We start from the raw sequence: 255626 nt of genomic DNA on the forward strand, positions 1-255626 counted from the left end.
CAACCAAATACGAATTATACGGCAAAATATTATTTATATTGTTATTGGCTCGCAGTAAACTGTTTTTTTTATTTATTATGTATTTTTATTTTTAACCGGATTGTTTTATTCTAATATTTTAAATATACATCATTAACTGTTGAAAACGTGCTTTCATACATCAAGCGCTATTTTAAATTGTGAAAAATAAAGATTTCCATATGAATAAGATAATCCATTAAAATGACAAGTACATTTGATTGGAAAAGCAAGGTCTTGGCAAAAAATAAAAAGTCACTATTTAAAAAGTGGTTAATAATTTATGTTGATTTCGTTAAGATCGTTTTTAACATTAAAAACTGGCTTTATAGGGCTACCGAGAGGAAATCATCCGAAAAAAAAAATTATTCTGACCTATTGTTGATTATAATTTTGATGTCTGGATGACCGAAATTCGTTAGGAATTTTTACTAACAGTTCTAACGATACTGTTCCAGATGATTGCATTGAAAAACATTGATAATCGAAAAACGGTGAAATGAAATAAGAATTTGAATTTGAAAGAATTATAATAATTTGAAAAATTCCTTGCTTTTCCGATTTCCAACTCCTGTAACTTTTTTCTTTCGATAACGACTGCCATAAATTTAAAAAAACCTACTTTTCGAGAAATCAGATCACGCAGTATAAATATATTTTTTTGCTTTTTATTTTCACTTCAGCCATATTTTTAATGATTTTTAGAAATTTTCTCTTTATTAACATTTAAATAAACTTATCATTTTACTAAAGAAATTATATAATACTATTTAAATTTTGAAACTAAATATTTTTGTCATTTACAGATGTTTAGGTCTATTCTATAAAAATTGTAAATTATAATTAGGTTTATAACGGAAAACAGTAAAAAACAAAACCCCGTTATGGTATCATAAAACCTTCAAGTTACTCATTTTTAGCATAGGTGTCACGTGTATTTGTTGAGTGAAACAATAATTTTTATCTAGTATTGGTTAGAAATCACATAATGTTAAATAAGTATCAAAGTCCAACCAACGATTCTCAAATGACCCAAAACACGGAAAAAGCGCAAGGAAAATGAAGTTATTCTAAATTTCTACTTATTGTCAATTGTCATTGACTTTAACGAAATTGGCCTGGGCTAAAATTTGAGTTATGGGATGGAAATTTATAAGATAAAAGATAGTTCATTAAATGAGAGTAGGATGCAGGGGGGAAGGGGTCCGTTTAAAAAAAAAATAAAGACTTCACTTTACAATATTAACGGGATTTCAGAATATGGTTAGCTCAGTAGTTATTTGTGCAAATGTTCAGAATACAAAACATTGATTTTTTGACAGAAATCAAAAATTATCATCCTTTGAAAATATTTATACGTTGGTCCGGAAAAGTACTGTTTTTGTTTCTAGATTTGTCATTTAAGATTTACAAACGAACAAAGAAGAAATACAAATCACTGTTTATTCCAACGAAATAGTTTTTCATTTCGACAATTAAAGTATTTTTTTCAAATGATTTATGACGAGTTTCTTTGAATGTATTTCTGATGTGATGTCTTCGTCTTAGATTACAGGATAGCCCCTTGAATAAATAAATTAATCAAGATGCTTTATTCTAGGGTTCACGGAAATTACTCTTCAATAATAAGGACTATGCTTTTCAACTGAAGAATATTAGGTATTTACCTTTAGCAAGTAAATATTATACATGGCAAGAATGCAAGATTGTTTTCTCGTGTATTCAAACGTTTTTTTTCTATGTATTTGCGGTTTGCCACTTGTTCTTTACGTCAAAATTAGTTTGTTTTGTGTCTTATTCAGGGGGGGTCGACTCGTAAACGTCAGATTGTTCAAAAAACGACCAGAAAATGACGAGACACACTAATACACTAACAAAAACACCAAAACGGGAACGAAAAATACGAGATACCAACAAGTTGTTCAAATATTTCAAATAAATATGGACAGACTATGGTTATAGACAATTATCGATAGAAAAATAGAAATCCGTCTATGAAGAACTTCATAATATTGAGTATTATGCCAAAGTTAAAGTTAAATTTTGCGTATGAAAGTGTAGTTTTTTTTACTTAACACAACGCTCCCTTGAACTTTTGCAGCACCCCCCAAATGCAAAAAATTTAAAAACGCCTAGCCAGACTTCCAAAACGCCCACAAAGGCGCGCTGGCACCCCCGTTAAGAAACATAACTTCAGAAAGTGGTGGGCACTCCTTCCGCCCTTTTAAAATATTGTATTTTCTAGAATTTTAAATATAATATAGTAATTTGAAAATTCTATCGTTTTTGTTTTTGTTGAAAAGCCTTATATTTATACATAGTTTGAGATAATAATTTCAAAACCACCATTACCATTACCATTTACCATTGTAAGGCTGAGTTGAGTAACCATTTTTAATCGCCTGAACTCTTTTTATAAATGTCGCGTTTTAGCCGTGACCTTTCTATTTTTGTTTACACTGAAATAAATAAATTTAGATAGTGAAATATCTTCTTTGTAATATTAATACTATAATTTTGAAAATATGTTTTACAACAAATTTCAATATAAATACCATTTAACCTGAAAAATGAATGATAAATATTTCGGCGGGTGGATTTGACATTCAGCCGCGGCGAAGTCACGCCCAGCCGGGAGCTTAGTACTTCTAGCCGTTTACGTCACTTCCGGCCGCTGGCGAATATCACTTCCAGCCATAAAAAATCGAGGCAGTTGGCGGTCTTTATATAAATTAGTTAGTCTGTGGTCTTATTGACATTTTTATTCATGTGCAATCGCATTTTACGTGTTTTTTCGCATCGGAATAAAAGTAAATAAACTTTTATGATAAACTTGAGTCTATCAACGTCTTGTTTATCAGACAAATCTTATAATTGCACCGAACTGTCATCACAAACCTTGGAATTTCTTCAGGTGGTTTCCGTCATAATGATTCACCATTCGTTGGTACTTTTTCTCCAATTAAGGTTATGCATTTTAAATTCCAGCTACATTCTTTGTTAAGTTCCCTAAGTTAGGAAAATATAGTGTCAATTTATAGTTATAGAAGCTTTGATTTAGTGGAAGTTCACTGGCTAAACTGTTTTATTTTTACTAGTATTTTGTTAGTTGTACGTTTCTTATTGGCTCTTTTACTAAATTTTCAGTTTAATCGGTGTGAAGTTTTATCAAAACTTCAAATATTATCCATATGTCCACAGTAAAATGATAATGATGAGTATCTAATAGTATTGACATAAATTGAGCAACTGTATAAATGTGAATGTTCCAGATTTGTGTAAGCCGAGAGGGATATTCTGCAGCTTTCTAGAAGCGAACAGAGTGGAGTCCGCAAAATGCCTACCCAACTAGTAAACCAAGACAATAACACCGATGACATAAAAGTGAAGACTGCCTACAATGGAGAGATCATGATAACCTACATTAAGCAGAACATATCTCTCCAAAACTTGTGCCAAGAAATGATAGCCATTTGCCGTTTTACGCCTGATCAGGTATGTACCAAAGCCTTAAAATATCTGTTTAGTAAAATTTGGCTTTATCTGTGTTCTGTAAATAAACAGGTTTAATAATTCTCACAAAATATTTAATAATTGCTATGACATGTAGGACAGCATACCCGTACTCATACAAGCTTGAGTAGGTTGTACACTTGAGAGTGTTCATTTATCAATCCGAGTATAAAAACATTGAAACGATATTAACACATTGTTTGCAGGAAACGCTTAAATGCTTCTTTTACATACTGTTGGCAAAGAGCGAGCGACGCTTATAAGCATTCCATTCGCTTACTTTTGGTAAAGCGTGAGAGACACCAAAAAATATTGTACAGATAGAAATTGGGTTTGTGGTTACTTGTGATTAGTATACTGAGGCTCGGGCGGCAGACTGCCTTAAGTATAATTAGGGTCAGGGTTGACGAAAAAACCGCCCGACAACAATGTATTAAAATCTGAATTCCGTTGGCTTTTGATTACCACTGATCTTGGATCCAGATTTGAATGCCATCCACACATAATAGTTTCCATTAATTGTGCCTGAACATAGTACAGTTGGTTTGATCGGCTACAACTACTGCTATGGGCAAAGTGATCTTACCAGGTCGCAACCAGCGTACTAAATTTGGCAAACGTATCCTTGCTGTTGCGGGACCGATGGCGTGAAACGCTCTTCCACCGTAGTTAGAAATGGTGAAAGTGAGATGATCTTTAGAAATAAATGAAAAACTCATTTGTTTGCTGAATCATTTCCACTACCTTCTTTTCTCCAATTCATTCACAGCGAAGCGCAGTTGAGGTAATATTTTACGAAAATGGCGCTTTATAAATTATCAATTTTTTTATTATTATTCTTACTATTTAATCAGTCATCGGTCTGTCGGGCAGTTGTTGAAGTAGTCTTTGTTGTGTCAGGTGTTCACTATGAAATGGGTGGACGAGGAAGGGGATCCGTGCACCATCTCCACCCAGCTGGAGTTGGATGAAGCGTTGCGGCTCTACGAACTCAATCGGGACACGGAACTCACTATCCACGGTAAGTTCCATTCCTTGACTAGCCCGTGTATTGTACACCAGTTCTCTTACGATCCGATTGATTGTAAGTGTTATTAAAACATATTACAAGATATGCAGTTGGTTTAACTCGTTATATTTCCTTGCCTTACAAATGTTCATTACTCCGGTGACTCTTCATAATTATTGTTCTGGTTTAAACATGTACATTAAATACATCAACAGTTCTAATCAGGGCTTTTTTAAAACAAAAAAGGTCCCAGAACTCACTTCATGTCAAGCTTTTTACTTAAAAAAATAATATTAAAATATCATTTAAATATTCATTATAATGCCATATTATATCATTTCGACAAATTACATAAATAAAGATTGTAATTAAGTAAGCGCAAACATTGTTTCACCTAATTGATTTTGGTAATTAAAAAAAATATATATCCGTGAAAAAAGGTGCCGGAATTCCGTTCGATCGTGTTATATGAAAAAAAAACGGTTCTAATCATGAAATAGCAGTGAAATAATAATTGTAATTTTTTTGCTGTTTATTTGATTAAGGATAATATTAAGTAATTTTAATATGATATTAATTTATTACAGTACTTTTAAACCAACATTATTGTACAAATTTAATAAGACCGTCAACAAAAAAATACTCAAAATTATAAATATTTCAATGTGCTAAATAAATATGATATTTAATTTACTAGCTTAATTCCGGTGAAATGGTAGAAAATTTAAGAATTTAGAACAAATCTTGCCAAATAAATATCTTTAACATTCAGACATAAAACGGCATATTTTTCACATCAAATTTTAAAGACAAAAAATTTATTGAAAACAAAAATATTTCCTTTCTCCAGTTTTGGGTTAATGATATTTTGCAAAGAATAGGAATCTATGGGAAATATTAGATTAATCAATTGATTTTGTTGTTTTTAGCCTACATGTAGCCTACAGTGAATTTTTTTATTACTCTTATCTTGTTAGTTACATGAAAAAATAAACTAACCTTTTTTATCTAATCAGTTAACTGATGAAAAAAAAAACTTTTATTTTGTATTGTGTGGCAAACATTTAATGTTGCAAACTTACTTCCATTATATTTACATATGCTTTAAATTTTTAAAATTACATATACAATGATTTCATTCTACATAAACATTTATGTTTTAATCCTGACAGTGTGTACGTTACATTACCTTCAAATTATTAATGATCAAATTAGCATCGCATCAATTTGATGCCCTATGCACCATTGGATGCGGTTAAGGGTCATTTGACGAAAACGGCGCTAAATAAATTATCCGATTGATAATAATAATAATGCCGGTCTTATGCAGTGCCCAATGCACAATCGATTGCGTAAATGGATTGAAAAAAAGTACCATGTATAAAGATTTCGGTTGGAATGTATAATATGTATTAAATGAAAATTAATTACATTCTAATAAATAATATCTCCTTTCACAAATTGAACTTTTTCCTTTTTAAAAAAAAAAAATTATAGCAAACTATATTTTATGTAATTCTGTCTCTTAGATGAAAAAGGAATCGACGTCCGACATAATATAAAAATGTCTTACGCTGTATTACAAATTACTCGCTGATTTATTTTTAAAAATAAGTACAAAAAAAGCTGAATGAATTCGTACGCGCCATTTAATTCGACGCTTAAAATAATTATACACGACGCATCTGACGACGATGATGACCGATGTGGGTGACGCGATGACGTCCGCACGTGTCCGCGTGGGCGCTGCGCTCGCCCTCCCTGGGAAGTGCCGCGCGATCAAATATATAGTCAACTCCGTGTTGACATTGTCGTGCTCGCGTGCCGAGTTCTTAAATTCGGGACGATTTCAAACGATGACTTTCCGTTTCGAAATTTGAAATTTCGAACATGATTCGAATTGCGTTGAAAAGTGATCAAAATTGATTATTACCGATGTTTCGAACGGTATTATTGTGTCAATTAACGTTGAAGTTTCTCGCAAAATTTTAATTTATTATTACCAAAATTTCGAATGTTATTATTGTGTCAATTAACGTTCAGGTGTCTAGCAAAATTTGAATGGATTACATATGATCAAAATTAACGTTCAAATGTCTAGCTATATTTTAATTGATTGTTACCAATGTTTCGAACAATTTTATTGTATTAATTAACGTTCAAGTGTCTAACAAAATTTGAATTGATTATGACCTCTAAGTTCACCAAAATTTTAATGGATTATTATTTTCATGGATTTTTATGGATTATTGCGTTTGAAAGTTTTTAAAAAGTGATTAAATTGATTATTACCGAAGTTTCGAACGATATTATTGTGTCAATTAACGTTCAAGTGTCCAGCAAATTGTTTGTCGTGTTGTATGTCACAAATGCTCGGTGAAATTGTGAATTATGCACGAATTGCAAACATTTATTGCGGGCATGCGCTTATACGTCAACTTATTGAATTAAAAGAACTCATTCCGTTATTAAGTCGGTCAAATGTGAAGTGTAAATAAATAAACGCGAGTGTACATCGCGGTGCACGGAAGAAAGTATGCTGCAATTGATCCAATAAATACCTATTATTATGGCGTTATTAGAAAATTATACCGCTTATGGTATTTAGCAAATTTGGAGAAAAATTATTCACAACATTTTGAGTGTGTCCAAATACTTGTTCGCAAAATCTGGATTATCTCCAATTACAGGAGTTATTTTCATATAATTTTTTGACATCTCATCAAAGATGAAAAAGAATATGGAAGTTAATGGAAGGAATTAAATGCCCAGACTTCCATATTCTTTTTCATCTTTGATGAGATGTCAAAAAATTATATGAAAATAACTCCTGTAATTGGAGATAATCCAGATTTTGTGAACAAGTATTTGGACACACTCAAAATGTTGTAAATAAATTGTCTGGTAAAATTATAAGCTTAATAATAAAAATGAAAATGGTATTTTCTGGCGTTTCTCATGTGTGTGATTATAATCCAGGATTCGGATTCACATACTAATATAAGAGTTTCTGCTTAATAAAAAGCTTCTTTACATCTCACCAATAGATGTCTCTAGTGAAGTTCTAGTGATTCAAGAACAAGGTTTCTAAATTGGTTCATGTATAGAACTTCCAAGAATTTGAGTAGTGTGGTTGTCAATAATGGGTAGAATTGGTGAATGTTACACGTGTGTAAAGTGATCACTTAAACCAGCCTATGACGGTCGTCAGCCCCGTAAATGCCCAGACTTCCATATTCTTTTTCATCTTTGATGAGATGTCAAAAAAATTATTCAATTACATTTTAAGTGTGTCCAAATACTTATTCACAAATCTGGGTTTTCTCCACCTAGGAGTTATTTTTCAATTTTTTTTTTTGACATTTCAACTTTAATGAAGAAGAATTTAGATGTTTGGGTATTTACAGGGCTTATGACTTGTCATACCTGGTTAAATGATCACTTGACACACGTGCAACATTCCATTGACAACCATACTACTTAAACTCCTACAAACATCAAGTATATTCACAATACAATAATATATTTTTTTAAATATATATCTTTAAACGGTGTATTAATTTTAAATAAGGTATCATAAAATAATTTCATAAAAATTATTATATTTTTTATTCAGTTTCACAAAACTTTCGCCTAAAAAGAAATTACGTAGATACTCACCCCATGTATCCGACCCTCGTCTGTTTAAATAATAATATTCTCTAGTAAATAATCGTTCCTACGGACCCATGTACCTAAAATTTCGACCGAACGTATTTTATTATAGAATTTATTACAGTACTTACCTATCGAAGATTATTGTTTATTGTGATCATGTTTTAAGCGTTGAAAAAATAGCTTGATCGGAATGTAGAACAAAACATTATTATTCAAATTGCCATTGTTCACATTTTGTATGGAAGGATGTTAGCAAAACTCTTCATAGGTACTTATATTTATTTATTGCCTGGTAAACGTCTCCCCAACTACCCATTAAAATTGTTCAAAACATGGCAATTTTATCGTATAATTCGATGAAAGTATACCATTTCGTGCTAGGTCAAACACATAATAATAATAAACATCCTTATAAACGTATTATTTTATCAACAGCATTTTGAGTGTGTCCAAATACTTGTTTTCAAATCTGGACTATCTCTAATTACAGGAGTTATTTTTTATATTATTTTTTAAAAATAATAAGAAACTAAAAATACCTCGTATAATTGGAGAAATCCAGATTTCAAGATTCAAGTATTTGGGTAAACTCAAAATGTTAATAAAAAACTGGTCAAATTATAAGCTAAAATAATAAAATGAAAAGGATATTTCCTAGCGTTTCTCATGTATGTGATTATAATCCAGGATTCGGACCTCACATACAAATGAAAGAGTTTCTGCTCAATAAAAAGCTTCTTGTTTCTCATCAATTGATGTCTAGTGAAATTTTAATGATTCAAGCACATGTTTTATAATTGAATCATATATATAGAACTTCCAAGAATTCGAGTAGTGTGGTTGTCAATCATGGGTAGAATTGGTGAATGTCAAGGTGGGGACTGACCGGAGCATTTCGTCGTAACGTAACGTCGTAGCATCGCTCGCGGCGAGCATCAGCGATCATCTATAGAAACTATAATGGAGCGCTCGGCTCGCTGTACTGACTATACGAATGCTCGTATCGTAACGTGTTACGTTACGACTAAATGGCTCGGGTCAGTCCCCACCATTACACGTGTGTAAAGTGATCACTTAAACCAGCCTATGACGGTCGTAAGCCCCGTAAATGCCCAGACATCCATATTCTTCCTCATCTTTGTTGAGATGTCATTTTTTTATTATTTTTTATTATTATTATTAGCAAACATGTTATTGAATTATATTTGTAGTTGTGAATCAACCTTTACATTCTTACGTTGTTCGACATTGGTTACGTAGCTTGTTCAAGTTTACAAGTCAAGGGTTAAATTAAACGTAAGCTTCTGTGTGACCGCCGTACTAATCCGTAGTTTTAGGAATTGATAGAATAGGATTGAATTAAGGAAGTGACACTGTGTTCAGCGTTTATCGTCAATTGCGATAGTGAATAATTAACCTCACTTAAAATAGGTCTCCATCGTGTAACTCTACGTATGTACGGTATCAAGATTTTCTAATCGTAAAAATCTATTGGGATGACTGCGTTTAGACGTCATGAATGTGATCTAGTTTTTTAACCTCCTTTTGTATTCAAGTGTAATTCAACGACACTTTGTGTATAATACACACACATTCTGTCATCCATAATTAACAATCTATCAAATTACAACTAATTTACGAAAGGAATCCAATAACATGGCATATAATAACGTGTTTTAAAAATTAATGCAACTTAGATTAAAAAGTATAAGTAAACGCCACACAAGTCAAAAAATTTCAGGTCTCAAGTCCCGGGAAATTCATTTTCTTTAAACACATGTAACATTTGATGTAATTGTTTTTTCTTTTCTTAAAACACCGTTTTTGAATTGAAAAAATAAGTTTATCTTCGAAATACATTAATTATTTTTTTTAAATATAACAGTGTATTTTTTTCATTAAATACGAGTAGAAGTAAATTTAAAGTTATCAACTCTACGCAATTAAAAATTAACTTCCACATCTATTCAATGCCTTGGGGTTCCTTTATAGAAGAAAATTAAAATACTATCATTTTCCCGTCAAACGGTATTTGTCGATTGCAATACAACACTTTGTTGTGTTTCATATGTATGTATTGTAGAATTAAGCCGCTATGGCGGAGTTATACTCTGAAGTTTACACATTTTTCTGCTTTTACATACTGAATGTCTGTATGGAGTAAAAGTAATGAACTGTCGTTAATATCGTTTAAAAAAATCGTGACGCTTTATTCCACTAACCTATATGTCATTAAATATTTTCTCCAACTCGGAGAGATGTGAGAGATGAAAGGATTAAGGATTTCGCTTATTATCGGTCCTTTGAAAGGATCCTGCAATCAGCATTAGTCACCTCTACTGATTATAACTTAACCGGGAACGTCAACCTTGCTCGCACATTGCACAGCACGGCCGCAAATATGGTATGTTAAAAAATCGGGGACAGTAAAAGCGTAAGTACTTGCACGAAGAAAAATTATGTTTCGATTTATAATTTTCTATTTCTAAAATGAGAACATATGAAATGGCTCCCCATAAATCATGACGGGTCAATTGTCGATAATGTCCGTCGATATATTTCATTCATGTTTCCTATGCCAGTCCAATAAATACATCAACTGCAGATTTCATATGTAATAGATTTTTCGCAACCCAATTTACTTTGTGAAATTCCAAAATATATTATTATTATTAATATGAATTAAAATACGATTTACAATTAAACTCAATTTTTTTTCTTTAATAGCTATTTAGCCCTGCGAGTGAATAATTAAACTGTCGAAATAAAAACAGAAATTTGTATTCATTTGTTAAAAGCAGTCAAAAGCGTAGGATTCTTCTTTTGATGAGTAAGTACATTTTTTAAAGAAAATTCATTCACTACATAAATGAAGATCCAAGTTTATTGACTGATTTAAAAAATCGTGCTTTAATTCGTGTTTGTATTTTTATTAATATTATTGTTTTTATGTTTTTTTGCACAGATAATACCAATACCTTCGTAAGCTAAAACGTTTCACAAAATTGAATAAGTTCAGTAGAAACATAAATGTCGTGTTTTAATTTAATAGCGATATCCAGCATAACAGTAATTAATAAATACCCTTTAAAATACTGGGCACTGTGCCAGCTCGCTAATCCGAACGCTCCGTAATCCGAAAGCTTTCAACCATTAATTAACTGGGCTGAAGAAGTCGTCCAGAACATTGAGAAATAGATGGTTTTGAGACGAACGCATGATTTAGCCCTTGAACACCAGTTATTGGTTCTTTGGTTCAAAAGACAATATGTGAATTTTTCAAGCTAAAATAAAAATATTTGATTATTCATTCCATAGGTACCCAAAAAAACATATAAAATAAAGAGCATTTTTATACACCGAAATTCCCCTTCGTTCTCTCGTATTTTTTAAAACACTCAGTAGGTAGTCCGAATGATTCCATAACCCGAACTACCCACTGCACGATTTGCGTTCGGATTAGCGAGCTGGCACTGTACTCTTTTCATATAAAAAAATCAGTGTAATATTTTCCGTTACTTGCCGTTTATAGTTATAATAAACTTATATCGATTTTATTCAATCCAATAATCTTAACGGTGAGTCGATAGTTGATTGAAATTGAAGCGACTTACATAGTGAGGGCTCTAGGAAAATTCTTTGTATAAAATGAGAATATATGAAGATTAGGAATGATGAGAAGGGTTCGGACGGATCATCCTAAATTCGGAAGTAATGCGAGTATATTACGGAGAATAATAAATTCCACATTCGCAAGACAAATTATTGTTATTTCCTTTATCGGAGGGCAGAGAGATCGACATATTCCCGGGCATCGAAGAATCGAAGCCGGTTTCCAGTATTTTGGTGCGGAAAAAACGAAGATGAAACGCCCTTCGCGCAGATTACCTTTATTCTTAGGAAAAGCTTCTCCAAGATACAAGATTGCGAGGGTACTTGAGGTTGCTTGGGGGTGGAATCGGCGTTCGGGCCGAACATCACAAATCACTCGGAATCAAACTGTCTTTCGAATTCTCCGAGGATAATTTGGGAGCGGTCGGCTTATGGGGAACATTACCGTGACATATTTAAAAAAAATATGTTTTTTTTTTACATTTATAAACACCTTTTATAGAACCTTTGAGGGCGGGTCGAAAAGGGAATATTTTTGACCTTTTGCATCCACAAAAATACTAGTTTTCCATAAAGTTTTATTGACTCCCAGGGAGGTGGGGGGGGGGGGTGGTTAAAATAAATATTATGATTTTACACTCTTAATATTTAATTAATATTACCCCGGACTGGTCCCTGAAGCGCAGGACCGATTGCCTTCATGTATGTAACGATCGAGATAACACTGCGTCAATACGATGCAGTGCCCTACGCACAGTTGGGTGTGGATAAAGATTAGAAGAAAAAGTTATTTTAATATTTTGACAGAGATTTACGATACATATTGGAGTTCTAAAAATATGAGAAGTGTGCTTGTCAATCATGGGTAGAATGGCGAATGTTGCACGTGTGTTAAGTAATCACTTATCTTGCCTATGACAGGTAGTAGAAAGCCCTGTAAATGCCCAAACATCCATATTCTTCACTATTATAAATCCTTCATAAATAAAAATGTATATCCTAGCTTATATTTCCAGCATTTTTGCGCTTTATCAATCGGTGCCGACAAATCTACTATACATATTTTCTTGTGTAAGGACTGACGATGTTTTTATAATCCTGTTATCCGTAATCGCATCACGAAGCCTCGTGTTAGGTAATGGAATTACTTTTCCGGAATTATTTTTCTTCTGATCCAAAGCCTACAACTAAAGTTATTTTTATTATATAATATTGATTTTCTTTATTCAAATGATGTTGCGCTTACCAAGACTTTTTACCATATTAAGTGGATTGTTCTTTTTTGCAATATTCATTTTTTCTTATATAGATATGTATATATATATATATATATATATATATATATATATATATATATATATATATATATATATATATATATATATATATATATATATATATATATATATATATATATATATATATATATATATATATATATATATATATACATATACACATATCTATATCGTCTTACTTCGGATACACTGGCGAAGGCTGTATTGATCTATGATCAGGGTTGAGAAAGAGTTCACACGTCTAGCTGTAAACATTTCTGAATCACAGCAGTATCGAGGCAGACGGAGTAATGATGGTACACAAAAACCGTAGAAATAACGATTAATGTTATTTTATTCATAAACAGTTATTTGCACACTTGACATTGGTAATACATTTTTGTCTTGAAAATACATTTTTATATTCGGATCTCGCAAAAGCCAAATTGCCCATTGTGGCAGATTCGGAATGCATGGAAAGTTAACCAGCCGCAAAGAAGTCGCGGTGTGCAGTCGGTAAAATTGACTGGAAGTATATATTGCCAATAGACCGGAATATAAAGGAGGAGAGACTCGAACGTCTTCCATTATCGTTGTTCCTTTATGCTCCTAGAATCTCAAAAATAGTCCCAGACCGGGACGCAATTGTAAAAGGGGATGTTAGGATTAAAGAAATGTTGTTTTATTATGTTGGACTTCGGAATGTCAAAATATGCACTGTATATTTCCGGCCATAAATCTTATCCAAACTATCAAAATAAATTATGTGAAATATTCACTATTTTGTGAAATATACTAAGTTTGTATAATTTTAGCGTAATTTTCGTGAAATACTACCTCAAGGGCGCTTATCTAAATTACCTACATAATTTTTATTATATAAAAGTAATCAAATGGCATATTTTCGGCCATGGGCGTCAAACTCATTAACGTCTGATATTATTATCAATATAAATCAAAACACGATTTATGATTTTACTAAATTTATTTACTTTTGTGACAGCTGTTTCGCCTTGCTTGGGTGTTGCTAAACTGTCGATAAGACCAGGTACACGTATTTAAGTACGTATTTTGTATTTAATTTCATATTTGAATTTAGTTCGTTGTCACAGTTTGAATCGGCGTTAATTTTTTCTCGAATTACGTTCGCCGTAAAGTACGAAGTGATCAATAAATCAAATCGTTATGACGTGAATTTAGTTATGTTATTGAGCAACGGTTGTATGGAAACGGGGTCTAACAAGTATGTTTTCTTTCCGAAGTGACTGAGCTTAAAAGCTAAGTGCAGACATGAAAGTATTGCGTCTGGGACTTCGAGTATAGTCAGGAATAGTGTCGGTGTGGCAAGGGGATGAGGGTGGTGGTGAGGGGTGAAGGCGACCCTCGCGATATCGACACCCGTCGGGGTGTGGAGCCATCCCACCAGACATGATGAATTGCCCCCGCACGACACGGTTTGTGTTTTTCTCCTGTTCGGGTGAGATTTTTCAATCTTAAAAAAACACAAATAAAATTTAACGTTTTCGAAAGATTTATCTAGGATTAAATATGGCGACGGCCTTTTCTTATGATTTATTCTGCCTCGTAAAAAAATAAGCTTCAACAACACGGGCTGAGAAAAAACAAAGGTGAACGGTAAAATCTTGATCTCTTAAGAGTTTTTGCTTAGTTAGTCTTATATTTTAAGGGCTTTGAAGATTAGTGTCTTCATTTATTTTTTCCATTTAATTATCCACACTTAATTGTACATAAGAAACAAGACATGACAGGACACAGGGTTGGTTGAATGCAACGTTGTATTGAACCCAAATTACTTTTCCGGTAAAAAATGAACCCAGCTAGCTTTATTCGATATCTAAACCTATAAATTTTTAACAATTAGTGTGTGGTGAGTTTTGACAAAAAATCACTATAATATTTATAGTTGGAAGAAATAAATCGGGAAGAAATTGTTGTTTATTAGGTATATACGCTTTTCAAAACTGACAATTTTTTTGACCAACTAAATTTATGTTAGAGTTTAAACTTATATTTTTCAATAATTACAAATTTGATTATTTCGTTTTACACAGCTTGAAATTAGGATTTTGTTGTGTTTTTACATGTTTTAATACCGTATATTTAAGCTACTCTGGACTGTTTCGGACTGCATTGTAGTGTCCATTTTATGGTCTCGTGTGACTGACATCGAACATATGAACAGTTGTTTAAAGGTTAATGTTTTAGAAAAAAATATCATTATCAATATTCTTTTAAACTTTTAGTGCATACGCTTAAGGAATATATATTTTCAAACAATATACACAATATACAGTGTTTAAAAATGATGCGGAATACGTCAAAACACGTGTCACAATAGATTTAAAGAAATAGTGGTAATAACCAAGTAACATATATTTTCGCTGTTATGTGCGTACGTAATATGTTTAAAAAAGCGGATGCAACCATAAAAAATGCGTTTTTTTGCCGTCCAAAAAAGAGTTGAATAATATTTTGGACGCAAACATTTTAATTCTCTTTGCAGTGACAAACAAGGCATCCTCCACTTTTCGAAAAGCCAGTGCCTGCGGTTGATGTTCATCCATTTCGCCAATTCTCATTTCGTCGCTTAGTGAGTAATGAGTTATTTCCCGAGTGCGTAGAAAAAGTCCCGCAGCCAAAAGAGGAATTTTCCAGAAATAACATCCATCATCGCGAGATGGTTGGAGATAATTTTTGAATCCATATCGTTCGGTTGCATTTTCATTTCTTCTCCCTCATTAGGCGATGAAATTCCTATCTCACTTTTAAACAGCGGGTGATTTATGTTTGTAAAAGAAAAATCTTTCGGAATTCATTATAAATTAATCTTCCACCTATGTGATATTTACTTCGTTGAATTACAAAATAATTGGTTAGACCAAATACTGAAAACAGAAAACAAAGGCTCGTTTTAAGCTTTAAAAATACACTTATATTAATAAAATAACCTTGCAGGTCAAAGCAGTTGTTACTGCAGTCAAAATAAATAAATATCATAAAGTTATTTTGATTTTCATAATAATACTATTCAGATTGTGTATGTAAGTAGGTACTGAAATTGGTTTGAGTTCAAAGCTCGTAATTTTAAAATATGAATAAACTCGATTGACATCTCAACATAGATGAAGAACAAGATGGAAGTCTAAGCATTTACAGGGCTGACGATCTGGTTAGGTTGGTTTAAGTGTTTACTTTATACATGTGTAACATTCACCATTTATGATTAACAATCACAAATTCAAATTTCGGAATGTTTTACACATATCGCTGATCAAATACCAAAGGACCCATGATTCTAGCGTTAGAAATGTACATTTCTAGGTTTTAGATTATATACTTTGTACCGTATTTCTATTTATATTACAGTCTCTATGAACGTTTTTTTTACTATTTTGTAAAACAAGTAAGATTTAGTAGCACTGATAAAATGAGCTGATAATATGATCTAAGTTCAAACGTTATCTGCTGGTAATATCGTGCAAAATTTAGTGTTTACATGGTATTATTATATTTGCCATACTAGGCTTTGATAAACGAGGTTTGTTTGATAATTCCTGGCTAAGAAACGTGTTATAAACTCATTTCGTTCGGCCTTTTACCGCGTGGAAACGAATTGAGTTATAAAATACAAGTTAACTACAAAAATATTTAAACCAAAAGTTGAAATAGGTTAATTAACAGCTACCTAAACTTCCACGTAACTTTCCTTGGCTTATTTTAAACAAATTTGCGATATGAATACAGTATTAATAAATTTTCGCAAAAGTTTGCGCCCGAGTTTTATTTTCTGAATATCTATATATTAATATGGTATATAAATCACATATCACGTTGTTAAACATTAGTTTTGTTTTATTCCCTCGTGTAGTCTCCCGACAATTTTGTTCAGATCCCTTAATATATCCCTTAAAATGAAATTTATTTAGATTCTGTCATGCACTAAGGTGGCCAGTAATAACCTACCTTACTAAGTAGTACCATCTTACCCACCGACTCTCGGAGTACGCCACTGTTCACAAGTAAGTATAGACTGTAAAACTTATAAAGATGAAGCCTAAACGATAAGCGGTGTTGCATAAACTGTGGCTGAATTTTAACAATTACTTTTTTTTAAACCTCTGTTTGGACGTTAGGTAATTCAAAAATAAAGCGAATCCAGCATTTCTTAACAAAAATTTGGACACACTCAAAATATTGTAAACATTTTTAATGTCTCATTAATTGATTCGGCAGTTACTTTGTGGTAACAACAACACATTCGGAAGTGCCTCGGATATGCCCAACAGCAGAAGGAAGTTGTGCGCCTACTTGGGAGCCATATTCAGATTCAGCTGCAGAAATGTGGACAGCGCGGACGACAGCGAGGGCGTCAGAATCGTGCGCTGCGAGAGGCTGAGTCCCGAGGAGGTCGAGTTCGGGAGTGGCCACACTACCACTGGACAATCTGGACGTGGTCGTGTGGCGAGATATGGCTCCGGAGAGGCTATCCTCAAATCAAGCCATGGTAAGTGTAGTCGTATTCCCCGAAACACGGTTGTTCTATGCGCTCAGCACTCGCCATCTTCGAAAAATGGCAATTTTTGTAAAATTTAAAGTAATCGATTAATGTGTTTTGACATCTCAACATAGATGAACAAGAATATGTAAGTCTGGATATTTACAGGGCTCATGACTTATCATATGCTGGTTAAGTGTGATCACTTTACACACGTGTAACATTCACAATTCTGTGTAAAACAATCCGGTTAAAATCTAGCATACATATAAAAAATAAAAGGGTCTCTAGATGTAAATAGATGGCTGCCGTGAACTAAAACATGAAGCGTCGTGAGATTTATGATTAGCCCTGTATATTATTAATTATCAATACCCCGACTTCCATATTCTTCTTCATCTTTGTGGAGATGTCAAAATGTAAAAATAACTCCTGAGTTGAGAGACGCAGATTTGTGAACAATGATTTGGACGCACCCAAAATGTCGTGGTCGATGAATGGACCGCTAGATCTTGTTGTTTTAATAGTGTTTGTGACCTGAGATAAAAGTGATTTGATTTCAATCTTGAAAAAAGTGAAAAAACACGAAAATGTTGAACAATATCGAAATTCTACGAGAATCCGAGTAGGTACGAAAGCTACTAATATTGGACTGTTTTTGAAATAATTTATTCAATTTATGATATATTTGGACCTTTTTTATTTGAATTAACAAATAAGGATGTTCTAGCTAACCCTCTTCTATCTTCGACTTTTGTGTATCGATGTATCTGATAAAAGTTTAAGCTGTATTTTGCTGGATCTATAGTAAAATGATGTGTGTTGAAATTTCACATTAATACTTTGAATTCTTGAACGTATCCCGAAATGTTTTTTTCTCGTGATATCACCTTTTGCCGGAATAGTAATGATTTCAGCCAACATGAATAAACGGAAATAGGTGAGAAGATTTAATATCCGGTTTCAAACGAACATCAAAGATTTTCTGTTCTGACAGGCTTCCCTTCGCTTGATACTTTAGTCTGATCATAATTTGTATTTATTTTTTCTCGCCGTTAGTGTACTTTTTTGTGAATCACCTTTACATTTTCTTCAATTAAAATAATCATTTGGTTTACAATCTATGTGATTGAATCTATTCGTGGATTACTTATCTTCTTTCATGGTTAGACTCCTTTCCTCTCTACTCTATTCTCCGCTCGTCTCTTCAACTCGGCGTACCCGCCACAACGCATGTTGGAGATAATCTGGTCCATGTACATAGGTTAAGCGGATCATCCTCTATATTTTGTACTTTCGCACATGCCTTCTGCTATCATAAGATGCAGGCCTAGGTGTCTTGTATTATGGCCTATCCATTCGGCTCGCTCTTGTGTTAATTTATTTAATAAGTATCTAGACTCCCCAGCCCTGCTTAAAACCTCATTCTCTACATGTTCCGACCAATGAATTCCCAACATGCGCCTGTAGCACCACATCTCAAACGCCTCCAGCCGCCCCCGTTCTGCCTGCCCGATAGTCCACGTTTTGCTTTCATATAACAGTATGCTCTAGAGTAGAGATTTAATTAAATTTAAGACATTTCCTTACAGTAAGATAAATCCTATTTTAGGATACTTAATAGAGTAAAATTTATAGAAAGGTCTGAAACTCTTCAATTTCGCAAACTAAAATGTTTCAGTATATTTGAAATACGGTTTGAATAACTTTTGCTATTTTAGTTGCGCCAATATTAGAATTTCTCTTTCCAATATTATTGGTTATATGATTAATCATAACCCCGAGTCCCGAGTCCCGTGTCCCGTGTCCCGCGTCCCGCGTCCCGCGTCCCGCGTCCCATAGAGCGCGGCGCATTGATCATCCGAGCCGGTATAATTGGCTCGTGTCATATACCAGTAGGTACTCATACAGCCAGTATGCGAACATAATAATACCGTACACCACAGGGTCGCAGAGAAACTATGCCAATATTTGTACTGCTTTAATAAAATAAAACATATTTATTAATTAATTCGGGTGTCACTTTGTGATAATATCTATTCATTTTTTATTGAAGTTTTACTTGGTAAATACGGCTATTTCTTAAAATCTATTATAACATTTTTAAACACCGTAGTTTGAAAACGATGCGGACTGCATCAAATCACGTGTCACATTAATATGAATAAATATTGATATTTAGCAAGTAAAACTTGTGTTTAAAAATATCTTTCTCAAAAAATAAAATGTTAGCATCATTATGTATGTTAGATGTACGAATAGTAATGAAAATAGCTTATATACTGAGTCATAGCTGAAAACAATCTATAGTTTACTCAATTTTCTTTGTGCAATTCAATGATGCTAACAACAGTATAATATTTATTACCATAACCTTATTTTTTATTTAAGTTTTTCTTGGTGAATACTATTTCTAATGTGTATTTACAATGGTTTCTATTGTGTATTTATAAATAGTGGTATTGACCAAGTAAAACTTTAAAAACTGGATAGATATTACCACAAAGTGGCTGCCATATCAATTAATAAGAGCATTTCCTATTTAAGGGTTACGGTTTTTATAAAATATTTGATTAGTTGACTAATTTTGGACTGGTTTTTCTACGAGAGATCTACGTTTTTCCTGAAATCTGTGTATTTTTTTGTTCATTTTCTCACTAGATTATGTAAATTCTTAAAATTTAAGATTATTTTAGATTCGCGTGATACTTTTTTCATCCTCGTTTTTGAAATAAATGTCTTAATTGGCAACTAAAAAACATTCCGTTAGAATTCCGATTTTTCAAAGGGCTCTTTGCCTTTTTTCAATTCTGTCCTGTTGAAAAAGACCAGTAGAAGGAAATGCAAGCGCGCTGTGTACTCCATACCGTGGATCGGATCGTGTTCCCGTAAATACCACTCTCTGCTCCCTGTATATTTACTAAGGTTGGTGTAAGCTCTGGGCTAAAAGCGCGATGCATATACCATAAAGTGCCGTGTGTAGGGTGTAGGGTGTAGGGTTTAGTGTAGGGTGTAGGGGAACACAGACACGGTCAGTGGACAGATAACAGATTGGTCGCTGTATATTCGGATAGGCGAATCTTGTTTTATGTAATGGGATTATGCCAAACATTGTAAAACACGTCATATCCAAAGATTTATGTATCAAACACACCAAATTTTTGGTTGTTACAATTTGGGCTTGAAAAGTAGTTTTTTTATTTATCCATGAACATGTTTCTTTGTTGGATTTGTAATCTTTAAAAAAATATTTTCGCCATATTCAAATGATTTTTTTGGAGCTAGCGCTACTTGTAGACGTTTTGGATCACATTGCGGCCCTTATAATGGAGGCTGCAACTCAATCTGAGATGTTGGCGATAGTTATCGACATGCAGCATACTTAAATTTTCATCGAACCGATGCAGTTTTAACTTGTGGTGACTATATCGCATTTGGTGACTATATCGAATTTGGTGACCATTAGTATTCGATTGCATGTCATAATCAATTTTCTTTAATATAATTTTATAAATAAACATTGCAAAATGAGCCCTCGGCACGGGAAAAGTCAGTGAGGGCAGGTTATTGTAATTTTTAATTTGGCTTTGATAAATTAAAAATAAACTCGCAGGTATTGTGGAATATGATTGATGGGATGTAAACGGCGTAAGTGTAATAAAATGAGGGACATTACTGCTTTTGGGAAAGGAAATGGACGAGGAATAGTAATTACTATAGAAAAGAAAAAGAAGAATGGTGGCATCGGCTAGGGCAGTGTTCCGAAAACTTTTTCTATTCAAGGTACACCTACCAAATTCAGAAATTTCAGAGGTGCATATTTACCATATTATGGTAACATATTTAACATATCGCTCACTCCTTTCAAGAACGTCATAAATAAAAAATCGACAATTTTCACTTGTGCATGTTTTCGGAATGCCCAGAAAATGTACTATATCCCAGCAAAAGAGGCATATTTTTAACTTAATATTTACCCGCTTCAGGGCAGAAAGTGTTATTTTTGCATTTTGAAGAAAAGGTATTTTTTTATTTTTTTTTTAAATATACCAAATATTTTTCAAATGGAGAAAAAACTTTCAGATTTTACCTAAAAAAAATTGTTGCACAGTAAAAAGTTCAACAAGTGGCTTGATATTATTTATTTTTAATACATTGTATTTTTAAACTTTAAAAACGTTCTCCTGAAAAATCTTTTTTTATTTATTTATGACGTTCTTGAAAGGAGTGAGCTATATGTTTAATGCGAAATGTGAGTCTACTTAACTAAGCACAGGCAATCAAAATTTTGGAGCGATTGTGTTATTTTTACAAAACCAGACTTTTTTCCGCGGCACACCAACTAATCACCACGGTACACCAGTGTTTTTAGTTCCTTAAAATTGTGGTGAGGAAAAATCACGATCAGTTACTGGCAATGGTTAATTACTGCACATTTTACCCTATCATATATCACAAGTACCTAATATAATCGACATGTTTTTTTTGTATCTCTCGCGTTATTGGAAACGTCTTACCGTTCGACGAGGAGAAACTTCGTAGGGTATTATCATAATGTGTCCTCGTGACAGTAATAAGACGTTCCCGGGCATGATGGATGGCGGGCCGTGGGAGGGCCTGCGGAGGACGTCTCGCGCCGGCCCTGCCTAGCCCTAGTCCCTCTGGACCCGCACAGGTTTTTGCACATCATTTTCTAGGGTCAGGATTAATTTCGTTTTTCCTTAGTAGATATTCTTTTTGAAAAATTCATTTTAATTTTTATTTCACCGTACACATAATTACAAATTACAACAACCCTCACAGTGTTTTCCCGTGCCGAGGGCACATTTTACAATACAAAGTGAAATGTATTTGACGTAATACAGATGACGTCAATGAATGAGTTTAGGGTGAATGATGTACATTTTTGACATCTCAACCTAAATGAAGAAGAATATGGAAGTCCGGGGTATTTACAGGGCTTATGACCTGTCACAGGGTGGTTAAGCGATCACTTTACACACGTGCAACATTCACCATGATTGATAACCGCTCTACTAAAATTTTTGGAACTCCTACATACATATATCATTAATCTCGTGTCACTTTACAGACTGACTATAGTAGAGTCATCTGTGGTTAAATTGAGATATCTTTTATTTAGCAGAGACAATTTATTTTACACATTATCTATGCATGTAAGATCCTGACGGGGTTATTTTACATAACCTAACCGGATTATTTAACATTTGAAAATCATAACTTACTGTATATTGGAAAGAAAACGGAGGAAAAGAAGAATAGCAACAACAACTAGGGCACTCGTGGTTGCATACCTGTACTCGTGTATGCTTGTATTAGTTGATTATAAAAGCTACTGGGAAATTCATTATTTGTGAGGATTGATACCCACAAGTAATAATTTTAAAAAATAATAAAAAAACAATATGTACGCTTAAAATATCCATTTCTAGGTGCGATATATCTTAATAAAATTTAGCGTCATCTTGAAATAATCCGTGCCAACGTTTAAATAACCCTTTACGAAGTTCATCCCTTCGTTTCAAGTTTCGTGTTTTTGTCCATCTCTCATCCTCGGCCACCCTCGAGGTGCGGGGTGGGGGGTGGGGGTGGGGGGAGCGTAGCGCAGGTGGACTCGTGTAACACGTGGCGTTAGACATCTTTATCTGTTCCATTGAATCCACATTTTACAATGGACGGAACGGGGAATCGGAAGCGCCGAGTCACTTTATTTCCCCACATTACTTTTCATATTTCCCCATTCAGTAAAGGAATATTGTATCCCTCGGTGATTCCGGTGCCGCATTAAGGCGCTATTGCTGATTCGACTCGATATAGATCAAACGGCTCGCTGGTGTGATTGTACCGTCGCGTCGTGTAATATTATTTCAACTATTCGTTATCACAATAGACTTTCGATTTGCCGTGAAAAATAACGGTTAAACGATTTTCTCGAATAATAATAAATCCGAAAGAAAAAATAGACTGATTGCAGTCGAAATGCGATCCCTTAAAAGAATGTGCGGCAAAACGATGTGATAGATGTTCGAATGTTGAAATAAGGAATGAATTCAAGGCTGAGATAAGTATTATCGATCAAATTAATAAAGGTGTGTTGAGATGGTTTGGACATGTAGAACAAACGAGTGAAATAAAAACAGTAAAACAAATTTATGAGGCGAATGTTGTTGGAAATAGGAACAGAAGAAGAAGAATAAGACCGAAAAATACTTGTTGTGATCAAGTATGTCAAATACTTGAAAGTGGTCAGGTCAGGAGTCGGGACAATCGGCTGGTATGTATGAAGATATACATGAATGTGGAAGTGGCGAAGATTGCAAAGACAGAGTAGTGTGGCGTTCTATTCTCTCTGCGGGAAAGCGACGTGATAATTAGTTAGTTTAAAAAAAAACATTACAAAAAATGTAAAAATGTATCAAATGACTAAACACAATTTAAATATTTATATATGAACAATAAATTCAATATATTTTAAGCAATAACTTTTCTGTCATATTAAGCGACACTATTTCTTTTTAAATGTGAGATTCTCAATATCCTGCCACAGCCGCCTCCTTCCCCCACGCCCACCACCATCACCTTCTCCCATCTCTCCACATGTCCTACATGCCTCGGATGACACCATAGTACGCGCATAGTCAGACCGACACGCCTAACGAATAATGTCGTCTCTGTAAAAAACGCAGAAGTGACTCATTGGATATATGTACATTAGTGATGAGTACTATAAACTATTCGTAAATGATGTGTTATAATGATTTGATAAATCTCGTTTGATTTGTCTTTTTCTTGACATTTTCACCGAGTAAAAAATGTTGAAAAATACCTGGTAAATACAATTATTTCTTAAAAACTTTGTGACATGTGTTTCGATGCATTCCGCATCATTTTCTAACACCGTTACGGTGTTTGAATATGTAGTATTTACCAAGTAAAACTTAAATTAAAAAATGGTAGATATTACTACGAAGTGACTGTCGATTCAATTAATGTAACAAGGATAAAAGATACTTTAAAAAAAAAATAGAAATCGTGAGATACTATTTTGGTAGGTAGACATTTCTCATTGAAATATTTCAATTTACTGACGAAATTATCCGCAATCACTGATGAATATAGCACTGCATCTGAAGTGTTATCTTGATCGTAAATCACGTGAATGTAATGCGATGAGTCCTGCGCTTTAGGTACGCGTCAGGGTGATGTTACTTTTTGGAGTGTATCACTCGGTATGAACAATAGAATATTTTGGCTCTCCTGGAAATCGAAACGCCCTTACCACTACATTACGGAGGTGGACTTATCAGAGCAGAAAGGGCCAAAACAAATTTATAAACCGGGAAAAACTAGATTACGAAATATTGGTCACCGTGCAAAAATTTTAAGTTTTATATATTTCTGCATGTAACTCATTATTGTAATCTATAAAAGATATCTTGATCTTGATTCTTGATCTCCAAAACGGTCTTCTGTAGTTCACCCCTTTGTACATAGGACTTTATTCGCGGAGCGTGTCGAGATATCTGATAGTTCGGTTAGATGGCACGCGTGATGCCTCTCCAGGGTGATGGATTAAGGCAAAATGCCAATACTCACGAGATAACACTCTTCTTCTTCTTCTGTGCGTGTCATGTTAGACCCTCCTGACGTCGACTATCACTTGAGGGTAATTGTCCTTGTCTTGGGCAGCTCTAAACCCTGCCTCGGTGGTTCTGATCCCCGTCCAATCTCGCATATTCCGGAGCCAGGAGATCTGTCTTCTGCCCAAACCTCGTAGATCTTCTATTTTGCCTTTTACAAAATTACTATTCGTTAATAGAATACCCACTGCTAATCGGCATTTCTTCTACGTAAAGTAACTTTGCTCTATTTGTACCCAAATAATAACAGAACTTACTTAGAGTGAGGTATTGATTTCCTTACTTTAAAACATAAATTAGGTGTGAGTACTTATCTTTCCATTATATATCATATTTTGAGTTGGTAAATACTACCTCTTTACCTTCTGATAATTAATGAAGGGTGATTCAGTTGGTTGGGCCAGCGGTCGGCAAGCTTATTAGCCAAAGAGCCAACTATTCACGTTCCAACGATTATAATATTTTATTTACGCTATTTTCTTTTCCCTCTCCTATAGTGCCTACTATTCCTTCTTCATTTCACTTCCTATATTCTAGTAATATCCTTCGTCCTGCCCTTATTCATTTGCGTCATATGTGTCCCATCAAACATATTCCACTTCTATATCTGGAGAGCATGGATGATCACCCAGTCTTGATATAATCACGTTCGAGTTAAGACAGCGTCGAGTTCAATAATTTATGGATAGATTCATCCAAATTTAAAAAAAAAACTGAAAATTATTTCTCTTTGTTTGGACATTCTCAAACTAATAACATTAGTTTGAGAATGCCCTAACAAGGCGAAACAATCGTCACAGATTTTTTTTAATGATTTAAATTTTTTTAGTATCAGCGTTTGATTTTAATATTAAAAGTATAAATATGGAGTTCTACAAAATAAACGCCAAGTCATAAAATACATATTTTATAGTTTCAGGACCCTATGTATTTATATATTTTTTGATTAATTTTATTCTCTTACCAACTTGTTCCAAAAACAACTACGTACAGTAAGTATATGTTCAGTGTGTGCCTACGAGTGTGTGTGTAGTTTCCACATCACCGTCCAGCCGAAGTTATGGGATCCCGGTATTGTTGAGCACCTCCGCGGGAATAATGATCCATTGTTCTTCCAGACATTTCTACTAAAGCTGGAATTATTTTCACAATGCTCCCGGTAAATTCAGATAGAAAGCCCCCTCGACGATCCGACGACACGTTGTCACGGATCAGATGGAAAGAAACAACATTTTTGTACCGTATGTCGGGGCGCAGTTTGCTATAGTTGGTAAGCGCCCCCTTCGCGGCTCGAGGCACTCTCCTCTAATGGCGGCCGCTCCGGCACTCCTGGTTGCCCCCTCGCGGTGGAGTGGGCTCCTCACCTCCGAGCAGACATAAGCCCCCATCCTCGAGTCCGCTTCCATACGCCAGTTTACGGCAAATGAGTAAAACGGCACGCGACACGCTCGAACGTGAATCGCGGGGATTAGATAATTTAATTTTCTTTTCATAACTTTTCCGTCATAAATATTTGATTCGGTTACGGTGCGGAGGAATATCAAGTTACCAGTAGTAAAACACACTTCGGGTACGTTTCCTTTATACTTTATGACTTTTCGCGCTGTATATTTCTGTACACGTGTCTAGTTAGTAGCGATATAACCCGGCGCTAGTGGAACTCGAGTAAGATATTCGCCGGCAAAAGTTTCGCTTCTTCGTAAATAGAGGTGGGCAATTCCGGTCAATCGAAAGATCGGCATCAGTGGATCTGTAGGACTCAAATGATTCGTTCATTAAGACCGGATCAATTAAACATGGACGTCTCGTCGTACGCATCGGAAAAAACATAGATTATTATCCGATTCACTGATAAATTGTGAGGCAAAGGTACAAAAAGTCGGGTTAAAATTTCGCTATCTTGAAGCCTTATTTTTCCCAATTTCTTTGTGCGATTCATTTTTAGCTCATAGATCCGTCATTTATCTATAAATCAGTGAACAGATCAGCGTGAGTTAATGAGATTGACTCAAAATTTAGATCCTGTCACTCGAGTCGCTCGAAACAGAACGGTGTATTGAGATCCGGTCGTCCACGAATCATTCTCGTCTTTAACATTTCTCGCCATAATCGTTACTGCTGCGAAGTTGCCGGAGCTCCAGTCGTTACAATGTTTCGGAGCCCGAAATTGAAATTCTAATAGCCGTAATTTTTCGTCTCCCGTTAATATTTCAAACGCATTTACGTCCAGCAGGCATTGTTTGCAGACGTACAAATATACTTTTAGGAGCGGAATGTTTTCCTCCTACCCCAACAGCGATATTTCAGCGCTCTCTCGTCGTGCATACTGCGGTCGCTTGCTATTAGAAATCGTTTTAAATATTTGTTCTATTTTCCGTCATGAACTATGGTATGGCGTGATCGGAGAACTCTATTTACTGCTCAAGTGGGATTTCCAAACAAAGTTTATTCGTCTTATAAAATGCCTGTGTAAATTTCATGAATTGATTCAGCAGTTTGTGGTAATATTTATCCATTTTTAATTTCAATTTTACTCGATAAGTACCACTATTTTTCAAAATCTATTGTGACACGTGTTTCAATGCATTATGCGTCATTTCCCGATGCGTTCCGCATCTTATACGGTGTTCGAAAATGATGCGGAATGCATAGAAACACGTGTCGTAATAAATTTTAAGAAACAGTGGTGCTAAACATTTAAAACTTAAATGAAAAATACATGTGTAAAGTTTACTTTTAATAAATTCCAAATCTTTATATATACGCCTACGTGGAATTTATCAAATCACCTAGTCAAATCTACTTATTTTTTTATACGTCGGAAAATTCGTGCCCACTTTTCACATACGAGACACATTTAAGAAATACTCGTACAAGTTACACACAAAATGTAAATTTTATAGACAAAATTATACGTGAATTAAGAAATTTTACTGCTTTGTCCATACTCAATCAGACTTGGCGATTGTATTAACACATATTGTGGTTTCATTAGAAAAATGCATCGTGACATTTGATGTGGCATAAACTAATAACGCAGAACGGGTGCAATGAGTTAAGACATTCGTGCCCAGTTCAAGGCGTGGTAGTATTTATTGCATTATTATTATGCACTATATTAAACGGTCGTATAAAGTTACTGACCGTACTTGTAAATACTAGGTAGTCGGTAGCGTGTCCCGGTCGCAGTTCCTGTCGCGGCGGCTGATGAATGGACCCCCTGGGACCACACTAGACTACACTACACTACACTATGTATTGTTCTTTACTCATCGAAACTCCCCTGTGATGAATTTGTTATTATTCAATTTAAATTGATACTATGTTATAACTAACCACGGAATGTCGAGTGATTCGTTCGGCTGTTACTGCTAACTTTGTAACTGCAGTCCAGCGAGGTTTTAAGGGGAAGGATTTTTCTACATATTTCATCGATATTTTTTATTTGTTATTTTTTAAGGAATTACTCGCAAAGACTCTATTTTAGAGGCTCGTATGCAAGTAGGATTGTAAGGTTGTCGATTTTTTACTAATTAATTTTACAGGTTTCATCGCTTTCGTGACATCATCAGACTAGTAAGTGAAAATAATAATTTATCTTTAAGAATTCAGTACTTACCTTAGTCTCAGTTAATGACTGACGTCGTGCGACCCCATATAAAGTCACGGGTTAGATTTTAAATTAGGTTGCCATTTAAAATAAGTTTTTTTCTTGAAATACCTATTTGGTTACTCTGACCTACTTTTACTTATATTGTCTCACTGTCCCGAAATATTACAATCGATAATTGCTAATGTGTCTAGACATACTGCACAAACTACTATTAAACGTTCTCGACCGGTTGGCTGCAGTTCACTTCCCAATTAGCATGGTCATAAATTTTTTAGAAGTATTAATGAAACAGTTATTTCGATTTATGTACTTAATTTTATCGCTAATTATAAGAAGGCATGGTGTTCCTTGCGCTCCAGGTACTTGTATATGGAAATGAAATATATATTTTTTTAAATGTGTTTCAACTTGAAATGAAACACGTATCGTTCTTCCCTTTTTCAATAAAAGAATAATAAAGTCCGAGATCTCGGGGCTTACGACCTGGCGTTTGGCTGGCTTAAACGATCACTTCATACCCTTGTGCAACGTTCACAATTCTGCCCATTATTGGACATCCATATTGCATTAATTATTGAAACCTTTTTTAATTATTGTACAAGTATATGCAATGGTTTTAGGTCCTTCCACATACCGGCAAGGTTTTCGATACATTTGTAAAGTAATTTTTGCGAAAACAGTTGAGGAATCGATGATGTATTTATTTAGGTTATTCCGTTTGAATATAAGTGAGATTCATTCTGAATTATTTCGCATATATTTTTTAGGAGATCCTGAAATAACATTTTCTTCAAACTTTATTTAAACAAATTCTTTATTTCACCTTTAAATTGACATCTCAACCATAGCATGATCAATCCAGGGTCTGATATAATGAATAATATTGATATTGAAATATATTTAATGGGACCTGGGAACGAAAGATATTTAATGGGAAATACTTGAAGAAATAAATAATTGTGATCGTGACTGTTTTAGTCGCCATTTAATTAACTTTAATATTATTTGGGCGATTTCCAAAATATACACTTGATAATTGCCTCCAGAATGATAATTGTATGCAGAAAATGGGCGCACTGCATGTGATGCGACGGACTTGTCATTGCGCGAAATAAACTAATAAAGGATATCGTTACTCACTCCCTCTATTATTAAAATTACTAAGCAAACGGGAAGCGGGACTTAACCGGGGATAGCGCTTTTCCCGGTCGTGTCATAATTTGTGTACAGCGGTACATGCGTCATAAAGCGCCTGCCCAACCTTTAATTCAACATCCGCAGTGCACTAATTGTGGGACAGACGCCCTGTATGCAGCATCAGAGGTGGGTGAAAGCCGTTCATTTACAAGATCCGCATCTGCAGATCTGTATAACTTATTCATGGATCTTCTTCAAACCATCATCCACACCCGATGATGCATAGGGCACTGCATCATACAAACGTATTGTTATCTTGATCATTAACACACGAAGGAAAGATGATCAGTCCTCCGCTTCAGGTGCCAGTCCAGGGTAATATTGAATACATATTAGAGAGAGAAAAAATCACTCATATTTATTTGACCCCTCCCTGGGAATCGAACCCGGGATCTCAAGTACGGTAGCCAAGCTGACATTATACTACGGAGGCAGACAACAAGGATACATTGATAAATTGTGGAGGCAGAATCAATAATAGTATTCGGATTTTTTTTGTTTTTTTCTTTATTTTATGAGACGAATGAATTTGAAAATAGGAGTAGAGAAAGACCGAGGAAAACTAAATATGATCAAATGTTTCAAATGCGTAAATGTGGTCAGGTCAGGAGTCGTAATAATCGGCGAGTATGTATAAGGAGATGCATGAATATAGAAGAAGCGAAGATCGTTGGCAAGACAGATTGGTGTGGCGTTGTATTCTCTCTGCCTACCCCTGAGGTGAAGCAGCGTGATGAATAGTTAGGTAGTTAGATATTTTGTTTATTCATAGCGGCATTTTTCCCCGGCCCACAATCAGTGAATTCCGGAACCTGTGATTCGTCAAGCCAGTGAACGGGTCAGCGCTAGTGAACCAGACTCACTCAAAATTGGGATCTGTTCACTCGATCGGGTGGATCTGAAACCCTTTGTTGACAACTTCTTGTACCGCACATTTGTATGGAGAATGCCTGTATTCTCTGAAATTTCCGGCAGTAATTTCTTATCGACATAAAAAAAATATAATCGCTAGTTTCTTATGACTTTGAATCTTAAAAAATAACCGATCTGCAAGAACGTAAAAAAATCTGTAAAGGTATTTTTTAATATAGCAAAAATAATGGAACATGTTTTTTCAATTCATTAAGTTGTAATGTACCCTGCCTATAAGCCTAACGGATATGGTAAGAAAACGTGATACTCTACTTAAAAACATTTGTTTATGCACATGGCCTTGCTTTTTAACATAAAGTCCGCATATTTGCGTCTTTGAGGGATTATTTTTTTAATTTGAACTGGGGAAAATAGAAAATAAACAAAGAAATAAAAAAGTTACGCTATTGTAAGTTTGTTCGCCTCAGCAAAAAGGGGTTAGACCTCGGAAAGTTGGTGCGCCCTCAGCATTATTCCAAGTTGTGTTTATCTGCCGTATAAAGTGGTTGGTTCAGATAAAATGCCCGATGTCGTACAATGTCGCCATCTCGGCTAGAACGCTGGCCAAATGCCAAATTCGAGGTCCTTTTTGCCAATTTTCGCTACCAAAGTACGCGCGCAAACGTTTGCACATTTGCTGATAGGTCCATACCTATGTGTCATGTTAATATGAATTTATACGCGGTGACTGATTTGAAATTTATTAAAAAGGTCAATTTGAATATAACGTTTTCTTGGTTCAAAAAATTTATCTCGGTAGCTAGTAATAACTTTCACAACATTTTGAGTATGTCTTAATGCTTGTTCACAAATCTGCGTTTCTTCACTTACTATTTATTTGTAAATGTTACACGTGTGCAAAAGTGATCACTTAACCAACCTTTGACGGGTCATAAGCCCTGTAAATACCCAGACTTCCATATTCTTCTTCATCTTCGTTGGGATGTCAAAAAATGGAAATGAACAGTGATTGATTTTCCGACTAATTTTTTAAAATTATTTATGAGTTTTAGTTTATTTTTCACGTTGTATATTTGTATTTCAAAACGTAATTTTCTTCCACTTTTTTCAGAATTTTAATATTGTGATTGCGAATCGCATTCAGTTAGCAGTGTGCCGTATTTATAAATAGTATATAAGAAGAGTACCGTAAAGTGGGTATACTTTGCACCATGGGTGATACTTTGCACCACCTTCTGTAAAGAAATTGTAGAGCTGGTCATCTCTGATACATGTCATTTTTCATTCTACTTTCTATTGTTTCTGATAGATGGCACTTCAATCTACTTTTTAGTTTACAGAAGTAACAGTCGGTCGCTATTGCTTCAATGCGTTTTTCCTGTCCGAACGTAAAGAAAGTTTTCTGTCTGAAAATTGTGTCCGAAAAAATCCAGTGGAATCAGTATACTGAAACTAGTTACAACAAGCGAGTGGTCTCTAAATCGTAGGTAGATAGGCCCTGCTTTTCTCAAATGCTGTATTTTTTAGTTACATTGTCAAGTTTTTGTAAAAATAATATTTTTTTAAGAACTGACTTGTATTGACCACATTTGGGGTAACATTGCACCAAGTGCAAAGTATCCACAAAAGGCCATAGTTAATTAATTTGATGAAAAGTCTTAAAACGGCTAATACCACTTGACATGTTTGCTAAATATCTATAGGTTTTGTGTACTTACTTAATTCCTGATGGTATATTTTTTTCAAAAATTTCAAGAACATACAAACAGCGGCCTTATGCCAGACGATACTGCGATTTTACACCGAAGAGAGTGGAGCAGTGTTTGGAGGCCATTCGAAATGGTGCAATTAGTCAAAGAAAGGCTGAAGAAAATCCCCAGAAGGACGATTAACTATAAGCTCAAAGGTCAGCACACAAAACCTGTGGGAAAACCTCCGATATGTGACAAGGGCGAAGAGCAATCCTTCGTAAACTGCATAGTAGACATGAGTGAGTACGGTTTCCCAGTGAGTGTTTTTAACATTCGCAACATTCTAATAGCCTATTTGGATAGATTTGGCAGAAGAGTACGAATATTAAAGAACAACGTACCAGGCTCTGAATGGATAAGATCATTTTTGCAAAGACATAAAACCTTGACTGTTGCTAAAACTAGTCAGTTGCTTAATCGGTTGCCATTAAAAGCGTATGACGATGACGTGCGCCAGAGTTTTCAACAGTTTTTGGAAGAAAACAGATTCAACCCAAAGAATTCAGTCTTAAAACGCAGGAAAACGATACCGATAGAACCAGGTAAGAGCATTGCTCACGATCCAAATGTCGAAATGAACGTTGACGAGACACAAATGCTACCTGAACCAACTACATCAATGATCCCACCTTCCGCATCGAAACTTCCAGCATATCTAGCATTAACTGATTATAGTTACCACGGAAGCTTTGAGGAAGAGGGAGAAGAACAAAAACGATGACTGAAATCAGTTATCGTATTTGTTCTTCCGTTTCATTAGGACCAGTAAAAAAGAAGGTGAAAAAAGGAAGAAGAAAAGAAGGAGAAAAATTTCCGGGACAGATTTTGGAAATAAAGAAAGACAGAGCTGTTAAATCCATGCAGGAGAGTCTCAAATCGTGGAAGTGGCCGATGAAGGATGACTTTCTTCAATATTCTTGAAAGGATGTAGCGGGTTCCATAAAAGAACCGAAAATGCAATCCAAAAGAGGTTTCTTTACCGTCCCGGAACTTGACCATATTTAGACCTAATTTAATTTTAATTCCTATTACCTATGTAGTACGATATGTTTTAATATCCACCTTTTATTTTATATAATTTTAAACCTTCAGTTTTGAAAAAAAAAACATTTTTGTTAGATTTTTCAATATTTAAAAAAAAAAAATCTATCAAGTGTCTTATTTTTCCATAATTATACAATATTATAATCTGCATTTAGTGAACTGTGAGCCAAAACCCTTCATAAGGTGCAACAAAACTTGTAGGATAGCCTTTACTTTGCATCAATTTGGATTCTAGTACGAAAAGTGTAGAGAAAATATCATGGTGCAAAGTTGTACTTTACCCCGGGATACTTTGCACCAAAATATAAATATATAAAAAAAATATAGGCAAAATAGATAAAAATTTAAAAACATATCAGACATGTTACAGGTATATGTGTTATTACATTGCAATAGTTGAAACCTCAGAAAAAGTAAAAAACCTGATCTGAATAGACAATTTTTTGAAAAAATGCAATATTTTGGTGCAATGTATACCCACTTTACGGTATTTTGAATTCTTTCATCCGTCTGTTTTTTTTCTTTCTAAATCCTGGATTACCGGAAGTTTTCCGATAGGTTCCGGGGAGCGCTGAATATTTATGAAGGGCTGAAGATGACAAAAGTTTTTTTGTCGGAGTTTTGAATTTTTAATATAAACCTGTCCCCCCCCCCCTATATCAACCCCCAAACCATCTTCGTGGATCTGTTTAATCCCCGAGGACTTAGAGGACTGTAAATATAATTAATTTAACTTTAAGGTCAAAGGTAAAGTGTATCAAATTTTAATTTCTCATTATTTTTTTAAGTGGTATATTTTTAATTAGTTTGTGAGATGATCTACAATTCGATACGCCTAACGAATAACGTCGTATTTGTGAAATTAGTACTTTACAGTAGAGTGAAATTAAAAATAGTTCAGTTTTTAAGTTGTATTACACAAAGTGAATTATGAATAATAAGTACAGTGTTTTATTACCATACCACAAAGTTTATTTATTAAAAAAAAAGAGAAATATTTGTTTTTATTTTTATTATTTACACAAATATTTCAATTTCATACTATTTCTGTGTGCCTAAGCGGATCATTATTAGAAATAGGTATTAAATTGAGGTAGAGGGGGTTCGAACCGAGAAGCTCTGACTCAAGAGTCCGCGACACTAACCACGGGACCACAACCCGACACGTTAATAGTGCTTTTAAGATATGTATAACAAAAAAATGACATATCGAACAATACTTACCCACAAACCTTTGCTGTACTGAAAACTTTTTATTATTCAGAATTAAAAGGCATATTAACCTATAATAAAATAACAACTATGTAGTTATATAAAATGCAGTTCCACCAAGAAATGTCAGTACAAAACTTAAAGCATATTAACCTATTAAATTAAATAAAGACATGACCTAAATCGCATTTCAAAGAAAATTGATAGTTGAAATTTAATCAATTAGTGTGCCAATTTCCTTACGTTTTTTCCTACAAAGAATCCTTTATTCGACGATGACGGAAAGAAGAAACAGCAAAAGTTGTTGTATCATTAAGTACTAAGTATTAATTGAATTGCTTTTTCTGTTGTTACAGGTAAGTTTTCCGGTATTACATTACATGGCGACCATAAATACTAGACTTATTTGCTATAGAAGGTAAGTAATATGAATATGTATTTATCGATATTATTTGTTATGTCGGACACTGGATTATTCACCCTATGTCTCTGTGGACTCTGATGAGATGTCAAGTGCATAAAGTGATTACTTTATAAACATATGTATAAAGTGATCGCTTAAGCCAGACAAATGCCAGGCCGTGAGCCCTAAATGCTCAGACTTACATCTTTTTTCACAAAAAGGGAAGAATGATACATACATCAAATCAAGTTGAGACAACTTTAATATAACACTCTCCTTATTATTCATCGTTTACATTGTGTAATACCACTTAAACTATAAAGTAGTATTACACTAAGTGAATGATGAATGATAAAGAGAGTATTATATTACCATACCACAAGTTAACAATGCTTTTAATATACAAAATACACCTTAAGTAATAATTTATGTACATACTTACATACTCACAAGTGATTCACGTTCTATATTAAAACTCTTAACAATTTTCTCGCGTTAACACTTTTCTGCAGTATCCTTCGACTCTTCCCCGCCCACACCTCTAAGTTCTCCCAAAACTTGTACAATCTTTGTCGGGAACAGATTCCCCCAGGAACCATTTACCGATCTCAAACTCTGCGAGGTTTCCCCCAGCGGGTGTTTTGCCGTAAATATTTGTTTGTTTTTGCGACTTTTAAAATTTACCGTACCGTCTAGTGTTAAAATAATATTTTTACGAATTCCGGCGAATTCGGTTGGAAATATAATAAAAGCGAAGGGAGATCGAGGAAAACATTGCACGATCAAGTATTCCAAATGCTGGATAGTTGACACGCCAGGAGTCGGAATCATCAGGAGGTATTAATGAGGACATGCATGGATGTCCTCGTTAATACCCGACTCACTAACTGACCATCACGCCGCTTCACCGCAGGGAACATAGAACGCCACACCAATCTGTCTTTGCAAACAATCTTCGTCTCTTCCACATTCATATATCTCCTCATTATTCCGACTCCCTATCTGACCAGTTTCAAGTATTTGAAATACTCGATCTTGCCAAGTTTTCCTCGGCCTATTTTCTTCCAATCCTTGTCCGCACCCAACGGTGCAAAGGGCACTGCATCGTATCGACGCAGTGTTATCTTGATCATTAGTTTTATAGAGGCAAGTTGTTCAGTCCTACGCTTCTTTTTACCAGTTCAGAATGATGTTAAATAAACATGTTGATAAATGTAAACATATGTTTATAATTATTATTTTTTGTATTGAAAATTTTATCCACTTAATTCCGTTCATGCTACAGCAACAACATTTTCGTATTGTGTTTATCAATCCATATCATCCATATGATGCTGTGATTCATAAGCTGGTCGATCTCAGTACATATACTCAGTGAACAATAAGGCAGTGTTAATAATTAGTTGAAGACACTCACCCGGACACTAAAATACCAGATACCCGTCTTATGCTCGGAATTTGAGGCATAAAGAACTTTGCCCACTCATCTTTTAGGTCGTCCAATGCCAAGTTTTCTTTGAAGCGCTATTATACAATGTATTCTTCCCTATAATAGCGTCTCGTCCGTGTATCTTAGATTTTTCGCTATTGCGTTGAAAAGTTTGCGTTCGCGTCTTTATGATTTCGATCTCCTTACGCACGCACGATCCGCCATCCGCCATCCGCCACAATAGCGCCCCGATGGAGGATATTCCATGCACAATGGCGGGCGTGTTAGCCTCCCGGGGTGTTTGTAATCGGACAGTAACGAGATTGCCCCCAGACAACGGCTCCCAGATTTTCATTATGCGTGTGTGCCTAGAGAAAAGATTTATGAATCGTTAATGGCTCGATACACAATGTATGCGTGGTGTGCCTAGAGAAAAGATTTATGAATCGTTAATGGCTCGATACACGATCTTATACAAAAAAAAATCAGGTAATTTGAACTATATTTTATTAAAATCCGATCTATTAACAACCCTAGTCAAAATTGTATTCTATAACATTTTTGGGTATGTCCAAATCCTCTGTCAATCTTTAAGTCCTATTTTCAGGTGTTTCCCAGTATGTAAAGTAATCCGGTTAAAATTTTGAATACATTTAAATAAAAGCTTTCTCGAACCGACCATAGATGGTTCCAGTGAACTCACACATGAAGCGTCATAAAATTAATGATAAATGTAGTAGTTCTAAAAATTTGAGTAGTGTGGTTGTCAATCATGGGTAGAATGGAGAATGGTGAATGTTGCACTTAACCAGCCCATGACAGGTCGCAAGCCCTGGAAATACCCAAACTTCCATATTCTTCTTTATCTATGTCGAGATGTCAAAATATAATAATAAAATGCAAAACCTCGGCAATGATTTCGCGGACCATATCGATATCTGGAATATGTCACTTCCTAACAGAAAGCAATAATGATTTTAGTATTTCAGGCTAATGCATAATTCCTTGTTTTATATGTTCATACTTGTTTAGATGAGTACTTTTCGAACCAATGATATATTTTAAGAAAAGAAAACATTATTTTATCCTAAAGTACACAAGTTTATGACATGCAATTAAATACGACATGGCCGAATGATGCGATCTATTTCAAATTATCAACGTACCAACTAATCTAGTCATTTCGTTTAAATGATTAGAAAATGACCATTTTCGGTCACTCCGATCACTGAAAACGTTGATAAAACAATGCAACAATCAGAGGTGCTTTTATTTATTAACAATTGTGTGTCCGTTTACTATGGTGTCGAGAAACCAAAACCATTTTATCCATCAGATGAAATGTCTCGTTAGTGCTGACAAGATAATGCTGAAGGAATCAAAATAAAGCCCTCGTGAATGTGTCATAACGAAAGCAATACAGAAAAGCCGCATGTTTTTCCCGTAGTCTACTTGTCCGAGAAAATTAGTCGAGGGATTCTCCTCATCTCGACTCAGTGAGGGGATGGCTAGCTTGAAAATACCCATTTAAAATGTGTTTTATTTTAAAAGATACTTTAATATGACAAATGTTTTATTATCATTTACGCATTCAGCATATAACATGCACAATCAAATAAAAAAGAGAATCAAACCAGCTTTATTACTATTTCTTAAAATAGTTAAAAATGGATAGATTTTACCACAAAGTGACTGCCGAATCAATTAATGAAATCAGTTTTGAATCATTAAATGATTTGGCAGTACTCTGTGATATCCATTTTTGATCAAAGTTTTACTTGGTTCATACCACTATTTAAAATCACTATATTCCATTTGCATACCTACCACTATAAATAGTGGTATATAGCAAGTAAAACATTAATTTAAAAATGATATTTTATGTAATAGTTATGGTCAGAAGTAATAATACTGTTGTCTTTACTTATTGAATATTTTATCATTTTAAGTATTTCAAAAATATAAAAGACATCCGAAATAATAATATTGAATTGGTGCATTTTTTTAAAAGTTTTTTTTACTTTGTTATAAATAAACATACATTTCTTTGATATGAAGACATTTTAGATAGGTTAAATGTCGATGGAAGTAAGTAAAATTTAGCTAAAAGTAAGGCATAAGTTAGATCTGTTCACTCGTGTCGTTCCAGCCCGTGTCCGACATCAAACATGATTAGCAAGAATGGCTCCTTAACATGATTAGTGATTAACAATTACACGAACAGTACGCCAAATGTGATTGTTCGTGCCGCGCGCACGTGGCAGCGCGCACGCGCCCCTTGCCCGGAGCCGCGGGCACCGCGAGCGCCGCCAGCCCCGCCGAGCTCCGCCGACTGCAGCCGAGCGGAGCCGAGCTCAGCCGAGGGGAGCCGAGCTCTGTTGATAGGGTTGTGTAATGATTTCCCACCGGAAAACTCCCAGTGAATAGCAATTTCATCCAAACGATTTGGGTAAGACAACACGCTGAACGGTGAACACGTCAAAGACGTTTCATCTCCAATTTATAGAATCAACATCAATTTATAGTCTCCTTTTAACTCAACTCTCATTTCACGACACGGTCTTACGCATGCATGAAATTAAATATTACTCTTTTACATGAAATATTAAGTTTTAACGATACAGACATAAGATATCAAAAATCTCATTTTATTTTAACTTAATTTTATTTGTAGTTTGTTGATAGTTTAATAAAATAGTTACAGCAAGTTACACACATATACATATAACAAGAACTTGTACTGTTCCTTTTAAAATATTTCACATTTGTAAAAATACCAGAAGAAAAGGGTAAAAAATCGAAGCATATTCACCGTTAACCAATTTTGATGAACGATAAATATAGGAATTTTGTTTAGAGTTCGACCAACTCTTGGGAAGCGCTAAGGTGTGAGTTATCCTAGTGATTCGAATGGGAACACAACTACAATTTACCAATCTAATAATCAATTGTAGTTTTTTTGTACATTTATCTTTCTTTATCTAATTTTAATTGGTTTTTTATTTATTTATTTAATCTTCATGTACAGAAAATAAATAAGTACATTGGCAGGCTTATTGCTAAAAAGCGAAATTTCCAACCAACCAAAAAAAGACTAGTGATATTATCAAAAAGTTTGATACCATATATATAGCTGTTTGCAATCAGAAGGTAGATAGTACTTCAACATTTAAAGAAACGTAAATTACCAATTGGTGGTAATAAAGATTTTACTACTGCTTTAGAAAATATAAACATAATTTTAATCCACTGGTTCCCAACTAGTAACTAGTAATCTCGTGCCCCCTTGCCCAAATTTCTTGTCGCCTGTTGGGAAGGAAATTGGCAGAATGTCCCCTCATAGAGAGAATGGAGGAATAAAAATATATGACCCACTTCCCAGCTCCTTCCTTCCGTTTCCTAAGGCCTCTCTTACTCCCTAGAAGATCTCTCCAACGCCTACGCGTTAAAACATTTTTTTCTTAACTTTCTTCGATTTTTAATATAGTACGAAAGTAAGAAATAATACCTACTAATGACAACCCTATGCAGTATCACTATCCTTCTCTCGTGTGTCTCCCCTTCCCCCTCCCCTCGCCCCTTGCTCCCCACACATCTCCTACCTCTACTAACCTTACTGACACACATACTCCGCTACACTCTGTGCCAGAACTCATTTTCTGTTGTTTCTCCCATGACATGATTCGAATATTTCCGAAAAAAACTTAATTATTTTAAATGACTTAAATTACCTGACGAATCATTAAATTTATACTTATTTTGTTGTGTGTTATACTATGAAAATTTAAAGTTCATTATTTAAGATACCTATGTTCATATCGATAATTGAAGGTGCTGTAATGTACACGATAATTTAAAATTGATATCGGTAGTACTTTTACTTTCTCAATATGCGTGTTGTCACGCACGTTTTTTTATGCATATAATAGTAAGTTACTTTATATTCAAGGTTTGTACCCTAATGAAGGATAATCTGTCTTAAGGTGTATTCTTTTTCTTGCACCAAATAATTTTATTATATTATACCGCTCATTTGTCGCAACAATGACGTAATTACGCTTTTTTAAAAACAAGTTTAATATGTCAAAATGTGCGAAAAGACTATTTACACCGGGAGAAACATCGACTGAATTGATTTTGTGGTGAAATGCTGCGAGATGGCGCGAGTGTCATTGTAGAATTTAGTAAAATGGCGCCATTTCTGTTGCTACAACGTCTGAATGCCATTGCATCTCCTGTAATATTTCCAAAAGTGGATTACACCATTGTTGCTCCAAATGACCGGTATTATAAAATGCAGAAACAATGCTGCGGACGAATCGCCCTCGATCTACTAGATAATGTAGTTAAAGTTTTCCTGTCAACCCTATACCCGCAATAAGGGCGCACTCGCGATACAGTGTTGGAAAACTTGATTTTCCCCCAATTCATTCTTACAGCGCTATATCTGCGCTTCGTTGAAAGGGTTTCGTTAATCGTTCGATTTACAATGGCCGCGGGGGTAGACGGTCGCGCATTTCGGCACTTAGCGTCACTTTCGCTCCGGCGCCTGAGCGGGGCGAGGACCGGCGCCGCGCCGGCGGAGCCGAGCGGCCGGCCCGCGCGCCGCGGCGGCCCGCGCGTCGCGGCGCCCTTTCTGCGCGCGGCCGGCGCCGGCGCCGCCGCGCCCTCCGCGCGCAGTGCTCCGCCGCCTGCAGCCCGGGTAGGCCGCGCGAGAGCCGGTAGTTTTCCGCTAGAGGCCCAGGCGGAACGTCCCCGAGCGGAGAGCGCTCAGCCCACTTCCCGACCTCGAGCCGAGGCCCGTACTCGCGCGGCGCCCTGCACCGATACCGCCCGCTCCCGTGCTCCCGTGCTCTCCCGCTCTCCCGCTCTCGTGCTCTCGTGTTGATATGACATATTGCCGCGCCGATCGAATCGCGCGAACGCGACATTCGAAGCTCAGTACGACGACTCGTTTGTAAACAAATTTGTACGTTACACGATTCCCTTCACGAGTGAGAGGCGATCGCAGGTACGGTACAGTATACGCGTCCACCGTCCGTAGTGCCGAGGCACACCTCTTTCCTCGGAGTGTCATGTCATTTGAAGGACGCCTCGGCAGGACGGTGGGTGTGCCTGACAGGACACGTGCGGACCCGCCACCCTGCAGCCCGCAGCCCGCAGCCCGCAGCCTTATCGCGGCTATCACTACGCGTATTATGCTCCTCGCATGACAGCTTACCGTTCGTTTTCATTAGGGTTTGGCTCCTGCAGCGTGTGACTCGACATTTAAATACAATAAATGTACTGCTATATTGTGATAACTTCTACATTTTCTACCTACTGTAATTTCCATCAACTAGTACGTTTCACTACTGTGTAATTAATTTTGTGTTATTTATCACAGAATTGGAACAGCGCGATCCCACGTCGAGATAATTCATTTCGCTATTTTTTAACCACATGTATGAAGAGCGTATTTTGTAATTGTAATTCGTAGCTATCGTCTGTTCTCTCTATTCCCATATCCATGTAACAACCCCTCTATGACATATGACGAGGTAACTGACTTTGTATATCAACTCGCTTCGGGAGAATTAAAGAGAATAAACTGTGCTTCATTTATTAAGTTATGATTTTAAGAATATACCAATCTTCCACATTAATGTTATCTGACCCTTATCCGCTCCCAATAGTGCATACGGCACTGCATCTCATTGTTGGAGTGTTATCTATATCGTTAATCACGCGAAGGCAAGGTGATCGGTGATGCACTTCTGGTACCAGAACAGGGTGATAATTGAGGGTAAATAATATAATGATAAATCACCCATATTTTTTCTGACTCTCCTGGGAATCGAACCTGGACCTGTAGCCAAACCTAAAACCACAAAACTATGATGGCGGACTAAATGTACAGTTATTATATTTATTATAAATCGCATTGAGATTAAAAGCGTCGTTAGACAATTTTTAAACGATTATTCTTTAAGAAACATTATAAATGATTCTTATATTATAAAATCATTAACATTTTATTAATTCAAGTGTATAGTATTGAACATTTATCAGTTTAATACTGCAGGAAAATTATTAACGAAGTTAGAAGAATTTGATTTTTCATGACCAAAATATTAACACAGTATTTTTTTATTATCATTTAATTTTACTTGTGGTGTTGGCCTTTTATTCTTTATTCTTTATCAATTCCTTTTTTTTTGCAGAGTTAGTCAAATCATAAGTATTGTTTTTTTTAGAAATTTCCTCAAAACGCGAAAGATCTGTCACTTTTATTGCGTAAATCCTATCTTTGTTGAAATTTCTTATCGAGTTCGTTATATATTAATCTGATATTGTTTGTTTATAGTAAATTGATCGGAAAATAAATCATTTTAATTTTACAATTAAATATATATTTTTACATTTGTACATTAAATAAACATACTAAATACACTTCCATCTTGTTATTTCGACCAAATTACTAAGCGATTTCATCTCATAGTAATTTGCTCAAAACTACGGGAATCTCCAGAAACGATGTCTCACAATTTTTTTTCTTTGACAAATTTGAAGCAGGCGATCAATGCATAGCGTTAAAGGGGTCTATAACTTTTATTAAAACATGATTAATTATTGTACTTTTTATCTCTTAATTTTTAAACCGTGTTTCTTTGCTGAAAGAAAAATATATCTTTAATGTGAACTGCAAAAACGCTTACATATATTATTTATTCAAACCCTAAAACCTTTCAAAGTTACGTACATATTATATGGTGAACCTTTGTCTAACTTACCACTTCGTTTCCGACCAAATTTTAAGGATTCAATCTGATTTATTCAAAATCACTCGCAAGCGGGTGAAGCATTACAAACAACTCTATATTATTCGAGACATATATTTAGATACAATATAATAAATATTTAGAAAACTACTATACTGTATTTTAATTTGATATATTGTATCTCAATATGTTATATGACAATAAAGTTTCATAAAATAAACATATTTAAAAAAACAAGAAAAACATTTTTTCATCTACAAAAAAATACGTTATTTATATAATTTTCATTTGTTCATATCCAGTTTCAAATATACTTTTCTAACAAATCTACGGTTTTACCGCTGCGGATTATTTAATCTAACCTAACTCTAACCCTTATCCACACCTAATGGTGCATAGGGCACTTCATCGTACTGACGCAGCGTTATCTTGATCGTTACTTACGTGAAGTCAAAGTGATCAATCCTGCGCCTCAGGGAATAGGTAATATTAAATAAATATTAGAGTATAAAATCACTTTATACTCTTATATATTTATTTTCACCCCCCCCCCTGGGAATCGAACCCGGGACCTCCAGCACGGTAGCTAAACACGCTAACCATTACACTACGGAGACGGACATCGGTCGGTTTTAATCATCAGCTGAATGTATTTCTAGCCTTTGATTAAAATAAATTTATATATATATATTTTTGGAAAACAATTTCTTCTATATGTTTTATTATACATATGTTATTGCATGGAATATTTTATTTTACATGTAATTATATGAATAATGACAAAGGGAGTATATTTATAAACTTTCACCATAGACTCTATAGAGTATTGTATAGAGAGATAATACTTGAGTGTTATTTGTAGCAGTTGTCATACTTGAGGTGTATTATCAGATGGTTCCTTATTTGGTTTGTTTCAATATTCTCCTCGTTCAACTTTAGGATATTGTATCGATAACATTCGTATCTCGGTACGGTGGGTAGAGGATCTAGTATCCGCATCCCGCAGCTTCCTGCCTCCCTGGTAGCTCGCGGCGCCTGCTGGAGTACTCCTCGCCGCCGCTGGCACATTCAGCTGATGGCTATCTCGGGTACACTTACTTCTGGTACATTACCTTTTCCGGATGCCACAATACACCGTACATCCACGGTATGGATTATATTATAATACGACATCGATTATAATACGACGACAAACTACCATAATAATACTCCCCAGAAATGTGTATCTTCATGCTAAGTTGTAACTTTTATGGTTTTTTTGTTTGATTACCGTCGCGGCATAAAAATACGTTTTCATTTGATAAAATCACGAAATATGTTTTTCAAAAAAATAAACAATTTAACTATAATTTTTTCCAGCACTTATTGTTAACATAATATTGTTAAAACGTCAACTTATTCAGATTCTGAACAAAACGATGCAGTACATATTTTCTTCTCTTTGATTTTTTTTGTCAAGCTTAGAAAACCTTACTTTTTTAGAAAAGGATACCGTCATGTCCTTCAACTAGAGCTCCTTCACTTGCGTCATCCATATCTTTTTTAATGTGTTCTTCATCTTGTCCAATCAACAGTCCGAATCGCTAGAGTCATCATCTGGCCTACATATAAAAAACAATCGAGATGACACACCGCCTTGATGTGAAGCGGTGCCCTATGCACTATTTGAGTAAGAATAGAGCTCCAAACAATGTGTCAGGCATATCTAATTATGAAAATTTTGAATGTATTACTATAGGAAGGTATTACTATAAATTTTGAATGTAATAAGGAAGGTATTATTAATATTTTACTCCAATTTTGCTACAAATTTTTCAAATTCTTCAAATGAATTTCATCAATTGATGCGGCAGTCACTTTAGTGTAATATATATCCATGTTTCATTTTAGTTTTATTTGGCAAATACCATTATTTCCTAAATGAAGTTGAAGTCTTTTAAATCCATAATTAAAGTCTAATTATGTAAAGATGATTAAAAATCAGGAGAGACTGCGGAATAGAACGGACAGTAAGTTATTTTACTGCGGCTTAATTGGTACTCTTTAAAATGAATTAGATTTTTCTTGAACAACAACGAGTCGCTTTCGGAAAACTTACATACGTATGTTCGTGTTACAACGAGTTTAATTTCAATGCTGTGTATTAAAACGGAAAACTAATTTTAGTATTTGAATTATTCCGCGTTTACATATGTGTGAGCATTTAGTATACCAGACCAACGGTTTACTCATTTTATAAAAATAAGCTACCATAAACTAACAATAAGTCCATGTTATATCTTCATTTTATCTCCAGTTAAGACTAGAAGTACACAGTTTTTGTTTATCGTGTTATTCCTCCAAATATGCAATATAATCTCATAAAGATACCAAGAGAACTACCCGGAGCTTTGTTAAAAACCTCCCCCACCCCTAGAATGTTTCTAAAGTCAAGAGTTCCAAAGTACAGAGAAGCGAGTATTGTTCAGAAATAAAGTACACAATTTGTTTCCTGTTTTTGTGAATACGCGAATGAAACCCCAATAAGATTTATGTATAGTATCCACCGTAAAGAATTCGGAAAGAGGAAGGCATTAGACACAAGTTTTGTACGCAGTTTATAGAACAACCACTGTTTAATTATACCTTAAATTTATGGCTTTTCACTTTTTTTCGGCGACCGATGTCTCTAGGCACAAACGCGCTTTTTAGATTAAATTAATTTCTGCTATTTTTTTGACATGATAGAATTAGTTTGGTTAGATTATTTAGGCGTTATCGGAAACCGATCTGGGCCCAATTCACTAAAGCAGTTGATAAATGGAAGCCAACATTTAAGAGCTTATTGTTACAAATTTAAACCGGAATTATTTGCAAGCATGCCATTAAGATCTGAGATTATGTTAATATTGAATTTGATAAATGGTTTGTTCATCAAAATGCTTCCCTAAGTACTCGATTCCGTGTTTGCCTTTAACTTTTATTTTTATTTTAATACGCAATTTCGGAGGCTTTTGTCTTTTAAAAACATTTTCTTAGCTTAAGAAATATAACGAGCATTTTTCATCCGCGGTAATTTTCTATCTCCCGAGTTTATTTGAATACCTCCGCCATTCTGGTAATGTAAAGACATGGCGAGAAAATTAATATTTTTAATAATATCTCTGGTAAACAAAATTCAAAAGTATCTTTACTTTATTCTTTCCATAAAAATTGGAATAGTGTAAATCATGGGTCGGCAACCTGCGGCCCGCGGGCCGCATGCGGCCCGCGAGACATCTTGGTGCGGCCCGCGAGATTCTCGCCGCAACGCACATGACGGACGATATTATACACAATCGAGTGAAAGGAAGTGAGAAAGGGAGCGAAGGGAATCTCATTGATTTTATTAAATACAATAACTGTCGTTAAAATATAAACTTAGCGTTTTATTTTTAAAACTAAAATATTTGTACATAAATATTGTATGTATACCTACTGCAAGTGCGGCCCGCACTGATCCCCATGAAAAATATTTGGCCCTTTTACAACAAAAGGTTGCCAACCCATGGTGTAAATGAACACCGCCCCTTGATCGCCTAGTACAGAGGCTCCCAAACTTTTTGGGCCCGTTGCTTTTCTCGATTTTTTTACTCAATTATTTTTTTCTAATTCGTTTTACATTTTTCTTAAAGCTCGGAATGTATGAAATCGTTTTCCCCCTCCCCAAACGATTGTTGAGTCTTGATCGCCCTCCAAGAGTCTTCAATTACCCATAGGTACCATTTGATCACGGAATATTTCGGACTTAATGGCGAACGAGTTGTACGATGTTCCACTCTTTTGGATGGAATAGCGCATATGCATATATTTTTACGTACACTTTAAATAATTCTTATTACCTACCTCTCACTCGCTTTCTTTTGTTTTTAAGTTGAACCTACTACTAAGGTCTCCGGAACGATAAAACAAGAATTGCAAAGTTTTGTGACGAATCAAAATTGACTTTATATAACAAATTCAAAGTGATAGTGCGAATTCTAAATAAACTTAATAATATCGGTTAAAAATAATATATACCTCCAAATGTACAGTTAGTCGTATAAAAAGAAAAGTGTAAATATATCGTAAAGCTAAGATGGCGGCGCAGCGGTGTTGAACAGCGCCGCGGTCAGATAGAGGGATCCTTCAGAGTGCAGTAGTAGTGTAGTGGGTAGGGGTCGGCGTGCAGTTAGTATCTCCTGGACTCCTGTCCAGCATGGCTTGGGGGTACTGGAGCGCGTCGTCCGTGCTGCCGGACCGGGGCCGCAGCCCGAGGCGCGCCGCCGCGCCCGCGCCGCCGCCGCCGCCCAGCCCGCCGGCGCAGGAGCTGCCCGAGTGCTCGCTGAGCGGGTCGCTGGAGCGCTCGCCGCCGCCCTCGCTGGCGCAGGCCATGTTCCCCGAGGCGCCCGGCCGGCCCGACTCGCCCGACGACTTCCCGCCGCCCATGCTGGTGTACCAGGGCTGCCCGCACCACGCGCGCTACCTGCCGCCGCGCTCGCACACCCCGCCCGAGGACGACATGGAGCCCACGTACGCCACAGGTAAAGCGTCGCACAGGGAAACCCCACCCCACCTTCCCTTCTTGTAGGTGCCATTTCCCTCGGGAAGAATATCGGATTCAACACATATAATTTTTACATATAATTTTTCTTAAAATTCTCCATGTATTTTTAAGTAGCAATGCCGTTAAAACTAGTATGAAAAGGGTTCCTACGGGTGTTTACGGCCACAGTAAGTACAATACCTGTTGAAAAATACATTTCGATTAGTATTTTAGTATGTTGGTTACTTATTCCATATTTTCGCATATACAGTGTCAGCCTGCTAATCCGAACGTAAATCAATTAGCGTATCGTTCAAGATTACTGATTGTTTTGAGAAAAAAGGAAATTTAAGTTTATGAAAATTCTCTTGCCAACGGTTGTTCAAGGACTAAATCATGCTTTCGTCTCAAAACCATCAATTCCTCAGTGTCCTGAGCGATATCTTCAGCTCAGTTAGTGGCTATATCGAAAGCTTTTACGGCTTCAGAAGGTGGATTTTTTTGAAACTGGTATCAGTTGTTCAACTCATCAGAGCCGCGAAATCGTTCGGATTACAGAGCATTCGGATTAACGAGCAGGCATTGTATGTGGTTTTCTAAAGTGATAATGCCGTTAAAACTAGTAGGCATTACAATACGTATAAAAATACATTTAGATTGTGTTTTATGGGTACATAAATACGTATTTAAGAAATTGCTGTATTTATAATACCTATGTAATGATAGATGTCAGCATTGGAAGATCGTGTATAGAAAATCGATGGCCTCTTAAGGCCATCGATTAGATAAAAATGTAATTTCTTTACACGTAAATTATCGGAAAGGATTTTGCGGTCGAGATTTCCTTTCTGTTGTTAATGGATCGGTTTCTCCCTCCACCACCTTCTTTATACCTTCACCAATCTCCCTTGATTCCATTACATTCATTTTATTTCCTTGGAAATTTGGCCGTACGAGTTAGGTGCAGGAATTCAAATATGACTCACGTTTACGTAAATATTTATCACATATAATACTATATATAATATATCGACAGTATATCGACATAGTGGTAAAAACACAAGTGTTTTATTTGTAATTTGATAAAATCTTTGTCTGAAATTCTTTATGAAGTAAATCTGTAAAATAATCAAATGAGTTTTCCAAGGCAAAATGACGAACACGAATGTTAAAATAAATAATATGCTAAATCAATTAGTACACGGCGCTCTCTGCTTCACAGATTTTCACTGCACCATCGCTCTTGCCAATGCCATAAGTTCTCTAAGTTCCACTAGTTCTACTAGTCCGTGTACTCCCAGCGGTTCTACAATTCCACACAAGCCCAAAGGAGCCGGAACTTTTCACATTAAGCGCTGGGACCTACTGGTCCTCAAGTCCTGAGTTACATATTTGCACTGATAATATACTGCATCCTAGTTTAGGTGAAATTCATTTCAGTCTGAAATCAGAAGCAGTTTATAATTTTCCTATAAAGATGTAAGATTTTTCATTGTCATTTGGAGACTATTTTTTACTTAATTACTGTCTAAGAGATCGCATTTCGACTGCATTCATTCGTTACATATATTCATGTATAAATCACATTTGCCTCGTGATTAATTTTTGTTAATAATTTGAAATATAATTTTATTAAATATTTTCAATGCTACTTATTTTAATGTCCTTTGACCATATTATGTTATCTATTATACTATCTCTGGTATGAACAATTCTTCATATGTTGTAAATCTAGTATCAGGTTTGTGTAGCAATCGATGTTCACACGTAGTGTTTCAGTGATACCTCGTTATGAATTGATACAATAATATTATAGCATTAAAAGACACAGCTCTTTGCTTTTCAAAAAGTTCGATTAACTGTTAAAAAGACGATCATTCTTATTTGATACAAAATATTTATCGAAAAAACAACTATGATTATATCCACTTTTTTCGTTTTATCTTGTTACTCTTCGAAAAAATATGATGATTTTATTGTCTCCCATTTTTTAAATTATTTATTTACGTAATAGCAACGTAATCCTCCAAAAACTGCTTTGATTGCATTCCAGGGGGTTGTATGTAATACTAATCTATGGTATTTTCCCATTGTCAAACTCCGATCTTAACGGATATCGTTTCTACCACTAATGGTGAGCGAGATCCGGTCATTCGGAGGATCCGCATCACTTGATCTATATCACTTGTGACCCATTAAACGTTTCAATTGTTTTTTTTTTCAAATATTTACTAACATAAATAACATAGTATACATTTATTAAAAGAACAATTTTAAACATATTAAAAATATTTTTTTTGCGGAGACCCACCAAGCCACCTTGTGTGTCTTGTCGGTGGAGTTCTTTTTATATAATTTTTATTGTTTTTATCCATTTTAACCTAATATACACACAAAAAAGAGAGAAAATTAAGAATGTAAACTATTTTACAATTTGTATATAATTAACTCTTGATCATTTACCCATTCCTTTTTTATGCCTTTGTTCCATATTTTATTTTGACCTCTAACCTTCGTCGGCAGCAAATAAAAAATGTATGATACAATGATTATTCGCCAGACGAGCAGGAAGTTAAAAAGTCGCTTTTTACTCGTTATTTTTTTTTTACTTATCTCCTTGGTCCACAACTTACCAGTGATTCGATAAATACGTGATTTAGTAAACCAGTGAAGAATGGGTCTACTTTAGTGAACGAGATCCACTAAAAATTAGGATCCTGACACTCAATCAAAATAAATTAAGGGGTCATTAACATCCGTTCTTTCACGAACGGCCTACGTCTGTCGACCACATGTGATTCCCATTTTATTAATACGCTATTAAAAGAAATATGCATTGACGAATATTTTGTAAAGCCTTATATTTTTTGTAATAATTAGTTTGTGACGAATCTTTATTACACAATCATATACAACCTGGGCTATATTTACATTGTTTGATGTGTGAATTGATCACTTTTTCCAAGTAACTTTTATTTTTCGCTCCGCTTAATAAAGCCATTTAAAATAATAAATATTTTGGCCCGAAATTAATACATAAACCGTTATATCAGTAGATCAGCAGAAATATCGCATAGCCGCTAGCCGGGGTAATAATTGCAAGTTCCCGGTATTAGAATACGAGTTGTGAATAGGTGGCGAGTGCCTTTAGCCCGCCCGGGGCCGCGGCCGGTTGAAAATCGTGCCAAAACTTTTCCTTTATTGCACTACACCGACTTGTGTAATAATAGGTGTACCTGTATAATGTGCCAGAAAACTAACAAATGCGATTAACGTAGCTTTATAATACTTTTCGTGTGGAAATTATACGGCAAACTTTTACACGTTAACCCTTGTTTTTTTTTGGTTTTTAATTTTTATAAATCGATAAAATCCTGTTTGATCTTAACTAAGATATTTCGTTTGGGCCAATTTCTATTTCAGTAACATTTGTTTGCCACTGAATTTCAATATTAAATCAATTTAAATTTTAAGCTACTGTGTTCCTGGAGGAAGAAATAATACACGAGTTAATAAAAAATATGTATTTAATAAAACCCAACTCTATTCTACCAGTAAAACAAAAAGTAGGGTGATTGTTGCTTTCTTTTGCTATCGAAAAAATGCCGAATAAAAATGTTTATGTTAGAAGATTATTTTCTTAAATTTAAGACCACACTCGATTTGACGGCCAGTGGTGCTTGTATTCTGTATGAGTTTAATGGAGAGCGATCCTCGATTGAACCCATTTAAATTTAATGTTTTTTGTTTGATTTGTTTCTAGGGTTCATTTTTAATGAAAATTCGTTAATCTATTTTAGATCTTTTGGTTGTTTTGTTTTTTCAGTTTTCTTACAAAAATCAGTTTATCATCCATTTTGTATTAAAAAAAATATAAAGCGTTTATAAGCTCGGATGGGTTTATTAACATTTTGTAATCGCTCATATTAGTTCCCTTTTCTGGTGTTCCTCGCGGGGAATAAAAATATAATTATGGTGGTAAGGTAAGGTAAGTGTTGGGTGCGACCACTAACCTGAAGCTGGATTAAGTAAACAAAGGCGAATTTCTGAAAAAGGACAATAGGAAGTCTTCATGAAGAGATGTGATGGTTTTAATACATTAATTACTCCCCCGCTTGTCCCCGTTCCTTTGTTTCTAGACCTATTGATATTACCATTACGTTTCTATCATAATTATAAACCTTTTGTAGGTTTGTTATTGTGGTCCTTTCATTTTCCGAACGAAGCCCAAATTCTATTCTCATTTGCCATTTCCCGAGAAGACGGCTTCTTTGTGTTCGGAAAATATTGCGAGGGAACGAATATTCGCTCGAATTCATTTCGAAAATGAACGCTTTCGGTTGTGACGATTCGTTTTCGAAAACTGGGGATGGCGTAAAAAGTAAAGGCCATCCCCACTTTGCGATATTGACAATTCGAGAGGATCTCAGCGCCATACGATATGTTCGGCAAAGACGCTATAAATAGCCTTCAAATTGAAAATCTCGCGCAGAAACCTTTAACGGGGATTTATTACACCTTTCTATACGCCTCTAGCCGAAATTTTCTCCTTTTTCAATATCATTATTTTTGTAATCGGAGATCCTTTATCCACCGAAGCCGAAGAGAAGGTTTTCGGGTCCATGAGGGCCGCATAATTGTGGAAATTTCCAATCCCTTCAGAGCTCGCAGGACAATACGATCTCCCCTCGGGAATGTGCTGACCTTAAGCCTTCCTTCTATTATAATTAGAAAAGCTTATTTACAAACTTTACCAAAGGAAGCCCTTTCACCGTTTGTTCCCGAACTCAAATAGCTTTGGTTTCTAATGATTGCTCAGTATAGATTTCTATTAAAGTACATGATTATATTTTTACATTGATTTGTTTTTTTGATCCGAATTTCATTTTCTTAACTTTTATTGCGGATAGAAGTAGCAGTGCAAATTGTGAAAAAATTGTAAAAGTAAAAAAGGAGTAACTCTTTGCGATTCTTTCCTTTCTCTTTGGCACACATAGTCGTATTTTTTTAAAAACTAATACTTTATTTTCGTGTAATTGTAAAATGTATTTGATCATTCTTATTTTACAATGCAAACCTTATTTTCGTCAATATGAATGTTGATATTATGTTGTGTATCCAGAATAATTTGAAGTATGCATGATTGTGTGTGTACTCGCTGTAAACAGCCATACTTATGTTTATATTAATTTGCCAACGCGGGAACATCGGAATCTGGGATTAAATTATGTACAAACTAGGCTTCTCTTAGATCTCCAACATATTATTATATGTCTTATCACATACTTATTATTACCATGCAAATTACCCAACATATTGTAGTAAAATTGTTTACTCGGTCTCCTGGTAATATTGTATTTTATAAACATATGTCGGAATTGTAATCTAATATTATTTTTTGACATCTCATCAAAGATGAAGAAGAATATGGAAGTCTGGGCATCTACGGGGCTTACGACCGTCATAGGCTGGTTTGAGTGATCACTTTACACACGTGTAACATTCACCAATTCTACCCATTATTGACAACCACACTACTCAAATTCGAAAAAATAAGCCCCGTAAACGCCCAGACTTCCATATTCTTCTTCATCTTTGATGAGATGTCAAAAAATAATATGAAAATAACTCCTGTAATTGGAGATAATCCAGATTTTGTGAACAAGTATTTGGACACACTCAAAATGTTGTAATCTAATATGTTATACATACAATAATAAAACAACAACCCAATAGTTTTTTTTCACAGATGGGTATTTTTTTATGGGTAAAACCGTAGCCTTCTCGATGTCTCACTTGCATGTCGCGTATAACAATGTTTCGTGTATTTTTACCTAATTATAATGAAAAACCTCAACTAGAAATAATAATATAGACTTATCATGTCACAAAACAAAAAAGTTTATTAGTTTGTTTCTAAAAGCTGTATAATCTAATGCTTGAGTTCGTAATATTATTATGTATCTCGGAAAAACAGATGAGATTTTGTCCCCGTTTCAGCAGTATTCCATCTCCGGAATACATTAACATTCATCCTGGTTTATCCTGTTCCCTCGAATTTATGCATACGATATCGAATTAGTTTTGCCTTACCTGCTTCTCGGATGTATGGTTCTTTTGGGTAGAGTATGTCTAATTATAATATAATGTGCGAATACGTACTCACGCTTGCCTCCGCTAAAACGTTGCAAGCTTTAGTAAACTGGGCTATAAACATACTGACCACCCTGATCCGCACCTATGTGCACTATAATGCATCCCCATGTGTGGTACACGGTTCTGTTTACTGCGACTGAAGTAAGCACAGAGCGAGTTAATCCGCAGTGCAGGTCCGGACAGAGATATAGACTCGCCCGGGGCCTTTGTGAGCGTCTACAAGAATGTCACATACGAGGAACCTTCATAGCATTTTGTCTTTGGATATCAAGTTAGTTATCTCCAAATATAATATATGTTTCTCAGTAGGTGACGACAGCTAACTGTCGTCACCTACTGAGAAATTTGATCTGATTTCTGCTGACAAAGGAGATATTGTTTTTAAATAAAGGGTTGATAATTTTTTACCCTTTCGCGTATATAAAGTCATTTAGATAATATTATAATACATCGTAAGTGTTTCACTATGTTGTCATCAAATTAACCCCGATGTACATCATAATTTATGCAGGCGTATCGTAGAGTTTGTATTCTTGCCTCACAAAACGTTAATATTTTAACCATGATGGTACAAATATTATCTTTAAAAAAACTACCTATATATAATTTGTGGTTTTCAATATATATTTAAGTTTCCGCCAAAGGGCTAAAGCTCGCCCCAACAATACTAAATTTTATATTATATTATAATTTAATATATACTCGTAACGCAAAAAAATAAATATTCTGAAATTTGAACGAAAGAGAAGAGTTTTTTGTTTTTTGCTGATGTCTGGTAATAAATCATCAGAACTCCTTTCTCGTGTCCATTTTCTGCACATACGCCAGTGTAAAGCTTATTATCTTTCAATTCGGATCGGAGCCATGGAGTTTTGACGAATTGAAGAAAATTGACTTGCAACTTAGTGTGATCCATATTCGTCGCACATTGCAATTCAAACATTAGGTAACTGAATTTCATCAAGCCTAATCCTAACCGATATTCAAAATTAATTACAAACAATTGTCTAGTAGATATAAACAACATTACATTATACTTTTTACATATTGCTATTTTAGTACTCTGTCCACGTTAATCGAGATATGCATATATTATGTTACATAGTACTGCGAGCATTATGGAACTATGTAACTAAATTTACCGTGTTGATGTAACAATTCTTTATAACAAATAGTTTTCCACAACTGAATGAACTACGATGAACAAACATCCTATGTAATATTTATAACTCCCGCCCTGATGTACCCTTCTCTCGCCTTTTCTACCTGAAGCGAGATTGTGAATTTAAATTTGCATATTTAGTCGAAGCCATTTGCATTTTCAGTGCACATATTTTCGCGAAATATTTCCGTAGTATTCGCTGCTCGATTTTTCGCTCCTTTTGACGATTATGTTTTCTCCTTTGTTGCAGGTAAGGAAATGATAACATTATACCTTCCCTTCCGCCCACACGTCTTCCAAGATTCGTGGTAAGGTATTATAAATATTTCAGCGCGGTCCCAGACAGCAAAAGGCTCACGAAAAATCTCTCAAACTTTCAAACGTGCCTAACTAACTCACCATCACGCCGCATCTCCGCGGGGTTGAGCAGGGAGAATAAAACACCTCTCCGAAAAGTAATCCTCTGTCGGAAACGTTCTTCGTCTTTTCCACATTCACGCATCTCCCTACACATACCCGCCGATTATTCCGACTCCCGACCTGACCACAAGTATTTCAAATACTTAATCAAGCCAACTTTTCCTCGTTCTTTCTCTACGTATACTCCTATTTACAACTAAATTCGCATCATTCGTGTATTTTTTTACGTTCTTCCCTCGCTTATTCGTTTCACATGTACAAACCATTTCAACGTCCTATGTTTTCTTGAATTTTCTTTTATGAATCAACCTTTCTGAAAGATAATCTTATCCCAGAATCGGGTGAAATATACAAATTTGATGTCTTTATTTCTTTCACTAGTTTTATATGCAAACACTTCCTGCTTTCGTGCTCGGCATTGTACTATAGGTACATTGCTATGAATATCAGGACGGCTATTATGCTGATGTCCGAACAACCGACCCTTACACTGTAGCTAATTTGGCGTGATTGACACGTACCTTAATGTGTATTTGGAGCCGGCGTTTACCGCGATCACAATAAGCTTTATTTCGTCTTGATTTGTCGAGAATGTCACCATTCTGACTATCCCTGCTTATCTCTCTCGCCCACCCCTCCCATTCGACAGTCTCATTAAGCCCATTTTCCGACACACAGAGCGTAATCTCGCCAGTCCTCTTCCAAACCAAATTACCTTTTTCTGTTAAGGCCTCGCCTGGTAAAGTTTTATTCATCGGTAACAACCGCTGTATGGTACATTTAACTTTCCATACGTACTCCTAACTAAAAACACTTTTAGAATACTGCTTCTTTATTTTGTATGAAGCTCGACAAAGTACACAAAAAAAACACTGTAAATTTATTGCAATTGTTTTAAAGAGAAAAGCAAACCTCGTTTATTTCTGATTCAATTCATGCTACCCTATTCATTAAAATAATGAAATGCCGATGTATACACTAAATTTTAGTGACTGAAATTGACATGAAATGACACTGACATGAATTGAAAAAAAAAATTTTTTTCAAAATTTTACGTTTTACAAAATTATACGATACGCGCCTATCTCTTACTTAAGACAATCACTACATATTTCACATACTTACACCTATATAAAATATTAATCACATGCGTTATTAGACTGTTCTATGTACGACTTGGACTAAAGTGTAAAGAGGGAGAGTGGGATGTGATTAAAGTGAGTGGCGATAAGTCTCGCTTTAAAAAAAATAGCAACCCGTAAACTAAGATTGAAGAACAACGAGTGATTATTCCTTATCATTATGTAATTGTTAATGGTTTCAATATCAATAATAGTTTTACATTTTAATTTTACATGTTATTAGTCAATCTTCTCAGAATTCAAACCCCCGACGACTATCGAATTATTACCTCACCTAACTCGACTTCAGCAGTCAGAGATTTATGACGCTTCCTACCAATAGTGTTGGTAAACCTGTCCGAATGGCCCTAGTACTGTGGCCATTGTTATCGCCGGCCTAACGATGTTTGTACTCCGCTAATCAAAATCAGCTTTGTGGAATTTGTACATTAGTGGATAGCACGCGACACGCTCGTGAGGACTCTGCAGGAGACAGCTTCGCAGTGGTTTGCTCGTGTCACTAAATTCGCCGATTGTACCAACTGCGCTTGTTTGCTTTTCCCCATTCACCCAATCTACTTACCAACGAAAACAGTTAATTTTCCTGTACAGCTTTCCGTTCCGTGTCTGTACTAGTGTAAATCGCGGGATAAAGCTAATTTCGTTGCGGTAGGTTTCGTGAAATGAAAAATAATAACGAAAATGTGTAATGTTATATTCACGGCAAAAATAGATTGTCTCAACTTACAATTAAAATGGTAAAAACCAGCCACTTTTATTATAAAAATATTTTTATTATGCTGTTTAGGAAGTTTTACATATTTAATTATAAAAATCAATATGAAAATCATAGTTCAAATGCATTTAGCTTTATCATTTTAGATATTCGCAATTCTAGAATAAGGATCAGAAAGAACCGTAAATACTAGGGTGTGGAGTTAAATTTCTGCCTATATCAAGGTGTTTAGGAAGTTCTCCTTCTCTGTTGTGAGAGGATGGGAATAAAGTATGGCTGGCATCCCCTATATCCTATCCACATTCGCAATATAGTGATGTCACGCACTTTATCTTAGAGATGCACAGGCAGTGAGCAGCGACCAGATTTCAGGCGACATAACATCGAGATGGAGATAAGTTCCAGTATTGAGTGGAATTTCGGCTTGAATATTGGCGTAATGTGCTCCTCGATATTGTTTAGACTCTTCCCAATGTAACACTCTCCTTATCATTCATCACGTGCTTTATGTAATACCATTTTAAAAACACCACTTCAAAGACTTCCGATTTTGGAATATCATTTCATCATCAAGTCAAATATAGACTAAAGAAAAATTGTTACTTTCTCCTATTTATATAAAACTTTTGTTATTTTTGTTATTATTATTCTTTGCAATTACACAAAGTGAACGATTAATGATAAGGAGAGTGTTATATTATCATACTACAATGTTAACAATGCTTTTAACATACAAAATATCTTCTCAATGTTTCTCCCAGATCAATCTGTTTACTTTTTAATGAAGAGATTATGTCGACTATCGTAGAGCAAGTATGTTTTATGAAACCATTTTGACGGCTTCCTTCGCCAAACTATCTGCTCGTTGACTTGTATTCCCGTGTGCCCGGGATCTATGTGAGAGTGAAAATTCCTTTTTAACGATAGCTAAGTATCTCTGTACAAAACAGTGATGTCGGGTCCGCTCTCCACTGCACCACGAGTGCCTATTGATAGTCTTCGTAGCTTATTAGCTTCTTGGGATTCCCCGAGACTCTTCTCTCCTCTTACCGCCCCTCGTAGACACTCTACTCCGCGGGATGCTGCACCGGTTGTATCATAACCGGCGCTCTATTTTAGAACTGCCTCCGATATTTGCTTCTTCTCAATTTCAAATTGCCGCTATAAATTTTCCCAGTTCCCCGCTTCCCTTTTCAGCTAGGAGAGTTTTCACTAAAATAATGTTAACATGGTAAAGTAAATATCATCCGCTGCCGGGAAATTCCAATTTCCGGCTTTCCATCAAGCTGTGTGCAATCTGTTATGCAGAAACATCGCTAAACGCCCCCCCCCCTCCGTATAGGTTTGTTATAAAAAGTGGTTAACGAGTAATTTTTTTACATTAAATAAACGTTGTAGATTTATATTATCCACTGACACTTCGTGATGGAATTGCATTTTAATATATTATTAGATTAAAACCAATATTTTTAGCTTTTCCACTTTATTTTTATTTGACCAGCGACCGGGTTTCGTCGTTACCGACATCATCAGACTGGGACCCAGTCTGATGATGTCGGTAACGACGAAACCCGGTCGCTGGTCAAATAAAAATAAAGTGGAAAAGCTAAAAATATTGGTTTTAATCTAATAATATATTTAAACGTTGGTCTATTATTATTATAGTTTTTATAAAGGCTTTAATTTTTAGCTTAGGTGTCGCGTGTATTTCTGTTTGAATTTCTAACGTAAATTTGTACTTGAATTTTTAACGGATTTTTTTTTTACTTCAAACCTTTTTTGCATGGAACTTTCGCTACTAGGTCAAATACTAGTAAAATTTGTGATATGTGCAACTGATAACTGATATAAATCAACTCATTATAGTTAAGAAAGGTTTACTTATTTTTTTCAATATAATAAAGTGTGTTGTAGTCTATCAAACATATTTTTTAAATAATTAATTTATTACTCTTTTGTATTTCTAGGCTTACTTGAATTTTATATTATGATTTATTTGGCCGTTAATCCTATTTTGGCTTCCCATTGTGACGAGCATTCTGGCTAATTATCGGTAATTACTCTCTCTCGGTGTTCAGCCTTTCTTTGTTGCTTTGTTCCCGACGATCAAGGGTAATTTTATTCCTTCCTTGAATATTCATCTATTCATACAGCAGTATGACCTGTCCCCTTCTTCTATTCGATATTTATTATTATTTTAAACAATACCTTTTCTTCGTGTTATTCGAAACTTTCGACATAAATTGTTTTTATTGAAACGCTAACCCAATTGTGCTAATTTATATGTAATAACGCTAATTTATTTCTGTAATAATTATTTTTACCTAATGAGATAAAATTTTATTCGTATCATTTTATTTTATTTACAGCATTTTGAGTGTGTCCAAATATGTACTTGTTCACATATCTGGGTTTTCTCCACTAAGGAGTTATTTTTTCACTTTGATATTTTCAGGTGTTTCCCAGTATGTTATATAATCCGGCGTTCGGATCTTGCATACAAACAAACGGGTCTCTGCTAAATAAAAGCTTTACTCAATCCAACATACGTGGCTGTTGTGACTCATGTGTACATGAGATTGACCAATATATCTAGGAGTTCCGAAAATTTGAGTGGTGTGGTTGTCAGTCATGTGGGTAGAATAGTGAATGTTACACGCGTGTAAAGTGATCACTTACCCAGCCTATGACGGATCATAAGCCCAGTGAATACACAGACTTCTTCATTTACATTGCGATGGCAAAATTTTATTCGCCCTTTCTTTTTCAAATTATTTTGTTTTTACGACATCACGTGGTTTAGCAATATCCCAATATAAAGTAGACATATCGTATATCATATCCTGGAAAGGCGTGACATTTCTCAATTTTGCACTCGAAACGGCTAACTGTTGGAAGAGTGCCATCGACTGCTGCCTACACTCTGCACTCCACACTCCACACAATGCTCGTGGCACACATTCGGTGACGCAGTACGCTGGATGGAATTTCCACTGCACTGTTTCACCCCCACCCCCCACCTCTCCCACCCTGCGCTAAATGTCGAAAACCTTTTTTTTCTCTTTGAGAAACTTACAATGAATTTCAAATTCACAACATTTTGAGTGTGTCCAAATACTTATTTAAAAAAAAAGTATTTGGACACACTCAAAATGTTGTAAATAAATTATCTCGACAAAATATAAGCTAAAATAATAAAATGATAAGGATATTTTCTGGCGTTTCTCATGGATATGATTATAATCCAGGATTTGGACCTCACATACAAAAAAAGAGTGCCTGCTCAAGAATAAAGCTTCTTCATCTCACCAATAGATGTCTGTAGTGAAAATTCTAGTGATTTAAGTACAATTTTTCTAAATTGGATCATATATGAACTTCCGAGAATTTAAGTAGTGTGGTTGTCAATCATAGGTAGAATTGTTGAATGTTACATGTGTGTAAAGCGATCACTTAAACCGGTAAAAGTATGACGGTCGTAAGCCCCGTAAATGCCCAGACTTCCATATTCTTCTTCATCTATATTGAGATGTCAAAAAATGATTTCATATTCAACCCTGGTCTTATTTTTGCGGGTTCGAACACTTTGATATTCATACGAAGCCGCTTTCGCCCTCTTAACGCCGCTGCGGTAAGCTCGGTGTTCGGTCAACATACCATAATAAAGTAATCCCCCCCCCACGCATACGTGGAGGTAGTTGATAAAGTTTAAAATGAGATTTAATTAAAACGGAAAGCACCTTTTGCGAGTTGCTCAGCCGATGTGCTAGCTGCTAATATACTTGATGTAGAAATATTCCGGTCTACCGGGATATGTGCTTAGTGCTATAACACGTACATATGTAGTATGAATACACACATTTCTACTTCCACTTTAAGTAATGTTAGCGGTTTTGAGCCTTATTTATAAATTGTTTTCCAAATCATTGACATTTTAATAACTGAATTTTTATATGTGCTTTTTGATGCCTTATACAAAACGATAAATATCTGTAGGACTATCCCGTATATTCGACCCCAGATTTAGTTATTTACAGAAAAAATCCTGTCTTTCAAAAAAAATTATTGATTATCCTTATTCTTCTAACTCTTATCCACACACCGAATGGTGCATAAGACACTGTATTACATTGAAGCGGTATTATATTGATTTATAATTACACGAAGAAAATTAAGATGTGAATCTAAGAAAGGACAGAAAAACAAATTTATAAGGTGAATGTTGTTGTGGTAATAGAATAAGTGGAAAACCGAGGAAAATTGGGCAAGTTTTTCAAATATTTGAATGTCGTCAGGTCAGGAAATATAATAATCGGCGTGTATAGGCGAAGATTGTGTGCAAAGACATATTGGTGTGGCGTTCTGTTCTCTTTGCCTACCCCTGCGTGGAAGCGGCATGATGGTTAGTTGGTAATTTCACGAAGTCCTGCTCTACGGGTACCAGTCAAGGGTGTTATTCAAAAATATATTATAGTGAAAAATAATATGAATGATTAAAGAAAACACTTGTTTTTTACCACTTGAGTTTTATTATAGACTACATGTTTCAGAAGTTAAACTTCCATCATTCAGGTCTGTATAATAACATGTTATTATACAGACCTGAATGATGGAAGTTTAACTTCTGAACCATGTAGTCTATAATAAAACTCAAGTGGTAAAAAACAAGTGTTTTCTTTAATCATTGTAACATGTCTTACCACAAAATTAATGCCGAAACAATAAATAAAAATAATTTGTATTTTAACCCCCTTGGACTCTATTCCGGGACTTCCAGAACGGTAGCTAAACGCGCCCACCGATACACTATCGAGGTGGACAATTAAATCATAATTTATATCAAACATTTCCTCTATAAATTGATTGAAAAAATATCACTTCTTGTAAAAGTTTCGTTCAATTTAATATATAGCACCCTTTCGCTCGTGCAAAGGCTTAGCTCGCGGGGAGGCAACTTTATTATTATTTGCGTGACACGCGAGATACAGGGAAGTATAATAAGAATATAAGGAAGTGACAGATGAGTGGAGACAGTATGTACCTGAGGCGGAGTGACGCGGTATGTGAGCCGCGTAATGTATGCCCAGGAGAGATGTCTTCTTGTTACGTAACGCCGAGAGAGTCGTGTCAAGGTCTGGGGTTAAGAGAGATAAATTGATATACTTCGAAAGAACACCGCAGTAAAAATGGCGGCCCACCGAAGCGTCATACTCCGTACAAAGGAACGAGCCGTCAAAGAGACAAAATGAAAAGAAGAAAAACAACTCGTATAATATAAGCATTCGCGATTTTTCAATAGGCGGGATAGTCGGTTCGGCAGTTGCGGTGCTCCGGCGTCCCGGGTGGGTTTTGGGGATGGTCCAAGGATTGGGAGGAGAGCCAAGTGGATCAAGGATGCGGCACGTTGTTACGTGATCGTAATAACATTACGTTATCCGCAGTACCTGCTTATTTTAGAATATTACGTATATAGCTCAGGAACGTTACCGAATTGTTCGGTTAAATTTGAGGTCTTTGTACAAAATCTTAAGCACAAATAATATAATGATTAATAAAGCTACCGTGTTGTTGACCGGGGATCGATTCCCAGAAGCGCAAAAATAAATAAAAGATATTTTGCTTTCATATTTATTGAATACATATTACCATCGACTAGTTGGCATCTGGAGTTGCAAGATTTATTGACTTGCTTTGGTATAATTAACGATGAACTTAACTTTGCCACGATTCGATGCATACCTTATGCAACATTGGGGGTAAGAAGAAGAGTTTCATCACATCGTTCTGTTCAAATTTAATAAGGTTTTTTCTCTTATTATCGTATCCATACGATTTCTTTGCGTAGCGATGCTACGATTAATAGTTAATATTACAGTTCACGCATATTATTAAAATCGTCTTTTCTCACGATAATTGATAAATTTATTAAAAATAATGAAAAAACCATCTAAAAACCAACAAACCATCACGCCGTTTAGCCGCAGAGGTATGCAGAGCGATTAAAACGACACACCAATCTGTCTCTGCCAACAATCTTCGCCTCTTCCACATTCATGCATCTCTTCATACATAACCGCCAATTATTCTGTCTCCTGACCTAAGTATTTGAAATTCTTGATCATACAAGTTTTTTCGGTCTTCCTCTGCTTCCTTTCACAGTCGCATTTCATTCGAAGTTTGTTAACAAATCGTTATAACGAATCCTCTTTTTATTAAAAAAGAGGATTCGTTTTTATTTTTATGCGATTTAGGTAGAGTAGAAACTGCTTTATGTACCTATATGGAACGCACCCTACTGCTTACATGGTTTTCTACAGTTCTAGGGGTCCAAATATAAATCGTATCGTATCTCTCCGGTCTCAGATCGAAGACAATTTTATGAAGATTTTCTCTCGGCAATACGATTCGGAAGAAGTATTCGGGTTACGTGAACACCTCCGGACCGATACACGACTCTGTATCCCGGCTCGGTTATCCTTTCTCCTCCCCCCCCGCCTCCTCACCCGGCACCCCGTTCCTCCCCTATCCCTTAAATAATACAAGTTTCCAGAAATTTACGGCTCTCGCTCTACGTGCGATTCCTCCCATTGTTGGCAATTACATCGTAGCATTATTTTTTCATCCATCCAAAAGGCTACTGGTTGAATAACACACGACAAGACGGTTGAATAACCAACTCAGTTTGTCGATACGACGCTTTCATTTTCAAATCGACCTTTCTTTTGCGTTGAATGTTTGACACACCGCCCTATTTTTATTTTATTGAATTTAGATAATGGCTAATATTAATAACAATAATAAATTTGGATAATTTATTTAGCGGCATTTTCGTAAAACATTACTGGCAAGGGCGCTTCACTGTGAATGAATTGGGGAAAAAAAGATAATGGAAATGATTTAGCAAACAAATGTGTTTTTATTTTATTGAATGTTTTCGCAGATACTTTGTGGCACATTTTATCAACATTATAAAATAAAATAACTTTGTTTTTAACCATTGTTTATTTGGTACATTTTTTTCTCCAACCGGTTTCGACAAGAACCTTATCATCATCAGGGTTGAACATGTGCACGTTTAATCCTGATGATGACAAGGTTCTTGTCGAAATCAGTTGCAGAAAAAATGCACCATTAAAAAGATGTTAAAAACAAAGTTATTTTATATTTTGAAATCTGTTTTTAGTTTTTTTTCTCTAAAAATCGACTCACTCTCACTATTTCTAACTACTGGTGAAAAAGCGTTCCACTATCCTTAATTATCATCGCTTTTAGTAGTATTCATCGATACGTTATATATGAATAATTAATTAGAATATAGAATATCGCACGGAGAGAATGCGAGGGTTGTACTATCGAAGCCAGTGTACAGGGATATGCGCAACGATACATTTTCGACATGGAAAAGGTCACATTCCACTATTACTACAGCTACATTCCCGTCGTCATTCGTCTGTCCTGACATATCGCTCACTCCTTTCAACAAAGTCATATATCAAAAATTAATAATTTTCAGTTGTGCATGTTTTCGGAATGCCCAGAAAATGTACTATATCCCAACAAAAGTGGCATATTTTTAACTTAATATTTACCCGCTACAGGGCAGAAAGTGTTGTTTTTGCATTTTGAAGAAAATGTATTGTTTAATCATTTTTTTAAATATACTAAATATTTTTCAAACGGAGAAAAAACCTTCAGGTTTTATCTAAAAAGATCTGTTGCACAGTAAGAAGCTCAATAAGTGGCTTGATATTAATTTTAATACATTGTATTATATTTCTAAACATTAAAAACGTTCTCCTGAATAATCAAGTTTTTTTTTATTTATGACGTTCTTGATAGGAGTGAGCGATATATGATAGTAATAATTCTTACTAGATCGTTGTTTGCTTTAATTTGTTTTTGTTATTTCTTTGCATTTAAAACGGTGTAGCCAGTATAGAAGGCATTCCATCCGCTGGGGGCGTGTGCCGCGCGGCGGGAGGGGGTGGGGGTGGGGGGTATTGATCCCGTTCCCCCGCCGCCCCCCGCCACAGCATCCCCCGCCCAAGGTCGGCCACTCGGTACGGAGATCGGAGACACGGAGGAAGTGACTCGCCGACTCTACCGCGAGACAATGGATCATTCTCATGATGTGTTATTATTGGCTAATAAATTAATATGAAAAATCACAAGACTATCGGTACAATTCTTGTCGAAATTCGTTGATAAATAAGGGAGATATGAAGGTTTAAACATAAGATATTTTGATGAAACGAAAAACGGACACCAATACGTCATAAAATTTTACGTCATCGGGTGTGTTATGGGGCGTATCCCTTTATGTATCTCCTTTAAAGAGCTGTAATAGTAGTGGTGTGGATTCGTTTCTCTGACGTCATTCGTTACCAACTTACGAAAACAACGTTTTTACGAAGGCGAATTTTGCAAAAGAAAATGATGAATGAAAATATTGATTATATCGGCTGTTATTAACACAAAACGAGTCTATTATTATTATTCATAGATTGAGTATGTTAAATTAGATATTCCTCCCGAGTGATAATACCCTATTGTACGTAAGGATTCGTTTAGCCGGATTCGAATCACACTGTGTTACATCGTTTCAATTTTGGGTCACTCCTTATTTACAAGAGGGTGGGTAAGGGTTACCGCAAAAATTCGACCTAAATTCGATGACTCCTGTTTCATTAGACATTAGAATTAAATTCCTATTTCGTGGGATGTTTTCAAGATTTCATTTCGTATTAACTTTTATTCGCCTCTATTTTCGAGTCACCCTGTGGCTCGTTGAAAACTTGTTTCGTAAGGCTCATTTTCCACGCGCTTAGCGTATCAAATTAAATGTTTTTGACTTCGTAATAAAATAGCAATTACAAAGGTAAGCAAAAAATTAGTACGTTTTTTTCGGTTTAAAATTATGCATATATTTTATTGAATTTATCAATAAGTTTTCACATTTTTTGTTTAGACATTTTCCTTTTTATCGCTTTATAACGTTAACGTAACGTATTTTATATTTTACTCACAAAGACAAGAAATTTAAACTTATCAAATAAAATAATATATGCACGTTGGCAGACTTGTTGCTATGAAGCAACATCTCCAAGCAACTAAATAAATATATTTTGAAATCTCAACGTAGATGAAGAAGAATATGGAAGTCTGGGTATTTACAGGGCTTATTTTCCTGTCATAGGGTGGTTAAGAGATCACTTTACACACGTGCTGTTGTAAATTTTACTCATGTGTAAAATGATCACCTAACCGGCCTATGACAGGTTATAAGCCCTGTAAATACCAATACTTCCAAATTCTTCTTCTTCTACTGTATATCGAGATGTAAAATTGTAAAAATAACTCTAACGTGGAGAAAATCCAGATTTGTGAACAAGTATTTAGACACACTCAAAATGTTATATTAATTATTGCGTACCTATCCCTGTACGAAGGGTTTTACTTAATGATAGCTGCATTTTTAAGAGAACCTCTTGATGTTTAAGGTTATATATATATATATATATATATATATATATATATATATATATATAATTCCTTTAAAAATTAATATTATTTTTAGTGTCGGGTATTAGTGTCGGGTTATAGTCTCGTGGACTCTTAAGTCAGAATTTCTCGGTTCGAACTCACTCAACCACTATTTGATACCTATTTCTAATGATGAGCCGCGTAGGCTCACATAAATAGTATGAAATTGAAATATTTGTGTGAATAATAAAAACACAAATATTTCTCATTAAAAAAAAAGCATTATAACTGTTTTCAGATTGGGAATTGTCGGGGTGAATCCAGATTACATATTCTAACATTGTAATTTACAAACTCTTCCATGAGTACGCTATGAATAAGTTGTTTAATATTTCAGGTCTAGATAAATTTATTAACATTTGAGAATGTCAGAAAATGATGGATTTGTAAATATATCTTTTTTTTAATGAATATCAGACGGATATTAATAATAAGCGTCAACAGATGGGGTCTTTTAATAAATGATTCGCATTAAATTGCAATGTGTCTAAGTGACTCTAATCTCGAGTCGGACCCGGCCCCCCTCTCCCCCCCCCCCTCCGCCGGGCGGGGGCGACACTCTGGTCCCCGGATAATTTGTACCTTCCCCCTGCGACCTCCTTTAGATTTATCGGACCGTAATATATTAATATAATATAAACCATCCGGCCTAGTGGCGAATCTCGGAGGTTTTATTAAACGGATACGTGGAATATACTTACTAGATACGGTGGCAGAAAACTCGTTTAGGACTTGAGGAGTTAGTTCCTCATGCCCATAAAACTGTAAAATACAATTCAAGTATGAAAATAAAGCACTTGTATAAGACTTTTATATACATTATATATAGAGTTAATAATAATAATAATGAAACCCTTATCCGCACCCCAATGGTGCATAGGGCACTGTGTCTTATAAACGCAGTGTTATCATGATCGTTTTACACATGAAGGAAAGGTGATCAGCCCTCCGCTTCAGGTACCAGTCCATGGTAATATTGAATAAATATTACAGTGAAAATATCACTTATATTTATTTTTACCCCCCTTGGGAATCGAACCCGGGACCTCCAGAACGGTAGCCGAGCGTGCTGACCATTACACTACGGAGGCGGACATATAGAGTTAATTGCCACTAATCCATTTATTGTGTATTATACCAGACAATCTAATTATGTATTTACATTTTTGGGGGTTTTAAATTATTATATTTCTTTATTCTCAATATTATTAATATTTAAAGCATTTACTTTGTAGTTAGTCATTTTTACTTATATTTTTTTTTACAAAAATGTTAGTAATATTAGTATATAACCACTCACCGTAGTTCGGTGAGTGGTTATATACTAATATTACTAACATTATTATCTTTCATCAGATGTTTCTCTGTATGAAGTGAAACATCTGAACTAGAATATTTTATAGTAAAGTTGCCGTTGAATTTTACATATTTATTAAATTTTTAAACTTTTTTACATTTTCCAAAACCTGAATGCTTTTAAGTGAACATGCATGAATGATAACAAGCTGCGAGAAAATTAATTTCTCACAATTGATGCGTAAATATATTTTATATTTTACGCATAATATCGGGCTTCGTGATTGTGAGTGTTTTTGCCTAGAATTTACACTCATGAATTACATGAAATTATAGTAACTTTAAAGATAAAGAGTAAATCCACTCGCAAGTAGGCATAGGCTATGAAACTTATAAAGTTGAAGCCTGAGTAGGGACATGACAAACGGTGTTGCATAAGCCGTAGCTAGGTTTCAGAGTCACTTGGACGTTAGGTAATACAAAAAAAAGGGCTTCGCGATTACATTAAAATTAAAGTTTCGAAAATGTTATAAAAATCTTAGTTAATTCCTTTTCCCCAGTGTAGCCTGATCACTTGAGTATATTGGCACTTCATTAAGCCGACCATTTTGAATATCTAAGAGCTTAAGTAATAACCGAACATTAGCGTCGGGGGAACAAAACGCAGACAGTTTCCCGGAGAGGAATAATTCTAATGCTTGTCCGTCACTGGTGCGGCGCTATTATATTCCAGTTTGCCCCTGATTTATAATCAGGGCTCTCCAACTCCAACAGGGAGTGGATGGCGTACCGAGAACTTGCGAATACTAGGAGTGGAGACCATCGTTTCATTTCACTGGAACCCATAATTCACGAATTCACGAATATAATACTCAATTATTTTATATATCGCTCACTCCTTTCAAGAACGTCATAAATCAAAAATCGACAATTTTCAGTTGTACATGTTTTCGGAATGCCCAGAAAATGTACTATATCCCAGCAAAAGAGGCATATTTTTAACTTAATATTTATCCGCTACAGGGCAGAAAATGTTGTTTTTGCATTTTGAAGAAAAGGTGTTGTTGATTTTTTTTTTTAAATATACTAAATATTTTTCAAATGGAGATAAAACCTTCAGGTGTTACCTAAAAAAATCTGTTGCACAGTAAAAAGTTCAATCAGTGGCTTGATATTTATTTGTAATACACTGTGTTATATTTTTAAACTTTAAAAACGTTCTCCTGAAAAATCAAGTTTTTTTATTTATGACGTTTTTGAAAGGAGTGAGCGATATATGTATTTATTATATTATTTATATTTTAAAAGCATTATTAACTTTGTGGTATGGTAATATAACACTCTCCTTATCATTCATCATTTGCTTTGTGTATACCAATTAAAAACTCTACAACCACAATACGAGAGTTCGGTCTTTCAAATGCTGATGGCCCCTTTTCTGTGAAAATTATGCCGTGTGTCGTTAGCACTTCTTGCCCACGTTTCGGGCTGGATGGCGCCGCTCATCATCAAATTAGCTTTTAACTTCGTTTTCGCGAACGAACACGGACGTGTTGTGAAACCAGTGGAGACTATTTATTTGTGTTCACCAGTGGTTTATATAATAATAATAAATTTGGATAACTTATATAGCGCCATTTTCGTAAAATACTATAAGGGTGATTAAATATGTTGTCGTTGTTGGTTTAATGTGAGATATTGAAGGCTCCGAATCCCACGGACAACTAGACGCACAAACGAGTCCATTCGTCAAGAGTTACACTTAGATGGGTCAACTCTATCCAGTCAGTGTCTGTACAAGACAGATTCTTCAGTTCTCTGTACACGTTGCGCGTGGCAATAAGGCTAGCCTAGAACGACTGGTGGTGATTGGTAGCTTGGAGGGGAAGAGAGAGAGAGAAGAAGATCCCCACACGATGGACCGATCAAGTTAAGACAGCAGCAGGCACCTCGGTGGTTGGAGCGCTACGTGCAGCGCAGTCAAGGGATAACTGGAGAAGAGTCATTGCTTCGACAAGGGTCACAACCCTCAGTAATGAGGAGTAAGACGAAGAAGAAAAGGTTTATGTGTTACAATGCTCATTGTGCGTTTATTAAGTGGGTGAAATAAAAGAACAGAGATCTGGGGGGTCTTCTTCAATTAGGGTGACGGAAGAAATGCGTACATATGTGTAGTCTGAAATGGTGGTTTTGATTTCCCCCTTCCCTTGCCTCCACCCTTCCCTCCTTTCCCCAATCTGGTGCTCGACCAAAAACAGATATTTTCATCCTTACGCGCTCTATGACAGTTACTGATATGGGTCGCCTTTTTGTAACACAAGTGATGAAATTATCGGGGATCTTCTCGGGAGACATTTATATAATCATAATACAGCCAGAAATCCCTAGTCAAGTGCCTTTTAGAAATGGCCCAGATAAAATATCACAATAATTGTAGCTCCACGTATTCATTGGATAAGCGATATTTTTATCGCCTCGAAAGATATTACATCGTTGGTTTTCTTGTTGCTAGACAATTTCTTATTTGTGTTTTTAATTTATTTGTAATAATAATAATAAATTTGTATAATTTATATGGTGCCATTTTTGTGTTTGTTTTTGTGTCATTGACAGTGAAAACAAAGAGACCCAAGCTGGATTTGCAGTAAAAAGTTCACGAGTTAACTACGTAGTGTAGATAATAATAGTAATAAATGATTTTGGATAATTTATAAGCGCCATTTTTATAAAATACTACCTCAAGGATGCTTCACTGAGATTGAATTGGTTAAAAGGAGATAGCAGAAATGTTTTAGCAAACAAATGCATTTTTAATTTAAGTTTTACTTGGTAAATATCACTATTTAGGTGTTTAACAAGTAAAACATAAATTGAAAATTGATAGATATTACCACAAAGTGACTGCCGAATCAATTAATGAAACAAATGTGTTTTCAGTTTTTTTTTTCTAAAAATCAACTCACTCACTATTTCTGTTTGCTAGTGGAAGAGCATTCCACGCCATCGGTCCGCAACAGCGAGGGCACGCTTGCCAAATTTGGTGCGCTGGTTGCGAGCTAGTAAAATCATATTGCCCATAGCAGTTGTTGTAGTCGATCGAAACGTCAGACGTCTATCAACCAATTCGTCTGGAATACACAGCTCTCTTGTTCTAAATCTGACTCCGTCCGCCTCCATAGTGTAGTAGTTGACACATTTGACTTAAATCAATGTATCAAATGTAAAATTTCCGACGGTTATTTATTATCGATATAGCATTTAAGTATGTATTGTTTGTTTTCTAATGGGTTTAGTAATGGTGAATGTAAATGTATAACTTGGTCATTTAATATCCTTATTAGGGCAATGTTTAATCCGTTTATTTTGTGGATTTCCAATCGATCTAATTTATCGTGTTAGATCGGATATCGTTGGTTTATTGTAGAATACTTTGACGGTGTTTACATGTGAAAGCGCTCACGCTGGATTGGAAAATAATTTTCTCCTCGTTCGTGGAATAAAGGCAATATCCACAATGAATTTGTTCGCGCGGATATGTTTCTTCCATCGGTATGAATCATATAATATCCCGCTAGACACGTGGTGAGCAACGCGTCGGCTCCAGTTATTCCTCGACTCCCTCATTCTGACTCACGACGGGCCCCGCCACTGGAACATGGAAATATATCCACGATAGGTAAATGAGGGCTTGTTCCGTGCTTTGCCTCGGATTAACGAGGCAACGCTCATTCATGGAAAGTAAGCAGTCGGAGTGACGGAAGTCGGAGCGATAAGAGTAACCTTTGTATTCATCTTAATACGGCGGCTCCGAGTGTTTATCATTTGCCTGGCATTTCAAATTACAACTATGCCCCGTTTATTCCTGAGGGATTTTATGCCGTGAATATGCTATGTGGAGCCGGAATTGTAAGGATATGTACGCTTTTGTGATTTGATCTTCAGATTTCTCCCTCGTTTTAAATATTAAAATGGAATGGTGTAATTAAGTAAACCCACGAAGGTTCGACATATATTATTCATACTAATGTACGGTTTGTTTGTATATTTAACGATACAACCGTTTATATTATAATATTTGTATTTGAGGTGGGTAAGACCCGGTCTATCGGATGATTCGCATCAATGGATCTGTATCTGGTCACTAAGATCGGATCCATTGAAAGACGGATCTTTTAAGGTATCCTGTCATCCGTTCTTTTCATCCACCGAAAGCAAACGAGCCTGTTGAACAAGAACCAACGAAGAATAAAGGTTCGTTGAAAGATTAAGCTTTCGTGAATACTTAGTTTCCTTGAAAAAATCTACCATGTCCTTTTTTTAAGCCCCTCGCTCTATTTTTTTTATTTATCTCACAGAAACCTCTTATGATACAAAATGTTTTGAAAGAATAACGGATGAGTATTTTTTGTAATGTAGAAAACCGGATACTACTACAATAATTCACCAATTGTGTGTGGACAAGAAAGGAAAATTTCTCCTAGGTTTATAGATTGATGTTATAAATTCTGGTAAAACATCTTTATTCGTATAAACTGTCAGATAACCTCGGCAAGTAAAACGCTCGGGCGACGAGTGCCCTGTGAACTTCCACTCTGTGTTGTGTAGAGATGCCCCCGCTGCCCGAGAATCCCGGGAGTCTAGGCCGCCGGAACTCTTTGTAAGACGCTGAAAGGAGGGAACGGATGACAGGAGGGGCTGGACGTTCCGGGGCGGGGGCGGGGTAAAGGGGGGGGGGGGCGCTCGGCCCTTATAAATCACCTTTCCGGCCCTGCCCGCCTAATGGACCCGCCGCTAATGTATGGCGACTGTGTTTAAGGCGCGACTTTGGAGCACCCGCGACCCGCGACCCGCTATACCATTATCTCTAGTACCTACTCTTGCGCCCCGTGAGTGGAGTTTCTCTTCATTTCCGGCTGGTTTAATGCCTAATTTTATCTATTATGCCTTTCCATCTTAATATACCGACACTTAATTGTGAAAAGAAAACGTCCCTCGCCACGTTTCTCCCTGACTGACTTCTCGTTCATTTTAAACTCTCGAAATTTGAAGTTTCTCTGCCCGCAGTCGTGTCCAAGTGGGTGTGTGTTTTACGAATAAATATACATAATTCTGTAATAAACCAACATAACTCTTTTGAACAAAGGCGAGTAGATTTTTAAGAACCGCCAAAATTTACACCGAACGCAAATTGTAAATAATTTTAAAAATTTATTCCGCCGTAAGAAATATTGTTTAAAAGCTACTAAATTAGTTTGCTCTTGGCTCCCTCCCGTGCTACATAAATCCCTTACTTTGGCGACAGCCTATATTTTTGAAAAGTTTTTACCAAGAGTTAATTAACGTAAATAAATCCCTTTTCACTCTCATAAATACTATACGAAAAAAAACATGATGTATACTGCATTATTATGCGAATTCTTTGAGAAATCTACTTATTATTCATTAATTCTACCCACTCCTTTCTGCTATGTTCAATTCAATCCATAGGTCATAGGGAACAGAATACAAGACGCGAGTCGTTTTCGAATGACCTGATTTTAATAACCCGTTCATTTACATTGATTGAGTGAACGGATCACAATTTTCAGTGAATTTCGTTTGCTAACACCAACCCGTTCATTGGTTTCCCAAATCATAGATTTATCAATTCACTGATTTGTGGTTTCACAAAAAATAGGTAAAAAGTAATATTTAATTTAACTTGATAAATACCACTAGACATTTCTTAAAATCTATTGTGAGACGTGTTTCGGTGTATTCCACATCATATTCAAACACCGTATATTGTGTATATAGTTTATATCTTAGAGCGGTGTCCTTGGGACGTTGAAGGACGAACAGGGAGGGTGTAGGACCTGTTTCTTATTTTTATTTATTTATTAACTTTTTATCGGTGGGAACATAGACAATAGTTGATTGCAATGCATCATAACACTTGTTATAATAGATTTTAAGAAATAGATTTATTTATTAAGTAAAAATTAAATTAAAAATAAATAGATACTGTTATGAAGTGACTGTCGAAGCAATTAATGGAACTATAATATTTAAGAATTTTGTGGGGATAAATAAGATTTCACGATAGCAAAATCTTTTGTCGACCCCTTTTTAACTCCTTGCTTCACAATTTATCGGTCAGCCGTTAATGATTTTTCCTCCTTTATATCGGTAATAAAACGACAAAGGATACTTCGTTTGATCAACCCGTTCTTAGATAACGGATCGTTCGAAAGACCGGATCTTACCCACCTCTAAATGTATGTCATGAAATTTGTAATACATTCGTCATAGCGCGCCGTTCTTGCATTTTTTAACGAGTGAGGTAGAAGTGTCGTTTCCTTCTCGCCGCATCACATTAATTTTCCTTAAAGCGTTTTATAAATAAAGACGTTTTATTTATAATGTGTATTTACATTTTCGCCGTTGAAAACATTTGAATATCATTAATGTTCCGCTTAAAGGTTTTCTTTCGCGATTTTTTTTTGGTGGCTAAAAGTAAACGATTATAAATTTCATTTTATCCGTCATAATAGTATAAAAGTAGTTAGCGCGTTTGACTACCGTGCTTGAGGTCTTAGGTTCGATTGTCATGGTGCTCAAAGTAAATAAAATAGATTGAATATACATATATACATATATTCAATACCCTAAACTGGTAACTGAAGCGCGGACTGATCACCTTGCTCACATATACTAACTAGCTAACTAACCATCGCGCTCCTTCTCCGCAGTGGTAGCCATAGAGAATAGACAGCCACACCACTCTGTCTTAATAAGCATTATTCGCCTCTTCCACATTCATGCATCTCCTCATAAATTCGGCTTACCGTTCTTTCCTCACTCAGCATATCCAAACCATCTCAAAACACCTTTCTTAGTTTTATCGATGATGCTTCTTTTGCTTTTATGTATTTTTTTGTTGTTTTTACAATGATCTTTCTTTCTTTGAAAGCGTATCTAAAACTTTAGTTTTAGTTCAGCAGCGGACGTATATTATATTAAATCTTTAAAAAGTGTTCGCGTTTTGTTATATTTCGATTAACAGTTCCGTAACCTTTTGAAACTTTACAAAATTCCCTTTCAGTAGGATCAACTTTACCTCGCGTGAACCGAGACTGCTCGAAGGAAAAAGTTCTTGAATACTCAGTTATTTTTTTCTTAGTTTTGCCTCCGCCATTGTTGACTACAAAAGTTAAACCCTCCCTGCAGAGTGTTGTGTGTCGGCGCCACCCGATCCCACCCCCTCAGCCGACCAGGCCACATATTGGATTTACAAAATAGTTATATAGTGGGCCGAGGATTGGGTTATGTTGTGATACGGTTACTTTTGCTGTCATGTTCAAAGTGATTTATAAATATGATTTATAGAATTCAAAGTTCTGTGAAATTTCGCAGATATTATACTTAACCTTACCATGGGGTATTATGAATCGCAGAGAGAGAAAGGGAGAGAGATATTTTGTAAACGAGGCATAACAGCTGTCGTAACAAAAATAAATTTGATTTTTTATTCTTCTAACCCTTATCCGCAACCAATGTTTCACAGGGCACTGCATCGTTTTGATGCATTGTTATCTTGATCGTTATCGTTACTAACATAAAGACAAGGTGATGGACTCCTGTGCTCCAGGGACCAGTCCAGGGTAATATTAAATAAATGAAAGGTAAGCGTGTGAAATCACGTATATTTTTTTTCACCCGCCCCCCCTCCCTGGGAATCAAACCTGGGACCTCTAGCAGGTAGCTAAATACGATTACCATTACACCACGGAGGCGGACAAATTAGAATTAGTAGAATCATAAATAATGTTTTAATTTATATTAATAATAATAACTCCTCGCCCTTCACGCTACGGGATGGGGATGCGGTGTTTTAGAAAAAGTACAATAAATAAATGTAGTTTTACCAAAACGGTTACAACAATTTTTGTACTGACATTTTCAAATACAAATATGTGCCTATGTGAATTCGGCGGATCATATATATACTCACAATACCCTAGTGTGTGTTGGGGCGTGTATTAGTGCTTGGGCAAAGTCTTCAGAATGTATTAAAACTTGTGCAAGTTATGCTAGACTTGGTGGAAAAGTTGTTCCGCAACATCAACAGATTCACGCAACGCTTCGGCCGCAAGCCGATTCAAATGCGATAGAGCGTAAAAGACACGAGACACTGAGTAAACAAATGGCTACCTAATAATTACTTTTCAGACCACGTAGTGTAGTGGCCAGCGCATTTGGCTATCTGTTCGAGGTCCCGGGTTTGATTCCCAGGGGAGTCAAATTAAACACGGGTGATTTTCAGTTCCATATTTATTTAATATCACCCTGGACTGGTACAAAAAGCGCAGGGCTGATCACCTTGCCTTCATGCAATTAACGATCAAGATAATACTGCGTCGCTACGATGCAGTGCCCAATGCACCATTATGTGCGGATAAGGGTTAAAAAAAATACTAGCGTCAGCGTCGGCGCAACCAGCATTCAAATGGTTATTTAAACTTATTTTATAGGTAAACTTTTTGTTTTGTTTTTCTTTGCAGTTATTTTACGAAATATAATACAAGGCGCACATAATATACTTGTATTCATCATTAAAATAAACGATAATATATTGCGTATATTATTACTCAGATTTTTTAAATGATCAATTTCTATAGATAAAAAATTATTGAGCTGCATGCACTCGAGCTATCACGCTGTTTTTCGAGAAACCGAGTTTTCATTTAACTTAACATCAATCTTAAAATGAAAATCTCAAAAATATTACGTCGTTTGTTTTTGCTTTTTGTTAATGACCCCATTATCGAATTTCACCAAAACCTTTCTTGAGGGAAATTTTGAAGTAGTAAACGAAAACTTCATTAATTGATTTGGCAGTAGCTTTGTGGTAATTAATATCTTTCCATTTTATGGTTAACTTAAACTCGGTTAATACCAATTAAATATAAAATGAGAATTTATTATATTATTTTTTAATTCGGTAAAAACACATTTGTTTGCTAAATCATTTCCACCATAATATTTTCCCCAATTCATTCACCGTGAAGCGCCCTTGAGGTATTTTTTTACGAAAATGGCGCTATATAAGTTATCCAATTTTATTATTATTATTATTTACAATAAAATAAAATTATTATTTATGATTATTAAAAATAAAATTAAAACTCTTGTGTAATACCACTTAATGAGTCTTATTTCATTACACACGACTAGTTTGAAAACTACAGTTGTGGAGGTCCTCCAGCGCGTCGCGCGTCGCCTCCCGATATGAAAAGGTTACTCCCAACCCTGGTTCCAGATTTTATTTTAATATAAATGTCGTGTATCAAACAAGGAATATGATATATAGCATCGGGTTGCTAGATCTGTATCCTTCTTTATTGTAAATATTATTTCTGTATGATGTACACTGGGGAGATATTTTCATATTTTCTATTCGAGCCAAACGTGATTTTTACTGTATAAACGGAAAACTATTTTCATGTCTGTTTAAAATATCGAATATACCTTCTTATCTCGTCAATATCTCCTTCGGTATAATTCATTGAGGCATATCCTTAGGGAGGGGTAAAAATAGCTACATGTGTTGATTTTTCCGGGATTATTATTAATAGTAGCTAGTATCGCATAGTAAGCGGATGTAAAGATATTTATTGCACGAAATTACTGACTATTTGTATTGATTTCGCATTAATGTACTATCCGGCGATATTCATGCCATTTCTTATTACGTAGGTACTTCCGAATACGCTTCCGACCAGTTTGAACTCACAAATATTATCTTTAAATACTTCAATATGTGTTCATCGCGGGTGATTTACTATCATAAAAAAATATTTACTGATAAAATGTAAATGTAAATATTTTTACACACCAATTTGAGTACTATCGACAACATTTCGAGTGTGTCCAAATACTTGTTCATAAATCTGGGTTTCTTAGGAGTAATTTTTACATTTTGACATCTCAACATAGATAAAGAAGAATATATGGAAGTTTGGGTATTTACAGGGCTTATAACCTGTCATGGGTAAAATGTATGAATTTCGAAAATTTGAGTAGTGTGGTTGTCAATCATGGGTAGAATGGTGGATGTTACACGTGTGTAAAGTGATCACTTAACCAGCCTTATGACGGGTCATAAGTCACGATAATTAATACCCAGACATTTATATTCTTTTCAATCTATGTCGAGATGTCAAAATGTACAAATTATCTAATCAACCTCTGTTTGTTTTACCGAAATTACAAATTTATTTTTCTTAATAAAATTCATCAACCCTATTAAATAGTACAGTTGAAATGAGTTTTTATTTTTTATTTTGAGCCCTTATTTATATTTTACACGATATTTTTCTCTCTTCTGTTTTCATTTAAAAAAAAAATTACATCGTGTAATAGGATATCTCGTTGAACGAAAAATCGTTATGCGTATTTCTTGATAAAATAACATTGTATATTTTTTTAAGATTGACCTCCCACTCGTATTCCTTTTTTCTTTGTTGTTCAAAAACACGAAAAATACATTTAATTATGTTGTTTTTTTTACGTTTAGATTTTTTTTTCTCCCGTAGAATGTACAAGTAGAAATGCCGAAAGAACATCTTTTTTGTAAACTAGGTAAAGTGTGGGAAAATAGGGTGTTATGGCCACATGCACATGCCTACCTACTGAGATATAGTTTCACCTCTCTTCAAGTTTTTTCTTCAATTTCCTCCGGAAGTCGATTCGCTACTCCGTCAGAAGATGGCGTGAAAATTTAATTTAATTTTTCTCCTCGACTTCTACTGCACTTTTCAATATTCAACGTCTCGTTTACAAAATAACGGAATATATTTTTGCTAGTACTAACCTACTCTCATACGTTATAAAATATGCTAGTTTTTTTATTGTTGTTGCAAATGGATGATGGTTCATGTAAAATACTGGTATTTATTCACAGTTTAGCGATCTCATCAGGACGTGAGCACCTTAAAATCAACACAAAAATAGATGTGACTAACAAATAATTATAAGTGCATATCAGTATGGCGTAATCCTGCTTCGTTTTATTTAATTTATTCACTAAGAATCTGTCGATTTTTTTTATTATTTATTAATTTAGTCAAAGACTAGTGATATGAAAAGTACCTAATTTATTACGCAATTTTACTGGTACTCGGCACAATTTTGGAAAAACGACGAGTGCCTTTTACCCATCATAATTTACAGTAAGTTTTAATATTTGTACGAGCTCTTCGGGTTGATGCTTCGTAGGAGCGGGTCATATCCGAATCTTCGTGCATTATTGTGCTGTGCAGAAATTCTTCAAAGTGGCGAGGCGTGAGTCTAGCTCATTACGTAAGTGCAGCGGGTTGTTTCGGGGTCGGGTGGGTAGTGGGTAACGACTGCAACCCGACCAGCTGCCGGGGAGACGTGGCCCGTTCGTGAACGACCGGATCTTTACGATCCGTCCGGGTCCACTGAACGGGAGATGCGGATCCCAGTTTCGGTGGATCCTGTTCACGAACGAAAGAAAACCTCAGAGTCGTCGGTTTGTGAATCTCACTGACTCACTGATCAAAATATCTATAGGCCCAGGGTCATGAGTATATTTGTTAATTGATATTTGTGAGTGTTGTAAAATTGTTATTTGACCCTTATTATACACACTAAACAAATAAACTTGAGTCAGTAGAGCAGAGCCATTATTTTAAATGAACTTTGTAGTTTGTAGTTTATGTATCACCTTTTAAATATGATTTGTTTTAATTTATTTTATTAGGTTTTAAACTCATGGCAGAAATATCGAATACTAGCCTAATACAACCGCACTAGGCTAAGTAAATATACATGCACTTGTTATATTACTATTCTGAAATATACATAATGTACCTAATATATTAAGCAGCATGATAAAAAGAAAACAACAAGTTCGATTTTTTTTTGTTATCACTATTCTTAATCTGAAAACGATTTTACCTAAATATCAGATCCCTTGTTTCATTAATCTCGTACGCTAGCGCATGAATGAATGCAGATTAAGATGCATGATTCAATTGATTCGTTCCTAATGAACGATCCACTGATCCGGATCTTCTGAACGAACGGATCTACTAGCGCCGAGACCGGAGCAGCCGCGCGATGGACTGAGGGCGGAGCGGAGGCAGCCTCTCGGCATCGTGGATTCCTTTTGTGTTTCGGCCGCGCCGAGTGCACTTTATAAGATTTTTCTCATTTCATAAGTAACTTCAAATGCGATGCTTGTTCCACTTGTTTTCCGCCTATTTTCACATTACTTTATATAATTTGCAGAGAACCCAATGTTTACCATAACAACCTCGATGTTAGAATGTGAAATAAACATTAATAATGTTTACATACGAGCGAAAAGTCGAATACACATGAAAAATAATGAAACGATTCATATTATACTAGTAATTTACTGTCATCAAATTTGACATTGTCAGGCTGGTAAAAGAATTCATACAATGTGAACAATATGGCATGGATTTCAATTATCATTTATTTTACTTATTAACGTTGTAGAGAAGTTTGTCTGCCTTTGTAGTGTAGTGGTCAGCGCGTTTGGCTACCGCCTATGAGGCCGGGGGTTTAATTCCTGGGGGCAGGTGGAATTAAACTTTTTATTTCACTATATTATGTTTTGATTTTACCATATTATTTATAAAACATTGCTATGAACTGGTACTATAAATAAATATTCATGAATTTTCTTTTCGATATTGCTAACTTGCTGACAATACTATTTGACAACCGATTTCAAAATGCCCAAGTCGTTTGAAACAAACGTTACTCAAACTCCCATATTCATCAATGTAGAGATGTCGAAATGGAAAAAAATACTAAAAAGTGGAGAAAATCCATATGTTTTGTATTTGGACGCACTCAAAATATTGTAATACCATTCAAATCAAAAACAAAAATCGTATGATTTTTGGTCTTTAATCAGTTTCCAGTCGACCACGTATCCGATCGCGTCACGGAGCCTGTCGGGTTAGAATCAAATTCATAACCAATCTGTCCAAAGTGTGATTAGCCACCCCATTTGGCTTTCGGGTCCACAGACAAGCAAATAATCAACCCCGAGCTCTCCCGTTCCTCTCCCCCGCTGACCGCGTAACGCGTCAAGTCAATTTGTGCGCGTATTATTTTCACACAATAATTCCATTGGCAGGAATTTGATTATACCGCGGATTGCAAGGCACGTACTTTATAATAGTTAGTTCTGCGGTTCTCTTGGACTGGGGAAATTATAACACCCATACAATATAATGCATGCTAGAGTAATATTATAGCAACTCCACTCGATATTGTGTACCTACTCTGAATGCTCCGCCACATTCGCAGGTCCGGTATGGAAACTCTTGGTTTGCATTCGGACTTAACCATTTAAAAAAACCTTTTTTCTCTCTCAATATGCACTCTAGTATGTACCACAATTATTATACAGTATAATTATTTAACATAAAACAACAACTATATAGTTTTCAATAACTATATAAATTAGCCCGCCTACGTAGTGTAGTAGTTCCCGGGTTCGATTTACAGGGGGGTCAAAATAAATATGGGTGGTTTTCACTTTCATATTTATTTAATATCACGCTGGACTAGTATCTTAGGCGCAGGGCTGATCACCTTGCCTTCGTGCAATTTACGATCAAGATTGGCATCGATTTGATGCTGTGCCCTTTGCACCATTGAGTGCGTATAAAGGTTATAAGAAGAACATAAGTAAGCGGCGTGTTGGTGAGTTAGTTTAGTTTAGAAACAGTAAAATACCATTAATTAAATCAGCAGGCACTTAATCGTAATATGTATCCGTTTTTTATTAAAGTTTTAATTTTTTTAATTGATTTACCATGTAAAATTTAATTTAAAAAATGAAAATACCACGCTGGGCCTGTGCTATTAGCGCGAACGACAGAGGTCGGAAAATGACAATGATAAAAAAATATATACAAGGTGGTAATTTTTGAAATCATTGACTTTTTCCTTTGCGCCTTGAGCCACAGAGCTTTCACCCATTGATCAAAGTGTGCTCGGGACTCGAGTGTTCAGCCTGATTGAATTTCCATTATTTGTCCCTTTGTGTATTGAAGGTCAGTACGTGCTAAAAACACCTGTCGGGTGACCTTTTATTTATTTATTTCACTGAAAATTCCATTTCGTCTTTACAAACACAATAAAAGTGTTGTAGATTTAGGACTATTACTATTTTTCTTTAGCCCCTTTCCGCACCCAGATACTTAGGAGACGCCAACGGATTGACGCATTGTTAACTTGATCACTTATTATGTATATGAGACCAAGGTAATCAGTCCTGCGTTCCAGATTCTTAGATAAAGGAGTGGGATATATTTGATTTAATATAAATAACACGATTGAAGGAGCTCAGGGTGAATTAAATTACTGCTATATGGGAAAGGAAATGGAGAAAGAATAGTCGGTAGTCAATGGAGAAATGCATAATGGCTAGGAGAGTTGGCGTTGCATTTCCTAGTATATTACACTATTCTGTGTAAGGTGTACGAGTTACACAAGCTTTCGAGGTTAAGGCTTAGATCTCAAGCGTTCAAATCAGAATGCGTTCAGCCGCGCTCAGGGCCGGTCGTGTGATCTCGCTCAGTTAAAAAAATAAAAAAATAAAAAAAATGAATGCAAATGATATTTTTTGTTTTTTAGAATACATATGGAATTTTTTTAAATATATTTTTCCAACCCTACCTTTCAATAACTCTTTTCTTTTCGAAACCTATTTTTTCAATGCAAAAACGATGTTTTAAGGAGAAAAAAATCATTTACGAAAAATGTACCTAGATTTAGAGAAAATTAAGTTGCGACTTAACGAATACTTGGCTTTAACTAAGTATATAACACCGAGTATATATGTATTTAAGTATTTTTTAAACCGCCAAAAACCCTTGCTGTTAAATACATTAAATGGTTTAAGCATTTTTTTAGCGGCTCGTATATAACATTTATTAGACCATAAAATATATATTCTGTCGGTCGTTATTACTGCTTCGCTTTATTGAATCGAATTCAAATCGAATCATTTTGGAAAGCGAACAACCACCGAATATTATTTGTCTGAAAAGCGGACATTGAAAGTGCGATCCTCTATTCGGTAGTGTGTTATGTGTATTCACCCCCGCCCCATATCGCCCCGGCACAGTGAGCGCAGCCGGGCAGAGTGCTGCAGCGCGCCCCTGTGCCCCCGCCTGGCCCGCCTGGCTCGGGGCCAAGCTGTCCGAGCCAGAAAATCCCAATCGTTTTTTTATTACACATAAATCCTAATATCCCTTTTTCTCTGTGTGTCCTATTTATAGATAAGGCTCGACCGATGCTGTAGCCGACGTTCCAGCCAATTGTGGTCATTTATGTCGGAAAATTACCGCTACTCCGTTTATTTTTTCACCCTCCAATTATTCGAGTAAATCGTTAATTCCTTATTTTAAAGCGGCCGCGTCCCGTTAGTGGCAGCTATTTTGTCGTAATGGCCACAAATTCCGGAATGTCCGCTCAAGTTTTCATTATGATAATTAATTCCGAATTAATTTTAAAGTTTTTTTCGAAAATCTCGCTTTCTCGCTCCGGGGGACGCTTCTTTCCCGGCCTTCAGCCCCCACCACACTACACCGACCTCACGCCGCCTGACGAGTATCACCCCGTCGGATAATTATTATAATTTATCGACCTATCTATCCCGACCTACGCGTAAGGTTACCGAGCACTCCGCGTAAATTACGCACATTTTCGGTGTAACTGTTTATTTTGTCATTTTAAACGTTTATAAAGATTTTAGATAATTATATTCGTAATTCGCTGACGTGAAAACGATTTTCGCATTTGTGAAAAATGATCAAACTGAGGCTCTTCATAATTAAAAGTTTTCAATAGTCATATTGGTTAGTATACGAAGTTCAGAATAGTTTTCTTTGATAACGATAGTTCAATAGATTGATGAATGATAGTTTAGTCAGTAAACCATATTACCTTGTTTAATGACTGCCTACTTCTGTTCACTCAGGCCTTTTTTCCGGACAGGTGCTCTGTTATCATCATATATGTACCTATTTTATTTATGTACCTGTTTTAAAAAAGCTCTATATTTTTCTTATTGTTGACAGCCAGTCTTTGTAATATCTATATTATATTATAGTAAATTAAAATGTTACTTCTACAGCTTAAGTTTGAAGCTGGTACTGTATCAGTAAATATAAGAATATATATATATATATATATATATATATATATATATATATATATATATATATATATATATAATTTGTTAAAATATAATTCCATTAATTGATTCGGCAGTCACTTTGTGGTAAAATCTATCCATTTTAAATCTAAATTTTACTTAGCATAAATACCACTATTTCTTTAAATCTATTGTGACGCGTGTTTCGATACATTGTGCATCATTTTCAAACATCGTATTTCATTAATTGATCTCATTTCATTTCAGACGAATATCATTAATTTATTCAGCAGTCACTTTGTGGTAAAATCTATCCATTTGTATTTATATTTTGCTTAGTTAATACCATTATTTCTTAAAATCTAGTGTGACATGTGTTTCGACGCATTCCGCATCATTTTCAATCAGTACGGTGTTTGAAAATGTGTCACAATAGAATTTAAGAAATAGTGGTAATTACTGAGTAAAACTTTAATTAAAAATGTTAAATTATAATTAAAGGGGGCATATCGTTTTTCTGAGACAAATGAGCTGCCACAAAAATGTGTTTAAATAAAATAAAACATCCTTTTCTTCCTTTGTGTGTCCTTCGTTTTGCGGGTCACGTAGCGCCTGACTCCTCCGTATGTCGGTATGTAGTGGCAATCGTCATGCGTCGTGCGCCAGCTCGAACCGTACAGATTTTGGATATTCTTAGGAGCGAGCTTTCTGTGGCCATTGACCGCCTCCCCGGCTTCCCGGCTTCCCGGCTTCCCGGACGCGCATCGCGCATAATGAAAGCTTCCTTTTGTGACTAGCATAAATTTGACATATCTCCCCCGTTCTGTTTCGCTTAAATGTTCAATCCTATTGACACGCTTTTGTTCTGAAATAGTACTTCTTTATTATATGTGTACGCAGCCTAAAATTATATTTCTTCTGACCCTAATCCTCCCGCATAGGGTACCACCTAATTGGGTACATAATTGTGTTCAGTCTCGCACTCTGAATATAAAGATATAAGAGTGGAACATGTGGGATGGGATATTCATTTATTAAAAAATATATATTTCTTTAGACAGCTTGTATAACATTCAGTATACAAACTAATATTTACAACTGCTAATACTAATAGGTACTTAGTGACATTTGACATTTCAATATTTTCGTTTCGTCATTGTGTGATTCGTTTTTGCCCAAAGCAAAATAAAAAGAAGTGCGATTTCTCGATCGCAGCGCCACCTATCGGGTCCAATCGTCAATCTAAACCGTCCAGGGATCTACTCAAAGATATACATTTAAAAAAAATCAAAATAGGTCTACCCGTTTAGGAAGAGTTCAGTGACATACACTCGTACAGAAGAATTAAATATATTTATATATTATATTAAGATGATAAAAGAGATTCATAAGCATTTCAATATTTTCTGTAAGGTGCTTTTATTTAGTTTCTTTATTCAGAAGTAAATTGAAAAATCTCTATGTTGGAGGATGAATTTACAAGCTATGGAGGGAAACTAGTTTACGATGCCCACGCTGAAAATAAGGCATTTAATTTATTTTTTGTTAAGTAATTATTAAACATATCTAAACCTTTTAGAATATGTTTATATACTACGATGTATATTACTATACTATAGTATAGCGCATTACGAGGGCATGTTCGTGGGGCGCGCGGTCGGAACTGCGAATCGCTAGATAAACTGCAAACTCCTAACTTAAAACGTTTTTCTTTTATTATCCTGTTAAAATTACGCTGTCGGCGTATCTGGAACAAGAATTAAAATGTGAAACTATGAAAATGGTTTATAGCACAGTACAGTAAAAGTTTTACTTTATATGGATATTTGAGGTTCGCCGACGATGGTCGGTAGACATTAACTGGAATGTACAAAGAAAAATAGATCAATTTTTTTTTCGCCTTTGTCGCCTTATCAATAATCTTTTTGATAATAATTTTATTTTATTTTATTTTATTTATTTACGGTTCACAAACAATGAAAAACATATTACAATAAACGAAATACAGTGTAACACAAATAGTTTTGATGTTTTTCATCAATTAGATGGGAACACAACAAGCTTACAGAAACAATGAAGGTGCAGGTTAAACACATATATAAAGAATAGAAATTTGGTTGTAAAAAAGGGTAGTAACAATTAAAAGTAATGAAGTAAGAAAAATAAAAATAAAAATTAGAAGTAAAAATAAAAAGTGAAATTAAACTACGCTACATAAGGTATAAAATTCAAGACTCCACCAGATTGGTGAAATCAATTTGAAACTGATTTCACCAATCCGGTAATAGTCCTCTTGTATTTCTCCGTGCCATCATTAAATATGTCGATGGTCACATTATCAGTATTTTCTAAATTATTATACAATCTTAGCATCCTAGAAATGGAGTTAAAATGTGCCATATTATTGTTATATACTGGGAGAGAAAATGTGTTGTGCCTCCTTAATCGCCGAGAGGGAACATTCATTGCTATCTTCTCGACACAAAATGCTGAATCAATGTTACCATGGATTATATTATAAAGATACATTAAGTCTGCAATTTGTCTCCTGATTTCCAATTTGTCAATATTGAAATATTCTAGGCGCTCCTCATAACATAACAGAGTTCGGCCTAGGTGACATTTAAATGTGAGCATACGAAGAAATTTTTGCTGCACAGACTCAATCATATTTAATAATCAACTATGATTTTGGACAATTTACGTAGCGCCATTTTCGTAAAATACCACCTCAAGGGCGCTTATACAGATATAGATTATGATACAAAATGATAATGATAGATAAATTCATATTAATGAAAAACGTCGTCAATAGGCTGAGTCTGAGGGCGATTGTCCACTACCCGGAATTTTACCGTCCGGCAGTCCGGTTTTGAAAAATGAAGGCGACTTCGACAGTTAAGCGTGATCGAATTTACGCGTAACGTGTTCACGCACCGATCAAGAGCACCGATCCGAAAAAAGATGGACAAAAGCACATGCCAATCCAAGCCGATCGTCGTTTTAAAACGCTAACTGACGTGCCGGACGGTAAAATTCCGTGTAAATCCGTGTAGTGGACAAGCGCACTGAAGGGGGAAAGTGGAGCCACCGTATTATTGCGCCTTCTTCTCGGACTTCTTGGTAACGTAGCTACAGTTAAAAGTTATTAGAAACATGCGACCAATCTGTTATTATATTTAGTACACACAGCAAACCTCTGCTGCTCCTTCCACGACCTATTTATTATTTTCTACTTCTTGAAGTCTAAGAGCTGTTCGAGCCTTTTTAGATCTAGTTAAGTTATGACTCTTCTGCTTTATAATTCACCGTATGTCGTGGATCGTTCGGCACAGGACTCCAGTAACGATTGTCTCTTAATATTGCATTGGTATTGGCTAAAACTTACGATTAGGACGATTTTTCTCCCGAAATTCGAATATTAATCAAAGCGGCTACAAAATATTCATATTGTATATTATGTTAAGTACGCGAGTGTTTTTGCCTAGAATTTTCACTCATGAATTACATGAAATTATAGTAACTTTAAACATAAAGAGTAAATCCACTCATGAGTAGGCATAGGCTATGAAAATTAAAAAGTTGAAGCCTGAGTAGGGTCATGGGTCGGTGTTGCATAAGCCGTAGCTAGATTTCAGTGTCACTTGGAAGTTAGGTAATTAAAAAGGGTTAAGTATATTAAAATTTTGTCCGCCTCCGTGGTGTAATGGTCAGCGTGTTTAGCTGCCGCGCTGGAGGTCCCGAGTTCGATTCTGATTCGATTCGATTCGATGCTGGGAGGGGAGTGAAAATAAATACTATTGATTTTACACTACAATATTTATTTAATGTTACCCTGGACTAGTCCCTTAAGCGCAAGAGTGATCACCTTGCCTTCATGTACCTAAGCAACGATGAAGATAACACTGCTCAATATGATGCACTGCCCTATGCACAATTCGTTGTGGTTAAGGGTTAGAGAGAGATTTTATAATTTGATTACATCTCTTTCAAAAGTACCTATACTTTGCCTTCATATTGGGAGGTTTTTAAGTACGGAGAATTTGCGGCGGGCTAATAAGGGTTTCCTTGCATCAGCATACCTGCTTAAAAATAATTGGAATTTAAACATACTGCCCTCGGAATATATTTTCCATGAATGCTATCGATTACATCATATTATATATTAATACGAACAAAATGGTATCCTCCTTTGAGTACCTACTTTCTCGCTGATTGTGTCGCGGATAAAGTCAGCAGTATAACCCTCGTATCTGTAACTGTAGTCACCTACCTACACTTTTATTGCCCTCAGTAGTTATGGTGTATTTCTCTCCTCCTCCTCCTTCCCCTCCCTTCCGCCAGTCCCCTGTCCCGCGGAAGACAGGCATTAAATTCCTTTTACGTCTACACAGGACGATCATTCGCCAGTTTTATGTCTCGCTGTGGGGAGCGTATGGCAATATAACATTATGTAGCCATCTTACATTACTATGTATAAATAGTTAGATCTTACATTACTATGTATAAAATTTATAAAATTAGAAAATTTTAAGATAATTGTTTTCTACAGATTCCCAACTATTTTCAGACTGGCGCCTCCCTGCCAAAATTCTCGTCAACTGGAGGGAAATTTCCAAAATATCTCTCCAAAGAGGGGCGGGGTGGAATAAGATTATATTGCCCACTTCCCAGCCTTCCCTCCTTTCTCTTAGGGCCTCTAGTACCCCCTAGAAGACTTCTTGGGGCGCGGTACCTACCATCTTTTTGGGAACATGTGGTTTGATGCCTAAACAATGATTGTAAAGTCTGGTTCACGATATATGATTTTTTTAACACATTCTAATGAATAAGAAGATTGTATATTTCATCGGTAAATGTTTTCGAAAATACAATAGCATTTTTATACAATCTTCCTTTTATTTTATTATGACTTTAATTTATTATTAGATTAAAACCAATATTTTTAGCTTTTCCACTTTTTTATTTGACCAGCGACCGGGTTTCGTCGTTACCGACATCATCAGACTGGTCGATGTCGGTAACGTCGATGTCGGACAGTCTGATGATGTCGGTAACGACGAAACCCGGTCGCTGGTCAAATAAAAAAGTGGAAAAGCTAAAAATATTGGTTTTAATCTAATAATAAATTAAAAATGCAATTCCATCACGAAGTGTCAGTGGATAATATAAATCTGTTATTATGACTTTTTCCCAAGCGCTAGTTCTTATGTTAAACTATTGCCCTTTGGGTTAAGTAATCTAAAATGATGATCTTGGAGATTACCATATTTATTTCAAGACCTTTATTTATCGTCTAGTGACTTCCTTATCATCTGCATATCCGTATATGTACGCAGTGCAGGTATACGGCCAGAAGGATAGATGACCTCTTTCGAGGAACCGTACGACTAAATTCTTATCTGGTTGTTACCTCCATACAAATCCAGATAAAGCTTTTATCTTTTCTGATAAGGCGACTTTACATAATGATGCCCCGCGCTACCAGACTTGTTCCCTTGACTTGTGACCAGTCCGCGCCTCCGCAATGCCATCACCATCGTTCATGGGTCCGATGACAGGTCGTTTCTGCGTCACCATCACGGACACCAACCCCTCCCTGTACCATAGCACTCACTGCCTCGTGGAGACACTAAATATCATATAAATTTAAATGTAAACCATTTTTTTATCTTCGCTGATAAGTCCCGATAAACTATTATTCTACGATTCTCAATCCACGCGGGGACAGTTTTAATTTCAGCGCGGCTTTGTCGAAACGGGTATTCGGTTATTAGATTGCCTATATCAGTTAGTCGATATCCTCCTGCACATGGCTTTCCGTGCATCCATCAGCCGACAAGTGCCGAGTCGGAAATGTGTAAAGTGAGTGAGGTGTAAATGTAGGTTAAGGGAATCAGCGCCCGTTCGCGTTATGCCCTTCCCCAATTGCTTTCGGTTCAAATCTACCGTAGGTACCTAGTTGTCTACTTACTTCTTTTCTTTTCATTCCTTCGGGTCATAGTCAGGTTCCCCGTGTGTCCCCTCTCTCTTCCCGCTTCTCTCTCGCTCGGACACGAGCTCACATGTAAAAACGCTATTTCCTTAGCGTCGAGACACGTATTGTTGTTTCGAGCAATAATGGTGAAATAGGGAAATTCTCGGAATGCTCCAACCACTCCTTATCTCGCACGCTTGATCAAACAATTTTCAGATAATTACATTTTATATTCGTCTGTATCGGATCGCTGTTTGCCGAGTTTATCAACAATATTTGATTTATGAAATTTATGCGTCGTGCTCTCGTTCCTGACGTATCACTCGAGACAATCTTACTCGTAATTGTTCTTCCTATCACTAAAATAACTGTGTACTCCTTTCGGGCTCTCGATTATTTTTAAAACTGCAATAAATCTAGAAATCGAAACATTTAATGGTTTAGAGATATCTCCGTAGCCCAGGCGATGGACGATAGACGGGGGTAAACCGCACCACCTTAACGACCACATTACCCCCTTTCCGATTTAATAAGCGAAATATAGATACCGCCCTCTTATCTCCCGCACTGTTAATCTAATCGATTAGTTATCAGAAATACTTGCGCATACCAGTGACTCAGTTTTTGTCATTTTTTTACCATTGACACTCGCATTTGCAACGCGAAAAATCGAAATCTCGGTGCTTTTTGAATTATTTACATTTTCGTGTCTATTGTGCGGTTTATTTTCTTTATTTGTTTTTTTTTTTAATCCTTAAATGTCTCTGTCCACTATGAGAAGGTGTCCTAAAGCGTGAGCTCCATACACCTTCCTATGATATCGAGTATTCAGCAACATATAAGCCGACTCGAATATCTAATATGAATTTGTTATTTTATGACCGCCTGTAAAAACCTTACAATACCTCCGATACGGTCACCTTTCTGCGGCTGATTATATTTTCTACGACATTTTCCATTCTCCACGTATATAGTGTAGTTTGTTTTCGCGTAGTTGAACTATAGGCCGTATTTCTGGGAGTCGTTTCGAGAAATATATCTGTATTTCGGCGCAAGTCGACACCTGTGCGGGTAGGAAGTAAGTCGGCGGGCCGGTAGTGACGTATGGTGATCGCGAGGTGAAGTTGTCTCCGAGTGGGATGTAGTGTTGCGCGGAGTGGAGAGCTGCAGAACGAGCAGGAAGCCGCCTCGCGATGTGCCAGCGGCCCAGGTCCGTGTGGACGGACGTGTGTGACGCGATGGTGATGTTCTCCTACCCCGCGCTCACCGTGGAAATGCTCATGTTACCTCCCTCCGTTTCGGATCTCTGTTAGTCTTTTATTTTCTATACATGTTTATAAAATCAATTTCACAATCAAAACTTTACAGAGGTAATACATAGCTTTCGAAAATAATAAGACAAAAAAATGAACTATCTGACAAATCTCGATTGATACAAGATATTGAATCCATTCTATCTACTGTATCGTATCTATTGTATTGTTTCTATCTATCAATTTCATTCATTTATTATTTACTAGACACATTCGCTATCGTTTTTAAGATATATAAACTGAATATGCTCTAAGTCTTTGTACACAACAGACAGGAAGAATTTGCATAGACAACTATTTAAAAAATATATATTTTTACTCGTTTAAGAGTGATTTAAAATACTGATACATATTAAATAACTTCTAATAAATAGTGATTTAGACTATTTAGATATTAAAAAAATTATTTCAAAGTTTTTTTAAAATTATTTTTAAATGTAAGAGAATTATGTATTAATTTATATAAATGTATATAATTTATTTTTAAATATTTTCTACTTTTTGTTTTATTCATCATGTTATATCGTAAATTGATATATATGTTAGAAAATTAATTTCGAAAAAATAGATTTTGTAAATAAATTGTTGAATCCGCGATAAAAAAAATCCAAAAATTGCTTTATCTCGTAACCTTGGTTTTGTGAAAAGAGCAACTTTATTTTTTTCAAAACCTTTTTTTGTTGAAAGATTATATTATATTCGTATTGTAATAAGTAAAATTTGTCTGAAAGTTAAAGCGCGATTTTTAGTTTTCGAAGAATATAAAATTTAATTACGTCTCAGAAAAAATGTAAAAAAAAATATATATAATGATTGAAAAAATAAAGGAAAGCGCTGGAAAATGGTTGACTTCGAAAAAATGGTCGGTGAGAGGGAAAATCGACGTATCTCGTGAAAAAAAATATATTTTAAACTTGTTGATGAATAAACGCAAAATAGCGCTTCCATATTTTTAAATTAACTTTTCAACAGTGAATATAGGAATCCGAACTGAGAAGTATAGTAAGCTTCTCTAAAGAAACTATTCATAAATTCAATGATAGCATTTTTTCTTAAATCCATAAAAAATTTCAAGAAATGCGCACATCGTCCTGAAAAGTTTATTTCAACATTTTATCTTGAAAAATGGAGAAGAAACTGGATAATTTTTTGAACACAAATCTATTGATAAAAACTTTAAATGGTCGCGGCTCCATATATATGTAATAAAATACCTAGGTACCTACCTATAAATTTTATTAAGTACATACATATAGTACCTACATAAAACAGTTCTACCACCAGATGTCGCATGCGTCGCACTGAATAAAACAAAAGACATCAGATAGAAAAAATATAATATTCTGTACTGTCAGAATTAGATAGATAGATAGAAAAATATTATAAAGATAAATTAAGAATAAACTTTAATTACAAAGCAACACATTGTTAATTTTATTATATACACCCACTTTACATATTATTTACACCCAATTTATGAAGGAAAATATTACCACGTTATAAGTATATAAATTATAAATATTTTTTATTTCAGTGTTAAGTAGAAAACCTTACAAGAAATAATGACTTGACATTCTACAGATTTTTATAAATATTTGAATATAAATATATTTTGCTATAAAATTTCAAAAACGCTTATTTGAACAGTTATAATATATTTTACGCATTATGTAAAAATAAAACTTATAGTTTGCGTGTACCATACAGTCTTTATATTTTAAATGTCTATGGTATAGATTTTAAAAATTTAAGAGATTTAAAAACATCATGATAATTAATTTTTCGTAGAAATTCTTTTAGTATCCATTTAATTCTGCATCATAATATACAATTTCTCGTGAATACGTTTATTTTCCATACCCAAGAGAACAAATCAAAATGGATTACAAATATCGTTATTATTTATTGATGAATCATCTTGTTCCTATTCCTTTCGAATTTATGCGTTAAACTAATCTAAACAATGATTGCAACATGGTCGTTAATGTAACTATCGGCTTATCTTATCTCTTAATTGTGACATGATATGGGTTAACGCTGGTTCTTGTACATATTTCGTTTATACTTTCTTTGTGTCTCGTTTAAACTCTGAACATTTTTAATAACATTGTTGAATCGAGCGGTATCATTTACTAAATTTCCTAAACTTCTATATTTCCATAATGCAGCTCGTACATACATAAATCGTTCGGTCACATCGAATGAAAATATGTATGTCCGCAATTATTTGTATCGCAAAAATCGTATATCTAGTGTGTTTAAATGTTTGCAAATGAAAGTTTAATTAGAATATCTCAATAGACGATGAAGTTATTGAGGTGGGATATGGAAGTCTGTATATTTACAGGGCTGTTATTGGTTGGTTTAAGTGATTATTTTATACACTGTCTAACCTTTGCCATTTAACCGTGATTATTAGCTACCTTACTTTCATTTTAAAAGTTGTATATATGTATATTTTAAGTTACAACGTTTTCATTTCCAATGCTAATTTTAATCCAACCATCTATTGTTGAATAATTTAAGTTAAATAGTTACAGCAGAAATTTTTATTTCATGCGTATGATATTTTTCCGGATATTTCATATACTATAAAAACACCTAAAATATCAAATACGTGTTCTTGTTTTTTGGGCCAGTTATAAGCAGATTAGCATGATAATCATGAAAAAAATATATTTTTAAGACCAAATATAAATGTTTGGGGCGCAAGTGTGTAATTGCTGAAAGTTATGGAGATTATAATGACTTATGGCCCGAGGTTTTTATTTTGTTTTATATATTTGGTCGTTTAAAGAATTTCGTCTAAGACAGTCATAATAAACGGCAAATATAATTTTCCCATTTTTAGTTCAGTATAAAATTTCTTTATTAAAGCTATTTTACAAGGTTCTTTTTATGACTTATTTAAATCCAAAAAGTTGTATTTGTTTTATTTGTATTTATGAAGGTTTTCTTGTTTAAATCGCAAGACTTTTTTTTTTAAATGTATAAACAATTTACATTTTTTTGCAATTTTATATGGTATGTGATACTATTATTATGCATAACAGCGCGTATTATTTAATTTATTCACTCTCCCGTTTATATATCATTATATTTTGCTAAATAAAACTTAATTTGACCTTTTCATCATATCTGTAAAATGTTACTTTCAAGCTGTCTTTATTTGAAACAACTATAATATAAAGCAAAGGTTTGTTAATTATTTTGCTCGAAGGTTAGTTTTAATTTTAATTTTAAATAACTATAGAGTATAATTAATTTATGCCTAACCACACTGTTTCGAACATAAATGGCACACCTACCACCAACATTATTACACATTATTTTCAGTAATTATTACGAACACGCAGTCTAGTCATATTGATGTTAATCAGTTTGAATGCTGTTTTGTGCTGTGAAATTTTAACCATCCAATATATTATACACTAACCTTTCTCGCGGCCGTCATTTACCCTGATTCCTGAATCATCACACTTTGGCGCCTTCGTGTCGAGTCAAAACTGAGCATTTGGACGTAGATTACATTATATCGCCTCCTAGTAGCGATCTTCCGCCAGGATTAATTAATCGAGCCCCCCGCTTCCCGAGTCCATTAACGTATTTCTTGTAATTATTTTTTCTTTAAACCTTCCCCCGACTGGCGCCCCCCGACTAGCGCCCCCCGACTAGCGCCCCCCTTGCTAAGTGAGTTGATCTTCTCCCCCCGACCGGGGGTCGCTGGAGTGTACTGACTTGGTGAATCCACCGGCCCGTGCGGCGCCGCCACTTCTCGTCTCCTTTTTAATGATCATATATCGCATCACCACTTGTACGACTCGACACCGTATATCTTCCCACACATGCAAACTTTACGTATTAAAAAAAATCGTCAAAATACGATGATAATATTTTGCCGTAGAAAAGGTTCCTGACCATCGCTACCTTATATCACTCGACCCGGAGCCGGTGACGGGTTCTGGGAAAAAGTTGGGTGAAATTTGCATAATATCTAAATGTGTATTACATTGTTCATATAATGTGGTCGTGACGGGGTGCATGCCCTGCGGATATAAATCCAGCCGAGTAAGTTATGGAAGCGGAACATGCTAAAGGAATAGTTGAAAATACTAACCTTAGAACTTTACGGTACATCGGGACTTAGCGGCCGATCGTTTCCTCCTTGCACACAATACGCGACCTCTTTCCATCCTCTACCTCCCCGTTTGTTCGGAAACAATCTAAAGTTACACGACGTGTTACACCATAAGCTACTCGCATCTGACAACACGGAACTAATATCTATCTATAATTTATATTTTTCCACACGCTCGGGCGCTTTGATCCTCGGTTAAACGTTATTAGTTATTTCTTTGGTAGGCCGAACGTAAAGCTTTCGTAATTATGTTTTTCACAAATCCGGGCGAAGTTTTCCTAATAATTCGCCTCGGAAAGCCGAGCCTAGGACGTCGCGTGCCAGGGACTAATATCGGCGGATAGGTTACAGGTATAACGAACACCGAACCTTCGGAATTAATACGAGGAACGATGCATTTCGTATCGCCATTCGGTTAGCTCAAAGGGTGGAACTGCTGTGTCAGGACCTACAACCTGTTTCCCCCTTCACATTCTCCCATTACATCGCCAAAGTAATAGCCTGGCTATTAAACATGACCATTATTCCTCTGTTCCTATAGTCGTCCGGAAGTTGGTATCGAAAATAATATGTGACACATAATTAATGCAATTTTTTTTGGAAATAATACTAATTATAATAAATCTGGGCCGTATATAGCGCCGTTTTTGTGACAATCGACCTCAAGGACGTTCTACAATTTACAGTAATTACTATGGATAAGAGATCCGGAATTTAGATCGAAATTTGACAGAATTTTGGATACATTACATATGGTACATTAATATTATGTTATAATGCCATTAACTGGTAGTATAATTATGCTTCTATCGGAAAAATCATTGGAATGATATTGTGAATCCAACATTTTAGTTGGGTGATGAATGGCACTCGGACCGGGAAACTCTCATACTCCCCTCGCCATAAGTTGATAGTTTATTAGATATTTTAACGAAAGTAATTTTCTTCCCAATTTCCCTGCAGTCATGGTGAATTTCATAGTGAATTGATTTATTTCATTCTTTCCTATTTCCTCTTTTTATTTTGGACTTATGTCATTATTATTAATTACCGAACATCCGAAAATATTTTGTGATGTCCTCGAAACTCCATTTCTTGTCGAATTTACAATTCTTAGACGGAATGCTGTTTCTCGCTACTGTTTGCGATTCGACGTAAACAAGCATTGATTCCTTGGTTCGGTTTCCGTTTTTTAACGATTTGGCCCAAATAAGCGGGTGCCCGATTAACCGGCAGACCACTTAAAATGAAGCTGAAATAAATTCCTCCAGAGATAATCTCGCCTCTGAGAAGGCGAAATTGAGAACTTCTTGCTCTCGTCATGCGTGTAATTACAATTCGTTGTCCTTTAAATGCATTCCATTTACAGAAGACGCTATATAACGGAGGAAATGGATCGTAATTTATTAGTTGTCCCGATTCTAATTTTGTCCAATGCGAGAAACTTTTCATTTCTTGTACCCCCACTCCCCAGTCCCCACCACCACCGCCACCCCCCCTCGTGGGATGCCAGAGTGGGCTTTTGTCCTAATTTGAATGCTCCCATTTTTATTGACCGACTTGGTAGTCTGCTGGTAAAACTTCACGTTAACTTAAAAAAAAACATTCACGATTTTCACGTCATCTTTAAATCGAGATTTCATACTGCTTGAATAATGATCAAAACGTTCACATCTACAGAAAAAATTTTAATTGAAACATGAAATAGTTCTGAAATGTATTGGTATCTCAACACAAATGTTGACATTGATTAAGATCGGGGTTTCTGCAGGGCTTGAGACATGTCATTGGCTTGTTTAAACCGCTGTATCTATATAGAGATATTGTTAAATAACTTCTTTAAAGAATAGCTAAGTGGAAAGTCATATGTATAAAATATATGATAGTTACATAAATAAAATAAATTGTGGTTGTATACTATCAGGGAATTTGTCGCAATAGATTTAAAGAAATAGAGGTATTTATTATACCAACTGAATTTTGAATTAAAAAAATAATAAATAGTAAAACTGGAATCAAAAATGGATAGATTTTGCCACAAAGTGACTGCCGAATCAATCAATGAAGGAAAAAAAGATTTATCTTCATAATGTCGTATGTGTGTATGATCCTGTATCCCACTGTCGGATGTTCCTGCCTACAGACCAGACGTCCCGCGGGAAGGCCCTAAACGGAAATCAATAATACTAAGATGTAGGCTATCCTCCGTAATCGTCGTTATATTTATTGCTAATCAAATCAGCTCCGATTAATTGAACAAATTGACCCAGTTATCATCCCCTACGCCTATTCTCGTACCGACCGTACCTACCTACAAACACGCATATTGTATGAAAGGACGTCTGTAATATTTGTAATTGGTAAAATGTAATCGAACGCCTTTCTTTCCGTTGTTTGAAATAAACAACCCTTTTCTTCGCTTAATTGTATTATTGATTTATTAAATCTTGTTGATTGAATCTGCGCAGGTTTTATGAGATAAAGGGTGCTCCAACGTTATTTACGCTAGAAGCTACATTTTGATCTTAAGTTCTTCTTCTTCTTCTTTTTCTAGTTACTAAGGATCTGTTTGTGCCTACGCTTGTAGCTCTTGGGATGTTGACTCCAGCTGCCTTTCCACCTTTTTGGAGGTGTGCCTGGGGGTCTGCGCCCTTCAAGCATTCCTTGAAGGGCGATACGTGGATCTTAAGTTGTCTCCTAATACTATTCTTATGAAAAAATATTTTTAATGCAATTGATCTGTGTGACAGTAATTAACTTTGAAAATTATGATTTTACCGAGTGAGGGTGTTAGGAAAGAGGGAGGGGGTTTATTCCATAAAAATTCAATGAATAACATATTTTTTATTGAATTGGTATAACTTTGTGGGTATTCCATAATGTCATAAAATAAACGAGTTCAGTAGTTGGATTTATTCTGATGATAATAATATCCATATCGGGCTGACGCAAGTATAGTATAATTCTGCAATTTGTATTTCTCCCCAGCGCTGCTCGATTGAACGAAACGCAAACACAGATCGTGCACATTTGGCTTGATTAGTTGGCGTTGCGTTATGTTGTGTATTTTCTCGCTTCATTAATCATACGTTTTAATCCGACTTGACTAATGCTCCTGTTTTTGTTCCAGTTTTCCCAAATGTTCCCGCGGCGCCCGGGATGCCCTGCATGGGAGAGGACCGTGAGTATTGACATTTTTTTCTTCACTTTTTTGAGACATTAACAGGATATTTGCATAATTAACAAAACTTACCGCCTTTAATTTTTTATATACATAAATAAGTTTTTTAATATAGGTAGGTATATCATTTGTCAAATAAACAAAAAAGTCGACGTGGACTCGGACACTGATAAAATACTTCAATGAGATTACGCCTTTTTAAGATGGGTGTTGAATTCATTATTTCCCTCGCTTACAATGTACAAAGTTTAAAAAAAAAACTAACTAACCATCACGCCGCTTCCCCGCAGGGGTAGGCAGAAAGAATAGAACGCTACACCACTCTGTCTTTGCAAACATTCTTCGCCTCTTCCACGTTCATGCATCTCCGATGGCACGATCAGGTATGCCAAATATTTGAAAGTGGTCAAGTTAGGAGTCGTAACAATCGGCGAATATGTACAAAGTTTATAGATCATCAAGTGGATTTTCGTTTCATCTAACTTAAAAAAATAGATGTTTTATTTTAATCTGTGTTGGGAACAAAAGGATAATCTAGTGTGGGCCAATCATGAACTTCTCAGCATTTGCTCATTGCTGGGAACCAACGAATGAGATTACGACTGGAAGTAAACTAATATTTACTTTTTTTTGACATGGAAGTCTGGGTATTTACAGGGCTTCTATCATAAGCTGGTTTATTTTAGGCATAACCAGCCTACGACAAGTCAAAAACCCTTTAAATACCCAGACTTCTATATTCTTCTTCATTTATGTTAAGATGTCAAAATGTTCTTTTAAATTCTACTCTTTTTCATTCATAATAAATAATAATGCTTTAATCATAATGAGTATTGTATTGATTATAGCCCTTACAACTTTGAGTACGTAATTATTTTTGTCCTCGTAGAATATTGTTCACACTGGAGTTAAATATCTCCACATACATATGTATGTACTGGTAATGACATACCATAGTAAACCATGACATTCCAAACTACATAACTGCCATTGTACAAAGTACACGCCGGTCTATAGCTACATGAACTCTGTATCGTGATTTAATACGCCGTTTTTAATTGAACACAATATATTTTTTTTTGGTCTCGTAACTATGAATAAAAAACGTTTTTGTTCGGTTCTGTATAAATATGAAAAAACGATCAAATTCAAACACAATTTTGTACCATAAAATTTGGAGTCGGACAAATCTAAATTAAGTCGGCCTAACGATGAACGAATCTCCATATTATGACGAGGAACGGAGCAAATTAAGTAACCTCTGTATATTCCGTATTATGCCTGCGCGAGTACGTATCGCATGTACCGGTAAAGGGAGGGTTCGGATTCCCGTGACGTCACGAGTGAGGCTTATGACGTCACTCGGCGGCGGGACACGCCCCCCAATCTTGGACCCGCGTTATCGTGAAAAATATGACTTTATATGCCGACTTAATTTTAGAGTAAACATTTTTTAAGTCTACCCTCGACTCGGCTCTATATTATCCCGTCCTTATCAGTATATGGTGCTGAACTTATTACGTACATAATATATTATTATTCGTGAATTTACCATAATTTGTTGTATTTCCGTTCGTGATTGTGCCGTTACCGAGAAGGAATTTTGGCTTATGGTTGATATACATACATACACACTAACACATACACATACGTTTCGTAATTACCTCCACTGTTTTCTTATTCATACATTGCGAGTTAAGTCACTGTACGTAGTAATAATATATTACGTAAATAATACAACGTTGTTTAAGATGATCCCTTGTTGAAACGCCAAACCCTCGAGTGTTCCGATGGAATTATTATTTCGTAATAGGCGCAAAGATGTAACTTACGGGGGAATTATGTGATTCTACCTCTCATATTTACATTGCACAAAATAATCAAATTTATGGAATAGGATAGGAGGAATAAATTAATATTTAGGTACCGTGGAAGACCTAATATTATTCCAGTTAAATCCCTGATTTTGCACTGAGTCTTCATTTTCTCAGATTGTTTGAATATTTCTCGAGATTAAATTTTTTAAAAGAGAAAAATAGTTGTAATTTTTAAATGAAATTGTTAGTATCGCGATATTGCAAGGTAAATTCAATCATCTGTGAAGGGAATGGGACCTTGAAAGGTGTGTTCTGAATTATAACTTTGGAACGTGATGATCGTTTTTATGATTAATGCGGTTATTTTTTAAACTTGTCATATAATGTTAAAAAAAACTGCAAATGCGCGTGCTATTTTTATCATTTCGTTTTTATTTTTATTTTATTTGTAACTCATTTCAATATTATATTATATTTCGTGAAAAGCCTTCAGATGCAAAATGTGGATTTTGAAATGTACGACGTTATATATTTCCATATATCTTCTGCTCCGGTGCTTCCGTATCGACGATGACGCGTAACTTTTTGAATGAAAAATTTCAGAGATTATCCATTCACCTTTTTTTTCCTTCAGAATTTAGTACTTACTTCATATAGTATATCGATGAAAATATATTATACACTCGGTTTAAAAGGAACTACACCACTCCAACCCCAGGTTCTATAATTTTTTTAAACTAATTTTTATTATATTACTTCGAGAAATAAAAAGACTTTGTGTTTTGATCCACTCACATTTTGATTAACCAGCTAGTTTCGGCAACAACTTGTTGCCCTCTTCAGGGTTTAATTTATGACTAATTATTATTAAACCCTGAAGAGGGCAACAGGTTGTTGCCGAAACTAGTTAGTTAATAAAAATGTGAGTGGATCAAAACACAAAGTCTTTTTATTTCTCGAAATAGTATATCAATATGATCCACAAAGTTAATGCTTTCAATATTCAAAACATAATTTTTATTATATTAATGAAGCGATGAAGAATGCAACATTGTATTGATTTAATCATTCGAACTTCAACTCGCTATAATCTACGTATTTTTTTTTCAAATCTTCTTTTGGCACCTACATATAAACACTATTTTCCCATTAATTTCAAAGAGCCGTGTAAGGTATAAATAAACCTTAACCAATATTTTTAGTCAGTTGGTTGCAAATTCGTTAGTTGAAAGCTCTCCCAACCGCATTCCCGGATCTGATACAGAAGCATCTTGACTTCCCGACAGACCTCTATTGCAAAGCAATTTTATTTTATGAACTAGGTTGCGAAAATTATTATAAAATGTGGAACAAAATTTTATCCCGATTTAACAGTGAATTTACATTTTAATAGCTTTCAATCTCCCTGTCACTGCCAATCTAAATAAATACAAATTTGGAAAACCACCACCAAATTTCTATAAGTGCTCCGGTGTAGGCAGTGAAAGGGATTACATAGTAGTTAGTTAGTTCAGTTAGTCCATGAATTTTTTGGTCTTCCTCTAGATGCCTTTCGAGGAAGACCCATGGCAATCATCTGGTTTACAATATGTTCAGGTTCTCCACGTCCTATGTGCTCATACCATCTCAACGCCCTTGTACCTTACTATTGATGTCAATTACAGCCAGGCTTCCACGAATGCGTGAACTCATTATTTTGTCTCCAGGGGACACTACAGCTGACCATTTAAAGCTATCTACACTATGTAGTTAAAATGTTAATTTCCGTTTGGAATCACAGCCCTGGCGCCACGAGGGTAGCATTCAAATTCGGGTATTTTTTTGTTGCTTTGGACGTGCCGGCATTACGAAGTATTTTTAAATATTCCGTGCACATATTCGTGAAACGCGAACTGTAAACAAGTCGTTCTTCTTACTCGAAGTCGCTGTCCATACTTGTATCCGGATCAGGCTCACTTTCTCCAGGATTCCCTGACGGAATCATTTATATCGCGGCCGGAGCGTATTCCCGAAATAGAATTGCCACCCCGAGGTACCCGGGTACGTCGAGGGCCTCGCGACCATTAATGTTGGAACTGGGGCGCTCTTATTTATTTAAGATGAGAGAATTTCGCACAGACATACACATACACAGACGCACACATACATGTGCGCAAACGCGTCCTTACATATCCTCATACCTTCACAACGGAATACAGAAAGCGTTTTTTGAACATTTCAATATTGTTATGTCAAATATCGATATTTATTACGAGGTATTTGGTTTATCATGAGCGATAAAAAAAAACAGTTATGTCATTTTTTAAATTACTGTAAATCCCCTAAGAATACAATTTTTATGGTTCTAGATGACTTTGGAAATAGATTAGTAGACTGAATGCAGCCAAAAGGCGATCTCTCATACGAATGCGCGGCAAAACGATGTATGATAGATAAAGGGGACGGTAAATTAAGGGAAAAATATAAGGCTGAGATACGTTGCCAATAAAATTCAGAAAGGTGTGTTGAGATGATTTGGACATGCGGATGGAATGTGTTGAGATGATTTGGACACGCGGATGGAATGAGTGAATAAAGAACAGCAAAACAAATTTATGCGGTGAATGTAGTGGACATCGTTGTGATGTCAAAAAATAATATGAATAATAACTCCTATAATAATTTTGGAGATAATCCAGATTTGTGAATAAGTCCAAATTGGACGCACTCAAAATGTTGTTGTGGCGAAGATTGTTTGCAAATATAGTGGTGTGGTGTTCTACTTATGTTCTGCCTACCCTCCGGGGAAGCGGCGTGATGGTTAGTTAGTTAGTTTAGTGAGATTAATTATTAAGGCTTTACATTTTAATTAAAACAAGTCTTTATATATTTCTCATTTGTTACGTTATTGGCGGTGTGCAATATGACTGAAAATTTATTGTAACTGCAGACAGCTGGTAGAATTCCATATTGAATTGTTGGGTAATATATCCAAATTTAAACAAGGTTTATTGGATTTGAATTCTACATTTATTTATGTATATGTAATACGTGACGCGTTTCGTCTTATTAACGAGTGTTTGATAATGTCTTAATAAGACGAAACGCGTCACGTATTAACATATACATAAATATTTGTAGAATTCAAATCCAATAAACGTTGTTTAATTTTGGATATATTACCCAACAGTTGAAAATTTAAACATTCAACCCTAAAAGTATGTTCATACATATATGATGAAAGTGGGCTGATCTGAAACAGATCGCACCATTCAGCCATGTCGTATTTAATTGCATAAACAATTTTCTTACATAATAATTCTGTGGAAATCTCAGTGAGGGCACATTTTTGTCATTTGTTATTTGTAATTATATATATGATGAAATAAATTAAATAAAATATTAAAGAACTTGTATAATTGTATAATGAACGCTTAATTTTCTTATTATTTTTTGACATCTCATAAAAGATGAAGAAGAATATCAAAGTCTGGGCATTTACGGGGCTGACGACCGTCACATTGACAACCACACTACTCAAATTCTTGGAAGTTCTATATATATGAACCAATTTAGAAACCTTGTTCATGAATCACTAGAACTTCACTAGAGACATCTATTGGTGAGATGTAATTTATATTTATGTATATTATAAAAGAAATAAAATAAAATAAAATAATAAAGAACTTGTATAACTTGTATGTAATTAACGCTTAATTCCCTCTTCACTGAAGTGAAGTGAGCATATTATACGATGTTGAAAACTGAAACTGCGGACTCTACAGACTCGCGAGTTGGCAGAGATGTGGTGATATTGGTTCTGTAGTAACAGGAATCGTTGGTTTCCAGGGAGCATCTACCGGAGAGGAGCGAGAAGATGGAGGAAGCTGTACAGGGTCAACGGCCACATCTTCCAAGCGAAGCGCTTTAATAGGGTTAGTACCTTTTCATTCCATTACAGTCACTTTATGGTATTATCTATCCATTTTTAATTAAAATTTTCTTTTTCTCCCTTCTTCCAACTCTTATCCGCACCCCATTGGTGCATAGGGCACTGCATCATATAAACGCGGGGTTATTTTGATCGGTTAACACATGAAGGAAAGGTGATCAGCCCTCCGTTACAGGCACCAGTCCAGGGATAATTTTAAATAAATATTAGAGTAAAAAAAAATCACTTAATTTTATTTGACCTACCCCTGGGAATCGAACCCGGGACCTCCAGAACGGTAGCCGAGCGTGCTGACTCCGTGCATGAAGGCATATCGAGGTATGAAGTTATTTTTCACCGCAATGTTTTTTCAAATTAACCCTGGACCGGTACCTGAAGCGCAAGGCTGATGCAACCTTTCCTTCACGTATTCAACAATCAAGATAACACCGCTTATATACGATGCAAACCTTCTTTACGTCCCCTCTACTCTGTACTCACGACAAGTTTGTCGAAACTGGTTGGAAAAATAAGCATTTGAAAAATTAAACCAATCTATTGTTTGCTCGAAACTTGTTATCTAGTGAAAGTGATAACTGCCATTTTCATATCTTGTATCCTATTGTGTTGAACGGGTGCAAACAAATTTCTCCGCCCTTATGGGATAATTTGCTATCTCGGAATATGCAAATAAACATTAAGACGCATCATAATATTTTTGTCATTCTGCAATCTGTAGGCGATTGGTTAATACGTGTCTCGTAATATGTATATCAATATTTTGTTTTGATTAATTTTTGTAGCCATCCCTGAAATGAAATTCGATTATTTGAATACGTTTATCGATTATGCAGAATACTTTTTATCCGTAAGTTTAAATGTACGAGTACCTACTGTTGGTAATTTAGTTGCGCCGGTGGTTTTGTGATAATAATTGAAGTAATATTTGTTGTAGCGCGCGTTCTGCGCCTTCTGCCAGGACCGGATATGGGGCCTCGGGCGGCAGGGCTTCAAGTGCATCCAGTGCAAGCTGCTGGTGCACAAGAAGTGCCACAAGCTGGTGCAGAAGCCGTGCTCCAGCGAGCACGTGGAGCCCATCGTGAAGGAGGAGGCCAACGGCGCGCCGCACACGCCGGCGGAGCGCGAGCGCCGGGAGTTCCCCGAGCCGCCGCCCGACCTGGCGGGGCCCGCCGTGCCCGTGGAGGAGGGCGCCAAGGGGGCCGAGGAGCTACTGGAACCCGGCACGCAGCGCCAGTACTCGCTCGGCGACTTCGAGCTCATCCGCGTCATCGGGCGCGGCTCCTACGCCAAGGTGCTCATGGTGGAGCTGCGCAAGACGCGGCGCATCTACGCCATGAAGGTCATCAAGAAGGCGCTGGTCACGGACGACGAGGACATCGACTGGGTGCAGACGGAGAAGCACGTGTTCGAGACGGCGTCCAACCACCCCTTCCTGGTGGGGCTGCACTCGTGCTTCCAGACGCCCAGCCGGCTGTTCTTCGTGATCGAGTTCGTGCGCGGCGGCGACCTCATGTTCCACATGCAGCGCCAGCGCCGCCTGCCCGAGGAGCACGCGCGCTTCTACGCGGCCGAGATCAGTCTGGCGCTCAACTTCCTGCACGACAAGGGCATCATCTACCGCGACCTCAAGCTGGACAACGTGCTGCTGGACCACGAGGGTCACATCAAGCTCACGGACTACGGCATGTGCAAGGAGGGCATCCGGCCCGGCGACACCACGTCCACGTTCTGCGGCACGCCCAACTACATCGCGCCCGAGATCCTGCGCGGCGAGGAGTACGGCTTCAGCGTGGACTGGTGGGCGCTGGGCGTGCTGCTGTACGAGATGCTGGCCGGCCGCTCGCCCTTCGACATCGCGGGCGCGTCCGAGAACCCCGACCAGAACACCGAGGACTACCTCTTCCAGGTCATCCTCGAGAAGACCATCCGCATCCCGCGCTCGCTCAGCGTCAAGGCCGGCTCCGTGCTCAAGGGCTTCCTCAACAAGAACCCGCAGGAGCGCCTCGGCTGCCACCGCGAGAGCGCCTTCGTCGACATCGCCGAGCACGCCTTCTTCAAGTCCATCGACTGGGAAATGGTAAGCTCTTCTCGCCATTGTCAGCAAAATACGGACTTCGGAGGACATCAGCACTTATTATTTCCATTGCATCCATTACTTAGTGGCTTTTGAAAACCGGACTGGATTCCGTTTCCATTATGCAAATTTTGGAAGCAGGAAAATTTGCGACAATTCTGCCTCCTACAATCTCTAGCTGCCCAAAGTAGAAATATAAGCTATTTATAAGAATGTATGTGATACTTATTACATCCATACAATTTTCCATGATTATTTGAGTATTTTATAGTATCCGCACTATATTACGGGTAATAATGCTATATTGTTTCTTTAATGCGAAGCTAGATTTATGTTCAGTCGTAATAAGTTAAGTCCCCTCTTGGGCCGCTAGCTCGCCAGGCGGGCGACGCGGGTCCCCTTCGTGCCCCTCCCCTCCCCGCTGTCCCCGTGCAGCCTAGCTGGCGAGCCACCCGCGGCCCGGCCGCCCGCTGGCGAGCTACCCGAGTGCCGCCACCTGTGCCTGGTGCGATGCCTGGACAACTTCGACCGCCAGTTTACCAGCGAACCCCCCGTCCTAACTCCGGACGACGAGTGAGTCCCGCACTCGCAGCGCCGCATGGAACCGCTTCTCTTAAACTCCTAATTAGTCCACTATATGATAGAAAGAGGGATGTATGTCCTACAGAAGGGCTGTGCATTCCTCCGAGCATAGTTTACGGCGCTTCATCAACTTTTAATAACAAAAGAGTTTTTAATTTAGAAAATTTGTAACTTTTATTTTAGTTTATACAGTAAAGTCTCTAAAATCCGATTTACCACACAAGCCAGAGTTCAACTATGTACTAGATTTTGAATTAAATTAATGATCTGTCTTTGCTCGATTGTTATCTGGGAATTAATGTATTTGTTTGGTTTCCAACAACTAGATCATGACAGTGTTGTACTGTCAAGTACAACACTGTCACGATCTAGTCGGACTTGTGAAGTGTCGGATTTAAGAGATTTTACTTAATTTATTTCCGGTATTGTTGGTTCACCTATAATCAGGAATCTGATACATCGTACTGTATACTGCCGCTAGTAAGCTAGAGCCATGTCGGGGTAAGTTTGTCTACATCCCTAGAGAATCATCGCACAGTGGTAAATATCCCGATCCGCATGGAATAAAGTAGACGATTGCGGCTCTCGTTTGGTTTCTGCTTCTTTTCTTCTTTTTCATTAAAATTTTTTGTAGCTTGAGCAGAAACAAGTCCAGCCGCCGTTTAAGCCCCGTTTGGATTCAGATCGAGACCTCGCCAACTTCCCTCCCGAGTTTACGGACGAACCGGTCCACCTGACTCCCGACGACGAGTGAGTACTCTCCCTTGCGTAACTTGTGTCCTCCACCCTCCCGAGGAGCTGCTAGACAACTAGACAGCTAGCTCAGCGTTCGACCGGTACCGCTGACTCTCTTCTTATTTCTCTTTATTTTTAGTACAGACCATTTTAATTTTTCTATTGTGTACTATGTCATCTTCCATATAGTAAACACTATGCAATTTCATATCTCTGCATGGCATTTACAATCACTATACTCTAGTCTTATTTTACCATTAAAATCATATTTTGATCATCATATAACCTATAACGTAATTACTTTCAAATATCAGCTTATTAAATTATTTTAGTTTTCTTTTGAAATTTTCAAAATACTCTTGGCCGCCTTAACCTTAGTCAACTAGTTCACTGCCGGCAAAGCTCTTGCGCAATAATAAAAAATAGTTAAATTATAATATGCATTTCTTTTTGAGTGTGTCCAAATACTTGTTCACAAATCTGGATACAAAAAAATAATACATTTCTTTAAATCCCAAAAAATTCTTGCCTTTTAAAAACCAAAATAAATTATTTGTAAATTTTCATAAAAGTTAAAATGTAATGAATTTGTGTAATTCTGTACACGTTGCGGTAATTTTCGTGTCTGTACGTGTCATGTCAGGTCGCCCTGATGTCCACTATCACTTGAGAGTAGTTGTCCTTGTCTTGGGCAGCTCTAAATGTCCTGATCCCCGTCAAATTTCGTATATTCTGAAGCCAGGAGATCTGTCTTCTGCCCACACCTTGTTGACCCTCTATCAAAATAGAGGCAAACCTCTTATGATTGGTGCAATAGCTCGTACTTCTCTCAGCGCATGCCCCATCTGGGCACCTTCCGGACCTTGATATCAGTCAGTAACTGTCTCCCTGCTCTTGCTCTTTGGAGCACATTTTCGTTGCTGACCGATATGGTCCATGAAATGCGTAGCATTCTACGATGTAGTCACATTTGGAATGCCTTTGGTTGGTTCATAGTGTTGACTTTGAGGGTCGATAATTCAACTCCGTATAGAAGAACTGACCAGACATAACACCTAACCATTCTCTGCCGAAGCTTCAGATTGAGGCTGTCATTACAGAATATATTTCTCATCTTATTAAAAACTGTAGGAATTGATATATCCATATAACTGAGGAGAATGTTTGTCGTTGCAGCCGCGTGATAGAGGAGATCGACCAGTCGGAGTTTGAGGGCTTCGAGTACGTGAACCCGCTGCTGATGTCTCTGGAGGACTGCGTGTGACGCCACGCCTGCCTGCTGCACCCGCACCCGTACCAGCACGCGTACGCGTACGGCGTGTACCACCCCGTGGGGCCGCCCTGCGACGGCTCCGAGCCCGACTACGACGACGTGCTGGAGGACGACTTCCAGCTGCAGCCGCGCCCGCCGCCCTCGCGCTCCCTGCTCCACCACATGTTCTGCCTGCCGCTCAACTAGACCGCCCTCCCTCCCCCTCCCGTCTACCAGTGTACATGGCAGAACCCGCACGCTCCCAATATTGCGGCTTATACATTATGTCCTTATAAATGATATACATTTATTATTCCAATACTACTTTGGGTAAATATATTACGTATGAATGTTATAAATATATAACCGTTGTATGTTACTACGCACTTTAGCGACGAACAAAGTTCCCACTTTAAGAGGAGTATCAAATATCTCTATCTGATGTAGTGTTCTCGACAGCTTAGTAAATTTATTATTACTATATATAATTTGTTATAAAATTCTCGTGCCTAGTATAATTTTAATGTCACCCAAATACCTGAGAATCACATTCCATATTTGTGTCGATTTTGCCGTTTCTGATAAATGTTTAAAGATGCGTTCGGTCGAGTTATATACTTGTAGTATATTCTACACATAATACCGAGTTAACTTAAATACCGCACCGACAAAAATCAGAAATGTGGGCAGTGTGATTTGAATCTATCCAGTTGTTATGTTGGCTACGATACGATTATGTCTCGCGACTTTCCGAGATCCTTTAATAAGAAGTATGAAATGTTTTCCTTTAAGTCCTTCCATGATGAAGCAGTATTGAAATATTAGATTAAGTAATTTGGTGAACGGTTCGGGCATCCCTTGTGCTAAATATTCCCTCGCTATGATAACGTGTATATATTGTATTTGAGGGTTGTTATAAATTATATTTCATTTTTAACATATTTTATCCAAAGTTTTAACTAATGAGATGTTTTACTGTAAGACCTTCTTAGATTAAGGCGATAAGTCAAAATAATAAGCGGCGTTTTCCTTTCTAATAACCGTATTCTGACACGTAATTAGGGCGAGCTCCGCTCTCGCAATATTCTATCTGCCAACTTCCAAATATATATAATAATTTGTTGTACCCCGTATACTTTATACTTCTGGTCCCTTCAAACCAGAAAACGGCCTTTCATCAGAAAAATACTTCACTTAGTGTTAAAGTATATTGAAATGTAACTAATTACATAGTTTTATGAATCTGTTAGTAATAATTTAATGGAAATATTATTTAGATGTAATAACTTTGCGTTGCCTGTTAGAGTAACTATTTTACAATCCTATCCCGATACATTCCATCTGACTGCTGATGCCGGTCCAATGACAGGATGTAGTGACATGTAGTGGGTGTGGTGCTATATTCCAATATGGTTTATTATTTTAAGAGAAAAGTACAAGTTCAGTATGAACAAGTTTCCAGTCCACGTCGAGTATTCGGTGAACGAGACTGAATTTTATAAAATTCATAGACTTTCGCTTTTCTTTGAGCCAATTTCACTGAAATAATATTGGTCTATTATTTTGGTCCAGCGAGAGAACAAAACGGGACTCCCGGACTGACGGATCGGACTGGAGTGGACTCGAGTGTGCGTGACGTGTAGGCCGGCGCGACGACGCCGGATGTTTTGTATCAATATGAATAGAGAATATTAAATAATAATATACAATCCTCAAATGAATGTGATCAGTTTAGATTGTGATTAGAGAAGTGCGTTCGGGGTCAGATAGTCGATTACTTATTATACAAACTGTGTTGGTAATAATGATTATACATATATTTAAACATTTTCTCGTGTAGGAAGTTTTGTATTCGGATTATTATTTAAACTATAAATATTTTCATTTGATTAGGTAGGTCTTCGTGTATGTAAGTTCCACACAAAGTGGATTGATAGTGCTCTTTTATCACTTTTCCCAGGAACACTTAACTTGCGGAGGATCGTGTCTGTCTGTACGTAGCAATTAATAAAATGGAAGAATTCTACTTAAATAAATAATAACTTAACCGAGTTCTTCTTCGATATAACTTTACTTATTTAAGTTATTTCATAGATTTTACATTAATATTAAGTTTTTAAAATTTCTGTTTTAGTAGAATTACATTGTATTAATTTACCATCATAACGACAACTTAGATAATTCACTTTTTGTGTTGCATACTTCTATTGTTGTGTATTTAATAATTGCTTTCATAAATAAAATTTTACTTAATCAACTCATTATTTCATTAATTTCCCATTATCCACCCATTCTGCCATCCCGATGCATGACATTTTGACTGTATATTTTTCAACCATTCTTTAATATTTTATATTACCTTTGTGATATTGGATATTTACTAGAAAATTTGCGGGTATAAAAATTGGAAATAATTGGAACACAGGTTAGGAAGGAACGAATGGTAGTTTACGTTAGTTATTTATGAATTAGGAGCTAGCAATATACTCACTCGATTTACATATATAATGTATTGGGAGTTACAATGAAGTTCTGTGTTGTTAAATCTAACAAATCTGGAAATTTATTTTCAATTCTTACAAAAATTTAATCTACTGCATATTGACTGTCAAAGAGTTATTTTTTCAAAGGGTTTATTTACGCAGTTAAATATTTATGTTTTACATCTCCAAGGAATTATCAAGATAATGTAGAATAACATATCACTGCATTATATAATTATTAGTTTATATAAATGGAATTACGCTACAGGATTAAATCTACAACCTTATGATTGTAAGGATAGGGAAGGTAGATATGAACCCAGCAGAGACATGAATATGTTTTGACATACATATTTCATAAGCTACATTTGCAAAATTAAACCATACAATTGCCATTAAAACATTTTGTGCACGTATTCTGATCGTGCAATTGTTCAGCAGCGATGCATTTTGATTTGCTCCATTAAAAACGTTCCCCCTCCGGGTGGATCACCGCGTTTACTCTATGCAGTGAATAAGTCTTTTTTTCCTTAATTTTTTCTAAATTTAAATTACCAGCACTATGCGTATCCCAAAAAATATTCTTCAAGCAAAGTTAGAACTCGTTCCATTTTAGGTACTATATTTGTACATACATAATGTTGAATGTATCATCACCATCACCAATCTGTGCCATTAAACAAGTTGCCTATTATTTATAAGGTCGTATCATACATGAGAAAATGTAACTTTTTCTTCATTTGTTTAAATAAACTTTTTGATTTTATTACCAATAAAATAGCATAAGATACTTAAGGTGACATTATAACTGATTTTGTTGTCACGGGAAAGTTAAATAAACGTTGATTCTAATAGAAACTGAGCAATATTTAGTTAATAATCGTTATTAGTAAAGAAATCTGCCAAATTACACTTTGTATTACAGTTTTCTGTAATCAAACTAGTTTTAAAAATGCCAGAAAATAATCAAATATTGGAATTAAGATTACAAAGATATGTTTTAAAATATTTAGCGGATGTATTTCCTCGCACCTCCATCATACAATAATATTGGATTTATAATTGTAACCACAAATGCTTCAATAAACAACTATTTGTTGTTAGAACTTATTTTATTTCATCATTCCCCTTAAGGTGGGGACTGACCGTCGTCACGTAATGTCGCTAGCACTCCGACTACGGATGACTATACGAACGCTCGCATCGTAACGTGTTACGTTACGACCAAATGGCTCCGCCCAGTCCCCACCATTATGATTATTCCTACTTATAGTTCTTAGGGTGGTAAAACATGGTGCTTCTTCTAACCCTTATCCGCACCCAATGGTGCGTAGGGCACTGCATCGTATTGACACAGTGTTATCTTGATTGTTATTTATTACATTGTAAAATCGCTAATATTTATTTTCAACCCCCCCTGAGAATCGAACCCGAGACCTGTAGCATGGTAGCTAGCTAACCATTATACCACAGAGACAAAGTAATAAAAGACGGTGAACAGTTTCCTTCACATATTTATTTACTATTGAACATCCACCTAATTCTAGTAGGTTATATTTGTCTATATCACATTCCTATTCTACAGTGACCAATGGGAACGTTGGAGAAACACGTAATTAGTGTAGGGACATTCATAATAATATTTTAAAATACAGACTTTCTCTACATAGGTACTTTTTAGAAAAATATATTCATCAATTTGTCTATGTATAATAATATAAAATATTATGTACAAATTTTGGCAATACTTTGGTACATTGTTAGTTATTTAGAATAAAGATAAAAGTCTCGTTAAATTGACTCAAAATATGATAAATATATTTCAGTACGTATGTAGAAAAATACACGTATATTCAGGACTTTTACATAAAATTAGAGGACTTTCTACAAGCAACAGCAACATGTCAGAACTTGATATTTACGAAGTATTCAATTATATCGCTAGTTTTCAAAATTTTGAACAATTTATAAAAAGCCTCATTTCACAAGATTTACACATTTAAATGTGTACTAAAGATTATTCTGGGAAATGGTCAAATACACGGTTAAACATCAGAATCAAAATAGAAAAAAATAATGCAGGGATACACATTGTCAAAAATTGGAAATTAATATCATGATTGAGGACATGTGCGGCGTGACAAGTTTTTAAGTAGGCTTATTTTTCCATTTTATGAAAATTCTGAATTAAATATATTCATTTTTCTTTGAACACACATCTCTCAAATATTATTTGGTATTGAATAAAACAACAACTTTATAGCTCTTTCCACTTTTATAACACACAAAAGTGGAAAAAGCTATATAGTTATGTTTGATTATATAAAATGCCAAGAAATGTCAGTGTAAACATTATTTGGTACGTAGCCCAAAAGTGTCGTAATATACGCTAAAAACATATGCCCTTCTGGCGTCATGCTGTGGGCAAGTTTTATTTCAGAAGACATAAGTTTTTACGCACATCCTCAATTTCAGAATTTCAAGACAGCAACAATAAATAATTAAAACTAGTATCGGTATCGGGGTCAGTAGTCGTGTAATTAATGTTTGGATTTTTTGTTGGAGACGTGGTGGCCATTGGCCTGGGTCCTCTTGAGCTGCGGCAGCATGTTGTCCAGGCCCATGTGGGTCTCGGGTGCGAGGCCGAGGCAGGCGCGCAGCAGGTTGTGGAGGGCGGCGCGCTGCCGGAAGAGGGCGTTGACGACGGGCGCGCCGGGCGGCACCTGCGGCGCCTTGAGCAGGTACGCCAGGGGGGCCAGCACGGCGTGCAGGCGCTGGCCGGAGCAGCGCACACGCAGGAACAGCTCGGCCAGCAGCGCCAGGTCCAGCAGGATGGGCGCGGCCAGCAGCGAGTCCTCGCACGTGTTGTGCACCACGATGGTGCTGTGCCCGCCCAGGAGGATCTCCGACGTGTACTCGTCCATCGCCCGCTTCGAGTCACCTTCAAGTCACACAGACCAGATATTTGACAACATAGCTCACGATAAAGCGATGTACCCTAAGCCGCTTCCTGATTTCTGTATTTCAAATCACTTGGGAAATTTATATCACACAGTAATTTTTTTTTCTTATGAACCTTCTTTTCTTATGATAACAGATAAGTAAGCAAGTTGCAAATCATTTACTAATAAAATTTTCTTTAAGAATTAAAGATGACATTTGATTTAATACATAACTACTCATAAACAATCATTGCTCAACATTTTGTCAAGTATTGCTATTACTGACAATATTACTGTTGATGATTGACAATAAAAATTAAAAAAAAAACAATTGTCAACAGTGTAAACAAAAAAAAACTAATTTTAACTAAAACCAAAAATCATTACATTACAAAAATCGTAACACTAAGGACAGAAAAGATATTTTTAGTTCAGTCGATTGATTCTTAAGGACAGGAAGGATATTTTTACCTCCTGCGCTGGCCTCATTTCAAAGTTTGAAGTATTTTTTTTTTAATGAATATTATGTACACACCTCTCTTTGTTAAGGTCTAAACTATATGCACACAATTATCAAATCCTGTCGCCAGCGGTCCGCAGGCGTAAAAAACACGTGTCCTTTGTGTGTTAGCACTTGCCCCAGACATATATTTACATATCTTTTTTAAGGAATAGCCCGCAAAGCTTCTACTTTTAGAGGCTTGTCTGCAGGTTGGATAGTAAGGACAGGGAAGGTAAATGTGAAAAGTACATCACAAATACCCAGACCGATTGAAAATAAATCTTTCATGAATTAATTTTGCACTTGGCGGGATTCGAACTCGTGACGTCAGTTTTGCAGTCGAGTGTCTACCCAACTACGCCTGTCTTTAAGTCTCTTTCATCAAATTGATGTTTGAAAGGCACAAACTGCCAAACTCACTCGGTCAGTCAACAAACAAGTTGTAGCATAGGGCACTGCATCATATAAATTATCTTGATCATTAACACACAAAGTAAAGGTGATCAGCCCTCCGCTCCAGGGTAATATTGAATAAATATTAGAGTGAAAACATCACTTATACATATTTATTTGACCCCCCTGAGAATCGAACCTGGGACTTCCATAACGGTAGCCCAGCGTGCTGACCATTACACTACAGAGGCGGATTAGTTATCATGTAACTTTTTTGACTCTTGACTGAAGATATTGCTTTATCATGACTGATATAATTTATTTTTCACAGCATTTGTGGACTACGTCCATAGGTTTTTTTCAATTCTTCTTCTTCTTCTTTTTGTGCCACTTCTAAGGAAGATCGGCGATCATCGTGGCTATCTTGACTTTAGATGCTGCAGCTCGGAACAGAGATTTGGTGCTTCTGCCAAACCATTGACGTGGGTTTTTCAGCCATAATGTCCTTCGTCGTCCTTGAGTTCTTTGATTAGGTGGAGAAGACGATATTTTTCATTTCTCATGACGTGTTCGAAGTACATCGGCTTTCTCTGCTTGATGGTTGGTAGGAGTTCTTTATTGGTGTTTTTTTCAATGAATATTTTTTAATAAGATAAAATAAATGAGTACTTACCAACGTATGGGACGTACTTGATGACCACACAGTGATCCGGCTTCTCTCCGGGAGCGTACAGGATAGAATTGGACTGGACCATGTCATCCACCACGTTGCTCTTGGTTATCTAGGCGACACAACACAGCGGTACATTAGCTCTAAGCGTTCAGGGAGCTCCGGAGTCGAGGGAGGGAGGGATAGTGTGGCCAGCTTACCTCCTTGGACCGGAACTGTTGGGGAGCGGACAGGTTCTTCCCGTCGTTGTTCCCCAGATGGTTGTAGCTCACTATGGAGACAGGTTTAATCCCTGCAAAATGAAAATAAAATAATTAATTTTGAATTTTTATAATCATTATAACTTCCAATACAAAATAACATTACAATATTTTGCGTGTGTCCAAATACTTGTCCACAAATCTGGCTTATCTCCACATAGGAGTTATTTTCACATTTTTAACATCTCAACATAGATGAAGAAGAATATGGAAGTCTGGGCATTTACAAGACTTACAAACATGTACTTGGACACATTCAAAATGTTGTAAATAAAATAACTTGTAAATTATAAGCTATAAAAAAAATTGAGAATCATGTTTTCAGGCGGGTCTTAAATATGTGAGTGTAATTCAGGATTCAGACCTCGCATACAAATAAAAAGAGTCTGTTTACTAAAAGCTTTCCTTATTCCACATGTTGTGAGCTCACATGTACTGTGTCACGAGTTTGATCAATGTCAAAAATTTCAAGAGTGTGGTTTGACAATATGGGTAGAATTGGTAAATATTACACGTATGTAAATTGATCACTTAACCAAGCCTATAATGGTTGTAAGCTCTGTAAATTCACAGACTTCCATATTCTTCTTCATCTATGTTGAGATGTCACTTTATATATTATTATAACTTAAACCCTCAACACTGGAGTGGCGGCATAGAGGTGGGATGCATGGTTTGGCGTACTACTCAAGTTCCGCCGCTATGGGGCCAGGAAAATAAAGTCTCAATACTCAATATTTTCAACGGACAGTGCCAGCTCACTAATCTGAACGATACGTAATCCGAAATACCCTTTAATCTGAACAATTTCGTGGCTGTGATGACAGTGAACAGCTGATGGCAGTTTAAAAAATTCCACCTTTTAAAGCCATGAAAGCTTTCAACATGGCCAACACTGAGAAATTGATCGCTTTCAGATGAATGCGTCATTTAGCCGTTGAACACCAGTTAATAATAATAATCTTTTTTACTGCAAGGATATTATTTTCATGACGCTTTAATAATAAATTGCACAAATAGAAGTTGGAGTACGCGCATGTCTTAGGAACGCTATTGTTTATTGCATACACTATATTGACAAGGTCGTGGGGATGCATTTAACATGCGTTTGTTCCGAGAAACGGACCGCATCACGGACCAAGCTAACTCGGGTTGTATGCCGTATTGCATTATTGATGGCAGTTGGGTGACTGTGGAGTCGGGCAGACTGACCGGCGCTGACGAGGAAGTCCACCAGCACGGACTTGAGTTTGGTTTGCCCCGACTTGAAGTCGTCTCCGCCGACGAACACTCCGGCGGACTCCGCCATCTCCACCACTGCGGGGACCAGCGTGTTCTGGGGGGACCCGTTGATGTAGCAGCACTGGAAGGGACGAGGAGTTAGCCTCTTTGACAAGGAGCAATGAGAATGGTAAATATTTTGCAACTATGTTGGAATCAGCGGCCAGATGACAAGAGCTTTTTAAACTTAATAATTTGAACTTGGCCGCGGTCCTGTGGTTAGCATTGCAGACTTTAAGACAGGGCTTCTAAGATTGAGCTTATATCACAACATGTTTCCTATTATTAATAACAGGCTGCTTAAGTCTACGAAATTGCGTGTGATTGAAACATTTGTGGATAGAATAAGAATATAAATATTTTTCATGAAAAAAATGCAACATACAAAAATATATTAAAATAAATAAAAACGTCCGCTGTCATGGTGCAATAAAAATAATAATTTTGAGTGATTTATACAGCCCCATTTTAGTAAAATACTACTTCAGGGGTGCTTAGCGAATTTGGCTACCGTATTGGAGGTCCCGAGTTCGATTCTCGTGAGGGTCAGAATAAATACAGGTGGTTTTTCATTTTTTAAATATTACTGGTACCTAAAGTGCAAGCCTGATTGTAATTAAAGATCTAGATAACACTGCGTCAATGAGATGCAGTGTCCTATGCACCATTGAGTGCAGATAAGGGTCAGAAGAATAACTAAAAAAGAAATACAAGTACGAAATACGGTGGAACCTCTCATAACGAATAATTTGCATAGCGAGCAAAAAAAAAAGAAAAAAATTGCTCCCTTAACAAGTGACATTTCCCATGAGTTACATAGAAAGGGCAAGTCACTTTTCACGACATTCACCGAGAGCCGGGACTTCCGCACCATTCAAAACAAAAAATATTTCGCTTAACGAGAAAGATTCTGGTGTGAATTATGCTCCTTCTGAGAGGTTCCACTGTACAAATATAATCAGCGAAGAAGTTGTGGGAAGAGAGAAAAGATCCAATATGGTACATAGGTTGACATTTAGTAAGTTTAAGTTTTTTGCTTTATTTCAACCATTTTTCGTATTTTTTTTATGTTAAAACAGTAAACGAATAATAAAAAACAGGATCCAAAAGATCATTTCATTAAATGGGAAAATATCAGATGGTATAGATAAACCTTTTCATCGATGGCTGCCATAGCAAATATTGTGGAAGGGGATATCTCCGACTCGTTAGCGGACAGGGCGTCTCGCAGATTCTCCGCCGTGTCATGTACTCCCGGCTTCACCTCGCAGAACCTGCACAAATCAATATGTCAGATATCGAACACAAATGTGTGCATTTCTCAAAACGTATTTAACAATAAAGATTATTGTACCTTGAGGTATCATAATTTAGGTAAGTTGATAACGCCATAGTGTTAAATCTCTAAACATAGGCACAAATACATAGGATATCTTTTATTTACACTTTTTTCTTGAGAACCATTAATTTTTATTACAATAACAGATATCGCTCACTCCTTTCAACAACCTCTTTATAAAAAATCATCAATTTTCAGTTGTGCATGTTTTCGGAATGCTCAGAAAATGTACTATATCCCAGCAAAAGCGGCATATTTTTAACTTAATATTTACCCGCTACAGGGCAGAAAGTGTTGTTTTTGCATTTTGAAGAAAAGTTATTGTTTAATTTTTTTTTTAAATTAAACTAAATATTTTTCAAATGGAGAAAAAACCTTCAGGTTTTACCTAAAAAGATCTGTTGCACAGTAAAAGTTCAATAAGTGGCTTGATATTTATTTGTAATACATTGTATTATATTTTTAAACTTTAAAAACGTTCTCCTGAAAAATCAAGTTTTTTGATATTTGACGTTGTCGAAAGGAGTTAGCAATATGTAAGTTTCAAAGTACATATGAAGAAAAAGTTACGTTAAAGTAAAAGATAATTACAATGTTGATACTTGGTCCAGAGAAATTGAGGTTCAAATTTTGGGTTGCTGCAACAAACATTAAAGAAAGTGTCACAGACTGGGTGCCGACTGCGGGGAAAGAATGGAATACAAATCCAAAGTGAAAAATTATGAATATTAACCTGTCCGTGAGTGAATTTTTGCAGACAAAACGGTTCCGAAATTTGCAAATCTGGTTTTATTTTTTTGATTTCTTTTTCAATTTAAAAAAATACTTTTTATTATTTTATTATATCATAGTCAATAATACTATAAGCAAAATATTTTCTTGAAACAAATATATTATATGTATTTACATCAGTAAACAGGATTTACATCAAAATTGACAGTGTCATTACGAAGACCTCACAAACGTTTTTTTTTTAGTAAAATGTCAGAAGTACAATAGAAAAATAATCTCTAGTGTGGTTTTAGTGTTTGAATACAACCACAGATGGCAGTATAAGTACCATTTAGTATAAGTACCACCAGTACAACAAAAATAACAATCTGATGGGTAGTTTTAGTCTTAAAATACAACCACAGATGGCAGTATAAGTACCATTTAGTATAAGTACCACCAGTACAACAAAAATAACAATCTGATGGGTAGTTTTAGTCTTAAAATACAACCACAGATGGCAGTATAAGTACCATTTAGAATAAGGGCGTTTGTGCACTACACGGAATTCTACCCTCCGGCACTTCAGTTAGCGTGATAAAATGATGATTGGCTCGTGCTTTTGTCCATTTTTCTTCAAATCGGTGCGTGAACACGGTGCGCGTAAATTTGATCACGCTAAACTGTCGTAGTCGCTTTTATTTTTCAAAACCGGACTGCCGGACGGTAAAATTCCGTGTAGTGCACAAGCTGCCTATGTACCACCATTACAAAAAAATAATGTTATGTGTAGTTTTAGTCTTTAAACACTTTTTTTTTTTAAATTACCTAACGTCCAAGTGACTCTGAAATCTAGCTACGGCTTATACAACACCGCTTATCATGACCCTACCCAGGCTTCAACTTTTGAGTTTTATAGCCTATGCCTATAAAACTTAAAAAGTTGAAGCCTGAAGTCATAAATACAACCACAGATGGCAGTAAAAGTACCATTTTAGAAATAAATATCACCTGGCTTCAATTATAAGCGCTGCTGTTCATGTACGCGCCCATACTCCTTTGAGGAAAGTTTTGTTTGGACAACCATATGGTTGATATATAAATTAATTTTAATGTTTTATATTACAAGCTGAGAAAGGTAACCCTAGCTTTTATTATAAAGTTCTCTTATCTTTCGTCCACCTTTATTGTGTAATGGTCAGCACTCTCGGCTACCGTACTGGAGGTCCCGGGTTCGATTCCCAGGGAGCGGTCAAAGTGATTTTTTCACTGCGATATTAATTCAATATTTCCCTGAACCTGATACCTGAAGCGCAGGGCTGATCACCTTTCCTATATGTGTTAACGATGAAGGTAACACTGCTTTTATATGATGCAGTGCCCTATGCAGAAGAGGGTTTGAAGAAAAAAATATTATAAATAGAAGTCACAGATTTGTTATCTCTAGTACGACGCAGTCCCTTCACACTGAGTGCTAAATTACCTTTCAGTATTGGCCGTCCATAGCACTATGACGCACTCCAGCTGGTTCTTGGTCCTGAAGTCGGCGATGTCCTTCCTGATCTGCGTGTACTGCTGTTTCCGGGTCCCCCCTATCACGTTGGTGGCGCGGTCAGCCTGCAAACACACTCCGCGAGTGACTACTAGTAACTGAGTCTACGGAGAGGACCAGGTCACGTGACCATCAATAGGTATGGTGGCTACCTGGTTGGCGGCTATGAAGTCGGGATCGTATATCCCCGGTCGCGGAGACATTTCGGCCATGTCCTTCCACAGCTGCTCCTGCAGCTCCCAGTCGAGCACCTCGGCCCTGCGCATGGACTCCGCCAGATTCAAGTGACTGATGTCCCAACCGTCAATCACTACAATAATTGAAATCCACTATTACAAACCTCCGTTTGGTGACACAATATTAATGTGGTCTTCTTAATAGCTAATGCCCAGATGATTTGACAAGACAATTGTTACACATAAGGAATTGAAAGAACTCTGACAACCCTTGGAACAGATGTTCATTAAAATTCTTTGGCTGATATCGCTCGCTCCTTTCGACAACGTCATATATCAAAGAACTTGATTTTTCAGGAGATCGTTTTTAAAAATATAATAAAATGTATAAAAAATAAATATAAAGCCACTTATTTTTACTGTGCAACAGATCTTTGTAGGTAAAACCTGAATGTTTTTTCTCCATTTAAAAAATATTTAGTATATTTAAAAAAATAATTAAACAATACCTTTTTTTCAAAATGCAAAAACAACACTTTCTGCCCTGTAGCGGGTAAATAGTAAGTTTAAAATATGCCACTTTTTCTGGGATATAGTACATTTTCTGGTCATTCCGAAAACATGCACAACTGAAAATTGATGATTTTTGATGTACGATGTTGTTGGAAGGAGTGAGCGATATATCATAGGTAGAATTTTTTTTATTGAGTATGTATGCACTTCAAAAAATATATGTTTTTCCAAACAGTTCTTCTGCAGAACGAAATGTAAATCCTTGGAATCACCTTAACAGCAAAATGCCAAAAATAAAATAATATAATTTGATCTTTGACTAGTCCAGGGGTAGGTAAATTTTTTATCTACCACATCATGTGTAAAACATCGATAGCAGCCCACACTAAAAACATTTTTATTTTGTGTCGCATTAAGAATTAATAGTCCCGCTTCGGTAGCACTATAATGGTCAATAGAGTAGACAACTGCAAAGGAAGCTGAGAAAATGCAGTGTTGTGACAGAAACTTTAATTTTGATATACTTTATAAAATGCTTTGCGTGCCGCACAGAAACATGGAGTGGGCCATATGCAGCGCACGGCAGCTATTTGCCCACCCCTGAACTGGTCTGTCCTATGATGCAAATAAAGTAAGACCAATTTGGGTTGAGCTCATAGTCATGTCTGAGTCTAAGCTCTTTGTATAATATTTTAAGAAATAAAAAGACTTGAAATAGAAGATGTTTTATGGAGTGGAGTATTAGACCAAACTGAGATGAGAACATGATATAATTAGAAACCAAATTCAGACAAGAATGTGATATGGTCGGAGTTAAGATTAACTGACCGAGGTCGTTGGGATCCACCATGGGAAGCATGCTGCAGAGCGGGACATGCACATCCTCTCCTCTCTCTCCTGCGCCCAGTCGCACCGTACTGGCTTGGGTAATAGATCCAAACCTGGAATAAACCATAAAACTAATTCAACCGTCTATAATATGGGTCATAGGTACTATAATTTTCCGTGGGTCAAAACAGCATGATCGCCATGTTATGGTATGATTGCCATCAAAGATGCACCCCTTTCTGACTGATCAATGAACGAGTTGTAATATGTTAATTTCTACTTGCGATAATAATGTTATTTTTGTCATTGAGATATCAATAGATTTGTCAATAGATTTCTAACGACACGGTCAAGTGAGTCCAACAACAAATCATGCTCAAACTTATCGAACAAATCATTTATTTAATTTATAAACGTCATTTATAAAAAATTGTCAAATTTCAGTTATGCATGTTTTCGGAATGCCCAGAAAATGTACTATATCCCAGCAAAAGCAGCATATTTTTAACTTAATATTTACCCGCTACAGGGCAGAAAGTGTTATTTTTGCATTTTGAAAAAAAGGTATTGTTTAATTTATTTCTTTAATAAACTAAATATTTTTAAAATGGAGAAAAAACATTCAGGTTTTACCCAATAAGATCTGTTGCATAGTAAAAAGTTCAATGGTGGCTTGATATTTATTTTTAATACATTTCATTACATTTTTTAAACTTTAAAAATTTTCTATTGAAAAATCAAGTTTTTTGATGCATGACGTTGTTGAAAGGAGTTTCAACTGGCGCATGAAAATCTTACCTTTACATGGGAGCATCACGAATTTGAATTTTCAACAAATGATAATATGGAGATACTCTAAATTCTGTTAAATAAATACCGGCTTATTCTAAAAGGGCTTTTTTTTTCAAATGCGGCAACAAACTCAAATAGTTGGAAGACATGCTGGAAAGCGTCAGAACGGACCCCTCGTTTATAAAACGCATCGTAACTGGTGACGAGACATGGGTTTATGAGTATGATACGCAAACTAGCCAACAGGCATCGGAATGGAACACGTTTTGACTCGATTGAAGACATAAAACAAAATTTGCAAATTAACTCAAGGCGATTCCAATGTATGTCATCACAAAGTGCGTAGATGGTTGGAATGTTCGTTGAAAAAATGTATCGCTTCAGAAGGAGCCCATTTTGAGGGAGAATCAATAAATTTGGGATAATAATGTATTTGTTGGCTCAGGTCATTATTTATTTGACCGAATGTATAATTTTCCATCCTTACTGCTTACAAATGTGAGAAATGGTGTGACGGTCAATTACTTGGTGTGATAAAACAAACATTCCTTTGCATTATTACTTCTCATTAACCCTTTGACTGATGAGTTTTAATGAAGATTTTTTTTTAGAAAAAGGTAGGTTTTTAAAAAATATTATTTCTGATAATGAAATAATGCATTATGGCAAGCCATTAAATAAAAATATTTTCCAGTTTTTACGATTTTTTATGACTGGCGCCGTGGCGGAGTCGGGCGCTCAACTGCAAAACTGGCATTGCGGGTTCGATTCCCACCAATTGCGAAATTGATTATTTATTGGTGCATACGCCTGTAAGGCCTTTACATATAGAATAAAATATAGTACAGCAATATAGTGGAACGTAAGTACAAAGAAAAATTAATGAATGAAAAAATATTCATCTTCAATTGGTCTGGGTGTTTGTAATGTATTTTTCACATAAACGTTCCCTTTCCTAACTATCCTACCAGCAGACAAGCATCAAGGCTTTGCGGGTTATTCCTTTAAAAAAATGTTTTATTTGGAGTTTAAACTAAGAGAGTTTTAACTACTTTTAAAACTGATCTTAGGTACACAAAGGTTTTCCATGTAGTATTTTCTAGCCCAGAACTCCATTATAATCTACTACTTCCGCCGTTACTATGGTAAAATCAGTTAGAGCTATTTCTTAGCCAGGGAGCCTGTACCAGATACGAGCAAATCTGCAAGCCATTTTTTTGTGCCATACCAGATATAGCATATTTGCAAATCCGCAAAGGGCCAGTTTTTTTGCTCGCATGTGGTACGGGCAAATCGGGCAAAGGGTAAAATCTTTAAATAGACTTGTACCAATACTATTTAGGCTTGCAGTCTTATCAGTCATCGGAGTTAATTACATCAGGTGGAGATGTGAAGTGAGTCAGTGTCTACCACTGCCCGGAGATTGGTAATATGTAATTAGTAATCACACCACTCTCGTATGATGTGACACCTGTTCTACCAGTATGACATTTTGATAAACTTATCTCTATTATACTTTCATTGTTCAATCAAGCTTATTCCGCTCGTACGATTGTAATTGGGTTATATGGAAACAGGTGAGACATACGGTTTCCAAACTTTTATAAATTCTTATTAATCTTAAAATATTTTATTTAAATAAAAAATACATACATAACAAGTACATATATTTGTACATAAAATAATAACAAAAACCAAAAATAATTCAAAAACAAAAATTAAACAACTTCATGTTACATAAAATATGTGTATGTAAATATACATAATTTTATTAAAAATGGCTTTAATCTGAAGACGATGAAGAAACGGTAACCTGCAGATCACTGTCGTCATCATTTTTCGCTGGTAAGGATGGGCCTGGCTTAAAAAAATTGTCCAACGTTGTTTGTCTTGCCTTCTAGTCCATTCCAGTGATTGGCAACAAGTAGATAAATCGATATATATATATATATATATATATTTTTTTTAAAACCAGCCTATGACGGTTGTCAGCCCCGTAAATGCCCAGACTTCCATATTCTTCTTTATCTTTGATGAGATGTCAAAAAATAATATGAAAATAACTCCTGTAATTGGAGATAATCCAGATTTTGTGAATGAGTATTTGGACACAGTCAAAATGTTGTAAATATATCGACATTGAAAAAGTTTTTTTTCCGTGACAGCCAAACATTTTAAGCCGTAAATGGAAAAAGTGCCTTAATTGAAGAGGGTCGTTATAGCGAATGCCGTATAAAGAGTGGCCGTATAGCGAGGTATGGGTGTGTATTGAATATTAAAATCAAACACTGATTTTTAGAGTCTACTAATTGTATTTTATTATTAAAAACACATAAAATTAAAATATGTGACAATTGTTTCGCCTTGTTTTTTAATTTGATATACTTAATTATTTTATCATGAAGACCCACCAACCCAAGTTAAATTTCTATAGACGTCACATGAGCTTACTAGAACCTTTCAGTGACCTTTCTATAGCGAAGATGTTGCTAGGGAAGCCACCAGTTTATCATCTGAGTTCTTATTTTGAATATTTTTTAGCTGTATTAGGCTTTTTATATATTCTTGTTTTTTTTTATTTTATTGATTTTGCTATTTCTAAATATGTACATAAAGATGGACTAAGTGATTCCTTCAGTTGAAATGTCCAAATAGATAAGTTTGGCATTCCACACCACACTTTGAGAATCTTTGATGTAAAGGATTAAACATTCACAATGAAGTGTACCTTGCAATTAATCTAGAGATTAAAAAAAACGTCTGTCAGTTATTTTAAGAAATATGAATTCAAAGCATATAATTTTATACTGATTTTATCTCTTATCATTATTAATTATTCTATCAATATACTTTTGTCCGCCTCCGTGGTGTAATGTTTGGCGTGTTTAGCTACCGTGCAGGAGGTTCCGGGTTCGATTCCTGGGGAGGGGAGGGTGAAAATAAATATTAGTGATTCAACACTAATATTTATTTAGTATTACCCTGGACTGGTCCCTGAAACCTTGCCTTCCATGTAAATTAAGATAACACTGCGTCAATATGATGCTGTGCCCTATGCACCATAGGGTGCGGATAAGGGTTAGAAGAATCAATATACCTACTTAAAAATAGTATTGTTTATTCTTATACTAGGTTTATTTTATAAAAGTCAATGATTTTTTAATTTAACAAAAAAAGGTTAAAAACCGCAACCCAGTTATGTCGCCTTTGATCTATCACTGTATCTTCAATTTTCGCAATATTTGGCATAGCTATCATGCGAGGATATATTTCAATTTTATATTCATCTTTTTTACAAAATAAAATAAGTAATAAAATAATTAGGGATGGACGTATACTCTGTCCATCGTTGAAGATGACAAGATTCTTGTTAAAACTGGTTGGAGAAAAGTACCAAAAATAAAAGTGGTTAAAAAAAGTTCTAAAAAAAACATTCAAGAAATTTTATATTGTTAAAAATTTGGCTAAGCTTATCTCCTTATGGTTTAGATAACTAGCTTACTATGGTTAGTACCATCGCACCGCTTCTCTGCAGTGGTAGGCATAGAGGAATTTGTAAACAATCTTCGCTTCTTCTACATTTAAGAATCTCCCCTCATACATATCGCTCACTCCTTTCAACAACGTCATAAATCAAAAAACTTGTTGAAATTTTTACTGTGCAACAGATTTTTTTAGGTAAAACCTGAAGGTTATTTCTCCATTTGAAAAATATTTACTATATTTAAAAAAATAATTAAACAATACCTTTTCTTCAAAATGCAAAAACAAAATTTTCTGCCCTGTAGCGGGTTAATATTAAGTTAAAAATATGTCTCTTTTGCTGGGATATAGTACATTTTCTGGGCATTCCGAAAACATGCGCAACTGAAAATTGATGATTTTTGATTTATGCCAATTTATGATTTATGACGTTCTTGAAAAGAGTAAGCGATATGTATACGTATATATATTTAAACCCTTTTTTTAAATTGAATTTGGAGTAAATGTTACCAGTTTGCCGACTTAGTTCCGTTCTTGTGTTGCCAGGTCAGTCCCCGGCGGTTGGCAATGGCCGCGGCCGTGAAGGTGGAGCCGTTGTTCCCGCCCCACCCGACCAGCATCACCCCCGTGCGCGCCGCCACCAGCTTGGTCTCTATCTGCATCTTCACATGCTCCTCCGTCACCTGGAATACATTTACATTCCATTCAATCACTTACCGGACATAGACTTTACCAAAGAATTATCTTAGTTTATTTATTAATCTGTCACCCGGCGGTCCTCTGTCCAATTACGCAATTTGTAACGGGCGCGAATACTGATTCACTCTTAAATTCATGTGGAGACATGTATGGATGACTAATACCGTTCCAGGGCGCAACATATATTTCAAGGATGTATTCATAAGTCGTACCCGATATTGTTTACGTTTGACGTATTTATGTGTCCCGCCCAGTTAACAGGTAAAACGTTGAAAACCAACATTGATTTTTAGAGTCACACTTTAGTAGAGATGAAGAAGAATATGGAAGTCTGGGCAGACTTCCATATTCTTCTTCCTCTTTGAATAGATGTCAAAAAATAATATGAAAATACAATTTAGTACTCTAGAAAGCAATGTTTGATTGTACAAATTAAATACCAAATCTATAAATAATTATCATGGTATGGAAGAGTAACACGTCATTAATACTGAGAGTTGGCTAGTTAACACATATAAAGGCATATTCATACCGACATTCATGTAACTATGTGATTTTTTTTATAAAAATAGATGACATTTCTATGAAAAAGTGTTATATATTTCTGGTTAGCACAGACAGAGGGGTGCATTCTATATAGGCAGAAAAGCAGTGCCTACCCTGGATTACTCCCGTTCAGAGGTAGGCAGAGAGGATGATTATTTCATTCCACTCTTCTGTCTTGATAAACATTCTTTACCTCCTTCACATTCATACATCTAGTCATACATGCATACATGTCCTCCGATTACGCAGACTTTTGACACCACCATATTCTGATTACGTTCTGATCGTTCTAACGATGGTAATAAGTAAAAGTAATAATAATGACTTGGAAAGGAAATGGAAGAGTAGTAAGTAGGAAAGGGGGAATAGAACTTATGGCTAGGGCACTTAAGGTTGCATACCTACGTTGGTACAAGTTTGTGTAAACTGTAGACTGGTAATTAAAGATTAAAATGTACATAACTAAGTTCTTTTAATATAAATACTATGATCGAAGATGTCGTTAGGTGGGGAAGGCAACGTAGGAGATAATGGTATGCGCATGTGAGGATAATGGAAACATCCAGACTCCCCCACATCGCACTGTACGGCCAACCCTATGGTAGACGACTCCCGGGCAGACCACCAAAGAGATGGGTCGATAGCTGGAAATCGACATCGCAGGAGGTTAATCCCTATTAAAAACAGGCCACAAGGCCTACAACAAGATGAAGAAGACTATGAAAATAGTTTTTTAACGAATTCACATGACATCATCAAAATAAACATAAATTTATTATATTAAAATTCTTCTTTGATAAATTGAATTTTATATTAAAAAAATGTAAATTTGGGGGGGGGGGATTTATATCCGTTATTATTTTAATTAATATTCATTCTTATGAATGGATACTAATTGAAATAATTTAAGCAAACAAGACTAGAACAAATTGGAATATTTATTAGGAAACCATTATAAAAACAGGTTACAGATACAAATATTTACAGGTGTTCTACTCGCACCACTCGAGGGCTAATTATTACTGTGAAGAAAAGTCTAGAAAAAGGGGTAGGGAACCTTTTTATGTTGAAGTCCACATTATACTATAACTCAAAAAAAGTGTCGAAAAGGGGTTGTCCGTTTAAGAAAAATACGTATAGCGATGTAAAAATATTTTAAGCTAAAAAATTAGAATGTAAATGATATATTTTAGTAGCATTTACGTTTGTTTTTTTTTTTACTATTTAAGTTTGAAAATAAATAAATAAAAAGAATGAACAGGAAACAAATATTTCGTTTAAAATAAAAAGGTTTGTATTGAATTTTTTATTTAACCAAAAAGGTAAAACTTAAAAACGTGTGGCTAAATAGTTCACCATTCCTGATCTAGAATCTTCGACTTACGTACATGATATGGAATCCGCTAGAATTGAAGCCCAAGGTCACGGTCAATCGATTTGCTTCTACCCTTACACAATATGAGCGCACTCACCCTACAGAATAACCTAACATTAAACTCGTAGGGGAACTTGTGGCATGCCTTGCAATGAGCCAATAAGCGCGGAATTGTAATTATCGATTATTAAATTAAACGCGCTGGACAGCTAAATAGTAAAATTATATTTATACATCCAAAAAATACTCAAATCCTGCGCACGACTTCGATTGAATAAAAGAGATAATAAAGGAGATATTTTACCTGTAAAGTATCATCAACCTTCTTCACAATTGAATTTGTATACACATAATCCGCAATCATCCGATCTTCTGTATATTTCACGTTAGGATTCACAATTTTCATAAATTTTGGATTCTCCATGACTGAGATCGGCTTTCAAAAAGTGGCAAATATATAAAAAAATCTACACTGTCAGTTAGCAGTATAATGTATTTTAAAACAAGATGTAAGTTATACGGGTATTGATTCGTATTTACGAGAAATTATAAGCAAAGAGAGGATTTTTAGGACAGTGAACACGATCGTGCGACGAAGCCGACAAAAATACAATTACAAATTAAATTCAGGCGCGATAGCGCAAACTCGAGCCCCGGGCGTTTTCTATGGCAAATATACGAGGAGCTAGATGCGAAATAAATCTGTCTAAGAGACGTGCAAAAAGTGTTACGTATAATGAAAAGGTTTCCAGTTACTGCAAGCAAATACCGGTTGGTACACAAAAATTACTCTTTGTTTGAAATACCTTTTAAATAAACTACAATAAATTTTTAAATACCATATCGATACTTTAATATATTGTTTTAGTACACGTTAGATCGGTTAAAATATATTTTATTTGATAAATTTCCGCACCAAATTATGCGAAAATATAAATGTTGACATTGTGCCGTTTTTTATGAAACATAAAAATGTGAAATTTAAGTAAATAGCTAATAATTTAAGAAGCATAAACATATTTTTAATATTGTAATAAAAATAATATTATACGTCACATCGTACATATTAGAAAAATCTGTCAAAATATTATCACGTTGACTGCCAACTACGAGATAACTCGTAGATTTAGTTCTTTGCTAGGACATCGACTACGAGTTATCTCGTACTGTGTTTACTTGCCATTTTCGTAAAGCTACGATGAAATTCGTGGTAAATAAGTGCTAATATGGGTAGATGGTTTCTGGGAAGAGAACAAAAAATAAATTCTGGCTTACATAAATAGAAAATATATTAATAAATGAACAGATAATAAAATTATAAAAAAATGTTCAAAATCAAGAAGTAAAAGATAGTTTGTAAAGAATAGGCTTTTAGACCGGAATTCTGAAAATTTCCGTGGCAGTCAACGTGTTATACAATGCCAAATTACGAGTGACCTAACAGGGTTGCGTTTTTATTAGTTTTTCATTGCTAAAAATAATCCTTAACCATGAAATGCGAGTTGAATACTAATAAATACTTTAATATACCATAGTAAAATATTACTTTATAACAATCAACTGATAAATTGTCATATAATTGTTCTCTTTTTAAATATTTTTATTTTACTCCTAGGTAGGTACTTACTAAGAGAACGTTATTAATAATCCGTATTGAATAGGTAAATATTATTTTGTGCATTAGTGTACAGGCTATAATTGTAATAATGAATTTAGCATAACAATGCTAGAACTATCGGAATGTCGAATACACGATGTCGGTTGGAACTAATTTGAACCAAAACATTCAGAGTTACAATGTTTTATTATTTTTATGAATGCCTGCCTATGTAAATAGGCAACTAAATGAAAACTGTATTTTTAATTACATGTAATATGTATTTTTAATATCGCGAAAATACCTTTGAATAATATAAATAACTAGATTTATAAAATTGTGATATTTTAGGTTTTAATTGAGGTTTAGTTTTTTGAGTAACTACCCACAAAATCTATCAAACAATTTGTGCATATTTTCTAAAATTGTAGGTACCTAAATATTATTTTTCTATGGATGCACATTTTTTCAATATAACGGCAAGTATATCGAGATTGATTATAAACTAAGTATTGTGCAAGTCTTTATTTTATTTTATCCTCCCGTTAAAAATAACGAATGAAAACATTCCGAATCAGTTTGCTTATACACTAATTTATAAGTGATTTGAAATTTCATTAATTAAATACTGCAGTTTTTCTTTTGCAATTGGTATCATTGGTGTTATAAATCTCGATTTTGTGCCCCCAACCCTGCTGCGTTAGCCGCCATCTTTACTTATATAACGGTTGAAAATCATTATAAAACCTTGAAGGAAAAAAAACATTTTAATCAATTGCATTTTTCGCCAAGATATTATACAGTAATCAAAATTAATCTCTCTTTTTCAGGTGTAAGTCTATTGACATCAATGTTAGCGAAACTGCATTGTTGAGAATCTTCTTCTTTACACCCTTGGTGCATAGGGCACTGCATCATATAAGTGCAGTGTTATCTTGATCATTAACACACGAAGGAAAGGTGATCAGCCCTCCGCTTCAGGTATCAGCCCAGGGTAATATTGAATAAATATTAGAGTAAAAAATCACTCATATTTATTTGACTCCCCCCCTGGGAATCGAACCCGGGACCTCCAGCTCGGTAGCCAAGCGTGCTGACCATTACACTACGGAGGCGGACCTTAATTAACCTATAACTTTGGGTGCCATTTTTTTTTACCTTACGTCATTTCATTATTAGAAACAATTGAAACACAAATGGAAGATAATAAGGTATTTCATAATAGAGGAAAAAATAAAAGAAATATGTAGAGGAAAAAGACGACGAGGAGTTACGTGGAGTTGTTAGAAGAGAAGGCAGGGGTAGTATCGTATAAAAATCTGAGAACCTGGGTTTGGACAGAGATCAGTGGAAGATGCTGCATCGACAAAAGCCTAGCTCTTAAATTTAATGTTATATTGACTTAAGCTGAAAAAGGCATAACAATAATAAATTTGGATAGTTTATGTAGCGTTATTTTCGTAAAATACTACCTAAAGGCATAATGTCAAATGTGTGGCTAACGCAAAAGGGTTAAATTACAGAAAATTGAGATATAGACTACTAATGACTCCCTTTAATTTCAATTATTAAACCATATCCGCTCCCTAGGTGGAGCACATGGAGTCCACAAACGGTCTCCAGGTTTTTCTGTCGAATTTCAATTACCGTGATTTTTCCATTTCTTCCGTCTTGCTATCAAAGTGGGTGTTGTATTTTTTAGATTGTATACAAAATCGATTAATTGAAAGAAAGAAAAATAGTAATCTAAATGTTCAGCCAGTTGTTGCATGTAGGTTTTTATAAGGTTCGCGGTATTATGACACCATTGCCGAGTGTTTGCAGAAATATGACGTCATGTCATTGTCTTGTAGGTACGGTCGAGGACAATAGTCCCACACCACATTTGGTAAGTGTATTTCTTGAGAATGTTGTACGATTTTTCCTCAACTGTAAGACAATAGTTAAAAAAAAGTATTCGTACCAAATGATAAAAAATATATATACATAAATAAATGCTATTTTTGACACATAAACGTAATATGGAAATTTACCCTAAAAAACGACGCCTGAGGTGTAGGCAATATGTAAAACTTGTTATTTAAAAAGATAAATATACATCGTTTTGTCTCACATCCGTCTTAGAGATTGTATTTTGACTGCAGTTTACTTTCGTCCATGTTTTACCAATTCTTTGCTTAACTTCCCTTTATTAGGGTTGGTAGCAGGATTCCATTGTGTATAGCCAATTTAGCTTTCGTCGATATATTTTTGTGCTATAACTGATTTCTGTGCACTATTCACTCTGTCACCAGCATTCACTCTCTTTTTATATCTTTATCAACCATTATTTACCTAGAAATTATTCTTCTCAAATATTATGTATGAAATCATTCCACATGTTCCACAATTCCCCCATTAATTTATAATATTTTACACCCAGATTTTCATTTACTTCTTTCAAAAACCATGATTTTGGATTTGTCAACATTTATCAGTAAATCACTTTCCTTGCACACAATTTACACCTTTGACACCAGCGCCTGCCGGATTCTCTAGTATCGGCAAAAAGCAAAGCATCGTCAGCATACAAAAGGCAATTTCGGTAATGATGGTTATTTTTATAAATTAATAAAAAAATATTATGCCATATTCTTCGGAATTTTTTTTATAAACAATTGTATAGGTATGAATTGCTATTGTTAAGGACCTTGTCTCATATAAATTTTTTATTCAATCCTAAACGATTCCAGGTAAAAATTAAATTTCCTCAAGAGTGAAATGTTATTCTCCCCACGTCCTTTGCATACCTTTTAAACACTGAGAATGAATTATTTATACTGACGAGGATTTGTAGAACAACTTACAAGATATAAAATATAAAATATTTACCTTTATTGTTTGTACAGTGGTCCATTATTAAATATAAAAGTTGATACAATCTCGTAGCATTAAGTTTCTAACATTCTGATTAACCAATTCAAATGATGTGTGATAGACGTTTGAATGGTGGAAAAAAGTAAAAAATGCTAGGCATTAAGAATTATCGATGAAATTAAGAAAGGTGTGTTGAGACGGTTTAGACATGTGGAACGAATGAGTGAAGAAAGAACGGTAAAGCCAATTTATGAGGCAAATATACTTAGAAATAGGAGCAGAGGAAGATAGAGGAAAACTTGAAATTATCTTCTTTTCTTCTTCATGCGTCCTGCCGACGTTGTCGATCACTTCTGAGAAACCTTGTCTATCCTGAGCATCACGAAACATCTCCTCCACCACTCTAATCCCGGTCCACTTCTGGAAAGCTGCCTTCTTCCATCCCTTCTACGACATGATCAAGTATTTCAAATGTTTACTTAAAAGTGGTTAGGTGTCAAACTAAACGGCGGGTATGTATAGGGAGTAGGAACTACCAAATCAATTAATGAAAACACACTATAATGTTTACATAGATAGTCATAGCCCATGGCAATACTTAAAGTGCAATTATTACTGAACATCTATAATATAACATGCTTCAAAACGCACGTAATATCACAGACATAACACAAATGTTTCTAGGTGCTATATAATGGGATCTTTATCTTAGTGGATGCTGAATGGTGGGTAGACAGTTCACGGGCAGTAACCGGATCTCGATTAAAACTGGAACCGGTATCAGTGACTCATTTTGATATGTGGAATCTACAACAATACAAGTATAAGAATAACCAAAGCATTTTGTGTCCTCTTATTCTTCCCAATTGATGTAATCGATGTTCTATTTCAAATTGATTTTTCAGTTTGAAGTCGAAAAGTTCGGGAAAGTCTATTGACCGAAACTACTCGATACTACCGACCGAACTACTACCACGCCTTGGCTTAGATTCCTGATACCTAAATCAATAAAAAAAATAAGAACAGACATACATGGCTGCTTATTCGGTATTAATAACAGGATTGCAACGGGTTTGGATTCAATATTTCACCCATTTTTAATAAATATTTATGGAGAATACATAAAGCCCTTTGACACTGTGAAGGCGGCATAATATTTGGAAGGAAAAAGGTTTCGAAGGACAGCACTCAGAAATAGAATCTAACATGTCCTAGATTTGAATTACTTCCACGTAGCGCAGACCCCCAGGCAGACCTCCAAAAAGGTAGAAAGACAGCTGGGAGTCAACATCCCAAGAGCTACAAGTGGAAGCGCAAACAGATCCTTAGGATCTAGAAAAAGAAGAAGAAGAAGACATACGAGTAGGTGAATGTAACTTGGCTTTCTTTTCAATAAAAGGAATAAATGTTTTGGAACGCTGACGAGATTTAATACCCGAAATAACCTGGAAGCCGTCATTTTACAGTTTATCATCATCATCAGGATGGTGTAACAGGGAAATAAGTAATATATCCATGACCAATGACGCATTAACTAATCTTTTAAAAGTGTAAAGTGATCGTAGCATAAAGAGGAGGACAAAAATCGGATATTGAGTTCTCACATTCCCAAATATGGCGAGGAAACTTGGACCTTCCTAGCAAGCGAAATGTGGCAGTCAAAAGATTCATGCATTCGAAATGTGGTATTCGTAACGAAGAGAACAAACCTGGAAGAGTTGAATATCAAATTTTAGACTCTCAACTGTTTGTTCTTCATGATCTCGCCAAATTTTCGGATATGCAGTTCGTCGAACTGAATATGCCAGTCTGGAGACGCTCGTGATGGAAGAATAGAAAGACACAACCCAGCCTGACCTGATCTGACCTAGATGACAGATCCGAGGACTCTGAGAGGTCACGACACCCAAACACCTTTTTGGTTGTATGGCCAAGGTTGTAAAAATGTTATTTTCATTGTATTTCGACACACCCACGTTCATATACATGACGGTCAAATGTCATACTTACATACAAACCAATACTCATGGGGGCGAATCTTGAACTTATGTACTAATGTCATCATCCATTTCATCAATATTATGTCAGTAATAATTTTCATTTTAAAGGTGTCTCAAATTGATATGAAATATGTGTCGTTCTTCCCTTTTTTATGAAAGAAGATGGAAATCTGAGCTTTCCAGGGCTTACGGCCTGGAATATGGCATAAAAAGGGAGGAACGATACATGTTTCATTTCAAGTTGAGAGATCTTTAAATTGACATCTCATCCATAGGGCGAATAATCCAGTGTCCGATATAATAAATAGTATAAATCTTGTTAATAATTTTCTTTACAACATTTTGAGTGTGTCCAAATACTTGTTCACAAAATCTGGGTCATCTCCAATTACAGGAGTTATTTTCATATTATTTTTGACATCTCATCAAAGATGAAGACCAGATTTCCATATTCTTCTTCATCTTTGATGAGATGTCAAAAATAATAATTTTCTTATTGAGCATGTTAAAATATGCTCTATTTTGTGTATTACATTTTTATTCAGTCATCTTTATTTTGGGTTTTTCATGGGCTCGATATACGAGAGTATATATTTATATATAGTCCGATCAGTTGACGCATTCTGAAGTTACGCTCATTGAAATTCCCACATCCTTTATATAAAATTAGCAGATAATAAACACGATCGAGGTTGTCGATGTAAACAAAGAGTCTGTCAGAATAAGACGAACTGTACGAGGCTGTAGCTATTTAAAGGCGTGTTGTACGTCGGAAGAACCAGTCGCAACCAGCCAATCTGCTGAGTAGCGTCGTCCTCGTATCTCTCTTCTTCCTTGCAAGTAGTGTCAGTTGATCCTCGACCAGGATGGAGTTCAATAAGTGTGCGGCAGTTGTGCTTCTAGTGGCCATGGCGTTCGTCTCTTCGGCTCAAGGTAGGATGATGAACACCAGACATAATATACGTATTACATGTCTTAGAGCACCTAAATGTGTTATTTACTAGTGAAAAACAAATATTAGATAGGTACTTCAAAAGGCCTACTAGTTTTCCGGGCGAGTTCAACGTATTAATTAGGTAAACAAACAATTAATAAAATATCAATAAATATTATCTACGAACTGTCGGAATATATAAATCTAAAAAACTATTTGAGTAACCCCTTTTTAAGATGCTTGCTTAATACATAAAAAAATTATGCAACAATTTTCCAGCCCTTTTTTCGGTTTATTTCTGTTATTTATTGAATATCAGACTGGTTAAGCATTTCTGTATATATTTATTCATTAAATATCTTATTGATTTGCAACGTTTCATGCTTTTTTCTTCTTTGTTCAGCTTATTGTCGAGGAAATATTGGTTAAAAGATATTGATCCATAGAAACAGGCTCGCCAGTGTAGGTGCATACATTACAAATCTGGATAATCCAACAACTATGCTCTTAAATAATCCTTATAAGTATATGCATTCTCAAATTACTCACACATATCACAAAAAAAATATTTCCCTTCTGAACGGCACACAAGTCAATCACCATTAACGATCTACACGAAAACCTTCATAGAACCACAATATCCAAAACGATCAATCTCAAGCATAAACAACGGTTGGCCAAAAGACCTTTAAGTATTACATAATGAAAGTCTTTGGCCTACTCTCATTATACATAAAGTCACTAAATAAATAAACAAATTTTAAATAATCTATAAATAAATGGATAACAGAAGTGAAATAGATCGTGTTATTCGGCCATGTAACCATGGTTGCATAATAAGTAGATTATAAATTGTTTACTAAACAAGTATTGTAAAATGTGTCCACGGCAGGCGAAATCCCAAAGCATGTAAACATGTTTTTGATACATTGTTATCTGTTTCGATGCGGCCATCTTTGCACATTAAATTAATAGCATTGCGAATTGCGGTCATTTGTTATGAAAACGATAACCCACAAAAATTATTAATTATCATATGTTAATCTTATTTTTAAAGAATTATTATTTTAAATAAAAATCAATGTATTTAGTATAATATGACCAAGTTTTTGAAAAATAAATCCGGTCGTATTAAAAATGTCATTTACTTTATAAGAAAGAATGGATACAAAGATTATAAACGGTACTTGTTTAAATATATAATATTTCTACATTATTTTTAGGTAGTATAAAGAAGAGAGTATTTAAATTGGATATATAGATATAAGGGTTCCTAGTGGATGACCACTACTTAAGAGTAACGTACAAAATTTCGTACGCAAACAGTCAAGACAGCACTGCATCATTCATTCTAATGTAGTATCATTTTCACCATTGAATGCCACAAATATTCAGAGAATTTTGTTTGAATCTGACCTGGTGATTTGAATATACTAAACGGATTCACTACGTCGCTAGCTTATAACGATAATTCGAAAATGTGTAATTTTTAGGTACCCTGCGGACAATAAAAATATTATAGTTAGTAATCGGTGATCGGCTGTCCAAACTTAAAACACAGTAAGGGACATTTTTTTAGAGAAACTTTTTTTTTTGCATTCAGGACTAAGTAGAATCTACTTAGTCCAAAAATGCAAAAAAAATGTTTCTCTAAAAAAATGTCCCTTACTGTGTTTGAAGTTTGGCCAGCCGTGATATGCTCAATTTTTTTGCGTATTAATAAATAATTTGATTTACGAATTGCTCCTAATACTTTATTTGAAACTAATACTAAACTAACATTAACAAAGATTTTAATAAGCTTATATAATTTATGGATTTAGTATGAACGTGATTTATATATAAAAATAAAACATTCGTATAAAACCACTTTTTAGTTTAGTTTATTAATGTAAACACTAATAGTTTGGAGAACTACAAATGTTCTCATTAACAGGTGAAAATACAAACAAAATAAGCTTAGCAACTTTAGTCAATACATAAATTTCAATACTAAGAGATTAGTGGTAGAATTTTAAAGGCTCATTTAGTATATCCGCACAGTATCAGAAGGTCATTTGAAGGTCATTGAGGTCGATGTATCTTGTAGTTTGCATATGAACCTTCTTTCAGTCACAAACTTTATGCAGTTCTTACGTTACTGGAATAAATAAGGTACCCGCTTAAAGGTATCCGCAAATTGAACGTGTCATTTATAAAAAAAAAGAAATTGGTGTCATTAATGAAATGTTTATCCATCCCCATCATTGTATAAAACAAATTATTATAATATTTTATGAGGATGTTTGAACAGAATGCCAGGCTGTATTTTGGTTTTTCAAATAATTTATTTAAATTTAAATTGTGTCTCATATCAACCATAGATGGTGTCGATAACTCGAATGTGAAAGAAAGTGTCAATTGAAGCATAGGTATATGTAACTACTTCCAAAATTTGGGTAGTGTGGTTGTCAATATGGGTAGAATGGTAAATGTTACACGCGCATAAAATAGTCACTTAAGCCAACTCATGACGGGTCTTAAACCCTGCAAACAACTAGATTTCCATATTCTTCGACATCACCATCATCATCGATTGAGATATCCATAATCTCTTTCGATTCGTTATGTTCAAAATTTAAATCTTAACCGCTTTCATAGGTACATCCTAACTTTTCTAATTGATGAAAAAAAGCTTATCTTTTTAGTATTTTTTTTACAAATTACTTGTTGATGTCAATATCTAATTAAAAGCTTACCGATATTCGGGTAGACTGACTGCGAAACTGGCGTCGCGGGTTCGATTCTCGCCAATTGCAAAATAAATTCAAGAAATATTTGTTTTTAAGTAGTCTAAGTATTTGGGAGGTAATTTTCATAGCCTTGCTATCCTACCTGCAGACAAATATATAAAATAGAGGCTTGTGTCACGCAAATAATTAAAATGTATTATTATTAATCCATTAAAATTTCATAATTAAAATATAACTTTCTTTTAAATCACTATAAATATTTTATTATAACTTAATTATAATGTCTACCGGTTTCGAAGCTAACCGCTTCTTTATCAAGACTGATTGATACTATTAATCAGTCTTGATAAAGAAGCGGTTAGCTTCGAAACCGGTAGAAATTATAATTAAGTTAAAATAATATATCTAAAGTGATTTTAACACAATGTTACATTTTAATTATAAAATGGAAAATCACAAAGTTAGTGCTTCAAATATAAATTATATTTAAATTTCTTTATCAGCTAGGTGCACTTTAGAAGTGTTGGCATTGCATTAATAACGCACAGACAACTAAAACAAATGCTCCTGACCTTTACACCATCTCGTTGCCTACAATAATATGAAATTATTATCGTAAATTAATCCAAGGACGGTATAAATTTAACGGAAAATAAAATGTGAATTATTACTTCTGGTTGTGAATAATTATTATGCGAAGACTTCATGTAGACAGTATCTATTTGGTAACTGATTATGCAAGAGTGACTAATTTTATAATGGATCATTTTCAGACGGGAGGAATATCTAATTTAACATACCCAACCTATAAAGTATTGTATTAGACTCGTTTTTTGTTTATAACAGCCGATATAATCAATATTTTCATTCATCGTTATTTTGCGAAATTCGCCTTCGTAAAAACGTTCTTTTTGTAAGTTGGAAACGAATGACGTCACAAAAACGAATCTACACTACTACTATTATAGCTCTATAAAGCAGATACAAAAAGGGATACGCCCCATTTATATTAATTTATTAGCCAATAATAACACATCATGAGAAAAATCCATTCTTATTTGAGATGTTCTATCTGATTCATGCCATACGAAAAGAAACAACCTCAAACTGTATAGCTTTTATGCTAAGTGAATGTACGGCTGTACAAATTTAAAACACAGTAAGGGACATTTTTTTGTAGTAGGTTTTTTTTTGCATTTATGGACTAAGTAGACTCTACTCAGTCCAAAAATGCAAAAAAAACCTACTACAAAAAAATGTCCCTTACTGTGTTTTAAATTTGGACAGCCGTGTAAGTGAACTGAAGTGGCAGTAGTGCTGGAGGGTTGTCGTTTCATCAGCTTTTACCCAATTAGGTTTCAGAACTGGTCAGTTTTGGTCAAACACTCGATCATTGTTCTTCCCCACCCACCCTACTTACCCGATCTCGCTCCTTCCGACTTCTTCTTGTTCCCCAAACTCAAAGGACATTTGAAAGGAAGACGATTCCCGAGATTAAGGCAAATGCGAAGAACAGGCTAAAGGACAACACACAACATTGTTTATATTGTGAAATCTGTACTACGACGTAACTAACATTACGAACAATTTAAGTCTATCTAAATACTTCCTTGTAATTATTTTTAATTATTGCATCTTGGATACTTTTATAAGTTGTGGCGTAACAAAAGTATGGAATTTATACATAATACATAGTAATATGGAAGTTATACATAGTATAATATATAAAAACCGAATTAATCAACAACTTCTTTACAATATGTGTTTTCATAACTAGGTTTTTGGCCTCAATCACTAAACGATAAACACCCAACAATTTGATTGCGTTATTTATTATTTGACAATTTGGTCATTAACTTAAGCTGGAATGATATATAAACAGATGAAAAGTAACGAATACCATACCGAAAGTAACAATGCTATAGATAAGCAAAATATCTAGATATTTTAATACCAATCAGTAACATTTTGAGTGTGTCCAAATACTTGTTCACAAAATCTGGATTATCTCCAATTACAGGAGTTATTTTCATATTATTTTTGACATCTCATCAAAGATGAAGAAGAATATGGAAGTCTGGGCATTTACGGGGCTGACGACCGTCATAGGCTGTATTATTATATTATATTCTTCTTCATCTTTGATGAGATGTCAAAAATAATATGAAAATAACTCCTGTAATTGGAGATAATCCAGATTTTGTGAACAAGTATTTGGACACACTCAAAATGTTGTAAATAAATTGTCTGGTTAAATTATAAGCTTAAATAATAAAAATGAAAATGGTATTTTCTGGCGTTTCTCATGTGTGTGATTATAATCCAGGATTCGGATCTCACATACTAATATAAGAGTTTCTGCTTAGTAAAAAGCTTCTTTACATCTCACCAATAGATGTCTCTAGTGAAGTTCTAGTGATTCAAGAACAAGGTTTCTAAATTGGTTCATATATACAGAACTTCCAAGAATTTGAGTAGTGTGGTTGTCAATAATGGGTAGAATTGGTGAATGTTACACGTGTGTAAAGTGATCACTTAAACCAGCCTATGACGGTCGTCAGCCCCGTAAATGCCCAGACTTCCATATTCTTCTTCATCTTTGATGAGATGTCGAAAATAATACCAATCAGTAATGTTAACTAGACCCATATGAGTACCACATATATAGTATGTCACCACACTGAACATGTGTTTTATGAAATCTGAATTACACATATCTACGTTAAATGTAATAATGTACTTTAAAGACAGGTTTGGTGACCTAAGGGTCAGATGACCCAATCGGGGACAGAACTCACCACGACACAACATGTACATGTCTTAACACTCTTATTGGCAATCTTCCTAGTAACACCATTCGATCGCTTGTCTATCACTTTCGATTATTTTACAATCAGTAGACCTATGGGTCTATTCTTCTACGAATTAGTCTACGAAAACAGGTACTACGTGTGCGGGTATACATACAGTATTAGTGTCTAATAAACGTGGGTCTAAATGACCCGTTCATTTATATTGATGGAGTGACCAGATCCCAATTTTGAGTTTACATACCCAAACCAGTTTACTGAATCACAGGTTCATCGATTTACCGATATTTACTGATTCATTGATAAATTACAGACCAACGAACTGTAACAATTAAAGGTCGCCTGGAAAAATTTAGAAAAAGTAGACCTCAAAAATTCCCCGGCGAACTTTTTTAAAAGGTCGACGCTGTACAATTTAACAGCGAGTCGTTTATAATTCTCCCTACTCATCTGACGAACGATCCATCGCTTAATTGATGTGGTCTTAGTGAACGGATCACTTAAGTGATTCGGATCTTCTGATTGAACGGATCTTATCCGAATCTAGTATCAATTACTTACTAATCATCTGATTTATATGATTAATCTGACATAGCGGAACTCCATAAGTATAATAAAAAAACAGGTTTACAAACTACAGATTATATTATGTCAACTTATAACAATGGTCGTATGACATCACATCCATGGTCAAGTACAAAGTAATCTATAACTCGCATTCTAGACATTAATCGATCCAGCTCTCCACATCACCATCACCCGATACCATATGTCTTTCTTCTCTTTCATTATAAACCACTTACCAGACACAATCGCGTGTGTTAAATGGATTACCATGACATTTAGAATCCTGTCACAACAGTGCAAGTAAGTATTGTGACCTGTCGGATTATTGAGAGCACAATGCGATGAATACCAAGTGTAAAACCGGTCTGTCACAATATTTTGACAAGGCTCCATCATGACGAAGCGCTTGAAACATAAATACATATAAGTAGATAACATATTATACATATTACTTAAATGGTTTGATGATTAATTGATGCAAAAATGTATCCTACATAATACGAGTATATCGCGTAGGTCCCGTAGGTGAATTTCATATATTTAATATAGTTTCAGCGTTTTGAAAACTCCTGTTTTGTCATTATCTCGTGATTTTTCGCGATATATTGAACATATAAAGGAACAAAGAAGTAGAATTCATTGTCTTATCCTATTATATACATATTAGGTGTTGAATAAATAAGTTTTTCTTTGAAATAAATTTACGTTTTTTAAAAAAAAAGGGTTATTGAAAGGAGCTAAAAGAATCTTTAAAAAAATAAATTATTGTAAAAACATTTTAAAAACAAATATCAAAATTTATTCATTAAAAAATATGCTCGGAAACATGTGTGGCTCGCGCAGCTTGTCGGGTACTGAATTGTATATTTGAGAGTGCGCCCTTAACGCGTTATCTTGTCATAGTAATTCCATTATTTTTTATGCAGATATACCCCTGTGTGCTTAGTATAATACTTTAGAAGTACCCTAATATTTTAAAGATATGACGTCAGTGTTCTTATGTTGTGTCACCTTCGGGATGACGTTATGAAACCATAACAATTACATATTATGGAGCCTGAATGCGTGGTATCACGGTTTTCCCGAAAGGATGCACTGAACAATGGTGACCTCAGGCTCCCACGACTTGATATAATAATAAAATCTAATTATTTAAATATACAAATACATTTTCGTTGCCTTTAACAAACGGGGTAATAGCAAATTAAAATATAAATACTTGAACAGTGTAAAATACGCTTACAAAGAAAAAACATGGGGAAAATCTGCGTTTATAAATTCAAATTTGTCATTAGTTAAAATAATAATAATAACGTTTTGAATAATTTAAAATATTTTACAAGATAAAGGTAGCGAAACGTTGGTAATAAAAATATCAAATCAATGTTTGACGCAAAGTAATATGCGTATTAATAAACTCAGTAACGATCTTTTCACTGTATAATAACTGAAAATATAATAAAACGATATTTTTTTTAAATTCAGGCGTTTTCTATTAAGTGTAAAAGTTATGAAAGAATCTTAATATGATATGTAAATTTTAATATAATATTAAGGTTACTTAAAAATCAACCGTGTGGTTGCAATGAGTAGAATGATGAACTTCATAATTATCCCATGATCACAGTGTTAGATGTATGTACCTACATTTCGTTGCCGGATTCATTTATGTTTCTCTTTAAATTATATGAAATAAATTATTGTAATTCAAGATTTATTCATCATTATAAATGTCAAGGTCGGGTTTATGTAGCGGATGTTTATTGTATACATAACATACAAATACATGTTTTTTTTTAAATTCAATATTATCAAGCTTATAAACCTATCCTAAATATGAAATGTGAATTATGAATAAAATTCGCATTAAATTTGATTTTATGAGTTTTCTTTAATCGACCCCTATGATCACCTAAATGGTGCAAAGGGTATCACATAGGATCGATGCGGTATAAATGTGATTATTAACTTTACACAAGGTGTTAAAGTAATAACGAAGGCAAGGTGATTAGTCTTGCCATCCAGATACTTGGCTTTATAAGTGGGATATGTTTAATGAGATACAGATGATGAAAGTGGAGGAGCACAAGAATATGGATATTACTGATATATGAGAAAGGAAACGGGGAATAAAAAGTACTTAGGAATAGATGAACCCACCAGATTGTATATTTAAAATTGTACTAGCTTAGGTATTCAATAGTACTGTTTATATGTACAATGTACAAGGTCAAATTTGGGTGTTATATATTCAATAGAAGATTTTCTGGGTAAGTTCAGAGGAACGGAGTCAATAGCCATTTTTTTATACTTCATGACGACAATTAACTTGAACATTCGCGGTAGAATGTGCATCTGGCTACTTCTACGGTTGATTCTGTCAACTTAGCAGCTTGAACTTATTGTGTGATGATACATAAATTTGTTTTATTAATAATAAATAGTATATTAACTTACTTTTAAAGAAAGCTTCACTAATTCGATTCATATGCCCAGACCATCTCAACCAAACCTTTCTTAATTTTATCGATAATGCTTATCTCCATCTTGCATTATTTTCTTATACCACCATTCGAACATCTATAATACAACGTTTTGTCGCATATTCGCCTGAGAGAACGCATTTCGGATGCATATAGTCTACTATCATCCTTCTTTTACCAACTCCAAGCTTCTTTTCCATCATACATTAGGGTTGGAACATAAATTATATTGTATACTGCAAGTTAAGATTTCGTTAATAGGCTTTTAATTATATATTAAATAGATGGATTAAGTATATATATATATATATATATATATATATATATATATATATATATATATATATATATATATATATATATATATATATATATATATATATATACTTTTAGTCAGTTGCGTGTACAGAGAATTAATTAGGGTAGGCAGTAGAGGTGGGTAGTAAGGTAAGATAGGTACCTACTGCTTAGTAAGGTATGGTAGGTACTGGTTGCGTTTTTGTAGGCTCTGCTTTTCTGCCTATATGGAATGCACGCCCCTGGTTATAGTTAATAGGCGGAACTAACGGCATCGATAAATCCAAAACAAGAGAAGATGAATTATTTTCGATCAGTTTTGTTTTTGTTGTATTATTTATTAATAATAAAATACCAATAATGACATTCAAAAGAAATATTTAATTATATATTGTTTTTACCTTGCTTTAAAATCATAGACTAAAGTTTATGATAATAGTCGTATAATAGTAGTCATTACCAAAACAAAACACCTTCATAACAGGTATTTTGTTCCAATAAGATTATTAGTTATTTGATACATCTTACAATAAGAAGGTAGGTACCTTAGAATGTACCATATATGTGTAATGATGTCACCTCACTACACAAGATCAGCTCATAATAATACATTGCTAAATACCCAGTTCACGGCCATTTACTTCCAAATGTATTCATGTAAAACCAATATGTATGGACAAGTACTTCGGTAATCGGCATTATTAGCCGTTATTACGAGATTCTATACTTCAAATTACATATTTCCGTAAAATATTATCCCAAGAATTTCACAAGAATGCAAGGTTATTTAGCGGAAATTTCAAGAAACAATATTAGCTAAGGCTAAACAAAATGTATTTTCTAAATTCGCATCTGATGTATGATGGCAGTGCATAGGGTATTACAACAGGATAACCCCAACTTAATTACTCAACTCTACCATAGTTGGTGCCGATGTGAAATAAGGTGTCAATTTAAGGATATACATAAATACAACTTCTTAAATTTGAGTAGTGTGGTTGTCAATCATGAGTAGACTGGTGAATATTTAATGTGTATAAAATTATCACATAAACTAACATATGACAGGTCATACACCTTATTAATACCTAGACTTCCATAACCTTTTCATCTCTGTTGAGATGTAAACAGCAGGATAATAAGGAGCTAACTTGATCGTTGGCTTACTTAATAAGTCTCACGCTTCAGGAACCACACACTGTTTATGTACATATAGTGTTGACGTGTTTTCTAAGACCCCTTTGGGATATTTTTACAAAAATATCAGAAATTTTGTTGGATTTGTCATATTTAAGAAGCTGAGGGAAGGAAGAGTGGAGATCTCACTCAAAATTCATTTCAGGTTTTCAGGTTATTTCAAAACTTACCAAATTCTCGTCGAGAGAATTCATCCTAATTCATTAGAATTCAATTAGAATTCATTAGAATTCATCATGTATGTCATTATTACATATCGCTCACTCCTTTCAAGAACGTCATAAATAAAAAAACGTGATATTTCAGGAGAACGTTTTTAGAGTTTAAAAATATAACACAATGCATTAAAAATAAATATCAAGCAGCTTATGTAACTTTTAAGTGTGCAACAAATCTTTTTAGGTACAATCAGAAGGTTTTTTCTCCATTTGAAAAATATTTAGTATATTTAAAAAAATAATTAAACAATACCCTTTCTTCAAAATGCAAAAACAACACTTTCTGACCTGTAGTGGGTAAATATTAAGTTAAAAATATGCCTCTTTTGCTGGGATATAGTACATTTTCTGGGCATTCCGAAAACATGCACAACTAAAAAATTATGATTTTTGATTTATGACGTTCTTGAAAGGAGTGAGCGATATGTGAAAGTTAAATTTTTATTTTGTTACATACTTTAAAAACTATATTTAATCCAGATGGTCGACTAAAATTGATAGAAAACACTTGTCTACATAGTTCAGATAACATGAACTATAATTCTGTTCAATAGAAAATCATTTTTATTTCAATTTTCTTTTTGGCATCATTATGTACCCGACAATACTGATTGATAACTGAGTTTAAATTGATAAAGCTTGGAAATTTGAATCTAGAAGTAAATTCAATCGAATTCAGCCCAAAGCTGGTATTATAGTTAAAAGATTATACATTATACTTGGCACAATCAGGTATGTCAAATACTTGAAAGCGGCCGGGTCAGGAGTCGTAATAATCGTCGGGTATGTACGAGGAGATGCATGAATGTAGCGGAGGCAAAGAAAGTTTGCAATGACAGAGTGGTGTGGCGTTCGATTCTCTCTGCCTACCCCTGCGGGGAAGCGGCGTGATGATTAGTTAGTTAGTTAGATTATACATTACCTGCATGGTGTAGATAATTTTAATTTAATTGCATTAAAAATATGTCAATTATAATCATTTCTGTTTTATGATTTATCAAAATGGGATTTATCAGATGGGACGCAAATAAAAAAGGTTGGGTACTGCTGATGAAAGCGGTTTCATACATCCTAGTGCAATATTTAAAACTAGTTATATTCTGTGATATTGTATCATCTCACTGGGATGTGTTGCATGATATCATCTCGCCAGTTCAGCACAGGTCTTCCCGTTAGGTTCACGACCAGCGATATATTTTTTTGCAAAACAACCGACTTGATTATATATCGCCTAGATGCTAACGATCTAGTATTACTGGTCTCACCTCGCAGTGTACTATAACAAGTCGTGATAATACGTCAGTCAGGACAGGTATACCTTGGCGAGTCCTGTTAATCGTTCCGGTTGGTTCACCAACATAAGAATTTAGCACAAGAGACTGGACTAAAAACAACAATGATTCACAATCCTGGATACCTACGGGCGTTACAGAAATTCTCGCAAAATAGAGTTACTGAAAAGAGTGTTCTTATTCCGGGTTTTTCCAATATGAAGAAATCTCTGATCTTGTAAGTGTACTAGTTTTTACGGACTCGACATGATTAGCTACCTACCTTTATTGGATTTATTACTAACTGGTTGTATGTCTTCTAGATAAATGTGTATTTATTGCATTGTTTCGTACGAGATCTTCCCACTGCTGTGGGTCGAGATGATCCGGGTCAATCGGACAAGTAAATAAATCTAGTATCATTATGGTGGAAAAATCATGGGATTCATTTTGATTTCAATGTGATATTAACACGCACATGCGTCATGAGATGTATCTGTCAGCATATCTGAAATAAAAAAAACCTTAGACGTTATAACAGAATTAAGCAAAAAATAATTGTTAAATCACAATATTCCAAAGTCATGGTTTTTGAAGGAAATGAATGTGGATTTGGATGTAAAATATTAATGGGGAAATTTTGGAAAGGGTAGATGATTTTGTATTTTTGAGAAGTAAGGAAGTAAACCTGATCACGCCCAAGTATTTGAAATACTTGATCATGCCAGGTTTTCTACAGTTTTCCTCTGCTTCTAGTACCAACCACATTCACCTCATAAATTTGTTTTACTTTCTTCACTTATTCGATTCACATGCCCGAACCATTTCAACACACCTTTTATAAAAATCAAACCACCAAGAAATGTCGGTAGAAAACTTAAATTTAATTTATATCTATAAAAAGGCATCTTTCTACCATGATATGTCGTACATATTTTGTATTTGAAGTTGAAGAGAATATATTTTTGGCTTGCAGCAGCTGATGGTCTTCCTCCGGTGACGGACGTGTGCCTGGGCTGCATCTGCCAGGCCATCTCCAACTGCAACCTGACGCTGCAATGCGACGGCGAGACGTGCGGCCTGTTCCGCATCACGTGGGCCTACTGGTCTGACGCCGGCAAGCCCACCAACGGCGGACAGCTGCCTGACGATCCCACAGGTAAACTATTCATGAGTCAATTTATTGTTCTTTATCTTCATCTATCTATAGATCCTGGGCCTCCGTCTGTTCCCCTTGGGATATCGACTGCAAGCTATCTCTCCACCTTTTCGGGGGTCTCTATCCTTTAGCATTCCTTGAAAGGCGTCACGTGACAAGTTCCTTTTAGTCTTTCTAGCATTTCTTGAGGTCTGTGGTATGACATTCTGTTTACGTGCTTATTCTAGTATCTTCCGTCTTACACATGCTCCGGAAATCATTGTTTCTTAAGCGGTCATCTCAGAGGTTCGAAGTCGAGATTTCGTTCCATAAGTATCTGCCCTTGGCTCGATTCTATAAGTGGCTATTGGTCGAACACATGTTTTTTGTATATCTTCATTTTACTGACAATTCTTGTGTTTTTGTTCCTTCAGACTGAATTGTATTCAAACATTTTTTGTTAATATTTAAATAAATATTTTGATCAGGCAAAACCAAACATTATGTAAATTAAAAGGAAGAAATAGTGGATTTAACTTTTTTCACATCGATAATCTTTACGTTTAAAAAAAAATAATGCTTTTGTTCAACTGTACATTTTTTGCTCTATGTACAAATTTGTTAGGGTTTTTACGGTCTTTAAAAAATCATTGAGAAATAAAGTGTAAGATAATAATGGTACAACCTTTTTCCAGCATACTCCAACTGCGTGAATGAGCCCATTTGTGCTGCCAGGGCTGTTCAGGGATACATGGCTAAGTTTGGACAGGTTCGTTATTTAATTTTACTATTTTTAATCTAATAGAACTGAAAAAATATTCCACTTATCAAAGAAGTATAGTGATGCCTCGCATAACGAACGCTACGCACTACGAACTTTTCGTTCAACCATTACGCGACTTACACAACGAACCTAGCTTCACACAGCGGACTGTATGTATCGTATTTCATATTGACGCTCGAAGAGCTCCAAGCACTTCTAGTCCAGCAGCTTGATGAAGATCGAAGGGAAGCTTCATGTGACAAAGAGGAGGAGCAATAAAATCAACCAATCTCAACTGCTGAAATCGATGACATCCTTGCCGAATGGGGAGAACATGTTTAAGAAGTCTAGCCTCTAAAGCCTCGATAGACTCTCCTAAAACTGAGTTTTTTTTATGTTACAGAACCATGTTAAAATATTTTGCTACAAATCGATTTTTTCAAACATTTATAGTTATAGGAAGACGCGTTTCATAAAACGAACTTACTCCTGGAACGAATTAAGTACGTTATGTGAGGTATCACTGTAATTAATCAATGTCTATACTAGCGCCCTCTGGACAGTGAATTACGTTAATTAAACTGTTATCATATTGTAAGCACTTTGATTATATAGGTACTCGTACATTTGTCTTTTCGACCACAGATGGCGTATAAATAAAATATATAACAAAATATTGAATTAAACAATGCCGTACAATTTTCTTTCTTTAGAAACATTATTAGGTATATGGAAATCTTCAATTCAATCCATAGATTTTTTTTATTGAGATTATATTTGTGTTGTAGTTAGCCGCCATATTAGATCAATTAAACCAATTAGATAATTAATAAAAAAAAATCAATTGTTACGCTGTTCTGAAGCAAAATTGAAATAAACGAAGATTTTCATTTTCTGAACATATATAAAGAGGCATAAGGAAGTCTGGGCATTTCAGGGCTTACGACCCGTCAATGGTTAGTTGAATTGATCACTTAATACGCTGTGTAATAGTCACCCATGATTGACTACCACATTACTCAAAATTCAGAAGCTGTATTTATGCCTTAATTGAAAATATCAACTTCATGCCACTTCAACAAACAACAAAAATGTTGTTTTTTGCATTTTGAAGAAAAGGCATTGTTTAATTATTTTTTTAAATATAGGTACAAAATATTTTTCAAATGGAGAAAAAAACCTTCAGGTTTATCTAAATAGATCTGTTGCACGGTAAAAAGTTCAATAAGTGGCTCAATATTTATTTTTAAGGTATTGTTTAATTATTTTTTTAAATATACTTAATATTTTTCAAATGGAGAAAAAACCTTCAGATTGTACCTAAAAAGATTTGTTGCACACTTAAAAGTTACATAAGTGGCTTGATATTTATTTTTAATGCATTTTGTTATATTTTTAAACTTTGAAAACGTTCTCCTGAAAAATGAGGTTTTTTGATTTATGACGTTCTTGAAAGGAATGAACTTTACCAACCTTTGACAGGTCATAAGCCCAGACTTCCATATTCTACATCATCTATGAAGAGTTGTCAAAATGTGAAAAAACAACTTCTTGCCGAATTGAATTTCGGTAATCGTGTGTGAAGTAAATCATTTGCATAGCTTTTTTCTGTTGTTTTGACAATTTTAAAATAGTTTTAAAACAATCGTCCTGTCTCTGTTCCCAGGACTGCAACAAGGACGGAGTGATCAACTGCTACGACCACATGGCCATCCACAAGAAGGGCGGCTACGGCTGCTCGGGAGAGCTGCCCTACGACTATGCGACCAAGTTCAACCAGTGCATAGCCACCGTGCAGCAGCAGCAGGGCTGAGCGGACCCTGCCACCACCTCGAGACAAACTTCTACATCTGCCAATCGATAAAAAACATATTTCATCCTTTTTTAAATTTAAATTTCACTTGGTAAACATCGATATTTCTTAAAATCTATCATGGCACGTGTTTTGATGCATTTCCGCATAATTTTCAAGCACCTGTGAAAGCGAGGTTTTTGCTTCGAATTTTCATTCGTGAATTCTCTCTTTTACCCTTATCCGCATCCCAATGGTGCATAGGGCACAGCATCCTATAAACGCAGTGTTATCTTGATCATAAACACATGATGGAAAGGTGATTCGCCCTCCGCTTCAGGTACCACCAGTTCAGGGTAATATTGAATAAATATTAGAGTGAAAAAATCACTTATATTTATTTGACCCCCCCTGGAAATCGAGCCCGGGACATCCAGAACGATTGCCGAGCATGTTGACCATTACACTACGGAGGTGGACAATAAATTACAAGACATTAAAGTAACTTTAAATATAAAAATTGTCCGCCTCCGTAGTGTAATGGTAAACGCGCTTAATCTTTTAGGATTTCTACTTTATTGTTGTTATATGTGAAATCAAATGAAAATCGAAACACGTGTCATAATAGATTTGAAGAAATAGTCGTATATACCAAGTGAAATTTAAATTAAAAATGAATATTACCACAAAGTGACTGCCGGATTATATAATGAAATGAAAAACACAAATATGCCATAATGGCGAATCTCGTATTACATATTTACGCCCGCGCAGAGTTATGGTATTGTAACCAGCTTATGACAGGTCATAAGCCCTGTTAATACCCGGACATCCATAATAATGATGAGATGTCGAAATGTAACAATAACTCCTAAGTGGAGAAATTCAGATTTATGAACAAGAAACATTATTATTAAATAATACATACTTATGTATTTTGTTTCATTAATTCATTCAGCGGTCACATTGAGGCTAATATCTATCAATTTTACATCGTGTCACAATAGATTTTAAGAAATAGTGGTATTTACAAAATGAAATTTAATTTAAAAATAATAGTCGGATTTTATTAAGTTAAAATATACTACATGTATTTCCTTCAATTCCGTAAAAACTAAAACAGTGAGGGAAAAAATGCCTCGTGAGTTTTATAATATATTTTGCTTCATTTAATTATTGTATGTATTTTAATGATTTTTTGCAATTTTGCGATTTTTGAAAGACAAATATGTGATATTGGAAATAAATAGATATTTAATTTAAATTTGTTTATTTTATTTTATTTATCATATGTACCTAGTTAACGCGTATAAACAAATTTTCAATATTGAATGTCCATGGAAGCTAATATGCCAGGACAACGGAGTGCTGGTACCGACACCAATGTATGGAATCGAAACATGGAATTGGCAAAGGAAGGATGAAAGCAGAGCCAGCGCCATTGAAATGTGTCTTCTTAGACGAATGTGTGGAAAAATCGTTGTATGTTTTAAAATGAAGATATTTGAAAGGAATGTAAGGCTGAACTATGGATAATTGAAAAGGTTAAGAAAAGGTCTTTAAGGTGGTATGGACATGTGGAGTGAATGGATAACGAGAGAATGACTAAGAAAGTATATTTGGCAAATGTGAACGGGAGAACAGAACGAGGACGACTAAAAAAGACTCGGCACGACTAGATCAATCGGAACCTAAAATCTGGTGGTGTCAAAAGTCTACGTAATCGGAGGGCATGTATGACTAGATGTATTAATTGAATTAAAAATTAACAAATTATAGATCTTGGTTACATTTAAAAATAAAATAGAATCAACTCATCCATGAAGCGACGTATGAATTATGTGACGAATGGTGAATGTTACATTTGTATAAGTGATCAATTTTACCATTCTATGACAGATCGTTTTTTTTTTCAATATGGAATGGCGTTGCACATGTAATACAATGCATTTGCCAATGTCAAGTTATAAGGCTTATATAATACCGAGGCTTCTATATTCTTCTTCATTTATGTTGACATGTCAAAATATAATAATAAATACAGAAAAGAAACACTAAAATATTATTTTAAAATCATTTTAATGGCATAAATATTATTTTGTCAAACATTTATTTAAAAAAAATTAACATAATCAATGAGAATATTTTTGTTTATAAAGCTAGACTACATTATATTTAAACATATGTATTATACATGCAAATATACTCGAGTATTTCTAACTTTCAATCAATTCTTTTAGTCAATTCACAAAAGAATAAAAAGTTTTTTTTAAAAATAGTTTTGTATAATTTTATTGTTATTTTTCAGAAAGAAATGTTACGGAGTTTGAAAGAGCTTATGTTCAATTTATTTACACATTCGAGAATAACGTAAACTACAATAATCAGCTACATAAAACATAAACTTTTTTAAAAGTGAAATAAAAATTTGCTTAAAAAAGTATATCCATCCCTCAAAGAAGACTAGGTTTTTGTCGAAATTTGGAAAATAGCACCAAAAATTAAAGTGGTTTACAATGAAGTACATATTTTATTATAAAAAAATCGCTAAATTAAAATGACTTATTAATTATTTAATAGTTTGCATAATATTATTGTATGTATAGTTAAAATCTACAATCTTATCACTTTATTATGGTGATTTTTTTTACGTTACCTTAAAATAATATTTTTAAATATAATAGAAATGTTCCTTGTTCAAAAATATATTCAAAGTCTTAATCTGAAAACTAAACTACTTCATTTACGATTAATTGAGTATTTTAGAAAAAACAGCTTTTACTTTGAATTTTAAAACATTTTCAGTGGGTTCGAGGTCAGAGGTTTAATCATTGCATGTTTGCAGTATTTATGGGGATTTATCTATGGGCGCACAGCAAAGCTACAATACTGCGATATGGCATTAAAATTGATGTTCCTTTATAGATACACAAATGATATATACAAATATTAAAATTCATTATTATTTTCACATAAGCCTTATATGTTTGAAAAAGTGGAATCATGCTGTGCTTGATTGGTAGTCGACCTAGTTCATATTGAAATTGTATTTTTAGGAAAATAATCCTCACCCTCTATTAAGACGCGGTAAGTATTTGATAATAATATTATCCTATCTGTTTGAGTACCTCTGATTTAGGTATGTAGCACCATAAAGTTTTGCTAAACAATATATATTACAGTAAAACATCGATATAACGGACTAATTGAGGGGTGAGGGTGTCCGTTAAAGCCGAAAGTTCGTTATATAAAAATAGGTTTAAAATATTTTATTTTTTTTGAAAATATGAGCGCTGTATTTAGATAAAAATCAACAATACAAAACATAAACGAAATCTATTTATTGTCTTGGGACACTCGTCGTGAAGTGACGTTGCTGTTTGATATCAACCCGCTTACTTTCGGTAATCCTGCTTTGAAAAAGGAATCAAGTTTTGTTTTCACCTTTGAAGTTTGCTGTTTTTTTTATATTTAATCAACTCTCTAAAATTACGACAATGCGTATAATATATGTATAAAGACGTAGGACGTGATTATCATGGCCGCTGAAAATTGTCAACATGCGGCGACACTTAAATTTAAGCATGTATAATAATTAACAGGATGTTAAAGAATGTAAAAAAGTACACTTTACTGGGGTTTTGTCCTTAATATTCGAAAATTGTTAAATAGAGGTGTGTTATATTGAGGTTTTACTGTAATTACACAAACATTACCTATAAAATTTAATTTAATTGAACTAAATTTAAGAATCAATCATCACGATTTGTGATTTCGTTATAATATATAATATACATAATTGCACTGTCGCGGTTTTGTGAACTTTTATGATACCGATGGCTGCCGACAGATGGCACGATGCGTCCGCGACGAGTAGCGAGGGATGGCCTCAACAGAGAATCCTGTCAGTGTTGGCGTTGGAGAGGAGGTGAGTCCCGACACCTTCGTCCCACAGATCGCAGGACCCATCCTCTTCGAAGGAGACCTACAACATAAAAATTAATTGAAGTTGATCGACTTGTCAGTTGAGTTTTAGTGAAATGTTAAGGGTTGGTATTAATTAAATTTTAAAAGTAATAGTGTATTTTGTATTATTTCTTCTTCTTGTGGCCATTACCCGAATTCAATGATGCATAGGTCACTGCATAAAATTGACGTAATATTAACTTGTTTACTAATTATTTGAAGGAGAGGTGACCTTCTATCCGGGTACCAGTCAAGGGTAATACCAATATGTTTGAGATCTCAACATAAATGAAGAAGAATATCAATGTCTGGGTATTTACAGACCTTACTAATTAATGACTGCTTTCTCATTTTATCACTAGTCTTCATGATAGAAGACCAGTGATAAAAACTATATTGGGTTTTTTTCATTTTACTTAATGTTAAAAATAATATTATTTTAAATATTAAAAAAAAACTTGCATAAGACTACTTTTGAAGTTTAAGAATGTAAACACGACTAGTTTCGAGAACTATGGATGTAATAACTGATAATTATCAGCAGGTGTAAAAATATGTATTATGTATTGTAAATGAGAAAATTGTTCACCCATGGGCTGGAGGTCCCGCTGTCTCCTGTAGAGAAGTCAATGAGGAGAGTCTTCTGTATCGGACTAGGGGAGAGGAACTCTTCGTTCACCCTGTTGAGGGCCTTCACGCTCTTCTCTGAGATCAGCTTCCGGTTACTCTGGTTACTCTGCCACAACTGAAAACAAACGCTGAGCGTGAACACACAAACCAAGTAATAATGTGCAAGATCGAAATACAACAAAAAACGTGAAGGTCGTATGAGAACAAAAATAATAATACTTCTTCTTTCTGTCTCAACCATGGCCAAAAACATACCCAGAATATCAAAAATGAAGTCTTAAGGGCTTTCACAGGGAGGACGCTCAGAGACAGAAATTGAAACGAAGGTATTTGGTAGCCCTGTAAGACCGAAGATATCGTACGATGGAGTAGAGAAAGAAAATATTTTGGAGGGACCATGTCAACAAGATGGATGAATCAAGGATCCCATAAATTGCAATTAACGGGATACCACCGAGTCTAAAAGAGAAACTTAACAAACACTACAAACATATACAGATTATTTCTTGAATGTTTTTCGCAGATACTTTGTGGCACATTTTATAAACTTCATAAAATAAAACAACTTTGTTTTAACCACTTTTTATTGATACACTTTATTCAACCGGTTAAAAGAAATATTAAAAAAATAATCCCGTTTTTTAAATCATATTTTCATATGGTGTATGAAGTGCGCGGAAGTTTTTGGTATCGTAAGGAAAGGGTAATTAACTTTAACCTAACTATGAGTATTTCAATATTTTAGAATTTAGTACATAAACCCTGATGATGATAAGCTTCTTGTCGAAATCGGTTGGATAAAGTGTACCAATAAAAAGTGGTTAAAACAAAGTTGTTTTATTTTATAAAGTACCTATATCCAGACTATACTATAGAAAACAAAATAAGATAACTCCCTCGTACTGCATAAAAATATATGTTCCCCAGTAATATTTCTTTTAATGTATAACATCATACTACCAACAAACAAAAAAAGAAGAAAAAACTCCTCCAAGCACAAGAGCTCAGTCTCTTTTTTGGAGAGGCTCAGCGTAGCTAAAATTATAATATTGTATTAAGTAGAAATGTATAGAATTTGTATAAAATAAAAAATACTTTACATTTTATTTTTTAAATATCTAATGCAAGGAGTACAAGAATAATTTTACTACTCGTATTGTAGGAGGTAGCAGACACCCAGGAAGACAACCTAAACGATAGAGAGATAGCTGGTCTTCTACCTCCCAGGAGCAGACCGGAGAATGACAGGATATAGTCCTAAATAAAGAGGAAAAAGAAGAAGAAGTATTGTAGGATTTAAGGTATACCTGATAGGCTGTGTTGAAGCTCTGGGCAGCAGAGAGGGTGACGGATCGAGCCACCTTTCTCTTGGGGCAGAGGAAGGCATGGCACTCCAGGGATTCCCCGGGACCTTGGGCGATGAAGGCGAACACTTGCCTGTGGATGGCGTCAGCTGAACAGTACGATATCCTGCAAACAGCCGATACGTCACAATAAATAACATGTACTTTTTAACTGTCTAGTTTGATTCAAGTATGTAATATTTGAGAAAAAACCAGTAGTGTTCTTGCCTGTATATGGAGACATCGAGTATTCTTTCAGATGTAGTTGCGTCTTCCACCGCTATGCCCTTAGGGGAGACTGTAATTGCCACTCTCCTCAACTTTTTCGTGGAACTTGCTGTATTCGCAAAAAAACAGACAATAATTAGCCTTTTATCGAGTTGTATTACAATGTATTTCAAGGTTTGAGCATGAAATTTGTCTTCATTACCAATTAAATTGACTCGTGTAGTAGGTACTTCGTTAATACGAATATTATTGCAGATTCTTAAGTTTTATTCATATTTTGTAAAAAAACATTGATCTACATTTTATCTATCATTTAATTATTAATGTAGTACATAAATTCTTTTGACAATATTTTTGATAATTTATGGATAATAATACTCATATAATTCAATACATATTGTATTTTTTATATGCGTGTAACATTCACCACTCCACCCACGATTTACATCATTTCATGATCATGAAATTTCGAAAATTGTGCTCATCTGTCAATTTCTGACTTGGTTGAATGTATAAATTATGATTTATTCCACATAATCTTATGATTGGTGGACATTGAAAGCTGTCCCACGGCATTCCCAGATATGATACAGAAGCATCTAGGCTCCCTGACAGACCTTCTATTGCAAAGCATATTTTTTGTCTTTGTTCTATGAACTAAGTTGCGAAATTTTTAAAAAATGTGAAACAAAATTGTAACCCGATTTTACTACGAATTCACATTAAGAAGCTTTCAATGTCCTTGTCACTGCCAATCCAAATAAATACAACTTTACAAAACCACCACCAAATTTTCTAGAAGTGCCCGGTGTAGGCAGTGAAACAGATTAGTAGTTAGTTAGTTCAGATTGTCAGCTAGATCCGATTCTTGGCCGGTACCTGTGTAGACCCCTCCACAAACTTCCACAAACCTCCACAGCAGTTGAGGGTCCAATACCTTGCGGAAGACCCGTTTGGTACAGCGCAGGTATTAATTGTGCACCTTCGAGTTAAGCTAAGACTATGATGATCTATAAGACTATGTTAAACTAACCATGATGTTGTAAGAAGCACTAAAAATAATGATTAATGATTGCAGGACATCGAAAGCTGTGTCACCGTATTCCCAGATCTGATACAAAAGCATCTAAGCTTCCTGACAGACCTACTCTTGCAAAGCAATTTTTTTTTAAAACTAAGTTGTGAAATTTAAGTTGAAAAATTGTATCCCAATTTTACGCTGAATTTACATTTAAAAGCTTTCAATAGACAGGGGATATTGAATGATTGTAGGACAGTATGGTGACGTACCCTTGGCCTGGGTGACGACCTGCGCCACGGCGGCCGCCATGGCGGGGGCGGAGCACGCGCGCTCCGCGGGCGCGGCGCCTACGTACTTGAGCAGGAAGCGGCGGCAGCTCGCGTCCGGGCTCAGGGACAGCTGCGATCCCACGGCGTTCCACTCCTCGCATAGTTCTGGAACAGACCCATCGGTTAGCGAGGGTTGATTGCGGATCCTTCTCCCATGCATGTCCATAGGCAGGAGACAGATCTCCTGGCCTCGGAATATACGAGATTAGACGGGGATAAGGACCAAGGATGATAATGGTATCCGGTATGCTCATTTCGAGCATACTCAAAAATCTACCGCCAGGATTTCAAATATGCACTTTTTATTGTAAAGGAATATCCCGCAAAGCTTCTACTTTAAGAGGCTTGTCTGCAGGTAGGATAGTAAGGATAGGGAAGGTAAATGTGCACAATACATCACAAACACCAAGACAAATTGATTTTTTTTCTTGAATTCATTTTGCAATAGACGGGAATCGAACCCGCGACGCCAGATTCACAGTCGAGCGTCTACCCAACTACGCCACGGCGCCTGTTATGACTTGAAAGTGGTCAACCAGAAATTGGAATAATCGGCGGGTATATATGAGGAGATGCATGCATGTGGATTTTTTGCAAAGACAGATTGGCGTAGAGCTACTCTCTTTGCCTACCCACGCGGAGAGGTGGCGTGGTGGTTGGTAATTATTTAGATTTTTAATTTAAGTATTGCTTTGTAAATACCACTATTTCAGTGTATGTTTACCTAGTAAATACTACTATTTCACACATTCAGAATTTGTGGTATTTACTAAGTAAAACTTAAAGTATAGGTGGATAGATTTTACCACAAAGTGACAGCCGAATGTTTCAATGAACTTATTTATATTTAAGATTTTGAACATACCATCTATGAACAAACACTTCCATTTTTACATAGATACGCTTACGCATCTGTAATCTATACGCGCGATGGTTATTACTGCGTTCAAAGAGCTTGAAACAAATTTCATGTTAATTTGACGCTAAAAAGGTGAAATGAGATCCTGCGGCGCTGGCAGGTCGCACCGACCAAACGAGTTGGTCGCTGCAGACGTTTATGTGCACGAGACAGGTAGGTGCTCGTATCGTAATTATTATTGCCAATTATAAGGCACCATATCCCCATTATAAGGCACCATAGTCGATCTGTGTGATCGGTCCAGACCACTGCATACTAATTTTACGATATTCCGAGAAAAATAATTCTAGCGGTAGACGGATAATATTTTGATTTTGAATGACATGTTAAAGGTGTCTTTTTAATGAAGGTGATGTATAATTCATACACATATAAAGTCATAAGGGTGACATATGTACATATATATATATATATATATATATATATATATATATATATATATATATATATATATATATATATATATATATATATATATATATAAATATATATATAAATTTTATATATATATATATATATATATATATATATATATATTTATATATATATATATATATATATATATATATATATATATATATATATATATATATATATATATATATATATATATATATATATATATATATATATATATATATATATATATATATATATATATATATATATATATATATATATATATATATATATATATATATATATATATATAATCCCAATCCTATTTAAATAGAAATAATACAGAAGTAAAGAGAGAAAATAGTATTTACTTATGTATATAAGATAATGACAAACCAAAGTAACACAAAGATTCAAGTAAAAATTTAATAAAGCTACATAAAAAAACAGACAAGGAAAGAAAATTAAAAAAAAAAATACACTGCGATTTACACTTAGAGAAGAAAAAATAAAGAATAAAGAAGGACTTCCCGGGTGAACAGAGACAGAGGATCCGAACCACCCCCGTAAGGGGAGGATAAAACAAAACAAAACAATTTACTAATTTTCAAGAATTAACAATAAATATTGGATTCGAACACCGCAATATATCGTTCCGAACATTTTTAATTTGTTGCCGACGGATGTTCTTACAGATAAATATAATATAATATAATATAATATAATATAAATATAATATATAAGATAAATAATAAAATAAAATAAAATATGGAACAAAGGCAAAATAAAGGAATGGGTAAATGACCATGAGTTCATTTTATGAAAATTATTAAATGTATGTATTCATAATTTTTCTCTCTTTTTTGTGTTTATATTAGGTTAAATGGTTAAAAACAATAAAAAATGTATTAAAAAAGAACTCCACCGACAAGACACACAAGGTAGGTCTCTGCAAAAAATACGTTTTTGAAATATGTTAAAAATTGTGATTTAAATAAATGTATACAATATAAAAATAAATAAATAAGCTTTATATTATGTTATGTTACAGTATAACAATCATATCGATCGGACATAAGTACGAAAATATAAATATTATTCTGGTGATGTGATTTGCTGACGCAGAATATACGTCTATTGTCAAACAAAATAAACATCATGATACAATATTTTGTTCTGTGAAATACAATAGTTGTATTGACCTTTGCTCTGTTGAGTACATTTGCCGTACAAGAGTCTAAGGGCCGCTATCTCTGGTCGAGAAAAAGAGGTGAATGGGTAGATATGAGATACGGCGGCTGGTACGAGCCGTTCTTGGTACGAGATAAGATAAGAAACTAAGTTCAATAATATTTCCCGTTATTCATAGATCCATGTTTACAAACATTGTCAGACATAACATGAGAATATATCGCTCACTCCTTTCAAGAACGTCATAAATCAGAAATCGTCAATTTTGAGTTGAGCATGTTTTCGGAATGCCCAGAAAATGTACTATATCCCAGCAAAAGAGGTACATTTTAAATATAATATTTACTCGCTACAGGGCAGAAAGTATTGTTTTTGCATTTTGAAGAAAAGGTATTGTTTAATTATTTTTTTAAAATATTCTAAATATTTTTCAAATGGAGAAAAAACCTTCAGGTTTTACCTAAAAATATCTGTTGCACAGTAAAAAGTTCAATAAGTGGCTTGATATTTATTTTTAATATATTGTATTACATTTTTAAACTTTAAAAACGCTCTCCTGAAAAATCAAGTTTTTTGATTTTTGACGTTCTTGAAAGGAGTGAGCGATATGTATTATATTTTATATATGTATATTATAAAATAAAATAACACACCAAAGAAATATGACGAATTTGGACAGATAAATTCAACATCGCTGCAAATCGATGTATGATGTTCGTATGGTGAAACAAGAAAAGAATGCAAGGCTTGAGATAAGCATTATCCATAAAATTAAGAATTATGTATTTTTGACATCTCAACATAGGGCTTACGTGGTGCAGCGTTCTATTCTCTTTGCCTACCCTTGCGGGGAAGCGGCTTGATGGTTAGTTAGGTAGTCGGTTAGAAAATCACATTTTTATTAGAAAAGATAGATTTTGGCATTTTCTAAAGTAAAGCATCACATGTATTTTTAATATTTGCCGTAATTATTGCTTTGTTGTATTTTTTTTGTTTTTTCATTTTGACATGTCATAGATGAAGAAGAATATGAAAGTCTGATTATTTACATGGCTTACGACCTGTCATAAAGATCATTTGACATAAGTGATCTACTACACTATTGATTGACAACTACACTACTCAAATTTTAGAGATCATCTAAAGATTTTATTCTTTCCTTAATAGAATACAATTTAACGTTATATTATATTTGTCTACCTCAGTGAATTGAAAAATATATGACCCATGTAGTAACTTGCTATCAAACTGTCTAGTAAATGGGTTTACAGATTTGAAAACAAAATAATAAATAAAAATATCATTATTTTTTCGTTGATTATTTTTGAGAAATAATTATGCAAAAATAACAAAAATATAAATTAAAAATTATTTTACATTAATACATGTCGCTCACTCCTTTCAAGAACGTCATAATTCGAAAATCGTCAATTTTCAGTTGTGCGTGTTTTCGGAATGCCCAGAAAATGTACTATATTCCAGCAAAAGAGGCATATTTTAAACTTAATATTTACCCGCTACAGGGCAGAATGTGTTGTTTTTGCATTTTGAAGAAAGGGTATTGTTTAAATATTTTTTTAATAAACTAAATATTTTTAAATGGTGAAACAACATTCAGACCTAAAAAGGTCTGTTGCACAGTAAAAAGTTCAATAGGTGACTTGATATTTATTTTTAATACATTTCATTATACATATTTTCAAACATTAAAAACGATCTTCTGAAAAATAAAGTTTTTTGATATATGACGTTGATGAAAGGAGTGAGCGATATGTGTCTTTGTTAGGCTGTATGTATTATAAAAATGATGATTCACAACAATTACATATCTGTCAAGAGTTTCATAAAAAATACACCATTAATAATGACATAAATTTATGCACAAGTGATAGATAATAATTATTTTTTTGATCACACTTGTGGTTTCATGTAATGTATAGACATATCGCTCACTCCTTTCAAGAACGTCATAAATCAAAAAACTAGATTTTTCAGGAGAACGTTTTTAAAGTTTAAAAATATAAAACAATGTATTAAAAATAAATATCAAGCCACTTACTGAACTTTTTACTGTGCAACAGATCTTTTTAAGTAAAACCTGACGGTTTATTCTCCATTTAAAAAATATTTAGTTTATTCAAAAAAATAATTAAACAATACCTTTTCTTCAAAATGCAAAAACAATCCTTTCTGCCCTGTAGCGGGTAAATATTAAGTGAAAAATATGCCTCTTTTGCTGGCATATAGTACATTTTCTGGTCATTCCGAAAACATGCACAACTGACATTTGACAATTTTTGATTTATGACGTTCTTGAAAGGAGTGAGCGATATGCTAAAAAGAGAACTCGGTTAAGTTCGGAATACCAATTGATATCATGGATTCGTGCATATCGCTTACTCTTTTCAACAACGTCATAAGTATATAAAAAAAAACATTTTACTGGAGATCGTTTTTAAAGTTTAAAAACATATTAGGTACATAAAATGTATAAAAAATAAATATCAAGCCACTTATTGAACTTTTTTCTGTGCAACAGATCTTTTTAGGTAAAACCTGAATGTTTTTCTCCATTTGAAAAATATTTTGCATATAAAAAAAAAAACCTTTTCTTTGAAATGCAAAAACAACACTTTCTGCCCTGTAGCGGGTAAATATTAGTTTAAAGATATGTGCTTTTGCTGGGATATAGTACATTTTCTGGGCATTCCGAAAACTGAAAATTGAGAATGTTTGAAATTTGACGTTGTTGAATTTTTTTTTAAAAACACATAACAAATATAAGTTGTATGTCTAATATTCCCGATGAGTAATTTCCATTTCTCATTTTGGGACATGGGATTAAGACAAGACTGAAACAGAAATAAGAAAGTTTCAAAAAAAGATAAAGAATTAAAGTAAAATAATAAAAGTTAAAAATTAAAACTAAGGTGTATTAGAATTGCAATCAGATTTGCCTCTTAAGAAATTTTAAAATCGTTGTCTTTACAACGATATATGCATATTTGGCTATTTGGCTTATAAGTTTGCCGACCACTGCCTTGGCGTATAGTTATACTGTGGAAATTAATAAATAATTTATTGGGTTCGCTGATAAACCTCATAAAGTTTTTATAATATCTTGATATGACTGGATATATTGGCCATGGAAATGAATTATTCGTAAAACTGCGACAGACCCATTTTTGGTAAGATGCTCCAAGCCCGTGAGACTGCACTCGATGCATTCTCAGGCTACCTTGTGTGCGTACGGAGAAACTCTCATACGCATAATGCAGACAGTTTATATTATAAGATCTGTACTCGATAATAATTATACCAGCGGATATCCGGTACCTTCGGTGTATGGAATGAGATTCTTGTCACCTGTTAACAGGTTATTGGTTGTGTCTTACGACTTGCTGCCTACAATACTACCTCTTCTTGGTGTAGGCCTTGTGGCCTGTTTTTAACAAAAATTAGCCTCCTCCGATATCGATTCCCAGCTCTCAATCCGTCTCTTTTGAGTCGTCTACCTAAGGGCTGGCCGTGTAGTGCAACGTGGGGGAGTCTGGATGGTTCCATTCTCTTCACATGCGCATACCATTGTCTTCTTCACCTTACGATATTTTCGATCTCACAACATTACTGAAAGTATGAATTGAGATAAGATACGTTTGCTTCTATAGTGTAGCGATCAGCGTGTCTGGCTACCGTGCTGAAACCCCTTCCTTCTCCATTTTCTTTCCCATATAGCAATATTGTTCTTAATTATAAGCTTCTTCTTTGTGTCATAAGTATCACATCAACTACCATATTTCGTATTCCATTATTTTAGACATTAAATCAGCTGTCGAAGGAAATATGGAGGTCAGGGCATTCACAGGGCTTTCGACCAGTGATAAGTAACTAGAATAATTATTTCATACACTTACGTAATGTTACCATTCTGCCCATTACTGATTCTTGGAAATTTTATGTATGGTGTTCTTTTTAACAAGAGCTTTCGTGTCTCACTTGGAACTTTCAGGTGAAACTAGCATCTGTCATGCTTGAAATATTATTTCAATTAAAAAAAGCCCCACTCCTAGCACAAAAGCTTAGTCTCTTTTTTGGAGAGGCTCAGCGCAACTAAAATTATAAGGTTGTATTAAGTAGAAATGTATAGAGATTGAAATTATTTATATTATGTTATAATTGTATTAAATTTTATAAAAAATGTAATTAAACGAAATAAATAAAATATACATAATTTTTAAATACTTACTTGACCAGATGGTTATTAATATTTTTGTTTATGAGGGTTATGTAAAAAAAATTGTTAACATTTATCTGGTCAAGTTAGAAATATACAAATTGCCTGAGGGGATTTTCAATGCTTGCAGAATGGTGAAGTTTATTTTATTGTATTATTTTTGTTGTTATATTTGTTTTTACGATTTTTTTTAAATATTTAAGGAATCTATATTTAATAAATAATCAATATATAATAGTACGCTTATTAAATTCATTTCATTTTTGGAGAAAATTTAAATTAAACCGTACTTTTCATTTCCAGTCTATGTAGTTGTGTATATAATATAGAATTTTGTCTAGCCTCCCACCAGTATGTGATGTCGGTAACGACGAAATCCGATCACTGGTCAAATGAAACAAAAGTGTAGAAAAAATTATAAAGTTGTTGTTTTCTTATATAACGTGGTCGTATTTACATTTGTGAATGAAGTGTTGATAGCTATGCGATGTTTATACTTTGATATTTTGATTACATATCATCTCGATAATTAGATACGCATTTTGCTCTGTTGTACTTTGAAATTACGCGATAACTGGTGAATGACGCGTCCGACTTCTTCACAGGACCTCTTGACATCGGCGGAGATGTCTCCCGAACCAAATAAATCTGGTTATCAGCGGAGATTTTAGATATGAAATAACGCCGTATTTGGTGTCAACTCTGTCAAAGAAATACCAAGACTTGGTAATTTAAAAAGGACTGCGGAAATGATTTTTCAGAATTTTGTTTTTCGCTAAGTTGGCACAACTGTTTTCTATATTGATGCTATCTTTGAGTCCAATCTGTCATTTAGTTTGCTGACAACAGTCAAAAACAAAGAAGTCCATATTTGGTTTTTATCGCGGAGAAAAATTGAACACAGAATTTGTCTTAAATTTTGTATTGCGAATGAAATTGCGAGCTTAAAGGCGTTGAAAATGTTCTTGAATGCTCACAGTGATTATACTTTATCGAGAACAAAACATTTAAGTGGTACAAAACGTTCAAAGAGAGTCATGAAGTGGTTGAAGACTCGTTGACGTCCTTCAGTGTCGAATGCTGAAGAAAACATCGACCAAGTAAAGTATTTGGACACTCAAAAATGTTGTGAATAAAAATAACTAGTAAAATAATAAGCTGCATTAAATTTGAAAATCTTGTTTTCAGGCGTTTATCAGTATGTAAAAATAATCTGGGGCTCGGATCTTGCATACATCAAAATAAAAGAGTCTGTGCTAAGTAAAAGCTTTCTCCATCCAACATAGACGGCTGTTGTGAACGCATATGTATTGTGTCATGAGATTAATTAATATATCGAGGAGTTTTTAAAAAAAAGTGTCAATTATGATTAGAATTGTGAATGTTGAACGTGTGTAAAGTGATCACTTAACCAGTCTATGATGGGTCCCTAAGCCCTGTGAATATCCAGACTTCCATTTGCATCTTCATCTTTGTTGAGATGGCAATACAATGAAGAAATTCATACTTAAATATCGTCATTATATTGTATTTTCAAAGAGCTTGGACGTGAAGTAAACATCTTTCACGAATCGGTTCGAATGATTTTGGTTGGTATTTTAGACAGAGGGCACTAGTCAAAATGGATCCCACATTTATAAAGCGCATCGTAACCGGTGACAAGATATGGGTTTTACTCAAAGACATAAAACAAAATTTGCAAATTAACTCAAAGCGATTCCGAAGTATGTATAAAAGTGCTTGCATTGATGGTTCGTTGGGAAAATATATCGCTTCAAAAGGAGCCTATTTTGAGAGAGATGCAATGAATTTGGAAGGATGTTTTGTTTTTCCTTTTTGACTCAGTCCCATTATTTATTTGACGGAATGAATGCCAGACGACCTCCATTCGCCAAATGCACGATATAGTTGACCGAAACAGATTAAATTATCGAGTATTTAAGTAAACCACAATAAGACAACTGGGACATACAAATTGTGACGAATACGCGTTAAAGAAGTAAGTCGTCATTCTCTGTAATAGATAATATCGCTTCAAAACAACAGGAAATGTTGACAAAGATGCGGAAAAGCATTATCGTAATAAGAAATATGTTATATTTTACAGATAATACCATATTATGTTCTAAATAATAAAATTTAACCAAAATAAAAATAATTTTAGGTTAGTTTATTGTAATATAAACCTACATATAAATTATGTTTTCATTCACAATTTCTACGAGGTTTTACTAATCAAAAATATTAGTTTTATCAATTGATTCTGCAGTCATTTTGTAGTAAAATCTATCCATTTTTAATTAAAGTTTTACTTGGTAAATACTACTATTTCTTAAAATCTACTGTTTATATGCCATAACACTATTTAAATAGTAAATACCACTATTTCTTGAAATCTATTGTGACACGTATTTCGATGCATCCAGCATCATTTTCTTACAACATACGGTGGTATTGTATTAACTATTGTGGTAACTTCAATTCTAAATAGATAGATTTTACCACAAAGTGACTGCCGAATCAATTAACGAAAATATAATTGATTTATTACGAATTTAAAGAAGTTCTAACATTTCCATCCGAGATGAAATATTCTCACTTAAAATGACGACTATTTATCCGCTAATTAAACGCAATACATTTAGCAAATAGGTAATATTTCCTGTGTTAGCTTACGTTGCCAATAATCTGTAATGGCGACATCCGGCGCTGTCTTCCTAATAGAAAAAATATCTGCAGCGCCGCCATGACACTTTCCAATGGTCCATAATTTGCTGTTGCACCGCGCTACCGCCTATTACGAACCAAGAATACCTAATCGGTTTATTTATAATTGGCTAGAGAGGTGACCATTAAATCCAGTCTTATGGTACAAATATACATGTCCGCCTCCGTAGTGTAATGGTCAGCACGCTCGGCTACCGTACTGGAGGTCCCGGGTTCGATCCCCCTGGGAGTCAAATAAATAAAAAGGATTTTTTTACTCCAATATTTATTCAATATTACCCTGGTCTGGTTGGCTGATCACTTTTACTTCGTGTGTTAATCAAGATAACACTGCGTTTATATGATGCAGTGCCCTATGCACCATCGGGTGCGAATAAGGGTTAAAAAATTATAAATATAATAATTTATACTCAATATTACCCATGAATGGTACCTGAAGCGGAGGGCTGATCACCTTTCCTTCATGTGTTAACAACGATAAAGTTAACGCTGTGTTTATATGATGCAGTACCCTATGCACCATCGGGTGCGGCTGAGGGTTTGAAGAAGATGAAGAAGACACGTGCTACTAATGAGCATGCTTATAGGCATGCTTACAACGAGCATGCTCTGGGTAAAAAAAAAACAGAGTGAGAAAAGAGCGAAGCTGCAACTACTTGCTCTGGAGGTGGGGGAAAGGAACAACCCTGATTGTGAGGGTGGAGCTGAGCAGACCATAAGGCACATAGTGCAGGACTGCCGACTCAGAGGATTTTGTGGTGACTTTTGGGATGTCTAGGAGGCGGTGCGCGGTGGACTGACTGACTGAAATGTCACTTTATCAAATATTAGACCCTATGTCGCTAAAATTTGTAAATGCCGACAAGTTCAGGTGTCACATCAAATAATTTTCGCCGCAAATAGTTTCATTGGAGTATTTTAGTTTTTTTTTAATTAATGTAATTTTTAACAAGTCTAAAGTAAAATAATCCAGGATTCGGATCCCACATACTAATATAAGAGTTTCTGCTTAATAAAAAGCTTCTTTACATCTCACCAATAGATGTCTCTAGTGAAGTTCTAGTGATTCATGAACAAGGATTCTAAATTGGTTCATATATATAGAACTTCCAAGAATTTGAGTAGTGTGGTTGTCAATAATGGGTAGAATTGGTGAATGTTACACGTGTGTAAAGTGATCACTTAAACCAGCCTATGACGGTCGTAAGCCCCGTAAATGCCCAGACTTCCATATTCTTCTTCATCTTTGATGAGATGTCAAAAAATAATATGAAAATAACTCCTGTAATTGGAGATAATCCAGATTTTGTGAACAAGTATTTGGACACACTCAAAATGTTGTAAATGTAATTTTTAACATGTCTAAAATAAAATAATCAGTTTCATTTTTTTATAAATGTCTTTTATCTTTATATGTTTTTCGAATCTTTAGTTTTGGTGTATCGCGATTTTTCCTTATGATCAAAAGTACTCCCTGACTTCAAAAAGTTTCAGAACTACTGACCTTAAGGACAATCTATGTACCTAGCTACTAGCTACCTACCTATAAATAAGTCTCCAATTTTAGGTGCAACACATTATCCTACTGAATAATTTTAAACACGAGGTCGCGAATTCAGTTCCCAACTAGTGCAGCTTTAAATCAGCGTTTCGCATTATATGCCATTAAAACAACTAATCGTTGGTGCGGTTATTGAAAGTTGCGAAAATGGTAATTTGATCGATATTTGAGATTTTTTCATATTACAAACTATCGTTAAATTATCAGTTGCCTTCGTGAACCCGTTATTATATTTTATATGTTTATAGCTTGTACCAGTTTGGAGTGATTTTAATATCAAACAATATTGCATAACTTTCATTACCCAGAGCGATAATAATATGCCACCAGCAATTTTGAAAGGTGAAAAAATTCGCGCAGAGTGTAACGGGAATAATTTCGTTGCAATTTTCCAATTGATTACAACTTGCAGTTTCGATCTTTCTCGGCTGGAATATTTCCAAGGTCGTTTTGTCGTATGTAATTAATAAGTATCGATGTTTATATATATAATTAATTTATCCCCACTGAGTTTTGACTGGCAAATACGTGTTATTAAAATATTAGTATTAAAATATGAAACCAACGTTAACACTTTCTGATTTTATTTCCAAAAGTTAAGGTCGAACAATCAAAATGAAATATAAAAAATTCCTGTCTATAATTAACCTAGTAACAAAAAGTCCAAATAAAAAACAGTTTTGACCGATCCTCACAGCCGTATACTACCCTCATACTAATGATAAAACCATATTTTTCTAGTAAATTACCAAATTATATTTTGTATTTTAAAAACATTGTTAACTTTGTGGTATGGTAATATTATACAACACTGTCTTTATCATTCATCGTTCATTTTATGTAATAACACTTTTAATATAAAAAATATTAAAAAAAAAAAAACACTACTTCATGACTACCGGTTTCAAACAGACCGCATCATTCGACCATGTCATATTTGAGTGCGTGTCGCAATAAATTTATTTTACTATACTTAATTATTAAAATAAATATTGTAAAATGTGCCCTATAACAGTGCTATTCATAAGCGGATAATGAAAGTAGGCAGATATGAAATATATCGCATCATTCAGCCATGTCAGCCATTCAAATACTTTTTGTTGTTGTGACATCTCATCAAAGATGATGAAGAATATGGAAGTCTGGGCATTTACGGGGCTAACGATCGTCATAGGCTGGTTTAAGTGATCACTTTACACACGTGTAACATTCACCAATTCCACCCATTATTGACCAACATACTACTCAAATTCTTGGAAATTCTATATTTATATATATGAACCAATTTTTAAACATTGTTCTTGAATCACTAGAATGTCACTAGAGACATCTATTGGTGAGATGAAAATAAGCTTTTTATTGAACTCTTTTTTCAGCATGTGATGTCCGAATCCGAATCGTATTTGGACACATTCAAAATGTTGTATTCAAATACTTGTTCACAAATCTAAATTATCTCCAATTATAGGAGTATTTTTCATCTTTTTTTATTAACATCTCATCAAAGACGAAGAAGAATATGGATGTCTGGTCGTAAGCCCCTTAAATGCCCAGATTTTCGTATTCTTCTTCATCTTTGATGAGATGTCAATTAAATAATATCAATTTTCTTACTTATAAAATTTTTAAAATGTACCCTTGGCACGAAAAAATTCAGTGAGGGCATATTATTGTCATTTGTTAATTGTTATTATTATATAATGAAATAAATGAAAAGGTACTTAAATTTATTTAACCCTTAGGGTCATAAAAACACGAAAAGAAGATGCGTTTAAGAAAACGGTTGTTTGATTTGATAATTATAATAGTATTTTGACTACTCGAGTAAAATAAGCTGATGCAACATAAAGATAGACGCCATAATATTATATTAGGGCTGACGCAATATCAGTCCCAGTAAGAGAACCACATGTTGTTCGGCACCACTTTTTGTCTCACCAAACGGGTGTCTGCTACAGCAGCCTTCTAAACATCCATATTATATTTTATTTATGTACGCTCATTAGAGCGTACATAAATAAAATATGATATATATATCATTATAATATGATAAAATATATCATTAGATACCAGGTTAAAACGATCATCACTGACCTTTCTTTTAGAAAAAAAAACTGTAAAATTGGTATTTTAATACTACTACTACTCTACGATTATTTTATTAATTAATATAATATTTGGTAGACTGCGTTTATATGTTTTTTTTTCAAATAAACTAATGTAACTTATCCAAGTGACTCTAAAATCTAGACACCGCTTATCATGGCCCTATTTAGGCTTCAACTTTATATATTTAAAGCCTTTATCTACTCGTGAGTGGGTTTACTTTTTATGTTTAAACTTACTATAATTTCATGTAATTTATCAGTGAAAATTGTAGACAATTATATATGAAGAATAAAAGAACGCGGAAAGCATTTAAAAATGTTTTAATTATTGTTGTTTTATATTAAGGTTCGATTCCCAGAGAGGTCAAAATAAATATGAGTGAATTTTCACCGCAATATCGATTTTATGGCTGATCACCTACCTTTTGTGTAATCAAATCACCAAGAAAACATGCAGTACTCTATGCACCATTGGGTATTTGATAGTGGATAAGTGATAAAAAATAAGGATATCAGATTAGTGGCGGATAAAAATATAAGTAACTTTAACTAACTAACCATGACGTCGCTTACCCGCAGAGGTCAGCACAGAGAATAGAACGCAACATCAATCTGTCTTTACAAACAATCTTCGCCTCTTCCACATCTATGCATCTCCTCGTACATGCCCGCCGAATATTCCTACTCCTGATCTGACCATTTTCAAGTATTCATGCCAAGTTTTCTTCGATCTATCTGTGCTCCTATTTCTAACTGCATTAGCTTCTTAAATTTATTTTACCTTTCTTTCCACACTCATTCGTTCCGCATGCCCTAACCGTATCAACACACCATTCTTAATATTATCGATAATGCTGATCTCAGCCTTGCATTATTCCCTAATATCACTATTCGAACATCTATCATACATGATTTAGGCGCACGAGATCTTATTTTGACTGCATTCAGTCTACTTCATTCTAATTTTGCCAAATTCCATGCTTCTCTTTCATATTTGGGTTGGAACCAGAACTCCGTTGTGTATTGCCAGCTCAGCGTTCACTGGCAGGGTTTTATTTGCAGTGTATTTATTTTATCAATAATGCTTATTATCGTTTAAATTTAAGAAATAAGTGAATTATATTTAAATACGCATGTGTTGCACAATAATCCTTTCAACTGCACTTACTGCATATATAAGCAAATTTCACCGCGCACAGTGCAATTTACCTCGGATAATTTTGTATTGAAATAATAATTGGATAATGCATGTAATTCTTCAGTATCCAAGGATAAGTGACTATGAGAAGACACGAATTATGCTCGTTCGTGTCAAAATTCATATCAGACGAATTGATATACAACAATCTCAACTGCAGTTCTTGCGTCAAGGTTTCAATTTCATATTTTACATGTGTGTATGTGGATATAAAGATTTCTTGCTGAAATACATAATATTTTCATTTTATTTATTCGTAAATGGAATGTGAGGACAGTTTACTGAAATCAAATACAGGTTTTTTTTACTTATAATTGGAAGTTTTTCAAACCAAATTGGACATATTTCAATCACTTTTTTTCTTTGCAATCAAAGTCTTTTATTCCTAAGACTTGCTAGTGCTTTTATTCCTAAGACTAGTAAGACTTGCTAGTCTTAGGAATAAAAGCACTTGCGTTAGTCGGCAAACCTGCGCGGCGCGCTGACATAGTCATTGCGCGCGATGTGTACTCAAGATTTCAGACAAGATTTACAATAGTACTTTGAATCATGAGTGGTACTTGGAATATATTTTTTTAAATTCTTTTTATTTTATAAAATACGGTATGAAGTCCAATTTGTTTTGTAAAACATCGAATTAAATTTATTAAACGTCCAATTTGAACTAAAAAACGTATTGTAAAATATTCTCAAAGCAATTTTCTAAATGTGCGTATTGTATTGTAAAAAAAGGAACAGTAATATTATTTTTTGACATCTCATCAAAGATGAAGAAGAATATGGAAGTCTGGGCATTTACGGGGCTGACGACCGTCATAGGCTGGTTTAAGTGATCACTTTACACACGTGTAACATTCGCCAATTCTACCCATTATTGACAACCACACTACTCAAATTCTTGGAAGTGCTATATATATGAACCAATTTAGAAACCTTGTTCTTGAATCACTAGAACTTCACTAGAGACATCTATTGGTGAGATGTAAAGAAGCTTTTTTATTAAGCAGAAACTCTTATATTAGTATGTGAGATCCGAATCCTGGATTATATTCACACACATGAGAAACGCCAGAAAATACCATTTTCATTTTTATTATTAAGCTTATAATTTGACCAGATAATTTATTTACAACATTTTGAGTGTGTCCAAATACTGGGTAGAATTGGTGAATGTTACACGTGTGTAAAGTGATCACTTAAACCAGCCTATGACGGTCGTCAGCCCCGTAAATGCCCAGACTTCCATATTCTTCTTCATCTTTGATGAGATGTCAAAAAATAATATGAAAATAACTCCTGTAATTGGAGATTATCCAGATTTTGTGAACAAGTATTTGGACACACTCAAAATGTTGTAAGGAACAGTAATCATTCATTGTAAGAAGGGTCCTCGTAAAAATGTATTTGTTCTCAGAATATCGACAAATTATTGGAATAATATTTTATATCGTTATAATAATGTACGAATACATTAATATCTACAAAATTCACAAAGGAGAAAGTGGAACACGAATTATTCTTGCAAAAAATAAAATAAAAAAATCAGATTCAACCAAAATTCATGCGATGTAAATGAATTAATCAATATTAAATCTGATGATGATGATAAGATATTGTATCATTTGATTATATCGGAGGATGATCTATTAATTGACTATAAGCAATCACGATATGCGAATATTAAAGAATTACATATCAGATATAAAAATTACAGTCAACCTTGATTTATTAATTTTTTATAGAGATTCGCTAATCTATCCGAACTCCTATATGCGAATCCATACTCAAAATCCTCGAAGGCACGAGTTCTATTCAATTTTTAATTTTCTTCTTCTAACCTATATCTGCACCCAATGGTGCATAGTTGATCATAGGTGATCGTTACTTACATGAAGGTATGGTGATCACTCCTGCGCTTCAGGGACCAGTCCAGAGTAATAATAAATAACATTTACATTCAGTAAAAAAAAACGAAAAAAAAATGCGTCAACTCGTCGTCAGTCAGTCACTCTGCCAATCAATTTTTACGATTTTCAGCAAAGGCATCGCATACAAGTTTGACGTTTTCAGAGAGTAAACCGATATTTTTAATGTAATATTGATCAGGAATCGAGAATTCGAGAAATTTGATAAAGTTGAAAATTTCATTAAACGAAATGGGCTGTCTCTATATTGAATTTAAGCATACGAGATAAAGAAAAATAAAGGTTACTTACTAGTCGAGAGTATGATACAGAGGGTAAGGATGGTCCTCATATTCTTTTGTATGAACTTTTCGTTTCAATATAAAATTTTACGACATTTGTATACAATAAATACGCGTTAAAGAGTCGCTCTATTTAGTTGGCAGCATATAATAAGACAACAACTGTAAATACAGTTTCTTTCACATTTATTTGATTTTACCAATGAGTCATCATCGGGATTACCACTCTAATGATGTCTTTGTATACAAATAAAAGGGTCTCTGCGAAATAAAAGCTTTCTCAATCTATTCATAGATGGCTGATGTGAACTAGATCACGGAACGTAATGAGAAAGATCATACATCAATGCATTCCAAAATTTGATTGATGCGTTTGTCAATCATGGGTAGATTGGTGAATGTTACATGTATGTAAAGTGAACACTCCAGCTAGTTTGAGTGCATCCAAATCTTTGTTTGCAAATACTACTCAACTCAACTATAAATGGTGCCGAGAACTCGCATGTGAAAGAAGGTGCCAATAGCTTTAGAAATTTGAGTAGTGTGGTTGTCGATCATGGGTAAAATGGTGAATGTTATACTTAAATGTACAAAGTGATCACTTAAACCAGTGACATAACAAACTGTGAAAACTATGACAAGTCTCAAGTCTCGTAAATACCCAGACCTTCATATATCTCCTTCATCTTTGTTGACATGTCAAAAATGAAAGATAAATATAGTGTGTGTGAACAAAAATACCAGTTTTTAGCACTTATATTATACGATAGTGTGACCTTAATTTTTTGCTAAAATGATTATTTATTTTGACTAAATAAAGGTCGTGTCCTTGTCCCCTGAGGACCTCTGGTCGCCTTGAGCTCCTCACAGAGATAATACTCCTATTCATGTGGCCGATATGTAAACACGGAATACATCCCCGTCACTAAATTGCTACGGAGAGATAAAAAGTAGTCGTATTTGTACTTGGAATATCGTACTGACCAAAGTTTGCAGTCAATTTTTTTTTTAATGTTTAAAAAAACGCGTGTTATTATAAATGTTTTAATCACTGAAGTATTTAAAAATAGGAGATATAAATCATATGTAATCAAATTTAAAAAATTGATTAATTGATTCGGCAGTCAGTTTGTGGCAATCCTATTAATTTTAAATTTAAGTTTTACATGGTTAATACCACTATTTTTTTTAAATCGGTTGTCTATGCACCTTATACAGTGTTTGAAAAGGATGCGGAATGCATCAAAACACGTGTCACAATAGATTTTAAAAAATAGTTTTATTCACCAAGTAAAACTTATATTAAAAATGGACAAATGTAATAGAATAAATTCTGTATTATAAAGTAATATAAATGCAAAGAATTCAACGCAGACATTCTTCGCCTCTTCCACATTCATACATATTCTCATACATATCCGTTGATTATTCCGGCGTCAAGTGTTTGACATACTTGATGATGCCAAGTTTTCCTTGGTCTTCTTCTGCTCATATTTCCAAATACATTCGCCTCATTTTTTAACCGTTCTTTCCTTACCTTTCGTTCTGTATGTATGGACATGGCTCGTATATGTATGGACATCGAGATGGCTCGACACCATCTCTTTCGTTCCACAACCATCTCGACACCACATTATTTGTTTTATCGATAACGCTTATTTCAGCCTTGCACTTTTGTAAATTTTTGAGTGCTCAAAATCTTATTAAAATATAAAAAGTTATTCATTAATTGCTTTGATATTTTGACATAACGTTACATTAGAATACACGCGTGTTTTCACCTGTGACAGAAGAAAACTTTTTTAATAGTTTTTATTTTACCGCAATGGCAGTGCCTTCTGTTGAACGTAAAAGTAACGCACGCAATACTGAACATTGCTCAAGGCGGACAGCGCGTTTCTTGAAAGCTCCCGTGTCTGCATTGCTGGTGATTTTTTCTTCTTCACAAACATTGGGAAATTAAACATACTCGTATAACTAACTAACTAACTAACCATCACGCCGCTTCCCCGCAGAGGTAGGCAGAGAGAATAGAACGCCACACCAGTCTGTCATTGCAAACATTCTTCGCCTCTTCCACGTTCATGCATCTCCTCATACATACCCGCCGATTGTTACGACTCCTAACCTGACCACTTTCAAGTATTTGGCATACCTGATCGTGCCATGTTTTTCTCGGTCTTCCTCTGCTTCTTTTCCCAATTACATTCGCCTCGTAAATTTGTTTTACCGTTCTTTCCTTACTCATTCGTTCTACATGTCCAAACTATCTCAACACACCTTTCTTAATTTTATCGATAATGCTTATCTCAGCTTTGCATTCCTTCCTTATTTCAGTATTCGAACATCTATCATACATCGTTTTGTCGCACATTCTTCTGAGAGATCGCATTTCGACTGCATTCGGTCTACTCTCATCTCTACTCACATACTGGTATCTTTCTTTTTAATTTAACCAGAACGAGCTAGTATTGTAATTTAAAAAATATTTCCAAAGGCGAAGTTTACAATAAGTTTGATATAACTTTCGTTTAAAATTCACATTTTTTTCAATAGCTCTTTTTTTCACGAGTTTTTTGCTTACTAAGAGTTAAAAATAAGGTATTTTTTGTCATTGACTTATTCAAAACGATTTAATAATCATTTACATTAAAATACTGTGATAATATATTATTTTTTTGTTTTTCAATAACTTTGGAAAAAACAATCGATGTGATAAAATAAAACGATTGGTTATCTGCATCGATTTGCAGCCAAAAAATAAGAACTTTACTCTTTTTTATTACATATACTATCATACAGGGGGTCAAAGAGTAAAAAAATATTAATTGAATATTGTAATCAATAATTTCATTAAAAATAATTATCTAAAAGAAACGACACATGTATTTTAATATATTGTAAATAGTATCATATTCAACTATATACAAATATGTATATATAATACATATATCTACCACATATGAAATGTTTTATTATAATTTGGTATAAACTTATGAGGCGAATGTGGTTCGTAATAGAAGGAGACGAAGACCGAGGACTTGGCATGATCAAGTATTTCAAACACTCGTCAGGAGTCGGAATAATCGGCGTGTATGTATGAATGTGGAAGAAGCGAAGATTGTGTGCAAAGACAGATTGGTGTGGCGTTCTATTCTCTCTTCCTACCCCTGCGGGGAAGCGGCGTGATGGTTATTCAGTTAGTTTTATTATTTATAAATTGGTATCAGATTTATGTTTTGTACTTGACACTTGGTGGAACTGTATTTTATATAATAATAACAAGTTTTAACATTTTCCACTTTTATTTTACTCTACTAATAACCGGGTTACGCCGTTACCGACGTCATCAGACTGGGCAAATAAAATAAAGTGGAAAAACTGTATTATTGTTATTACATAAAATTTTGTAAACTGCGGTTAAATGAAGAATAAAAGTATGCTGAAGGTATTTTAAAAATGTTTTAATAAATGTCATTCATTTCAAACCCCTTATCCGCACCCTAATGGTGCATAGGGCACTGCATTAAATAAACGCAGTGTTATCTTGATCGTTAACACGCGAAGGAAAGGTGATCAGCCCTCCGCTTCAGGTACCAGTCCAGGGTAGTATAGAATAAATATTAGATTGAAAAAATCTCTCATATTTATTTGATCCCCCCTGGGAATCGAACCTCCAAAATGGTAGCCGAGCGTGCTGACCATTACACTACGGAGGCTAAATAATTGTAATAGTCAAAATAAATATTGTATCTGATTATTCACTGCAATATTGATTTAATTGATAATAGGGTGATCCCTGAAGCCTCATCAAAATCAAATCATCAAGGAAACATTCAGTACTCTGTGCACCATTTGGGTATTAAATAGTGGATAATAGTTAAAAGGATATAATATTAGTGTGGTATAAAAATATGAGTAACTAACTAACTAACCATCACGCCGCTTCCCCGCAGGGGTAGGCAGAGAGAATAGAACGCCACACCAATCTGCATTTGCAAACAGTCTTCGCCTCTTTCACATTAATGCATCTCCTCATACATACCCGTCGATTATTCCGAATCCTCATCTGACCACCTTCGAGTATTCGAAATACTTGATCATGCCAAGTTTTCCTAGGTTTTCCTCTGGTTATATTGCCAACGACATTCGTATGATAAATTTCTTTTTCTGTTATTTGTTTAGTTATTCGATCCGCGTGCCCAAACCATCTCATCTCACCTTTCTTAATTTAATCGATAAATCTTATCTCTCAGCCTTGCATTGTTTTATATCACCTTATAAAAATAAGTCCTCGTAATTGCCATTATTATAACATGTTTTCATATAAAATTTATATATATGGTTTTCATATACATATATCATTTATTTATTTACATACATGAGTTTTTATTATTTAATTTTCTAAAATAATAATAATAAATCCCTTACCGCACCCCAATAGTGCATAGGGCACTGCTTAATATAAACGCAGTGTTATCTCGATCGATTACACATGAAGGAAAGGTGATCAGCCCTCCACTTCAGGTACCAGTCCAGTGTAATATTGAATAAATAATAGAGTGAAAAAATCACTTATATTTATTAAACACCCCTGGGAATCGAACCCGGGACCTCCAGAACGGTAGGCGAGCATGCTGACCATTACACTACTGAGGCGGAATAATTGTAATAGTTTTATATTAAGTCAAAATAAATATTGTATTTAATTACTAATTTTCCATACATTTTTATTTTAATATCTTTAAATTAATTAGGCTGTTTTCTTCAATAAAGAAACTAGGCTCTTGTGCTTGGGGGATTTTTACTAAATTATTTTATGTAAGCGTAGGATAAAAAAAAACATCTAGTAAACAAAAATATCTAGTTCTAAAATGTTTCTTTTAAGTCTATGTGACGTGTGTCTGAAAATAGGAATCAAGTTGTGGCAGAGTGGGCGGTCAGTAACTCCCAGTCCACATACTAAACATATTATCAACTACAAATAAATAAATAAACATGGAGCAACAGCCCGATTAACAAATATAATAATAAATTGTAATTATAATATGTTTTATTTTATATTTTAAGATATAATAGATAAATATCAGTTAATATACATACATAAATGTATAGAATTAAAATTAGTGAGGTAAACAAAAATAGCATACAAAAGAAAAATAAATTATTAAATCACTCATAAGTATAAGTAATAAACAATGAGTGTAAGTCCCTCTCGAAGCAGAAAAGCTTAATCTCTTTTTTTGGGGAGGAACAGCGTAACTAGTAAGATATCGCTCACTCCTTTCAAGAACGTCATAAATAAAAAAAACTTGATTTTTCAGGAGAACGTTTTTAAAGTTAAAAAATATAATACAAAGTATTAAAAATATATATAAAGCTACTTATTGAACTTTTTACTGTGCAACAGATATTTTTAGGTAAAACCTGAAGGTTTTTTCTCCATTTGAAAAATATTTAGTATGTTAAAAAAAAATTAAACAATACCTTTTCTTCAAAATGCAAAAACACTTTCTGCCCTATAGCGGGTAAATATTATGTTATAAATATGCCGCTTTTGGGATATAGTACATTTTCTGGGCATTCCGAAAACATGCACAGCTAAAAAGTGACGATTTTTGATTTATGACGTTCTTGAAAGGAGTGAGCGATATGTTAAAAGTAGAAATGTCCAACAAACGAATTCATTTATAATTTTTTTTGTAACTATATTAAATAAATAAATAAAAATAATAAAGCTTTTTTACCATTATAAATATTTACAACTAAGCACGTTGCTAACCATAAGATCGTTATGGCTATGTTTCCTTTTATATCTCTCGGTAAATCTTCCAGTTATTCGACGCCTAGTTGCTCCATGTTTCGCGGCAAGAATCCAATTAAAAACGGGTATGAAAGAAAAAGAAAATATAAAATATCTAAAACCCACTTACTTTTATGCTTCGAGTTGTTTTTCCAGATTTTCTTGAGGAGAGACATGGCGCTCTGAATAAGGTCTAGTAAAATTTATATTCTGCCAATATTAATGAAGATTTATTTACATAATTCAATTAAAACACAATTAGTAAATTGTACTGAACAATCCTTTACAAATGGAATAAAAGCTTAGTTTATTATTATTGTTTATCGCGCGAACTCGACTTTTCTTCGCTTGATCTAGTTCTCGCGGTATGCGTGTTGCGGCGTACGATCGTTATGATACACTGAAGTGATATGGCTGGACTTTCAGTGTACTGGACTGACTGTGGGCTGTGACTGCTGACGGATAGTTGTTCTAGTGGAAGCTGGTCTCCCGCGAGGGCGGTGCGGTAGCGCACTAGTTGCAATACAATGCAGTCCCTGCGTCACTCGTAAAGTCTGCATTCTCCAGACACTCTTTGTCCAATAGGAAGCATTAAGTAGCATCTAATCAGTTTTTTTGTAATTAGGTAATTGAGATAGATATTATAACACGTGTCTTTCATTTACTAACCCGCTTTTAATGAAACATGTAAATAATCACGTGTTAATATTGTAAAAATTGGTAAATAATTAATATTTTTATTTTTATTATTTTTTTCAAAAGATAAATATTTGTGTTTTTATTATTTATGTACACAATTATTTCAATTTCATACTATTTCTGTAGGCCTAAGCGGCTTATTATTAGAAATAGGTATCAAATTGTAGTAGAGTGGGTTCGAACCGAGAGTCTCTGAGTTAAGAGTCCACGACACTAACCACAGGACCACAACCCGACACTTTTATGTAGTTTTGTGTATAATGTCAAAATAGATAAAAACAGTAAAAAACGTACGTAAAAAAACACCGATAAGACACATAAGGTGGCTTGGTGGATTGCTGAAATGAAAAAATATGGTAATTATGTTTAAATAAAAAATGGAAAGTATCAAGAACTCACTGGCAGAGCATCGTAAATGCTGATTTCAAGGGACTTATTTATGTACATTTTGCAAATCACCAATGTACAACTTACACAGCTAACTAACTAACTATGAATAGGCAGAAATAATAGAACGTCACACCAATCTATATTTACAAGCAATCTTCGTCTCTTATATAGCTTAATAGTAAGTGGATTGAAAAAGCTCAAAAGAGAGAAGTCCGGTAAAAATAGAAGTGGCCTCTATCCAACAGTAGAGTGATGGCTGACAAAGAAGAGAAAAATATATTTTATTATATCTACGTCAGTTGAAAATCTGACTTCTTCTTCTTCTTCTTTCACTTCTTTTTCTGCTTTAGTTAGGACTGTTGTTCTCGGAACCTATCGGAGTTATCCCTCCATCGTTTGGGTGGTTCTCCAGTACAAAATCACTGTTGGTTTTTCCATATTTGTCTCATTTTTATATTATTCATTAAAATTTTTTATGATAGAAGGGTAATTCTGAAATCGTCTTAAAGAAAATATAATATAATATAATATAATAATAAGGAATATCTCGTTACCGTTTAATAAACGAATATTCACTGCAATATAATGGCAAATATTTTTACTTTATTTAATTTTTTCATATGTTTCAACAGAGACAAGAAAAACATCTATTTACTTCACCCAAATTCTCATTCTCATCAGATGTCAGTTCCAATTGAGTAACGAGAACAGTTATTTTATACTATTATATACCAATTGGTTTATGACAAAAAATGGTTTTAAACCACTTTTGGTAAGTTGAAACGGTTAACAAACACATGCAACGCAAAAAATGTTGGGCTGAAAAGCCGACCAATAAATTGGCCCGAAGTGTCAACTTAGCATAAAGTAGTCGGTTGAATAGAGAATGTTATACAGTGTGTAAAGTGATCACCAAAACCTGCCAATGTCAAGACGCAATCCTTATAGATTCGTTCCTGTTGAGATATTTAATATACATATCTTAATATAATTAGTATTTAAAAAAAACTCAATTCGACTAAATTTAAGGGGGTACTTGCAAACATACATTCAGTAAGCGACCGGCTGCGCGAGGAGCCAGACGTATTTCCGCGCACAATATTTTTTATCGTATACATTGGAATTTGATTTATTATTCGAAATACATATGGTATGGAAAAAATATTTTTAGTACTTTTTTTACTCCTTAGCTTTCAATAACTCGTTTATTTTCAAAACTATATATTTATTTCGAAGAAAAACGATTTTTTCAATACAAAAACGGCGTTTAAAGTAAAAAATTCAATAATGATAAATGTGTTCTGTTTAAAATATTATATGTTTAAAATATTTTCAAAATACATAAAATCTTTCGAAAAAATGCAATATGCTTGTTTATTTAAACGTATTTGTAATCGTATTTACGAGTAGATCCTGTTTATTTTAATGAACCAGTCAAATTACTGATAATTTTTTTCTTTAATCTTCATTTATTCGTTTAGTGTATGAAATTGATTTAATATAATAAAAATAAGCGTTCTGATATGGGGGTTACTAACTGCTCGAAGTAATTAGTTATAACAATCGTTACATGGGTCATGCACCTTTTGCGATAATTCGGTGAATCAGCGGGATAATAAAAAATATATATTGAAATTAATATGACAATTATTGTTATTCCTTACTTTGTAAACACGAGGATCTATCGTAGACTTAAGTGTCGTCTTCAATCAGAAACCACGTGTAACCTAACTATTTATTTTAATTTATTAATGTAACGTATTATCGATAGAGAGAATTACAGTTTTAGAAGCTCCCTCTCCACTGATTAAAATTGCAATCTTTATAAAAGTGTTGATTTTTTTTCTTCATAAATTTCTTCCTAATTCATCCTCGCGGGCGAGAATCTCTTTTAAGCGTTTGAAGAACTTACCTTCGTATAATTAACGATAAAGTAAATTGTTGTCTAAGAGTCAAGAAGAAGAAGAAGAAGATAAGAAAATAGATATTTGGTATAGAAAGAGAATATATACTGTTAAGACGTTCTCAGGTTCATATCTACATTTCCATACTTTCCTTTTCCCCAAGTTTATCGCAGGGAAGCACACTTGAGGTGGAATTTTACAAAAAATGGCGCTACATAGATTATCTAAAATTATTTTATATTTATATTATTATTGTCATTTCATTTCTTCGTGGCATTGCGATAGGAAAATCTGTGACTTTATTATACTTCCTGGTGTCAGAAATTCACTTTTGATTATATGTATATATTTCTTACTATATTTGCAGTCGTATTAATTTCTTAATTTTGTATATTTTTATCATTACTTCTTATGTAATATGCAAAACTGTGTTTTTTTTATTTGGCATCTCGTCATAGATTAATAAAAATATGGAAGTCTGAACATTTACAGGACTTATGACCTCTCATAAGCAGGTTCAGTGATCACTTTACACACGTCTATATATCTATGTATATTGGATATGGATACTACATATCTATCCCTGAAGAAGACAAGGTTCTTGTTGAAACCAGTTGGAAAAAAGTACCAAAAATAAAAGTGGTTTAAAAAAGTTTTTATTCCCATAATATTAAGGTAATTGTTTTAAGTTTACAGTAAAAATGGGTGGAATAATAAAAATAAGAGGGAAAAAATATCAAATAGGTAAGGAAAACGAGATGAAAGAAGTAAAATAAGGAAACAGTAAAAAATATAATCACATGTTCAAGCGTAAGTAATAAAATTAGAGTGATTATTCATGTGATGTTTGGACGTCGATGAGTTGTAGGTAATAGGGGCATATTATTGCATTTACTTAGAAGAAAAAAGGTAAGAACAAATAATTAGCGAAACATGTGTCCTTTCCATCTCTTTCTCTCTAAATACTCTAAATACACGTTTCCGCGGCTTTGTGTTGCCCCAGATTATTATAAATTGCGGCTGATGCAACTTTTCTCTCGACTTCGTACTCAACCTGCTCGGCTCAGTACCCAGTACCTACCCATCTACTTGCCAGGGTTGCTACAAACGCGGTACTTACTTATTTACAGTTTGTTTAAGGCCCAACATACGATATATCGCAACTTAATTACCTCAAAACCTTGGTATTTATTTAGTTATTTATTTTTTACTCATATACCGTTTTTGTACTGCAAAAATTAATTTTACTTCGAAATACATACATATATGATTTTGAAAATAAAACAGGTATTCAAGGAAAATATGTATTTTTTAAAAGTGAAATTTGAATATTTTTTCCAAAAAAAAAAAAAGCGCGCAGAAACACGTCCGACCCCTAGCGTGGCCGTTCACGTTCTGATTTTGAAAGTTTGAGATCTCAGCTTTAAAAACTAAGCATATATCCTATAGTATATACAAGACTTGTAACATTACTGTGTCTAAAGTACATAAGCTTGTACTAGTAAGTGATGCAACCATGAGTGCCGTACCATAACCATTCCTACTATTCTCTTTGTCCTTTTCTTGATTAGTAGTACCTACTCTTCCATATAGCTGTAAAGTCCTCCAGTCAGAGGTCTTTTACTTACGTCATCCTTGTTCTCTTCTCATGTGTATTACAAAAAATCTGAAGCAAGGGACTGAATCACTTAACAATTTTTTTATAAACTACATTTATGAAAAATTTTGTATGGTTAAAATCATTCTTGAAAATATGGAATCTTTGGCGCCCGCGCTAATTCTACAGATTTTTTCGAAGTGTTCATACTAGTCAAGATATATAAAAAGCAGTCATTTATAAAGTCAGTAGTATTTAATTAAAAAATGATGATAATGAAAAAGATAACATACTTTAAACTTCATACATTATATTCCCAATGAGTAACAGGCAATTCCCATTTTTTGTGAACAACAACATGAAAAATAATGACATAATAGCATGATAAATAAAATTACGGTTTATACTATTTTTGTTAAAATCTGTGAAGGATTAAACTTAATACGTATATTTAAATTGCAGGGATGGCGAGAGAATGGGTAAGAAAATTTTCTTCTCCGTCTTATTCCTCATTACTCAGGGTTGTGACCCTTGTGGAAGCAACGACTCATCTTCAGTTATCCCTTGACTGCGCTGCACGTAGCGCTCCAACCACCGAGGTGCCTGCTGCTGCCTTAACTAGATCTGTCCATCGTGTGGGAATCTTCCTCTCCCTCTCTTCCTCTCTAAGCTACCCATCACAACCAGTCGTTCGAGGCTATCCTCATTACCACGCGCAACGTGTCCAAAGAACTGAAGAATCCGTCGTGTACGGACAAGTGTGCTAAGGCGTGCGAAGAAAGTAAATTTGGCCAATGTGAACGGGAGAACAAAACGATGTCGACCAAAAAAGTTTGGCACAACTAGATCGAAAGTCAAAAGTCTACGCAGCCAGAGGATGTGAAGGAAACTAGGAGCGTATGTCAGGACAGACGAGCGTGGCGTTCCATCCTCCTGAGGGAACGGCACGATGGTAGATTAGTAATTGCAAAGACACATGTCAGGTGTCATAGATTCGAAACAAAAGCTTAAAAATTTCATCAGCCTTGTATACAGAATAAAGATAACAATTAAAAAAAACATTACAAACAAATATAACGAGATGATTAATAAATGATATGCTCCGTTTGTTCATGGGTATATATACCCCATCGATAAAATATTCGAGATTAATTATGAAAAACGCATTTACATTGCCTCAGTTAATATTAATGGAAGTTTTTCTTCAAACTCAAGAACTAGTTTGTTTTTGAGAGACGGTGATAAATAAATACACAAAAATGTAAAAATATGGACTAAATTTTATATAAGTTGTAGATTGAACAATACTAATTTTTGAAGAAAATTTAATTTTTTTTAAAATTTTTTTTGAAAGTGTTGTTTTATCTCGATATTACTTGATAAAACTTGTAATATAAACTTGAAAATAATAAAAAAATATACTAGTTTCAAATGTAAGTAAGTACTGATTAGACGTGGCTAATATAACATTCAATAGCCAGAGAGTGCAAAAAAAAACATATCTCGTGTTTACGTTCATTTTGACAACGTCTGTTTGACGTTTTGCGTTTTATTCGCGGGAATATGCGAGCCTTGTGTTTAATTATATAATTTATATATTACTTTCGAAAATAATCATCCGGATAAGTGGAACTCCTTTCGGTAAATCGTAGAGTGTAATTTACAACATGACGTCAGCTATTTATTTGGAACATTATCTAGACAGTTTGCAACATCTGCCTATAGAATTGCAGAGAAACTTCAAATTGATGAGAGATCTCGACGACAGAGCGCACGGTCTGATGAGGACGATAGACCTCACAGCCGACCAGTTGCTTCCGGACATACCTTCCATGGACAACGACTCCAGAAAAGAAAAAGTAGATTCTATTCAGGGTCTCTTCAACAAGGCTAAGGAGTACTGCGACGACAAGGTTCAACTGGCCATCCAGACGTACGAGCTGGTCGACAAGCACATCAGGCGCTTAGATGCGGACTTGGCGCGGTTCGACGCCGAAATTCAAGATAAGGCTTTGAATTCCCGGACCGGACAGCAGTCTTCGTCCGGCGATCAGGATTCCGGCGCCGCGGGGACCAAGAGAGGGCGGAAGAAGGTCAGAGGGGGCGGGAAGTCCGGAGCCGTCGGGGCCTCCGGTAAAAAGAAACGCTCGGGGGCGTCCAGCGAAGAAGAGGGGGCGAATGGCGGACGCAACACGGTCGCGAATAAGAAAAAACTCCAAAGGAAAAATATCGGAACGGGCGTCGGGGGAGTCAAGGGTCAGGACGACGACGATGACGACTTGTCGTCAGGTCTGGGGCATCCGAGCGACGTGCTGGACATGCCGGTGGACCCCAACGAGCCCACATACTGCCTGTGTCACCAGGTGTCCTACGGAGAGATGATCGGCTGCGACAACCCCGACTGCCCCATCGAGTGGTTCCACTTCGCGTGCGTCGGCCTCACCATCAAGCCCAAGGGCAAGTGGTACTGCCCCAAGTGCACGCAGGACCGCAGGAGGAAGTAATAACCATTGGTCTACAGACCCGAGGTCAAATGAAGAATCACATTCAATTACTACAAAGTTATAATCCGGAGAAAGTATCACTTTGATGAAATCAACATTTTGCACTTGTTAAATTATTTTTCCAAAATTTTTATTATTTGTTTTATAGAGAAAATTATATAAACATTATTTGTATATACGTATAAAATTCACAGTGTCCGCTCAAAAACCAAATAAATAAATATTTATTTATATTTCTTTGACACGGCCTGTTAAAGTATGAACTGTGTTGTACAGTAATTATATTTTTTTAGTTGTTCAACAAACTATCACTTCTTAATATTAAATTCTATTTTACTGTCATCTTTTGAAGATCGTATTTATAAGTTATTGAATTTAGTGATATTATTTTTTGACATCTCATCAAAGATGAAGAAGAATATGGAGGTCTGGGCATTTACGGGGCTGACGACCGTCATAGGCTGATTTAAGTGATCACTTTACACACGTGTAACATTCACCAATTCTACCCATTATTGACAACCACACCATTCAAATTCTTGGAAGTTCTATGTATATATATATATGAACCAATTTAGAAACCTTATTCTTGAATCACTAGAACTTCACTAAAGACATCTATTGGTGAGATGTAAAGAAGCTCTTTATTAAGCAGAAACTCTTATATTAGTATGTGAGGTCCGAATCCTGGATTTCAATCACACACACGAGAAACGCCAGAAAATACCATTTTCATTTTTATTACTTAAGCTTATAATTTGACCAGACAATTTATTTACAACATTTTGAGTGTGTCCAAATACTTGTTCACAAAATCTGATAATAATAATAATAATAATAATCTGATAATAATCTGATAATCTGATATTTACATCTCACCAATAGATGTCTTTAGTGAAGTTCTAGTGATTCAAGAATAAGGTTTCTAAATTGGTTCATATATATATATACATAGAACTTCCAAGAATTTGAATGGTGTGGTTGTCAATAATGGGTAGAATTGGTGAATGTTACACGTGTGTAAAGTGATCACTTAAATCAGCCTATGACGGTCGTCAGCCCCGTAAATGCCCAGACCTCCATATTCTTCTTCATCTTTGATGAGATGTCAAAAAATAATATGAAAATAACTCCTGTAATTGGAGACAATCCAGATTTTGTGAACAAGTATTTGGACACACTCAAAATGTTGTGAATTTAGTGATAATTTATGTTATCATAAAAACTGCACGAATCCAGCAATAATGCTACTGACACATTCATTCATCTCATATTTACTAAAGAAAATATTAATGTATTTGTTATTATGTAGGATTCTTATATTATCATTATTATTCCAAATTAATATTGGAGTAAGCAATATTTTACATTCTGTAGGATCTCTGAAAACACTGTATTGGTTATTACCACAATTAAAAAGGTATATAGCATAGTTTAAAATAAATATATTACAGTAGAATCTCCATTGTTCAGAGCAATTAAAGATTTTAACATGGTCCAGATAATGAAAATCCCTATAATGAAGAGAAATAATAAATTATGAAATCTTTTTATTGGAATATAACTTGACCTTTTTATGTTTGTACATATTTTTTTCTTGCATCTTTATTTAGTGCTACATATATAAATATGCATAGTATAATATGATAAAATATTTAATTATAATAATAAATATTTTCATCAATACAATACATATCATTAACATTATTATCAACTAAAACAATATATCTTCTATATTTTATTTAAGTAGTCATATTTTTGTGCATTTAAATTCCTTTGTTAATATGGCAATTTTTGGTTTGTTTTTGCTTTTCATTCCAGTCTTATATTCTTAAATATTTTTGTTGCTTGGTTATAAAATTTTTTTTTTTTTTTATTTATGTCAGTATTATCGGCTCTGTCCGTCTCCGTAGTGTAATGGTCAGCACGCTCGGCTACCGTTCTGGAGGTCCCGGGTTCGATTCCCAAGGGGGGTAAAATAAATATAAGTGATTTTTTCACTGTCATATTTATTCAATATTACCCTGGACTGGTACCTGAAGCGGAGGGCTGATCACCATTCCTTCATGTGTAAACGATCAAGATAACACTGCGTTTATATGACGCAGTGCCCTATGCACCATTGGGGTGCGGATGAGGATTTTATTATTATTATTATCGGCTCAAATTTTGTTTACTTTTGTTTTTGTCTGAGTTTTATTCTTGTATTGCATCAGGGTTTATCAACAACAATTACAAGAACTGTTGTTTTTATTAAGTAGGGAAGTTATACAGAAAATTATTATTTATCGTGATATTCAGTTGCCGATTTTCGTTTTGTTATTTTAAAATCTGGCGAATCACATCACTTACTTTAATAACTAAAATATTTCAAAATATGTCGGACCAATATCTCATAATCAAGGTAGTAGAAGTCTGGGTAATGGAGATTCTGCTATATATCTAAATGATCTTGTAAAGTTTAATTTAAACTCTAAAATATGTGATTGTTAGAAAAAAATAAATATATAGTTTTTTGAAAACAATTGTATTATAATAAGATTAATTTAAACTGGAATATTACATGTTTATCCTTATTGTTAACTAGGTATCACAATGTTATATTTGTGTACGTATTTGTACAATGAACTCTTTATTAAAACACTATACTGTCCGGTAACACAACGTTAATGTTAATACCGGTGATACTATCCAATATCATACGACAATACTCTCGAAATTTTGTAACAAATTAAACGAGGACTCAGGGAAATGACAATGAAATAAGTAAAACTTGACGATTTATGATCTTCCAAAAGCCTCGAATTCCATCGACAAGCAAAATAATCTGACAGCTACCGGGGCCAAACAAAAGAATCCCAATCAAACATGCGTATGGCATAGTGTTAACAAATGATACATTGTGTAATCAATTCCAAGAATTGTACAAAAATTTAACTGAAACAAATTAAATTTCACTAATGTTTTTCTATTTTTTAATACCCATATTTTTTTATATATTAAAAATATCAGCAATTTTAGAAAGAAAAAAAGTAGAAAATTAAAAAAAATATATGTATCTAATTTTATAAATATATCATTTGTAAGTAAAGAGTTTCTGTGAGAAATATGTTATACTACATTGCGACGCACCTTGATTCAATATTGTACATATTTATTATATACGCTGAACAGAAATATATTAAAAAACTTATTGTATATGCAAATGAAATTTTCCATATGTTATTTCTTATCATGCTGTATTAATTTTTTTTAATTATAAAAAAAATGTCTTCTTTTGTTAAGAATAAATTTTTCAAGATAGCCTAGGTTAATACTTTAAACAATAATTAAGTTATAGTAAGTGGGGGTCGAACCTAGAAACTCTGACTTGGAGTCTGTAACACTGAATACGGGACCACAACCCGACTCAAAGCAATTTATTAAATCTGTTGATAGTCTATTAAATCAATTGACAATTTTTAAATGAAGATATTAGGAATAATCTACCAAATAATACTATATTGTAGCATTAACTTATCTCCCTTTAGACGCGATAAACTACTGTTGCTTATCTCATGTGAACGCATGTGATATGATTTAACCCTCCCTTCCCGGTGTTGTGTACCTAGTACACATTGCTTCTAATAACCATAATATCTCTATAAATATAATAAATACAAGGCTAAGATTTTAGGTATTCCTCCATAACATATTTACGCATTGATTTAAAAAATAATATTAATAATAATTAGTATTTATCGGGTACATCGGAGGTATTTTGTGAACATCGAAAACAAATTAGCGTATAAACAGCGCGTAAAGAGTGTGCGGGAGGCGCTATATTCGCACCTCACTCTTGCATACTTGCATTGTGCAAGTGCAAGGAGTTCAAAGCTCAATGTTCTCCGGCTAGCGGCAGTCGGCAGTCGCTTTTGGGCTTCCGACAAGAGTGGAACTATGCTTGTTCCGTGAGCGTTGCCAGAGGGTTTTTTTTAAATGTTTTCAGCAAATAAATCTAAATTATTATGATTTTTGACTTCATATATAATTAATTAAGGGGATTAGCTATGAATGTCCGTATTTTTCCGATTGAATTTTTTATTGTGTAGTGACTACCCAACTCCAGGACACGCGTTTTATTTCAGCACCGGAAGGGAAAGGTTAAAAATGAAAAAATTCCAATGTGATATGGTCGAAAGTTTTATTCTGTGTATCTCTAGACAAGAAACTGAGCAAGGTCTCCATGAGAACGCCACTGTAGGTGGGCCTTGAAATAAAAATTCGACAGCTAGACGCACAAGAGTCACTTATCATGTGCATGGGGTCAATAAGGTTGCAACACATCACCTGACAATTTATCTTATACAACCAGAGCGAATTATGTTTTCAATTAAACTGTTTTGTTTAATGAATTACAATTTAAGAAGATTAAAAAAGAAAGTAGAACACTAAAAAAATAAAATTATGACATAATAATAATTAAGATCTAAGAAATAGTTGTAATAGAGAATTCTCAAACTAAAATCGTTATAGATATATAGTGTTTAAACCGTTTAATTATTTACCAAGGCATAGTCTAGTAGGCGTCTTCATGAATAATATAACTTCATCTGATTATTATCATTATTCACCTCATATAATGTTTATTGTAGTTTTTATTAAGATAAATATTGAAAAATTTATTACTTTTTGCGCTATTTATTGATATCAATAATGTTAATAAATAATTATTGAATAAATATAATGTAGCATTATGTGGGATTCCACAAGGTATGTACTTTAATGGTAAAAGTTTAAACAATTGAATGATATATGTAATAGGAAAATATCATTTAAAAATATTTTTTATAATAAAATAATAATTTAAAAGATTTTAAATCTCATACATTACAAGGAAAGCCAGTATATGGAAAATTACTGATTCAAAATTATAATTATCATAGTAAATACTGTAATTTGTTATTGTGACATGACATACGGTCTCAGTAATCCAAAAAGAAGAACACAAAAAAAGTTTTTAGAGATGTTTGGATTTAAATATGGAACTTTTTTATATTAAAAAAATATATATAAAGGTTTAAAATTTTTATGTGTTTTATTTTTTTTAAACAAAATATTTAAATACCAGCGTACATGGCCAATGTGTTAGAAATTTTCTATAAAATTCAGGATTTGCCGGAGTCCCTGTTAAAACTGGATTTTTGTATCTATTACTGTAATCCCAAGTAAGGCCCAGTGATAGACTGATGATACGATATGCTAGTTGTAGATAATTAGTTGACTAGATTTATAACCATATTTATGAGACAATTCATGATCTTTCATCTTACTGATGACCACTTTCAGCGTATTTAAAAAAATGCTTTGTTAACAAAATGGAATAAAACTAATTCATATTGGAACTTCTTAAATTAGTAATAAAAATAAAAATAAAAATACTTTTAATGTAATTGAATGCAGGGTACCTATTCCAAATATTTACTCATACATATTGTGCGGACTGAAGACAAAAGGTTATAAATCTAGGGTTAACACCTATGCTAAGCGTTTTATGGACCCTCATGAAGTTACCCCAACACTGTAATGCGAGTGGTACGTTCCAGCACACAAAGTCGAGTAGCAGGCTCTCAGAAGAGGCTGGTGAAGAGTTCCAACCTCATCATGAAACTGTTTGTGGAGCACAGATGGGGTTGGACATATGGCAGCACTGGAGTCTTTAGTCACCTCTCCAGAATTACAATTTTGTTTCTACCATATTTCTATTTTTATTATTTTAATTTCAATTTCAATTTCAATAATAATTATTTTTATTATTTTTATTTCAATTTCAATAATAATTAACATACATTTCAAACTAAAATTTAAAGCGTATATATTTAAAAAACCAATTAGAAAGTAACCGAGAACATTCCAGTTAAAGATGTAGAAGAATCCCGCTTCGGAATACTCCCTCAGACACATGGAACAGATCAATCCAACGTGGTATTGTACAGCATAGCGGTAGCTCTTCCCACAGGCACAATCATCGACAGGTTGGTCCTCTATATAGGAATGTGAAACAATCTATGCTGTCGCTGTCTTAGGTAACTTTTGGAAACATACAGACCAATGTTCCGGATAATTTCAGGATTACCATTTAATAATACTGTAAATAGTTGAGAACAAAATATAGCTAAGTACTGCAACAATCACTTATTTAAGCCGGAATAAATTATATTATAGCACCAGACAAATATGTAGTGTATTTCGTCCATTACTTACTCTTTCCAATCTGCTCGCAAGTGATAACAGCGCCAAAGTATAAGAGTAAAATATGTAGTAGGAAGTAACATATCGCTCACTCCTTTCAAGAACGTCATAAATCAAAAAACTTGATTTTTCAGGAGAAAGTGTTTAAAGTTATAAAATAGAATACAATGTATTAAAAATAAATATCAAGCCGCTTATTAAACTTTTTACTGTGCAACAGATCTTTTTAGGTAAAACCTGAAGGTTTTTTCTCCATTTGAAAAATATTTACTTTATTTAAAAAAATTATAAAACAATACCTTGTTTTCAAAATGCAAAAACAACACTTTCTGCTCTGTAGCGAGTAAATATTAAGTTTAAAATATGCCGCTTTTGCTGGGATATAGTACATTTTCTGGGCATTCCGAAAACATGCACAACTGAAAATTGAGGAATTTTGATTTATGACGTTCTTGAAAGGTGTAACGGACCAGCTGAGTACACGGCCCCAAAATGGATTAAATATATGTAAACATGAGCGGGGAAATCGACCAAGCGCACCGACGTCCTCTCGCAACGACAATCAAATATAGAATGCGCTAGGCGCGGCTCGCGCGGCGTCTTATACGTGGTGCGTAAGACCGTATTTACGTTGTGAGCGGGGAAATCGGTCGAGCGCAACGACTTCTCGCCATGACCACCGAATCCCGAATGCTCTAGGCTCGGCGCGCGCGGCGTTTTTACGTAGTATTTACGTGTTTAAGATCGTATTTACGTTGCGGGCGGCCGGCCTGGCGCAGGTTAGGGTAGGGGGAGAAGATTTCTGTCGCTCGGTCGATTTCGACGGACCGCGCTGGTTATGAACATATAAATATCTGTGCCATTTTATGAATAAAGGATTCCACTCACACCGAGTTCTTCGTTTTACTTTGATCCTCAACGACCCTGCGCCACTACTTCGATTTCGGAATCTTCTGGGACTTGACCATCGCTACACCCACTGGACTACGAATCGATTACACGGACCCATAGCTCATTACTTTCGGGATTTACGACCCCGAGAGCGACGGAGCGGAGAAGCCACATCCACACCTATACACAGTCTAGCGGTGTGTTGGACAGACGCTGTCTGTGCGACACAAAAGGAGTGAGCGATATATGTTCTAATCCTCTTTTTGAATTGAAAACATAAATCTGTAAATTTTATATTTACTGACTTATAAATGAAATGTGTGATTAAAATATAATATTTTCATGCCAAAAATAACAAAGTTTATTAAATAAAAACAAATATATTTATAATATTTTATTTATTACAATAATAAAGTAAATAGTTAAAAGAAAATTATGTTACAACAACACCATTTGCGCATTAAACATTAAATAAATACAAAATTGTAACCATGTCTATACACAAGTAATAAATCTATTTTCCTACATATTTCAAGTTTTATAGATTGTCAAGATGGAATGGAGATTGACACGGGAAATCAAATTATTATAAAAAATTAATATAAAATCAGCAACTATTCAAAACTTTGCATGGGCGTATATAGAGCATATAAACATGATCATACTCAGTCTGTTATATTTGGATCACAGAATATGCATATAAAATATGATTTAAAAAACATTCTTTCCATCACCGCCATTGTCATACCGGAGATCTTGAATTGAATAAATTTTAATTTTAATTTTTATATATTAGACATACACACTACTTACACAAATATTGAAAGTTACAAGTGAAATCTCACTATTTAGTCTAAGAAACCGATTGTGAGTTGAACGAATACAGAATCACATAAATTAGGCCATTTTAGACTCTGTGATTATTCATTTAAACTATTGTGATTTTTACTTATAAAATAGATAAATATATGTATGTAAAATAATGAGCATTTAACAATTCATAGGCTGAATTAAGGACAGCTCACAGCGTAGTTAAAGGATATTATTGCTTGAATGGTGTTAAGATTTTATTACATACAAAAAGCAATCTTCATAAGGTTGTCTACTTTTAAATTTAAATCAAATATATTTCTAGAATGATCATGGTCATCAAATAGATTAATATCCTCCTGTGAACTCTGCAATATTTGGATGTCATTTCCTCACCAAATATTATGGGATATACCATATACCACACAGTATGCCATACCTTTGTCGGATACCAGGAAAACATACATAAGGCAAGAAATTATATGTCATCATATACTCATTCTATAATTACTAAAATATTTTTTAAAAATTATAATTATTGATTAGTTTCAAAACAAACCACTCCTTACTTAAGATTTTAAAATACAAAAAAAAAACTTATTGCTTTGCGAAACTACTTAATAATTAACTTCACTTATTTAAAAATCACATAATGTTTCAAATATTGATTATAGAATTAGTATTATTTGATAATATTACTAGCGGGGTCTCTAAATGGTGGCGATCCCGTTATTATTCACTGTACAAAATAGGGAATATAAAAAGTCAATTAAACGTGAAACACATCACCCGTTTGATATTATAATAGCCTAGTAATCGATACAAACACAGCAACACTAAAAAAATAATATTTGATCATAGTGCGCGGCAAGTCAAAATTCATACTATGTACAAGTAATAAAAGCGCTGGTACAAATCCAGACTTGTGATACATTCAAGATGAGAATTTTTCAAATGTATTGAAAAACTATCATGCGTGAACACTTTTTATTTTAAAGTCATATAGTTATTTCAGTAAAAACACTTAATAGTAAAAATTAATACACAATTCATTCCAACAATATTTAAATACAGGTTCATTCTAATTGACAAGCTGTTTACATCAGTAACTTCACAGCTGAAATTCCATATATCAAAGGGTACTTTGTGATTTTTCCAGTGTATCTAAATCAGAATTAAAATAAATGAATGATACCATAAGTAATAAAAAAAAATGAAAACAATTTTATGGCTCTTCCGAGATGATTAAAACTCTTCTACTGTCAATTATTCATATTTATACACACCCAAAGTTTTCATTTTTAAGTCATAGTAAACAATATAACAAAACGATTATATTAGTCATAGTTTTGATTAGAATTTTATATTGACCCTTTACTAAAACAAATGAATCTTTTCCTAACTGGCATTTAAAATGTTTTGCCGGAAAGAGGGTCAAAATTGTATAATTACTTTACATTACTAAATACATATTTCTTAAAATAAATTAAAAACGTCCTACACTATTATACTTTATTCAATAATGGATGGATATAATTTTAATAAAGAAATAACCGCAATATTGTCAAAAGGGTAAATCTTTATATTCGAGTATATTAAATTGAATTTACCAATTTTATTATTAAAACCATTAATAGTATAATAAATCTGGAATGTTAAAAGAAGGCAAAAATAATCATCATTATTTTACCAAATACTTTACAAAACTAATAGAACAGTCTTCATTTTATAAAATTTTCACTGACCAAATTAGGGCCAGAGAAAGAATACTCAGTGGCATTGATCAGTCTGGAACATATTTTTAAAATATAGACATTTAAAAGTATGTATTTAGAATTTGATAAATGACATAATTACCTACTAATAATTGTAATACTTACAAATAAGGCATAATAATCTCAGTAGTATTGTACTTGTATAAAATTATATAAAACAAACCTTACTACATGTGTCCATGTTTAGTAAATATGTAGAACACAAGAAACTGAGATGTAGCGGGCGGAGATGTGCGCTGTTCACTTCTTCTTGCGGTCCTGCGTGCACTTGGGGCAGTACCACTTGCCCTTGGGCTTGATGGTGAGGCCGACGCACGCGAAGTGGAACCACTCGATGGGGCAGTCGGGGTTGTCACAACCGATCATCTCTCCGTACGACACCTGGTGACACAGGCAGTATGTGGGCTCGTTGGGGTCCACCGGCATGTCCAGCACGTCGCTCGGATGGGCTATCCCCGAAGACTCGGCGCTGTCGTCATTTTCCTTGACCGCTCCTACGCCGGTGCCTATTCCTTTGCGTTGCTGCTTTTTCTTCACCGACGCGCCCCCTCGAGTGGTAGTGGCGGCCCCTTCTTCCTCGCTAGAAGCCCCGGAGCGCTTCTTCTTTCCGGGAGCGGAGGCCCCGACCTTCGCGTCCCCTTTCACCTTCTTGCGGCCCTTTTTCTGATTGGGGGCGCCGGTATCTCTCTCTTCCGCCGCCGCCTTCTGAGCCATTCGGGAGCTGAAGGCTTTGTCCTGAATTTCTCTCTCGAACCGGGCCAGATCCGAATCTAACCGCCGAATGTGCTTGTCGACGAGCTCGTACGTTTGAATGGCGAGCTGAACTTTATCGTCTCCGTACTCTTTAGCCTTGTTAAACAAGCTTTGTATCGCGTTCACTTTCTCTATTCTCGCTTCTTCGTCCAATTTGGGAACATCCGGAAGAAATTCATCCGCCATTAAATCGATCGTCCTCATCAGACTGTGAGCTCTGTCATCTAAATCGCGCATTAATTTAAAATTTCTCTGCAATTCGATAGGTAAATGTTGTAAACTATCCAGATAAACTTCTAAATAAATCGCGGACGACATCGTTAAGCAAACTTACAACTATTAGAATTTGGATTATTTACAAATATATAGACATACGAGTCATAAAAAATAAAATATTTGGAAAAAAATGTTTTCTATAATAAACCGATACACTTTCGAAATTCAAAATGGCACACTTTACACTTACGTCAAAAACGTAAACACAAAATATCTGGTGGGTAGTACATAAATATCTAACCAGTCGTTTTTTTCCAGTACTTACACGAGTGTAGTGTTACCATAGTGAAATAATAACAAAATGTTATAAATGATGAAAGTAAGTACCTACTCATTTTTTTTATTAATCAATCACTTATGTTTTCAAACTTATAAATTATATGTATATTAAATTTAAATTAAACTTTTATCTAAGCAACAGTTTCTACTGATTTCTGTAAAAAGTAAGGTTTTGCAGATTTTTATATGATTTGACACCGGCCTTGTCGCTATTTCCTGTATTCCCCATTAGAGTAGTAACAAAGTCCTCTTACCTCAAGATGTCCTATCATCTCACGTCTTTACTTTTCCAAAGAGCATTTTATGATTAGGAGCAAAAGCTCGTACTCCTCACCTCTAAGCACATACCCCAAATAGGACACCCCTCCAGATTTTGAAATCAGTCAGCAACTACCTCCCTGTTCTTTGGAGCATGTTTGCGTTACTGACCATATCGGCCCATGGAATGCGTAGCATTCTATGATGTAGCCACATTTGGAATGCCTCAGTTCATAATGCTGATCTTGAGGGTCCACTGTTCAACTCTGTATAGAAGTACTGATCAAAAATAACACCTAACCATTCTTTGCCAACGTTTTTTTTTCACTTTTCTTAAAACCTTTTTCCAACCAACTTGATGCCGAAACAAAGCTTTGTTGTTTTGATTATAAAGATAACTTCAAGGGTAAAATTTATAAATAAATTATTATTGCCTGACTAAATAAAATAAATTTTTATTTAGTCAGGGAGGGGAAATAATATGAAAACAAAAATGTAATTTCTCCCACTAGCACATATTTTTCTTTTATAGATGAAAAAGAATACTTATATATGTATTATTGTAATAATTTATGGTAATTTATACAGTGCCATTTTCACAAGATAACCTGCTCATTTTTTTTAACAAATCTTCATGAAAATTCTCAGTCAAAGGGCTAAGAGTGAATTCAGATTGATTTACATTCGAGTTCTAATATCTTTCCCGAGCTCTGATGCACATTGGGCGCTTGTCCACTACCCGGAATTCCGTGTAATTTTACCGTCCGGCACGTCAGTTAGCGTTTTAAAACGACGATTGGCTTTTGGATCGTGCTTTTGTCCATCTTTATTCGGATCGAAGCTCTTGATCTGTGCGTGAACATGTTGCGCGTAAATTTGATCATGCTAAACTGTCTAGTCGTTTTCATTTTTCAAAATCGGACTGCCAGACGGCGAAATTCCGTGTAGTGGACAAACGCCCATTGAGTGGATTTTTACTGAACTTGACCAGAACTGTCGCATTAATTTTCAATTCTTCGACACAACAATCCTGCTTTCCTCTTTTTCACTCAATTTTGAATGACATGGGGCAAAAAATAAAACAAAATTAGAGTGATGAAATTTAATTAAATGTCTAAGTTCAAACAAATTTCCAATGTTATGTTATATATAAAAAAAAATATTTGCCACTTTTCGGCCAAGTAACAAAAAAGTTACTCGATATTAAATAAAATTTTCTCCACTTAAACTATGCTTATGTAATAAACAGTACATATACAATAGAGTAGTCCTCCCGTCGGAAAGTAACGGGATTATATTCAAATTTGTAAATATACAAACAGGTTAAATAATAATAACAAAATTTACTAGCTCAAATCAATCCCGGCAATTATTATTTAAAAAAGAAATAAAATAAAGTATTATTAAATGAAGTGAGTGGGAATATTATATACATACCAATTTTTAAACAGACATTTTTTATAATATTTTCCATGCAATAAAATTTCACCATATGACAAGGTTTTACATTCCTACTTGGAAAAACGGATTAGATTTTTAAAATATTTATACAACTACACATTAAATTTTTTTCAAAAGTGCAATCATGTAGTGTCTAATTAAACATGTATACACAAACCTGGCAGTGTAATTTTCAGGGATACATAAATGTATTACTTTTTATAAAAAACAATGGGAAAACAATCTGTTTTTTAACAATACGCTTTTTTTTTAAAAAATTGCAATGTTGCCATCATGAAAAATACAGTTTTGAAGGTAACCTAATGATGGTTTGCACGAAAATCACCAATTTAGTAGTCAAAATGACAAACAAAAGTGTTTAAATTTAAATGACATACATTTTTATTTCGGCTTCTTTTGCTTGTTGTTTTAAAATAATACATCTTTGAGAAAAACAAATGGATCGAAAGTGACAAAATGAAATATAAATAAAAATCAAAATGATTAAGCATTAAGATATGTACATTAGTACTCAAATTGTTAATCTTCACAGTTCGGTATAAACTGTTACTTTCATATAAATTTAAATAAATGATAATTCAGAAAACACCGGATGTGCATTGTGAAGCCTTTTATCAAGTAACACATATTATCTTGTCAGCAAAACAGCATTGAACTAAAAGAATACATGTATAAATATAAGGTTAGGATGCATACATCATACATCTCAAGTTTATAATAATAATCGTAATGTTTTAAGTCTATTCGTTGCACGCACTTCAATCTATCTTCTTCGCTGTCATTTTCAGGAATGCTATTTTCATAAACCGTACACATTTTTGCTACTCACTCTCGCATTTATCCATCGTGTTTTACAAAAATATCTTATAAAATATATTTATATACCATTTCCGCATTTAAAACAAAATCTGTTGCTGTTAGAATACGACAAAAGAAAATTAATGGTGTTTCATACTAACAATACCGTAAAATATTTGTATTTTTTTATTGATATTCCAGCGTGTCTCAAAACAAACTTTTATTTTGAATTTTAAATGTTTTTCGTTGTCAAATAAGTAACGCTGACATTACGTTTATTGTCAGCAAGCTTTAAAATGTTTAAGTTCACAACTGAAAATTTTTGCAGACAGTACCATCTTTTCCCGCATTATTAAATGAATTTGAGGCTTATTTTTGTTTAATTTAATAATTTTATTTGGAGGATGCTACACTGCAGCTTATACAGTTATAAAACGTATAAAAAGTGTCCTGGGCGTATTAAATTAGAATTGTTGGTGAAATTTTGCTTCAATTATGCCAAAGATTTCAATAGACTAAATGTTTGCCAACAGCTTGCGGGCATTTGTCACATTTTGAATGTTGTATTCCATACATAACCTCAATATCCAAATGTTGACAATTTTTCTACCGGTTTTGAGACACCTATATAAGAAATAAAAACAACTTCAGTTTGTGACATTTTCATCGGATTATTACTTTGAAGATAAAAAAAAATAACAGAATATATATATATATTAAACCACATTTTTAACACATATTTTATGATGTCGTTTTATAAGATAAGTCCAAAAGAGCATTGTAAGAAGAAGAACTGATCATTTTGGAGTATTTTTATGTGAATTTTCATTAATGTACATAAATGTTTAGATGTATATAAAACAAAATAAAAGCACAATAAATGTAGGAAATGTATGATGTAATATTAATTGAAAATATGACTGCTTACTTGGACTCTAAAAAGGTACAAATATCTACATTACTTAAAAATGCTTAACAACTACACAAATTTGGCGTACTATCGTTATATTATTAAATGCCGATATTATACAATCATAATATCAAATAAATATACTCGGTTTTCAAGTTATCCTCCTCACTTCTCTGTAATCATCTTAGACAAGAAGTCTAAGAGTGTATATATGGAGTGGTTGCGGATCTCCATACGGCGGAATGCCACACAGTGATGGCGGTATTATGATACATCGGTGACCAACATTTGTACAAAGCAAAAACTTTAATAACGCTACCTAATTTAGACTATATTAGATACAAACTATTTATTACATTACATATTAATACGGTGTTGATTTTTTCAACAGGGAAGCAAACAATGGATGATATTTACATTTAGTTCTATGTAATAAATAATAAAGAAGGAAGTGTGTACCTTTATTTATTGTTATGTACCTCAATTCGCACGGCACAAAATGCTACAGTGCTAATTCAGGTCTGGTTATAAACTAACGCGCCAAGTGTACCAGCTGAACGGAGGCGATATTTATTGTTAATAAAAACTGGTTGGCAAATGTAACAAATGCATTTAGGATTACATAGTTCTGTTTACAGGAATGATTCAGAGTGAGTAACACAATCAGTCCTATTGCTTGGCCAACGCGCCGAAGGCAATAGATAATTTTAGCGGAACATACTTATTGTAATATTCTGTAGTAGATATACAAAAAAGAATGGATAAATAATTTTGTAGATTTTATACAAATATCTCGTAATCTATTAGCACGGTTGAGTACAATACGAAGCGTTTTTAGGACATACATTATTTTCTTGTAGTACTGTATGTAGTAGTTTATTGATGCTAGTGAATCTTGTGACCCTAGTAGTGAGAAGAGCTAGCGATGTCGCATGAAACAATGTTTTACGGAAACACGTAAATATAAACTGGATCCAGACGGGTGCGCTTATACGAGGGTTTCGTACTTTTCGAAAAGATCGTCATCTCCCTCGTGATCCGAGTTGCCCGCGGAAGCCGGTCGAGGTCGCCGATGTACATCCGAATTGATTCTCTGATCGCAGCCGCGAAGGGTGGACTCGTCGAAGCGGACCCTGTACCCGGGAACGTTCCCTCTGTACTCCATCTGGGCGTGTTCGTATCCCGGCCGTCGAAACGGGTCTTCTTCGGCGGAGCTCTGGCTCTTGGACCGGATCTTGCAGTGTCCGCCGGGCTTGACGCACTGCGCGCAGTGCGCCTGGCTGTGCGGCCGCTCCTTGCAGTTGTATTCCACGGCCCCCGTCATGGAGGCCTGGCGCCGGAAGCTCTCGGCGCGGATGGAGTACTCCGTGACCGTGTACCCTCGGGTCATGAGGTTGCTCCTCTTGCTGCGGCAGTCCATGGTGGCGTACACGGGCCGGGCGTTGTGACCTTTATGGGACTGGACGCTGTGGAACACTTTGGCCGACTTGCCGAGGTCTGATTTGCTATGGGTGACGGTTTCGCATTTATCGTTGAAACGTTTTATCGCGTTGGACACCGTGACTTGCTCTTCTTCAGCCTGCTGGGAAGATTTTTTCTTTTCCGGCGATTTGTTTACCTTCTGAGGATTTTGCCGCAAATCGATGTCTTTCGCTACTTTTTCAGGTTCCTGCAGCATTCCGGGATTACCTTTTAGGGATGGGACGTTGGGAGTCGCTTTGGGCGGCTCCTTGGATACCATGGAGGATACTCGGGGTGAAACTTCCGGAGGTTTATCATTCGTCTTCGGCGGCATCTTTTTGTCTTTAGGATGCGAATCCAAAACTTTAGATTGTGGATCGCTAACTTTAGATTTTACGTCGGTTACTTTAAATTGCGGATCATTAACCCTAGGTTGCGTATCGCTAACTGTGGGTGGAGAATCATTCGCTTTAGGTTGTGCGCCACCAGCTTTAGAATGGCAGTCGTGGGCTTGTGCGTGCGACTCGATGATTTTAGTTTGTAAATCTGTGACTTTAAATTGCGAATGAATATTTTTCACATTGACGGGCGCGTAATTATTCTGAGCCACTCCGGTATTATTGTTGGCCCCGATCCTATTCCTCAACATCTCGACAGAGGGCATGGGACTCTCGAAACTGATCATGGGCTTCCGGTCGCTGTAGCCGATGGAGTTGGCGCTGTCCCTCCTTATTATAACTTGGCTTTCCTCGGGTTTCGCGACGACATTAACAGGCTCATCGTGCGTTTCGGCCGGAGGCTTTCCATCGTTGCTAGATACGGGTAGCTCCGGGTCGGGGTTGGGGTTCCGGGCGGTTAGTTCCGGGACGTCGCCCGTCACGTCGGGGGCGGGTTTGGGCCCGCTGATGAGGCTCGGGTCGATGCGGAAGGTGGGCTTGGCGTTCGGCTTGGCGCTCTTGGCGGCGGCAGGGGGGGACTGAACAGGCTGGGATGGCGGAGTGGAGGGGTGGCTCCTGTCGGGGGCCCCGGGCGGCGGGTGGTGTCACGCGGGCGGGGGTTCCGCCCAGCCGTCCGAGTCCGCCTCGGAGTCGCTGCCGCTGTCGGATTCGCTGAACTCGACGGCCACTCTCCGCGCCAGGATGGACGCCACGTCGTGGAGCGCCGCGCTGCCGACGCTGCCCGACTCGTTTCCTCGAGTGCTATTACTCTTCTCCACCTTACGTAATTTTATTCCTGAAAATAAAAATTACATTTTTATTAATGTTTTCAATCTTTAACATTAAAAAAATCATATCAAAATAAAAAATTAGTTATGTTGATTTTTAGACAGACTAATAATGCATATTTTTTATAATATTTTATGTAGATGTCAACCATCAAGCAGAGAAAGCTGATGTATGATGTGACACGTCATGAGAAATGAAAAATATTGTTTTCTCCACCTTATCATACAAAGAAAGATTGAGGGACGAAGAACTAAAGGACGCCGAAGGACATCATATGGCTGAAAAACCTACAACAATGGTTTAACAGAAGCACCAAATCTCTGTTCCGAGCTGCAGCATCAAAATTTAAAATAGCCATGATGATTGCCGATCTTCGTTAGAAATGGCACAGAAAGAAGAAGTAGATGTAAATAAGTTAAACAAGTTACGGTAGTGTTAAGTGTTGTTTGAATGCAAGTATAGCAAATGTCCTGACAAAGTGACGGATACATCTCGAAACCAGTACTCTAATTTCGGTGAGTGGCTATTGGACCACAAAGTGATCAAAGTGTCAGTATCAGGTACGTTCGTATGGGTAGGGCAGTTGAAACAATTTTTGATGCAGTAATACCCCGCTTAATGCCCTATTTACGCTGCTTTGTTTTACTTATAATACTGTTTTAATAGAGCGGTTAAGTGATTCACCAAGCAACTGAAAAATGCAGTCTTTACTTGTGGATTTCCTAATATTTATTCATTACATTACGGTGTGTCGACTTTCCAATCAGTTTATACTATTTACATTCCCAAAAAGTTTATATTTCGACGGCCCCTACGTAAAGTACTCTATCTGCAAATCTGTTACTTTACAGGAGAGAGCTTAGAAGATTTTTTCATTGTATTCTTTTTTATTAATTAACGGTTTTATCTGAAATTAGTATTATCTAGTTTAGTTTTTTAATTAGTACTAGTATTATACATTCCAAAACACGATAAAATAATGTATTAAATCGTTTTAAAACTTTATGCTTTGTCAAAATTGAGTAGAAAGCGTTTTAGGAGTTCAGTTCAATTGGAAAATTCAATGTAGATAGAGTCTTACACGCCTGAAAACTAGGCGTAATTTATTTTATATATTTTTTTTGTTTGTTTATATTTGTAGATAACGGTCAATTGATAATATATACCAAATATCTCAAAATTGACAAAAATGTAGTTAGAGCACTTTACATAGGGCACGTCGATTTGTACAATAATACTGTTTTGTCATTTGAAAATTAGTTTTCGTATACAAAATCACGATAGTTGAACATTGTCATTTTGCTGTAGCATTGTCATTTATATATGTGGAAAATAGACTTTTAGTGCCAATTTATTTAGTTTGCCATTTTGTTGGCACGGATTACCCACGCTAAGTCGAGTACTGTACTATGACCAAGGTGAGACTAGAATTGTGAGATGTAGGTTAGTTACCATACTGTTACTCGATTGGTGGAGGAGTTGATGGAGCTTCGCAAACTTACCGTCTCTGATGGCTTTGAGGAGGTCATCCCTGGGATCTGGTAGGGGCGCGGGGGGCGGGGGCGCCGCCTTGAGGGGCTGCTTCAGCACGGGGGAGCGCACGTCCCCGTTGGAGAGCGGCGGCGGCGGCGGCGGGGTGAGCGCGCCCTCGGGGGGCGGCGGCGGGGGCGGCGGCGGCGGGGGCCCCTCGGCGGGCGGGCTGACGGGCGGCGGCGGCGCGGCCGCGGGCGGAGAGGCGGGCGGCGGCGGCGGCGGCGGCAGAGCGTCGCGCGAGGCGGCTGAGCGGCGCGAAGGGGTGGAGGGACCGGGCGGCGCGGGCGGCGGCGCCGACGGGCGGCCGCGCCGGGGGGTGCCGCCCCCGCCACTGTACAGGCTCTCGGAAGACAGGGGACCGGTTCCGTACATGGGCTCCTCACCTATTGCCAAAAGTTTCATAGTATTACCTGACCAGAAGAGTATATTTCTGCATTCAAATATCTCAAAAGCTATTGATGATTATGTTTAAATTCTAAAAATTAGAGTATTGTGGTTGTCAATCATGGGTAGAATTTAACTTTTTTAAATTTATTTAATGTAGTTACATTTTTTAGTACAATTTCTATACATTTATACATATGGCAAACATATAATTTTAGTTTCGCTGTGCCTCTCCACAAAACAGAGGCTGAGCTCTTGTGTTTGGAGATGGACTTACACTCAAGGTTTATTATTATGGTAGTCTTTTATTTTTATTTTCATAATGCTGAATTTAACTGAACTCAACTAGCCTATGACAGGTCATAGGCCCTGTACTCAGTCCTCATATTCTTCTTCATCTATGTTGATATGTCAAAATTCCCAACTCACAAGTGAATGTCGTGAAAAAGGGACTTGTAACTCATGCGAAATGTCGCTCGTAAAGGGATCAACTTTTTCACATTTCTTTGGCTCTTTATGCGAATTACTCGTTATAAGAGGTTCCACTGTATAATTATTATAAGCACTATTTTTATTAGACATCTGTGAAGAAAAGAGGGAGATATCGAGGGTTAAACCATGATATTCCTCCCGAGTAAAAATGGTCCACGAGGAACAGTGAAAGGTAGAACAAGTTACCGTGCGAGTTGAGGTTGGTGGGAGTGGATTGGTGCGGCTGGTACTGGTGGGACAGCTCTATGGAGTTGGGTCGTGCCGGCATGCCATCTCGGGTGTCCATCATCATCACGCCTGCAAAATGTAATCAACACATATAGAAAACCTGTTCTGATGTGTGTCAGTCTCACATTTTAACATGCCAGCAGAGCCGAGAGTCCAATTTTTGACTTTGAAATCCTACATAAAAATTGTGAAGGGTAAAATTTTTGGCTTTGGGGTCAGTTTGTTTATAGCGGCTGACCTTGGAGGTTGTGTCGCAGTGTACTTGATTATTGAAATTTATTTAATCATTGTATTGACAAACATTTTTGTATTTTTTTAGTAGTCAAAATTACACACATTCATCTAAGGGAATGCGCTTTAACAGCATCTACTTTGCCTTCATCCTTCTTAGGCCAATTCCATGTTTCCTCACCAATTACCAGTGTCGGTACTAGCGCTCCATAGTGAATTGGCAGTTTAGCTTCCACGGACATATTTTTATTTACTCTAATCAAATTCTACGCATTCGCCCTTCTCTCAATAACTTTTCCCACTTTTCAATCCCTTGAGAAGGTGTTTAGAATCCTAACTAACTAACCATCACTCCACAGGGGTAGGCAGAGAAAATAGAATGCCTAAATAGAGGGTTTGCGGATTAATCCTTAACACTTTTTGCGTTTTATACACGGTTCCCATGTCCGTACAAATATTGCAGCCAGGACTGACGGGGGTCGTGTTGAATAAAGACAAGGATTCATAGCTGGTTTTATGCGTTTTGAAAACACAAAGGAATACAATAATTTATGATGTTTAAATAGAAAGTAGAATTTGATTTTGAACAAAGTTATGAAAAGTTCACAATGTATGACATTATTTTATATGCATTGAACATGTTTTAAAAAAAAAGTTTTAATATTGCTTACTTCTGATAAGCATTTATAAATTCATAGAATACTTCTTTGATAGTAAAGAAATTATAAATTTTACCAGAATACGCTTTACATATCCTTTTCTGACTTTGAGAGAATATTCGGAAGCACATGATATCTGCGATAAAACACCAAAATCACTAGATCAGTTGGAGAACGAATTTTAAATGCCGCAAACGACAATATCGCAACTGATGATAATGAAAGTCGGACTACAGTACAGAGGAAAAGGGACACGCATTATCAGATAGTTCAAAGTTAAACTTGACTTCCACGTTTATGGAATACAATAAATAATACATACATTTCCTTCCGTTAAACCTTTTTTTTTTACAAACAACTACATACATACTTACTTAGACATTACAATGTTTGAAATCATTCTATGTTTATCACGAATTTAGTGCATTCGTCTACACATTCTTTATGATAATTAACTCAATCAAAAGTATTACTATAAAAGGGTTTTAACCCTTTTGCACAGGATTTTTTTGGTTTGTGCATACCGCAAACTCAAATCAAATTTGGAGACTTATTACTTTTTAATTGTAGTTATATGATTTTGGTTTAATTATATTCATAAGTTTAAAAAATATACATAAAAAATATTGAGTATTTTCTTGGGACCGGTTTTAGGAGAACAGTCCTTCGACAGGTGTATCACATCAGGTTCCCCTAGTCACATGAGAGTATATGTCCCTGTCTTGATAGCTCTAAACAGCACCTAAACTGTTCTGATCCCCGTGATATTTTGGAGTCAGATCTGCCTTCTGCCCACACCTCGTTGACCCTCTATCAGGTGCTACAGGTCGTACTTCTCTCCTCTAAGCACACGTCCCAGATAGGATACCAGCCGGACTTTGATATAAGTCAGCAACTGTCTTTCTATTTTTGCTCTTTGGAGCACATTTGCACTGCTGACCGTATCGGTCCATGGAATGCATAGCATTCTATTATGTCATCACAATTCTAATACCTCATAACTAGTTCACAGAGCCGTTTTTGAGGGTCCACTTAAAACTAAGTTGGTTAAAATGGTAACACAATTAGTCATCTAAACACCTTTCATCACTTCATTTATCCAAAAATTTGTCTGCGCTTAGTCCACTAGTCTAGATTACTCTAATAAATATCATGACAATAAGAGAGTATAATACATATTGCTAGTATTGTCACAATTTAATACACCTTCCAACTAACGAGATAACATTGGGATATAGAAAATAATATTTATATTATTTTTTATATTCGACACAGGATTATTTACCCTACGGATGTTATGTCAATATTGTAGCCATCTGAAATGAAAAATCTATCATTCTTTTTATATGAAAGGAGATGGAAGTCTGAGCATCCTAGGGCTTAAGGCTTAAGCCAACCAAAAACCAGGTAGTTCTCAGATTTCCATCTTCTTTCATATACAAAGAACAAAAGATATGTCATATCAAGTTGAGACACCTATAATATTGACACACCATCTGTAGGGTGAATAATCCAATGTCCGATATAATAAATAATATAAACACATTGTTTGCGGTAAATGCTTAAAAGCGTCTTTTAGATACCGCTGTTAGAGAGCGGGAGACGCTTATGATTATTCTAGTTGCTTACTTTTAATAGAAGTGCGAGATGACGAAAAACATTGTACAGATTGGAATTGGGTTTGCGGTACTTGTGATTAGGATACGGCGTTGATTAGCATACTAATTAGGGTCAGGGTTGGTGAAAAAACCACCCGATGACAATGTGTTAATATATATTCTTCATCCCAATTTTATCAGTTGGAAGGTTTATCACTTTGTGACCAAACTAGTTTATCATTACTAAGGATAGATGTTTGACATCAAGCCAAGACACCTACAATTCAATGAAGAGCGTCTCACCTGGCGAGTGGTTGTAGTGCTGCTGCAGCGCCTCGTAGGAGGGCGGCGGGTCGAGCGTGGTCGCGGGCGCAGGTGCGTAGTGCGCGGGCGGCGCCTGCGGCATGAGGTGCTCGCCGCGCGTGAGTGCGCGCTGCCGCTGCTTCTCCCGCGTGCACGGTGGCGCTCGCACGCGCTGCTTGCGCCGGGCCGCGTCTGCGCCGCTGCCGCCGCCGCGTGGCCGCATCTGCAGGGCCCAGAATGTGAGTCAAGGGTACAAGGTCTTTTGAAGAGTGTTTCGCATAGTGGACCGGAATGGCGAAGGAGGTGTCATTTGTCATTTGTTACTGCAGACCATAGGAGAAGACAAGGCCATATACCAAAATATATCAATATCATGCTGGAATACGTAAATATTAACACTTTGACTACCAAAATCCGATATTCAGCGTACTCTAGAGAAAAATACCAGATCCATTATCATGATTAATTAAAGTATCAAATACTTTCTATCTGCCTCCATGGTGTAATGTTTATTTTACACTCTAATATTTACTTAATATTACTCTGGACTGGTTCCTGAAGCGCAGGAGTGATCACCTTGCCTTCATGTAAGTAACAATCAAGATAGCACAGCGTCAATATGATGCAGTGCCCTATGCACCATTGGGTGCGGATAAGGCTAAAAAGAAGAAGAAGGTCTGAAGACGGAATCAGAAATAGTCTATTGATAGTAGAGCCGGCACCACTGACCTTCTTCCCCCGGTCGTGCTGTATCCTCTCCGTGTCCTGCAGCATCTCCTGCCGCCACAGCTCGAAGAAGTAGCCGGGATCCGTGTAGAACTTGAGGCCGTCGCGCCCGTCGTCCCGGTACGGGTTGAGCTTGTCCAGCGGCGGGGGGCGCTCGCAGGAGGCGTACGTCTCCAGCATGGCCGTGGGCATGGTGGCCCGAGAGAAGATCTGCTGGTCGAACTGCGCGGAGCTCTTGAACGCCTTCCGCATCTGGATGTCTTGGATGGTCACTGCAATCCAAAGGGACATTGCTAAATCGAGGGGTTTCAAACTTGCTGATTGATTATCCTAGACCAGTATTTCCTAGTTAGTGGTAGTTGCATCAAGAGATACGCACGGCTATCTCTTTACTAAGATAATTAAATTAGATAAAGCGTCCAGTCTGATGATGTTGGTTACAACGTAACCCGGTTGCTGGTCTAAACTACTTAGTTGTTATTTTATTCTAAATTAGATAATTTAATTTCATTAATTGATTCGGCAGTCACCTTGTGGTAAAATCTATCCATTTTTAATTAATGTATTACTTAGTAAATACCACGTTTTTTTTTTAATCTTCTGTGACACATGTTTCGATGCATTCCGCATCATTTTCAAACACCGTATGTGTCACAATAGATTTTAGGAAAAAGTGGTATTTACTAAGTTATACATTAATTAAAAATAGATAATTAAAGGTAAAAACAATTTTCTTGATATATTTTTAATCGATCAGTGTAATCATTACACCAATTCAGACTCCTGACCTGACCACTTTCAAGTATTTGAAATACTTGATCATGATAAGTTTCCTCAATCTTCCTCTATATTTTGTTCTTTAACTAACTAACTGACATAATAATAATAATAAAACCCTTATCCGCACCTAATGGTGCATAGGGCACTGCGTCATATAAACGCAGTGTTATCTCGATCGATTACACATGAAGGAAAGGTGATCAGCCCTCCGCTTCAGGTACCAGTCCAGGGTAATATTGAATAAATATTACAGTGAAAAAATCACTCATATTTATTTTACCCCCCTTGGGAATCGAACCCGGGACCTCCAGAACGGACTAACAGAACTAACTGACAAGTATTTGAAAAGTTTGATCAAGCCAAGTTTTCCTCGGTCTTCCTCTATATTTTGTTTTATGATTAACTATCACGCCGCTTCACGGCAGAGGGGGGCAGAGATAACCACACCACTCAATCTTTGCGAACAATCTTCGCCTCTCCATATTCATACAACTCCTCATTGATTATTCAGACCCCAAAACTGACCATTTTCAAGAATTCGAAATACTTGATCATGCCAAACTTTCGCCAGTCTTCCTCTCTATAACTAACTAACCATCACGCTGCTCCACGGCAGGGGTAGACAGAGAGAAAAGAATTCCACATTACTTGGTACTCAAAAACAACCTTCGCCTCTTCCACATTCATACATACCCTCAAATCATTCTGACTCCTGACCTGATCACTTTCAAGTATTTGATAAACTCGATCATGCAAGATTTGCTCAAATTCGCAAGTGGTTATACACTCGCAAATTTGTTGAAACGTTTGATGTATAGAATATGAGGAGAGGCCACTCACCATCCTCGACGTTGGCGTCCAGGTTGGTGACCTTAGTGGAGAGGCGGTCGAGCCTGGCCTGCAGCAGCTGCGCCCGGCCCGCCAGCCCGCCCGCCTCCCGCGCCAGCTCCCCAAACAGGTCCTCAGCGTGGCGGGACAGCGAAGACAGTTGTCTGAAAACAAACAAATAACCAAAATGTAGTAACCCCCAAACATACCACCTGAATGTAAACCTCAAATAACACCTAAATGAAACCCCTGAACATGCCACCTAAGGGTAATCCCCAAACATACTACCAAAATATAAACCTCAAACAACACGTAAAAGTAACCCTTAAACATACCACCTAAATATATTAGGTTTATGCATATGATACATACATAGTACTAGCTTTTGTATGTGCACATACTTGAAGTTGACAACGCATTGCTTAATGGTCTTATATATCAGCTGTATATGTGATAAGTCGTTTGTTTGCAGCGTAATAAGCACCTTTTTTCACAGACTTGAAAATTTCAAATTTCGCATCAAAAAGAGCATTTGCAGGAAATTTTGCTTTTCGCTATTCACTGAAAGAAAACTGATGCTGAAGCGTATAGAATGCTTGAGGACCCTTATCTCGAACATACTCTGCCAGGAAAATGCAAAAAATATTGCATTGGTCCGGGTCAACTATCAACATCACAAGCGAAACGTATGAACATCTATGGAGAGAAGGCTTAGCTCCGCATCTGATGTGATCAGAAAGCTGCTGTGTATTTTGTATTGTATTTGTACTTTGAAACCTGGTGAAATAGTTACTTCTGATTGCTTCCGACAACAGCTCATCAGTCTGAATCGAGGTTTGAGGGCAAAACGTAGTACATGGGCCAATAGACATGGCAGTATGTTCTGTAGGCCCATTCACAAAGTGATTTTGCTGAAAGAAAATGCCCGGCCGCATGTGGCTAAGCCAGTCCAGGAACACTGGAAGCACTAGGCTGGGAAGTCCGCAGGGGTAGGCAGAGAGAATAGAGCGCCACACCACTCTGTCCTTGCAAACATTCTTCGCCTCTTCCACGTTCATGCATCTCCTCATACATACCCGCCGATTGTTACGACTCCTAACCTGACCACTTTCAAGTATTTGGCATACCTGATCGTACCATGTTTTTCTCGGTCTCCCTCTGCTTCTTTTCCCGCTAACATTCGCCTCATAAATTTGTTTTACTGTTCTTTCCTCACTCATTCGTTCTACATGTCCAAACCATCTCAACACACCTTTCTTAATTTTATCCATAATGCTTATCTCAGCTTTGCATTCCTTCCTTATTTCACTATTCGTACATCTATCATACATCGATTTGTCGCACATTCTTCTGAGAGATCGCATTTCGACTGCATTCAGTCTGCTTTCATCCTTCTTATAATATGTACTTACAAATTATTTATAATATGTACTTACTTATTTATAATATGTACTTACAAAATATGTACCTACTTATTTATAATATGTACTTACAAAATATGTACCTACTTATTTATAATATGTACTTACAAAATATGTACCTACTTATTTATAATATGTACTTACAAAAACTCAAGTATGAAATTCGTTGTTATAAAAAATTCTTATGTCTGTATGCGGCCCTTGGGAAAATTTTAAGTCATCCATGCGGCCCGGGATGCTATTTGGGTTGGCCAGGCCTGCCGTAAACCTTCTTCACACGAGTACTCCCTACCTGACAGTGTTGGCCAGCGTCCCGTTGGTGACGGCCTCCAGCTCGCTGGGCACGGGCAGGTGCGCCGGCAGCACGGCCCGCGCCACGTGCACGGGCGCCACGGCCCGCTTGGGCAGCGGCATCCCGCCCGCCCGCTCCCAACCCCACGCCTGCAACACACAAACAATACTATACTTTAGTATACCATTCCATAACTAAGAAAACATTATAATTTCAACCAATAGGCTTTTGTCAAGATGTTGGATTATTGGCTAATAAATTAATATGAAAAATCACAAGACTATCAGTAACATTCATATTGAAATTTGTAGGGAACTAAGGGAGATATTAATGTTTAAACTTTAGATATTTGATTAAAACTAAAAACGTGCATTCGCATACGTCATCAAATTTCAGTCATCGAACGTTTTATGACGTTATATGGTTTATTGTCTGTAGTAGTACGAATTGTTTGTTTACCACTACACTTCCATTAGTGTTATACTAATATGAGGGGAGGGGGTAGTGGGAGGGTGGACCATAGACATCAACAAATAGAGACGCCGATAATTTAGCAATGACACCAACATTAAAATAACTCCATCGTTTCCGTGACGTCATTCATCGCCAACTTACGAAAATAAGGTTTTTTCGAAGGCGAATTTTCCAAAAGAAAATATTAATTTTATATATCGGCTGTTATAAACACAAAACGAGTCTAATACAATCCTTTATAGGTTGAGTATGTTAAATTAGATATTTCTCCCGTCTGACAAAGATCCATTATGGAACATACAGGTGATTATTTCAATTGAAGCATAAATACAACTTCGTAGTGACAGACACTGGATCAGATATACAGTGGAACCTCTCATAACGAGCACCTCTCATTAACGAGTAATGTGCATAACTAGCAAAAAGAAAAAAGTGAAAAAGTTCGCATAACGAGTTACAGAGAAAAGTCCTTTTTTCACAACATTTACATTTGTAAACTTCCTACTGTATTTTGAGGAATAAAAGACGCACCTTTATTTTGGGGTCTTATTTATAATTCGTATAATACGACATGTGAAATTTTATAAATATACATGTTACATAAATATATCGGTGAATATATAAAAAAATACACATAGGTACGCTTAATATTTACTATTATCGTAAATACAGACACAGTTTTCCAAAGGAAGGTGATGAAAAATATTTACGTTGAAAAAGGGGCGTCGAGTCGAAAAAGTTTGAGGATCTATGTAATACACGTTCAACTACTAAGTCAAACCAAAAGACAAAAGTAGATAATATCATGACGTAACTAAATACTGCCAGGGACAATTCGCTCACTTCTTTCAAGAACGTCATAAATCAAAAAACTTCGATTTTTCAGGAGAACGTTTTTATAGTTTAAAAATATAATACAATGTATTAAAAATAAATATCAAGCCACTTAATGAACTTTTTACTGTGCAACAGATTTTTTTAGGTAAAGCCTGAAGGTTTTTTTTTCCATTTGAAAAATATTTGCTATTTAAAAAATAATAATTAAACAATACCTTTTCTTCAAAATCCAAAAACAACACTTTCTGCCCTGTAGCGGGTTAATATGCCGCTTTTGCTGGGATATAGTACATTTTCTGGGCATTCCGAAAACATGCACAACTGAAAATTGACGATTTTTGATTTATGATGTTCTTGAAAGGAGTGAGCGAATTCTGGCCCGTAATAAATGACGCAATAAATCAGGAACAAGTTCCCCGCGCGGGTCCCGGACGTTCCCATGGCTAGTCGCTTCCCGGCGGGCCGCGCCAGGAGCTAGGAGCGGTCCCAATGCGCTCCGATGGGAGTGGAATATCACGCGACGGGCGATACTTGTCACACTGTGCGCTGGACCCCTTTTGTTGGCAATGTGTCGACAGTCGACATTCACCTCACGACCGGGTTGGCAATGAGTCGACAGTCGACATTCACCTCACGACCGGGTTGGCAATGAGTCGACAATCGACATTCACCTTACGGCCGGGTTGGCAATGTGGCAACAGTCGACGTTCACCTCACGACCGGGTTGGCGGCATGACCGGGTAGCTACTTTTTAATATAATTTCGCGTGTATTTGCAGACAGCAACGTTACTTCACGACTTCACGATAGAATTTTGTTTACGTTTTGTATTGTTTATTTATATCTAAATACAGTGTTCATATTTTAATTTTTCTTGTTGATTTTTTAACCCTATTTTTATAACGTACTTTCGGCATAACGGACACCCTCCATTATATCGAGGTTCTACAGCACATATAAGAAAAAATATCATCACTAATATGGTTAAAAACAAACTATTTCTTCTGCAGTAACAAGAGAAGTGTCTTTCACTTGAATTACATACATACTTGTATAAAATTTCCGAATGCTTGTGTTACTACGTAATATTGTAATCATTTAAATGTCAAAAATTCAATTAGTTGCCCACATCCAAATAAATTCATGTCGTTTCAATAGAAAGCGTGAAATTTAATTGATACGAAAAATAATATAATAGTGTACGATTAGTCGGCGATTCGTATAGTCCTTCACAAGAAAGGAATTTAATGTCCGACGGGAAGTACAAAGCGACCGGGAATTAGCGGTTCGTGTGACAATGAGGGAATCATGCCCTATTATCGCGGCGATGCCATTCAACTGGGCAGACAAAGCGAGCCAATTATCAATCTCCAGAGATAGGCCCGGGTTTATAATGTCCACCAGACGAGATAGACCTTACAAGGCAAGTCTTTAAAATTGTAAACCAAATTATATATTTGATTGCTTATTACCAATGGATCATTTTCAGACGGGAGAAATATCTAATTCAACATGTTCAACCTATAAAGGATTGTATTAGACTCGTTTTGTGATTATAACAGCCGATATAATCAATATTTTCATTCATCATTTTCTTTTGGAAATTCGCCTTCGAAAAAACGTTATTTTCGTAAGTTGGCAATGAATGACGTCACAGAAACGATGGAGTTGTTTTAATGTCGGTGTCATTGCTAAATAATTGGCGTCTCTATTTGTTGATGTCTATGGTCCCCCTTCCTTATATTTGTGTAACACAAATGGTAGTGTAGTGGTAAACAAACAATCCACAATACTACTATTACAGCTCTATAAACCATAGACAATAAACCAAATTACGTCATAAAACGTTCGATGACGGAAGTTTGATGACGTATGGGAACGCACATTTTTCGTTTTATTCAAATATCTTAAGTTTAAACCTTCATATCGCTCACTCCTTTCAAGAACGTCATAAATAAATAAAAAACTTGATTTTTCAGAAGAACGTTTTTAAAGTTTAAAAATATAATACAATGTATTAAAAATAACTATCAAGCCACTTATTGAACTTTTCACTGTGCAACAGATTTTAGGTAAAACCTGGAGGTTTTTTCTCCATTTGAAAAATATTAAGTATGTTTAAAAAAATAATTAAACAATACATTTTCTTCAAAATGCACCGTCACCGATAGTCTTGTGATTTTTCAAATTAATTTATTAGCCAATTATCACATTGCATTTTATAGAGACTTTATGATTTATGTTTGCAATTTTTATGATTTATGGTATGTACATAATAATAATTAAAAATAAAAACAACGTAGCAGTATTAAAGTCGTCAAAGCCTTATAATATGTATGTGTATCGATAAGCCAATGTAAACTGCAAAACAATATGACCGAATGATTGGAAGGTCAGCGCGAGGTTTATCAACATAATAATAAAATTATTATTATGCATCATAACTGTATGAGCTGTCGTAATTATATTGATATAACGGTAGTCAGCAGTTTCACAAAACAATTTCTGCATTTCACAACATGGGCATATAAAAATAACTCATTATTGGGTTACGATATTTGTGATTTTGCTTTTTTAATGGTCAGTCTCCACCCGAGTCTATCCTCCGCTCGTCTCTTCAACTCGGTGTACCCGGTACAACGCATGTCGGAGATAATCAAATCCATGTAGGTTAAGCGGGTCGTCCTCTGTAGTTTGTGCCTTCGCACATCGCTAACTTCTTTCAACAACGTCATTTATAAAAAAAAAAAGATTTTTCAAGAGATCGTTTTTAAAGTTTAAGAATATAATGAAATGTATTAAAAATAAATATCAAGCCACTTATTGAACTTTTTACTGTGCAACAGATCTTTTTAAGTAAAACCCGATGGTTTTTTCTCCATTTGAAAAATATTAAGTATATTTAAAAAAATATTAATTAGCAAGACTAAGGGCGCTTGTCCACTACACGGAATTACACGGAATTTTACCGTCCGGCACGTCAGTAAACGTTTTGAAACGATGGATTGGCTTGTTCTTTTGTCCATCTTTCTTCGGATCGGAGCTTTTGATCGGTGCGTGAACAAGTTGTGCGTAAATTCGATCACGCTAAACTATCGTAGTCGCTTTCATTTTTCAAAACCGGACTGCCGGACGGTAAAATTCCGGGTAGTGGACAAGCGCCCTAAAGAGGCAATGGGCAGTACACGTTGCAAGACATGACCCCACAAGATGGACCCCTAAAAGTTTAAGATGTAGACCTTGGGGGAATAAAATAGGTCTGAAGACCCCAAAAAGATGGCACAACGACATAGGGGGGGTAAAAACTGGCTGTAAGCAGCAACTGACCGAAAAACAATGGAAGAATACGGAAGAAGCCTATATCCAGTGGTGGAGGACAGAGTTAAAGATGATAATAAATACGGGTGTCGGGTTGTGGTCCCGTGGTTAGCGTCGTGGACTCTTCAGTCAGAGTTTCTGGTTTCGAACCATCTTCAAACCCTTATACGCACCCCAATGGTGCATAGGGCACTGCATCATGTAAACGCAGTGTTATCTTGATCGTTAACACATGAAGGAAAGGTGATCAGCCCTCCGCCTCACATACCAGTCCAGGGTAATATTGAATAAATATAAGAGTGAAAAATCACTTATGTTTATTTGACACCCCCCATGGGAGGCGAACCCGGGATCTCCAGAACGGTAGCCGAGCGCGCTGACCATTGCACTACGGAGCGTTCGAACCCACTCTACTACAATTTGATACCTATTTTTAATAATGAGCCGCTTGGGCACACATGAATAGTATGCAATTGAGATATTTATGTAAAGAATAAAAAAAACCCACTAATATATCTCTTTTTTTGATAAAATATTAAATAATGAGAGACCCAGATCATTGACTTTGGAAGTAAATAGAGGTTTACAAAATTAAGTAGGTGAGTACTACTACAATAGCAAGATATGAATACTTACTCTTCTAGGCGTAACATCAACACGCATACAGTAATACCATTTAATGCAAAGTGCAAGTGTGTGTGTGTGTGTTCACACAGCATGATAATGACACAATTAACATTACGTCAGTAGGTAAAACACCTTGCGCATCATCTGCGGCCAACTGTACAGTGTGTAACACATAAAATGTGCGGGAACTAAGAGCAAATTGACATTACCACGTTCTGCACGTCGAACACGGCTCCCGTGTCCATGCAAATGTTGCAGCCACGCGTTAAACACGTGAGCAGTGTTGAATAGAAATAATGATTCTTTTTTGTGAACGCGGTTGTCAATCATGGCGAATGTTACGCGTGTGTTTAGTGATCACTAACCTAGCTTATGACATGTCATAAGCCCCGTAAATAATATATTTCACAAACTTAATATAATAAAACAACTTTGTTTTTAACCAATTTTTTATTGGTACATTTTTTCTCCAACCGGTTTCGACAGAACCTTGTCATTATCAGGGTTAAACATGTACGAAACTGATAGGGTTAAATCAGTACATTTTTAACCCTGATGATGACACGGTTCTTGTCGAAACCGGTTGGAGAAAAAATGTACAAATAAAAAAAGTGGTTAAAAATCAAGTTTTTATTTGTTGTTTCGGCATTTACTTTGTGGTAAGACATGTTACAATGATTAAGGAAACACTTGTTTTTATACCACTTGAATTTATTAATGACTACTAGTTTCGGAAGCTTAACTTCCATCGTCACGTCTGAATAATAACTAAAAATCAAGTTATTTTATTTTTTAAAGTTTATAAAATGTGACGCAAAGTACCCGCGGAAAACATTCAAGATAATAATATATTTGTTACCATTTCGTGTTACGCTGTCTACAAGAGGGTTCTGTGACGCACGTGGGGTAGAAGGGACATAAAGGCGCATAATTTGCGGGAAATATTATTACCGGCGTATGACGTCACGATTCCTCCCAGCCGGTGGTACAGGGGGTCGCCGCCGTGACTCACCGGGGGTGAGTTCGGAGGGAGAGATGCAACGTTGCTCCGAGACAGAGTTGCAAGTATCTACCGATAAAGCCGTAGGCTGCAGAATAATCCGAAAGATTTCAGACTCCCCTAGACAGTACCTACTCTCGCATACCGGTTTACACTGTTGGTTCTAGGCTACAAGTTTATGTTAAAATTAATTAAAATCTCTCAAATTAAGGCAAAGTAAAAATATATAAGACTCGTGTAAGATCGATTGCCTATAACTGTGACGCACTCGCTCGCAAACGAAGTCACATCTTCGGAGGACCACTACTGGACTCCGAGAAGGTGAAGCTCAGACCACCAAGACAGGTCGTGAGCTACATGAATCACGTAGGTTTTGAGGGTGAGCTATGATACAGAGGGAGGTCACAATAAACCTAATATGGTCGCAGTGACGTAAGGGATGCAAGATCCCCTGAACTCATAATGAAAATATAAAAAAAAGATTAACTAACTAACTAACCATCAGGGGTAGGCAGAGAGAATCGAACGCCACACCATTCTGTCTTTGCAAAAATTCTTTGCATCTTCTACATTCATGCATCTCCATACATACCCGACGATTATTACGACTCCTGACCCGGCCGCTTTCAAGTATTTGACATACCTGATTGTGCCAAGTTTTCCTCGGCCTTCCTCTGCTTCTTTTTCCAACTACACATTGTCATCATCAGGGTTTAACATGTACTTATGGGTTTAACATGTACATGTTAAACCCTGATGATGACAAGGTTCTTGTCAAAACCGGTTGGAGAAAAAGTGTACCAATAAAAAAAGTGGTTGAAAACAAAATAGTTTTATTTTAAAAAGTTTAGATAATATAAATAAAATATAAAAGGGCAATTCATAAAAGGATAATGGAAGTGGGTAGATCTGAAATGGATGTCATTAGCAATTTTCTTTCATCTTAATTTTATAATGAATTTGTTAAGTTTGTTTATAATGAATTTGTATAATATTAAGGTATGAAAATGTCAACCCACTTTCAAGAAAACATTAAGCTTTTCTGGAAAGAGGTAAAGAACGCAAAAAATGAGACTGAAAATGGAGGTATGAAAGTTATCAAATCAAATGATGGTAGAATATTGACGAATGAAAGTGAAGTGAAAGAAAGATGGAAAGAATACTTTATGGAAATTTATGAAAGTAACGGCAATGTCTCCACCGAGACACCCATAGAGGCAAGGGTGAGTGAGGGTATGGTATGTGAGATAAGTATGTCAGAAATAACGAATGCCTTAAAATTAATGAGGAACGGTAAGGCTGTTGGGTATGATAATATTGCTATAGAGTTTGTAAAATGTGGTGGACTGACCACCCTCACATGGATTCACAGACTATTTAACCTGTGTCTTGAGGAAGGATACACACCTCTGGATTGGAGACGGGCAGTAATCATGCCTCTATTCAAGGGAAAGGGATCTCGCGCAGAGTGTGGGAATTATAGGGCGATAAGCCTGCTAAGCTCTGTCGGTAAACTCTATAGTAAGATTATAATTGAAAAAGTTAGAATGGTGACGAAAGAACGGATTTGGGATGTGCAAGGTGCTTTTATGAGTGGAAGAGGTTGCACAGATCAAATTTTTGCACTACGAATGCTGACGGAAAAGTTTTTGGCTAAAAATCAGAAACTCTTCTGTGCTTTCGTGGATTTGCAGAAAGCGTATGATAAGGTTGATAGGATAAAATTATGGAGCGTGCTGGAAAAATATGGAGTAGACAATAAACTTATACAAGCAGTTGCTTCCCTCTACGAGGGCAGCACAGCTAGTATAAGAGTGAATGGGGACATTACATCATGGTTTGCAATATCCAAAGGCGTAAAGCAGGGATGTGTAATGTCACCATGGTTGTTTAATCTCTATATGGACCATTGTATGAAAGAGATTGAAAGTATGGGAGTCGGAGCGAAAATGATGAATATAACTGTTAGTTGCTTGCTGTATGCGGATGACGCCGTACTGCTAGCGAGCAGCGCGGAGGACTTGCAACTAATAGTGTCAAGAATGTATGATGTATGTATGGAAAATGATCTGGCAATGAATGAAGGTAAGTCAAAGGTCATGGTGTTTGAAAGAGAGAAAGATTAGACAGAATGCAAGATTATCGTGCACAATGAATCCCTAGAACAGGTGCAAGAATTTTTATATCTAGGAAGCATGTTCACAAGGGATGGAAAAGTGGATAAGGATATTGAGAGAAGAGTGAATGCAGGGAATAGAATAAATGGTGTTTTAACAGAGTGATTGGGAATAAGAATATGTCCATGGAAGCCAAGCTAGCGGTTCACAACGGCGTGCTAGTACCGACACTAATGTATGGAAGCGAAACATGGAACTGGCAAAGGAAGGATGAAAGCAGAGTGAATGCTGTTGAAATGCGCTCCTTCAGACGAATGTGTGGAAAATCATTGTATGACAGAATTAAAAACGAAGATATAAGAAAGGAATGTAAGGCTGAACGAGGAATAATTGAAAAGATTAGAAAGAGCTCTTTGCGGTGGTATGGACATGTGGAGCGAATGGATAGCGAGAGAATGACTAAGAAAATATATGTGGCGAATGTGAGAGGGAAAACAGAACGTGGACGACCGAAAAAGACTTGGCACGATCAGATCAATCAGAACCTAAAATCTGGCGGTGTCAAAAGTCTGCGTAATCGGAGGGCATGTATGACTAGATGTATGGATGTGAAGGAGGCGAGGAGTGTATGTCAGGACAGAAGAGTGTGGCGTTCCATCCTCTCTGCCTACCCCTGCGGGGAAACGGCGTGATGGTAGTAGTAGTTAATTTTATAAATAAATATTATAAAACTCAGTGAGGGCACATTATTGAAATTTGTAATTGTGTGTACGATGAAATAAAAATAAATAAATAATTTATTTATGCATTTCACAAGAATGCGTAATATTGTTTTTTCGTAAAATAACAAACTTGATAATCACAACAACGTGGTTCGATTGCATGATAACAGACCACTAATTCCGGTACTTCTTAACCTTTAATTGTCGACGCGAGGTCTCGCAGACCAATTTACATTTCTGATTTACGAACCTGCGCCCTCCTTAGTTCCGGTCGTGGTGGATGCTCCCAGGAACTTTAGCTTAATTTTTAGTTGAAGTTTTACTTGGTGAATACTACTATCTCTTAAAATCTATCGTGACACGCATTTTCAAACACCGTATGTGAAGCTAAGTCTAAATTTTAGAGTTGTGTCTTTGGGACGTTGAAGGATGATTGCTCTTGGTAGGAGCTGTTTCTTATTTTTTATCAGTGGAAACATAGACAATAGGGGGAGGCTTGTGTCATTCATTTGGATTTTAAGAAATAGTGGTATTTACCAAGTAAAACATAAATTAAAAATGGATTAGATATTAACACAAAGTGACTGCCGAATCAATTAATAACACTTTTGTTAAAAGTTGCGAAAATATCGCAACACATTGACTGTGTGCAAATCCTTGTTCACAAATCTGGGTTTCTTCCCTCAGGAATTATTTTTACATTTTTGACACCTCAACACAGATGAAGAAGAAAAACAGTCAAGGTATTTACAGGGCCCACGACGGTCTTAGTGATCATTCACCATATTTTACCCATGATTGACAACCACACTAATCATTTTCTTGGAACTCATATATACATCACATAAGTCTCACGTCGCTTTATGTTTTAGTTCGCGGCAGTATCTATGGTTGATTTGAGTAAGATTTTATTTAGCAGAGACCCTTTTACATAAATGTATTTAAAAAAATTATGAGGTGAATATGGTTGATGATAGAAGCAAAGGAAAACTTTGCATTATCAAGTATTTCAAATGTGTCGCCTAATTTAAAAATCCGCCACATTCATGTAAGTCGATTGTACGAAAAATGCAATATTCTCGGGGTAACATTTATGTTTCAAAGATTTGTCTATCTTTAGATAAAATATTATGAAATAGAGAATTTTCCCATTTTTTTGGATTTTTTCAGTATTAAAAAAAAACGCGAGACACAAACCGATAATGACTTCATCTTAATTTTTGACCTATCCCCGCTCTCTGATTGGCCGATATGGGTCAGAAGGTAAGTTCCATGAACATAGCGGAATTTGAAATACAACGCTGTTTTTAAGTATTTTTTAGCGGGGTTTTCAAGTATATAAATATTTTAAACAATAAAACCAACAATTGGCATTCCGATAGAGTATTTATTTTGAAATCTTATAAAATTGGATCTGGCGGATTTTGAAAGTAGGCTACACAAATACTTGAATGTGGTCAGGGCATGAGTTGGAATAATACGTTTTCCATCTTCTTTCATACAAAGAGAAGAACGATACATGTTTCATATCAAGTTGAGACACTTCCAATATTAACATCTCATCCGTAGGGTGAATAATCCAGTGTCTGACATAATAAATAATATTAATATTGACAAAAAAGGTGCCCTAACAGCTGTTGAGATCTAGCTACAAGTTCGCTATAATGTTTTTTTATTGAAATATTACGTATATGGTATACCTACATACATAATCGCACTAAAGCTAGATGAGTGGGACCGTGTGGTCAGACTGGTCACCTCCCGGCCAGTTATTACAGTGTACGACAACCACAGTAATGATAATGGTTTATTATTATTATTATTAGGCGACCAAATCTAACGGTGCACAGTGGGGTATATTAGCGATCTGGGCGGCCAAAAGTCACTTTTAAAAACATTGTCGCAGGTGTATGAAAAATATATCAACATGAAATAGAGTATTTTGTTGATGACATGCAATAATTGTATCCCCCCCACGCACATCTCACGTGTCTAATGGTCAGTCGCAAAGTTGTTGTTATTGTGAGTGCACGTGTTTCTCTTTCGCTGTTCGTTTAGTACGCAAACATTTCAGTGATTATTATTATTTTTTTGTATTACACGTATACAATTTAATAATGGATTGTGATCAAGCAGGTAAGATAGTGTATTGTACATAGATTTAAGTTGCAATAGCTAACATATTTACTAAAAAAAAACTAATTTAAATAATTTAAATGGATTTTTCCTTCATTTTTTTTAAATAAAGGATATTTAGTTGTGCTTCCGAGTGTTATCCGGCTATAATTTTGATTGTATCAAATAGCTTAGCCCTCTTTCTTTATATAAATTGAAATTTTTTTTGCAGAATTTTGCTCTTTTGCAAGAAATCGCTCTTTTAAGATGAGTCAGCACAATAATGAAAACTGAACTACGTACAGTTTTTTATCTTTAAATTGTTACATTTTTATTTTAGGACCAGTAGATGTTAGAATAATGACTAGAAAACAGTTATTTATTATCATGCAGCAACAAAATGCTAATAAAATTAATGAAAAATTAGAATGCTTGCAAAAGTACCTTTTACAATTAGATAATTTTTCTGACGAGTGTGCAATGAAAATTAAAAACGACTTTTCGCATTTCAAGTCTGAAATGAAACGAAGATAGACTAATGCACTCAGAAAGGAGGAAACTTTCTTGATAAAAAATGAAAATTGGCTTGACGGAACTTTTACAATTCCTTGGGTAATGAATCGATCAGGACGACCATCAAAGTCGTTTGGTGAATCAAGTCAGAGAAGCAAAAGAAGGAAAACTGAAGATTTGCGCAAACATATTGAATTAGATGTGCTCACCCATGCTACTCGGTCAAAGTTAGGAGAAAGCGGGATGAGAGATGCTTCTTTGGTGTTGAAAGAAATTATCTGTACACCTAAGCGTGCTACCAAATATAAGAAAGCGTATTCTCGTTGCCAGCAAAAAAATACCCGTATAACGCAATTGACTCCATCACAGGCTTTATCTATTTTTGTTGAAGCCGATCTTTCGAGAAGGCAATATGAAATAGTAAGGAGTTCTCATAAAAAACTATACCCGTGTTACAGTATCTTACAAAAAGCAAAACTCGAGTGTTACCCTGCTAAGAAAGCTTACAGAGTAACTGAAACTTGTGCCGAAGTAAACCTACAGAGTTTAATGGATCACACTACCACGCGACTTTTGACACATTTAGAAGAATGTTTACAAAATTTAAATAAAAAAGAAAGAGAAACATTAGTTTAAATGTGCAAGTGGGGTTGTGATGGAGCACAACAAGCTCAATATAAACAAACGTTTTTAAATGATGCAGACTCCGATGCAAACATATTTCAGAGTTCGTTTGTGCCCCTACAACTTATTTGTTCCTTGAATAATAAGGTTATTTGGCAAAACCCAATTCCTTCTTCACCACGTTATTGTCGTCCAATAAGAATACGATTTATAAAGGAAACAAAAAAAAAACAAATGAAGAAATCGCTTATATTAAAAGCGGAAGAAGAACTGTGTCCGGACGAGGAACCATGGCCATCTTTCTCGGACTAATATTTTTAAAATTATTTACTACGATTTGCATTTGTTAAAAAATTTTTTTTTTTTTTTTACTGATAAGTAAAAAATATCTCCATATAATACAATGAATTAGTCAAAAGGCATATTTGGAATCGATTTAGAACGAAAAATAATATTGGCCGCCCAGATCACCAATATACCCCACTGTGCGGTGTCAGTAATAAAACCGTCCAATAGAACGGCCGTGACACCCAAGACGAACTTAGTTGCCTACATCTAAATTTAAAACAATATTTTAGACTGTCCTTTAATGATAAATATTTATGCCCCAACCAGAAACACGAGAAACCGTCAAATATTTTATTGTTATTACAGCCGCACAGTGTCTGGATTCAATACTCCTATTCACCGAACGCAAAACCTCGGCAATGATTTCGCGGACCATACCGATATCTGGAATATGTCATTTCCTAACTATAAGGCAAGAATAATTACAATATTTCAGGATGATGTATAATTCCTTGCCTTAAATGTTCATCCTTATGTATATACTCAAAAAGAGATTATAATTTCATATTATTTAGACATCTCAAAAAAGATGAAGAAGTCTGGGCATTTACGGGGCTTACGACCGCCATAGGCTGGTTTAAGCGATCACTTTACACATATGTAACATTCACCAATTCTACCTCTACCCATGATTGACAACCACACTAATCAAATTCTTGTAAGTCATATATATATATATATATATATATATATATATATATATATATATATATATATATATATATATATATATATATATATATATATATATATATATATATATATATATATATATATATATATATATATATATATATATATATATATATATATATATATATATATATAATGTGGTAATATTTTTATTTATAAATTGGGTGTAAATAATATGTAAAGTGGGTGTATAATAATAAAATAAACAATGTGTTGCTTTGTAATTAAAGAAACGACAATAAAAGTTTATTCTCAATTAATCTTTACAATAATTTTTTTATCTATCTGATTCTGACAGTTAATAATATTATATTTTTTCTATCGGATCTCTTTTGTTTAATTCTGTGCGACGCATGCGACATCTGGTGGTAGAACTGTTTTATGTAGGTACTATTTGTAAGTACTTAATAAAATGTATAGGTAGGTACCTAGTTATTTTATTACATATATAAATATATATATATATATATATATATATATATATATATATATATATATATATATATATATATATATATATATATATATATATATATATATATATATATATATATATATATATATATATATATATATATTTATATATATATATATTTTATAATTTCAAAACATTGTTCTTGAATCACTAGGATTTCACTAGAGACATCTATTGGTGAGATGGAAAGAAGCTTTTTGAATAGATGTGAAAATAATATGAAAAGTAACTCCTATAATTGGAGTTCCTCCAGATTTGTGAACAAGTATTTGGACACACTCAAAATGTAAATAGATTACTATTTTATACAACAAGTATTACATGTAATATATTTATAATGTAAAAATTGGAGAGAAAAAAAAAAATTACACCAATATGAGATACTTATTTTTGTTAAGGGGAATCTACCAGAAATTTCCCCATTATTTTTGTTAGGACGGTCAAATCGTATCGCGAACTTTGACATGACCTTGTTACAAAATTTACAAAGGTAATAATAACATTAAAACTCGGTGCTAAATTCGGGAACTCTCCTCGTTTGCTTTTATGAGGAAACGGGTACTTTGGGAGGAAATTTGCGACGTTTTATGACCGAAACGCAAAATTTCTGCTTCCTTACTTATTCACAGTCATTGGGGCCCTGTTTTAGACACATCGTTACCCACATGCATTACTAATGCCATTAATTCCAAAGTTCCGGTGTGTGATGGCCCCTTCACACGTTGGACCAACGTGTGGGGGAAATCTCAAATCACCCAAAGTTATCCAATGATTGCTTTGAAATTTTAACATAATGTTTCAAAAAGACACCTGTACTTAACAGATATTTTTACCTGTGACAAAAAAACAGTTTTTTACCGCAATAACAGCGCCATCTGTTGAACGTAACAGCAACACATAAAACACTAAACATCGCTCATGGCGGACATCGTGTTTCGTGACAGCTCTGCTGTCATTTACCTTCTTCAATGTTTTCGATTGAACGTTGTTTCATAGAATTTTGATATTTTCATTGCTTCACAGGCGTTGTGAAATTAAACATACATATTATAAATGTATGCTCTTTATTCATTTTCTTTTCTGTTTAACCAGACTGAGCCACAGCAACACGTAGCCTGATACAGCTTTAGTATAATAATATTATTTTACCTGTAGAAATTGATGGTAATGTGTAATAAACGGGGTGCCTAAGAGGAAAAAAAACTGTTAGCATAAACACATGAATACTGAAAGCAAAGTAAAATATATATAAGACTTGTGTAAGACCGATTGCCACATATGGGATAGAGACCAGAGCAGAGAACCAAATCACTTGTAATAACTTCAGAAATGAAGATACTGAGTTGCATAACCGGAAACACGTTGAGATACCGAAGATAAAGAACACTGAAATCGGGAAAATGTGTAGTACGGAGGATATAGTCAGATGGGGAAGACAGCGAAGACGATTCTGAAATGCCCATGTCAATAGAATGCAAGAAAATACTAAAGACTGGCCCGAATTGCTTTTCAAGAGAACCCAGACGGAAGACCACCTGGAAGATCTCCAAAGCGATGGCGTGACAGCTGCCAGTTTCACATAGTTTTATTGGTGATTTGAAGCTGATACGTTGTGGAGTCAATCGGGACGACCCGGGAAAATCCTAATGTGACAATTTGGATTTTCTCTCATCTGTTCATTGACCGGATATACCGCATACCGATCCCACCGGGGACCAGCGCGAACCGGAAGTCGATAATAAATACGTGCTATTGTTTTAAGTTAAAACACTGTTAGTTTTCTACCGCCTATAACTCGGCGTCGCGATCGCCCACGAAGTCTTTAATAACCCAATGTACTGCTTTTATGGTTAATTCCCTTGTTCTGTATATGTTACCGTTACTTTGTAAGATTTCTTTTTCAATGGCCAATTTACGTATTTAGCGCCGTTTTCGATCACCTTACATCACAATTTACATCTGAAATCTAGATAAATAATTACGTTTGTTTTTCCTTTTCTTCCTTCTTATAGATCCGAGGATGTGTCTGTTATTATGACGTGGACTGTCAGCTGTCACGCCATCGCTTTGAAGGTCTTCTTCTGTCTGGGTTCTCTTGAAGAGCAATTCGGGCCAATCTATAGTATTTTCTTGCATTCTATTGACATGGGCATTCCAGAATCGTCTTCGCTGTCTTCTCCATCTGACTATATCCTCCGTACTACACATTTTCCTAATTTCCGTGTTCCTTATTCGATCTCTTGACGTGTTTCCGGCTATGCAACTCAGTGTCTTCATTTCTGAAGTTCTTAGAAGAGATTTGGTTCTCGCTGTGTCTGCTCTGATCTCCAATACATATGTGGCAATCGGTCTTACACATGTCTTGTATTCTTACTTTTTTCTCAATATTTATGTGATATTTATATATTGCAGCCGTTTTATTGACCTGTCTTAGAGTCTCATTATAGAGGTTAGGTGGTACTTGACTACGTTAAAACAGTATATTGGCGTTGGCATCAGACGAAAATAGGCCTGTCAATTAAGGGGCAATCACGACTGAAGGAGTCTGACCTTTGGTGGCATCGTTGGTCGGTAGGACAGTGTCATATACGAGTGCGCGACATCCCATGATGCTATTTATACAAGTATTTCATCAAACTTAATGCTCAATATTTTGAGTGTGTCCAAATCTTCGTCCATAAACCTGGCTTTTGTCCACTTAAGAGTTATATATTTTTTAAATTAATATCTCCCAAATGGACAAAACCCAGATTTGCGAACAATGATTCGGACACACTCAAAATATTATGAATAGTATAACTGGGCAAAATATGAGTTTAGTAAAAAAATTAATAATCATGTTTTCAAAGCGTCTCCTAGTATATAAAATAAATCGGGAAAAATCTTACGTAAGTTTCATGTCTCTTCTAAATAAAATAAAAAAAACTTACTCAACTCAACCATAGATGGTGCCGAGAACTCGCATGTAAGAGAAGGGAAACATAAAAAGTAAACGAATGCCATCCTAGTCGGCTAATCGAAATAGTAACAGTTTCTCATTGGTCACACCTCTACTAAAAACACGCAAATTGTAACCAAATTTGTGCGGTGATTAGCGTGATGAGCTTTAAATGATCGAATCCAAAAACCGAATTACGTAATGACTTATTTTAAAGAAGTCTTTATTAAATTCGATCGCCATGTCTACAACAAACGCAGAGCGAGAGAAAATTCAACGTAGAAACGGCTTGCACACAACCAATAGCAAATCAGTGTACAAGAAAGCGAATTATTTTTTCGGATGAACGGATCGGCGCCTGTTAGATGTTGCGTATTATGCAAAATAAGTGTACATTGTGCAGTGCGAGAGGGTCCATTTCTATTAGCTTCCGAGCGAATAGCTACTAGGTATTTTGTACGATGTGCAGTGATGCCTCGCATTACGAACTTCATTCGTTCCTCGAGCAAGTTCGCCATGTGAAACGCGTTTTCCTACAGTTTATTTATTAATTTATTTTGTTTGGGAATTACACAGCTTGTGCATAAAAAAACAATACACGTCAACAAAAAATCGTTCTGTAGCATAAAATATGGTATTGTAACGTAAAAAATATATTTAAAAAAAAAAAATCTAGTTTATTTCGTGAGTTTCTCACTCTCTCTCTCTCTCTCTCTATAACCCTTATTCAATGGCGCTTAGGGCACTGTATCGTATATAAACAGTGTTTTATTGATTACATACACAAAGGAAAGGTAATTAGCCCCACGCTCCATGTACCAGTCCAGGATAATAAAATATTTAAAAAATATATGATTTTTTATTATTTATTTTTACTCCTCTGGAATGTGAACCCGAGAATTCTAGCGTGGCACACAACAGCGGACCCGAGTTTACTAACAACAAAAAATGTGTATTAATTTTATATGTAGCTACAAGATATTTATGTAGTTATATAAAAATCACTAAAAACGTTCAGTTTCATCGTACAAGTGCATTGGCTGCGTGCGACCTTGGAGCGAACGATCGGCAGCATGTAATACGATACAGTTCGTTGTATAAAGCGAGGTTCGCGACTCGTCGCGTAGACGACAAACAGAATGTTCCTTGTTCGCAGCGTTCGTTAAGCGAGGCATCACTCTACTCGCACGAGACGCGATGAGCGGCGCACGGAAGTAGTGCGTAGTTGTGATCTCCCTTCCGCGGATGGACCTTGTGGCGGATGCAGCGTTTCTGGTCCATTTCCCATCCAAGACGGAAAATCAACCAGACCCGATGGATGCCTCGCAGAGATGTAACTAATTGGTTGAATCCATATGCATTTAAGAATTACTCTCACGTATCGCACACATGAAAACACCTTCACGAATGTGCAAAGGCAGATAGCCGCAAGTTAAAAACAGTAGTTTTGAGATAAAAGAGTTTAAAGTTAACTTAAAATTATGCTTTTTTGGATAATGAATATTAACTCGGTAAATGAGAGAGATGGAGCAAAATCTGTGATTGTATATGGTAGAGGCTAGTTATAAGAATGCTTTGAGCCGTGTTATGCCAAACAGCCGCAACGCGAGTTACGGCTAGTTAGTTGCCTTTACACATTACTAGTCCAAGCAAAACTCACAAATCATTTGAAAAGAAAAGAAATATTGAGAGGTAAGGAGTTGTATTTTAAAAATATATATTGTATATTCTAAAAACCAAAAAAATCCAATATACATTGTTTTAAAAAAATCGGGCGTGAACATGTGACCTCTCCGGTGGTCTCCGGTGGTCTCCGGTGGAATGAATTCTGTGTTAGCAAATATATCACCTTAAATAGAGTATATAAAAAAAAATAGACCTTATTAAACCAACTTATCTAATCTTCACTGCTATATCGCGCACTCCTTTCAAGAACGTCATAAATAAAAAATCGTCAATTTTCAGTTGTGCATATTTTCGGAATGCCCAGAAAATGTACTATATCCCAGCAAAAGAGGCATATTTTTAACTTAATATTTACCCGCTACAGGGCAGAAAGTGTTATTTTTGCATTATGTTATTGTTTTTTTTAAACATACTAAATATATTTCAAATGGAGAAAAAAACATTCAGGTTTCACCCAAAAAGATCTGTTGCACAGTAAAAAGTTTATTAAGTGGCTTGATATTTATTTTTAATACATTGTATTCTATTTTTAAACTTTAAGAACGTTCTCCTGAAAAATCAAGTTTTTTTTATTTATGACGTTCTTGAAAGGAGTGAGCGATTTGAGCAAACTAAAAAACAATGGACTATTGGATGAGTGCATACACAGTATATGTGACCATGTTATCATCAAACAGGGGCTTGGTGCCGCTAATATTCATCACTTTAGTCATCGCCAGTAGAACAGGTCATGGACAACCGAATAGGTTAGAAACTACATCATACGCTCGTCTAATAACTCGTGTCTGAATATACGCATTCCGTAATACGTTACATACAATCCTGGAAGGAAAAATACAATATACATATCGTAGTCATACAGGAGAAAGTGACCAAGTGCATTTTTTTTTACAAAAACGTGATTATTGACTATTTGATATCTAAACTAACTAACTAACTAACCATCACGCCGCTTCCCCGCAGGGGTAGGCAGAGAGAATCGAACGCCACACCACTCTGTCTTTGCAAACATTCTTTGCCTCTTCTACATTCATGCATCTCCTCATACATACCCGACGATTATTACGACTCCTGACCCGGCCGCTTTCAAGTATTTGACATACCTGATTGTGCCAAGTTTTCCTCGGTCGTCCTCTGCTTCTTTTTCCAACTACATTCGCCCCATAAATTTGTTTAACCGTTCTTTCTTCACTCATACGCTCCACATGTCCAAACCATCTCAACACACCTTTCTTATTTTTATCGATAATGCTTATCTCAGCCTTACATTCTTTCCTTATTTCATCATTCGAACATCTATCAAACATCGTTTTGCCACACATTCGTCTGAGGGATCGCATTTCGACTGCATTCAGTCTGCTTTCATCCTTCTTTTGCCAACTCCATGCTTCGCTTCCATACATAAGGGTTGGAACCAGATCTCCATTGTGTACTGCCAGTTTAGCTTCCGCTGATAGATTTTTATTTGCTAAAACTGATTTTAGTGCACCATTCACTCTGTTCCCAGCATTCACTCTCCTTTCTATGTCTTTATAATTTGATTTCTTACTAGCTTAATATTGCGCTGAGAAAATCTCAAAGCGATTTTAAACTTGAAAGGATAATTAATTGACTTGGTAAAAATGACTAACTAACTGCATTGATGTTTTTTTTCTTGCCTAGCAAAAGTGACTTAAATGGCCCTCCTGAACATTTTACGTTTTGTTAGTTGGTCACTTTCTCCTGTACGACTACGATATGCACTTATAAGACTGATAACATGTAATTCTGACAATTATTCGGCAATCAGAATCATAATGTGACTTACTGATAACCAACCGATAAGAACTGAGCCATCTTTAAACTCTGTGAGGCGTGGAATTTCAGCAAATAAAAAAATCCATGGTGCACAGAAATTTTATTTCATAAATTTTAACAATTTTTGCTGATAAAGAAATAAGAGTACAAAAAAATAATAAAAAGTTATTTGGTTTTAATTATGCCCAATATTTAGTTATTTTGAAAGTTTTAAATATTGAGAGTATTTGAGTTATTTTAAATAGTCCAATGTTAATAAAGAAATAAAAGTAGAAAAAAGTCATTAAAGGGTGAGACTTAAATAGATCAATAATTATTATAATTAATATAATATTAAATTTTCGAGGTGGTATACAAAAGATCCCACCGTGCAGTTTGATATAACAAAAATGTGGGACACTTTTAACCCCGCCCATGCACCAAAGGGTTAAGGGCAATTCGCAGAATTCAAATTTCAGAATGCGGACGACCGCGCAAGAGGTCGGTTTTCTCCACTTGGGAGTTATTTTTATATTTTGACATCTCGACATAGATGAAGAAGAATATGGGGAAGTCTGGGTATTTACAGGGCTCATGACCTCTAAAAGGGTCTCCGCTATATAAAAGCTTTTTACAATCTAACATAGATGGCTACTGTGAACTAATATATGTACTGCGTCATGAGATTTATCAATATATCTAGGAGTTCCCAATTTTTTTAGTAATGTGGTCGTCAATCATGGGCAGAATGGTGCATCTTGCGCGTGTGTAAAGAGATCACGTAACCAGCCTATGACAGGTCATGAGACCTGTAAATACCATATTCTTCTTCATCTACATGTTGAGATGCCAAAAATGTTAAGTGATAATTCTGATGACGATTGACATACTTCAGCGTGGAGCGCCACAGTAAGAAGAAGAAGAAGATGCGTACGTTTTATCACTCGCATTTTTTCTACGTACTCTTACATGGTTGCATTTACAACGCTACACGTCCCGAGATAAGATACTCTAGTTTGCATAATACACACGTTTCTGTATTTCACTTTTTTCTACTATTGGTTCACGCTACAGAACACCTGTCCACACACCTCCTTTCGTTCGTCAATATATCGTGTAACACACAGATTCTCAAACTTAAGGCCCGGTAATCGATAAGTCGTAACGTAATCAATTTTACGAAATTGATTTTTTCTTCTTAAAACACCGATTTGTATGTAAAAAAATGTTTTATCTGAAATAATTTTATGGTTTTGAAAATAAAAATTAAAATATTGAAAGGTATGGGAAGGTATGGGAAGGAGATAAAATAAATATTATAAAAATATTTTTTCTATTAAAAACAAAAAAATATCCGTATTACAATCATAAAAAAAAAATCGGGCGTGAAATGACGTGTTACCTCTTCGGCGGTGGGCTAGCGAACGAGGAAAACTGCGTTTCTATTTACGATAATTGAAAAATATTAAGGGTACCTATACGTATTTTTTGCATATTTACCAATAACAACGTGTTACATGTGTGTTTATAAAATACACATATGAAGTTTAACTAACTAACTGATTGACAAGCATATAACTGACTCTTGGGAGTATAGAGATGGATCCATCACATGCCGCAATAAAACAGCGCTACGAATCGGAGACGTTTTGTTGTTTTTGGTAGACTGTGAGCAAACGCAGTACCCCTTTCGAACATAGCTTTATCATTTCTTCGAGTTACTGTAGAATGGTAAATACACTGCTTTCTGATATTTTTTATCTATGCTATCATCAAGAATTCTTGCTATCCTACAAGTCTATCGTGAGTGATGTGGTGTTAGGTCCAAGACTGGCAGAGAGAGTGAGTCATCTGGCTCTTCAGTGTCTAGAAAACAATTGGTATTTCCTGAACGGTAGATGCCATAGTTGACGGTAGATGCACATTCTAGCACGTACAGCGATGGCCGATGCCGCCATTTGCGATTGCACTTTGCAAAAAAGCAGCAAGATCCAATTATGCAGACTCTAGTTATCTCGTTCTGAGAGATGGTAACGCGAATCATTGATATCACCTTCAAGCAGTGGCGCGCACAGAGAATTAATAATGGTAGGTAGTAAGATAAGCTAGTCACTACTTACTAGGGTTGGCAGTAGAGGTAGGTATTGAGGAAATGATGAATTTTCTCATAAAAAGCTAAGGGTGGTGACTGACCGGAGCGTTTCGTCGTAACGTAACGTCGTAACGTCGTAACATCGCTCGCGGCGAGCATCCGAAACTATGGATGGGGCGCTCGGCTCGCTGTACTGACTGCCTGAATGCTCGCATCGTAACGTGTTACGTTACGACGAAATAGCTCCGGTCAAACGATCACCCTTACAAACGATTTTACGATTAGAAAATGCGTAGTTTAAACAAATTATTAATTTCGTTTGAATTTTACACAATCTTTAAAAACCAGGTTGATATAAACACGCGTTGTTTAAAATTAGCTATAATACGTTGAACTCATTATTTAAATGAATGTTTATTATACGAAATAACCCAGAAAGGAATTTATATACGGAATATTATAACAAGGATATTGAGTAATCGACAATAATAATAATATATAATATATGAAAGCGTGAATCATTTATGTATACCAAGAAAAAGTGATATTATTCTTGTTTTTTTAAAAATAAAAATACTAAAAAGTGTTTATATTTGCATATAGAATGTAAAATACCATACAATAAAATTAAACATTTTCACAAATGAGAATAGAATATTTGGCAGCCAAGATAGAGGTCCTAGGTTCGATTTCTTAGTGGCTCCCAGGTGGGTACAAATAAAATAATTACAAGGCATTTTTAACTTTAATCGCTAGAGTGCTGAGGATCGATATATCGACTTTGGTATACTTTACTAAAAAGCGCTGCCGTCGATATATCGACTATGACACCAGTGCATTTTAGCGGTCGAGCTGGGAGCTTGTGTAGCAGCGTGTGCGTTCTAAAGATCGGATTTGACGATGATATTCGCACATAAACAAATTAAACTAATGTTTAATGAAAAATAGAAATACATTTTGTAGTAAAAAACCTTTTGTTTTCGCCCTTACAATGAATTTGAAATGGACTATTTTTGCTAAAAAGTCTTCAGCAATTTTAGCACACATATAAGAAGAAAAAAAATCTCAGCACTAAAACGGCTAATATTATTGCCCTGAACTGGTACCTGTACCCTTCATAAAATTAACAATCATGTTAAAATGGTGTCTCTGATGCAGTGCCCTATGCACTATTGGGTACGAATAAGGATCAGGTCAGAAAGAAGCAGAAATAACATTGTCCAAAACATTTAATAATTATGTTAAATGTAAGAACAACATCATTGGTTAACATCTTGGTCTCTAAATGAAACGCCCATTTTAAATTTTTTTATGGATTTTTAACGACTTATAAATATTGCTCAAAAATTACTTTTTTTCTACTACCGTGAAAACCGAAAAACCCATTGAATGATACAAAAGAAAAAAAATTAAAATATTTTGTCATTCGGGTGGGAAGTGTTAACCTTTCGAGCGCTTGACTGACAGGATTGTAGTTTGTTTGGGACATTGTACATTTTTTAAAAAGTATTTTCAAACCTCCTAGGAATAGGATGTCTTAAGAAGTTTTGAGTCGACAATCATTAGCAAATTTTGGTTTTGGTTATCTGAAAATATATACGATAAGCAGTAAATTTGGACAAATATGTAATTAAGACCTTTTGGATCCCACGTAAAAAGTGGCAGGTAACGGAGGGATATCGGTTGCTATAAATATAAACTATAAATGCTAACTTTCTTTTTTATAACAAAACAAAATCGGTAGGCACATATCATTAGTTTACAATATTAAGTGGATAGGTATAACAAATGCGCAATTTCACATGGTAAAAATTTTCATTGATTGTAATCTTAACCTTTAAAATAGTTGTATACATATACATAAAGTCCCCACAGGGAATGGATAAATAGGTTAGAATGACTTATGGCTTCAAATCGTTATCCTGGTAACTTTAATAGGCGTGTTAATAAAATCTTCAAGACTATCAAAACAGAGATTGCGAAATGCTGATTCTAACTCAGGTTCATATAATATCGAGTATGTTTTAGATAAGATTAAACAGTCATCAAGGGTACGGGGTAAACGCCTTTAAATATGACACAAGAAAGTAGACAAATAAATGACATATACACAACCCATCAGCGTACAATAACTACAGATAGATTCATATTTATTTTCCGGTCGATTGAAGCTTCATTGACTGTTTCCTTCGGTAGAATCGCTTTAAATTATCGCGAGAATCCCAGATGTCAAATATAACATTCGGAGATCAGACAGTCACAAAAAATAATATTTACAGGCTTACCTAAAGATTATATGCAGAGAGGGTATCCCAGATATATTGTCAATAGTTCACTGAATGTTTTCACTCACTTACAAGTAACAAAATTATTATATTTTTCGAAATTTGTCAAGATTACACCCACAAACTCGTAAAAATGGCGAGCGAGCCAGCACCGCCTTTCGCTTCGTTAACCGAAACTTGGGGAATATAGCAGCATTCTATATCAACTCGGTACTACAGAGACATCTAGCGGACTTCTGTTGTAAATAATTATCGACACAGGAATAACTTTTACCGACATTTAAAATGCCTTCTTGATATTGATTTTATCAGTGCCTCCTAGATAATCGACACGGTACCTACCTAGATAAAGGAGAGATTGGTTGGTTCAGATATCTACTATGGATTTTGATTACATACATTACATTAACTTACGTTACCTACACAAATATTTTAATTTGTAACACTTTCTAAAAAAACATGAGGGGCTTCTTTTAATAAATAGAATCAAGTTGTGAGAATCCAAACCTGAATCTCAGGCCGCAACACTATCAGGTGAACATTTATGTAGCAGGTTTGTAATTTCTGTACTGTGCCTCGCTGGATTTACTTTTATTTTGATGAATCAATATACAATTTAGATCTTGAAATTTATCTGAATATTATGTAGATTTTATTTATTTATTATCAAATGTTAAACTAAAAAAAGTCTAAATAGTTCATATTATTATTATCTAAATTAGGTAATATCATAACGAATAAACAGTTAAAAAGAATTATAAAATTTAAAACTTGTAAAAAATATTTTAGATAAATATTCTACCTCTATTCACACCCTAATGGTACATAGGACACTACACACAGAATCCACAGGGTGTCAAATTGATTATCAACTACATGATAGTATTTGGGAATAAGAATGGAATTTATTTGATGATTTCAATCAAGGTGCTGACGGCGAAGGACATTACTCCTACATAGAAAAGGAAATAGAGGAGGAATGGTAGTCGGGAAAAGGAATAAAGCGGTAACGGGGTTGCACACCTGTACCCGTACTAGCTTGTGTAACTATGACTAATTTGAAGGAGTTAATAAATACTTTATAAATTAAGTAAAACAGTTTATTAAAAATTTAAAACTGGTAACAGATAAATAACTGGTTTTATTAATACATATAATTATAAGGCACATCAAGTTTCTGGGAGGGCTACAAATAAATATTATTATGAAGTTACAATATAAATATGTTCATTTCTTAAAGCTCCAATGACTAGATTATTTCATTACGGGATTAAATATACAACAGCTTTACTAAACACTTTCACATTATTATAACAAAATATGCTGTGGGAAAATAGTTATAATATCTTTTTTAATGTTATGTAGCGCTGTGAACAATGTTAGATGATATAGTTATATTGTCCACTAACAATTTGTAAATTGTTCTATTGCGTATTTGGAATAGTTCAGAAGTCTACAGCCCGATTACAAAATAAATGGAAAAAAATATAAATCAAGCACGTCAACACATTTACCTCGGGTGGACTATCTTGTTTTACGATCTAGTAACCATGTTCTTTATTCAGGATATAGTTTTAATTATTTTATTCCCTTACTATATATATATATATTTTTAAATTATAAAATAATTCATCGTTTATTCGGAAGAATATCTGGCTTGAATATTTGTAAAATTAAGAGTAATAATTTGGAGAATGCTACAGTTGTTAAATTTGTGTTATATTACATATTTTTATGGAATATAAATATTCAATTTAAAGATGTCTAACTAGAGGTACAATAATATTCTTTGTAAAAAGAACATAATTGCTTGTGGATAGATTGAATTGGTGACAAGTAGCTCCTTGCTATGGCGCTGACGCATATTATAATAGCCCAACAGCAATTTTTCCCGAGATGAGTGTGCTTAGTAAAAGATTCCATTCGTTTTGTAATAGGATTAGTGTTCTGGTTATCTAGTCTTCCTTGGTCTCGTCCCATATGGTTTGGCCGTTGAGTTCGCTGGTTCCCTGCATGACTTTCTGCACCATGGGCAGCTTGTACAGGTAGATGCTGAGCACGGCCCCGGCACAAGCTCCGATCCAGTACACGACGGCGTGTTCCAGCAGAGTGTTGCCGTCGCACCCGTACTTCAGGGATGTTGCCAGAGCAGGGTTGAAATATCCACCAGAATAGTCAAAAGCTACGGAAGAAAAAGATTAATTAAATTTCACACCATAAATTGAAAAAAAAAAGAGCAACATTGTTAGATTTCTGATAATTGCATGGCTATGCAGTTTCAAAATAAAAATATCAAAATAATCACCGTAGGCAAGAATATTGAATTTTTGGGATGCATATTAGTTTTCCTGGAATTACCTAACGTCCTTCTACCGCTTTGTAGCACTAAAATGACCCTATTTAGACTTCAATTTCTCATGTTTTATATAACCTTTCTAATTATAAATTGTTTTACTCTTTATAATTAAACTTAAAATAAATTTATGAAATTCTGGGGCTATAAATTCCAGGCAAAAACACTATCTTGTTAAAGGCATGCATTTATTACATATTTATGGATATTATATTTAGGCTTCACACACAACTAAATATTTATTTTTTGCAGAAAACTACTTTGTTACTCAATGCACATTAATTAATTGTGGTAAGTGAGTTAGTGGTGATAAATTAAGATAAAAAAAGCAAATCACTGTTTTCATGAAAAATATTCAACAAAACATGGCTAGTCACAACACAAAAAAGGATAAATTGTAAATGGTCTCCAAACTACTCTAACTTAATTGAATGCATTGATCGATTAATTTAGTGATACATTATAAAGCAATACATAAATATGCATTTTAGTTGGTGGTTGGAAGACATTCTTAAGTCCTTATTATTATTTATTATCATATTCGATGTAATGCTTTGAATAAAATTATTTGTGACATTTCTTTTTTTCTGAAATAGAGATGAGTTACAAAACGGATTTGTATTTATTTTTGTATTTAATCATATATCTCAAAACAACTATCAATATTATAAAACGATGTAATTCTAGTTTGAAATTCAATTACAACTCCAAACAAGGCAATTTAGAGATGATTGGATTTGAATGAGATTGAAACTCTCCCAGTACAATATACGTACATATTTTTTTACGAGATAAAATATTTCATATCAATATTTAATGCTATTAATAATGTTTATATAATAGCATTAATAAATAATTTACTATGCTTTAATAATATAATTTACTATGCTTTATTCCGTTTTAAGAAGATGTTAAACAGAATATGATCAAACACTTTTAGCTATGTAATTTATAGTGATTTTTACAAATTATAATTTTTCATAATGTGTAATAATAATTAAAGTATAATTAAACATTATTTTTTACCAAACATGGCATTGCTGAGTGGTGTTCTTTTAAATTCTTTATACGTTCATGGCAGAAAAGTACATGGTGTAAAATAGTCTATGTAATATATAAGCCCATTTCACTGTTAAAGTGTTGAATAGTAAAAAGTAGCAAATTAGGCAAGGAACAAAAATTGGTTAAGTACGCATTCGCATACAAATAATAACAAGCGTGCTCTATCTAGAGTTGAGTGTACATATTTACAATTCAGGGAATAGTGTCTCAATTTGTGTACCTTGGCCTAATTTGACTTTGCACAAAACGGATACGGACATATCGGAAGTTGGATTCCGATCTTGGTATGCGTACACGTATTCGGAATCCTTGAAAAACACCCCTGAAAATGGACGATACGTTAGTCTGAAATTTCTCGTGTGTAATGACTACATATGTGCATTAATTATAAATTTATGCATGCAAACTTAAATTTCATCTAGGTGAATGCCTATTTTTAGGGCTTGGTATGGGACAAAACCAAAGATAATGTGCAAGCGGTTCGTTTGGCCATAGATCAAACCATTGATAGATAGATGATTCATGTAATAATTTGCCAGTAACATAAATGAAACTAAACAAGGACATTACATGGTTGAACATTTAGAGAAATGAGTTTATCCACATGACTGTTTTTTAAACTTTTCTTCTTAAAACCCTTATCAGCACCTAATGGTGCACAGGCCACTGCATCCTATAGACACAGACATCTTTAATTACATGAAGTCAAGGTGATCAGTTCTGCATTCCAGGATGTATATTAATAAAATATTAGGTGGTGACTGACCGGAGCATTTTGCCGTAACGTAACGTCGTAAACATCGCTCGCGGCGAGCATTCGAAACTATGGATGGAGCACTCGGCTCGCTGTACTGACTTCAGTCACCACCCTTAGAGTAAAAAATCATTGATATTTATTTTTTGACCTCCCCTGAGAATCAAACCTGGGACCTTTACAGCACAGTGGCCAAATGCGCTTTTTACAAGGCAACAGACTTGCATTTTTACAAGGCAACAGGATCCCACCGTCCAGTACATCCACTGCTGCCAATCCGTCAGCAATTTTCGTCTGAACTATGAGATGCGGGTCTATCTTGGAAGAATGTAAAGGAGCTGGCAGCCAGCAGAAGAGTTTGTAGGCAGTTTGTGGATTCTATATATGTAATATGTGATGGATATGGATTCAGTAATAAGTAATGTGAGTTGTTCATACCAGCGACAACGAGAGAAGTGGCGATGAAGGAGTCGATGGCAGTGGAGAAGCGCGGACTCAAATCTCCCAGGGACTTGGAAGTCAGTCGACATGCACACGTGGCTAATCCCTCTATGATTGCTCCATACAACATGGGCACCTATAAAAAATACCAATCCCAATCACACCATTAACTTTTTAACATCTTCAAACCATTATCCACACCCTAAAGTGCATAGAGTACTGAATCATATAAACGCAGTGCTACATTGATCATTAACACATGAAGGAAGTAAGATCAGCCCTCCGCTTCAGGGTAATATTGAATAAATATTAAAGTGAAAAATCACTTGTATTTATTTGACCCCTTCCCTGGGAATAGAACCCGGGACCTTAAGTACGGTAGCCAAGCGTGCTAACCATTACACTAAGGAGGCGGACAAACTTTTTAACAGCACAATTGTAATATAAATTGTAGTGTGATACAATTTTTTTTCAAAACACACTTATGCTTTACAGTTTAATTATATATTTTATCATACATTATTAGGCAAAGTCGAATGTAGGCACGGAGGGTGTTTAAAATGTCGAGGGTATTTAAAATATAATATTTATGGTTTTTCATAATTTGTGAACAGCATATAAATAAACATACCTGTAGATCGGCTTTGCAGTCTTCAAAAGCTCTGTCTTTGTGTGTTTCTGTGATCTCTAGGGCCCAGTACATCTGGACGTACTTGAATATCAAGAAACCTCCAGTCAGTTCCGCCCAAACCTTGAGAAGAACATGTCGCAGGTCTGCTTTGCCTACAAAATCAAATTATGAAATCAATTTAAGCTTCTATTTTGCAATTGAGAGGTCATTTATAACCTTCAATAGTGAGAAAGTATATGTTCAGCGAACTTTGTAACTAAACTTTTTACTTATAACCCTTATCCGCACCCAATGGTGCATAGGGCACTGCATCGAATTGACGCAGTGTTATCTTGATCATTACTTACATGAAGACAAGGTGATCACTCTTGCACTTCAGGAAGCAGTCCAGGGTAATATTAAATAAACATTACAGTGTAAAATCACTAATATTTATTTTCACCCCCCCTGGGAATCGAACCCGGGACCTCCAGCACGGTAGCTAAACACGCTGACCATTACACCACGGAGGCGGGCACTAAACTTTTACATAAAAATAATAAAATATTCAATTTCGGCAGACATTTTTTTGCAAGATAATAGAAATATTATGAACGCACAACTTTTGTTTGACAAATGTTGAGTTTGTACACCACTTCATTTTACATTCAATCTCAACGCATTTGTGGAGAGAAACAATATTTTTCATTCCAAAAAACAGTCGTTATTTAAACATTATCAGTTTCGCGGAATTGAAATACTTGACAGTGGTTTGTTCACGAGTCGGAATAATTGGTGAGTATGTATGAGGAAATGGATGAATGTGGAAGAGTCAAAAATTGTGTTCAAAGAAAGATTCATGTGGTGTTCTATTCATTCTGCCTACCCCTGCTGGGAGCCGGTGTGATGGTTAGTTAGTTAAAACGTTTATTTTTTAATATGGTTATTTCATTTTATTTATATTGTAAACAAAGCCCTGCTTTTGTAAAATTATTTTAAAATAAATATAAAACTTATTAACCACGTTTATTTTTGATGTATAGATTCTATCCATCCTTGAAAAAGACAAGGCGTGTTAAAAGCGGTGGGAAAAATAGTAATACCAAAATAAAAATGGATACAAATAAAGTTTGTGTAAGCAGAAATCGAATATTGCTTTAAAGCAATTTTAGTTTTCTTACAAACACCTCGTCATCTTCAGGGATGGATACAAACTAATCTAATTGGTTATTATACCTTCGATATATTCCTCCAAGTGGGTGTAAGGGCACGCCGAAGCGTCTCCCCAGTTTGCAGCCCACCATATTGAGAGCAGGAACAAGAATATAGCATACGTTGCTACACCAAAGTTGTCAGCAACTGGAAAAGTTTACAAAAAGGTCAATCAAAGGCATCCAGAAAATAAAAATCCTGCAAATTTTAACATCGTACTCTACTCAGATAAATGGTAGATATTTATTTGAATTTTTTTATTTATAAAAATAGTATACATTTATTTAAAGAACAATTTTAAACATATTAAAAATACTTTTTTGCAGAGACCCACATAGCCACCTTGTGTGTCTTGTCGGTGGAGTTCTTTTAACATACATTTTTATTGTTTTTATCCTTTTTTAACCTAATATACATATAAAAAAGAGAGAAAAAATTAAGAATATAAACTATTTTACAATTCTCATAGAATTAAATCTTGATCATTTACCCATTCCTTTATTTTGCCTTTGTTCCATATTTAATTTTAACCTCTAACCTCCGTCGGCAACAAATTAAAAATGTTTGGAAAGATACATTGCAGTATTCAAGTCCCATATTTATTGTTGATTTATGAAACAAATATTCAGTAACAATCCAGTATCCGTCCTATCTGGCCTCGTTTTACTATCTGGCCAGATATATTATAGGATAGTTGAAAAATATTAATTATTAATATTATTTTTTATATTAGACACTAGATTATTCACTCTACATGCATTATTTTTCCCTTTTTTATGAAAGAAGATGGAAGTCTGAGCAAAATAATAAAAAGGGAAGAATGATACATGTTTCATATCAAGTTTAGACACCTTTAAAATGATACTGTTAAAAAAAACTGTAATTGAGATATAAAAAAAAACAAATGAATTTTGTAGCTAATATCATTAAAATCCCTGAATACGTCTAATCCAGGGTTTCGAGCTAAACTAGCTCTTGAAGTCAAGTTAATGTTGGCTGTTTAAACCCCTTGACATATTGAATGGTTCCAAAATGACAAATTGTACAACAGCCGGACCTAATTTTGAATGATTTAGAGAAATATTGCATTATAAAATATGAGAAACATTATTTTAAAAACAGGAAAGGTCACTTACGTACTCTACGTCTGATCTCGCATGATACCGTGTAAATAATATTATGATGATATCATGATAAGATATTAAACTCAAATAATTCATATTAAAACTAATTACTAATTTTGGTTTATAGCAATTAATATGTAAAAAAAAAAACACGCGTATATCATCTCCAAAACAAGTGATCAATTTTGACCAAAAAATGTAATTTTTAAATTTTCCGTCACTTCACTTCTCACTATTCTTTTCATTGCCAATGGAAAAAAATACGTGAAATTGCCAATGTTTAAAAAAAAGTTGCCAATATAAAAGCTATTACTCTGAATAAGTACTTACCTTTAACTAAAACACCTGATCAGGGGTCGCAAGCGGTTGTAGTCAGTGTTTTTGGGTTCGAACCAACTCTACTATGACTTGATTTCTATTTTTAAACGAAATAACTACAAAAAGAATATGAAATCGAAATATTTGCTCGCAAAAATATTTCTCTTTTATGGAAACAAAATTTTTATTTTTTTTGCAAACAAATTTTTTTTTGGAGTTTATTAGTTAGGGTAGGTATGGTAATATATGTTTTTAACTTACTTATGATAAGCTCAAAACAGCATCCACATAGTTCTGCAGTAGCAATGGCTTCCTCAAACAATAGTTTAACAAAGGGATCGTTTACTAACTTATTCACAGCTCTTCGCGCGCAATGCGCTAGAAGTGAAGTTAGCAATATAAACAATATTGACACCACAAGTGGCGCGAATGTCATCCTGTTGACCTGGAATATAAAGAATCGAAAACAAATGTTAGATTAAAGAGGGGAATATTGTTATTAATTTCAAAAGCATGTTTTAAATGTAGTTTTGTTTCCAACATGACTCCATCGCCCGATATTAACACAATAGGACGCGTTTCTGGTTCGGAATTTTAATGTTGCATCAAATTTTCACAGCAATAGTACGTAAACCGTTGTGTATACCAATGATGCCTAGGTTTTTAAAAACTTGAATACAATATTTAATAATATTTGTAGGATATTATTATAAAAAGAATTTCAGTTTTTTTATGCATCATGAATTGCATATAAAGAGTACTATATACAGTAGTTGTTCGAGATGAATAATATAGTGCGTAGCCCGTTTGGGTACAACACGTAAGGTTCTATTCCCGATGTGGACAGTCCTTTTCACGAATAAAATAATAATAATTATTATATTGCTCCTAAAATAACATGATCATTCCTTTAATAACACTGCAATTGTTCTACGTACCTATTGGTACGTATTACTTAATTAGCGCCTAAATTAACACTCCGTTGATCCGATGTTTTGTCATAAGGGCGTGAATAGGTTCGAAAAAAAATACTTTATTAAAAAAAAAAGTTTATTCACATAAAATAATATCCTTGTGGTAAGTTCACGGGCGAGTTTTTGTTAATATGCAAATTTTATTATATTACGACCGAATTATTTTAATTTAAATATTAAATAAAAACACTGTAAGACCACATTTGAATTTATGAATGTAAACATGACTAGTTTCGAGAGCTACAGATGTTCTCATCAACAGGTAAAAATACAAACTAACTTCACCTGCTCAACATCTATGTAGTTATCGATCGTATTTATTTATATTAATATATTCAAAGGTGATGTATTAATTTTATATTTTAATCATTGTGTTATTCAAAAAATTAATACCAAATAGATAAATTATGTAGTTATTTAAAATGAATATTTTATACATTTATTTTGGTTTTAAATCTGTCTTAAAAATAACGAATGAAACGAGGATTTTTAATATTTACAAAACTACTGTACACACAAACCACAATTGAACAAATGAAAGAATATCTATTTGTCGCATTCAATGACATTAATACACGTTACAAAAGTTGTGTACATCCGAGTACTTATATATTATTTATTTGCGGTCACGGCTGAATGTTTCTCAGAGCAAACTAACGGTCCATCATTCTAGCTGTCGCATTGATAGTTACTTATTAATCAGACTTCAACCTTGTTAAACTGACACGTGACATTGCATCGGGCTAGCCGTTTTATATTATACAGGAATAGGTAGGTATATGTGTGGGGGGAATTTATAATTAAACTCGGTTCTCCAACAAAAGACAGCTTTCATGCACATTAAAAAGACGCGGTATAAAAATAGGTATTCGTATAATCATTAGGCGGACAGGGGAGGAAAATCAAGAGTTTTACTATAAAATAAAGACTGTATGTGTGTAAAATCATTGTATGACAGAATTAAAAACGAAGATATTAGAAAGAAATGTAAGGCTGAACTAGGTATAATTGAAAAGATTAAGAAGAGTTCTTTAAGGTGGTATGGAGATGTGGAGCGAATAGATAACAAGAAAATGACTAAGAAAGTATAGATGGCGAATGTTAGCAGGAGAACAGAACGAGAAGGCATTTATGACGAGATGTATGGATGTGAAGGATGCTGGGAGTGTATGTCAGGACATAAGAGTGTGGCGTTCCATCCTCTCTGCCTACCCTTGCGGAGATACGGTGTGGTGGTGGTAGTAGTAGTAGTAGTAGATGACACATGAATACTATAAATTGCCGTGCGTTAGTATAGCGAAAAATTTTCGTCTGATTTTAATATTTATTTTTCTGATTTATTCGCCTTCATATTGGGGTGGTTTGAAAAAAAAAGAAAATGAAGAAAAACCCTTAGTAACAGAAAAAACGCAATTTCGTTTGTCCAAAATCAAGGTTTTAGAAAAATACCGTTTACACAGCAATGGCACCATCATCTTTTTAACGTAAAAGCAAAAAAAACATCGTTCATGGTGGAAAACGTGCTTCTTGACAGGTGCTCTCACTTCCTTTAATTTCCTTTAAGTAAATCCTTTCAGTGTTGACCTTTTTCCACGGTCTATGGTGCAAAGGGCACTGATTCTTATAGATGCAGTATTTTATTATTTGTTAATTACATGGAGGTATGGTAATCAGTTCAGGAGGATATTAAAATAATACAAGAGAGAAACATTGCGAATGTTGAGGTTCATCCCTCAAGTATTGAGCCCGTTCCTACCAGGACGGTAGTCAAACGCGCGAACCACCACACGAGACGGAAGAAATTATGATATTCCGGAAAAAATGTGGTGTTAAAAATTGCATACAGTTTTATAACATAGTGAAATAGCTTGTCAAACATGTTCGTGCAAGGTCTAAAAATATTTTGATAATGGTGTTTCCTTTTTGAAAAAATGCCTTGACAGAATCGTAAACTATGGCAAATAATTTTTATATGTATAACAAAACGTTTTCTGCGCACTAGCGCAGTACCTGTATAAAACAAGTGACCTATGCACCATTTGGGAGTGGATAAGATCCAAAAGAAAACCTTCATAGTAGTATTATTATTATCAAAAAATATACATATGTATATAAATTTTACGAGAGACGGATATTATGAAATTAAATTTAACGTCGCTTCAAAAAGTTTAAAATTAATAAAAAAAATACAAATGCAAAACAAATGTTTGCATTTAAAAAAAATATGATGTATCTTGTAAGATTGTTTTTTGTTGCTGTAGAGATATCGAATTTCAATTGTGTCATGTTTTAGATATTTTAAAGTACAATTTGAAATTATTATATTGAAATTAAATCGTATTTGTAGATATCATATCACGATATGCCGTCCAAGGTTTTTCTAAACATAGAAAATGAATAAGGCTCAAACATGCAAAATATAAAACAGTCCACATACCTTGATGACAATCTTCAAAAAGATGCCCAAAACATCGATAGTTATCTTCATTTTGGCGTTGCAAATTACTTCTCACTATGAACAATATTTATTTCTTCAATTTATCAACCAAAAGTTTTTCATCTCTTTTCGGAGAAAGCCACAAAGTCACTCGACACTATGTAAAAGTCATTTTGACGTCTGTCTCGTTTGGGAAATGCCCTAGAAAGAGAAACAGTGCAGTGAATAGAATACTAAAAATACGTCGATTTGAGAAATTCACTCTTTGTAGGTACCTGGTATGTAAATATGTGTATGAGACTTCGATTCGTTACGTAATAAAAAGTTTTTCTTACCACTTTTCGGGACAAGCCGATCTTTTTCGTCTCGCAGCCAACTTCGCATCTGTTGAGCTTTCCGAGACAAGTCGTTGTTGAACTTCATAGCGATTCCATCGTTTGCCGACGCCGCTTATAGATTCTGAAGTTCCGAGCGGAAAGGCGCGAAGAGCCGCCGACATGGTGCCGCGGCCGAATCTTTATTTAGACGCCTATCCTGAGAGACTGACTTCCACGCGAGGAGTGCCCCCTTTTATATCCAGTGGATATTCAGTCTTTTTTGAAAATGGAACACGGGTTTAAAACAAAGATAAATTTACGACGACACGGATGTGTCAGCGGTATTTTTCTTTTTATTTTTGTGTCACACGTGGTGTTTTGCAGCTAGAACGATGTGTACAAAATATCTCCCGGAGCTTTATTTTATTCTATTTTTTGTCGTAGCAGACAGAGCACATGGGACATTTTATCCTATTTTTGTCAACTTAAATACAATGATAAATGAATATAACTGCTTCGAGAAATTGAAGAATGTGAATATGGTGTGAGCGTTTAAAGGTATAACGAACTATATGAAAGGTAACAGAAATTTCTATTCAAGATGGCGGACTTCTATCTTTAGTAAATGTTTAAAAATTACTAATAAAGATCTTCTGGCCTTTTTCTGTACCCAAATGGTGGTGCATAGAGCATCGCGTCGGAACGACCATACAAACATATTTATTAAAATTAAAGGTCCAATAAAGATTTTGTGGATACAAAAATCCTACCAATATCGGACCACATCTGTTTACAATATGAAAGAGTATGAAAAGTTCTATTTTGTTGTTGTACTAAAATTTGGTTCTTTTTTACATAACAAAAAGCAATGTCAACTTTTTTGATATCTTAATATTCTTAGCAGGCAAAAAATGTCATTTAATATCTTAAAAACATAAAAATTATACCATCGTCTTTGTAACTATTTTATTTATAAAAAAAAAAACAAGTGAAAATACCCTATATTAAGTTATTTCAAATTCTTTAAATTTATACAAAAGATTGTCGTTTTGCTTGAAACCAATCAAATTTTCTATTTTCTTCGGCTCGCTGACGCCATTTAATAAAATCGTGTCTGGAGTTATATTCTTTTGGTTCTGTGGTCCAGAATTTCGGTTTAGAAAGGTTTTTTAATTTTTTGCACCGCTTGTGTTTCATGTGGTGAGTTATTTCTACTACAAACATAAGAAGTGCCCCCAGTTGTCCGAGAACAAGGACGAGAAAAGCTCCCTGGAGATGGTCCAGTGTCAGGGGTAATGCACCATCTACATCCTCGACATGCGACTCTCTAGCTAACTTTGCCGCCATTCTTTTTGAAAGTTCGTCGAACCGGTCATATATATTTTTAATAATTCCATTCGACTTTAGCAACGTTATAACAAAGTCGAACTTTTCTCTAAACGCGAAGCCTTTAACGAACACCATTTCGATTGGAAAGGCAAATACGTTCGCATGCAAAGTGTAAAACATCGGGTCGCCATGTTTGTCGTTGTAATGAGTCGTGGTCGATCTTAAATACTTCACGTACAGTTTGCTCGTTAGCACAGACAAGTTTCGATTCCATATGACGTGATCCAAAACGTCATGGATGTCTAAATCTAGATAATTTTCATGAAAATACTCTTCGTTTTTATCAATAGAGTTGTTAAAGAGATATTTAAATGCCCCGTTTCCTCCAAAGTTCAGATTTGATTCTAGCAGTTCACTTATCTGCGTTATTTGTCTTTCGTATATTGGATTTGTTAGTATTGTGATCAATTTTGTTTGATAGACTGTGCACCAAACCATGCTATAGAGACAAAATGCTATGAAATATATTCGCATCGAGTGACTCTCCGGTCTGCCGACTGTGGAGGCGCACAGTTGCATGCAGAATGAATCCAGCATCGCTTGGATAAAATCTTTGAATTTTATTCCTCTTTCGATCCACGAGTTTGACATAAAATACCAAACGATCGTGCATATCCAGTACACGATAATTGACGCTAGCCACAATCTGGGACCTAGAATGATGACGAGGTTTTCCCATTCTGGGATGAGTCTCGCCCTTGGAACGATCCACACATAAGAGTCTTGAAGATACGAAAGCGTAGAGTCAAAGTCTTCGTGGATTTTATTATCGGGGTATATTGCTCCTATTGCCACTTCTCCATAGCCCTTCTTCAACGATCCCATCATGCCATCCCATGACCCGTTCGTAGATCTCTCGCCCCAGGCGCTTTCGGAAGTATTGAGCACTATCGTAAAGTTAATTTTTTTAGCTATGATATCCAGAATTTCCCTGTCAATTCCAGGATTGTTGCCGCTTTTATTATGGTTAAGAAATGGATGCCAAATAACTCCGAGAACGTCAATTGGGCAGCCCTTCAAGCTTCGTGGAACTTTGCACGGAAACAACTTGACATCATTGACAAGATGTCCTCCTTCGCATGTGTTGTACAATTTGGTGAGTTTTCTAAAGTTTTGATTCTTTTCCCCGCACCTAGTCGGCGGATCATACGGCTCCCAGGAGTAAATATTCAGAATGGAGTGGTTTTGGTAGTCGTGGACGAGTACAATCACGTTCATCACATGATGAACCCAGAGGGATCTCAAAATAGACACGGGATATTTCATCATTTCTCGCTTTGAGCCTCTTACCGTAGAGCAGTAAACGATGAATCTTGCAGTAGCATTCCAAGACGGCTTACTGGCGAGTTCTCGTATTTTGCTGTTGTACAAGCGAAAATTATCTATGATTATTACATAGAACTCGGAAAGACGCATGAATGCCACATGCGACTGGATGATCTCATCTTCTATAGGTCCCGTGTCGACTTCAACGCTGGCTTCTTGCGTTTGCTTATTTG

General features: G+C 35.1%; 8 protein-coding genes across 16 annotated transcripts; 3 read left to right on the forward strand and 5 right to left on the reverse strand.

Annotated features, from left to right (window-relative positions):
• Window positions 1–2747: 2747 nt before the first annotated feature.
• On the forward strand, window positions 2748–111993 carry LOC148310001 (atypical protein kinase C-like). 6 transcript variants are annotated; one of them, XM_088259168.1, is made up of 8 exons: window positions 2748–2828; window positions 3291–3513; window positions 4432–4552; window positions 99295–99345; window positions 104991–105076; window positions 106028–107170; window positions 108384–108499; window positions 109661–111993. In XM_088259168.1, exons 2-8 carry the CDS (start codon window positions 3355–3357, stop codon window positions 109746–109748), a joined length of 1764 nt encoding a protein of 587 aa, XP_088115294.1. In that variant the 5' UTR covers window positions 2748–2828; window positions 3291–3354; the 3' UTR covers window positions 109749–111993. The 6 variants fall into 6 exon arrangements, with proteins under 6 accessions (XP_088115294.1, XP_088115292.1, XP_088115293.1 ...); XM_088259166.1 differs by having other exon boundaries at window positions 2771–2985; XM_088259167.1 differs by having other exon boundaries at window positions 2771–2932.
• A 1730-nt stretch (window positions 111994–113723) lies between these two features.
• On the reverse strand, window positions 113724–130903 carry LOC148310002 (inositol-3-phosphate synthase-like). The gene is made up of 10 exons (XM_088259162.1): window positions 130586–130903; window positions 128172–128344; window positions 123387–123499; window positions 122022–122179; window positions 121801–121934; window positions 119421–119541; window positions 118199–118349; window positions 116927–117018; window positions 116730–116838; window positions 113724–115160 (listed from the first exon to the last, which is right to left on the reverse strand). Exons 1-10 carry the CDS (start codon window positions 130703–130705, stop codon window positions 114760–114762), a joined length of 1572 nt encoding a protein of 523 aa, XP_088115288.1. The 5' UTR covers window positions 130706–130903; the 3' UTR covers window positions 113724–114759.
• Window positions 130904–137514: 6611 nt separating this feature from the next.
• LOC148310003 (lysozyme-like) lies at window positions 137515–154200 on the forward strand. Of its 2 annotated transcripts, none has more exons than XM_088259159.1 (4): window positions 137515–137667; window positions 150220–150402; window positions 151077–151150; window positions 152811–154200. In XM_088259159.1, the coding sequence occupies exons 1-4, from the start codon at window positions 137601–137603 to the stop codon at window positions 152955–152957; spliced, it is 471 nt and encodes a 156-aa protein (XP_088115285.1). In that variant the 5' UTR covers window positions 137515–137600; the 3' UTR covers window positions 152958–154200. The 2 variants fall into 2 exon arrangements, with proteins under 2 accessions (XP_088115285.1, XP_088115287.1); XM_088259161.1 differs by having other exon boundaries at window positions 150223–150402.
• Window positions 154201–154996: 796 nt separating this feature from the next.
• Window positions 154997–183201, reverse strand: LOC148310004 (low density lipoprotein receptor adapter protein 1-like). Its single transcript, XM_088259163.1, has 6 exons — window positions 182930–183201; window positions 160394–160558; window positions 159104–159212; window positions 158840–159002; window positions 157492–157647; window positions 154997–156921 (listed from the first exon to the last, which is right to left on the reverse strand). The coding sequence occupies exons 1-6, from the start codon at window positions 182973–182975 to the stop codon at window positions 156826–156828; spliced, it is 735 nt and encodes a 244-aa protein (XP_088115289.1). The 5' UTR covers window positions 182976–183201; the 3' UTR covers window positions 154997–156825.
• A 5696-nt stretch (window positions 183202–188897) lies between these two features.
• Window positions 188898–190244, forward strand: LOC148310005 (inhibitor of growth protein 5-like). The gene has a single exon (XM_088259179.1). It carries the CDS (start codon window positions 189057–189059, stop codon window positions 189891–189893), a length of 837 nt encoding a protein of 278 aa, XP_088115305.1. The 5' UTR covers window positions 188898–189056; the 3' UTR covers window positions 189894–190244.
• Window positions 190245–197444: 7200 nt separating this feature from the next.
• LOC148310006 (inhibitor of growth protein 5-like) lies at window positions 197445–200891 on the reverse strand. Its single transcript, XM_088259164.1, has one exon. The coding sequence runs from the start codon at window positions 200669–200671 to the stop codon at window positions 199841–199843; it is 831 nt and encodes a 276-aa protein (XP_088115290.1). The 5' UTR covers window positions 200672–200891; the 3' UTR covers window positions 197445–199840.
• Window positions 200892–206825: 5934 nt separating this feature from the next.
• On the reverse strand, window positions 206826–241304 carry LOC148310007 (uncharacterized). Its single transcript, XM_088259178.1, has 8 exons — window positions 241137–241304; window positions 216498–216646; window positions 214797–214948; window positions 213180–213448; window positions 212451–212673; window positions 209618–209728; window positions 208525–208938; window positions 206826–207029 (listed from the first exon to the last, which is right to left on the reverse strand). Exons 2-8 carry the CDS (start codon window positions 216617–216619, stop codon window positions 206839–206841), a joined length of 1482 nt encoding a protein of 493 aa, XP_088115304.1. The 5' UTR covers window positions 216620–216646; window positions 241137–241304; the 3' UTR covers window positions 206826–206838.
• Window positions 241305–242216: 912 nt separating this feature from the next.
• LOC148310008 (aquaporin-11-like) lies at window positions 242217–252942 on the reverse strand. Of its 3 annotated transcripts, none has more exons than XM_088259175.1 (8): window positions 252757–252942; window positions 252422–252622; window positions 249272–249455; window positions 247593–247715; window positions 246378–246529; window positions 245744–245882; window positions 244772–244873; window positions 242217–243318 (listed from the first exon to the last, which is right to left on the reverse strand). In XM_088259175.1, the coding sequence occupies exons 2-8, from the start codon at window positions 252470–252472 to the stop codon at window positions 243092–243094; spliced, it is 978 nt and encodes a 325-aa protein (XP_088115301.1). In that variant the 5' UTR covers window positions 252473–252622; window positions 252757–252942; the 3' UTR covers window positions 242217–243091. The 3 variants fall into 3 exon arrangements, with proteins under 3 accessions (XP_088115301.1, XP_088115302.1, XP_088115303.1); XM_088259176.1 differs by lacking the exon at window positions 252757–252942 and adding an exon at window positions 252697–252749; XM_088259177.1 differs by lacking the exon at window positions 244772–244873 and having other exon boundaries at window positions 242218–243318.
• Between the last annotated feature and the right edge of the window lie 2684 nt (window positions 252943–255626).

Source organism: Brachycentrus maculatus, unplaced genomic scaffold, assembly GCF_059751285.1.
Source record: "Brachycentrus maculatus isolate JH-2025_06_01 unplaced genomic scaffold, ASM5975128v1 h1tg000113l, whole genome shotgun sequence".
NCBI classification, from domain to species: domain Eukaryota; kingdom Metazoa; phylum Arthropoda; class Insecta; order Trichoptera; family Brachycentridae; genus Brachycentrus; species Brachycentrus maculatus.

What these genes read in the sequence shown, in the direction of transcription:
- LOC148310001 (XM_088259165.1), top strand. Translation starts at nt 47,763, where the DNA reads ATGGCTTGGGGGTACTGGAGCGCGTCGTCCGTGCTGCCGGACCGGGGC. An exon ending in AAGCGAAGCGCTTTAATAGG is followed by an intron (nt 105,077 to 106,027) that starts GTTAGTACCTTT and finishes TATTTGTTGTAG; the next exon opens with CGCGCGTTCTGCGCCTTCTG. An exon ending in CACCTGACTCCCGACGACGA is followed by an intron (nt 108,500 to 109,660) that starts GTGAGTACTCTC and finishes TTGTCGTTGCAG; the next exon opens with CCGCGTGATAGAGGAGATCG.
- LOC148310002 (XM_088259162.1), bottom strand. Translation starts at nt 130,705, where the DNA reads ATGGAGAATCCAAAATTTATGAAAATTGTGAATCCTAACGTGAAATAT. An exon ending in AGGTTGATGATACTTTACAG is followed by an intron (nt 128,345 to 130,585) that starts GTAAAATATCTC and finishes AATGTATTCCAG; the next exon opens with GTGACGGAGGAGCATGTGAA. An exon ending in AACAGTTCCGGTCCAAGGAG is followed by an intron (nt 116,839 to 116,926) that starts GTAAGCTGGCCA and finishes TGTGTCGCCTAG; the next exon opens with ATAACCAAGAGCAACGTGGT.
- LOC148310003 (XM_088259159.1), top strand. Translation starts at nt 137,601, where the DNA reads ATGGAGTTCAATAAGTGTGCGGCAGTTGTGCTTCTAGTGGCCATGGCG. An exon ending in GTTCGTCTCTTCGGCTCAAG is followed by an intron (nt 137,668 to 150,219) that starts GTAGGATGATGA and finishes TTTGGCTTGCAG; the next exon opens with CAGCTGATGGTCTTCCTCCG. An exon ending in GCTGCCTGACGATCCCACAG is followed by an intron (nt 150,403 to 151,076) that starts GTAAACTATTCA and finishes ACCTTTTTCCAG; the next exon opens with CATACTCCAACTGCGTGAAT.
- LOC148310004 (XM_088259163.1), bottom strand. Translation starts at nt 182,975, where the DNA reads ATGTCTCTCCTCAAGAAAATCTGGAAAAACAACTCGAAGCATAAAA. An exon ending in GGTCGTCACCCAGGCCAAGG is followed by an intron (nt 159,213 to 160,393) that starts GTACGTCACCAT and finishes TTGCGAATACAG; the next exon opens with CAAGTTCCACGAAAAAGTTG. An exon ending in GCGGGACCTCCAGCCCATGG is followed by an intron (nt 156,922 to 157,491) that starts GTGAACAATTTT and finishes TTTATGTTGTAG; the next exon opens with GTCTCCTTCGAAGAGGATGG.
- LOC148310005 (XM_088259179.1), top strand. Translation starts at nt 189,057, where the DNA reads ATGACGTCAGCTATTTATTTGGAACATTATCTAGACAGTTTGCAACAT.
- LOC148310006 (XM_088259164.1), bottom strand. Translation starts at nt 200,671, where the DNA reads ATGTCGTCCGCGATTTATTTAGAAGTTTATCTGGATAGTTTACAACAT.
- LOC148310007 (XM_088259178.1), bottom strand. Translation starts at nt 216,619, where the DNA reads ATGCCGCTGCCCAAGCGGGCCGTGGCGCCCGTGCACGTGGCGCGGGCC. An exon ending in ACGCTGGCCAACACTGTCAG is followed by an intron (nt 214,949 to 216,497) that starts GTAGGGAGTACT and finishes GTTTGTTTTCAG; the next exon opens with ACAACTGTCTTCGCTGTCCC. An exon ending in GGACGCCAACGTCGAGGATG is followed by an intron (nt 213,449 to 214,796) that starts GTGAGTGGCCTC and finishes TTTGGATTGCAG; the next exon opens with TGACCATCCAAGACATCCAG.
- LOC148310008 (XM_088259175.1), bottom strand. Translation starts at nt 252,472, where the DNA reads ATGAAGATAACTATCGATGTTTTGGGCATCTTTTTGAAGATTGTCATC. An exon ending in TTTTGAAGATTGTCATCAAG is followed by an intron (nt 249,456 to 252,421) that starts GTATGTGGACTG and finishes TTTATATTCCAG; the next exon opens with GTCAACAGGATGACATTCGC. An exon ending in CTGTTTTGAGCTTATCATAA is followed by an intron (nt 247,716 to 249,271) that starts GTAAGTTAAAAA and finishes AAACTTTTCCAG; the next exon opens with TTGCTGACAACTTTGGTGTA.